Below are 277454 nucleotides of genomic sequence, written 5' to 3'. Positions count from 1 at the left end.
TAACAAGCAAAATGCCGCTGTTCATAATAGAACTTTATGATCCGTGAATGAGTCGATGAAAAACATGATTACTGTGGACAGCTCCTCTGGGGAAAATAATGAAATCCAATCAATGTTTACAATAGGTTTTAGGAATAATTTGTGTATAATGGTTTGAATATGTAACTAATACTCTAATAGCGTGCCACTTCTAAAAAAGATGATATTGTAATGGAATGGTAGGAATGAACATTACTAATATAATGTACATCTTTTGTTTATATGATTTTAGGTGATGCCACTGTACAAGTTTAAAGTAAGTAGTACGTCAAACTATTATCAGCAGAAAATGCATTAATCAGACATTTAAAATTATTTCATCGGAAATGTTGATGGCTACATGTAAGTGAATAGGTTTGGTTCAGTGTACTGCACATCAGCGAATATGGGCCCTGACACTAACAATGTGTGATTATGTTTTCTGTGTTTATTTTGTATCTAATATATTATTGTTGCTTTTATTTAGCGTCACAATAACCACTTAACAAGACAGAACTTACTGAAACCTGCACGCTTGCACATTGAATATATTTTGTTATGCTAGACCTTTGTTAAGTGGCTACGCAAAATAAATAGTATAATTAAGCCCATCCAAAGCATACATGACCAAAAATATTCTCAATTCAGTTTTCTACACCTGGTTAAATAATAGTAATTCATATTTATGTACCTTGTTAAATAATTCACACATCAAACTCCCTATCTGTGCCATGAGGGTTCTTTTAATTGGGCTCTGTGAGAGGGTCCCCATTAATTGTAACAAGCCAAGGGTGATGTTGCATGATTTATTGGACACCTTAAATTAGATAAGAACATCAATGGACAGACAGATTACATTTGTCTTTATTCCCCACCGAGTAAAGAATTTACGGTACGTAAATGAGAATGTGAATATTAACAAAGAGTTAAGAGCACCACATCGAATCAAACTGAGAAACTGAGTCCCTATTCCTTTGCAAAGAATGCAGATATTGCAGAAATATATTGCTTACATGAAAGGTCAATGGGTTTGTTCATTCTGATCATGGAGTGGTTTTGCTGTGAAAAACATTGAAATACAATGATTGTTAAAAGATTAGAAAGAAAAATAATCGGGTTTTTTTCCCCGTAAACGTCCAACCAGGAAGACTGAAAATGGAGGAGGTTGGTGTTTAGTTTGTGGTTAGTTCTAGGCTAACCTCTTGCAGCAGTCACAGTCAACAAGCAAACTATTAAAAGAGACTGGAATAGAAGAAATTGAACAACTTGCTTTATTGTTTTAACTTCCGTGGTTCCATTCCTTTGGGGGGATGGGGGTTCATTCCATTCTAGCCCTAAGCCTACAGTAACTCTGATCTTTTCACTCCAAAGCTTAACCTACATTAGCCCAAAAAAATGGTATTGCATACCTACTAGATGCATTTGATTCAACAGTTTTGTGGCAATGAGTTGAGAGCCGTTTGTCTGCCAATATTTGGCATAACTGGAGCCCTGAACTATAATAAAATGGTGCTGTTAAAATATGAGGTCAGGAAGTTGAGTCAAGGTGTAAAAAAATAAATAAAAAAAATAAGGAACTACTGTAAGTTACATCAGTGCACTGTACTAATAACCCCTATAACTACTCTACTTCAATGAAATATTGACATTGGAATGCATTTGGTCCAATTTCTCCGACTGTCTGCCAACTGTGCCACAGAGGGGCTGACTGGAAGACGCCGAGGAAGCCCATAAATAAGGGAGAGAGCACTGTGAAGGCCGTGCCATGCTTGATGTTGTAATCCAATTATTTTGACTGTCTACTTTCCCTTCTGCCAGAACTCTGAAGCAATTACAATCAGACCAAAATGTTTTGGGTTGCTGCATCAAGTGAAGTAAGTTATTCATGTTAACTGCTTGACTCCAAGAAATCGAGTCCAAGAACATGTAGGTCCAGTTTGGTAGGTTACAGTTTGTTCTGTCTGACTGGTGTATTGACCTCACAGCACTATACCTAATCCGTATACTATGCATTTAATAAATAAACGTTAATATTAATTAATTAATGTAATAATTCAGAGTCAGATGGCTGAGCGGTGAGGGAGTCGGGCCAGTTCGATTCCCAGCCGTGCCAAATGACGTTGTGTCCTTGGGCAAGGCACTTCACCCTACTTGCTTCGCGGGGAATGTCCCTGTACTTACTGTAAGTCGCTCTGGATAAGAGCGTCTGCTAAATGACTGAATGTAAATGTAAATAATTAGATAATATTATTTGATTCAAGGCCATTATGAGATCAAGGTTATAGACATGACAATGACTACCTCCCCAGTGGTGTTCTCTGATTGGTAACACTATTTATGGTTGCTGGTGTGACTTTGGATCAGTTCTGTTTTATTTTGGGCTGCATGACTGATGTTTGTCCCACAGATGATGAAATCTATGCCATTGTTATGTCTGATACCCAAGTCTAGTGATGTCATTTTAAGGACAATGTAGCAGGATGGCTATTTTCATGTGATGGCATGGGGACAATCATTCCTGAGGAAGACTCTCCCCTCACACCCTACCACTACCTCTCGGTACTTCTCTATCGGCTAAGCATCAATAATGCACTATATATTGACACTTTCTTTTATCTATATATTCTTTCACTTTCTTTCTACTGCCGGGAGGGGTCATTAATCTGTTGGTTTTGATCCGAGCAGACCCTGATGAGAATGCTGTGACCCGGCAGAGCTGGAATGGGACAGGGTCATCTCAGGAGGCTGAGTCGGTGAGGGGCATCTTCAGACTCTCCCCTGGCGGGTTGGAGCCCTTGACTGGACGGAGTAAAGCAGAAAGGGAACACACACTCACTCACACACATTTATGAGCAGCTTCTCTCAGCTCTGTCTTGGTACACCTGCACATTCATTCAAGGAAAAGCATTAAGAAAATTTCATCTCAAGCTGACAGTCATTGGGCCAAAGCATTCAACCAGCCTTGCATGAAGTGTTAGATCATGTCATATGTAATTACTGCTCGTTCGGTACAGTCATTCATACATCCTAAAACTATATTTGGGGGATTGATGAAATTCTTTCAGGGTTTACTCCCCTCGGATTTGTTGGGATTTCTGTTAAGGTCTTTCTGTAAAAGATTTATAGCTAGCACTGTGCGGTAAACAATATTGAATTGGATTTTTACAGCTGGCTAAAAAAAACAGCATTAACATTTCATACCTAATACTATGGTCTGGAAATGCAAATGAACAGAGGGATGTTTCATTTATGATGAGCTATTAGTGTGAATGAACATTTAAATACATTCTCCCCTCTCTCCATTAGCAATTTTTTTTTCTCATCCCATCTATTGTAAATATCCTCATGTTAACTGCCTGTGGACTTTTAATGTATTAGGGATGTTATATCTTGAGCGGTGCATTCATATCAGGGTGAAGGGTTCAGAGGCAGAGAATGCTTTTAATTTGACTTTTATAAGAGCTCTCACTCTCAAAATTGTATTTTTCCATGGTTGAATACTGCCATCTAAGGATTGTTGACAAATCATTGAAACTGCAAGTATAGTTTCACAATGTTCTTGGTAGTGTTTGTTTTCCATCATAAAAGAATTACTCGAAAGAATACAAATTAGCTAACCCATGTACCTTTAACACAAGGTAGAACAAAGTCTTGTTGACTTGGTGGCATCAGTGAGGCTGTAGATGTCAGTGTTCTTGCTGAAAGAAAGGAAGCTCAATACCAGCTTGTCCTCATGGAAACCATTAAGCTCCGCCTCTTTGCTTCTAGCCCTCCTCCCACAGGAGTGACTGGCAGGGTTTACTCCAAAACGTACCTCTCCTGCTTAGCCAGCAGGACTCAGCATTTCCAACAGTGACAAACAGAGCTCTGGCCCTTTTCATTCTAGGCAGTCATCCATAAACACCCCCCCCCCCAAAAAAACGATGTCTGTTCTTGAGGGGGACGGCATCACGCGGGGCCTTCTCTCCTCAGTGCCGACAAGGCGTCGGTCTACAAGAACAGGCACAGCACAGTTGGCGATTTTTGCTCTGCTAAATTGCTGCACTAGTCCACACTTGACCGGTGGGGATCTCATTCTAAATATGTCTGTAACTGTTAGCTGCTCCTGGCATTTTCTAATCCCTGCTCTCTTTTCTCTGTCCCCCCTCCACACATCCCCTGTGGTGTGGGGGGTTTGAGCTGTCAGCACCTGCCTGGTTGTCGGTTTGCCAACGCTGGACCTGGTCGCCAACCGTAAACCAGTCTCCATGACGGGCAACAGTGAGTTTCCTGGTCCATTCCTACATCTACCAAGTTGAACAATGGATTTTGGTGTTTCAAAACCCATTGACACTTCCCTGCTGTATGACGATGTTAAGCCTGTGTTCTGCTCCTCTCTTTCACCAACCGTCTCTGGAGGAGGGGATCCCTCACTGAATTGCTCCTCCCAAGGTTTCTTCCATTTTTTTCTCCTGAAGTGAGTTTTTCTGGGAGTTTTTCCTTGTCTTCCTTGAGGGTTTAGGTTGGTTGAGAGGCAGTTCTATGGGCGTATGTGAAGCCCTCTGTGACATGCTTGCGTGCAGCGCTTGACATAAAAAATGTTGCTCACCAGCCACTGTGGCTAGTGCTTTTCCAAAGTTACTAGCCACTCAGTAATTTCATTAGCCACAATTTTGTTGTTGGGAAATTAAGTTTTATTTGATAAAAGTTGAATAGGTTTGCTACAATTTACTTGAATAACTAGTTTTACAATCCTTTCACATGTAAATGACCATTGTCAACACCCAAATCAAGATTACATAAAATGTAGTAGGCCTACAAAATATATGAACTAAACTGAAAAAAAAACACAAGCAAAATGTTGTCAACTTAAATATTTATAAACAACATCATTAATCGATTCCGATTCCCAAATGTCAAACAAACAAATGTTTATCTTATATTGTATGTTTGTGTATGTGTGAAAGTGAGAATGAATGTTGAAATGCGTGTGTCTCACGGCCAATGCGTGAGGCTTGAAAACCCTGCAATGAGTTTATTATTTTAGATGTTTTGAGAAGACTAGCCTACAACAGGGTTGCAAACTTAAAAAAAAGCCTTGGAGTGAGATTTGGTGGGGCTGTCACAGTTTTACAGTGAACCCGGTTCCACCCGTGCAGGGTTTAGATCTCGGCACAAGGCAACACAGAAGACTAGTAGAGGTCGACGTCCAAAAATATATTTTATTATTTAGTAAAAACAAGTATCTCCAGCCCCCCTCAGCCTGATTAGCAACCGGTGCGTCGAAACCCTCCCACAGGATCAACAAAAATGTTGCTGCGCAACCCAACCCAGCCCCGAAACAAGATTTCACGGGTGTTCTGTGTTCGCGCGTCGTGAGCTTGAGTGTTGCTTTGCGCCTCATTCATTACTCGTTACAACGTTAGCAGAACTACTTGGTCGTTTCCTTCTCAGCGTGAGAAATCCAATGTGTGGCGTGAGAGTGTGTGAATTGGTTGAAATGCGTGAGAGTTGGCAGCCCTGCTACATCAAAAAAAAAAAAATGTAGATATATAGAAGTCCACCCGCCAAAGTGGCTAGTAAGACTGACTGCTTTACCCGCCACAGCCGAATTTGCGCATACCCGCATTTGGCGGGTGGGCGGGTGCTAATGTCATGTCCTGCTTGCGTGTAAAAAGGGCTATACAAATACATTTGGATTTTGAAAAGAATCTCACTTTGCCAAACTTCGGCGCTCACCTCCCACGATCACATTCCCTCATCTTACGCTCCCCTTTCTCGGCTACAACCTGGCCCTCTTATTGGTGTCCTGATTACCCGATGAGCTGGGTGTGCTCCCAACTGACAGGCACGAGCGAACGCCACTTACTTTCCGTCTACAATGCGTCCACGCTTGGGTGGCTGATTTAGCCCTAGGTTACCACCGTCTGTCTCTATAGTGTCTCTCTAGTGTTTTGCAATGCTGACACTTGGATTGGCATAAAACGTCCAAGACAGAAAGGCATAAGGTCATAATTTAGCTCTCCTAGGACAAAACCACACAGGAAGCAAATGCATAATGATATTTATGTAAAGTACATCCAGGCATAGCTACTATACAGTGCATATAGTCTTATACGCTTGTGCATACAAATAGTAAGGAGAGAGAAGCTACTTGTCCATAGATTTTGTGTATGTAGGTGTGTGCGGAGTCAGGTGGCTGAGCGGTTAGAGAATCGGGCTAGTAATCAGAAGGTCGCTGGTTCGATTCCCGGCCGGGTCAAATGACGTTGTGTCCTTTGGGCAAGGACACAAGGGGTGACGGGTGAAGGGCAAGGCACTTCACCCTACTTGCCTCGGGGGGAATGTCCCTGTACTTACTGTAAGTCACTCTGGATAAGAGCATCTGCTAAATGAATAAAATGTAAAATGTTTGTGCCACCTGAATAGGTTAAACACTTGAAAACCTCATTGTTGGACTCAACATCACTACAATGCTGCATTTGTGCCCTTGGACTTTAAGTGCCACATTACTTTTGAATAGAAAAATTACTTCTTTAGTGAATGAAAGGCTATGATGCCTGTAGCCCGATCTGTTCTCACGTTGGCAGAGACATCTGGTTGTACAGCAAGGTGCCGATTATATCCAAACGACAAGGGGTGCCTCTCTGCTAGTACCACTGATGCTATAATCTGCACAGTAAACACTTATCATGCAACCCGCATTGATTAGGATGTGCTTCTCATCAATCATTAGGCGCTCGTCTGGATTTGTTAATAATGGTGCCACCTGCACTCAGTTGGTAGCGTTGATTAGAGCGAGAGAGGAAAGTCATGGTCCTGCATATTCGTTTCATTGCGGTGCAGAGCAAGGTGAAGAAGACATTTGGGACTGTGATTATTTGCTGGGGCACTGGCAAGAATATTTACATAAAGTTCCTCCTCGTAATCTTCTTTTTTTTTTACTTGACTTGAATTTATACATTTTGATCCATAAAAGATTGTTTTGATGTTGGCGAGTCATCCAAGGATGTCTTTAACGGTTTGCTCTTTGGTTCTGAAACATTGAGTAACTTCAGCAACTTCATCCTGAATTCATTTCACTGTGTGTGGTCACAATTGTTTTTCCTTAATTTATTCCAACACTGAGAAGGCACTGCTTCACTAAGTAGGCCTAATATCAAACCACATGCCCAGCTTTTAAACAGAATAGGTCTGTAATGATGTTTAAGTGAGTCGATGTTTCCATTTTGCTTCTGGGTCCATTGAACCCCATAGTTAGCCCATGCCCACACAGAGATGACTTCTATATTCTCTGTAATTCATTCATTTGAAAGCTAGCTCAAGGTAATTCACTTAAACTCTTTTGAATTACATTATTTCAGTAATAGCTAACCTGATTAAGTTATTAAAAGAAAGGCTACCTTCCTGACCTTGATTTGGTGACATTGAAATGGCATCTTCAATTGACTGTAGGTGACCATGTCGCTTTCAATGTTGCTTTTTTCAACGCAAAATACTTATTAATGTCCAGCTCTAATTTAAATTGTTTAATATTATTGTTTTGTCCTGAAACAACATACACTTTTTTGCAAGGCTTTAATGGCATCCAAGGCTTTTGGTTTGATTAAAGAGCCTTAATAATGTCCTTCCTTTTAAACTCTCTGTGAGTGCACTTATCTGGCAAATATTAAAAATAGATTATGTGGCTGTTAGGACGTAAGTGGTGCCATATGCAGGATTGATTGTATGGAGGACTATCACAGAGACTTCCTACATCACCTTGAGGATCCCATCCTCCTAATGATGTCATGTCCTGTGTGCTTCCCTGCTTGAAGAATGGCACCCAATCTGCGATGGGCAGTGACACTCCACTTAAACGGCTATTCCAAGCAGTTAACGACAACGTCCATGTCCGTTGGCAGACAGCGAGAAGATGGACAACAGAAGGTGATGAGAGTGAAGAATGAAAATGCTTGGCTGTCACACACACTCAAACGTGACAAGGGCAATGAAAATAGCTTTATTATCCTGTCATAGGAAACTTTCAGCAGACACATTTCACTGGCACCAAGACCTTCAGAAACCTGAAACCTAAAATGTGACTTGTAAAGTTGGTGCTCTGGGTAAATGTTTGATAAAATAGTAGGGTAGGGTTAGGGTAGGTAAATCAAATGACCTAACTCCTCATAAAAAGTGTTTTGTCATCTTTGGTTCTACAGCATAATTGAATTTATAGATCACAACATATAACGATAACAAATATATCACCGATTACAGAAGCTATTTTAGGTGGTATCACAAGTTTAAAGATTACTTTTATAATATGGCCTACTGTATATGTACAGTATATGTCTTGATCTTGAAGTTTTTCAGAGTCTTTAACAAACAATCTGCAAGCTGGCAAGGAACAAAAGGAGCTTTTACGAAATTAAACTTCAGGGAAAGTTTCATAAATCTTTTTGCAGGAAGAAAGGGGGAGAAAGAGAGAAGGAAAGCCTTTGATTGGTCTCTCCAGTGTGATTTGCATACGAGCGGAGCAGTCCTGTAAACCCGCTCAGGGGAAAGGTGTGGACGTGTGCCAGTTCTGTAGAATTTGGAGATGCCATGTGCAATTAGGTTCCTCCACCGTAGAAAGACTGCCGTGCTGGTGTTGCCAGAGCCTGCCCCCAGACCTGAGCTGCTTCCCTATGCCAGCCTATCAGCAGACGGGTTGAAAGGTGCCATCTGACCATGGAAACGGGGGTCCCTTCTCTGCCAGCAAGCTTCTGAGCGGATTTGGAGGTGTGTGTCCGCGGACGGGAAAATCTTCCCCATCCGAAAAGTCGATTAAAGCTAGCAGCTGCGTTTCAGAGTCTGCCAGGCATCCAGCTCTACGACAGACCAACAACCCCACACACAAATACATACTTTCTCCCTCCTTGACATGAAGGAGCTGGGGGATTAGTCCTGCACACTAAGAGGAGAGCCTTGACTTGAAGGCAACTTTACTTAATCGCCCTTCAAAATCAACCGGCTCTCGTGGCCTGTCCCATCAATTAGTGTAGACTTCTCGGCAGTTTGCAAATGTTTAGCGCTTTAGCAAACTTAATGGCTCATTAAAGAGGAACACCTGGATTCCTAAAGTAATTTATTGGCAGTAAAGCTAGAAAAAAAACTGAATGCACTTCATTCATTCTATTGTAATTATAACAATAATGACAGAAACACACTCTCTGTTGTTTTCGTCATTTTCAGACTGTAACATTGAATAGTTTAAAAGTATTTACAACGTGCTTTCTGTTCTGTCAACACAATGTCATTTAAAGTCCAGCACCGTTTTCTACAAAGTTCTCCTTTGCAATGTAGTTACGCTGTTTGTATGGAGAAACTGAGCACTCCAATGGCCCCTCATTCCTCAGCAGCCACCAAATAAATTTCCATCGAGAGGAAATAAAATCAATACGTGCATTCTATCTTCCGCCTCTTTTAGGGCCCTTGCAGACTCTCCTCTGTGATTTTAAAAGTATGTTAATGTAATTTATTGAACCTCTTTCCCTAATCACACACATAGCCTATAATTACATGCCTTGTCGGCCGCTGGAGTTCTAATTGCTAATGCTTTTCCTGGAATTTGTCCTCTAATCCTTGTATGTAATCACTCTTAAAAGAAAGAAAAGTGCTTTGCTGCTACTTTTAGCAGGCCTTCGCATCCAAGGGCAACAGAGTGCAGCATTTTTTGAATGTCCTCCTACAGTATAGCTATGTTCGTTACTGTTCAGATCGGACAATCTCAATCAGATATATCACAATTTTAATGTGTTGTATGTGCATTCACAGGCCCATTGTTAAGGACACCCATTGAACACCCCCCTTTTGCCTCCAGATCTGCCTGAATTTGATGGGGCAAAAGATATTCGAATATGTCGGAAAATGTGCTCAGGGACTTTAGTCCATACTGACATGATAGCATTACGTAGTTGCTGCAGATTGGATGTTGGTACATTCATTGTGCACACAGCCCATTTCACCTCATCCCAAAGCTGCTTTACTGGATTGTGGTCTGGGGAATAAGCCTGCCACTCAAGTACACTGAATTCGGTGTCATGTTCCTGGAGCCGATCCGAGACAATACTGTACATGCTTAGAGACATGGAACATTATCCTGCTGGAAGTGTGCATGTGATGAAGGGTTAAACCATGCAGATGTATCTGGTCAGTGGTAATGTTATACTGTGGCGTGTGAAGTAAATAAAGTGTGTCTCATCAACAAGTGTGGGTCTCATCAACAAGGCTAAGGACTCCCACTGTCAAACACTTTTATTTATAACTCTTATTTAAGTCCATCAACAGTCATGTTGCACTTATTGGGTGTGCTCAAGCCTTCGGCGAGAGCACAACCTTTGTTCTCTCACATATATATTTATTATTATTATTAATATTTGCCCCCCTAAATCTTTGTCAATATTTGGCCTACATAGACAACCTAGGTGTCAAAAGTTTCGTCTAGGTAGCGATTGAGTTGCTTGTATTTTTATTTACGTTCCGTTGCATGGTTTAGGCTGAAGTTAAGTTTTTGTGGCGAAAAGTGAAGCTAACGGTGGCTAATTTGCTAGCCACAGTCACTGACGTTACTAACGTCACTACGTCACTAACGTCACGAAAACACGCATGACTACCTGTAGCAGAACATTCGTTTCGCATCTGTTAACTTGGGGGATAGCTAGGCTAACTATAGCTTTACTGCAAGGCAGCTGCAGAAACGCCACAAGCAAAGAGGCCAGGGTGATAACTATTTACTCATTTTACTTTGTGATGTGAAACACAATTGTGAAATGTACAATATTAGGTGATATTATTAACCTTTTAAGGAGTGAGTTCTAAATATTACCGACGCTTCCACCAGTTATTTTTCCAAAACGGAAGCTAGCTAGTTTTAGTTAGCTTCCATTACCTAGCATAATACTCGTAGCAATGCTACTACCTGCTAGTGTTACTTGTTAGCCTCCTAATTGTAAATTTTGAAGCCATACTATAGCGTTTGTCATATAGTTTTTGTCTATCAGAAAATAGTCGGTTGGAATGTTCAGAATCACACATGTGTGACGGTACTCTGTGGGGCCTGCTTTCGAACGATCACATATGTGTGACGCTACTCCTTAACGGGTTAAGGAAGTAGGCCCACATCTACTTTCGGAAACGGTAGTCTACTATTTCACTGAAGCATTAGCATGACATTAGCCTCTGTTGCCCGGGCAACACACACTACAGTGGTCTATGATGCATCTGTTTTCAATCGTTAAAATAAACATTTCTCACAAATACATTTTCGTTGTAGTATTTATTATGACATTACATTACAAGTAAACGATTTGTTGGTGAAATTATCATTACCTGTGGTTTCAAACCAGTGTTGCTCACTGCAACGCTGTAGCCTACGCGAGACACACTACAAAAACATCTACACAGCTGTAGGAAGTCAAACGGTGACAGAACATGTTCGGCACTCCCCTTACTTAAATCAAAAGTCTTTCAATAGGTGAAACTATCTGACTACTAACTTGAACTTCATTGCCACAGCCTAAACTTTGTCAATCTGTTCATGAAAATAATTAATTTCAGCCTAAACCGTACAACGGAACGTTAAATCGAATTCAACCAACGCAATCGCTACCAAGACGAACACAGCAGTAGTCTAGTACTGTACTGTACAGTAGTAGTAGAATTTACCGGAGCAGCTTCTCCACACAGGGCTATATCGCATTTTTCGTTGTTACTGACAATGATCGCTACCAGTGAGCTTTTTATGAATGAGCGATTTTCCACTAAATAAATGTCAAGCTTATTTTGGGGGCATATTCAGTTAACAGATGGTACTGTTTGAATCGCGATTCCATCTTCTACTGCCGGGTAACGTCGTAGAATAATCTTTAAAGGGGGTTCTTTATTCATGAATGAATGCAATGAGTAGGCTACATGCCTGAAAATATCACGAGAAGGGAAAAACTTAAAATGAAGTTTAAGTCATAGAGATTAGGTCAATTTTTACACCGGTCTGCCAAATGTATTCGTTTTGATTCAACGATGAGGCTGCCTCTTGCAGGGGAAATGAGAAGACATCTATTTCATTCTACACTTCACTCATATTTTCAGTTGTAAATGAGCAGCAAAAAAAAAAAAAATCCTTTAAATCTATTTAATCTTTATAAATAATAAGTATGCATTTTCATATAAAATATACAGAAATCAGTTGTAAAAATGTCATTCAAAAACGGACCCCTGTGCAACCGACGCAAGCAAGCACACCCTACAATTTCCCCAGAAATTGTACCCTCTCTAGTTGTATTTTATTGTAGATCTTATTTTATATTTTACATTGTATAGTATCGTTAAGAATTATTTAGACTGTTGTACTTTTTCAACTTTTTATATTTAAGCTTTGTATGTGTTTATTGTATGCACCTTCCTGCCACAGTAAATGTCTTTGTTTGTGTGAACTTACATAGTGAATAAAGCCCATTCTGATTCTGTTTTCATGAAAACAATGTCTGGTGAATCTGATCCCACACAATTCTTGTCCTCATAGTTATCAGAAGACACAGTACACCTTAAGGCACCATTAAAGCACCATTATATCTGCCTGTTGGCCCGTCAGTTAGCCTAGTTAGATATTCTCTATGTGTCGCACAGTTTTCATTAAATCCTGGACTTAACTGTCGTGCCTGGAAAGCCCAGAAGGGGCGGCCATTTTGGAGATTGGATACCAGACCACCTGACAGCGACAATAATATCACCCACAAAGTTCTCCCCATTCTAATGTTTAATCAAGTAAGAACTGAATGTCTTGATGCCTTGTACTGTATAGATATTCACTTAAGATAGTGTTTTATGTCATTTAAGTCTTGAGTCTGCTAATCCTATGGTCCTTCAAATATGCATGTTTCTAATCATTGAACCTGGGTTTTTATATTTTTCCCCCAACATTTATGCCCTATGCTTTATTAAAGTAGTCTTGAGGAGATTAATACATTTAACTCATTTAAATTGTGCAACAAAGATTATAGCCGATAGGAAATAGATTATCTATACAAATCAACAAGCTCATGTATTCATCATAAAAATGAAAGCCTCAAACCATTTACCAGATTGCCACTTTATCGAAACAGTAGGGATGCAAGACATTAGCAACATAAAGTAACAGCCCATTAACAGGAAAATGGCTTGTTCCTTAGTGCAAACTATTCCCCATTACTTGCAATACAGCTGAGACCTGATGTTGCATGTGGCTTCCCAGTGATATTTTATATGACTCTCCGCTATTGATACAGAGATAGTTATGACTACTAGGGATTTTTAAACTTCTGCAGGGTTAAGAAATTCACATGGTATGAAGTAAGTTTGTCTTTATCTTGGCTGCTGAAATTGGCATAAAACGTTAACCATGCAAAAAAAAAAAGAAAGATTTAGGTTTGAATTTAGAAATATTCAGTGTATGGTAAATGCTTGCTTTCCATTGGTTGTGTTGCCTACTTACTTACATTATAATAACAATGCTGACTGAACATAGCTGTGCCATGTCAAAATTAATAACTGGAGGAGAATAATAAATCCCATCAGGGCAATAAATTACTATATGTTTTTAAAAGGGTCAAGTGTGTTCCTTACTTTCTATTCTGTGATTCCCTGTATTTCTTTATATTTGCTGTTTTTCTTGGGCTACGTTGTGCCATATTGTTAAGTGGGAACACAAACGAACAGCTCCAGCAGTTTTCATAGACTAAACATGCTAATTTCATGTAAAATGTTCCCAGAACTAAAGATAAAAAAAAAAAAATTAAAAAAGCAATACACGTCCTCTCTGTATCACCCGTTCCGTCCAATCCTCCCTGCTGGGAGATCAATTGACTTCTGTGGAATTCTCCTATGCTTTGAAAAGGTGGAATGGGAAAGGCCTCCCTTTAAAGTAATGAACAAAATTAGTCTGACCTTCCATAATCCACATGATAAATAATTTAATGTTTATGCAGGTAGCCCTTATAACTGGCTCCCTGTTGCATCCATGTGCCTCTCCTTTAGGATTATCAATTTAGGTAACCCAGTCAAGTAAATTTGCGGACGATGCATTTCAATGGGCTATCTGATCAATAATCAAGTGAGCTTCGAACCATCTAGAGATTTGTATCCATTTTGTATCCAGCTGTCAGTGATCCAAAATAGTAGCCAAGAAATGCTTGAATGCTTATAGAGGCTACAGTGTGTTGTAGTAAACGAGTCAATACCTCTAGTAGCCTTAATCATCAAATCATGACAAAATGTAAATGTAAGAGCAGTGTTGACACCACACGCTCCTTGGTCAGTTGCCACTGCTCTAGTACCAAGCTTGCAGACATGACACAGATCGATGGTCTTCCCTCGTCAGTTTCTCAGACTGCCAGATGGCCAGTAGGCTTTAGTCTCCAGACATTCATCAGTGTCTCCCAGTCTGATGGCCCCCCACCAGTGGTTTCACCCTGGCTTGAAGCTGGACCTGCCCAGCCTCCCTCCGGGCCTCCCCCAACCCCTTTCACAGGGGCCAAAGGGACAGGTCTCTAATGATGCCACTGAGCGAAAATCACCAGGGACTAAATGGAAATGCAGCCAATATGGCACTAGTTCCTCACACAGCTGTGTCCTGTTTCCATGCTCGGTGTGGCAAATGCTAGTGAACTGTTTGTGGGGGTAACAGCACAAAGAAAGAAAAAAAACATGCCAAGATGGGTGATTTTTTCTGAATTCGCTTTAATTGTGCAACATAGGGAATAACCATACTACCACAAGAAATTGTTTGTACAATACAGGAACTAGTCGAATTCCAACGAGTCGGGATTGACTATGCATAATAGTACCTTGATAAATTATAATATGTAGCAATAATAGTTGCGTGTACTTTAAGAACTATGACGGAATATAGCTCAGCTCAAATGTAAGATGCTTTCTGTTTAAGACATTTTATTTAAAAACTGAAATGAGAAAAATCTGAATTTTCCTTAAAGATGCTGTAAAGCAAATTCCATGATTTGCTTCTCTGTACATTATATAAGTGTGAAATTAGTTCCTGAAAGCATGTGCAAAGCGCAAAAACGTAGTTGCACTGAAATGTGGAATTAGACCGCTGAACAGTTTCTCTCCCGTTTTCAGGTCATGTTTTGTATAGGCGGGGCAAAAATCCAACCTATCTACCTCACAGCGACCTATCTACGTCAGATCACAGACGTTGCATTCTGTTACTCAGCTGGTACGATGCAAAGACAAAGTAATTAACACATAAAACACTCAGAGACTGCAGGTAGGTCTGTTCTGATATCTGTAATTGATTTAGCTAGTGTTGCTGTTGTTGCTAAATTCAATAGATTTGAGGGGGCGGAGCTTCAGCTCCTTCAGGCGACACGCCCCCCCAGTCTCAAGCAGAAAGACTGCTGATTTTCTCACGATTTCAAAGCCTAATTTAACATACTTGTCTGTGTTTTTTTTCATTCGAATTTGGATGGGTAATTAACAACACATTCTTCTGTGGTGTGATGAACTTAAAACTCATTTTCAATTCCACTTCACAGCAAGACCGCCCGGTCCCAACACAAGCTCTTCTCCTGTCTGGCCCCCCAGTGGTGGAACCAACTCCCCACCTCCATCAGAGACACTGACTGTCTCTCCACCTTCAAGAAAAGGCTCAAGACGCACTTGTTCCGGGAGTACAACGGTACTTAGGAATGGTTCGCTTGACCCGATGTTAGCTTCCTCAAGGATCACAATGACTCTTGCTTAGAGACTTGTTGCTCTTGTGGTTAGTGGTAATTTTTGTACTCGCTGTGATATATTGTTTTTTATTATTGTTGCTTGCTTTTCCACAGGTACACTTGCACTTATAGCAGTTCTTGTTGTTTAATTGTAAACTGTTTAACTACATGCTCTTATGGTTCTTCCCTTTGGCACTTATTTTGGTTGTTCACAATGTGTGCTTCATGTTTTGGCTACTCGCGATGTTTTGTGGCTATCTCGTTGTTATGATCAGTGACCTATGCACTTTGTAAAGCTCTCTCTTGGAAGTCGCTTTGGATAAAAGCGTCTGCTAAATGAATAAATGTAATGTAATGTACAGCATCTTTAAGCAATAAATAAAGTTGTATCTAATCGAATGATGGGACTAATAAAATTAAATAAAAAAATATTAGGCAAAATTGTTGTAATGGAAAGGAAAAGAAAAACATTACAAAATACTATTTTGAAAATGCTGTACAATTGCACCAAACACCTGAACATGCTACTGTAACATATGTCAAGTACTATATGTTCATATTCCTCCTCTTATGGCCCTTTACATTCACAGAAATGAAAAAGGCAGAGCCAAGCAATCGGCCCACTTACGGGTTCCTCCTGACTCCCCAGGGGGTGATAAGTGTACTTTTAAGCCATCCACGGAAGCTTGTCCCCTAACCGCCAGGCAATTCAACACACTGGCAGTGACAAGCCAGCTCTTTCCTCAAAGCAAAGTGAAAGTCTTTCTAATGGACCCAACATAGGCGTGATACTCTCAAACTAGCCCCCCGGCACGCTAAATAGGCCCTGCACAGCACTGAAGAGAGAAATAAATGTCGAAAAAATGTAATTCCGCCTCTCATGTAAAGGGCTCTCCTGACTCACACTTTCACTCCACAATACCTACAGCACCAGGGTGGTGTTTGTAGAGACACACTGTCATTGAGGTTCCCCATAAAAACAGTAGAACTCAAACATGTTGTTAGTTATTCATATCAACTGCAAGAGCTCAAATCAGTTCAGAATGATGGTAAAAAATTAAAAAGACAAATAAAAGCTTAAGGAAACATCACTTCTGCTTAAAACCTCATCTAAACCTGAAGTGATAAGATGTCCTAACTGTGGACCTTGGACATTTCCACCTTCCTCACAGTAGTCTTAATGTAATGTTTCCCTCCAGACACACTGACAGGGCAGCTCACCCAATTCCAAACAACTAGAGAACTGAGCAAATCTACAATTATCAAAAACACCGGAAGCTTTCAGCGTACACACTCCAAAGTGTGGAAACTATTATTTCTGTCTCAACATAAATAAATAAAAACATTTACAGACAGAAAGAGAAAGGAAATATGTATGTGGTTTAAATTGATTTCATTCTTTGTATGAATATCAAGGTTTTGTTCTTTCCCCTCACTTCCCATGGTGGAGCATATTCACAGGGATTGCTGTTCCAACCAGATAAACAGTTTTTGGTTTATTGCAATTATTGCCTGGGGATTGTTTCCAATGTGACTGGACTGTCAATGAGCAGGAAAGCTGAAGGGAGCGTGGCGGTGGGGAAAGGGGAGGTGGGGGGGGGGGAAAGGGGTGAGGAAAGGGAACTACAGCCAACCTCCATGCATGCTGCTGCTCTGGGGCCTAGAGAGACTGTACACACCGTATGGGAGTACAGTCTGGGGCTGCAGATGGAAAGGGTTAAGGGGGCCCCTATCATACTTAATTTCACACATGAAGGCTTGGCCATGTATAATATATACATATTTTGTCAAGTTAAATTCATTTTATAAATCAAGAGTATTGAACAAAAAACCACTTGAGCAAAAGACCCTTGCATACAAGGCCGTAAAATAGAATCTCATGCTTTGTGTACTGTATATGTGTTGCTTTGCCACTTGAACGGAAATAGGAAAATGCCGTTATGAGTTGAGCTAATTTACAATTGTTTAATCAACCATTGCAGATTCCCCAGATGTTCATTGTTTACAAAAAACAAAAGCATACTTGTTAGAACACTAATTAAAATGTAGGTTTGGATTCAAAATGTGTAGATAGAGGGCTATTGTCAAACAGGCCCTTAGACAATTGCAATAATGACATGAGGAATACTGCTTTTGTAATAACTTTGCTTTATAGTGTTACTTAACAGTCTTCTGTGACTGGTCAAACCTGCTGCCCCCACTCTCCCTCCCAGTCATTCATTACCTTTCTTTTTTGAGAGCAAATGAACTGAACCTTGTTCCTGAGCTTCCATTAAACTATGGCAGTAAATTGTTGTTCCGCTTTGCTTTCAAAGTCATTTTCTGTGCACTATATATATACTGTAGCACTTTTGCTGTGCAAGGGAGTAAGAGCGGGCATGGATGACCTCATCAAGGTCGTGGGTGAGAGGTTCCCTCCAGAGAAGCTTGAAGGGGGCTCTGGGTTGTATTTGCATACATTATATTGAATATGCTTTACCTAGCTCGAGCATAGGGGTGCATTCCGGTCAAAACATTACGTGATTCATCGTCCATGGCTATCCGAAATTAGGTTTTTGTGCCTTTTATGAACATTTGTGAGGTGTATGGGAAATATACAGTATAAGCGAGGAATGTGTGAAATAATCCACAATTGACCTGAATAAACATGGGTGCAAATTACTTATTCATGTTACTTATTATTAGCATTTATCACCCAAGACAGTTTAACCTGCTGCTCAGGGTGTCTCATTTGTTTTCTTCTCAGGAGTTATTCCACAGGTCACAGGAAATACTTTATCTATGGGTCTTTTTTATTATTATATTTTTTTATTATAAAGGCATGAAGTAAAACATGCTGAACTGAATCAAGTGGGCAGAAAGTGTTGTGCCACACAACTGCCTGTTGTGCCCAAAAATATCAAGTCAAGCTTTCTGTGATCTGATAAAAAAGGAAAGGTTAGTGTGTTTGGCTTAACAATTCTTTAGTGAAATGTGTAGCAGTATTTTTCTGCATGCTGATGATGAACAGATGTCCAGTAAGTATTTTGGATGTAATACACTGTAGCACAGTGTGGCACATAAGTAAACTATCTTGGGAACCATGCATGCTTGGTTCTGAACATCAAATTAATTGATGACACAATGCATCTAGACAGACAACTCCTTGGATAGCCAACTGATTTTGGTTGCAGAGAACCAGGTTCAGACAGTCTTAATGCTTCTGGTGGGATTTTGGATTGCATTTAGACAACACCCCTCATTATGGATGGTGCCCTAGGGGGCCACCTAACCCACCACCACTCCCATGGGCTGGCCTTCATTAGAACACATGCTCTTTTATTATGCTCAACAACAATCAACAATTGCTACTGGAAAAAAATAATCGTCCATTTTACTCCAATTTGAATAAACAAAATTTAACACATAAATGTTGTGACATTTAATCAAACAGGGACACCCGGTGTTTTGAATTGGATTGGCACAGCTGCATTGACTGAGACTGCATTGTGGTCCTTTACCCATGGAAACCTGGTTAACAGAAGCTAATTCTATGGCGAAAATAATTTCTATTACAGTATGTACAGGACTGGACATTACAGTATGTATAGGAAATAAATGTCAAGAAAAAAATATTTTTACTTTGATTTAGTGGACGCTGTGCAGAGTGGAAAGTAACTTCTACATCTCAATTCTTATTCTAATTTCTATCCATTTCTGAGTACGCATGATATTATTGTGAAGATATCAGTCAACAAACAACAAATACACACTGACATGACAGTTCTGTCTACTGTACATCGAAATCACCTAAAGCCCTTCCCCTCAATCCAAAACCTCGGAGGTGCTTGGCTTTCTGATAGCAAAGACTGGGAGCTGTGGCCGCGACAGCACTCGCCATGGCTGCTTTGCCACTGTAAGCCTTGGGTGGACTGCAGGCTTTTCCTCAGGGGATTTATACCTGGAAAATGACTTAGGTTGGATTCCAGCTGGCAGTGCCACCGACGAAGAGCGGTTTTCAGCAATGCGAATTGTTGCCAAACACAATTTATCGCCTCAATACAGTACATCTGTAGAAACTACAGTACCTTGTATGGAGCGCTCCACTAGTCCTAAAAAGTAGTTGCATCACCTGATGTTGAGCCTGTGTTTACTTGTAAGGTACATCCAAAATTGCATTGAACAGACTGAAGCTACCCCATGCACACACACTGTACTTAAACACACACAGACACACACACAAACACACCTCAAGCCACAGTTAGCCATCCTGATCCATAGAAACCTATTTATAAAACCAAAAACTAAAAACTGCATTTTGTGTATCGAGCGCGAACCCGCAGCTTGTACAGAGATGCTTGTAGGTGGTACAGACAGTATCATCAACATGTGGTGAGCATTGTCCTTGTTTTTGTTGCGTGTGTTTTTTCCCCCCTTCTTCTAAATCTAATGGTTGTAATGAAAACGGCAGCGTTACCATGAGAATGCTGACGGGTTGGTGTGCACTGAGGGGAGAGCATGTTGTATTTCACTGGGGGACGAGCTGGGATCGCAGCTGCCGTGCTGCCCAGATTGCATCAGCGGAGTGAGGACCAAATCCTATCAGACAAGTCAGTGAAGGGAGAGGAGTCCGCCGTCACAGACGCCAAGGAAGGGAAAATGAAAGTTAATGAACAGAATTCAGGGCACAACGGTACGGAGGCAATCTCAAACAGACGTGTGAGAGGAGAATCAGAGGGAGGGAGAGAGGGAGAATCAGAGGGAGGGAGAGAGGGAGAGAGAGGGAGAGAGAGAGAGAGAGAGAGAGAGAGAGAGAGAGACAGAGAGAGAGACAGAGAGAGAGAGAGAGAGAGAGAGAGAGAGAGAGAGAGAGAGAGAGAGAGAGAGAGAGAGAGAGAGAGAGACAGCAAAGATGAGAGAGAGGGCCTCGCATTTGATTGTGAATTCTTACAAAAGGTCCTGAGTGTGGGTGGCAGGGGCTGTGCACTTTGTTGGGTAAATTATACTAAACGACTACTTTAAATGCACATTCCTTACCGTAACTATACCAAAGAAATGTATACTGGGGTGAAAAAATATCGCGTAACACCAGAGGGACATTCTGCATAGCTTTGCCATTATTGTTGTACTGAACGATGGGGATTTGTGTGGGTCAAAACACTATAAGGATAAGAAAAGACTGAACAGGAACCAAGTGTTTTTATGTGGCAACCACGTTTTCTGTCAACCGCAAAAATGCAGTGATTATTCTATGCTCCACAGTTCAAACAATTGACTTTATTAAACTGTTATTGCCTGTATAAATTAAGTGCATTTCAATCAGGAAAGAGCAACCCTTATCTCAAATCAGTGGAAAATTGTTTAGATTTATAGTTAATATAGTTAATCAACATGGCAATTGCTCTATCAAAAAGCCAAGAGTAGTACAACCCACTATCTTTTCCTTCTCAGCTGATCCAAAATATATAGGCTAGCAGCTTTGAATGGTGGATTCAGATGGGAGGGTCCTTCTACCACAACCAATAAGAACTTTCCAATGTTTGCACAGACTTTTTCTTTAACAGATTTGCCCTGTAAAATTGTGCATGTATACCGTTTTGTAAATGGGTTCCCTATCTGTGTGTATACCCTCCTGCAGCACTGATGGCCACATCCTACCATGAACTCCCAAACGCTCATTCAAATTAGCAAAACATCCTACCATGAATACAGTCAAAAACACCACAATGAATGTTCCCAACTTTCCATAGAGTGATTGGAATTTCATTGTGGAACATTCAGGGATACATTGGCAGCTGCATAATCCTGTCAGAGTTCTAGAATCCCTTTCCCAGCCTTCTACTGCCATCTGTGGAGGAAAGAGAGATCAGGGGAGTAATGCTCTGAGGTTAATGCTTGGTTCCTGGTACCATGATGCATCCCTCATCCCAAAATGTATCGTCTGCACTTGTATTCAATCACTAGACCTTAGGGAAGACCCGTGCAGCTTTCTCACACAGTCTCTGCGTAGATGTCATGATATCAATATTTTCCCACCTTGAAAACAAAAACACCCTGGGGTGGGGGGGGGGGGGTTGCACAGCGCGCACATGTTTTATTGAACAATAAATGAGTGCATTTCAGTGTACTGGGTTGGAGTGTCAAGAAATGAGCTGTTACGGAATTGCTGCGGCATGAGAATTTCACAAGGCCTTGATAATCATATGTGTATTGATTAGATTTGCAAAGAGATGCTGTTTTCGTTTCATATAGTCAATAATTCAGAGATGTTTTTTTCGTCAATAAAACATTCTTATCGATGCACAACCTGGAATGCTGATTATTGGAAGTACTTCTTTGCTTTCTGTGTTCAATGCATTTTTTTCTGAGCCAGAACAGGAGTACCATTCTATTCTCTGAGTATAATGGTACACAATTTTGTGTGTCAGAAGTTTAAAGATTCTACATGATCCCATTCAGGAGAATTATTACACTATACTGAGAGGTACTCGGCTACACAAATATGTGACTAACCAGTGTTGAATTGTATATACACTGATCTTATCTTTCTCCGTAGCTGTTTTTTAATGAGCAGAAAGATAATTAGCAGGTGCTCTACAGACACCATCTACAGTGACCCCCATCTGTCTCATGTCAGTTTATTCATTTACCTCGCCCTCACCAAGATGCACGATCAATATGAAACAGGTGACACCATGTCCGATTGCTTCAACCCTGCCCTCATCTCAGTTTTTGCCAGCTGAGAGTGCTATGTTCAGAGTTCATTTTAACACCAACAGGCCCACCCGCCACCTCCCCGACTGCCAACCTGTGTGTCGTAAACGCATGCCCCCCCATGTTTAGTATTATTGTGACAATCCCCCTTTTATGCCCCCCCCCAACCCCTCTGTATCATTGAGTGACAGTGCACCTAATGACTAGTGCTTTTCTTCTGCACTCTTCTTACCGCATGGGGGCCCTGATGGAAAATCTCAGAGCTAGCGAAGAGAGCAAAATCAATAATCTATTCTATTTAATGGGCTGGAGTGTCACAGTAACTAGATAGGAGTGGAGGAGGCAAGATGTTCATTGCCAAACCTTAGCAGGAGGTTACATACATGCCCCTGTTACTTCTCTCAATTTTGACATGTTCTCTTTTTCTCTATATAAGTTTTATGAGATATGTGTGATGTTTTATACATCATTAATCCGTGTACAAAAGGACAAAAGGACGTCTACATGCTTGTGCTGGGAGATATTCCTTCAGTAAAAGCTGCATTTCAGCTTCCAGGGTTCGTTATCGTGCTTACTTTGTAATGCCATAAGAAATATTAGCTTTCGCGTGTTCCATCCGATGAGATTCCAAAATATTTGAAAAGGAATGACATCTCCTGTTTACCTCCTTTGTACGACTCAGTTTGAATAGGAAAAGACGAGCAGTTCTTCTCCGTGCTGACTCGTATCAGCAAGCTCATGCATGAGAAATTATTTTGACAACTACCGACTTTGATGCCTGTTTTTCCCACACGGCACTCTCATCTAAGCAAGGCCTCCCAAATATCTGCTTCTAAATTAATCTCTGTTATTAAGCAATACAGGGAGGTGACGCTTTCATTCCTTGTTCTACAAACAGAGGTTTGTAGATTCAGTTGTAGTGTTTCTGTCTCTCCAAGTTGGCAGGCAATATTGGCAGCACAATGATTTCATACATGGCTGATAGAAATTGAAAATCAGCCCCTGAAACGGCGATTTCATCTGCTGCCTTTTCTGAATGCAGTCGACTATTGAGCTTCGTGATGTGGCTTTCAAATAGCCCTCACCCGCCATGCAAAAAACCCACCCAGGTTAAATACAGCTGCATAGAGACACCTGCCCTTTCGTGGAAGTCAAAACTGCTGACATGAGTCTGTTTTTCAATTTGGATATAACGGTATGTCATGTGTTTCATGCAACATACAGTGTACAGTATGGTTCACCAGTTTAGAGACGACACCAGTGTCTGAATATATTTTGTTTTTTGTTTGGGAGTTTGTGAGGGAGTAGCCTAAATGAGTGAGTGAGTAAATTGTTCAGGCAAAAGACCAAGTATGACAGATGAGTCCTGGGGTCTTGGCCAGGCTTCCCGGTGCTCAGCAGATCCCCGTGAGAGGAAGTGGAGAGCAAAGGTTATGAGATGAAGTGGGGGTGGGATATAAGACACAATAAAAGTACAGGAAAATCATGTTTTAAAAGTATCTGTATGGTCGGCTATTGACTGGTGTGGTGTAAATATGGACATTACATTGCGTTGAGGGGTGTTCTCTCTTCTCCTCACATGTATTCATCTGACACTGTTATATACTAATGTTAATTAACTGTACTGCACAAACTAGGCCATGTTTGACAATTATTCACACACAAACCCTACAAAAAAAAATTCTAGTCCAGCTCCATGTTTTATAATGTACTTTCAGACCTCCTGTCCAGACACATCTGGGTAGAGTGCAACGCGGAGAGAGGAGCTGACTGACAGCTTCTATTTACTTGAACTTCTGCCTGCCATCCTGAGGTCTCGGGTCCACGCCCGAGGATGTGTTCAGGGCAGGAATATAGAGGGCCTCAGAGGGCAGCTTGGCTGAGTGCCGCAACACCGCTACCGCTCACACACACACACAACCATACACAGCCTACGCTTCAGCTAGAGCTTGGCCAGGCTTTGTTAATGACTGATGCTTGAGAGGAAAGTTGATGGTGGAAATGCTGGTTGCCTAAGGAGAAAGTTATTGATATCTAAAATTTATAATGATGACTTTAGTTCACCTTTGCTATGACTCTAGGCAGCGTAGCTGGTTGCAGTCGTGTGGATTTACTTCCTACCCTGACCCTCTTACAATGGAGTGTTAGTACCATGGTGGTTCTGCTTCAGAGAAGATTGCATGGGCCCTTTCCATTGGCCAAGATTTGAAAAAAGGGAATGTGAAATATATAATGCTGAAATTAGCCCAGAGAGTCTATAGCAAGAGTCTGGGGTCCAAGTCCATCACAGCGCCCTTGACTTTCATTTAATTCAGTATCAGCAAAAAAGAATTGTCAATGAGTAACAGCCCTACTCCTAACGGAAAGAAAAGCACACTGAGCTGAAATGTAAAGCATTATTATTTCCTTACTTCACTGACATCTTAATCTTAAGTGATGTACAACGTGGGTTTGTTACTTACTAAAGGCGCCGGATTGCAAGAAAGAGTAAGTGGCGTTCCTCCCATTACATTTACATTTTTACATTGTCATTTAGCAGACGCTCTTATCCAGAGCGACTTACAGTAAAGTACAGGGACATTCCCCCCGAGGCAAGTAGGGTGAAGTGCCTTGCCAAGGACACACCATAATTTTTCACCGCCGGGGAATCGAACCAGCAACCTTCTGATTACTAGCCCGATTCCCTAACCGCTCAGCCACTTGACTCCCCCTCCCATCATACCCCAATTCATTTTTGGAGGAAAACGTGAGCTTCATGGTTAGGCTCAAAGGCCAAACATCAGTATTTTATAGGGCAGAGGGCAGGCCGCCACCTGCAGCTGTATGAAATAATAAATAGGTCAAAGGCAGAGAACAAGAGGGCAATGCAAAGAAAAGAAAAGCATTACATTTCATCAACGCAGTGGCACTGAATGGCTAGCAATGAGGCCTTTTTGTTAGTGAGCAGTGATTTGGAGAGACTGATGGAAACAGTGATTGCACAGTTTATTTGCATGAAATTTTCCTTCCACTTAATTCCAACAAAGATTTGAGATGTTCTTGTTAGAGCAGAAGCAAAGACAACAATTTATACACTGTAGGATTTGTCCTTTTTTGCTAGTTGTCCAAAAATACATCACCCACCAAAACTCATTTCAAAGCGAACATTCTGTTAATTTTGACTCATCTTGTACTTTGAAAGATATAAATATCAGCCTTGAGTCTGAAGCATCAAAGTGTTAGGCTCCTTCAGTCACAAGAAAGGGATTGATTGAAACAGCCCTTTGTTGCTAGGTATAAAGAGTTTCTTCATGGGAGAACTGAAGCCAGGGAACTGGAAAAGTACAGCACAACCTCCTCCCCCCCTCCCTTCCAATTCTCTGTCATCTAAAGCCTTCTGTTCAACTTCATACAAATCTTAACTGAGTGGTAGCAAAAGCTATCCTTGTGCATGTGCCATGTGACATTCATTCATCACATCCACCAAACAGTCAACTGAGTTTTGAAAAATAGGAGCTATCAAATGATACTCTAACGATCGTGCTTAAACGTGACTGGAGTGCAACACAAACGTATCACTTTGGATAAAAGCGTATGCAAAAAACAAACAAAAAAACATGTATAGAACTCTGGTATTTGTTCTACTCTGTGTGACTATCCATGCTTAATATGTGGGGTCAGATGGCTGAGCGGTTAGGGAGTCGGGCTATTAATCAGAAGGTTGCAGGTTTGATTCCTGGCCTTGCCAAAAGACGTTGTGTCCTTGGGCAAGTCACTTCACCCTACTTGTCTTGGGGAGAATGTCCCTGTACTTACTGTAAGTCGCTCTGGATAAGAGCGTCTGCTAAAAATACGTAAAAAAAATAAAATAAACTCGAACATTCTGTTAATTTGGACTCATCTTGTACTTATATATAAATATCAGCCTCGAGTCTGATGCTAAATTACTAAATGTAATATGTAATTCAAGAGTTGCTACTCAAGAGTTCACATTATGTGGAACACAGTATGATGACATCAATGTTGCAACATTTTTTATTATCTATGCATGTATGTATGTATGTGGTAAGGTACTGAGGCTCTTGGACTTGGTGCAGAGTGCCGCTACTGTAATTCAAATATAGCAAACTAAAACAGTAAAGTAAATTTTATTTCTACAAGAGGGAAGCTATGCTGATGTTGATCTCAACTGCAGGGAACAGCCGCTTGCTGTTATTGCTCCTATTGTGGCGTTCCTTTCATTTTGCATCTTTTTTTGTAAGATGGATTCTGCTCCGTGTGCCTCAACAACAGAAGTTCAACATGATAACCCAAGTACTTGCAACTATCCAGCAGCAGCTGAGTGGTCTAGTTTCGAATGCCAGTGTAAATGATAACAGAACAAACTGACAGTTTACCACCTTCCTATATCCAGCAGACGCCAACTTGATGAGTTTCATTGTGGATATCCACTTTACAGTCTACTATTTTACCTGAAACTGAGTAAAACCTTGACGACAAGGAGCTTTTTCATCTTATCAATACACCTACTCAACACGTAATAGGTTTTAATAATGTTACAATGAGGCTGCTTAATTTTCTTCCTAAGACAGGAGACAACTTGTAAGACAACTTTGAAGGCACTCTCCTCCTCTTATGTTTATGTCCAATTTGTTCACAAGCATCTGTCACAGAGCATCTGGCTGGCTGAGAGTAGTTAGACATACGTCGATCAGCCGTCTGCCACAGAGAAACGGTGGAAATGCAGCCAAAAAGTAAATGCAATGTAGTTAATACCAGTTCTGATCAGTGTGGCCTATGGCAGATTGTGTTTCACAGGCTCAATCTTTTTCTCAGTCACTAAAAAGTGCTATTCTATAACTACATTAATTCTATGTAACATATATACAGTACATGACTTCTGTGTAGTAATTCTAAGGAAGTGTACTGGGTTGACAATAGTGGCCAAGTTAATAATTGTGTAAACCTTGATTTCTAGGTAGACTAGAAACGATGAAACGCGGAATATGGATGAGGAATTAATGGCCAAGCCCAGTGAGTCCCACAGTGAGCACCTCCTCTATTCTTATCAACCTCTTCCCCAGCATGACTGTTGCCACACACTGTGACTGCAGCACAGAGTTCCCCAGTGGCATTGGGTGCGAGGTCACATGCCCCTGTCGATCAGACACCACCCCTGCAGCACCATATTCCTCTGCTGTCATGCCAGGCAGCTCAACACGACCTTAATGAGCTCTCCAACCAATTACTAACCCCTGGAGAGCAACTGCCCCTTCTCTCAGACACACATCTGCATAGCTAGACTGCTCAGGGACAAACTAGAGCTTGACTACAAAGTACTAGGTAGCACATGGAGGATTCTCCAATACTTGCTTATTGTAATTCTCTCCGGTCTTCCCCCACTTCACATAAGAATAGCATACTCCACCTCTTCCACCATCCTCCTGAGGAAATCTCCACCGTAACCAAGTGCAATTATCTGCTACATAATGGCCAGTGTTAACCTTATCCCTGAGTGAGTCACAAGAGGGCATGAGAAATCCTCGTGAGAGCCACCGTAGCTATGGAGAATAGGGAAGAGGAGTAGGACATGGGGACTGAGAGAGCTGGGGACAATAGAGTAATCATGGAAGGTCACGCCGCAGCCTAACACCACCATGTTTGAGACAGTTCATTTGAGAGTCAAGAGTCTGCCGACGATGAGCCACGCCGCAACGTTAGGAACATGTCGCTGTTGTCTTAGCCTCGTATCAGTCTAATTACCGACCCGAGGGCTTTCTCGTGTCGAAACAGGCCACGGTCTTGGTGGACCAGTTACATAATTCAGGATCTTCAAGATCCATATATTATGATTTCTGTGTTCAAAAGAAAATACTCAGGAGCCCTTGGTATTGTTTGACGAGGCTGTTGAATTATCATAATCCTGCTTGCGCCTATTACCAACGTTGTGGTGTTGGTTTTCTGTGGTGGTTAGATAAACAGTATTGTGTCATTTTTGGACTATTTTGCCATGTGTTTTGGAATTTCCCCTTGGCCCTCACTGTAGTCAGAGGGGAACACCACCAGGCTTCAGTTATTTCCTGAGTAACGCAGAAAGCATATCATGGTGACAATATAGCTAACCGGCACATGTCCTCTAGGGATCTTTCCTGTCCTTTTCTTTCACCAGCATTTTTTTTTTTTTTTTACTATATTGCAAATGATATATTATTTCCGTCACTTTCCCTAAAGTGACATTTACAAATGAGGGTAAATGAGAAAGACAGAAAATTGGAAAAGGCATTGAACTGAGGATAATGCCACAGGTCCATATTATCAAACTAAATTATGTGAAAATGTCAAATTATTGCACAGCTGAATTTCACACCCCCTCATTCATTGAAACTGACTTGTTCATAACACTTTTATTTCAAAATGTATTATGACAATACATTCCTTCAATAACCATAACCTAATCAACAACAACAACATTTTAAAAATGTAATGTATGGGAAGTTTCCTGTTCCTGTGGCTGGACAGTTGTGCCAGTAATTATTCCAGTTCTCTCAGTTAATGATTCATCTTCAAGGCTTTCAAAAATATTTTGGCATCAATTCATGCAAGCTATATATAGATAGTTGGCTAAACTAGATGGTGAGTTCAATGAGACTATAGTATGTGCATATTGCTATTCATACTGAAATATCATTGTTTGAATCTTTGAAACAAATTTAATAAATTAAATCACAAGGTATACGTTCATTTTTGATAAGGTGTAACTTGCCATTTTATGTAGATAGTTAGCTAACTGAAGCCGTACCTTTCATTATAATATAGCTAGCTAATCAACCAACTCTTTCTGACACTTCTTTAAATCTCATTCACAGTCTCATGAAATAAAAAGTATTGTCATGGGTCTAGTGTTTTGTACATTTTCATTATTTATTGTATTTCTTACCATATTGTGTTTTTTTAAGAAGAAGGAAATGGCACCATGACAGAAGGGAAATAAATATGCACAGGATGGGCCTTGAAACACTGCATTGGTGATTATGTAACTTATGTAAAAAGAATAAAAGAACAACATTTAGTTGGAGAAGATTGGTGTCGCATTTTTTATGATGCCCTAACAATTTAGCATACCTACATGACCAAGCACTTCTCCATACCACAATTATTTCTGTGCATTCAATCTGCATATCTGTCCTATACAAGGAAACCCATAATAAACTCAATGTGCTTGCTTTAGTGCACACAGTTATATTACACACAAATAATAAAATCTATATATAAAATATAATTTCTTTAGTGTCAGTAACAGTGTGTTGTCTGTTCCTTTACTGTGTCCAACAGTTATGAACATCTTCCCTATGACTGGTCAAATTCTCAATTACCAAGAATCTTGTTCTCCTAGTTATTCCTTTATTTCTTCCACCTGAGTCACTCTGTTGCTGTCATTTATGGACTGGTTCCAGAGGCCCGGCTTGAAGTTAATTTAGGTTCATTTGCCGAACAGACTGTGGAGAATGAGGTAAGCGGGACATTGTTTAATACAGACAGTCCATTACATTGTCCTTAATGAGATCAAATTGATGAAAGCCATCAAGAATAATATACAGTCTTATCAGTCATTGATTAATAGAGCCTCTTTGATATAGTAAACCGTCTGACCCAAATGTGTTGATGTTTCCTCTCATTCTTCCTACAAAGTTAATATTTTAGATATTTTAGAGGTCATCCACTCTTGAATCCTAAGAATCGTGTTTTAATCATACTTCATACTTTTTGCATTGATAATTACGCAAAGCTTTCAAGTAATATTTTTGGGGGATTTTATTTAAATATTTGTATTTATATTATTTTGATGTTTTATGTAGGTCCACGATATCTCAATACGCAGCATATCAGTATAGCAAATAAGTTTGACCACCTCACAACCAACTGGTACAGTATGCCTTTCAACATTGAGCGCATAGAATGACCTGCAAATCCTGTCTCTGCGGTGTAATCTTCAGGCTTCTGATACATCCATGGCCCTTCTTCCATCACGTTAGATTCAAGACCCCGTTCACGCTCTAGCAACTCATTTTCCCATGGGATTATTGACACAGTCTCAGTTTGTTCTAATCCACCTCGTTGTCATTCAAGAAGCAGTGTGGATCATATAATTATCTTTTGCATCCATCAGATGTGCACTGAAAGATATCCACGCAAACTAGATACAGAGCCGCCGAGTACAGACAGAAAGCATTTCCGAAGAAGAAAAAAAACGACATTGTGTTATGCTAAAAATATATTTTTACATTGTTTGATGATAACATTTCATACCATTCTTATGGAGTTACTATTGCTATCTTTCACATAGAGGTATTTTCCTCTTGACATGGCCTCTGCATTTTTGTGATTCCTGTCTGTTTCCATGTCTGACACCAAGGAGAGGTGTTGGAGGCTTGTGTTTATGGCATGCCAGCAATGCTTAAGTGTGACCCCGAGGCAGATGAGCTGACGCTTCATTAGCCTCTCCGTGCATTTCCAGGATTATGACAACAGATGTGGATCTGGTAATAAGAGGGGGAGGACAATGGGGAAAGTGACGTGAACATGACAACCACTAGGATTGTCTCCCTGTCTCTTCCAATAAGAAAAGTCTGAATTATTCTGTTCGTTTGTGAATCTTGCCATAAGACGATTGTATAGTAAGTGAAGTGTCAAGTGCTTGTTTGTTGAGAATAGAAAGTGGGTCAAGATCGAACTCACGTTGAGTACAGTGTACTCAACAGTGAAACAGTTTTACTGTTTGAAAACAGGTAATGAAAATAACTATTTTATACATAGTCTAAGGTACGCAGCCCAGCTATATCTCTTTCTTGTTTCTCTCCCCATCTCTCTTTCTCACACTACATCTCTCTCTCCACATCTCTCTTTTTCACCATACATTCATCTAGCCTACATCTATCTCAGATTTTTTGGGAAATGTTAAAGCCAAAATTAAAACTCTACCCAAAGTCGACAACCTAGCCTTTTCCAGGTTGTCAGAAGGAGGAGTTTGCCTGTGCAATGAATTGGTCATGGAGTGGCCAAAGTTTGGGCGACATTGATGATGATGATGATGCATGTTCCCTCTGACGTAAGGACACAGAGAATCCAGGACACAGACAAGCTCCAGGTGTTTTATGTCTCTCTGAGGTTGAGAAAGTTCCCTTATAGGGTGGCATCATGTATTCATGCCACACAAATGGTACTGGCACCAAAACATCATTTGATTCAACTGCTGGATTGAATGATTGAAATGGAAAATGTCATTGCAGAGTGAATGTTATAGCATATTGTCAGGTTCAGGACAGAACAACACAGATTTTGGGCTGTAAAAGGGATAATGGTGCTGTCTATCACCACTCAGTTGGTTAGGAAAAAGTGACACCAGCAACTTAAGTAATTTCTTTGTCATTTGTTTTCACTGAGAAGGGGTGTGCGATGCCCTTCAGATGTCCTCATGTTCCATCACTTAGTTTCTCTCATCTATTTGCTTTCAATAGGGCCTAGCAATGTATACAAAGCTGCCTGCGACCTACAGACCCTGTAGCTGTTACCAAACTCTGGGCTTTCAACTCACTCCATTCATTATTTCCCTGGTAGTCCCCCCCAGCATTTGCTTTCTGAACCATAAGTCCAAAGAGATCCCACTCCCTGATGGATAAGAGAGGGGTAGAGCAGTAGAGCCAAAGGGCAACTAATGAAATCTTACTCACTTTTAGATCTGGACACAAAAAAAGTAAGACCTTAGAGAGCATGTTTTTTTTTTTGTTTTTTTTGAGGAGTCTGTGATGAATGGATTGCAGGGTAAACATTTTCACAGGGGAATGTTATTAATGATAGAGTGTGTGACATGGAGAGTTGCAGACAAATGCAGAGGGATGTTGTAGAGGGGAGATATAGTTTGTATTTTCCTCATTTTTTTGAAGGTGCAGTGTCAGCTTGCTTCCTGTGGTTTTTGCTTACAGAGCCAGAAGGAGCGGGTCATCTGCTAGGTCAAAAAAGCCATGGATTTCCCGGTTGCATAGCGACTGCTTTCAATGTCAAATCTGATGCGTTTAATATTACAACCTTGCAGATCACTGTAAACAAGACCGTGGAATTGAGGTTCAAGGAAATATAACCATTTTATCTTTGTTGTTTAGACCCTTTCAAGACATCAGAAAACTTGATTGAATTGTATCGTTATTAAAACTACATATCCCAAGCTTGAAGGATGAGGCAAGGAAAGCTGTACAGTACATACCCCATGTGTACTAGGGTTTGGTTGTACAATGATGTACCGTGCACATAGTGATGGATTCAGTGCAATAACTAGTAGGAAGGGCCACACTAACCTTAATTGATATTCTGTGACATGTTATTACCGTGTTATAACTGCACATGACATTACATATAGTGCCACACAATATTGCACTAAGATTTCCAATCCTCTAACCAAAACATGGCTGTGAGGGCATAATGGAGGACAATACAATATTTACATTACATTTAGTCATTTAGCAGACGCTCTTATCCAGAGCGACTTACAGTAAGTACAGGGACATTCTCCCCGAGGCAAGTAGGGTGAAGTGCCTTGCCCAAGGACACAACGTCATTTGGCACGGCCGGGTATCGAACAAACAACCTTCTGATTAATAGCCCGACTCCCTAACCGCTCAGCCATCTTGACAGCCCACTGGTTTGGTGAGAATACTCAGTGATTTCCCAAGCCCCTTTTTGGGGATGGAAAACGGCTGAAGAAGCACCAGGATGAAAATTGAGGGGCCTCTTTAGTCTAGTCAAGTATTGACTCCTGATTATTATTTAAGCTGCCTGCAGAACTAAACTCATGGCCTCAAAAACATGACAGAAATGGGAAATGGGAAGAAATGTATGCCTCCAGACAGGTCTATCTTTTCTACAGGGGTGGGGTGCAAATTCAATTATTTATTTGTGCATGTATCCAGCCCATGGGCTGGGGCCTCACAATCTAAATGGTAATAGCAAGCCTATTTTTTCTGTGTGCAATGGTTCTTTGGAGTTTAACTGGCTCTAACTGGCTCGCAAGCATGCTTTTCTCCTCTGGCACATCTTCATTACCACACAACCAGAGCAGTTAACTTAATGATTATGTTTAATCCTCAGAAGACCTGGCCACACACAGGTAAGTAGCATAAACATGATTAGCTGTAACTATTGGAAATATTTTTCCCTACAAAACTGCCTGGTTTATTTGTTCCATTTAAGTGACACTTCTACAAATTGTAGATTAATATCCATATGAGGCTTTAATTGATGAATAGAGAACAGACCAACATTTTGTATGTGATTTTCCCCATGCTGCCAGCCTGAAATATGTGGAGGTATAGTTTTAGTCTTAAACCCCACCACAACTGCACACAAAGCGCCACAGCATTCACAAATGGGGGGGTGGGACCCCACAATACTGCTACCCCGCAATCTTCCTTATGCTCAAGTAAATTGCTTTCATTTCGGGCAAAGCTCCCCTTTGTTATAATGTGACAGAGCTACTGATTAGACTGGAAGGAAATCGATAAACTGTCGAGCTCAACTCAAAACCGGAGCAGGGAAATCAACAGTGAGACTTTCACCGCCTTTCCTGTCAGTGGTAGGCTGTTGTTCACGCCATACACCTTCTAGTGACCTGGTCCCTCTGGATTGGTGTTAGGGGCTGATATGACCACTGATGCCGAGCCAGTTAGCCATGGATAACCATATGTGACACTCAGTCTGATGGCAAGATGATGGTGGCCTGATGCTGGAAACATCAGAAGGGACAGAAGGAGCTGATGTTCCCAAGTATGGACAACTGTTAGTCAAACTTATTCTACTACTAATTTGTTTTCACTTTCAATTTAAATATTCTTCGCACTTAATGTAGAAGAGAGCAGCGGTTAACACGCTACAAACCCATTAGTCATTTGTAAGCTTTTGAAAAAGCTATGTGCAGATATTTCAAAGGCTTCACTCCAGTCCAGTGTCATGAAAAAAATAATATTTTCAATAGTTCTCCATTAATGATAAGGTTGGGAGACACTAATGAATGGGGCCCATTCAGATACAGTCCCCTCTGGCCACAACATCCAATAGTTTCAAGTTTGTTCATATATTCATGATGAGGTAGACTCCCTTCATCAGAGCCTGATGGGTAGGCTTTTAGTGTGCCATATTTACTCTTAAAGCACGAACTTGGTTAGACACTCAGTGTTTACACGCCTGCTACTGTACCAAGCAGCTGTGGGCTGTGATGTGGCCGCAGGCAAGAGTTTGGTTGAGGGGGGACCCTCTTTTTTCTTGCTGTCATGTGTGAGCAGCACACGCACACCTTCTGTAGGGAGGCGTTGCTGCGTCAAACTGTGAGGTTGAATAGGAAACACTGACGACGATATAAAGTGCTGCCATGTGTCCGTTTGCTTTTGAATAAATGACATCACGTGCAGAATGCATGGACAATAAATAAGACGAATATGTATGCTCCCGTGTTGTTCAACATAACTTTCTGTGGGGAAAGTGTGAGACAGTTCGACTGACCTCGACTGGACGATATCACTCTAGCGTACTAGTAGGCCTATAGCGGGTTTTGGGCTAGTCCCCATGACCGGGATTATACCTAGAATATCTGGATGCTTTTAGCGCATAAACGTTGTTGGTTGTGCATATTAGTTGTAAGTAGGCCTGACGCTGAGTTGGTAAAATCAAAGATGGACCGGAAAGTCTGCACAATTACCGTTTTCCCGTAAACCGTGTATCCAAATAAACCTTTACAAAACAGTAGCAGCCAGAATAACATTTGTTGGCACGGCGGCCTATAGGTTAAGTTTTTTAAATAACTTACCCTTTGATGATCGCATTACTTGAAAGCGAGGTCCATCTTCCTGTCCTTTTGGATGAAGTGGTTGATGGCTCTGCTTTTCATTTAAAAAGCAATTCCTACATCGATGGAAATGAAGGTCTGACAGTCAGGCCTGTCCTGCTGTCTTGTTCCTTGCGTAGGTTTTTCAGCGCTTTACGCATAGAATGAACTCTCCACAGACGCAGGGAGCGGAAACAGATTGTAAGGATGAGGCATGTGAGAGTAGGCCGCGACACCATGCTTTCTTTCGGTTCTTTTTTTGTGGAGAAACGATGACGGCTGGCCTCTTAGCCTACCCGCTAAATCTGACATATGCCTCAAGCCTACATGACTGAGTTTGCTGGAGCCGGGGGGGTCACTCTTGGAGACAACTTTGCGGAAAATGGTCACTGTAATGCCGAAACGGTTGTCTTATAGATCCAGAAAGATTGTGAACTTTTTGAGGTCACTAAATCGTTCAACAATCTGGGTTAGAGGGCGGTGGGAAAAAATCTGTAGGCCTTTCTTGCCGATCAACTTCCCCCTTTTCATTAAAACTTACTTTGAAAAACGGTATGGATGTTAACTTCGTAGAGTAGCCTGACAACGTTCTCCACATACATTGTTCAAGCGGCATCCAGAAATGAATAAATTGGCTTGCTACTTGTTAGCTCGTCATCGTGTCTACGCCCCAATATCACCGTCCGGACACTTACAGAGCCTAAATGGTCTACAACGTGGCAAGCTAGGGTGAAAAAGATCCACAGTGTGAGAAACACCTTCATCGAGGCAACCCTGTGTCCCATACACCGCTCGACAACAAGTACAGTAAGATGTTCATTATGTTACAGTGTGATTAGAAGGCCTTAGATATACGTATATATTTAATCAAATCAAATCCCCAACTAGGTCATGGTGAAATTTCTAAATTGTCTCCAAAACATTCATTGTTATAAACCCTTACGCATATAACACAACAAAAATCTAAACATGAACATAACACACTACACAAACCCAATTCAAAGACATGAACATCAATCCCACACACTTTTATGCTAATCAGGACAGACTTTCAGCCAATAGCGTGACCGTTTTCTCCCGTTGCTACAATATCATTGGTCAATTTTACTTTCATTGGAAAATTTACTGAATTATCGTTGCATAATAGGATTTTCTTCCGACAATTGTCAGCTAAACTGCTAAATGATAACTGGCTCAACATTCACAGTCCAACACATACAGAAAAGGCATGTTTGAAGGGTTTATTTCCTCAGAAACATTTTGTTGAGATGTCGATTGTCATGTTATTAATTGACAAAATTAAAACAGTAGCCTACCAACATCTTTTAACCCGTTAAGGAGTAGCGTCACACATATGTGATTCTGAACATTCCAACCGACTATTTTCCGATAGACAAAAACTATATGACAAACGCTATAGTATGGCTTCAACATTTACAATTAGGAGGCTAACAAGTAACACTAGCAGGTAGTAGCATTGCTACGAGTATTATGCTAGGTTGCTAGGTAACGGAAGCTAACTAAAACTAGCTAGCTTCCGTTTTGGAAAAATAACTCACTCCTTAAAAGGTTGGTATTTTTTTGAATAACATATGAGGGACCCCTGACGGACGGTTCCCTACAATGGATTTGAAGTTCTCCTTTTAATGCTTAACAATGGTTCGGGTTTTGTAACACAAGCCGATTACATTAATTAAAAATAGCCAATATCAGTTTTATTTTCATACAGAGCAAGGGGAAAATCTCTGTGAACACGGACTGTGTGAGGGAGATAAGGTGTTGAGTCTCTTCTGGCGTCTTATCAGTACCCTGTGCAGCCTTTTAGCGCGGCCACAACACCAGTGGGAGCTGACAATAACAACCAACAACCGTTTTTTTCTCTTTCACTTTTTTTGGGAGGTGGTTTTGCTAGATCTAAGGTAGGATTTGAAAGCTTTTGCCTCGCTCTGGTATTACATGTTATCGTTCTCCGTTTTCTTGGAAAGAACTCATAATAACACATTCACAGAACTCAACATGACATGTTATTGAGATTGACAGGTTGTCTGAGGGAATTTCTTCTGTAGGCTATTTTTTTCGACTTTTCTCCCTGTATTTGGGTTTAAAGTATTCTTAGCCATCTAAAAGAAAGTCCGATCATGGGTCAAAGGCCCAATACTGTATTTCTTGTCATGAATTGTAGCTGTGAGTTGATGTACTGTATGCAGTTGGACAGATGGAAGTAGACTAACTGAAGTAGTTAGCCTACTTTACAATCCCAACTCACACCAAATATAAATGTATTGTGTGCATTCTTCTCACAACCTTCACCTGTATAATAATGCATTATAAGCTGGTAGAAACAGTAACAGCACCACAGCTCTCTCCTAACCATTGGATATCACACTGGCTAAAGTTCTCTGTCACCGAAGGAACTTAAGGTCTTATTTGAGAATTATCTTGACAATAATAGCATGCTGGAGGCAGGGTTGTCTGTGAGCAACAGAGCACACTGCTGGGGTAAGAAAAAGGGAATGTTAAGGGCTTGTTGAACACCAGACCTCAGCCCACTAAAACAGGCTTCTTTTGTCCATTCCGTTTATGAGGTCTCTTATTCAATCATTATTTTGAAAAATGAAGACAGGTTTTCTGTCATATCTGTGGCTAGTTTAATAAGGGTTGTAAAGAAAGGTCATGTAGCCTATTTTATGGTCACTCATATATACCCTAAAATCCTTATAGCTGACTGGAATATAAAGGAGTTCAGCCGAGAAGTCGTACAACATAATCTCTTACACTTGGTCTGAAATGTGTTTTGCAGCTACAGCTTTCTCTGTGTCCTCTGTACTACAGGGGTCTGAGAGGGTGAGTACTGTATCCATAAGAGTCACATCTAGCCTTCCTTATAGCAAGCAGTATGAGATCAAGTATGAAAAAGGGAACACAGATCAGGGGAAGAATATCACCCTCTGGAAAAGTTTGATTGTTTTGACCTTTGAAATTTTACTTTTAAGAGATTCTCTGCCATTTGCACCTTGTGTGCAAGTTAGATGCCATTTACACAGTGGGTGTCATGTTTATCTTTTTCAAAATCAAGACACTTGATGACACAAAAATGTTTACCATTCCATCAGTCATCTGTTGATAAACCTGTCGGTTGCATATTGCTGTTATACGGCACTAAGAGACCTGATCCTTCACTCGCTACAGGACATGTTTTCTAACTTACAGACCTGTCGCCACAATATTTTTCTTTTTCTCCCCCACACAATTGGCAGTGAGACGCAAAATAACAAAATGGGCGAAATAGCATGAGAGCGAAATGAGGCATTCAAATGTGCCCCCCATACACAGCAGAGGATCCAAACTAAATGCACCTTCTCTTTAGCGTTTTTCGAAAAAGCTGAACAGTGCCATCTAGGGCTTGTAGAAGCAACAGCTGGAGGAGTCGTGTCCGCACAGAGGTGAGTGCCGGCGTAACCACTCTTTCTGCAGGTATGCATTCCTGGTATTAGAGATGGCAGGAGGTTACGGAAGGATCTACACACACCTAGGTTTTCTGTCAGGTGGGAGGAATGTCATTCTGATTGCTGATTCAGCACTCTCTGTGTTCCTAATCCCCTGCTGATCCTCTTTTGGAAGATGTGATGCAATCAAAAAAGAAAAGGCCCAATGTGAAGACGTAAAAAAGGGTCACCTCCAGGGCGGGACCAGCATGTCAGCGAGGGAAAACGGCAACTCAGAAATATGAAGAAAGGGGAAATGAGTAGAGGTTGTGGCAGTGTCATAATGTCGAATTCCAAAGTGTTTCATAGTGGGTACTAACAGCATTTTTCTTTCTCACTATTTGCTTTCTTGAAGCTGTCAGATATAGTAACCTGAAGTCACTGCTTATTTATCTCACCCCAGCATATAACCACACTTTTTATACTCACATTCAGGTTTTCTAATGTACTGTACTTGCCTGGAGGTTATTCAAAAACAAATCATTATCCATTACAGGATTTCCATCAGAGTTTGTTCCATGCTGCTTTGATAAATAATCTCAACAAATATGCCATAATGCTGGGAAACACCCTTCACTCCATCAGATGTATTTAGTAGTACTTGGCAAAGGGGGTTAAGGGATTACATTTGTTCCAGATGTATTTGTAATTAAGGGTTTGACTTGTGAAATGCTAAAGGTTTCCTGCTGCTGTGACAGTGGCATTTGAGAGAGAGATTTGTTTCCTTTGCCATGAAATTAGTTTAGTTTCGCATGGGCAGCATTGACAAAGAAATGCCAGCTAATTATACCAGGAGTGAAATCTTTCCCTGACCAACATCCAGACCACTGCTATCCAAATATCAAAAATAATCATTAGTATGCCAAACATATTGTGTGAAGGTATGAAGGTCCACAACCTTTAAGATGAATTATATGTGTGTGTGTGTGTGTGTGTCCGTCCATGTGTCAGTACGAGTATAACTACAGTATGTGTGTGTCCGTGCATCTATGTGAATGTGTGTTTGCTGTTAAGAGAGCATAATATGCCAGTGTTTCATCTCAAATTCAATTGAAGTGCTTTCTCAGCATGCTCCACATAATTCCCCTAAGAGACCACACGCGTTCCATGTTTCCCTGGTTGCTCCCTGAACATGCAGGCTGAGGTATTGATTTCTTTCACAAATCCCTCATAGAAGACTTCCTTCCTCTCAAACAGAATGCAACCTCACAGGAGTGCTTTAAGGTTTAATATTCATCCAGCTTTGGATAAGAACACAGATCACCTCCGTTCAAATTTATTTATGATGCCACAGAGCGAAGGGGAAATGGTTTGAAGGGTAACTTAATGTTTACTCTTTCGTGGGGCATTCATTAGCTCCCCGTGTTCAATGAACTTTGGGCCTCAAGGTTTTTTTCTCATAATCCTTTCTGCTTGATTCGCAAAAGATGTTTTATGATGATATTCATCTATTTTTCAGCTTGAAGCTGCACTAAAAAAATTATGTGGAAATATAGTTATATAGTCATACAGTATAGATATCTGCTCCAATAATCCAGAAGATTTCACACTGTGAAATACTTACTGTTTGACATTGGTTTGCATGTTTACCTACACCACCTGTAAGCAAATATCATACATCCTGTGTTCAACAACACTGAACACTGAAACTCTCCAAAAATATGAGAATACGGTGAAGATGTCAGGGTATGGTAAAATACTGAAGCTCATGATGGATGAGGTCATGGGAGCTTGGTGGGAGAGTATTCATCTCACCACCTTCTGATGAACGTCGGGCATCATCCCACCGTTTGTTTTAGCTTTGGCACATACACAGTGGCGTGTCAGAATGAATAATGAATGTGCGGACAGATCTCTGAAGGTCATGTCACATTTATGGGTTCACAAGGAGTTGCACAGAGTGCTGGAGGCGACTATTTCATGAAGGAGAGTTGAGGTCTTTACCCAGAAGACCTCTCTTTGAAATCCTGGCAGGGGGTAGTGATGGGCTCTGTGGACCTGGCCTTGCCTCAGCGCAAGGTTGTCAAGTCCCCCCCTAAGGGGTGGGAGGCAGGGGTAGATTGACCCTAATACGCTGATTCTACTGTACCTCCCTCCCTCGCCACACATGGTTGCCATCCATGTTTTGAAAGCATCATATATTTTGCAGTTGCACGTCATCAGCCCTCTCAGCGTTCTCACACATCCAGCTCTGTGCTGCACCAAGTGATGATCAGTGATGCACCTCTATCTATTGTCAGACACAGTAAACCTGCATGAGAGGACTTGCAGTTGGTGGAAAACTCTGGTGCAGAGGCAAGCGTGAGCGAACAAACATTCGGCACACGTCATGATTATGTTTCACACTCTCCCATCAGATCCCTCATAAATATAGCATCAATGGAAACCCAGCCTGGCGTTTCGAGCGAGAAGAATAAAGCATCTCCACCTGAGTACTCAGCGCTCTTCGATCAATAGGGTGTCATTCACGGAAGGACCTGCAAGTTGGACGACGGGCAGTAGAGGCCATTCGCTTCAGCTCTGACTCCTGTTTTGCAGGTCCAATCTCCCTCATGCCCCTTTGTGCAGCTCAAACAAGGGCCCTGGGATGGAGGGTCTGTGGTGGGAGGCTCTTCATTAGAGCCTCAGTTTCCTATGCTGCTGCAGAGCAAAGCCTGGCTGTGCTGGTGTCAGTCCCCCACCTAAGAAAATAAACATGGCAATATTCCCCAGCACTGGATCAATATGAGGATTGCTGGCATTGTACTTACAGTGGAGTTGTGAAAGGCCTCGAGTTCAGCCTATAATTAGGATTGAGACACAGCAGGAATAGACTGCTGATACTAACTGGTTTCAAGCCCTGTAGGTAATTCCTTGATCCTTGTCAGAGACCTCACAGACAGCTTTCTGGAATGCTTTGACATTATCTAATGCCGGGAAGCTATGGTTAGTTTGTTTCACTATGAAGGAAAATGTTTAAACTGTGGACTAACTCAAATGGTTGTGAGGTCAGCAGAGATGGGTAATACAAGGCAACACAACGCTTTACTATAGGATATTTTTTACGCAACAGTCTGAAAAATAGACTTATAAAACACCCTGATATATGCCCCAGAAGCATATTTGAATGCTTTGATAATAAATTGCAAAATATATATTTTTTTAAATATAACAATGCCAAGCAACTGAACATGAACACAAAATAACATGAAAAAGTATGTAAGAACAACCAAAACAGCAGCAAAAGCCACCATATGGCATTTTGTTAAGAAAAAAAAAACTGATAAACCAGCATGGAAACCACGCCGGCTACTGTCATTCGAAAGACACAAAGCTGAGGATGTGAGACAGAGGCATTCCTCTGAGGATTCTTTTTGACTATGCACAGGTGGGCCCATCAATCTAGCTCCTGTTTACATGCCTGCCAGATGTTAGCCACTGTGACCAGGAGGAGCCTGCGATGAGCATGCAGATGCTGAACCTCTACTTAACAAATGCGAGTCCAACTCCCGTGGGCCAATTTACACTGGTTAGCAGTGACACCCCCTCAAGGCTAACGCTAATTTCACTAACGATTTTGACAGTGGTAGCTGTGACCTTGCGGGGAGGGAGATATGGATAATGGCAAGAGTGTAGCCTACACAAGGTAAGGCAAGGACAATTTGTACAGGGGAAAGGGTGGAATTTGGTTCTGGGACAAACGCTGCTATTTCAGTGGAATAGGTACCACTCTTACCTCGCCTCACTCTGGGGTTTGTGTGTTCATCTCCGTGGCAGTATAGCTGCCATGTCTTGCATACTGATATATCCCTCATCCACCTAGTGTGGGATGTCACACCTGGGTTTTCTAGCTATGAAACATCCTTCTTCAGTAAAACTAACTCATGAGCTTACACTGCAGAGTTTCTAAATAGGATTTTGTCTTTGTGTGTACATTCTACAAATGATTTATATTCTTTCTAACCAACTGTAATGTTCTAAGTCTTTTTATAGGGTTATTGTAGTTATTATTATTTTATAAAAATGTTTTAATCCAAAACATGCAATTAATTCACAAATGTATTTGAAGTGTTTAATGAATCCAAGTTCCTGAGACAGTGAAAATGCAAACCTTCGAACAAAATATCAGCTCTGGATCCAAATTTGGCATCTTCCCTTTAGACTGGACAACACAAACAAATGCAATTCTTTGATATTATCTTTGTAAATCCTTTTGTGTTTGCTGATTTTCAGGAGAATTCGGTGCCTGCTTGGTGTAATTTAATTACTGTAGACCTTGGCGTGCTAAAGCGGTGACCACGCGGTGCCCATGCCGAGCAGCGCGGCATGGCAGTCGGGCACATCCTGTCTGAGTCGACAGGAACATCAGACGCGACAGATGGCTCATAAATCATGGAGGTGCACGCATTGTGGCCACAGGAGGTCTTCCTCTGGAGAGCATGCAGGGAAAGAGAGCACCAACTCAGCAACACAGGCCCCTGACACATCACCTTCCTGGCTGCCTGGCTAGCTGGCAAGCAGGCTGGTTGGCTGAGGGACTGTGAGGTTGCCTGACTGCTTGGGAGACTGTGAGGTTAGTGCCATTGAGGCAGCATTTGGGAGGCAGGATGGCAATCATCCTATCCATTCGAAACCATATTTCATCACATTGATCAGAGCACAACACAATTCATGTGTGTATGTTTAAAAGAAAATCTTTGAGGTTAGTTTGATATGCTAATGCAGTGATTTCTGCTTTTATCACTTTGGCATGGTTCCCGTATTTTTCTATTTGTCGTAAATCTTTGGTGAAGCAGTCCAAATCACATCCCTTGAATAGCCTTGCAGCCTTGGACTGTAACTTACTGTAAGTGTGAGTATGTCTGTGTTGAAAGCAAGACAGCATATGGGAAGTGCTCTCACTTTCGACAAAATGATTCTGAATTTGTTGTGAAGTGAGAATGATGTAACAATGATTGAGTCTTCCTGTGAATATGACTAAAACGGGGCCGAGAGAACAGCTTGTACGTGATGAGTCGTAAAATGGAAGTTAAGTGTTTAGGCAAGGAGATCAATCATTTAGACTGACTGAAATCTCATCCAGTCCCCTTAAACTATTTATTCCAAGAAGATTAATAAACCTATTTGCTTAGATAAGATGCCGTTCATCATGTTGTATATTGATATAAACTCTGAAAACGCATGCAAAATTAAATTGAATGAATAACAGAGAAGCCATGCTTGACATTGATTGAAATGCACAAAGGACTGTGGGGACACAAAATGTAGTGAGAGGCACTCTGGGGACAAATTGAAGAGTTATGAATACATTTCTGAAACCCTTGTGACATATACCCAGTTCACATATACAATTGGATTGTTTAAACATTTGCTGCTCTGTTCAATGAAGTTGAACCCCATCAGAACCATCAGCCACCTGACTCCCTCAGGTGGCTGATGACCTATGACCTATGACCTCAGCGCAACAGGTTCCATAAAACTAAGCAAAAATGTCATCCTGTCAATCAGTTACCTTTTCTTTTCCAAGAGGTAGATTTTTTTCTGCAGAATAAGTTTAATATGGCTCAATCTTTTGTCTTAGAAAAATATTTAGGACTTTCTACACATTTACCTGGTTCAAATCAAATCAAATCAAATTTATTTGTATAGCCCTTTTTACACGCAAGCATGTCACAGAGGGCTTCACATATGCCCATAGAACTGCCCCTCAACCAACCTTTGGTTGAGGGGCATTTACCTGGTTGTACATTTTGTCCATTAAACGTACTGTCTATTTAAAAACAGACACTCAATTTTCCTTTTTAAGAAAAGATAAAGAGGCATTGACGAACGCACTGATGAATTATACACCAACACGAGCTCTAAGGAAGATTGATTCCTAACTCTAATCGATACTTCTTAGTTACCTTGATCTCGAAGGGCAGGTGCAGCGATTCAAAATCAAAGCACATCACTGCAGCTCTCCAGGGACTTCTGCTTCTCTGTGAGAAAAGAGGAGCTGAGATTCAACCTAAACTCTACTTGAAGCCAATGTCATTGCAGGTTTTTTTTTGTCTATCCAAGGGCTTGTTACATACTCACACTCCTGAATTTGCATGCTAATGCTTGTATATGCTAAACTTCCCCCATCATTCGTCTGATGAAATCTCTTGGTGAAACCAGGAGTTGTTGGATTTTGTGTTCGGAGTTGTTATTCACTAGTTAATCAAACGCACACAAAAGCACTTGGGTGAAGAGCAGCGTGTTGTTCTCAACCGGTAGCCCAGAATAGGCACTTCAAAAAATCTCCCTTGACAACAAATCTTTAAAAAAGATGGATTGAAATATTGTACACTGCAAACATAGCATGGCTAATTAATTTTGTGAAAAATACATTTCTATAGCCCGGTGGATGTGAAACCCCTTTTTAGTAATTACAAGAGCAAATATTGTAGATAGTAATGCAATATGGGAATCACATCACATCAAGAAGAACTGAGGTTGAAATTCAGCAGAAGGCTCTGAAAAAAGTTAATGCTGGCATGCTTTATCCTGTGGCTGTTGTCCTGGGATGTTGACAAAGTACAATCAAGGCATTTTATCCAACATGGATCCCACCCATACAAACCATACATTGTAATTTTGCTTAGTTGAAAAAAACAAAACAGAGTTCTATCCTAAGAAATTATAAGTCTTGGTGTCTGAAAAATAAATTGAAGCGCCCTCTCTTTTGGTTTGGGATCATTTAAGATGTTTCATAATAGATCGACTGCCTGAGTGGCAGCAATGATTGGGTCCCAAGGCTTTAGGCTGCTTACAAGGGGCACTTTCAGCAATCAAGATCTGCTCTCATTGTTGTTGCATAGTCTTCTTTCATTGAAAATAATGCTCCTTTTGTTTTCAGAAACACAGGCCCCAGAGGGCTGAGAGACAAGTGTGCAAAGTGTTGATTTCTGCTGCATTTACGAGGGTTTCTCTTTTCAGGAAAGGATAATTTACCACAACAAACGGATGATTAGAAAGACGAGAGAGTTTGTGGTCGGAGTAGATGCTGTGAAACATGTTGGTTCATTCAGATTTGAATTACTATCCCTTAATTATAGGATAGGTGTGGCGTGATGTTTAAGTGCACTGCTGTGGGTTTGACTGCATTACAAAAGTTTGTGTGGGTTGACTGAGTGCTGTTGTGATGCTGTACACACAAAAGGACCATAAATGAGCGTATGTATACCATATATGTACATGATTCTCTTTTTCTGTTCAGTGGATTAGGTTTTCCTTTCATCACACCTGTCCTTATGGAAATGAAAGTCTATTCAATTTGGCGCTCCAGTAAGCATGCCTGATATTGGCTCTAATTCTATCAGGTAGAATACATGGATTGATGGACATAACTCCATTCATCAATTGTTGAGCATACCTCAGCAACTAAATGGCACTTCTTTGTTGATGCAAGTATCATTTAACATGCAAAGTTAGTCTTTTGTCAGTTGCAACAAACAACTCATTCTGACATTCTCCCAAATGTTATGAATAAAATCTCTTTTCCCTGCTGTGTATAGACATTTTTTGTACATACTGTACCTCTCTCCAGAACATATCTTTAGAAAAGATCAAACATGCTAGAGAGCAGATGCAGCCATTTTGTTCATTTAAAATAAACAAATAAATAAATAAATAATCCTCCAAAGCATTCTCTAGGAAATCATCCCATCAGAGTAGTTTTTGTGCAAGTCCTTTACCAGGGTTGACATTACCTGTCAACACAAAGAGCATTGCCCCGAGATGCTGGAGTCTTTCTCCAGCAAATAGTTTTTGCAGCATGTGCACTACTGTCTTCCTTTAACATGAAGATGCTGGCCAATTAAAATTGTAATTCTGTGTTATTCAGCAAAACCAATTGACTGTTGACTGCTGCGTTGTATCCAACAGTGAACAGTCTTTTTATTCCCTCAAGAAACTTTTAGAGTTGGCTTCCAGATGGAGAATGGTTCTCGCCATAGAGGGCCAATTGCTTTGATCAAACTGCACAAGTGAATACTAAGAAAACTAAAAGAACGTTGCTGGATGGAGCTGCTGAAAGCATTTTGCAGCAACCAATCACCAACCGTTTAAGGCCTGATGAGGTTTTGTTCTAATCTCTGTCATTGTTTGTAGTTGCATGTTTGTTCTTTGTGATATAGAGTAGTTGCTACAGTTCAAGGATTTCTTTCTGAGGTTTTGTGTCATGCTGAGAGGTGGGGTAGGACCCAAATGCACAAGAGTCGGCAGGCTAAAAAAAACAGGAAACAAACAGGGTACTCGCAGGGACATGGGTAGTAAGGACAAGACAAAGACTGGACACAAAACAGGAACCTAAATACAGAACCAAACGACACACGGGTGGACACAATGACGCAAACGAGAACGAGACACAGGTGAAGACAATAGGTGCGTTCGACTTCATGCAGCGCCGGCGCCGTCAGCCGGCTGCAGCCGGATGCCTTGAAGCTGAGAATGCCATTGGCTGCTTCAAGTCAGCCGGGCTGCAGGCGGTTGCAGGCGACGCCGGCGCTGCATGAAGTCGAACGCACCTAATGACAGGGAAACACTAGGGCAGGGAAAAACCAAAAACAACAGGGGGGCACGGCTGTGGCTGTGACATTTTGTCCATGTAAAATGACAGTGAAGCATAGCCATCTGTGATGAACTGGAATTCTGTTATTGAAAGAGGATGCATTTGCCACATACAATAAAGGCCATTGCACACTGAGTTCGCACGTAAAAAAATAAATACGACCTCACGTTATGTCAATCGCGCTTACACACTGCCCCCGAAACTTTCGTCCGTCAAAAAAAAGTTCGGATCGGGTTCGATTTTATGCGGTTTTCGCATCCATAGCCAGCATTTTGATAGGTTTTTGGGCAATTCAGAGCCACCGAATGTTGAGGCTGACGATTGCGAAAAAACGCATAGGAAAATGTCTAACTCAGTGTGCAAAGGCCTTAAGGGTTAGACAGCAAAGTGGTGGACTGGGATTGGTGGAGGTTATGCATGTGCTGCTAGTGTCATCCATGCTCATTTTTGTTCACCTAACCTAACCAGAGATGCATTTCAGATCAAGTTGCACAATTCTTATATATGCAGTAACTACATGTGGATAAATGTTCAAAGTAGGAACACGAGTGCCCTGCACTTGAGGGGACTGAACCTACAGCAGATTTCTAGTTTAATTCACATCCGAGTAACATGCACAAAAACATCAGAAGTTAATCTTATACTGTGAGATTTTTCAGTTGTGCCCAGCAACACCCAAGCAGGTGGGGAGTGACAGAGAAGGCTGCAGAAACCAGAACAGAGGGAAGCAAGCAGGAGAAAGCTGCCAAATGTAAGAAGATACAACCAAGCACTACCAAATGACACAGCATATGGAGTACAGCTGAGACACACATACACACATACACTAAGAACCCCCCCCCACACACACACACACACACACATACACACACACACACTTCCTCCACAGTTACACTGATCCTGTCTCTGACACACACTGGAGCTACGATGGAAAACGTCATAGTCTCAACAGCAGCCATGCCCAAGGCTGTGTCAGTTCCATGTTGTCCCAGCAGTTGGTGGATTTGGTGACTGGTGGATTTGGTGACTGATATAAAAGACAAGAGGAAATGAGGGAAGACAGACTTTCCCTATTTCTCTGCATGAGTAGGGCACTTTTGAATAGGATATGTGGAATACTGTAATTCAACCTCAATCTGTCAAGCAGTTCTCCAATGGTGATTCTAGAACTGTAACCGTGGTATTCTGTAAATCTCTGACAGCGGTAATAAGATATTACTATTCACTTGTGTAATCAAAAGCAAATTGCAATGTGTAGTGCTATTATGTGCATGTATGTATGCTTGTATGAATGCATTCATGTGTGTAAAATTGCTATATTTGATTTATTTGGTGTTTGATTTATTTTTTGCTGTCTTTCAGGTTTACTGGCAAACAGTAGGAGATGCTTAAGCCATGGTCTAGCTTCCTGGTAGAGTGGGTGAGGTATGCAGACTGGCACATGGACACTTCTATATTGAGAAAAAAAAGCTTGACAAAAGCATTAACACTGGGAAATGTATAAAATACAAATTATTCACTGGGAAGTTTTGTGTAATTGTGTTGAATGTGAGTGATAAAAGGAAGTGTGTTCTTTTTAGTTTTGTGTTATGAGTAAATATTTAAGGAATACAAAAATACAATGTGACAAAATGTAAATGAAAACATTGGCCTTAATTCTGCAAATTAACACGTTTAACAGGGTCCACAGAACTTTATGGCATGTCGTAACGTTTGCAATCTTCATATGAAGGTGTTCATAAAATGATAAAAGATGTCCATGATACCCCTGAAACGCCCTCATGGACGGGGGAGGGGGGTAGTTTGGTATTAGGGGTCCCTCAGTGTGATTTTGTAGTGCACAATAAAGTTTTATTTGTGATGCATGTTTCTCTTGGTGCAATAAATAGTCTCCATGTGGCGCATACCACACCAGCTGTCCACCTCTCATTAACAGGGAAAATTAGCACCCTGACCACCTACCACCCTCATTACATGCACAACCCCTCGCCTGCAGGAAAAATGAAAACAGAGGGAGGGAGAGGGTGACCAGTTCATTTGAACACCTCCCTGTGGTTGTCCTGGGTAAAAGTTCAAGGCACAAACAAACTATACTTCAACCATTTTGATCTGCTTTTTTTCTTTTATAACAGGTATCTTTAGAAAATTGGATTAGAAGTCCATATCTCCGTCTCTGCACATTCACTCTCACTATCTGTCTCTCGGTCTCCTTCCCACCCTTTTTAAATATACCCTTTTTTCTCTCCACCTCCCTGAGCAAGCTTGTAGAGCTCCACACAGCCCAAGCCTCAGGAGAATCACTATGTGACAGCCATAGCTGCTAGGCTCCTCCAGATGTTCAGTGGATGAGACCACCAGGCCTTGAGTCCTCAAGCTGATCCTTTGCTTCAATTGGATCAGTCCCCATCTACCAACAGGCCTGCAGCTAACCAGATGGATCTGAACATGGATCAGCCTCACCTTGCCAACACATGCTCCCAGACACAATAGTTACATATCTCACAAATCTGTGCACAGACATATAACACCACGCTGATTGACTCGTATGACTCAATGACACCTCACAACTGAACTTGGATTCAGTCCCCTGCCCACTGACCAGACGGAAGCTCATCTGATCCACGTTCAATCTTTCTATTGGTGGACAGCTGCATGGCTGCCGCCACACATCCCCCACTGCCCCCCTCTCCACAGTGAAGCCTCTTCATCAGAAATGACTCCTGAGTGAGAGAAACCCCAGACACCATCTGTCCCTGCCCTGTGGGCACACACTCTCACACACTGGCTCTCTGAGTGAAGATAGAACTCACAAAACAAAAGTGGAGCAGACACTGAATACCGGTTTGAAAAAAGATCACGGTGGCAAAGCTAACGTCTCAATAGATTGAGACAATCAAGAGTTGCTTTATCATTTAGTCTGTTTTTTTTATGAAAATTCTGCAACCAAAAGACATTTGTAACCCCAAAAAACTTAACCTACCTCAACCCAGATTGGATGTGTCAAACACAATGAATTCTCTTGAGTTTAGAACAGATGTCACATTCTAACTTATCCTCTGTTACAGTGCATCATGGGAATAACTCAGGTACACAGCTCCTGGATGAAAGCAACACAGGACAGAGCTTTAAGGTACCTTTGTTGATTCATCATCATTCTTTTTCTTTGCCGTGTACAAAGACTACCCCGTTGGAGTTGCATGCCCTCTGTATGGACCAGACATAGCTAATTAGTTTGTGGAGCAGAATGGCGCAGGAGGAAGGAAGTGAGACACCACGCAGAAATGGAATCCACAGCATCTAAATGAGGCCTGACAATTGACTGTGTCCTCGTTGAAGCCAACCACAATGAGCCAACCACGAGGAGAATATCGTGAACAATATTTGACGACAGGTTTTTCTGCCTAATTGGGACAGAATATAAAGGACTCATCACGTTGTCACTGTTAATTATGGCCCTTTGCAGTGTTGTGTTTTTCTTTGCAGTTTTCTTAGCGTTTAGTTTAGCCAATTTTTTTGTTGGGAGAGTACAGAGAGAGGGATAAATTGTGCCCAACAGACATTGCTTAGTCAGTTTTGGAGATGAAAGAGGCAGCAAATAAGATTTCATAATTAATTGTTGTCCAAGTATCAGGCTCAGCAAGTCCCAATATCTTGCTTCTCACGTTAATGAATGTTGTTTGAAAAGAGAATGAATTGGAGGACTTGGTAATTTGGTAATGTGGATACTAATAGATTACCTTCTCCCTCTCTCTCGCCTCTACACTCTAATTTTCTCCGTCTTTCTCTCTCTCTAAACCGCAGTTTCTGACTCACACAGTTTTCTCTTTCACTACATTTTGTCTCTTCTACCATGTATCTATTCTCTCTCTTTCAGTCCCTCTTTCCCTACCTCTATCCTGCCTTGCTCCCTGTGCTGATTGTAATTCATGCTTTGGGGCAGCCTTAGCCCAAAAGCTCAAAGAACCTGGTGTCTGGTGACCACAACCACAGACAGCAAAGGTAGTGGGAGGATGAGGACAAGGTAAATGAGGAAGAGGAGGGAGTTGAGGATAAAGGAGGAGGAGGAAAGGAGGGACACACCAGGAATGAAAGTGAAGTTGTAGAATTACGAATAGAAGCAAGTTAAAGATTATGCCTATTTTCCCTTAGAAATCTAGATGGATAATTAATTTGGAATCTTGTGATAATGACAGGCTCCACCTTAACCAGTGGCTATGTGATGTTGCTAGAGCAATAAAATGAAAATAACCTAGATTTAGAAAAGAATCATCTAAAAGTTTTCTAGTAAAAAGGAATTGAATGAACTCACACACACACCACAGCAACCATTGCAAAAGACATGCTCCAGTGAGTGCTGTTTACTGATTTGCCGATTGGGCTAAAGAGGGCAATGTTCAGCAATTCAATCTACACAGTAAACACCATAATTGGATTGTGTGCTTATGTGCTTTGATGTGTTCAAACCTCAAAGGATGGCACATTATGAGACCTAATTGATTCTGATACATATTTACATGGATTTGGAAAATTAGCAGCAAACAAATCTCTGGTGAGGGATGTTAATTACGCCTTTAACGGCGAGGTTATGGTTTATTTGTGCCCTGGTACTACCATTACAGTAGTTTCATTTCAACCACAGACCAGTCCCCAATTTCATGGACATCACACAGCTGACTGTCAGGGTGAGATCTCCCCCTTTCTCCCAGCCTGCCTTGGCCTGAGAGGAAGTATTGACCTCCCCTAACCCTAGCCAGCTCAAGTAGGATATATCCCTACTTGGGATATGGATGTTGTAAGCACTTGTCCCCTGATGTCAGCCTAACCTAAAAAGGAGACGAGAAAACAATTTAAGCCTCCTTTTTATACAGCCGCTACAAAGACAGTTTAATTTATAGACTGTCTGGGATGCCCTCTTTATAAAGCAGAGCTGCACAGAGGAGAGTCATGTCTCAGTCATGACAAAGCACAGATGCTTTCTGAGTGTTGGAACAATGCTCCGGGTCGTCCTTGGTAACCTGGAAGCTGCTGTTATTATATTTGGCAACATTACTTTCCCTGGTGACACCTCAGCCTGAGAAAAGATGAGCTTCTTAACTCGGCAAGCATTCACATTCTTGGTTTCACATCACCTTCAATTGGAAGTCCATTACTTGCAATGCCACTTTTCAAATAATGGTAGGCCCTATTAATTACCAAAGTATGAGTCCAGGGTAAAGGTGAGCGTGCAATTATAGAATTAAATCTAGGCGCCGTTTAGCTTGTCTGTCCCCCTGACAGAAAAGATTTGGGCGAATTATTAAATGCGCTCTAGCCTTCCTCTGCTTCCTTGTGTAGCATCCTCACACTTAAAGCAATGGTCTCTTCAAGAAGTAATAAATAAAATCTATTGATGTTTTTGTGCTTTTTAGCTCAGATTAGCCCAACCCTATTGTTAAGGTTTTACCATGATGCTAACTTACACAGTTTTAGGTTGAGAACAAAACAATAGCTTTACCAAAAGTGTAGTAGTAGCACGTGTCATAAATGCTTTTAATTTTAAATTATATATTGATATTATATTATCAATTATATTAGATAATTATCAAGCCTATGTCAATTAGGAAATGCAATTAAACGTAACCCACACAGGTAGCAAGTGCTGCTAGCAAAAATCGATTTGGAGATTCAGTAGTTGCCATGGTAACAAAAATGAATGTTATCAGGACACCTACATTTGATCACTGTTTACATGTTCATGGTATTACTGCCTTCTACAGCGGATGGATGAGCATGCATTCATATCTTCCTTTTTCAAAATCAATACTTTTTTCAGTTTGAAACTGTGATTTTGACCCAAAATTATACTTTATATCAAACCCTCTGCAAAGACTAGTTTGTCCTTCATAAAGTCAAGTCATGCTTTAGATGCGTCTCTCAATCTAACCGAAGCAAAAAGGGCCACAATGTGCTGCCGCTCCTCTATCTAATCAGCTGGTGTAATGAAGCAATTTGCCTAATGGTTGAGCACATTCAATGTTTGGGTTTGGTCTCCATGACAACGCAGCTGTCTGTAATTTGTTAATCAAGTCAGTGAAGGTTAGAGACTCAAAGTGACACCATATTAGGAGTCAAGAGGTGGTGAGGTGCTTGAATCCTTAGGCTTTTTTGTCTGCTCTACCAGTAAAGATGCATATGCTTTTGGCAGGTTATTTAAGGTATTTAATTCAATTGGATGTTTTTAAGGAGGGGTGACATTTGGAAAATTCTTATCTTTATTCATTTTAAACTTTCTTTTGATTATGACCTTCTTTATTTTGACAGTGTCCTTTTGCTTCATGCTGCTTTAGCTGGAGGCGTGTATTGTGCCAAAATTGCACGAGGTAGGTCTGTACTACGTAATTGTTGGGGTAAAAACACAACTCAGAACTCCTCACTTCTAATAATTTGACTTTTATTGTGTGGTTCTGCCTAAGCCAGAGCTGCTGCCATGGGTCTAGGACACCCTGAGGCCGCTGACCTGCTTGGACGTCTTGGGAAGTTTCCCAGCAATCCCGAGCCTAGAGGACCAGTCTACTATGAAAGTAATGATGGCCCAAGAGAAGCTGAGACTAAGTTTCCCAAGGTCTTTCAAAGCCAGTTCCACCAAAGAGCAGGCTACCCAGGATACCCTTGGTTCAACAGTCAAGCCACTCCCAGAGGTTTTCTTCCCAAACATGTTGCATTGAACCACCCGGATCATGATCCCAGACATTTGGGAACACCTCCCAGAAGACAAGTTGTCAACCACTTTGAACCAGAAAATGAGTTTGCCCCTTTAACTTATGTACCGGAGTCTCCCTTCAAATTTGACCATCACAACAGGCATACTCGTATTCAGTACAAGCCTAGATCATTTGGATATTTTGCCCGTGGTTCCGTTAAGCCTGTCCCACGTGATGATGCGGTTTGGGGAGGGTTCCTACAGCCCCAGAGCAGGAGTTAGGAACAGTGAAGAAATCTTTGGTATGGTTCACTTGCCCCTTCTGGAGAAGGCCGTTTCCACTTTAGCAGGAACCCTGCTAGTATAAATGGCTAAACCAGCAGAATTATCTCCTGACCTGTGGCCAGGGACTTGACCTGTGAACATGAAACGATTGTTTGAACAAGGCACCCACCATGGGTGACCTGATTGTTAGTTTGTGTTTTCTGTGCTAATCTGAGGCTATTGTCTTCTCAGTTAAAGGAAGGGGCTTCTGTGTCATCAGCAGCATCTTATAATAAATGAAATTTTTCAATCAAAACAGTTTCTCCCAGAGCCCTTTGTGTTACTAGAGTGCCATCTATTGGTACACGCCTAAGCAAAAATATCTCAGAACATGATGCTGTGAGCACACATGCTGTAAAATAGACGGTTGATTCTATCTATGTCCTACTGTCTATCTACTCGCCCTCCCTGACTCTCGCTAACAAACAGTATGTGTTGCAATAGTTCATGTTGTGGAAACATCAGGGTATTGGACTTGACTTGGAAATACCGTTTCCCTAAATCAAAACAATTTGTGCTAAACTGACATGAAAACAATTGGATTTGGCATCAAATCAGAGAAGTCGTAAAGTACCTTTTGCGTTCAGTGAAAGGGCTTTTCTCAAGTGTCAATCCTGGCTTTCATCTCTTCCTGAATAGTGTTTGAGGGCTGCAAAATGGAAGCCAGATAAGGTTACACTGAACAGTCCATAAATCATCCCCAGCACCAGAGCGGGAGCCAACTATGAACGCTCATCCAGAACGCAAACAGGAAAGTAAGTGACAGAACAAAGTGAAGCAATTAACTTGGTTTCTTAGGAGCGGGTAGACTGGGAAGAGTGGTCATATATCATGTCAGATGGACAACTTGCACAGGGATGGAAGGTAAGGAGGCCTTGTCACCCTGGTTGACTGAAACCCACCTGGAAAGAGTTAATTGGTCCTGGTTAGTGAAGACAGGTCATGGGCTTCATTGTATGATGTTGTTATGATTAGGACCTTGGTAGATCTTCCCAATAACCAGAAAGAGGGAGAGATTGCAATTTCCAACAGTGCAATTTCCTGGTCAGATCTTTCTAGAGAAACTGCTTCTGATACTCCCATACTTCCTCTAATTCCATATTTTGTTACAGCTACACACATCACACTATCATGACAGAGAAAAAACGTTTTTTTTGGAAAAAGCATTGGGGGGAACTTTGCTACAGCAAGATAACATGACAAACACATTGTCACAAGTAGTAGAAGCATTTTGTAGCTATGACACCACAATTGTGTGCCGTTCCTCGATCAATGAATAAACAACCTGGCTCACTTGCACGGAGCGAAAGAGAGAGAGACAGAGTCAACTCTCCATGAACAAACATTGGGGCGAGAGCCAACCTTGGCCCTAACCTGAGCGATGCTAATTAAGCACACTTGTTTCACAAACACTGACAACTAATGTCGAGAGTCAGTTTCACAGCACGTGAATAGGCTTCAAGTTATGCTCTGCTGAATTCCTCCCCCCACTCCTCAAAGGGGTGACAGCGTCTGCGAAGCCCTAGAGTGAAGCACATCTCATGCACAGTGTAACGAGGGAAAGCATAACATTGCAACGCCTTATGTAAAGGCATGTTGGTTTGCTGCATTGGGCCCATGAGTGGACATGGCCAGGGATACACATTTCTATAAGCATGCTTAATTAATCCTGCCACCCCTAGACCTTTCTCGTTATTTTGAAGAGCCTGGTCTGTTTTGCGGGATGTAGGTAATGTCGGCACCTCGTAAAACAGGTTTGTCCCTTTCAAGTTTGGAAGGTCAAGAGATGATCATATGTAAATAGAGTTTTTTATAGTAGCTATTTTTTTTTTAAGCAGATCAAAAAGAGTTGCATTTATTTCACATGGTACTCAGGGATTGCAACCAACATTTAATGGCTTTGGGCACCTCCAAAGTATTACAATGGGAACTGACACACATTTCATGTGGCACAGCAAATCTATCCCACTGGTTGGTTTTTATCCCTGCATCTCGAAAAATACAGTAAATAAAATATTTCTCGCCCCCTATTGTTGCCCTAAAAGGTATTACATGGTAAGTGCATATCTGTCCTTTCCCATTTCAGACAGCAACATGCTCAGCTATTTAAACACACCCCTTTGTTGCGTTATTTTAACACGCCTCTTCAAAAGTAATTTTGTAACACACAAACCCAGGAGACACCTTGTGGCTAATGTATTTTTTCTTGGTCCTTTTCTCCTCGTGTCCTCCTCTCCCACACCAGCCTCTCAGCGCCCACAACAGCCTGCCAGCACCACTGACCTGTGGTAAGAAGGAAATCAATAGTCAATTCCATTTTGCGGCCAGTGTGTGACAGGTACTAGATAGGAGTGGATTGGGTGCGTGTAAGGAGCAGGAGCGTGAGTCGGAGCTTGTCTGACCCCCTCCCTCCCTCTCTCCCTCCCTCCCCCTGTCCTCCTCAGGGTTCTCAGTAACAGCTATGCACATCCACGAAGCCCCACAGTCCTATTTCCCAAAACCTCTGCCTGAGAAAATAAGTCAACTTGCGTGTGGGACACCAAGAGGAATGTTTGTTTTTGTTTTTTACAGAAAAAAAAGGGGGGGGGGGGGTTGACCCACTTGAAAACAAACACCAAATATCACAGCAATGTCTACTTTGGGAGGTTGTAAATGCAAATTTGTTTAAGAAATTAACAGGGAAGCGATGTTACATTAAATTAAGTGCATACACAGGAATCACAATCAGGGTAGGGATTCATCAACTCAAGTTTGCTTCCGGACCCAAGGTAATTTTACTGCTCACTGAAAGGCAGAATGTTAAACTCAGTGGATGGGGAGCACATCGTTCATTGCAGCTGATCAGGGAAAAGATCAAGCAAAATATGGCAACTGCACAATAATTACATTATGCCACTTTAATTAGTATCAACTTCTCTTTACTCTGTTAATTTCAATTTAGTGACTAAGTTATGCATCACTTTGATTCTTTCTCTGGTGGTCTCTGATTAACAGGTTTCATTATGTTTCTAAAAACACCGGAGCGAGGATTCAGGGATGTGGGGGTTAGATAAAAAATGTAGTGTGTGGGTGACCTGCTTAAAATGAAGCTTCAGAAAGATAATTGATGTTGTGATTTAATTGCCAAGTAAACATGATATGGCAGGTGGATGGGAGTGTCCTCTGGGGAAGTGCACTTAACAACAAATTTAAGAGCTCTCTTCCAGAGTTCTAGTTCTATAAGTCACAGAATGTAGATAGTCACAATTAACCCTCGTGCTGCCTTTGGGTCACATGACCCAAAGGTTCACAACGAACCATCGTTGTGTTTACCCAATTTCACCCAATACAAAAACAAATAAAAATAATTTTCTTTTAACCATTGCAATGTGGGAGGTCTGAGACAGCCCGACAGTTAAAAGAAAATGCTTCACTTTGTTTTTGTATGAGGTAAATTTGTCGCAATACGACAGTGGGTCACAATGACTGATGGGTCAGAATGACCCGAAGATAACACAAGGGTTAAAGGGGCCTGCATCCCTTACTATGGACTCTAGGTTTTCTAGACATATTTTCCCTCTGGAGAGAAACTTGAGGCTTTACCTTTTCTGTAACAAATTTAACCTTAATATTAGATTAACCTAATCATTATATTCAAGTCTTTTTTCCAACACTAGAATACCTAAATACAAAAAAGATATCTAAGAAGTAATAAACACTGTTATGCACCCTTCCAATTAGAATTAGCAACCTTCCAATTAAAATCCACCTTCCCCTAAAATACAGTATATACTTCTCATGGTAAAAGGCACATGCCTCAAAATCTGTCACTTTCTTTCTTAGAGTTCTGCCCTGTCATGTGATGGGCTACATACAATCTGGTGGCTGTGGCTGTTTCACAAGCCTATAGCTAATTCAAAACAAGGATGTGGCTGCTTGATTAAACACAAGTGCCCCTTGAATATGAGCTACATTCAGGGAGTTCATTCCATCTGACGCTTTCTTCATCAAAGTTGATGAAAGCCCTCTCTGGCCCTGCCGCTGTTTGTGAGTAGCGCTTCTCTCTGATTGCTTTTCTTTATCTTCAGATCAAGTCGCTTACTGTTCCTTTCATTCTGATTGTACTTGACACTTGAGCCAAACAGAAAAGAAAAAATAACAATATTTGATGTTGGAGAATGATACTAGGCCACAAGGCTGGAAAGGTAGAAACTGGATTACAAAGTTAAAACTTAAAGTCTAACTTCTTTGTTAATTTAACTGGTAAAAATGTGTCCTATAAACTTCAACCTGTTGAAATTTGGCAAAGAATATGTGGACACAGTTCCGCAATCATTTTAACAACATTATGTTTCAGACATTTATAATCTGTACATTTCATTTGGTGTATTAATTGAAAGAATAAGTTATATAAGAAACTTTTTTTTCAACACATGATTCAGTTTGAGTGGGGTAAATGTCTTTACACTTGAACTTACATCCATGTAAAAAGAGGATATAGAGGATTTTGCTTTCCTCTTTTTAGTTTTCTCAACAGAAGAAATTTCCGGTCTCTCTGGCCTCTGCTGAATACCTAATGTGTTTCTCTTGTGGGGAAACACTTTTGTTGATTTACAACAACAAAATACTGTATGAGTTCATAATTGCCATCAGTCCTAATAAAAACGTGTTAACGGAATATAAATTAAATAGTTAACAGAAAATAAAAAAAGAGAAATAGAGACAGGACTGACACTGCTTTACCCAAAGAGGATATTGCCCAATATCGAGAGAAGAGTATGTTGTAAGTAACATTCTACCGCAATAGGGTGGGAAAGCACATATATATATATATATATATATATATATATATATATATATATATATATATATATATGGGAAAGCATGTCTGTATGTCAAGTATACACATTGTTACAACATCACTACACATTGTTACACAACTCATCACACATTGTGACGTTGCAGTATTATCAACATTCCAGTTTTTCAGTGGTGGAGCGGATTTGCTTCAAACTGGGTGGTAACTGTGTATCTTTAAAGCCATCACATTTGTTCCATAACAATAATTACTTCACATTATGATACAGTATTTTAGTTTTTATGACAGTCTTTTAAAATGTCATGTTAAGTAGAGTTTTCCCATGTAAATGACAATATGGCTTTCAGACACAAAAAAGATTGCAGTATTTCAAATGCTTTATGTTTATTTTAAAAGACAATGCACCAGACTTGGCATTAACATGTTAGATTTAGTTAGATACAGACAAACATTTCCCTACTTGATTAATGGAGCACTGCCACTCTCACTGAGTTTTGATGCTTCCAAAATAATGTTGGGACAACATTGAAGGTAGTCACAAAAGAAATCAAGGCAAATATAACATTCTTTTTCTCATTTTGAGACAGGCAGTAGGGACGCTAATTTGTCAGCCAGAGGCAATTAGCTCACTGTAATAAGACAAAAAGAAAATAAATGGCACAGCAAAGTGGAGACTTGTATGCACGAAGCTGATAAGAAATAAGGGAAAGACTTTCACACAATGCAAACACTACTCACATGGCAAGAATGCCTGGCTTGTCTTGGAATGTTCACAGTGACTTAAGTGGCCACATTGTCCTACTAAAACATTTTCAGTGGACACCAGGAAAAACAAGAGAATAGCATTACCGTTTTGTTAATTCAAGCTAAAAGGAGTTGTTCCACTTGTAGAAGAATCCCAAATAATGTGTTTTTTTGTACATCATACAGTGCCATCTAAAGAATATTGATGGTGGTGGCGCAAGTCTCTCTTTTTTTCAAACCCAAGGAGTTAGGACAGGGGGTTTCACAACCTGGTGGTTTCAGTTGCCTCTGGGTCTGTGTCCCCAGGATGGTGATAGCAAAGCAAGCCTGTGCTAACCACAGAGCAACAACAGCCGTTCAGACTACTTCCAGGAAAGAATAGCAGTAACCAGCTTAAGGACAGACAATAACTGTTTTCTCTATCCTCTTAGACCGCACAGAGGCACAGACATGTCCTGACGGTAGCCATCTTTCCAGTGGAGTTCCGAACAAGGTCCCAGAGTGATCACCAAGTCTTATGTGAATGTGGAATGGTGAGTATTTAGTATTGTTTGTTGGTTGAGTGTGTACTGTAGTTACATGTTAACATAATTGAAGTTTAGTTCACAGAAGTATTCAGTCAGCTTGTAATGGTTAAATGCCGTGAAATCTTTCTGATTGGTTTTGATGAGGTATAACCCATCCCTTTCCCCACATTAAAATACATTAGTGGCACACATATTCGACTGTTGTTTGGATTCCATGGGTTGCCATTTGATTTATTCATTTCTCATTTAAAATCAGTCATTTATTTTATGTTCCTATCAGCTTTAAACGCCATGGTATCGGCCTGGGTTCTCGCTATACTCCTGGCATTTGTGAAAGGAATGAGAAATGGTGAGCTGTGCACCGTCTAAATTAAATGAGCAGTTCTAAATGGCACCACTTTGCCAATTGTTGCAAAGACAATTGATTAGAATCCACACCCACATTGTTATAAAAAAGTGGCATTTGTAAAAGCAAAACCATAGATATGATAACAAAGTATGCAGATGGAACACTCAATATACCCAATTATGTGGTATCTGTAAAGATACTTTTCCTCCCTGTTTCAGGGTGTGTTATAACAGATATACTTCCAAATGCCAACCATTCTTTTCTTCCTGCGCCTCTTCCCCTTTATAAAAAGTCAACACGTCACTGTGTAGTGAGGTGCAGACTTCCACCCCTGTGGTGGCTTCAGGGTCACACGTAACAGCCTGGTGTGTCATCAGCAATGACTGTCCTCTGGCTGAAGGACAAGATGTTCATGTGCAGTGGCACCTTGGCCAGCACCTCCTTCCCAGCAGTCCTGCAACAGCCAATGAGAGCGGGAGCATCTCCGGGGTCTTCATCTCCAACTTCACAGACACCAGAGCTTTTCTCACATGCTGTGTCCTGGTGGGCCAATCATGCCAAAAGGTTGGAGGAGTGGAGATAAAATCTGGATGTAAGAGTGGTTTTGTTTCTTTCTCTATTTTTTTGTGGCGCATCATGGATTTAGTATATGGCTTCAATGTATACATAGAGGATTTAGCATAGCCTACAGCTTTTGCATTTGGCTAAACCTGAAATCTTGTGTTTCCATAGTTTCACCTTCAGTGCCTCAGAACCTTAGCTGTGTTACTAATCTCACCACACCAAGCACTCTGACATGTAGCTGGGACCCTGGGAAGAACACCCAACTGCCAACACAGTACACCCTTCACACAGAGATCAGGTATCAAAGGATATGCCTTCTCTGAAGGTTCATCTTATGAAGTGTGATATATTCATAATGCAATTTCAGATTTTATACAATATTTTAGATGTCATGTTTTGAGAACATACATGATACATGGTACATGATAACTTATTTTTTAATTTCTTCAGCGACTTACCAAAGAGTGAGCGAAAGAAAACGTATGAAATTCCACTGGGGGTCCATCACTTCACAATTCAACGTGGGGATTTTGTCCTGTTCTCGGATATGGAGATATTCGTAAGAGCCGTGAATGCTTTGGGCCAAACTACTTCAAAGCATCTGCTTCTGGAGCCTGTGGCGTCAGGTAAGGATGCAAGAAGTGTGTAGAATCTGTTGTGATGTATGTATGTATTTATGTTCAAATCTGCTAATGAACTCAAAGAAAGAGTATTTTAATATTAAAGTACTGTCACTGGGAAACATTAAAATCTAACATGGGACTGTAAAAGATTGGCCCAGCACGATCCTAAAATACTGTACTATGAATACTGACAATGAATGTGACTCTCATATTGCAGCAAAGTTTGACCCTCCAAACATTGTGGCCATTCAATCAGAGCCCAATAGTAATGGCTGTCTGAAGTTCTGTTGGAGTCTGTCTGATCAGCTACTGTGGGTACCTGAGACCGGATTAAACCTGGAAGTGCTACTGAAACCTGCAGACAAAGAGCGGTGGAATGAGAAAATGGTGAAAGAACATGTCATACAGTGCCGCCTTGGAACACAAGTTGACTTAAAAACTGACAATTACTATTATCATCATGTGGTGTGTGTGTGTGTGTGTGTGTGTGTGTGTGTGTGTGTGTGTGTGTGTGTGTGTGTGTGTGTGTGTGTGCGCACGTGTGATCCCAGCTCCCAGCATCAACAAGTGTAATCCCAGTGACCCCTGTGATGCATGGTACACCTATAAAAGTATGTCGTCTACTCCATGGAAAGGAGTACCTAGCACGACTCCGAGTTCGATACAATCAGAGCCCCTGGAGTGAATGGAGTCACAGCCATGTTGGAGTCACACAAGAAAAGGGTATACTATGCATCAACTTTAACATGGCAGATTTTTGAGGAGTTATACATTTGACCCTTTTCTTCCTTTCACTAGGCTTACTTTTCTTTCTACTCAGTATGCTGTAGTAATGTTCTACATTTTCTATCCTGCCATAGCTTTGGGTGAATTGATGTATTGACTTGTGTTGGCGTTTTTTCAATCGTGTTCTTTCTCAAGTTAATGAGGAGTGGAGACCTTTCCACTTTTGACTGTCTTCCCTGTCTCTTCTCAGCTCCTACTGGAAGACTTGACTTTTGGACGAAGGTATCTTGGGAGCAGAGCAATAAGAATCTCACTGTGTGCTTGTTGTGGAAGGCAAGAGACATGCATACACACACTCAAACACACAAAATAATACAGACTGCAAAAATACTCAAATTGACACGACACAATGTTGTGTTTTCTTTCATGTTGGCAGTAGTTCAGAAACTATGTTCTTCTAATCCCTTTTAGCCGTCCAACCAGTTTCGTGCCAATAGTAAGAATGTGTCCTACATCGTCTCGTTCCTGAGAGCACGAGGGGAGAGAATCCAAGTGTGCTCGACATCAGCCAGCCGCTGTACTTTTCAGCTTCCCAGAGAAATCAGAAGAGTGTTTCTCAGTGCTGTGAATGCTGCAGGGAGGTCCATTCCAACGGAAGTGCCTGTGATTCTGAACAGAGGTAGCCTATGGATTCTTTACTTTGTGGGTCTTCCCACGTGTTTGAATATTCATGGGAAGGATTCAGATGTTTCCCACAGGACGAAGGGTTCATGGGAGTCAGGTGGCTAAGCAGTTAGGGAATCGGGCTAGTAATCTGAAGGTTGCCAGTTCGATTCCTGGTTGACATTGTGTCCTTGGGCAAGGCACTTCACCCTACTTGCCTCGGGGGAATGTCCCTGTCACTGTAAGTCGCTCTGGATAAGAGCGTCTGCTAAATGACTAAATGTAAATGCAAATCATAAGCAAAATCATTGGATTGTGTTATAAAAAGAGACGATGTATGTCCTATTTTGCGTGTGACATGAACAAGAACTTTGTCGCCTTTCCTCAGCTCTGCCTGCAGTGTCAGACGTCAGTGTGGTTTCTCATGGGGACGCATCTCTAATGGTAGAGTGGGCGAAGGTCTCGCCATCTGACATCACCGGATATGTGGTCGAGTGGAGACCCTTGTGTGAAAAGGACCCACCCCCCATATTCTTTGACTGGAATGATAGAAATCAATCCAGCTTTGTCATATCACGTATGCCCAACAGTTTCTTTTTTATCTTTTAGTTTTGATTCAAATCCTTCATTGTGGACAAGATGCACTTCACCGATTTTGTTCACACGGGCCATTTCTAGGGATGCATGAACATGGACCTTCCCTAATCCATTTATTCCTGTTTGCAGAGGGCATTGAGCCGTATAGGCCTTATGGGATCTCTGTGTACGCAACGTATAAGCATGAGATTGGCATTTCTCGAACCGTTGAAGCATACTCTAGACAAAAGGGTAAGTCGGTAAAGACTAGACTTTGCACCTTGGTCTTTGTGAGATCAAAGACTGAAATGAGGGGTCTTTGACCCCCTTTGGGCAAATACTAGGTGAGCCTATATTGCAAAGAAAATTACATTGATACAATGCTTCCCTCTGCTGGGAATATGCTGAAGTAAACCTACTTTGGTCCCCTGTACTGTTTATGATAGCCCTGTGTTGTGAAAGATCAAAGTGTTTATGACTATTCCTAATATCATTTTGTGAGATCTAAGTGTCCTTCCGTTTGTATGACAGCCCCATCTGAAGCTCCAATTCTGAGGATAAGGAAGAACTGGCATCCACAAATTGAGCTGACCTGGGACGAAGTTCCTTTAAGCAAAAGAAATGGAATCATCCACAGCTACAAGATATTTTACTGGAAGAAACAGGGAAATGTTAATGGTTGGGGAATAATATATATTTTGCATTTTGCTCTGATTGGCTTTCACTGAATAAGTCATGCAATGACACTTTTCCACACTTTTTTCAGTTGTGAATGGTGACCTAACACAAAGGACAGCGGTCTTAAATGAGATCAGCTCGACATCCTTCTTAGAAGCTTTTATCATGGTCAGCACATATGGAGGGAGTTTTAACGGGACACCAGTTCAGTTTGTCAAACCTGAGACCATAGGTTTGTATATTTTGTCAATAAATCTTTATACGTGTGGTGGTGATGTATATATGGGTGGTACAGATTCATCACAAGAACAGAATAAAAGGCTTATTTTCTGCTTCCTTTTTTTAGATGCCCTGGAAGTTGTCATGGCAGTGATTGTAGTTTGTGTTGGCGTGTCATTGTTTGTCATCTGTACAGCTTTAATCTGTCTCACAAAGCAGAAGCGGTGAGCCTTTTACTAGTTCATCATATCAGCATTGTTGTTATTATTATTGTTATTTATCACCACATAATCAATTGATCTCTTAAGGCTGAAGACCTGCTTTTGGCCCATGATCCCAGACCCAGCTAACAGCAGCATCAAGATGTGGACCACATCAGAAGAAATCCAGGTGTTTCATTTTGTACTATTTTTAGCGTTCCTCTTTGTGCATGATAATATTGTGACAAGCAAGCAAATAATTCAATCCTATTTCCGCAATGTAGGATACTTCTCCAATCCAGGAATTACCCTCAGTCTGCCTATCTAATCTCAGTTTTATTGACATCCCCAACAAAATCCTGGACGAAGGGGGTGTACAGTTTAAAGATGACCCTTGGTTGGACTATGGAAGTGGCAACGATACCAGTGACCTAGGCGAGTCCATTTGTGGCTCACCACTCAGCCCTGGTTACTCCGGGTCACAACAAGAATCAGTTACATATGGCACTGTCATCTTTGTTGGTCCATATGCGAGCCAGCCAGCTAGTCAGCCAGCTAGTCAGCCAGCTAGTCAGCCAGCAGCTCAGCGAGAGGCCCAGTCTCACAAATACTTGCGCTCAGAGTCCACTCAGCCACTTCTGTATGAAGAGGAGCCTGACAGCCCCAAGCCATTCCTGGACACACACATCTTTGACCATGGGCTACCTAGTGAAGAGATGGCCTTTAGAGAGTGTCAAGATGGCGCCCAGGGACAGGGAGGGGTGGGCTTTCTTTGGGAAGACTTTCCTTTGCTTCGAGCATTAACGATGAATGGTGCTGAAAATGACATTTAACCCCAGTTGTTGATTAGACATCAAAGAAATGATCTGAATTTGCATGCAGGTTACATTGTTCATTTGGATTCCAAGAACATTTAAGTGTGAAGTGCTACTAACCTCCACAGTACTGTACCTAACCTAATCAATTGAATTGCTTGTACTGTTTGCTCTGTACCTATGCTTGTTTTATGATTGCTGCTGAATAAAAAAATTACACATGATAATAAAAATGTTTCACATTAATTGGTGATAATATTATCTGCTAAGTTGTGGATAAGTGTATAGAAAAGTTAACATAATTGTATTTATGCTGCATAACAAGATAATCTTGCAGGGCATATTTACAATAGCCTAAATATTCGATGTAGTTTTTGTCAAGCGTTGATTAAAATCAAGCATCGATTAACTAACCTAGACCCTTCTTGATCATGTTCTACTAGTTTAGTCTAGCAAAATGGCGGCTCTCCTGTAGGGGACAAATGCTGTCAGGATTTTAAAAATTTTAGTTGAAAGAGTCAAGTTGTTTGTAGATCCACTATGTTCACAAGCTTGGCACTAAGGGGTGCTTTAAAATCGGCATCTATCGTTTTGCGAGAAAGTGGTATTATATCAAGACTAAATGGGACTACCCCAGGTCTCCCTTTGAAAAGTGGAGCATGTTTATCGCATTTGATTGCAAGGCCTGCAAACATTGGTGAGTATGGCAACAACAAAAAAACACCACCTACCTTTAGCTATAACTATGTTGTCCTACTGGATAGATATGTCTTCGGGGGATTTTAATAGCTAGTTACCTGGCTTAGAGCTTAAATCTTTTTCTAATCTTTGCTAATTGTTCTTTGTATCATCAATACGTTCTCATAAAAAATGTCATGCAACTCTTATTGTCTTGCCAACGGGCTACGTTTGACTATGATCTGTGCATGAATTAGTTTTATTTTTTCCCATGACGGAGATAAAAGGAAATTATTAAAAACGGTATGATTTCAAGCAGGTCAGTAGATGGCACTGTACTTTCCAGAGGCCATGATACATCAGAGACAGTCTTGTGGATGTATCATATTCCACCTAGGACATCGCCTGTCAGAATTAATGATCTTATGGCAGTTATTTATGTATGGTGGCAAGGAAATGCTACAACATTTGTAGAAAAAATTAAACTAATGCTAAAGTGGGCTGGTTATTTGTAACTAGAGACCAAACAAGACTGATCATTAATGAGTTCTGCTGATGAGTGGTTTTGATCGTGGATGTGGGGAAACCACAGATGTCTGTAGCGTTTATCACCACCACACTAAATAGGCTACTTATATTGACAGTAGGCTACCTTTCTTCCTTGCTTATTGCCCTCATAAACACAAAGCAAAATAAACTGTACCATAGCGATGATTTCTTCATCACAAGACAAAGTGCAGTATGTTCTACAGTTGTCTCAAGTTCAGCACATGCTCCAACCCACTTGTTAGACTAAATGTATTTAATGTGAAACATTTTGATTATCTTCCTCCAGGCACTGGAAGCTTTTCCATTCAGCCTGTTAGAAACTATGCCCGAGCTGCAAGGAAAAGGAAACCAGGTATGTTCTTTGAGAAAACAAATCTTCTTTGGAAGTATCTCACTGTTTTTTTAAACTATGTAACAAATACTGTGGGCACTTGATTTGATGCAGTGTTTCAAAGCCAGCTCAGTGATCTTCCTCCAACGATGTTGAAAATGGATTATGCGGCGGTTCCCCTTGCTCAAACGTATGTGCACTATTTTATTAATGTAAACACTGATAAGAAACTTCATCCATGTTCTTACTTAACAATAGGTTTGATTTATTAGATTCATATCCAGTGCAATTTGAGTCTTCATGGTATTATTTTCTGTGTTGACAGAACTGATGACCTGGTCAAGAGAATACTGACATTGGAACTAGCAAGCCATGTATGTCCCTGTGTTCTCCATTGGTCTGCTCTCACTGTATTTCTCATCTTTCCAAGTGTCCATAAATTATAATGACGCTGTGTATTATAATTACTTTGAAGTGTTCATAGGCTAATTTATGTTAATGGTATTGTATGCTGTTAGTAACTATCAGCTGCTAGTCAACAAGTCTCTCTAGAGGGGCGACATTTTGTGGCCTGATTTTGGTAATAATTGTATAATCCCTTGACACATCCTCAGAGTGAAAAGCTACGCTTGAAAAAGGAGCAGCTGATTGCAAAAGTCCAGAGGGATGAATCTGACCGCAGCTCCACCGAAGTCAAGAGTAAATTCTCATTTTCAAAGTCGAGAGCAAGACACTGCTTTTACTCGAGGAACGGTCAAGTCATAATATGCCTACTGTGTGATGTTTCTTTTTCTTTCTTCAGTTGCCCTTTTGACTGTGAGAATCAGGAACTATCAAGAGCACCTGCACAAACATGCAAAGGTGTGTGTATGTGTGTGGAACATAAGTCATGTTAAAGCCGCAATAGCAGTGACATGAACACATCTTTCCACACATTTCATTATTACTCCCCCGCCTCTTTGGTAACAGTTTTGACAGCAGGATATCCTGTGTACACCATGGCCTGAAATTAGATTGAGTTGTGGTAATGACTGCATGCTGGGAAATTATGACAGACCATACATATTCCACAAACAGCCATTTGCAAAATTCTGTACTATTCACTGTTGTCACATTTTTACCCATTATGATAATTCAGTCCTAGTTACGTACGTCCTAAAATGTCCCCAACTTCCACTTTCAGTAAGAGAGGTAAATGCTCTTTTTTTGGGAGTTTTTCCTTGTCTTCCTTGAGGGTTTAGGTTGGTTGAGGGGCAGTTTTATGGGCATATGTGAAGCCCTCTGTGACATGCTTGCGTGTAAAAAGGGCTATACAAATAAATTTGATTTGATTTGATCTTGAAGGAGATTATATCCAATATCAAGTTTTCCCCTATTAGTTATGTTGGTTGATTGTCATAACCCCTTAGTTTTATGTCCTCTGATTCAATACATTTACTTTAGGACAAAGCTAACAAAAGGAGGATGTTGATGGCCATCGACAGCAGGAAGAAGCTGCTGAAGCACCTTAGGATGACTCGCTATGACACTTTTGAACGTGTCTGCCAGGAGTTGGATATCACCTACACATTCCCCCCCGAGTATTACAGGCGGATCACCCGACGCTGGCTGACCAAGAAAGCTCTCTGCATCAAGGTAGAGAGCTCAAGGCCTCGCGCAATCGATACTTTCATAATTGAAATCTGCTAGCAAAAAGTTTACTAACGATGAATGCATGACACTGCAAATCTAGTTCAGGCAGGTAATAGTTTAACATAAATATTTATTGACTGAGCACAGACACAACTTTGGCGGTCTGGTTTTGCTTCAGAAATCTGCTTCAGAAATTCAACTGGAGACTATATCTCTAGACATCAATGGCAGATATGGTATTTTCGGCTGATACAATGTGTTTATATCTGCCACCTGAACTAGCTTCATGTCATTGAATAATGTTACTTATTATAACTTGTTTATCATCATTAGCATGGTTTTGGCTGACCATGTGTTTTTTCTCTCTCAGGTCTTTAAAGAGGTACAGAAACAGAAAGCAGAACTAAGGAAGAAAATTATCAAATCTTCTCACACACAGGCTGACCAGCCAAAGATAACAGCTGCAGTACCCCAATAATATTGTTAGTATTGAAGTATGTTGCCGCTTTTACGATTTTAAGGGAATATTAGGATTATTGTTTATGAGAATTGTTGTTGATGCACTCGTTTCTCATTTCCCTCTGCAAAAACAATTGAAATAAAAAGTACTGTGTCTGAAAAAATATTTCTGATGCAGTAATGCAGATTACTGTTTAGCGGTGGGGGTTGTATTTACTTGATGGATATCAATAAATCAACTGTGGTTCATCATTTGCAAGAGTTTTTATTGAATTGCTTTGGGTGTGACTGCAATGTAGACATATATATGATTGGAATATAACTAAAGAGGATGTGAAATAAAGGAGTTGTACTTTCTGTTGAGATTCAACCTAATGTGTAAAATATATCATAGTACACAGTGACTTCCCTGAATTGACTTTGAAGATGAAGAATTCCTACAAAAACTTTAAAGAACAAAAGACTTATCTGATTTTAGACAGTATCACAATATTTTAACTGTTTCTCAGTTGAGCAATTTCATTTTGTATGTATATATTAGTTTTGAGTCATTTTTCCATTGAGTGATTGTGTGAACTTGATCCTGTGTTCACTGGATAAGAAGAAGAACATGTTGATCATCATAGGAAGTAGAGCAGTGAGTAACTAACCAGCACTTTGCAGAGCAAGTGTGTCACAATTTCCTGTTTAGAATCATCAACTCAGATCTGTAAAGGGTTAGAGCAAGCGACAGCAGTGGTGAGTGACATGCTTCATCCTCTATCACATTTGAATATACAATTACGTTGTGTCAAAAATAACAAATTCGTAATTAATGTCATTTGCATACAAAACTGCAAAGAGTGAATTGTATGAATTACAAAATGTTCTCAGCACCATGTTTTTCCTTTCAAGGTTGGAAAATTACCAGACATTAGTCATTCCTGTCTTAAAGCATTCTACATTGACCGTGTGATTTGTCTTTAAAAGGCTAAAACTCCTCTACGCTGACTGCCATGTCAAACCCAGTGATAACCCACCAACCTGGAGCAGGGTCATATGGTACCAATGTTCAGACAGGGGACTGGAGTACCGGACTATGTTCCTGCTGCAATGACTTCCTAGTGTGTGAGTACGGAGTTACATTGCATTATTCAGCTCTCCATCCTGGAAACACATTACAGAAGTTTGGCTTGGTTTAATGGTTTTGGAGACCTGTATTTTACAACAGTGTTCAAATGTGTTACACAGGTGGCATAGGCTGCATCTGTCCAATAGCATTAGGTTGCTACACAGCTAACAAGTATGGAGAGAATCCGTGTTTGGGATGTTTACCAGGAGGTATGACAGCCATGAGGACTCACATGAGGTTGACTTATGGTATTCAGGTACATGCCCTCACAGACAGTATGCATTAGACACTCTGGAGTACAGACATGTAGTTACACCATATTTTATCTGTAAAATCTATAGCTGTGCTGTTACAATACTTTTGTTTCAGGGGGTGTTTTTTTAAAATTGTTATTTGGGGTAATGTTTATTATGCTCACCAGTAACACAACATTTTATTCTTTTCTAACAGGGGACAGTATGCAATGATGCCTTGATGACCTTTTTTTGTGGATTGTGTGAGATATGCAGAATGGCACGAGAAATTCGCATCAGAAATGGGGACGTTTGAGTTGACCCTGTAAACAGAACAGTGCCTCATACATAAACACACACTATGAACAATTATCTCAGTTGAATTCACTTTACAAATAGTAATATAACAATAACCTTAGTTGTTCCCAAGTGTCTTGAAATTGGAATAGCTTTTGTTATTTCGTGTGAACATTACATTAAAAAAAATAAAGTTTTTTTTGTATCTGAAACGCTGTTATCTGTGCTGTCTCGGGGCTTCAATTGTCACTTGTGTAAAGTGGAATAACGTACTTCTCCCACCTTGACGTAGACACGCATCAGACATTACTGATTGGCTCGTTTCCTTCGTGACCTGGCAACGAAAGGAAGCTTAGCGACGCTTTCTACCATCATCGAATGGCTTTCCAGCTAGCTAGCTAGCTTGATAACTAAATTGTCAAATTCGACTGAGGAAACGGGTTATCGACCAGGTTATTTTTGTGACCAATCTATTCAGACAACAAACAAACATGTCTTCGAGGACGCTTCCCCTGCTTTTCATTAATCTTGGTGGAGAAATGTTGTACATTCTGGATCAACGTCTACGAGCTCAGAACATCCCTGCTGACAAAGCCAAGAAAGGTAGTGAGCCATTCAGCTTCTAAGCTAGCTAGCTAACATGCTAGCCCCCTGTACAGTGAGACGTTAGTTGACTAGCTAGCTAACAAACAATATTAACCTGATATCAGTTGGGAGTGGAATTTGTTAATTAATTGAAAAGCAAAAGTCTCTCTCTCTCTCTCTCTCTCTCTCTCTCTCTCTCTCTCTCTCTCTCTCTCTCTCTCTCTCTCTCTCTCTCTCTCTAGAGACCACTCTCATCTACTGACCTCTAGTCTATCTATATTTATTTATTTATTTATTTATTGTAGTGTGATTAGGAACGACAAAAAGTTTTTACGTAAAGTGCATTGTATTAGATAGCTAATTTCACCTATATTGACCTAACCACATCATGAACTATCTGGACAGGTAATACTTTTTATGATTGATTGGTTATCTCAGTTAAAACGAAATGTTGTTGCACTATTTTGCAACATCCTAACCTGGCACAAAGAAAACAAGCATTATTCATTTGCTTAATTAACTTTTAAACTCTCCGTCGTTGTAGCTGATTGGATAGAGGATGACAGAAGGAGAGGTATTTTGATGTTTCTCACGCAATGCATTCACTAGCTACATGCTCTGCTTACTCACAGCCTGTAGAGAAAAGAAAACAACATGCTTATTCAGAAGCTAATGCAATGGTAGATTTCTGCGACTAAAAGAAAAAAAATTGACCTTTTTACCCATTGGTCTTCTCAAGCACAGTAATTTATTATTTACTCACCCTCCCCATGCAAAACTGCATGTTTATTGGATGTCTACCTGTATGTAGACATACTGTAGATTATTTTAATGCTGTTGCTTTGTTTGGGGATAGGTGAATTATACAATGGCAATAGAATTATGCACTGCTTGCTGCAGGAACAATATTGTAGTAAGCTCTAGTCTGTAACCACATTTTATGTTTCCTGTACTTTTTTTTACCTTGCCTTTGAACAGTGATGAATGACATCATCACCACCATGTTTAATAAGAAGTTTCTGGAGGAGCTGTTCAAGCCTCAAGAGTTGTACTCCAAAAAGGCTCTGAGGACAGTGTTTGACCGACTAGCCCATGCTTCAATAATGAGACTCAACCAGGCTAGCATGGACAAGGTAGGAGCAGAAGAAAGATTATCTCTAGCTGCTTTCAAGCAGCTACAGTTGTGCTGATTTTTATAGACTGGGTTGTGAGAAGTGTATGATGTCAAAACAATCTTATCAAATATTTGCACTGGATCCTCTTCTTAACAATAAATATACTTATCTAATTTGCCAGTAGATGTTAGAAAATCATATGGTGATATGATGTCATTACGTTTGGGATTTTGCAGTTTGCAATGGTGAAGTATTGAGCATATGCCCTAAATCATTATGTTGCCCCTTGCACCAATGTTTCTTTAACTTCATCTTTCTTTTAAGGGTGATGTGGTAGAACTAATTTGGCCAATACATTCTTTATTAATTATTAATTCATTAATATAATTATTTTTGGCTCCCTCTGGTGTACATGGTACAAATAAAAAAAATCTTAATACTGATGATGATGCCATCTTAGTTGATTGTTTTATCATTTTATCTTGATGCTAACAGCTTTATGACTTGATGACCATGGCCTTCAAGTACCAGGTGCTCCTCTGCCCAAGACCCAAAGATATACTCCTTGTGTCCTTCAACCACATGGATGCCATCAAAGACTTTGTAAAGGACACACCAAGTATTCTCAGCCAGGTGGATGAGACATACAGACAGCTCATTGAGGTACCAGAGCCTTGCTTCCATAGAGTAAATAGTGCTGTTGAATGTAGACTAGCTACAAACAGAAAGCGGTTTGATTCAGCAACATGGTGGATGTGGATTCCAAGTACATTTGAAAATGCCATGTGGTAATTTACATTTACATTTAGTCATTTAGCAGACGCTCTTATCCAGAGCGACTTACAGTAAGTACAGGGACATTCTCTCGAGGCAAGTAGGGTGAAGTGCCTTGCCCAAGGACACAACATCAGTTTGCATGACCGGGAATCGAACTGGCAACCTTCGGATTACTAGCCCGATTAATTGATTAATTGATACCAAGTTTAGCTTTTGCCTTAACCAAACATTGTTATTTTTCACAGATATATTCACCATTGTCTAGTGGTGAGTTTCAGCTAATTAGACAGACTCTACTCATCTTCTTTCAAGACATGCACATACGAGTGAGTGTTAGCTGTTTTACACTGCAATAAGGATTATTGAGGTGGTTAATTTATTTGTTTTTCGAGAAGATGTGAAATTAGCTCAATTCATTGTCTGATTTGTATGTCCAGGTGTCAATCTTCCTCAAAGACAAGGTGCAGAATTCCAACGGACGTTTTGTCCTCCCTACTACTGGTCCTGTTCCCCATGGAACACAAATTCCTGGACTCATCAGGTAACATGGAAATAATGCTCTAATTACACCCAAACAAAGTACAGTCCTAATAAACGACACTACTAGTCTATCTAATCACAACCCGTTGGATGCTGTAGAAGTTTGCTCTCTGTTATATATGTCAATTAACTTGGTGTCTATTTGATGCCACATACTGCATTTCTCCCAGATACTGCCCACTGCCACAGACTGTCGTCTTTGGACAGGCGTAACTGCAGCTAATTGCATTACCGAGGCGGTGTTCAACAAGCAGCCGTTTTCTAAATTTAGATTTGTCTGCTTTTAGTGTATCAGTGAGCAGCCGTGCTTAAAGTGTATATATCATGTCTTGGGAAGATTCATTATGTGTTTGGAACAAAAGGGCAAATTAAAAATCGAACTAATTTAGAAGTGGATTTCAGGATGTTTAACTGCTCCTGGTGTAAGAAGGCATCTTTGCTCTGAAACAACGTGTGTCCTCAACATTATAATCACTGCATAGCTTTAATAAAAATATTGGAAGATAAACTGTATAATATATTCTGTTATTTTAACCTTCAGTGATAGTTCAAGTTCAAGTCTTTTATTGTCAGATGCACATAACAACACACAGTCAGACTGGGCACTGATACTAAAGCATGTCACAAATGCTAGGTTGTATTGGCACATTCCAGTCATGTTAAATATACATTTCTTAAATATTCTGTCTTTCATCTATTTAGAATGTTCAGCTGCAATGGTGAGGAGATAAAGAGGCTACAGTTCCGTAATGGTGGGAACTATGCCGGTGCTCTCCGTGAAGGATCCTTTGACATGTTTGGAGACAGGGTCATCAAGCTGGGCACCAATATGTAAGAATGCAAACCGTCTGCAGGCTGAACAGTAGTTATCAGTCTACACACTGAAGGCTAACCAAGGTTATTGGCCACTTTGCCTCATTTTTTTGTGTGTTTAACTCAAATGCTTGCTTGTTTACCACAGGTATAGTGTAAGCCGCCCAGTGGAAACTCACATGTCAGGAACATCCAAAAACTCTGCACAACACACTAAGGTAAGATGGTAGATACAGCTACTCTCTATAGTATGAACAAGCTTGCGTCATACAAAACCAAACTGAAGTTATCAGTGTCCACTGTATTTTGCTTATTAAACGATCAAATGATAGTTGTTCTGCCCAAAAGGTCATATGCTCCATTGTTGCTCACTGTTGCCACATCACCTAAATCCAATTATTACACAAGAACATCACCAAAGGTGATACTTTGTACAAATTTGTAATATGCTCATTTTCCCGGCATAGGTTAACACAGCTCCTAACCCCCTAGCCAAGGAGGAACTGAACCTACTCGCTAGGTTAATGGGAGGTTTGGAGGTGGAAAAAACAGTTAATGCTGACAGCGGCTTTAGAGTCAATCTCTTTGCCACAGACCAAGAAGAAGAGTAAGTCCTCTTTTACATGTATAGGTTAACTTAAGATGGCTGAGCGCTTAGGGAATCGGGCTATTACTCAGAAGGTTGCTGGTTCGATACCTGGCCCGCAAAATTACGTTGTGTCCTTGGGCAAGGCACTTCACCCTACTTGCCTCGGGGGGGAATGTCCCTGTACTTACTGTAAGTCGCTCTGGATAAGAGCGTCTGCTAAATGACTGAATGTAAATGTGATCTGTCTCTGCTATCGTTGTAAAGGCCAAACCTGCCTGTGTGTTCAAGCCACAGCATGATGAAAGGACTATTTTTTAATAATGTATTTATTTTTGTCATTTTTGGTTGTAGAGAGGCTTTGATATCGAGGCCAGATGAACTATCATATGAAGTCATAAACATCCAAGCAACAAAGGTAAAATCAATCTAATGGCAACATTATTTTATGCGCCAGTATCAACAGTAACAAGCATAGGTCTTGCAAAGATTTTTTACAGTGTCACTTCAAAGACAAACTAATTCAAAGTCAGAAACCCGCTCCAATGGAAAAGCTAGTCTAATAGGCTAGGCTAAAGATTACATGTTACCAGAATTACATGAATGGATCTGTCTAACGGGATATTGAGAAGGAAGGCATAAGCCCACCTGTGGATAATTTTCTACTAAGCCATTGGTGGATTGACTTCTCTTGACTTTTCAGGATCAGCAGGCCAACGCGGAGCTGGCCAGGATCATGGGGGAGTTCACAGAGGCAGGAGAGCCATGTCAAAATACCAGCAGCAAAGGTGATGACCTTTTGGCCATGATGGATGGACTGTGATATGGTCTCCTTGACAACAATGTCTTGGGAAAAGACCGAGTGGGTTAGGAACTGTGTTCTACTGCAGAACAACCCACAAAAATATGTCCGCTGACCCACGCACACACACAACATCTTGGTGAGCATGGGGATTTGAAATGCCCTTGTGAGCAGGTCATTTAATTTGGTTGAACCAGTGACTTCCTTGCTGTGCTTGAATCTTCCTTTCAAAAGTTCTGATAGCCTAAAAAATACAGTAGGTAATCAATAAATGTTGTCTTACTGAAGCGTTAATTTGTGTCTTTGACACTTATGTGCACCAGTTAATTTGGTGATTATCACCATGAAATGATTTCCAAATGACAATGTCTTGGACTTTTTACTAAACAGGTTGGTTTGGCATTTTCATTTAACCCTTGTTATCTTCGGGTCATTGTGACCCACCGTCGTATTGCGACAACTTTACCGCATACAAAAACAAAGTGAAGCATTTTCTTTTAACCGTCGGGCTGTCTCAGACCCCCCACATCGCGAGGGTTAAAAGAAAATTCATTTTATTTGTTTTTGAATTGGGTAAAGTTGTCGCAACACAATGATGGTTCGTTGTGAACCTTTGGGTCATGTGACCCGAAGGCAGCACAAGGGTTGAGTTAACTCTATATTCCTTATGTTATCTCCCCATGAGATACAAGGTCCTGGTTTACTTGTTCACAGTTTCTCAGAATGTAAAGCCTGTAGAGGCCTTCGTTTTGGTATAATGAACAATAACCTAAATTGACTGTGTGGGCCCTGAATGGAAACCCAAGTGCACTTGTTTTTGTGATTTGTAAGCACAGATCCTAAAAACATTCCCAAATAAGGCGCTACAGTACCTAATGTTAGCTGTATTCTATTTAGCTGTACAGGATTTAGCTTGTTTTTCCATCACAAAAGTATCAGCTACATGTGTGTCTGTCTATAAAGAAATTATGTACCTAACTGCAATATGTCATCATCAATTGGGATGTTATTGTTCAAGGGTTTTAGTGTGAGAAAACATTGAGTAACCAATATATCATATTAAAGAGATGCAATATGACCTATGGTCCGACATACAAATATATTTATGGAAATGTTATATTTATTTTAATTTGTTGGGTTTTCATTATGCTTTGTTTTGGGGGGTTGAGTAGATATTCAGAATAATGTCAATTTTGTAATAAATAGATTCAATAGAATGGGTATGAGCATCTTTGAGTTGCTTTTGTGTCACAGTTTTTGTCTGACTCTCTACTGTATGTTGATGATACAATTGTGTGAAAATTGATATTGCTAGCTATTGATTTTTACCCTGCTGTTGCCTGCTTTTCTATGGTAACACTAGAGGGAGCTGTGCATTTAAACTCTGGTCTATGCAAAACAGTCCACAGTTGGCAAACAAATTTGCTGCTGCACAAATTTTCTTAATAACAATAATGAGTAATTCAGAGAAATACATACTATAGCATACTATTAATATAGCTCCAATAATAAGGATATATCAAGAGTCCCAATGTGCCATAAAGATTGAACCAAAACCAAACTTCATGGTGTTTAGGAGTCAGGTGGCTGACCGGTGAGGGAGTTGGGCTAGTAATCTGAAGGTTGCCAGTTTGATTCCCGGCCGTGTCAAATGACGTTGTGTCCCTGGGCAAGGCACTTCACCCTACTTGCCTCGAGGGGAATGTCCCTGTACTTACTGTAAGTCGCTCTGGATAAGAGCGTCTGCTAAATGTAAATGCATTTACCTGAATAGGTTAACCTTATCGAACAAAGTAATATCCCATTGTGTATAGTATATATGGCATATTCATCTGATATTATGCATGCAGAAATACTCTGCCATGCATTACTACTAACCCTAATGGCCTACAACAAGGATTGCTATGGTAATGTCATGCGGAGACATCTCTGAATGAAAATGGGGAAGGGGGAACTTAGTGACACTTAGAAAACATGTCATTGCACAGAAACGTGCAACGAAATTAAGGCACAATTAGACAGAATATACATATCTAATAATAAATTCAGTGGGGCAAAGGATTGTATCGGTTTTACTGCACTACACAGTAGTGTTTCTGTAATGCATTGAAATGTTTCAGTCCCATAAGAGGCATTCATCCCTTGAGACCCCTCTCAAGGTATGATTCACAGTTTCCTTCAAATAACAGTGGGTTGGACTGTTAAACCCAAAGGCTGACATGTGTTTCATGTGGCCCAAGGCACATTCTATGCTGAGTCAAAACAGGAAACTTGTGTAACCTAGATCAGTCACTGCCCTTTAGATTGCCCTTGCTTGCTTTACAAGCATACCCCGCACCTGCCCACTGGTTTGAAACTGGTAGTTGTGGACCGGGATGATTGCTCAATACGAGGGGTTCTAAATTTGGATTGGGTTCTTCAGTTTTACTTGATCGTATGGGAGGGTTATGAGAGTTATCATTTTATCACCAAGAATATTTTGATCTGCAAATATCTAGTGCAATATCTAGTTTATTGTAGTGCTGAATAAAGTGTATTAATCCAGCTACTTTAAAGGCCTACAGTCCTGTTCATGCTACAAGACTCATTTATTGAGACATACTTGAATTTTCTACTACACTGAGTCAACATGACTTGATGTGAATGGATAGTTTAATGTTAGATTCTCGTTAAATACATTATAAACGTATTTAACAATGCCAATGCATTGGTAAAGGAAAGAATTATATATCACAAATACAACAGTCTGTACTACAGTAACATCTCATCATCAAACGCTCAATCATCTTCTGGGGCTGGACATCGCAGAAATAAAAACTTGACTGTTTTATTGGCTGGAAAGTCTGTCACTCATGCAATTTGCGTCATATCCGTTGTCAGGTGGTACTGTCGCTGTGGAAAGATGCGATCGGAGAGTTGACTATAGGCTTTTCCTGAGAACTCATTTCGGTAATAGTGGCTGTATCAAACAAAACCTGTTTGGCTGTAAGTTAACATTAAGCGTTCTGTTTTGTTGGAACATCAAATTCATATGCATAGATATCAGGATTTTAGAGGAATGTCCATGTTGTAACAAAGCGAAGCAGACTTTCCTCTGCGGTTTGGCTCGAGGTAAGTTGCTGTTAAAGACCCCTACTAGAAAGGTGGCGAACGAGCTCGCGCTAGCAGTAGCTAGCTAGCCACTACACTTTGTTTAGCTACTGTAGCTAGTGCACTTTGGTTAACTAGTGACCTAGTGTGTCCTCCTGTTTTAACCACGTAGGTTATATGGTTTAGTCACGAATTGCGCATATAATCATGTCTATTTTTGTTGCTTTTGTCTATTTAGGAAAATTATCGATGTGTGAAAAGGTAACGGTAATTACATTGTTGTAGCTGGCTAGCTCGGGCTATCTTTGCTGACGCCAACTCTGTCCCTAGTACATTGCGCTAACATGCCCGTGGCCACATCACATTCTCTGTGCTTCATGTCTTTGTTTGCAACGAGCTTGTGCGTTAGCGTAAGCTTTTGTCTGTCAAAAAATGGTGCTGTTAAGAACATTTGCTAAAGCCCTTGTGTTGTTGGGTAACCCGGACGGTGCAATAGCTGATAGATTCATGCCGGGCATGACATGAGATCAGAATGTGGAAAGCGTCATCAAGCACTGTCGGTAGTGGCAGGCAAAGTGGTCGTGCACATGTTTGGATTTGATTTATTGTTGTTTATTTAATCTGTAATTAGTACCCACACTCAAACACACCCAAGGCTTCATTGTCACATTATATAGTACATTCGTATACGGGTGTTTTTTTATGTTGTTGTATATTTGATATTGATAACCTTGTATGACCAAGGGCATTCCTATGCATAATACAATCTCCATCGCCTTCAAATATGCTCTAACTAACCATTTCGATAGAGTGCAATGATAGGCTAAGATATTTGCTTTCTTTGTTTTAATACGTTTGCATCAGCGTGATATTTAATTTAAATAACTGAATGTGTATAGGGTCAAAATCAGACAATATTTCAGGCTATAATGTCTGTTTGATTAGGTAAAGTTGTATATTTGAATGTCACAAATTGTCAGAATACTAGTAAGAATGATCTGAGATGGTGTGAAAGGAGTGATTTATTGGATAGCGAATGACCCATAGATAAACATTCACCTTTGCAAGTAATGCAGTCACGGAGTGTTATCATATAAGCATGATGGATAATGTTTTAGGTTCAAGGTTCATTGATCTCCGGTAGGGTGAATTGGCCAAGATTTGTCACTGTTCTTAAGCACCAGGTGTGTGGTCCCAAGGGCATGAATGTTCTGGAGATAATGGAGCACATGTTAACCATAACCTAAGCAATGGCACGTTCTTGGCTGGCTGAGGTGACTTAATTACTCAATATCAATGAGATAATGCCATAATTGCTGTAAAATTAAAAACAGATTTTATAGGCCTCCATGGGTGTTGACAAGGGAGATGGTGACAGACAGATAGACGAGAGACATGACTATGTCAGCATCTGCTGTTTGAGCTGAAAAAGAATCTTCATGGGAGTGAGAATTACATTTAGTCATTTAGCAGACGCTCTTATCCAGAGTGACTTACAGTAAGTACAGGGACATTCCCCCGAGGCAAGTAGGGTGAAGTGCCTTGCCCAAGGACACAACGTCAGTTGGCATGACCGGGAAGCGAACTGGCAACCTTCGGATTACTAGCCCGATTCCCTCACCGCTCAGCCACCTGACTCACAACTGCCCTGCCTACATTATCCACATAGGTCAGGTACACCAAACTGTGAGGTGGTGGTGGTGCTGCTAGGAAAAAGAAAGGTGTCTTTCTTTTCTTGTTTTTAATTCTCTTGGTACAACCGAGATCGAAACATTTAGACGATGTTGGATGTAGCCCAAAGATGTGCTAGTTTTCTCTTGCGTACGTTCACGATGAGCATGTTGAAGCAGCAAGGTGTCTCAAATGCAATGTTTATAGTTCAGCAGATGCTTCTAGTGTGTATCACTCTGCATCACCTCACTGGAATGTTTCTAGCTGGTCCTGTTTTGTGCCTGTCCATTTATCTGCCTGCAGCCAGCAGATAAATGTTTTTTTCATGCACATTTTGATATACATTATATATAAACCATTTCCTACTGGTAGCTAATATGATAAAGATCATTTTTAGTCATTTAGTAGACGCCCTTATCCAGAGCGACTTACAGTAAGTACAGGTACATTCCCCCCGAGGCAAGTAGGGTAAAGTGCCTTGCCCAACCTTCTGATTGCTAGCCCGATTCCCTAACCGCTTAGCCACCTGACTCCCTATAGCCATATCTGACCCTAGGGGATTCATTTCATGTTTGACCTCCAGCCCCCCACCCCCCCCCCCCCCCCCCCCAGCACACCCTTTTGGAATTTTAGCCCATGAAACCCCAGGGCAACTGTGGATGACTCATCGTGTGTCACATCGAGGCACCACTTCCCTGTTACGGGAACTAGCAATGGTTTCATCACATAGGAACTCATTATCAGCAAAGAAAGCACACACCTCTTGCCAAACAGAGGTCCACAGGTCTGTCATTGTGTCATCACATGTCATAGGTTGAGGTTCACTTGTTAGTGTTGTTTGTTCTCATCAAGGTATAAAGACTTGGCATTAATTTTTGCGCCATGACAGAATATGCATGTTTGCGTTGTTATGCATCAGTGTGTGTGTGTGTATATCTATGTCTTTTTAAGAGGGAGTCGTACCTCAGGAACACACAAGATGGATGGATAAAGCTGCAATGGCTACAAAATAAAACTAGTTACTGTGCAGATTGGAAGGATGTTTCAAGTGCACCGCAAGTGCAATATACAGAACCACGCATAAAAAAAATTCATTCCCTTTATTGATGTTATTGTGCCACAGCCTGACTACTGAACGTGTAGTCTTCTATATCCTCTTTTGGAGGATCTGCTTTTTCTTTTGCAAGGTTTGTATTTGCACAAAGGCATTAGTCACTTTGTGTTAGCACATGCCCAATTTTATACTGTGTTCTGAGATTGAATCTGAAGTGTCCAACCTCACACCAGTGACCGTCATCTGAATGGACCTGTAAGGCCTTCTGTTCACGCAGAGATGTTGTTAAAGGGAGTCAGGTTGCTGAGCGGTTAAGGAATCGGGCTAGTAAACCGAAGGTTGCCTGTTCGATGCCCCGTTGTGAAAAAAATGCTGTTGTGTCCTTGGGCAAGGCACTTCACCCTACTTGCCTCGGGGGAATGTCCCTGTACTTACTGTACGTCGCTCTGGATTAGAGAGTCTGCTAAATGTAAATTGGTGGGAGGGTTTTTTGAGAAGGCCTGGGAGGGGCAGCCTAATCTGTTGTCCACCCTCTCTGTAGTCTGTTGTACAACAAGATGGTGTGCTTAGATATACCAAGCCTTAACAATCTCAATCATGCTGTGGCCACAAATGTTAAGTCTTGAATCCTCACGTCTTTTCAAGAAGGACTAAAGACTATCTTATGAGTGTCGATGCTAGTCTGCATTGATGTTATTTTGGATCATGCGTAGTTCAGCCTGCGACTTAACTCCGTTGTAGCAACCCGTCCGCGAGGTAGCCTAACCTCATGGTCACGTGTCGATCCTCCTCACCGTCGCCTATATTTATCTGAACATAATCTTATTTGCTTTGCTGTGTTTCCCTACAGAGCTCCAGCATGTCTAAGCGGCGCTCTGCGGAGAGGGGGCCTGGAGAGACCTCAGGAAGGGCCAGCAAGCTCCTGTGTCCTGGGATATCTGGCAGCAACGCTAAGAGAGCCGGGCCGTTTGTCCTCGGTAGGAGAAGAGAGCGGCCTGGCTTTTAGTCCTTAGTGCATGAGAGGGGGACTGTAATAGTATGTGTCTGTCAATTGTGTCTATATGAAGTATATGGAGAGGTGACGGTTAGTGTGTGCGCACAGAAATCCAGGGGGAGGTGGGAGGGGCGGACTTGTGCGTGAGGCAGGAATGTTAAGAATTTTATTTCAGAGCCACTTGAAATGGGGTAGAAAGCTCCATATCTAGCCTTCGTGGTAGTTTGTCCTCTCTGTCTTAAAAAAAAGAAGGAAATCTCTTCAAATTCTCAAATCCACCAACACCTCTACACAGCATAGTGTGCTTAAGCAAGTGTTTATCTTAAAGGTGCTAATGGGTAATGAGTGCTTGCACACATTGCATCGTCTGTTAGCCTTGCTGCAGGAGCACATTCCCCTACCCCATACCTTTTGTTCATGCAGCTGTTCTCTCCTCTTGCTGCAGGGCCTCGTCTGGGAAACTCACCCGTGCCCAGCATAGTGCAATGTCTGGCCAGGAAAGACAGTACAGATGACTTCTACCAGCTAAAGGTGAGGACATAACACACTCCGCTACCGCTGTCCTCGACTGTTTAATTTGTTGTGAAAATATCCGCAATTGGACCCCAGTTCAACAGTTGACACACCAAACAACAATAGCTTGTGTCCCAACAGCCATTCGAACCTTTGACCTGACACATGAACAGACATCTTTGTCTGTGTTTGTTTTATGACCCTGTTTGAGCAGAGGGGCTGATGGTAAACTGCAGAGACTATTTGTTTATAGGGGCAATCCAAGAATCAATTTGACATGAGGGTGCCTAGGAGGAGAAAGGGCAACAGGCGTTCTCCCACCTGGTTACTCATCAGCCCCCTTGGTGGGGTAGTATTCCCCCTCACCCTCAGGGCGCAGCTCCTCAATGTCCAACAGGCACGTTTACTAATACATGTTGGTTTATGTGGCAAAGCTGCAAGCCTTTTGTAAGTCCCCGTTGTTTAAAAATACATCCTTATGAGATCCACTAACGCATGAGACGGTTTGGTCGTCCATGCAAGCCGTGGGCGACTGCTGAATCCGTACTTCACGGTTTTCACCGTCCTCTCCCAGAGACTTGATTTGGTTCTGTTGGGGTGGTGACCTCTGTCCTCCGAACTCCTCTTAACGGGATCCCTGACTCGTGTTGTTTACATTTAGTCATTTAGCAAACGCTCTTATCCAAAGCAACTTACAGTAAGTACAGGGACATTCCCCCCGAGGCAAGTAGGGTGAAGTTCCTTGCCCAAGGACACAACGTCATTCGTCACTGCCGGGAATCGGACCGGCAACCTTCTGATTTGGTAGCCCGATTCCCTAACCGCTCAGCTATCTGACCCTGTTCTCGACCTGTAGATCCTAACGCTGGAGGAGAGGGCTGGGGACGCAGCAGGGGAGACCCAGGAGGAGAGGCAGGGAAAGATGCTGCTGCACACAGAGTACTCTCTTCTCTCCCTGCTCCACAACCAGGATGGGGTGGTGCACCATCACGGCCTGTTCCAGGTAAATACACACTCTCTCTCTCTCTCTCTCTCTCTCTCTCTCTCTCTCTATCCGTATTGACATTGTTTCGCGTGACTAACTATTTGCATCAAATCAGCCTACCGGACTTCGAACAGGCTTTTTTGTATTCATTTAACAAAGTACCCTTCGTATACTTCTAGGGCTGTATTGTGTAAATGATGGAAGGGCCCAGATCTGTTCTTCTCACAGCCTCCATTCATTGTGACTCACCTCCCACCACCCCCTCTTTTCCTATAATTTCTTGTAACGTTGTTATTGTTCCATCTGCCTCTCTCTTTCACATCCTCCCCTGTTCTCTTGGATTCGTGTTCCTAGAATAGCAGCATTGAGCCGTGATTCATTCAAGCTTGCAGTATTGATTTGGTTATTATAGTGCATCTCCACTCGTAGAGGAGGACCAGTTAATAATGAATCTCTTCGGAGGCCCAGCCGTCTCTAAACGCTCTCACAGACCAATCCAGTAATCAATGTAGAGCTGAGGGCGGGAGTGGGGCTGAGGATCAATTTTGTTTGTTTTTTGTTTGTGGGGTTGTGGATATGTATCCTGTATGGGTTAGACTCTAGCTCCCACATTACCACAGTAAATTTGACAATTTTACCAGATTGAAGTGTTTGGAATGTGCATATTATATTTAAATTTACATTTAGTCATTTAGCCGATGCTTTTATCTAGAGCGACTTACAGTAAGTACAGGGACATTCCCCAGAGGCAAGTAGGGTGAAGTGCCTTGCCCAAGGACACAACGTCATTTTTAACTGCCGGGAATCGAACCGGCAACCTTCTGATTACTAGCCCGATTCCCTAACCGCTCAGCCATCTGACTCCCCTGTGTGCCTAATGTGTCCTTACATATTCATCACGTTCCAGGACCGGGCGTACGAGATCGTGGAGGATCTGGAGTCTAACAAGGTGCGAAAGATGAAGAAGCGGATCTGCCTGGTGCTGGACTGCCTGTGCGCCCACGACTTCAGCGACAAAACAGCCGACCTCATCAACCTGCAGCATTACGTCATCAAGGAGAAAAGACTGAGCGAGCGCGAGGCCATCGTCATCTTCTATGACGTGGTCCGAGTCGTGGAAGCCCTGCACAAGGTGAGGCACGCTGCACACAGATCGTTGGCCACCGCTCAGCTCAACCTTTTTCTTATTCACATCCTTCCAAACCCCCAAATGTTACCCTCTGTGCATTGGAACCGTAGCTGATTTCCAAATCTTTTCCATTTGTTTAGTTTTGTTTTTTACAAATGTGTTTGACAAATTATTCAAGCAATTATTTGTCTAGCACCGAACAGGAATAGAGCTGCTCTTTGTTTGCTGGCCTTGCCATAACAAAAACACGACAGGAGTTAGTTGTGCGGAAGTGGAAGTTAATTTCTAGACTGAACATTTGATTTGTCACAGGCCTAAGTGCAATGTCACTTAGTGATCCAATAACACACAGTGATATTGCTTCTGAAGATCGTTTTGTATTTTAGTCAAGATCATTAGAGTGATTTGGCAGGTTCAGACAAGTGATGAAAGTCCTTATGCAAGTCGCACACCCTTAAAACGCCTACATATTTACTGGTGAACAAACTAACTTTATAGTTCCGTTGTGTCATGTACTCACAGCTAGACGGAAATAATAATATTATTTTGACTGGTATAGTTATGTGGATGAGTCATAGGGGTGCCACTCCCAAGTTGTTTTTCTTGCAGTATTATTTTTCTTACAGTTCATGCAACCTGATTGCAATCTTTTCTCTGCCCCTTTCCCTCCTCCACCTTCAGAAAAACATTGTGCACAGAGATCTGAAGCTGGGCAACATGGTGCTGAATAAACGGTAAGCGCCTGCTGTCTCGTTCACTGTACCCAGCCGTGCGAAATGAGAAAGAAAGTTACAGGAGGTGAGGGGGTCGGACCTTGTGACATGTATCTGGTGAGCAACTGCCCCTAAACCCACACCAGGGGTTAAGTAATCTGCATCGCAGACAAGCCATCTCTGCCTACAGCTAGTTCCGCCCCCAAGTCTCTTGCTATGTCTCCCTCTCTTTTTCTCTGTCTCTCTTGTCGAGTAAGTGTTGGTGAGTCATCCCTTGTGGTCAGATTGTTGTGGCAGGGAGACAGAAACCAAATGCAAGGTAAAGAGAGGAACCGGTCCTTGCTTTCTTCTCTGTGGGAGGGAGCGTCAGGTGGCTATGGGGTGGGGGGCACACAAAATCCCCAAAACTAAGTGCACCTCGGGTCACCAGAGTGCTGTGAATCAGATAGGCTGGGGAGAGTGCTGAGCTCCTTGTTCGTAAAGCCCTCTCCAAACGCCGTGCATGCGTGCTGCGAGGGGGATGGGAGACATGAGTTCAAAGCTTTTGGAAACCCAGAAAGAATGTATTTCAACCAACATGCTTTCACCTGAGTGTGGCCTAGATATTCACCCTGGCAATGGGATACAAATATTTACTGTGACCCTTTTACTGCAGATGGTACAAATATATACTTTTTACTGTGGTAACTTCTGCTGCTCCTTGGATTTATATGTTTGCACTCTGTGCATGTTGGTAAACAGTGGAAAAACACCCCTCTGGACCCCACAACAAACACGCCTATTCATATACTGTATGAAAAGCATTGAATGAGTAATCTCCAGTCTCCTCCTACGCAGGCAAACGCAATCTCTGCCAAGCAGCCATACACATACCAGACACGAGTGTGTAAAAATCAGGCTCTTATCCTACAGCCCAACTCATTCACTCACATCGCATATCATCTGTGTGTGAGATCATACATCTAAATGTCAGCCCTCTCCCCTGGCTGCTCCTGCACCGTTACGCACAGACACACAGGCACTTGCTAAGTTCTAAGCATCGGTGGTTTCTGCAGCAGGAGTGGTGATGAAACAGGAGTGTGTTTGGGGGAGGGGGGGGGGGCAGACGAGCGGAACACTCCGTCCCAGCTGGATACAAAGGAGAGGGCTGCCAAAGGCCCCATAGCTCAAGGCTGACTCACACGGCCACGCACGTCACATTCGTAGCCCTCTATTTACCCTCTCCTTCCCTCCCTCCTTCTCTCCCTCACTCCCTCCCTCTGCTGTCTCCTTCCTTTTTTTTTTTTTTCTTTTCAGATGCTACGGTTCTCTTTGTCTGACTTGTCTTTGTTTCCCTTTCTCTTGCCTTCGTCCTCCTCCGTGTTTTTTTTACTACTCCCTGAATGTGTCTGCATCGACAGCAAGCGGCAGGCTAGATGCAGCCAAAGAGAGGATGGTCGCATCGTGCTTTTCAAGTAGCCCATTATGCTAGTAAAGGTCTTCCTTCAGGCCGGTACAGTAACGTTGTTAAAGCTTTGGCTCTTGCTATCAGATTCTGGTACTGTTAATGCAAAAAGTGAATGTTGTAGACAGACTGCAGGGCTCTTTGCTGTTTTTCCATTGGGAGAGTGGATTGTAAGCTTGACTTGGCATGCCTTGTGAGTTCACACACACACACACACACACACCTGGGTGTTAATGGTGCGCACTAGTCATGAAATCTCTGTGTCAGTTTACATTCATCAGCAGGCTCCAATGAGGCATCTGATTTTCCACTGGGTTGAAGATTAGCTGGCATGTTTTAAACTCTCACCTCCCAACCCCACTGCCTGCATTGTTTGGATTGTCAAAATACTTTCTGGGCATTCAAGGGTTTAGATTGAGCCTGAAATGGGGTTTCTTTATTGAACATGAATATATAAGAAATGGCCTGCTAATACCTATGTTAGTGTTCATAGCATTTTGACCTTGTGTGATTTAATTCATATCGACAGGCAGTGGTTATGCATGAGCTAATCCATTAAACTTTAATCGATGAGGCCTTCCAGCCTAACATAATATGATCACATTGCTCTTTTCCTCTCCAAATCAAATTAATCTCAACCCAGGGGCACCCAGGAGTATTTCCTTCGGCTTACTCCATGCAAAGGATGCCCTGTCTTCAACCCCATGTCTCATCAGCAGGTTTATTTTGAGCAGGAAATGGTGAGGAGGGGGGTCATTGGGGGATGTTGAGGTTTCTGGTTTCCTGTCTCCCAGGGTCATGTGACCAGGAAGTGGCCATGGTGTGGTCTGGTTAGTCCTTAGGGAACCAACTCTCACGAGGCAAACTCGCAGTCTGCAACACCGCCAACAGCGCCGTGGCACTGGAGCAGGCATAGCAGCTCCGGTCGTGATGCTTGTGCACAAAAGAAAGAGCCCTTCATAAAGGAGCTTTTATCTAGAGAGCCTTTTGAAGCGTTCGCTGTGTTTTCCTGTCTTGTCATTGTGTGAATCAGAGGGGCCACTGTGTGATGGGAAACTCACGCTCACGAATAATTTTCAACGGCCCAAGCACATTATCAGACTCGAGAAAAAAATATATATTTAGAAAAAGTGTTGTCCAAATTTATAATGATATTGGAAGCAAGGCGATATTTAGGCATGGATGTGTATCGTCGAGCTTTGTGGAGTGAGAGGGAAGTGGTCTGCAGTATGTGAAAGTGAAACGTATGGGGAAGATCTTGACCTCCTGCCTTAAAGATAAAGGGGATGTAGTTGAAAACGGGATGCAGTCCAGCTTCTCAGTCCACTCAGCAAGTGTGTCTGGAACTGGGTACCCGTGTACAAGCACATGAACTTGCGTGAAAGTCAGCATGTGGGCGCATTTTAAAGTGGTAGGGTTTTTCCTTTTTCTTTAGTGAACGAGCCATTGCTTAGCAGAATGACTCATACAGACCAATGATCCCAAGCCACAGGTTGACTCATATGTTTGTCATAATTGCGGCCTTTTTATTTTCCTTCTTTCCCTCTCTCGCTCTCTCTCTCACTCTCGCTCTGTGTCTTCTCTAATGAATAAAAGCCTGTATTATAGCATCCCTACCATGCCAACAAAGCTTGTTTACCTTTGATGGCTCAAGCAAAGAGAAAACAAAAATTTGATCTGTCTAGTTAACATTTTTCCAAAGAAACCAATGTGTGATACCCCCAGCAACAGAGGTTTATCTTCAGACTTTCAGCGCCACCATGTCTGGCCTGAGTTCAGAGTCCAAATCTGCCTGCGGTGTTTTGAATGTGACTTTTGATGATGAGGATGGTGACCAAACAGTCCCCATTAAAGGGCTATGATAGGCACTGGTTGTTCCTCATCTGGTTTCTGGTTGCTGCTCTGGTATGTCCGTGTCCAGTATGGCAGACATTTCAGAACAAGTCGGCTTCCTGTGGGACTCCCCGCTGTCACAGGTTTTTTGCGATGTAAACACAGATCTCCTTCCCTCATTGTGTGTGTCTTCATTGTAGGACTCACCGCATTACCATCACCAACTTCTGCCTGGGAAAGCACCTGGTGAGTGAGGATGACCTTCTGAAGGACCAGAGAGGAAGTCCTGCCTACATCAGCCCAGACGTACTGAGCGGTAAGAAGAGATGTGCTCAAACAGTGTATTTAAAAAAAATATATATATATAAATTATATAAGTTTAAACCATCAAAATGTTCTTTGTTGTCTCCAAACTCAGCTCTATAGGCAAAAAAAAAGTCAGTAGATTGAAAAGAATCGCCTTGTCATTGACATGTACCCTGTTCTTACCCCATTTACTACTAACAGACCTATATCTGTTTATCCTTTTCTCACAATCAAGACATTTAGCAAACGGGTGATTTAAATCATCAAAATCACGTGTTGATCTTTTTAACAAGTGTGCAAGTGCTAACTGTGGTCTGGTCGTAATCTCTTGTGTTGTCTCGGGAATTCTGAGGTAAAAGAGGCAGCTTCTGTTGGAGGTGACCCCGGTTCATCTGAGACCAGCTGGGAAACTGGGCCTCATTCCGGAAGCTTGCGTAATGTTTGGCAGCCACACAATGTTTGATTTCTTGGTCAATAAGCACAGCGAATATTTCACAATCCTGGAGTGATTTCCGTGGCAAAACATTTCCTTATTGATTTGATCATCATTCCTTTTGATTTCTGTTATCGTAAGAAGGAGGACTCACTGAGGAGTTCCAGGTGTCTTTGTGTTTTTTTTGCAAACATTTCAAATTTCCTTTCATTTAGCCAATGTTTTTGTTCAAAGCGATGTGCAAAATTCAAGTATCAGAAGTGCATAGTTATACAGTATTTTGGTGGTCCTAGTCAAGGATTGGTCTGTATTTACTTTCTTAGCTAGCTCATTAATGGGTGGTGAACTCAAAGTAATGCTACTGTGCAATAATCTTACAAATCCTACAGTCTTACAATAACGTCTCAGTTATAGTAGTGCATAAGTGTTTCTCAACTCTGGTCCTTTTGGACCCCCCAGTCCTGCCCAGCACACCTGATTCAAATGAATGGGCTGCCGTCAAGCGCTGCAGAAGCATGATAACCCATTCATTTGAATAAGGTGTGTTGGAAGAGGTAAACATTGAAAACGTGCATGGTATGGGGTCCCCCCAGGACCAGGGTTGAGAAGCACTGGCATGGCACAATGTAGCAAAACAACAAGTCATGAGCGCAACCTCAAACCCATGCAGAGAAGGGACACATTTGCATCACAAGAACTAACTAACTGCTAATTGCAAATGTTTTCCCTTTTATATGTTTCCATTTATTTCAAATAATCTAATGTATTGCGTTGCAAACCGCATTTCGTACATAACCTCCCAATTCCATTAATATGAATTTTCACCCTCACGGTATTCAAAGCCGATTGGCAGTTGAAAATAAAAGTCTGTCTCTATGGTGTTAGTTCACCTTATCTTACCACACCTCATCACAAAAGACGGATAGGAGTAAAGAGCCATCCATAAATCAGAATGACATGACAAGCCTATAATGAAACGGTGCATCGATGACTCATCGATGACTCACTGATGACTCACTAGGGGGAAGGTACTCTTGTCAACCCCCCCGCCTCATTCTCCCATGTGCACATTTCATTTCATGCATTTTCCATTATTGCCTCATGGGTGGAGGAAAAGACAATCAAGGAAGGGGCTCTGCTGTTACAGCACTATCCCTTGTCAAATAGAGCCGTGTCTCCGCCAACTGAATTTTCAGCTCACATGACCAGAGATTTCAGGGGTTTAAGGTGATGAAGAAAGTGTTTTGTCCGCCTCTTCATAAACGGAGTGACTAAGTTCAGTTGAGTTCTGGATTTTACTAAGTATTTATCAATCTGCAGATTGGGAGAGAAAACCAGTCTTCTGACCATAAATGACAACACAACCCCAAGCTTAGGTCTCAACCAGGTCTCTCTCTGCTCCGAAAGCCTGAGGACCATCTTTTATAGGGCACAAGAATGTAAACATAGATTGTGACAGTCAGGCAGTAATGACATTTCAACAGTCTCAGAGAAAGAGATTCACTGCTCCCAACACATGACAACTCTCAGACTAGAGAGTTTATAGTTGGAGCTCTCCTTGTAGTCATGACAAGGAACGTTTAGCCAGTACTTTCTCCTGACCCCGAACATCTATTAACCCTGACACATAGACACAACATACTCTTATTAATAGCAAGCTTACATGAGAACGTACTAACTAGTATCCAATGACTAGTTCTATAAATTAGTGAATAATGTAAGCACACAGGAAATCCCAATTTCTTCCACAAAGGGAAGGAATTGCTTCATAGTCGTCGATAGAGTTGTGTTCTCGCCTTGTTAATAATTGATTCCATGCATGAGATTAATCTGCTTCACCCTTCATTTCAGTTTGAAAAAATGTTTTTAATAGAATTAATGAAACACAGTGATGGTACCACCACCCACAAGGGTTGGCTGTTGTTGAAGCAGTGACACATTTACATTTAGTCATTTAGCAGACGCTCTTATCCAGAGCGACTTACAGTTAGTACAGGGACATTCCCCCCGAGGCAAGTAGGGTGAAGTGCCTTGCCCAAGGACACAACGTCAGTTGGCATGACCGGGAATCGAACTGGCAACCTTCGGATTACTAGCCCGATTCCCTCACCGCTCAGCCATCTGACTGTGATGTCATCAACGTGTCATCAACGTGTCTCCCTGCCATCTGTCTGCAGGTCGGCCATACCGCGGTAAACCCAGCGACATGTGGGCACTGGGAGTCGTGCTGTTCACCATGCTGTACGGCCAGTTCCCCTTCTATGACAGCATACCTCAGGAGCTCTTCCGCAAAATCAAGGCTGCGGAGTACTCAGTCCCAGAGTGAGTAGATCAGCCCCTCTCATCTTCACCCTTATCAATCTGCCCCTCTCATCATCACCCTGATCAATCTGCCCCTCTCATCATCACCCTGATCAATCAGACCCTCTCATCATCACCCTGATCAATCAGACCCTCTCATCATCACCCTCATCAATCAGCCTTGTACTCTTTGATTACATCACAGGCTCAACTTAAACTAAATGTGTTTGAATGTGAAGTCAAAGGTTGTTGCCGCTGTGTTGCATCAACACTAGAACTGTTGAATGTACACGCTAAATAGGTCAAGTATTTGGTTGATTTGGTATGTGACTGTTCCTTTTTGCACAATAATACTTGACACCGTATCAAACGAACCCGCTCCCTGTGTCTTCCCAGGGACGGCCGTGTGTCTGAGAGCACAGTGTGTTTGATTCGTAAGCTGTTGGTGCTGGATCCCCAGCAGAGGCTCACCGCAGGGGAGGTGCTAGAGTCCCTCAGCAGCATCATTGCTTCCTGGTCAGTACAGTCAAAGAGTTTAGAAGGACAATCAATATAAGTTCTTTGGTACAGTGGCCCCTTGGTGGAAGTACAGTATTACTGGAGCATTTCTGCTTCCAAGTCACTAGTTACCAGAGCAGCAATTCAGGGTCCTCCTACCTGTAGTTGATTGTAATGTAATTTATTCATTTAGTAGATACTTTTATCCAAAGCGACTTACAGAGGGGGAATTTGAACCTGGGATCTCTTGAACTGCAGTCAAAATGCTCAAATCACTGAGCTATAGCCATCCTTGTTGTGTACTAGTTGTATTACAAGTGAGAAAGGTGCACAAAGTTAGGACAGAAAGTAAGGACAGATCCTTACTTTCTGTCCTAACTTTGTGCACCTTTAGGTGATAGAAAAAAATTAATAAAAATCTTTTGTTAGCATTTTCTTTTGTCCTGGTTTTCAATAGCTGGGTTATCGATTAATTAGTTTGACTAAAAGTTGTTATAAAATAGTTTTAAAAAAAGTGGCATGTCAACTGCCAACCCCTCTGACCTCCCCAAATGAGCACCTTCTACTGTTTGTATTACAGGCAGTCTGTGTCATCTTTGAGCGGTCCTCTCCAAGTGGTACCAGATATTGATGATCAGGTCAACCACCCAGAGCATCTACAGGAGGTAAGGTTCAGTGACCCTAAAAAATACAAATAAAAAGCCTCACTTTCTCAACTTGTTGAAATCCTCCGCCTAGGTTATCTACTCCCTCATAGTCCTAAGACTCTTAAGTAGATAACCTAGGCGGAAGTTCATGGAACTTCAGATGGCTGAGTGGTTAGGGGATCAGGCTACTAATCAGACGGTTGCCGGTTCAATTCCTGTCTGTGCAAAAAATGAAGCTGTGTCCTTGGGAAAGGCACTTCGCCCTACTTGCCTTGGGGGAATGTCCCTTTACTTACTGTAAGTCGCTCTGGTTAAGAGCATCTGCTAAATGTAAATGTAAACTTGGTTAGTTACCGATAGTTACGTGTAGCCTGATGCTTAGCATCCAGTTCTGTTTGTGTCTCCTCCCAGGTGAAAGTCACAGAGGAGTCCTCCCAGTACGAGTTTGAGAACTACATGCGTCAGCAGCTGATGCTGGCGGAGGAGAAAAACACTATTCACGAAGCCAAGAGCTTCCTAAGCAAGCGGCAGTTTGGCGGCGGCATCCCCCCCGTACGCCGCCTGGGTCACGACGCCCAGCCCGTCAGCCCCCTGGATGCTGCCCTCCTGGCACAGCGTTTTCTCCGAAAGTAGACACCCCAGCCCACCCTTTGGTCGTCGTCCCCCCCCCCCCCGCTTGGAGTGGAGGATTCCATGGGAGCCCGGAGGAGGACATCCACAAAGCTAACCACACTTGTGGGGCCTGGCCTAGACCCACCTTGGGTAGAACAAGCCCTAGGTTGAGATTGCAACAAAAGACATGGGGGTGGCATAACTTGCAGTTCTTGTTGCTCTCATCTAGGGTTCCAGGACGCACAGTCTTACATGGGTCTCCACAAAACACCCTTCAAAGAGCATGGATGAATAGTGAACCATTAACCGTAATCCTGTTCTACTGAGACTTCGGTATACACCCCCACCTGACTTCACTCCAATCCCCAACCATTCTGGTCCACCCAAGCAATACTGGGCCAGACCTCATGTAGCAGCCTTCCTCCCACCACGGTCCACCTGGTAACATTGACTCTACTCAGAGATCCCCTGATCGTGGACACTCCTCCACAGGTCTGCCCTGTTCACCCCTCTTCAGTCTCCTTGTAACCAAAACGACCACGACTGATCCCGTCTGTAACTACATCTTCTTCAAGTCTACCTCTCTCCATCTCTTTCTTTTTTTTTTTTCTTTACCAAGGTCCATGTTTTTAGAGGACAACAAGATGAGTTACCGGGGTAGTGTGATGCCATTGTAGACAAAAAGCACTACTATGCATCAGTGGGTTGGCCTCATCGCATGAATAAGCTTTTTTCTTTCTATTAATGAATAATAAGTAGCATTTTATGCTTTTTTTATCCATGTTGAATATGCTAGCAAAAGTTTGTCTATCAGCTACCTTTGATATTTGTACCTTGCATTTCTCCTTGCTTTGCTTTCCCTAAGGAAATACTCTCTAGCATTTAGGCAGCTAGCGTGAGACCATCACAAAAGTCATAATATACATTATGTTACTTCAAACAGTCCTTAGCCATTTGGCCAAAAAACAAACAAAGAAACAAGCATTACAAAATTCTTCCCTTCAGGCAGATCAAAGGACTTCTAGGTATTACACCTCCTCATTACTCCTCAGATCAGTGTGGGACAAGTGTATTTGATAGGCTTCTATTCTGTAGATGCATGCCAAGCCTTGCCAGGTCAGACACTTAAGCTATCCTACAGCCTTGTTATCTAGCTTGCCTCGCTGGTAGACACTGTGAAAACAAGGGCAGGCATCTATAAGAGAAAGAGATGGACTGAACCAAATGTCATTGCTATGTGAGATGGTCATCCCTCATGTTCACTGGTCATTGGAGTCCTTGTGAGCATCAGTCTCCAATTACATTTAGCTTTACTTATAATTCTATCAAATGTATTATTTTACCATTATAGAAGAGTTGTATGATGATGATTGGTGGTAACTGAAAAAAAGTATGTAATATTTATTCAGGAAAGCATAATGCAGTCTGAATGGGTAGTTGGTTAGGTCTTGGGTATAAGTGCATTTACATCTATACCAAAATAATTCCTCACCTAAATACACTAAAGCCTGCCCTTGCTTATGGCAATCTGCAATACTCATGCTTATATCTCCATCTAGTAATATCAAATCAGATTACATCACTAGAGGATTTGAACCATTTCTGTTCCTTGTTGTAAATTGTATTTTCCTTCTCAATTTCATATCTTGATTATTTATTCACTTGTTTAGAAATTTACTTTTCAGACATCTGTATCTGTGCTATCATAGCTTTAACAAGAAGTGTTGAGTTCCAATAGTTTTGTTTTTTTTAAACTTTGCAACTTCAGCCATCACTGTTTCTTCCCTTTCAGAAGTCTTGATGTCTGTATTGTTTCCTGTTTTGCCATTTCCACAAACTTGTGGTTGATTAAGCTACACTAATAAGGAGACTGACTCTGCATAGTTCTATTTTTTACAAAAGACAAGCGTAGCATATTATGATTTAAAGTCTGCATTATAACACTGACCCATAACAGCCTCCTCTCTGGTCAGTATGTAAATAAGCACCATCATGACTGCTGTGGGCATACAGTTGTGCCCGAACCAGTGATCTGCCCCCTGGTGGTCACCCCAATACCTAGTGGTCAACACAGAGTAAAGACAGACATGCGTAAGAAAGTTGATAGCGTTTGGAAGAAAATCTTAGAGAAATTGTTAGCTTTTTCCCACTGCAATGTGAATTTGGGGTAAAAAAGCGGTATTGTAGTTGGTAGTGTAAGCTGTTCATCTGAAAAGGTTTTTGTGAAAACTATGGTCTTCACTGATGTCATAGTAAGTTGTGATCCGTGGCAAATGTCTGACGCTTTGAGGCCGAGTACTGTATAATTACACCATTGAATAAAGGCTTGTAGGTTGATATTAGATATCCCTTGACGTATTAATGTATTATCCCTCCCATCATAAGTGTTCATGTTAGCTGTTGGATTTGTCTGTTTGATGTTTAGGAAGAGTTAACTCCTGCATAGGTGGACTGCAGTGCATGATGTCAAGCTCCTTGTAAGTCATTTTGCATGACTCCTAACTTGCAAGGAGTGTCACAATTCTCCCGAGACATTAGACTGAAGAATAGTTTTGTGTCTAAATGGAAATCCTACAGCAAGAAAGCTCTCCTTTCTTTTTTTTTTTTTTTTACAGGATGAGACGTTTAATACAAACTTTCTCCTTCTAAAACTGTTATTTTTCACCATCATTCTAAAATAGGGAAATGGTATCTTCACTGTAATCATGTATTGGATTCGCTCAATATTTCAACTGGAAAATAGCTAACGGTGTATGACAAGATGTATAGGTGTAATTTTTGAAAGCCAGCGAGATAAATGTGTTGCTGCTTGGTTGGATATGGGCATCTAAATACAAAACTAGGTAATTGTACAGAAATTAAAACACGTTTGTATAAAAGACATATTTTTGTACTTCATCAGATCTCTACATGCATGTCAGCAATAAACTTTGATATGGAAACAATTGTTTGTGTTTTGTTAGCTACTGTATTCAACATGGGGCAACTAGCTCTCAACTTTAGCAAGATGAAAGTTAACGTCATTACCTTTTTATACTTGACCAGTAGGTGGAGTACTTTTTGAAATATTATGAAATGTAATGTATGCTTAACTTTGCTTTGTGTAAGACCATTTCGTTTGGTCGCTTTTTACATTTTACTCTACTACTAATAGCACTAGAAAGGAACCACAAAAAAAGGTCCATGTGTGCGCAGTGATTCAGAGATTATTTGTGACGTTTGGTTTCCATGGAGACAGTGATGGAGATGAAACGTCATTGTTGTCGTTCTCGATGCACATGGACAGAATTCGACTGATTTATGACAGTGTAAACAATGCAAAATTGAGTAATTAATAGAAAAATATAGAGGAACCGATGGTGACATAGACTCAAATATTCTATCTTGGAGAGGGTAAGTCTCTAGAATGCTTCGTTAGCTCGTGCCGTTTAAAGGCTCGCGCAGTATTAAACGCGCTAGCGCGTTAGCTATTTATCTAGCTAGCAAACTAAGTAATTATTCTGAGATTTATCCTTAAAGTTTTATCTTAAACGTATTCTAGTTTAGGTCTGCATTGTGCGTGTAGCTGGCTTGCACTACTAGATTACTATATTCACTATTTAGTGATCAATTTAACCTTACTGCCGATATGTTTAGTGGCTAGGATAGGATAGTGGCTAGCTAGCTAGGTATTATGGGTTAGGTAGCTAGTCGGTAATAGCTAGTGCTAGTTAATTGAAGTAGCCTAGCTAAATGGAAACATTTTAACCTGCCTTGCAACCAACGTCATCTCACAAAAGCATATAGGTTACTGTTTGTAGAATGCATGGAAATGTATACTTATACGAATTTGCGAGTACCGTGTTTGTTTATCACATGAATTCTGGACACCCAACCTAACATATGATAGTTATCATGACAATAAAATAGTTTCCTATCACTAGCTATCCGACTTTCAGCAAGTAACGTTAATGCTTGTGGGGAATCGTTCTTAATCATCGACGTTATTACATCTATTATAAATAACGAATTCGTCTACGCCACTGGTAATGCTCCAATTGTCACAATGCAAATTGTGGTTCTAGCAACGTATTCGATTGTTTAATTACGAAGATAAAGGTGTAAAAGTAGAGGCACGGGGAGAGAAGGAATCAAAGTGTCAATAAAGTAGTAGCTGGCTAGTCTGTTTCTGTTGGGATTGCGGTACGGTTAGGGGTCAGGTTGTCATGCCTTCCGTATAGATTAATAAATATTGTCTGAAATATTGCGTCCATTGAATGCGGTGGGCCTCATAGACTAGAACTTGGTTGAGATGTTTTGTAATTAATGTGGTCTTGGGTATTGGGTGTCCCATGCCCCTTTTCCTGTTTATGTTCATCTGGTTTGACCTTCTAAGTTGTGCAATCCTGGAAGCTCATGGCAGTAGTCAGACTCTCACACAACCATGGTCTGTTCTTGAAACTCTTAAGAGTCCGAATAGACCCTTGGGAAGCAAGGGGATGTCCTTGTGGTGAAAATACCATGCTGTTGGGAATACAGTTGTAGACAGGGCTACCTTATATCCAGGTCAGTGTATATCAACCACAAAACAACATGCTATTAAACAGTCATAATAAAATAAAACCAATTTTACACATTCGACAGCACTTAAAAGCAGTTAAGATTTCCTGATTGGTTGAACTATGGCAATGCAATTCTAACAAGTGCCTATGTGCCACTGGCTGCCCATTCATGGAAACTCATGATGCTGCTCATGTATGTCTCATCATGTGCTGCCTGTGTGACTGTAACTTTGAGGACTGGCACGTGCTCAGGTTTCATAACAAGTGCCTAGCTCTCGGAGGAATGTGGAATCCCTGGCTCTCCTAGTCTGAGGCCAAGCTATATTTATGGGCTAGCAGCTGCTGCTGGTCTATTTCGAGAGCAGGTGGCAGAGAGAAGAGCACTGAACTGAAGAATCAAACAATGCTACTTGTCCAGTACACCTCTCCTCTCCTGGGTCTGTCAGCAGCAGACCTCACCTGGGAAAGCACCTGTAGACTGGTGCCAAACATGCAACACACACACATGCACTCTCAATACCAGGGGGAACCTCACATGGGTTACCAGTCCCAAGACCTAAAACACACTGGTCTTGTAAACACACACTCAAAGCCTAAGTCTGGCCCTCAAGTATAGGAGACATGCTGTTGAGATAGAGTAGGGATCTCTACTGGCCACCTCCCAGGTGAGTGAGGACCTCATTTAGTTATCTGCTATAAAGACGACAACAACCATGACCTGCTTGTGATTAGAGGTAAAGACATTGGCTCTGTGGAACCTTTCACTGCAGCCTTGTGTAAAAGGATTAGACCGAGAAGTGTTAAGTCCTGGCCAGAAAAGTGGAGTAGAGAGGGATGAGGACTTGTTTTTTTGATGACTGGTCGTGAGATTAGGTTAGCCAGCAAAGGCAAGCAAACTTTAGCCAGCACTGAGCCATTGTGAATATGAGAGCAATTATATCTCAGCTAGCAGTCAGTCTGCTTGCTAGTCATTGGCAGGCAGAGAAGGGCTGGGTCTTAGATTTTAGAGAATATGTATGTAAAGGTTTTAAAAGGTTGTTTACCAACCTTTTTATGGTTTTCAATCTCATTACAAAAGTATTTCAGTATCTTGACATTTCTTGACCATTCTTAGTAATCTAAATTTAACTCTAATCTTTCTGAATCTCTTCTATTTCAGTATGATGGTCACAACAAACATGTCATCACATTCTTTATCGGGCACTAATAAGCAAGGACCACTGCATACATTACCACACAGGCTTGGTTTGCAGCTTTTCTGAGAAGGTTATTTTAGCAATCACTATTTACTCTCGTGCCAAGAGTTATCGGCTTGCTGGCTCAAAGAGTTTTCTACTCTTTTCTAAAATAACTTATCACATATCCAAGCCATGTTAACTAGGCTAGCATGGTCTCCGTGTCTGGAAAGCAGTTGGGTGTTAACTTATGTACACAGGCCAGTTACCATATCTGAGAAGGTGACATGCATAGAAATGCCAGCTCTCAGGCTCTACAGGAAGGGGTTACAGATATGTAGGGTTAGCCAAACATGTACTATAACTATAGGTCCGCAATACAGAGTGAGGGGATTTATGCAGGCTTGCTGCTATATGAGGCAGCTTAGTGAACCTTCTAGGTTGACTTGCTGGACGTTCTATTTTTATGGTGGGCCTGGCAAGGGGAGGGGCCGGCAGGGGGAAAAGGCTGAGGGGCAGGGCCTTGCTCTCGCCCTCCTAAGAGCATTAAGTGTGCATTTGTTTGTGACATTAGCAGTTGAGTGCTGTCAGTGTCATATGGCAAGCCAGGGCAGACTCAACTGGCTCAGAGCAGATTCAGTCACTGGAGTCAGCGGTGGGAACTGCCCATGGGACGTGCTTATCACCACAGACACACGCTTTGTCCCTAGAGGAAAACAGACTTACACTAAGGTAAGGGAGAGGAGGGTAACTTAAGGGTAGGAGAGTAAATAGTAGAATAAACTGTGGAAAGAGGAGAGGGTGGTAGTGAATCGGGATATTAGGAAGGTAGGAGTGGAAAAGGTCTACTGGATTACGCTAACAGCAAAGTAGGTGGGGAGGCCTAAGTAGAACAGCCTGACAGGGGAGGAGGGAGAGACAGTGAAGATTAGCCAGATTACTTGGGGCTTTCTTGTGATTCTGTAGTGTGTGTGTGCGTCTGAGAGAGAAGGAGAGTAAATGCAAATGCTTGTTTGTCCAAATCTTCAAGTGTTCTGGAATCCTGTTTCATTTCTTTTGTCCCAGCCATGTTATTATGCCATGTTATTATGCAAGACATGGGCAAGACATGCATATGCATAAGATATGCAAGACATATTATGCAAGACATGGTCTTTGGCTTCCAGCAAGTCTGAAGATAGGCTACCTGGTTATAGAGACATCATGTTTAGAGATGTAGACATTGGTGTGTGAACTATGAAGGTTATGCATTTTGAGTTGATAAGACTGTTGCTACTTTTTAGAAACTATTTTCTAAAAGTCCAACTGTGAACATGACTATAAGTAGCAGAATGCTACAGTAGTACAATGTTCCTTTATTATTGTTACAGAATTCATAAGCTTCTAGTGTGACAAATCAAACCTCTAGTGTGAGTGTAAACCAAGTATTGTTTATTCTTGCATTCTCTGAAATTGTGACCATAGACTTTGTAAATTAGTAGACACATGATCTATGTCAGTTTGTAAGAGTATGTGAAAAAGATGTGGAACAGGATACTCCGGCAGCTAACACCTTTTTCCTCTGTCCTCCTGTATGTAGAGCAGCCCTGTGATTGGTTGGTGGTTGATGGAGTTCTTGCAGGGGAGCGGAGACTACTGCCACGCCCAACATCCCAGCGTCTGAGCCCCTGTGCCCATGGGGAGGATGCCTAGCATCTCCCATCCCTGAATCCCCAAAGGACCCCCCACCCTGCAATCAGGACTCCCCTGCACCTACACCCAGAACACCCCTTGCCACGATTGTACCTGACTTCCAGACCAGCTCACCAGATGGGGTAGCGAGTCAGGGGTCAAAGGGCAGAGTAAGCTACCGCCAGACCGACAAGTGTCTTCTATTGCTCCCCTGCCCTGGAGGACCAGAACCATAAAATCCTACTGGACCCTACAGTGTCTCTGAGGGACCAGTGGGACACTAGGGGCCCTGACACTTGGCTAGCCCCTGCAGCTTTGAGCCGAGGCTAAGACTGGTCACAGCCCACTGGCTAACAGCTACCCAGACACTGAACTGGTGGACTGTGGCCTCTGCTGCCTTTGAGAGAAGGAGAACAAGGGGTTTTTCTGTCTTAGCAGCGGCCACTACAGTATGGCTAACATGAATCGCCCAGCGCCAGTGGAACTCAGCCACAAGAACATGCGCTTCCTCATCACACACAACCCTACCAACTCCACCCTAGGCACCTTCATCGAGGTGAGATCACAGACATCCAGTCCCATATCTTCATGACAATAGACGTATACTGTTCTTCTGTAGTCCAGTTGTTCCATATTGGCACTGGTTGTGTTACACAGTTGTGCCGCCATTTGTCTATCCAGGACCTAAAGAAGTATGGTGCGACTACGGTCGTCAGAGTGTGTGAGGTCACTTACGACAAAACTCCCCTGGAGAATGATGGCATCACAGTCATGGTGAGTCATTAGCACCAACTTCTGGTCTTCCCTGGTATAGTGTCTTGAGCAGTACCCTCCCAGGGACATAAATATGTACACACACACACACACACATCTGTTCGAGAGTCTTTTGACTTCCCAGTTTCTGGAAGTCCAGGTGGTGTGCACAAAACAGGACAGATAGACAGTAGTCTGTGAATTTATGTGTTTCAAAAACATTCCAAATATGTGTGTTTCATGACATTCGATCTTGGTCCAGGACTGGCCCTTTGATGATGGTGCACCCCCCCCCACCAAGATTGTGGATGATTGGTTGAGCCTACTGAAGAACAAGTTCTTTGAAGACCCAGGATGCTGCGTGGCTGTCCACTGTGTGGCTGGACTGGGACGGTGAGACCATACATCCACACTAACCCAGGCTGAACGCAAAACATGCCAGGCCACATACACTCTCAGAACTCCGAACACAGCCAATGACATTTCCTGTTGTTATTTGCCAATGCTGGATATGAGAGCTATCATTGGTTGATCAGTTTCATAAACTTTGGCTTACCTCTGTGTCCTTCAGGGCTCCTGTACTTGTGGCACTGGCACTGATTGAGAGTGGCATGAAGTATGAGGATGCCATTCAGTTCATCAGACAGTGAGTCAACGAATCAAAACAACTTCAAACAGCAATGATGTGCTTTACAAGGGAGTGGAAATATATAATTTTCTAATCCCAAATCCATTATGACACCTTCTACAGAGACATGGCAGGAGCGCTTAATCCTAGTGCTGGTCTAATAGTCATGAAAAGTCTTTATTTGTGTATTTATTAATTTATTTTTATAAATCAATTTAAAATACTCGTTTTAGTTCATGACTAGAACCACACCAAAGAAATGTAAGAGAGAGAGTCTCAACTACTGTTCCTGTCTATGTTCCAGGAAGCGCAGAGGAGCCATCAACAGCAAGCAGCTGACCTACCTGGAGAAATACCGACCCAAACAACGGTTACGCTTCAAAGAACCTCACAACCACAAGAACAAGTGCTGCACCATGTGACTCACAAAACTGTGTCTGGGGAACCGTTTTGGACCGGACACAGTCCTCTCTCTCTTTCTTTTTAAGTCACCCCCCTGTTTCCTCCTACCACCTTCATCCAGGATTCTGTCAACCTCCTTTTTCAGTTGGATCTCCTGTCCCTCCTCCCTTCTCTTACACACACACACACACACGTGCGCCTACATTCACTCTCTCAGGGCTGCCAGAGACTCACTCATCTACAGCCTGGCTAATCTGGCTAAGAGGAAAATCATGACCTGGGACTGGGCACACACACAAACAGACACGCTCAGACGCACTACACCAATTATCTACCAGCAACAGAGTGATCTGTGTGCCAGTCCAGCTCTTGTGCCTCTTTGTCGGGCATCGCCCCCTACAGGACACTCAGGACACCACACCCCTGACAGCCACTATTATGAATGAAATCATGAAACACACTTTGATGTTGCTGTCAGTCTTTTTATCCGTTTCTGAAAACATGTACAGTTTGATGTCTTTGTTAACTCGCCATTACAGAGGAAAGCCACCTTGCTCTTTTTTATGTGTTTTTGTATGTTTCATAATGCATTATGTCAAATCTGCCTCTCCTCCTTGTTTGGAGATTGTAGAGGTTAAATGTGGGGCAAGGTTTTGTGGTGGGTGAGTTGGCTTACTTTTTATAGTAATTATTTTGTATGAAATACTCTGGGATTAGAACTGCACCACTAGCTGCTTACTGTGTTTTGTTTCTTTGTGTGTGTGCGTGTCAGTCAGTGTGTGCGTCTTGAGTGTGTGCATGTGTGTTTAGGTAACACTATTTTTAGAAGACAATATGGCACAGATTAGTTTGGTTGTGAGGTCGTTCAGAAGGAGGTCTGAGGTCTGGTTGCAGTTTGAAGGACTGCCATACTTCTGAATGGCTTCAGGTGAAACCTGGAACGGAGCATGTCATGGCAATGCTGTTCCATTCCTCTGCCTTGAAAGTACCCACTTCTGATTGTTCACGGTGAATGAAGTACATGTAATAAAGAGTAAGGAATATGTATCACTGTTTTGTGGAAGTCATTCAGTGAAATGCCTATTGAGTTATACATGCGGAACAAGATCATGAAAAGATGTACCGTGTTATTGATCGATCAACGTGAAGAAAGTCACCTCTGAGATAAGTCCAATGGTGGCAACTTCTGTATTAATCTGAGAGTAGTAACATCTATCTTGATAGCCCTCAAAAGCAAAAGTGTCCTATAGCTTTCTGGCTGTGCCAGAAAACAGCTGCAAATTAACTACCTGAGCATGTTTAAAATTAAGCGAGTGGGAAATGTTGAGCTAAAAAGTACATTTAGACACACTTGTTGCGAGAAAACCATAAAACAAAATGTATCATTTGACTAGATGTCATGGACTCAAGGAAAATGTTTGTAGACAGTTGGTTCAATAAAACAGGTTTTGAGGAAATATAATGAAGTTAATCAGCCCTAGGTTGTAATCACATCCAGGTACACAAAATGTTGGTACAGGAAGAAGCACCCAGCGGTTAGTGTTTCCCTGGAACCTGAACTTGTGGAATGTTCAGTCAAGAATTAAACAAAGGCCATAGGGTTTCCTCCTGGTGTATGGAAGCAAATTGTTACCAAAATTCAAATGAAAATGCATTTCCAGAAATGCATTTGCATTTTAAGAATGTGGCTGCATTATTTGACTCATAAATGAAATTAGTAATCAATCATCCTATTTGCATTTTAATTTTCTTCTTCAAGAGTGCTCAATCTTTCACTTAATTAAAATGAAAAAGAAATAGACATTTGAGATTTAATTTTCAAAACATGCCCCAGCAAATAGATACCAAAATTCAATTTGAAATGTAAAATTTGAAAATTAAAATGCATTTTCATTTTAAGAACGTGACTGCAAAATCGTGACCACAATTCAAATTCAAATGCATTTCCAGAAATGCATTTTCATTTTCAAGAACGTGGCTGCAAAATCGTGACCACAATTCAAATTCAAATGCATTTCCAGAAATGCATTTTCATTTTAAGAACGTGGCTGCAAAATCGTGACCACAATTCAAATTCAAATGCATTTCCAGAAATGCATTTTCATTTTAAGAACGTGGCTGTAAAATCGTGACCACAATTCAAATTCAAATGCATTTGCAGAAATGCAAAATGAACGAAAAAGCATTCTGATCCGGCGCAGCAGAGTGACGTCAGTAGCCGCTCTTCTTCAGCTCCCTGCTGACCGAGCTATCCATCTTGTTCGGTAGGGGGCGGTGTGCACATCTGCATTGCATTACATTGCAAATGTGCCGGGAAATTGATTGAATTGCCGGGTCTTTAGAGGACGCATCACAGACTGAGCAACTTGATGTCAAACAATGAATAAAACAGTGGCAGAGCTACTATTAATGTGTAAATCTGTGACGGCAGAGTATGCAGCCAAGCTCTCTATGACTTGTTCTACTCGGTCACGGGCATCAGACTCAGATATATTATTAGATTCTACTGCTATATTCGTCTGCTAAATGACTAAATGTAAATGTAAACGTTAGCCCCCACACATTACACGTATTATAAATAATACTTTATATATATATTTTGAAGGGAGAAGAAAGTTTACTTTTGACAGTCAAATAATAAGTACATTTTGTCTCACATCCTTTATTTTGAAAAGTTTAGATCAGAGCCATAGAAATTTTCTATGGCTCTGGTTTAGATAAAAATTAACCGGAAATAAGGTAGAAGGTGGCCAGAGAATGTCTGGGGTGGCTTTGGCTTGGCTTCACCTAAGCTAACTGGAGAAAGAAAGACCTCATTGTATATTTTCGTTAATATTCTCTCTATCCTCGGATCGATTGAACATCATAAATGACCTATTTATGTGTGCACCGCAGTTAGATTTCTTGCTATAACGTTAAATTGTTGCAGGAGCAGCAAAGAAACAGTTACAGACGCAAATCAAGGCACGGTATGGCGCATCTATTTGCAGTGCATGATTGTGACTAGCTAGCAATTCATTGTGTAGCATCATCATTCGCATTCACTAATTTGTGAGCGGCGATTTGAAAAAAGCTTATTGATTTGACATCAGTAGGCTAAACAGTACATTGTTGCCCGTGACATCTCATTTTCCATATTGCTATTATTTTTCATCTTTGTGTTTGTTGAATTGATTTCATTTTATTAGCTAACTAGCTTGCGAAATCATCCACACGGTCCCAGATTTCTCCATTGTCCGAATTGTGTTGAGTAATAAAGTATTTTCCCTCGATTTTGTTTTGTCATTTTCTGTGTTTATTTTAATTTTCAGTTTTGTTGCACATCCACAGCCCCACCCATTTAATTATTTGTTTGCCAACGAATGATGAATATAAACGCATTTGTATGTTTATACATTTGCCTAGCGTCCATTGTTTTTGTAATGACATGATAGGCCTTCAGTTTTGAAAAATTGTGTTTACACTTAAGTTTCTCTAAAGACCCAGGGCTTGCAGGCAACCATGGAACCTCAAGCCACATTAGTTCTCGTAGACATAAAAGGCTCGTGTCTACTGTTCTCGCTAATCTTTCAATTAACAATTTTGTGCTAGAGAAGTAGAATTAGTATGATAGCTGTTGTTTTTTCCCCATAATGTATGTCAATTAATGGGTTACAATAGAGATGGCTCAAGTCAGGGTCAAACTCATTCATAGGAACATAAACAATAAGTCAAATGTAAAAGAGCAGGACGGTGGTTTTGTTTCCAACCAATAGGCAAAGATGTCAGACAAAAGCGACCTAAAGGCTGAGCTGGAGCGTAAGAAACAACGCTTAGCTCAAATAAGAGAAGAAAAGAAGAGAAAGGAAGAGGAAAAGAAAAAGAAAGACGTAAGACCCACTTTCGATTTGCCTTGGTGTTATCCCTAGTGACATTTTGCTTACTGTTTGCTTTGCTCCCATCTCTTTCCTCTTACTGTCTACCCCTTTCCCCCTGTGCTCAGTCTGATACACAACAGCAGCAAGAGGCTGTCTCTGAGGATTCTGACTTGGATCGCAAACGCAGAGAGACAGAGGCACTTCTGCAGAGTATTGGCATTTCTCCTGAACCTCCCCTAGGTACAGACCTTATATAAGTACATGGTTAACATTTTAGTGAGCGCAATCTCTCGTGCAAGGTTATTTTTTCTTCCGAGTTTGGTGGGGAGCCACGGATGTTGGACGTTCTTGATCACAGCACAGTACAATGAAATGACATTAAATCCAAGCATCTAGATGTATGTGTCCCATGTAGGAACATTCCATAACACACACCTAAGAAGTGGATGTAAAATTACGAAATATAAGCAAGTGGTTACATTCAAATTCACATAGAAATCGATATACATTCTTTGAAGTGGGCAACCATAGGTAAGACACATGACAAATCTCTCCCTTTTTCTCTTGAATTTATTTTGTCTTTGCTTTTAACCATCCTGTTGATTTGATTCCTGTGGGATTGGCTGTGACTGGGTATGGTTATGATAATGCTGGCCACCAGTGCAGCCCCTGCAGCCACTCACCTGGGATACCTGTTATTTTCATTATTTAGTCCCAACCCCTCTGTCTCCCTCTTCGCTATCAGTCAGCACCTGTAGTGAAGCGGGCAGCCTGGAGTCTGTGGATGGAGGGACAGGGGGCCGGTAAGGAACTTAAACTCTCACCCATCCTCATTTCTCCTCACGTCCTCTCCTCATGCCCACCTTCTCCTTTCCCTAATCCTCTTCTATATCCTCAACTCTGTCTCACCTCTTTCAACCTCATCCTTCCACACTGGTAGCAACACATGTCTTATGGTTATCCTCTTTTGTTTTTTACATCTGTAAATGGAACGCCAGATATCGGTAAGGACCAGTCTGTGTAGTACTGCTGTGGAGAATGCATCATATCATCAAGACCAATAGTTCTGTGATGCTTACTTTAGTGGCCTGGAGTCACATCAGTGTAATCCATGTTGGGTCTCGTTACGTGACATGCATAGTTGTATCAGGCTTAAGCCAGTGATGTGGAGTGAGTTTTTTTTGTGTGTGTTTGTGTACCCAATGTCTAGCATGACATCGTGCATCTTCAGTATCCTGAGTGTGGTTTAATGAGATGTGCTTTTGGTGCTCCCTGCTACCATGTCTAGGGCTCTGCAGTGGGACTCTGATCCCTCTACACTGCAGCTTTTAGCAGACTCAGACCTGGGGTAAGTCTCTCTCCTTTCAATGTCCCTGTGTCAGCAGGGACTTACACAAAGATGAAAAGTAACAAAGTACAAATACTTCATTACTGTACTTAAGTAGATTTTTCTGGTTACTTCACTATTTATTTTTCTGACAACTTTTTACTTTCACTCCTGAACTTTTCTTTACACAAATATCTGTACTTTATACTTCTAAACATTTTCAAACCAGGCTCGTTACTCTGGTTTTTATCTGTATTTGGTGGCATGAGCATGAAACTAAAACAGTAGTAATGGCTAGTGAAATGGCTACTACTAAATGGTAGTAGTGGCTTGAGTGAAAAAGTATAGTCAGTACTTCAACTTTTAAACACGAGTATGTACTTTTGCCATCTCTGGATTTACAGGGCCGAGTCCAAAGCTTTCTATGATTCTGTTTTTTCTCTTCTTCTCATAAGGCGCAGGATGTGTAGACTTGGGCCATCAAAGATTATCCAGGTTGACTTCCTCCCCAAAGAGGTGGTGAGCTACACTAAAGAGACCCAAACACCCATAGCCCCCAATCCCAAAGACGGTAAAAATAATCATATGCTCAATACAGATGGATACAGAATCTAGACACTGATGATCCTCAGGATTTGTCTGTTGTTTCTGCCCTTAGAGGAAGAAGAAGAAGAGGAGGAGGTTCCAGAACCTCAAATGAGCCAACCAGAGGAGAAGGAGGAGTCAGTGGAGAAGAAGGAAGGTGAGAAGGACCAATATCCCCAACCCTTCTCCAGTCTGTCAAACAACACCCTAAACCTAAAATAGTAAAGCCTTGGCTAAGTTAAAAGTCTAGACTTCTTTTCAGAAAGAGTTCTAGGAAAAACATGCGTTTGTTCGTGTTTCAGATGCACCAAGAGAGCTGACAGAAGAGGAGAGCCAACAAATGCTTCACTCTGAGGACTTCCGGGTATTCTTTGATTGGTCCGTACGTGTGGTGGAAAGGGCACTGGCTGAGGAGGCAGACATCTTGTTTGATTATAGCGGCAGAGACCTACAAGACAAGGATGGGTGAGAATATCCTTCCAAATGAACAACATAATTACGACTTGACTGAAGAACATGGCTGATTTTTTCCCCCTCCAATTTTAGGGATATGCAGGGTGGGTTGAATCTCTCTTTTAATCGACAATTCTACGATGAACACTGGTCAAAACATAGAGTCGTCACCTGCCTCGACTGGTCTCCACAGGTACCATACAATCTGTGTCATTGTAACCATTCTCTCATAGTTATTAACTTCCTCAAGTCCATTGCTCAGTTACCTGTGTGTGTGTGTGTGTGTGTGTGTGTGTGTGTTTGTGTGTGTGTACAGCACCCTGAACTGCTGGTGGCCTCCTACAACAGCAATGAGGATGCTCCCCAGGAGCCTGATGGTGTGGCTCTGGTTTGGAACATGAAGTTCAAAAAGATGACTCCAGAATTCATATTCCACTGTCAGGTAGGAAATGATGTCCATCTCTCCGTCCAATTCTCCCCCCGTACTTTCTATGTGCCTTCTTCTTGTTGTGTTGGTTAACAAACTACTTGTTTTTATTCACATACATTTACATTTAGTCATTTATCAGCCACTCTTATCCAGAGAGACTTACAGTAAATACAGGGACATTCCCCCGAGGCAAGTAGGGTGAAGTGCCTTGCCCAAGGACACAACGTCATTTTTCTGGCCGGGAATCGAACAGGCAACCTTCTGATTAATAGCCAGATTCCCTAACCGCTCAGCCATCTGACTCCTCAACATATTGTTTCATGAACAATGACACCTCGTCCTCCCTCCTCCAGTCTTCAGTGATGTCGGTGGGTTTTGCCCAGTTCCATCCCAACCTGATTGTGGGAGGGACATACTCAGGTCAGATTGTCTTGTGGGACAACCGCAGCCATAGACGCACCCCTGTTCAGAGGAGCCCATTGTCCTCCGCAGCTCACACAGTAAGCACTTAATTCTCTCTTCCATGAAATTATGGGTATAGTAAATTGATTGATCTATGACCAATACGAATAGGATACTATGCTGGCAGAAACATACAATCCTGAACGACATAAACAAAAGTCAAGAACAATGGCATAGCTCTGATGCCATATGCTTTCCATAGCACCCTGTGTACTGTGTCAATGTGGTGGGAACTCAGAACGCCAACAACCTGATCACCGTGTCAACGGACGGAAAGATGTGTTCCTGGAGTCTGGACATGCTCTCTCAGCCTCAGGTCAGTCTTGTGTCGGTCTCTGTCCTATTACACATTTAATTGGACTGTTGATGCTAACTCTGTGTGTGTCCTCTATTGAACAGGAGAGTATAGAGCTGATGTACAACAAGTCTAGGTCTGTAGCCGTCACAGGGATGGCCTTTCCAACTGGAGACGTGAACAATTTTGTGGTGGGAAGTGAGGAGGGGCTGGTCTATTCTGCCTCCCGTCACGGCAGGTCAGTCACACCAGGTGGACACGCCGGTCTAGTCCAATACACTCAGAGTAGTAATATAAGTCACATCTTCAGTGGGAAGACTGAAAGGGCTGAGATTGTTTGTGTGTGCGTTTCTCCTTCAGTAAGGCAGGCATAGCAGAGATGTTCGAGGGGCATCAGGGTCCAGTTACAGGCATCAGCTGCCACAATGCTGTGGGAGGAGTTGACTTCTCACACCTCTTTATTACCTCCTCGTTTGATTGGACGGTAAAACTGTGGAGCACAAAGGTAACGCCTAACCAACTGATGCTACGGTGTTATGCTCCTACTTCGTCGACTTGCTGCCCTCGGAAGTCTTTCGCCTGAATTATCAACTGTAACAATATCGACCACCTCTTTTCTTGTGTTCTTCTGCCTAATGCCTGCCTGCTTATTTCTGTCGGTTTTTCCTGTCTAGCACAACAAGCCACTGTACTCGTTTGAGGACAACGCAGATTACGTGTATGATGTCATGTGGTCTCCGGTCCATCCAGCAGTGTTTGCGTCCGTAGATGGGAGGGGTCGCCTGGACCTGTGGAACCTCAACAACGATACAGAGGTGAGTCACAGCTCGTTCTGTGGCTCACATCATTTACATTTAGTCATTTAGCAGACGCTCTTATCCAGAGCGACTTACAGTAAGTACAGGGACATTCCCCCGAGGCAAGTAGGGTGAAGTGCCTTGCCCAAGGACACAATGTCATTTGGCACGGCCAGGAATCAAACCGGCGACCTTCTGATTACTAGCCCGATTCTCTAACTCGCTCAGCCAGCTGACTCCCATCGCTAACACTACATCATAACAGTTAAACCTGACCTGTCACAGAAAACCCCATGCCTTTGTTTTGGGGGGGGGGATGCTGATGTTTATGTGTGTAACTACCGTACGGTATGTAGGCTAGCGATGACTCATGATGAGATGTGTTTTTAGGTTCCGTGCGCCAGCGTGACGATGGAGGGGCCGTGCGCTTTAAACCAGGTCAGGTGGTCGTCGGGAGGCAAAGAGGTTGCCGTGGGTGACTCTGAGGGCGGCGTTGGGATTTACGATGTTGGAGAGGTGAGATGTTGAACATCAGTAATGGAGCTGGTGGGCGTCCACCTGAGAACCAAAAAAGGAGATCCTGTTACTGACCTCCTGACATACTGCTAACATGTTTGTATGTCTCACAGCTGGCGGTGCCCCATGCTGATGATTGGAGCCGCTTCGCCCGGACACTGGAGGAGCTACGCTCCCATGGTGATGGCGAGGGGGAGGGGGGCACGGAGCTGGCCGGCTGATACCTCTTTACCCCTTTACCAGTCGGGGCATCAGGCACCATCAAGACAGACACTCACATTGCCCAATCATATCATGGAACGGCACTGATTTTGTCAGCCAAGAAGGATGTGTTCAGTATTCTAACAATGCCTGGTCTGAAGTGAATTCTCACTTTGGTGGGTTAATGAATCACTGTGATCCAGTTTCATGCTCAGGCTTAAAAGAAAACAGTTGACCAGCAAGAACGCTAATATATTTTATTTGTGCTTAACTTTTGAAAAATTATCATTTTAATTATTAATCTCAACATGATAGATTGCAATGAGCTATAATCTGTATGACATATTCTGTATAAGAAAGTGTTTAATTCAAATGTCAAATCGAAAATGGAGGTCTATTGACTAATTCCTTTAATAAAAAAAATAAAAAAAACATAATATTTTGAAGAATATTATCAATCCTTGTCATGTAAAATATCATATTTAATTGAAAATATTTTGTGAACTATTGCGTCTTTGCAATTGCTTTATGTCTACTTTTCTTCTTTATGGTTTATTTTGCGTTTGGAATGAAACATTTCCACTAACCTATGTATTTTTGTGTCTCGCTGTGTGTGTTGTGCATGTGCTGTGTTGATTGGAAAATAAGTATCTTTATATTAAGAGTTTTAATCATACGTATTTAAAAAATCTGATCAAATAAATAATCCTGTATAGGCCTATGCCAGTTCTTGTTTCTCAAAATGAAGATAAACAGACCCACTGGTCTTACGCACCACCGGTGTTACCACATTTTGCTAGTGAATACAGTGTTGGTAACGATGGGACTGAGAATTAGACCCATGTCATGATGGCTAGTTGTAGGACAGTGCGGCATAATGTGGTTTTAGAACACGCGGAGTCCTGTTACCATGACAATTACGTCAATATTAGTGTCGGTAACTAAAGGTCATTCTAAAGACAAGCGCCAGTCAGACGGAAGGAAACAGAATGGCGGAAGAAAACTTCTCAGTGTGCAATTCAAGCCGGATGATGATATAGTTTTAGTCACTTTAACGCATTTTTTATTTGTTTTGTGTAATTCCGTTTCCCTGGTTGTTGTGCGATGCACGGTCGAGAAAAGGACACAAGCTCTGCCGTATTGTTTGCATTCCAGAGCAAAGCTTGTGGATTACCGTTGACTTCTCTTGCTAATAGCTTTCAATGCTGTAGCACTACATGCTATGCTATTCGGTAGACTTTTTGTCGGACTAATCTTCAAATTAACAACGTCGGAACAAGTCAAGGAACGACCTAGCTTGCGACAGTTTAGTTACGCTCACATTGTCTGAGTAGTTACTTTTTCTCTACTTGGCTAGTAGCTTACTAGTTAACTTGTTAACGTTAGCTAGCTAGCTAGCTAATATTTGCATTTAGTTAGCTAGCAAACGTTAGCTTTCCTGTCTGCAAGTACAAGTTAATTTTGACATGACTTAGGTCTCCCAGCCGGTTACTAGTGGAAACAAGCTTGCGTACTTACTGAATTGATGGGTTCTCCAATTCATTATAATGAAACTAAATTAGCCAGCCATTAAAGAACATTTTATGATTATTTTAGCCTCGGTGAAATCTAGTTCAGGTACAAATGATGGGCGATTTATCTTTGCCTATCCGATAGCTATATTTAAACAATGTATATATGGTATTGATGTATCGGGTAAAAAAAAGAAAAGAAAAAGCTGTTCAGACAGATCTTTCAAACGATGGACATTTTTTGTTAAAATAATACAAAAAATACTTGACTAGGTGTGAAATAACTGAAGCTGTCTAAGATAAGGGACTAGCGGGCTAAGATCACTAACTAATATGACGTTTATTATCGTGATATTCCACAGTACATGATTCCTGTCAACCAGCAGAGGGCAGCCAAGGTCAAAGTCGACCTTGTAAAATTCCATGTCCTTTATTGGACTGGCGAGTGTGAATAAACATGGAGCAGCTCTCTCTGTTTAGCACTCAGTGAAGGTTGGTTGTCAGTTGTTGTAAACATCCCCGACTGGAAGCTGTGTTTATGTACCAACTTCCAGTAGGATGTTTTCTCCTCCTGGCCTCCCCAGACTCCCACTGGTGTGTCAGTAGTATAACTTGTTTATACTCCACCTGTTTAAGAGGCATAGGATTCAGGTTGGTTGCTTTTTAGTACATTTCAAACATTCTGTTGCGACTTTCTGTCTCATCGCTGTACACATTCTGTCTGGCCTCTTACGACGTCCTCTCTGGCCTCTCTGTAAATATTCCATCTGGACCCTGAAAACATCCTGCCCAGCCTTTGTAAACATCCTACACTCAGCTCTGGCCTGTGTGCGGCTGGGAAGAGGCGGTTTACCCTGGCTGGATTGGTGACCGTCTGCCACACTCCTGGGGACAAGGAATTGTTAAGGGTACACTGTGACTCGGGCCCTTTAACTACCCACTCACCCTCCTCTATCGTAGACTGCCTCTGTTGAAGTCGGTTCCATTTATTTTGTTATTAGATACACTTTGACTTTGTCTTCTTAATGATTTTATAAATAAACTGAAATATGAGTTAATTGTTTCTGTGTCTGTTTGGCTTGTTGGGAGTTATGTACAAACATTGGATAAAGAGTGTGCTTACATACTTGACAAAAATGACATACAGACATCAAACAGCGTTTTGGAGATGCACACGTGTCTCTAAAACAGCCATAATCATCAAAGTTGACAAATTGCTGAATTTGTTGTCTTTTGTCCTCCTAACCACAAGTGGCGCTCATGCGGATACCCGTTGCCCAAAAAGCTGCCCTGCCGATCACCTCGAGACTTCATCCGCCATACTAGGCATCGCAGATTCGCCAGAACCTTACCTTTATTTAACTAAAATTGAGAATTACAACTGCTTATTATAAAAACGTATCAGTAATGCATTTTTGCCAATTAATGAAAAAATATCTAGTCTAGATTGTGGGAAATATGAGCACGTCTAAAGCAGGTAAAAACCATGTTTTTGAACTGTTTGTTTTATCTGACTGGCCGAATTTCAGTATGACAGAAGCGCGTACAAGGTAAAACTAGCAAGCATTCCAAGATTTTAGAACTCTTGTGTATTGCATTTAAACATTTGTATTTAAAATTCGCATATCGGTTATATGTATTTTTCTGCGTCCACTCTGGTAACTTTGATCAGTTTGCGTTTGCGTTCGTCACAATACCAAAGTGTCACGAAACTACTGTTGTCTTATTTCATTACTAACAACACACAGTCGAACTATGATTATTGATGATAGCGAACAGTAAAATGCAGCTTTCCTCGGGGCGATGCTATAACAATGGTTCAACCGAAGTAGTGAAAAACTATTCACAACATAGCATTTACCGATGCAATGACTTACCATAGGGTGAAAGGAAGGGAGTTGTTTTATGTAATATTATCCTTGGCATATGTTTTACATTTCCTGAGCCAGTAAATTCCTCCAGAATAGGATTATGACTGTCATATGAAGTCCCCCCGCTTTACCTAATCTTGTCAACAGGTGATGTTGCAATCTACATGTGTAAACTATGCAACCAGTTCTCGAAACAGCGAGACCAGCTTCTGCTCCACTGCACCCAGCAGCACCAGGCTGCAGAGCTGCCTCAGGACGAGATAATAGTATCTCTTCTACCTCTATCAGGCCCTCCCCAGGAAGCCACAGGTTAGACATTGCAGACTGCCTGACATGCAACCAAACACATCTACATGACTACAACCACCACATATACACAACCCAAAAATATTGGTGTGAAAAAATAAGATATAAGATAAATTGACAAACCGTACAGCACAGGCTTCACTACAGGCACCTCATTAAATGATAGCATCATATAAAACCAATACTATAAATCTTCCGAATGGGGACATACTTATCCCATGTCCCTCTTCTGTCACCACAGACAGCCATGTGAAACGAAAACGAGGGAGGCCTAAAGGCTCTACCAAGAAGAGCTGTTCTGATAAGCTTGTGGTAGACCTCAACTCTGCCCCTCCTGCCCAGGAGCAGAACGAAGCTGTAGAGGAAAAAGACAAGTCCCTGGACTGCAAAAGATGCAACCGCAAGTTTAGCAACAGACGGCAGATCCTGAAGCACATCTGCCTGATGGCTCTGAAAGATGAGGAAGAGGAGGAGGAGGAGGAGGAGGAGCATTGTGGTGAGTAAAAAAGGGGGGGTCAGATGGCCGAGCGGTTAGGGAGCGGGCTATTAATCAGAAGGTTCAATACCCGGCCGTGCCAAATGACGTTGTGTCCTTGGGCAAGGCACTTCACCCTACTTCCCTCGGGGAGAATTTCCCTGTACTCACTGTAAGTCGCTCTGGATAAGAGCGTCTGCTAAATGACTAAATGTAAATGTGTGTAACATTAGAGAAGCATCGCGGATGACTGCTCCATGATGCTGACGCTGTGGTGTTGTACCATCTCTGTTGTCAGAGCGAGATAGTGAAGGTGGGCCGAGTGCTGAGGAGAAGGATGAGGCAAGAGCGAGAAGCTCCAAGAGGGCCCGGACTCTGTGCTCTGAGAAGTGTTCTTCCATGAAGCAGCCGGAACGTGTGGGAACCCCATGCAAAAACCCCATAATCAATGTGGTTCTCACCGCCCACGAGGCACTTCCGGGTGAGACAGATTAGATGCTCATTTGTTCAGAGTTCATGGCTCACATAACTCCCTATTATACATCTGTGAGAGTGCTGATAGACCGTTAATGTTTGCTTTAATGAAGACAATGTCGTGGTTTTTTGAAGGTGCTACAAAGATAGTTCCAATTGAAGCCACGCCAGCAGAAGCTGGTCCTTTAGCGGATGCTGCCTCTCAGACCATGGCTGCTGGACCCCAGGCTACTGGCTCTCAGGCCTCTGCCCTCCAGGCATCCACCCCCATGGAGGCTGCCCTCCAAGCAGAGGGGCCCAGGAGGGGTTTTCAGGAGTACGCCATTCAACAAGACACCTATCAGGAGCCACTGAAGCCTTGCAGGTTCAGGTTTGAGATTGAGATTGAGATTCAGGTTTCAAGTTAACTCTTGTGAGATGAAAGAGGCCATGGATCATGAACCCTCCGGTTTCTCTTTAACTGGTCAAGTGAAACATGGACATTACACACCGTGTCTCTAACCACTCCCGTTTTGTTCCTCTAGGTCAGTGCAGACCCAGCTAAAGATCTTCACATGTGAGTACTGCAACAAGGTCTTCAAGTTTCGCCACTCTCTACAGGCCCACCTGCGTATTCACACCAAGGAAAAGCCGTTTCAGTGCCCCCACTGTGACTACGCCAGTGCCATCAAAGCCAACTTGTGCGTCCACATGCGTAAACACACAGGGGAGAAGTTCAGCTGCGGCCACTGTTCCTTCAGCTGCCTGAGCAGGGGCCAACTCAGAGTGCACGTAGAGCGCGTCCACCAGAGGATCAAGCAGCACTGTCCTTTCTGCAAGAAAAAGTACTCGGACATCAAGAACCTGCTGAAGCATGTCCGCCAAAAACACAACATGGAAGACGCCAAGGTGAAGGAGGCCTACGACCAGCTGAGGCTGCAGACCCGCGAGGGCAAGAGGCAGCTGCTCTACCACTGCAGCACGTGCCAGCGCAAGTTCAAGAACCAGCTGGAACGCGACCGCCACATGCTAGTCCACGGCACCCAGCGTCCGTTTAGCTGCGAGCTGTGCGACCACGGCTGCACCAAGCTGCCCGTCTTGCAGGCCCACGTGCGGAAACACCCGTTTATCTACGTGTGCTCTTCTTGCCAGAAAAAGTTCATCAGCTCCATGCGCCTGAAAGCCCATCTGCAGGAGGCTCACCCTGACTGGGACGAGGCGGAGGCCTTTCCTGAGTGCATCAGCAGCAGCTTCTGCTTGCTGGAGCCTGGAGACGACCTCAGGAGAGAGATGCTGAAGCAGGACGAGCTGAGGATCGCGCAGGAGTTGGCCCAACTAAACGTGCCCGGGGAGGAGGGAGCACAGGGAGGGGAGGGTGGAGAGAGGGAGCGGGATGGGGATGGGCTGGAGAGGGAGAAGGGGGGAGAGGTGGGTGAGGACAAGGAGGGGGGAGAAGAGGTGACTGAGGAGAAGGGGTTCGAAAGATGTAGGAAGGAGGAGGGGAGAGAGCAGCTGACCAAAGACAAGGGAGCAGGGAGTTGCAGGAAGGAAGAGGAAGAGGGGCTAGAGGAGCTGACTGAGGAGAAGGGGGAAGTGAGGTGTAGTGAGAAAGAGGTGGGGGTGGGGCGTGCAAAGCCGGAGTGTGTCAGGCCGTCTGCAGAGACTTCCATGTCAGACCAGGCTACCGACAGCCCCGATCACCTTGAACCTGCAGAGACGACACAGGAAGTCATCCGTGTAGAGACAGTTGATAGATCACCGAGCATGCAAAGAAAATGTCCTGCTGAGAAGGTAGAGATGCCAGCACACGCACCTGCCGAGGGACTGAGCGCTTTCCAGCAGATAGTGGACAAGATGCAGAAACGTCGTCTGTGCATGGCTCTGTTTGAGAGGATACGAAGGGTGTATGGCGATCTAGAGTGTGAATACTGTGGTAAGAATTAAGAATGTTTTATCACTATAGCAACATGATGAAACCCTCCAGAGGTTCCTAAACTATTTCACTCCCTAGTTTCTTGCCCCTCTTATGTTATTTTTTCCCCCCATGTGTCCCAGGAAAGCTGTTCTGGTACCAGGTGCATTTCAACATGCACGTGCGCACGCACACCAAGGAGCACCTGCACTACTGCAGCCAATGTAACTACTCATCCATCACCAAGAACTCCCTGCAGCGGCACATGGTCCAAAGGCACAGTAATGTGCTGCTGCGCTGCCCTGCCGTGGCCTGCACCTACAACACACCTGACAAGTACAAGCTACAAGCGCACATTAAAACTCACTCCGACCAGGTTAGAACCCATTCCAAAAAACGTTGACTATATACAGCTCATGCAAATGTTCAAAATAAACCTCAGCAGTGTAATAAACAGAAGGTCATGTTTATGTATATGTTTATGTAACCTATTTTTATTTATTTTTAGGAGAAGAAAACCTTCCCATGCCCTGCGTGCGAGCAAAGGTTTACAGAGGACCGACTTCGTTATCACATCAAAACAAGCCATCCAGGTGAGACAGTGCTCAACTAGCCCAGCTTAGTTTAGCTTCTCTTTATACAGCTGTTCATCTTCTTGAGGTTCATTTCCCTTATAACTATGTAAGCAGTCAAAGGCTGCTAGTGGGTTGACACGTGGTGTCATTGCAGAGACTCCAATGAGCGCGCTGACAGCGGTTCTAGGTGTGCGCGTGCAGGTGAAGGGCAAGATCGGCACGCGGCCTTCCAAGTGCCCCTACTGCGACTCCTACTTCATTAGAAACGGCACCGACCTGCAACAGCACATCTGGGCTCACGAAGGTCAGTGTTGAACCAATCACAAAGCTCCTCATGATAAATATATAACTCAGTAGACAGTCTTCCTGTTTCAATATGTAAAACTACACTATAAAATAAAATACTATAATGCATACAGGCATACTACTATTTGTGTTAACTACTGTTTCTAACTGGTTGTCTGGGTTAGGAGTGAAGCCTTTCAAGTGTTCCCTGTGCGACTACGCCAGTCGCAGCAAGAGCAACCTGAAGGCCCACATGAACAGACACAGCACAGAGAAGAGTCACCTGTGTGACACCTGCGGCAAGAAGTTCAAGTCCAAAGTGACACTGCGCAGCCACAGACTGATGCACTCGGACGAAGGCGAGTAAAATATCGCTGTGAAATATTTTACTGTTGACTGCTTTTCTACAGGTACAACTCGTGCACTTTTTGAGGTTCATGTTGTTTAATTGTAACTTGGTTTAACTGCATGCTCTTATGTTTTTTCCCTTTGGCACTTATTAGTTTTTTCACAATATATGCTTCATGTTTTGGCTGCTCGCAATGTCTGGGGCATCTCGTTGTTATAATTAGTGACCTATGCACTTTTGTAAAGCTCTCTCTTGGAAGTCGCTTTGGATAAAAGCGTCTGCTAAATGAATACATGTAAATGAGTCTAGAGCCACCTGTCCACCGCCAGTCACTAAAATACTTGCAGTGCTATTGCTTCTACCACTGCAAATACTGACAGTATTATTAACAGTGCTACTATTGCTGTTACGTCATGCCGAAACGGAGGACTCTGACAAAGGCTAATGTTCTCTGCCTTGTAACTGACTTAAGTTATCCGGACGTTTTTGTCTCACAGGAAAGCAGTACAAGTGTACCGAGTGTGACTATACGGCTGCGTACAAACCAGGGCTGCTGAGGCACATGGAGCAACACGCCTCGTTTAAGGTGGATGTCTGAAAACAGTTTGTCAGTTTGTCATCTTCACAGGGAAACTCAAGGCCCTACCTGGTTGGAACAAATGATGAATCTTATGCCTATGATTTGATAAATGTGTTCCCAGCCTTTCCGATGTGCTCACTGCCACTACTCCTGTAATATCGCGGGACCCCTGAAGAGACACTACAGCAGGAAGCACCCCGAGGAGGAGTACCACAATGCCGGACCTGGAGGAACAGCCATCCCAGAAGCTGTGGAACAGCAAGGTCTGGGTGTCTGTCTGTATGGACTTTTTGATTCATGTTATACCAGTGTCGTATTCCTAAAAATGCTTGCTCCTGTGTCTATGCTCCACACACACACCCCTTTCCAGGTGGTGTAAACTGCCCAGTGTGCGAGTTTGCCTATGGAACCAGGTGGGAGATGAATCGGCATCTAAAGAACAAGCATGGCCTACGCCTGGTGGAGAATGATGGAGCTGGTGTCACCCACTGGGAGGTGAAGTACCCACCCCCTCCTCTGTGCTATATAACAAAACAAAATCACAGCCCACTGCAAATGAATAAACTCAATCATAGCCCACTTGTGCATCCTAAAGCTCCAATGTCGCCTAACCCTTTCGGTCTCTGCCATGTCAGGTGGTGGAAAGTGTGGAGGAGCCCACCGCTCAGTACCTTCAAGTCACTGAGGCTGATGAGGTGCAGGAAGATCAGGGGGTGGAGACCACCCAGGAGGTGCAGACCACCGAGAGGACAGAGACGGCAGCAGCGGCCCTCCAGGGCCTGCGCTTCACAGAGAATGGTCCGTTTTAGATTAAAAAATGCTCTGTGATCTGACTTCAGACATCAATGGATTTTGACCCGGCCTTTTGTGTGTGTCTGTGTATGTATGCTTGTGTGTGTGTTTGCGTAGGAGTTGTAACATCAGCCGAGGGACTCGAGCCCTCAACGATGAACATCCTCCAGCAGATCATTGAGCTCGGCTCAGAGAGTCACGAGGCTTCAATGGTTGCCATGGCACCTGGCACAGTGACTGTGGTGGAGCAGGTAAACAACTGTCATGTCCTACTAGTATCTCACCACTCCCTCTCTGACCCCACACTCGCCATGTTACCCCTTGTCTACAAAATAAATGGTCTCTGTCACAAATCAGTGTCTTACCCACTGTGCACTTGATGGGTGATCAACTCAGATGCTCAAAAAAACGGGTCTAGTTATGATGTTCGTGTAGAGACCTGACTGCCGCATTACTGACTCACCTAACTGCTTTGCTCCAGGTCGCGGAAGAGTCGTCCGTGGGTAACCATAGCGACCAGGCCGTATTGATCCAGGAGGCATTCCAGCGAGCGGTGGGCCTGGGGGAACAGCACCACCTAGTGGTGGCTTCAGACAACCTGGAGGGCATTGAGACAGTGACGGTCTACACACAGGGAGACAACGCCAACCAGTTCATAGTCTATGTCCAGGAGGCCCTGCAGACACAAGAACAGACTGTGGAGACAGACTAGTTACGTCAAAAATCATGGAGGATCAGAATCACCGCGTGTTGTCTTACTGACAGCTGATCCGCCTACTGCCCTTTTATGACTTGAAATGTATCATTTCATTATTTTTGAGTGTATAATTTTATACAAATGTCATATTTGCATTTTATACGAAGTCAAGTGTTTAACTCCTGAGAATACTGAAACAGATTTACATTTTCCATTCTCTCTCCAATGGATTGTGAATCTGGGACACACACACCTGTGATACCGAGCCAGCACCAGGGGTGACGAGTAGCTATTGCAGTTTCTTTTGCACAGAATCTAATTCATTTGCATCCTTCTGAACCGTCTATTTAAACAAGATGGAGCAACAATCTGAAACAATAAAAAGTTATATCATGACATACTTTTTGACGTAAGGTTTATTGGCATTTATATAATACAAAACTAAACACAATATCCCAGTGATCAATGTCTTCAATGCAGAAGATCAAATTCTTTACAATATTCCTTCCATCCCCTCACTGAAGTATGTATTTAAGTCACACTGCCCCAGATATCCAGTACACTGAATATCACTACACAGAAAGTATTTTATTAGGACTTCTTGTCCTCATCTGCCATCAGTTCTTTGAGCTGAACTTCTTCCTGGCTGAAGGCTCTGTCTTCCTCAGGCTCTGCTCGCTGACCTTGTCCCATTTGTGCTAGCAGAAACTCCCTCGGCGTGATGTCATCATCCATGGGCCGTTTGGACTTCTTCTTCTTGGCGATAATTTTCTGCTTCCTGTATTCCTCCAGAGCCGCCAGCTGTGCCTCTGTAAAAGCTGGTGACGATACCTCAGATTCCAACCCTGCTTCCTTGATACGGAGCTTATAGTCCTGGATCTGACGGCCAAGGGCCTCGTGGTCGACACCGAACAGAACCGGCTTCACAGCCACAGCAGGGGAGTGGGTCTCTGCCATATGCAATCGTTGTCTGGAGGACAGGGCAAAAAAACTGTCAACAATGGGACTATTACACATCAGCCTTTCTCTGTAGTATAGGTATAACTTCCATGACAGCAGCCTGGGTCAGAAATAAAACATTCTTACCCTTCATCAGTGTAACCATCAAGGTCCTTTGGTCCAAAGTCAGCTTCCTTTAGGAGCATCTCTACCTACAGGCGACACCCTCCATCATCACCCAACCTCTCAACTGCCCTCACATGCTCATGACTGTGTGTGAACTTAGTGAACGCCACATACCTTGGCCATTGCTGCATACTGTTTATCTTTGATGAATACCAGGGGAGGCACACCACCCATGGTTTGGTGGGACATGATCAAGTACCTTGAAACACACACAGACATCACATTTAGCCACTACAACTGCGAATCCTGGTGGGTTAGAATTTACCACAGCATATTTGCACACAACTCAGTTTTGATACTTGATGTTTACAGATGTATGTATGCAAGAATGTACAGCTGACGGGGTTGGAGTCGGGAGGTGCAGCTGACCTAATTCTAGGACTGCTCCTTTCCAGAGCCATCTGAATAACATCATCTTGTTCTGATACTCCACTGATCTTCCAGTACACTCGGCAACTGGAAAAATCTGGAGACATTGACACCTTACACACAAACAAAATAATCAGATTAGAATATGTAACACTGACTGTACAAGCACACAAAAGGTTTTAAATAAATAAACAGTGATATTAGTAACGTGCATGGTTGTAGTTTGGAATGTGACAAGAGTGAGTAACAGCGTGTAGAAGGTAAATGGGAAGTATACAGCGATCCTACTTTGGAGATCTCCACGCCGTAATTGATGACCTTCGAGTTGAGTTCTGGGGAGGTCAGCAGTTCGGAGATGGCTTTATACAGAACCGAGTTCAATATCCGGGTCCGCTGTGTATCCTCCTGGCTCTGCTTTTTAGGTATCTTCACAAAGTCTGTCTGACTAGGTGCAGACTTACAACACAAAGAAAGCCTAGTCTCAGACGGACACAGAACACATTCATTCAAAATGCAACGTTCCTACCTTCCTTTGCCTCGAGAAATCAGTTATTTTACATTACAAGTGACAGTTGTGTCTAGAAGAGTAATGTACTTTAGGTGAAAGATTAGCTGAAAAAACAAGGCTCTTGGATGTTGCTACACCCATATGTAAAGCACTCACCCGGGGTGGCGTTTCGTACCAGCCTTTCTTTCTGTTGAGGATAACCGGGAATGTAACTGTATTAGAATGCTAGCAGATCACACTACACATTAGCCAGCTAGCTAGCCATCTATACTGACTGGCCGGGCTATACAGAACAAATAAGTCGGCTAAATAACTAAACCAGTTTAGTGACTCACTCACTTGGATTTGTTTGCAAACTTTTTCATTAAGCTTTTAGCTTCATTGACAGCCGAAGTATGTACATCTTTCCTCTCAGTCCCAGCTGCAGCGTAGAGCTGCTTGCTGGTGTTTTTTTCCAAGCATGGGTGATATCGACGACAGTCAACTTCTTTGTCGACTGACATTTTCGTTGCCCCTCCACTGCTCACGTAATACTGACGGAGAACACATGGCCGTAGTCTGGAATATGTAATAATAGTAAACATAACGGTAGTTCAGCTAACGCTGTCGACTACGTTGACGAGTTAGCTACACTGCTGAATAGTTCATTCGTCACTCAACTAGTGATGCCTTGTGACGTACGGCACTAAGGGAGAGGTAATCAATAGGATCATGGATCTACCCATTGGTTCAACTGGTCGTTCAAGTTGATCAGCCTACAAACAAGCGGATGTGGTTTATTCATTCCAATCATAAAAAACAATCAGCATTTTACAAATATGGGGATGTATTTGGACGATATAAAACAATGCCACTTAAATGAAGAAAAAAAAGACATCTTGCTGGACGTAGCGCACAATGGAAAACTGTTGTATGAGGAATTAACTTCAACAGAAGAACTGAGGCACTTGTCCTATGTGCGTTTCATCATGGACCATGTCTTAACAGTGTGTGTGTGTGTGTGTGTGTGTGTGTGAGAGAGAGAGCGCGCGCGCGCGCACACGCAATACTAGGTATAACATCTTATATACTAAAGCGTATACATCTCTGAAGCTGTGCTGTAAACAGGCAGGGAGAGGCTGTACCATTAACAGCAGGTAAATAAATATAATGGGTTAAAATATACACGCTGTTGACAAGCATGTATAAACCTTACACATAAAAATTCTACCAAACTGTCTTGGATACAAAATGAGTCAACATAGTAATCATCTAAATGTGCACTTGTGTCAGTAAACTCAAGGATATAATGACAATTAAATGGTTACTTTCTAAACACTCATTCTCAAGTGACTTTACATCATTTCAGGTCTCTTCTCAGTGCCTTCAAAGCTGTCTAAATGACAGCTTACTTTACAATTGTCACTCAAGATAAGAAAATAATAACCAGCACCATCAAAGTTTAATACATCCAAAATATATCCTCTAGATCACACATATAATCCTCTAGAATAGATCCACACAAAATGGTTAATATATTGTATATATCCGGTCTTTTCAGTTACCCCATGGTGTATAAATACATCTCTCATCACTCAAGTACATTTAGGTATCCTCTGTCTTCCCTCACCATCAGTTAGAAATGTGTATTTTCTGTTCCCAGCATGTAGAGTTGTGTACCATGTCTTTACAATCCCTCAGTTGGCATTTTGTCTGCAGGCAGTTCTCCAGACTGGGGTTGTCTAACCGGCTCTACAGCAGGGAAAATAAGGTTGTGTTTCACCTTTGAGACCTCTGTCATGTTGAAGCCCAAGAATATAGCCGCCTTGTGCCTCTGGATGGCTTTCATACACTTGCTCCGCTTTCCCCCGAATAAAGATGCCACGTCAGTCCGGTTGAACCAGAGACGACCTGCCAGCGCCTCCTGTTCCTGCCTCGATAGGTAGGGCTTCTTGTTGAAGTAGCGTCCAAGGAACAACTTTCTGTCCTCGAACGAGCGCATCTCCATTCCCGTGGGGTCCAGCACCATGGGCACAGATGGGTCAAAAGTAACAGTTTGGGACTCCTTACCTTGGACTTGACCCCGAGTCTTAACCTTCCCCTGGCCCAGGTCCTTCCTCTGGTCCAAGGCAGCAGTGAGGGGAACCAATCCATTGACTGTCTGACTGTTGGGGTCAGGGTTGATCAGCCTCTCTGCATCTTTAGCAGCCTTTGGGGCACAGCGACAGCGCTGCACATGAATGGAGATCGTCTTAGCGGTAGACTTGTCTGCATAGACTCCCAGGCAGTACACACACTTGAAGGCCGGGGACTTTAGGATGGCGTGAATTGTGGGAACGATGTGGTGCTTAATTCTGAGATGCTGCTCGTACTCTGTGCTGCTCTGAGGCTTCTCCGGACAGAAAGGACAGCCGTCTTTAGGCAGAGTGGGGCAAGGCAACTTGCCAGCCTCCTCAGACATCTGGAGATAGATCTTCTCTCTCGAGGCGGTGACCAGGACCAGGTTTAAGTGTTTGAAGCCCAGCAGGTCCTGAGGCACGCTGGTGCTCATGTCGAACGAAGGGATGACCAAGTGACCCTGCTCATCTGTTGTCAGTTTAAACTCTTTTTTGAGCCGGTCTCTGTTGGCGCTGTGAGCCAGGCTGTGCTCCTGGGTGCAGTGCTCCATTATCTGGCGGATGGAGTAGAAGATGAGCGGGCAGAACAGGCAGCGCAGACCATGGAGAAGATGCTGGAAGATTCCCTTATCAGAGAGTAAAATCTGACATCTGGTGCACTTCACCGTGTTCCGCATCCTCCTCAGGAACTGGGTGCGGACCACCAGCTCTTTGGGTCTATCTGAAGAGCTGCTCACAGCAGCGGGCAGGGTTGAGCCAGGACTCTGATTGCGAACCAAACCATTACCCAGCACAGGGACTGATAGGGATTGGCTGGGCTGCGGTTGAGTCGTCACCAGGATAGGTGCTTTATTGACCACCTGACCCACACCTGCAGTCTGGACAGGCACTGCCATCTGCACAGTCTCTAGGGTGTAGGTCGGAATGCCATTAACCTTGTTGCCCGTGGGGACAAGCCTGACAGATTGAGTGGAGAGCATCTGACTACGGGGCGCTGGCTGAGGAATAGGCATCCTTTGGGTCAGCATCAAGGACTGATTGCCTCCCACACCTACTCCCATTCCAACCCCCAACTTGTTCTGGACACTGATCTGAACCCCTGGAGGAAGGAGGACCTGACGAGTCTGCTGCTGCGAAACCCCAACAGTGATTGGCTGTTGCTGAGCCACCTTCACAGTAATAGGTCGCTGCTGCTGGGCCATTCCCACAGTGATTGGCTGCTGCTGCTGAGATACCCCCACAGTGATAGGCTGTTGCTTAGGGTTGTTGAGCAGCATGCTGATTGAGGTGTTTTTCATGGGGGACATTGTGGTATTAGTCTGGTTGTTCTGCAGCGCTGCCACTGCTGAGCTTGTCAGTATGAGGCCCTTAGCGGACGTCTGGGGGGGTAGCAGAACCTGGCGGGCCCCTGGAGAGCACACCAGAGCTGTGGGTGTGGAGGGGGGAGCCAGCAGCACCGTGCCCGAGGACGGCCCCTTAGCTGTGACTGGCTGGCTGGCCCTGGACACCAAGGACACTACTCTCTGCACACTACGGGGAGCGAGGTTGGGCAGGCTCTGCTGGCTACCGTTTTTGCCGGTCCTGCTGTTGACATGCTCCATGATAAGTGGCCGGATCTGAGCGTGCACCTCACGGTGTTTGTCTGAGCTCAGGATGTGGTAGAGCAGGTGCTCGGAAGTCTCTGCCGGCATGCTGCACTCGCGGCAGTGGAACTGGGACAACTTGGTGCCGCCTAGCCCAGCCGTTTGCTCGGCTGCGCTGCGCTGCCCGAAGTAGCGTGTCAGTAATTGTCTGTAGTGATTCACGAGTACGTGCTTCCTCATCACGTAGATGAGCGAGTCGTGGAATCCACAGTTGCGGCACGAGTATTTGTCGCCCACGTTGGCGGTAGAGAAGACCACAAGAGTCTGGGAGGCAGAGGCTGGGGCAGACGTCTGCGAGGTCTTAGCGACGTTGCCATGGAACAACTTGACATGGTGGCTGATAAGGTCAGGGTGGCTGACGAAAGGGCAGCTAGGACAGGTGGTGAGGGTGGTAAGGTCCACTTCCTCCTCATGGCAACGCTGAACATGGCCTCTGAACGTGTACCAGGACCGCGTGGAGAACCAGCAAAGTGCGCAGCACAGTGTCTCTGTACGGTAGCCCCACTGTATGGAGGTAGAGATAATATGTTTTAAAGACAACATAGCACGTCCTCTAACATAATAGCCCAACAGGAGTGGAGAGCAAACATTCCAGATAAACTATCGACATACCTTTTTTCTCCGTTTGCCATTATAACCATCTGTGAAGTCATCCCACTCTGTGTTCTCAAAACAGTCATCACCGGCATCAAAGCACTTCAGCTCCTTTAAAAACACATAATTACAGACAACAATGATTTTGAGGAAAACATTTGTGGGGGAAAACGTAATTCATATTCTAGTTCCGGTTAACTAGAAATAATATTGTTGGATACATGCCAGCACATCCAGCTGAACGTACCTCCAATAAATCTTTACAACTGTCAAGCCCAATGTCACTAAGTATACTTTTCACTCTTTTACGCGACTTCCGTATTTTGTCCAGTTTCTCCACGGGTAGTTGGTACATGTTTGCCCTGGGAAGAAAGTAGTCACAGCAGCAGGTAAGCTAGCTGAATGAGAAAGTAAACAACAGTGGAGAATGATGATGCTCTCGTGCATCACTGGGACGGAATAATTAGTTGACAATCGCTAATACAAAGAACAGCAGCAGAATACACAGTATAACATTTTAAGCTTTAACTGGATAGCTAACATCGCTAGCTCTAGGTCTACCGCTCTGGTGGGACTGGGAGGTTCCAAAATGACTAGCTAATGTACACAGATAGCTAGAGCAACCACTGGCCGTGGGAGCTAACGACGTTTTTAGTTTTTTTCTTCAATATTGAAGGTTTTAGCTTAACGGACTTGCACCCAGGGGTTGAAGCAATGACATTGTTTGTTGATGTTGAGCTATCTGAACTAGCGGGATGCTAGATTAGGTGTCTAGCTAGCGTGCATAGATTTACATGTTCATAGACAAGTCACTGACTACCAGAAGGTAACTTAGTCACCGCTCACGCGTTTGGCGGCAGAGTTTAAATCCAAACGACTTGATAAGAAAGACGAACTAGAGAAAACAAAGTGAACCTAAAGTGTGGCAAACCATTATGTCAGTAGCGGATATACTTTAGAAAGGCAAGCTACCTTTGACGACCGGGCTGGCCGTGGAGAGAGAAAGCTCTGGACCGATAGCGATAGCCTGCCCGTGCGTCTGGTTTCACCAATCCGGTGGAGAAGGGCTACTTCGGCGTCACGTCATAGGCGCAGAGCGCAGCTATTACAGATGTTCCTCGATGTATTCAGTTTGCATGCGTTTATAATCTAGTCAATATACCATGTAAGTGTGAGTTTCATCTATATTTGATCCACCATTTGTTTAGACTGTTCTGAGCATCTTCTAACTCAGAAAGACCAACATGGCTGACAGGAAGTGAGGAAGTGACGTAGGCTGATTAACATATTGCATGGTTAAGACTTTTCAATGAGGTGAAAGTGCCCCTCACTCTTCCCTTGGTTAACTGATCACAATGAACTAAGGTTAACCTCGACATCAGCCTTGACCTTACCTGTAACCTTTAGGTGTGCCAGCCATTGACTTAGCACCTGTTACCAAGCCTCCAAACCTATTACAGCTTTATTCCCAACCTATTTGAAGAGCTTGGATGCTAAACTAACCCTGGCATTCAAAATGCTCTTTTAGTTTCAAATACAGCCCTTTACTTTCACAACATAATGTAGAGTTTCAGGTAAGAGGGTAAGAATGGAGGTGAGACAATGCAAACTCAGTAATATCCAATCTTTTGATCTGTGTAAACATCTACCTCAGTACTGGTCAATCAGTCTGTCCAGGTGTGCATCATTGCATGACTTAATAGTGGTGTAATACAGCTGGTAAAGTTGTGACATCCAACTCTGCTAATCCCTTCACTGTACAGCCTGTCACAGCAGACAAAATTAAATAAATGATGATAGTTTGTGTGGACGTGTAGATAGTTTTGGGTAGGTTTTTCATGGCCAGCTCCCTTTTCACTATCATGTATCTACAAAGTATGTTGCAGTATGCAATAATGTAGGCTACCTTACATCTCCTCCTTTGGCCAACACCAGTATTATCCTCACCCCGTGAGTAGACCATCCAATGTTGCCACACCCCTAAGTACTTGTTGTCTGCCAGAAACAGCTCTTACTGGTTGTCAACACTATCTGACAGGCCACTCCATGTGGAGTAAGGGTCCTTGTGTAAATTAAATGAATGAAACACACAAGGTTTAAACTTGAAAGTTAGGCTGCTGATTAATGGCATATTAACAACAAAACTACGGGTTACTGTTTCCAATTTATTTATTTTCGGGTTCTAGTAGGTCCTAGCAGTATAGGAAAACATAAAGATAGGTTTATTTTTTTAACTTATTTTTCATTCCAAATCAAGAAGGTATCTTATTTTAAAGTCTTTTTTTTTTTTTACACATCCTGACCACTAACTCTGCAATCGAATCATTCTTTGCATCTTTGAAACATTCATGGAAAGTACTTCTTAGATTGATAAAGTTAGTTGCCTTACCTATACATGCCTCCCTGACAACTTTGGAATCAATGATTTGTTTAGCTTGGTGAAACATTTTCCATTCCAAGCAGTTAAATAACTACCCCTCCAACAAAAACTTTGGTCAAGTCTCAAGCCTTTACCCATATGTAATATTCAATGGAGATTGTACAGCAATATCAAAAACAAAAACATAAATCTTGTCACCTAGCCTACCTTAAGTTAAAAGACAAGATGGGAAGCACACAGCAAAATTGGTAGCATTGAACAAAATTATCTAATGTCTAAAGACATATACTTGTAATATGGTATAACATTACAAAAGCAGTACTATTTAGATCAATTTCTTCTTGTTGGTGACTTCACAGCTTAACATCTTCCATGCGCTTGCACTTATTCAACCATTTATTCAGGCAAAAAATGCCTGAATTCATCTTTATTTATATGAGAACAATCAGCGCTATATTACACTTTGCTTTGTATAAATTCTAATAAATTAATGACAGAAAACAGTGACATAATCCTGCTGCAAGTTTTCTGAAATGGGTGAAAACACCATAATAGGCGTTAACCTCCCCTACGCAACTCCTCTCTAAAGAGCAATGAAAACATTTACTGATGTATATAGGAATAATCTATAACACTAATGATCAATTATAGTGATAGTTACTGTGTTTTTCATTAAAAAGGTGTCAGGGCATAAGCTCTTTGATGTGAATGGTATAAGGGTTTTGCAGTGTTCGCTGTGGTAAGAAGGGCAAGGCTACACAGGTTTTCAGCCCCCTCATTAGACTCCTTTACAGCCTAAGCTTTGACCTCATCAGGGGGTGTGGTCCCCGACAGTCCCGCTAGGGCGTTGGTCACCATTCTCTGGACCATGATGCCACTGGTTTCCAGTGTGTGGGTGCCCAGGTGGGGCAGGATGATCACATTGGGGAGGGCTGCCAGGGGATGGCCTCTGGAGGGGAGAGAACACAGACTCAGACCAGCATCCACTCACAACCAGGACAGTCCCAGGTAAGGCCGTGTTCACACCAAACACGAAGCGAATTATTCGCGCGTCGAGATTACATGTAAAGTCAATGCAAACACGCGAATTTGCCTCATACGCGCAAATAATTCGCTTCGCGTTTGGTGTGTACACAGCATAAGGTAGGTCAATCTTACGTGGGTAGGGGTTCAGGGTACGTGACGTCCAGTGCTGCTGCTCTGATCCCCTTTCTTTGTAGGGCCTCCACCAAGGCCTCTTGGTCCACAACGTGCCCTGCCAAACACACACAATTATTGATAGAAATAATTATTTTATTGTGTGTGTGTGTATGTATGTGTTGGTACCTCTGCTGATGTTGATCAATGTGCTGGTAGGCTTCATCATGGCCAGCTCCTTGGCTCCTATTAGACCGCGTGTCTGAGGAGACAGGTTCACCACCACCATGACAAAGTCTGACCTACGTAGCAGATCCTCCAGGATGGGGCAGTAGGTGGCCCCAACCACTCTCTCTTCCTCCTCTGGCCTTCAAACATGCACACAAAAACACACACTTCATATCAACAGTCGCTTCATCATCCAGTCAAGGCACATACAGTATATTACAGACAGGCTGTCAGTGTCATGACTCTAATGGATGAACCCCTACTCATACCCACCTCCACTCTGGCATGGACAAATAAATGATTAAACAAGGTAACAACTTCTGAACTTTATAATAGGAATACAAACACAGTTAGCACAGTTAAGAACAGTGAATGCTTGCACCATCCTGTTACTTTTCTTAACTTTTAGAAACTTAACTTAAAGAAGAAAAAGAGATTGAACCTATAACACGAGCTGGAGAGCCCTGGGTTTAGCAGCTGTGTACCTGCGGTTCCTGTTGTGGTAGAGGATCTTCATGTCAAAGCCGTAAGCCCTCTTGGCCACTTTGTAACCGATTCGACCCATTCCTACAATACCAAGTGTGGCTCCGCTCACATCGGCCCCCAATGAGCTCTCTGGGAGAAGTTCTGTCTCATGGCTCATTGTGAACTGGTGACCTTCCAGGATTTTCCTAGCAGATGCAAGCATTAGGCCCATGCCCAGGTCTGCAGTGGCATTGTCAACCACATGGGGTGTGTTGCACACTTTCACCCCATAGCTGTTGATCATAGGAATGTCTAAATGATCCACCCCCACCCCTCCATTTACAACCACCTTCAGGTTTGGTAGAGACTGCAGCAAGTTTTTGTCCACTTCCAAGGCTGCCCCCCAGACAAACACTGCCTTCAATTTATCTGCAAACATTTTCTGGTCTTTAAGGAACTCATCGTGAGAGATGATTGTGAAGTGCTCCTGGATGATGGGAGCAAAGCAGCGGTATATCCCTCCTGGTGCTCCTAGGGAGGTGGCCAAGATACATGGTTTCTCCATTCTCACCTGGCCCATAGAAATACAAGCTTCAACAGTGGAACACAGCCTAATATTTCATTGTTTCAAAAATAGGCGACATGGTTGAAAGGCTGTCCAGCTCAACTCATATAGACGATATTAATTTGCATATATTGCACTTGTCTTGTATAGTCTTTGACTAGTAATTATATAGACAGAATATATACTTGTCTGTAACAAATCGTGCAGTAAGAACACACAAGGGTAGCCCACGATCAACTGTTAACTCCTTGCAAGGCTACTTCGGAGAAGGGATTTTCTTAACCCGTACCCGCATTCAGGACCGTTTAATGTGTGACAGTATCTGAACTGCATTCCGCTATCTAAAGTGCAGTATAAGTATGTCATAAATTACTCGTTTATAAATATATGATGGTATTTACCAGTTGCGATACAAAGCGTTTCCGTGTCTGTAGCTGAATCCGTACTCTGCATGTGAAATGAAACATTTTGCATCTAGACACAGTTAATCGACTACCATTCCAGCAAGAAGGTCTTAAAACCCGCGCCCATCTATAATAATCAACAGATCGCACATGCGGTGAGCAAGGCAAACTTTCGTCTTGACATAACTTTGGATCAACTTGTCGAGTTTGATTCTCATAATTTGTTATCATAATATTATGGATTCATTATCATATTGTGTATGATTTTCCTGCAATTATAGCATAATAGTGTTCCATCTACATAATAAACATCTAAGTACAAAAAATCATAAAATCTGTTCACGAGATATGTCCCTCCTCTCCTAAGCCACACTGACACACATAAACACAATATTGTTTTTCATTCTCTGCTCTCTGTCACCCCCGCGCGCCCGACAATGTAATCACTGTCGTATCAACTCCTTGCTCACGTCTGTTATCGACACTTGTACTTACACCCGGTCCCTTACACATACAATATACCTCGATCGACCGCTGGGGTATTAGCCCCGGTTTTCTCTCAACGGAGAGAACCACGCCGTTATTAGCATACTAACGTGGCGAAGAGTTCTGATATGTTACAGTTGAAATATTGACATTTCTTTTTTTCTTTGGTGGAAATAATTTGTACATTCCGCTCCGCGAGTATAATTTAACACAAGCTGCAGGGCCCTTACGTGTTGGATCCCAAATGTCTTGGTTGGATCGCTGCATCAACGATTGAGTAGCCACAACACTCTTAGAACATTACTATATAGACGGGTTCATTAATGTATTTATGCTTCAGCGTCGTGGTCGTTATCGGTGGCAGAATCTGTGTTTCTTGCCGTCGATTTCTTCTGCAGGGGAGGGAGAGTCCAGAAGCGGGTTGTCTGGACCACAGGATTTACATGGTCCTAGAAAACAGAACGTAAATGTGTCGGTAGCACCTTCAAATAGGTTTACACAATGAGCACAGATAGACCCAAAAGGAACATCATAAAAAAGAAATACGTAAGTAGTCCTTTGGTACCTTATTATAATAAACATGGTATTTGTCAAGTCAAGTCAAAAATGATTTACAGTAGGCCACTATGGATTAATTACTCGTCATAATACTGTACATCTTTCACAGCTTCCAAATCTCAGCATCTAATGTGTTTGACATGAGAAATCCACAGACACGTATAATGTAATACATTGGCAATAACCCTGGCTGTGAAATGTGCATGTGTGTGTGTGCACATGTGTTTGTGTCAGTGGTTAATCCTCACTGTCCTCTGCAGGATGACAGTGAGGGGATGCCATGGTGTGAGGAGCGGGTGGTACGGAAGGTTCTCTTCCTGTCTTTGAGGGAGTTCCGAAGCGGTCAGCGGAGCCTCCACAGTGTGGCCGGCTCAGGGGGTGAGTGATCTTCCATGTAGGCTATGTGGTGGTAAGTGGTCACTTAATGCTTGAGGGGGTTTATGATTTATTGTCATGATTGATTGTATTCTATTGTTGGTTATTAATATGAAAATACTGTCAATACAATACTGACAATACTGCTAAATAAATGACTAAAAATACTGTACAACAGTAAATTACTTGGGGAGACAACCCAAAGCCTCAGAATGAATGTTTAGTTTTAATGCAGAAAGTTAAATAAAATAGTTTTGAAGTTGTAACAGATGCTATTCTTAACCAACCTATTTCATGACCTGCAGGCTCCTCCGCTAAAGGCCATGGTCTCCGGTCAACACCAAAGGGGGGTCAGACCACGAATAGGCGAACTAACCGTTCACGACGCTTGTCACAAAACCAGCATGGCAGCAAGGAGGCCAAGGAGGACAACCCATACAGAAAGAGGTTTGTCTGCGTGTGTGTGTTGAAGAGAGAAACAGAGGGAGGGAAGGAGGACAGGTGGTGTTGGGTGGGTGAGAGGACACACTCTGTCTTCCTGCTGCCCACCGGCTGCCCTCTCTGGCAGTACTTTTGCATTCAGAGCCAACCATCACATGCACACACAAATATTCAGCAGATATCTGTTGCTCAGTCTGCCAACTGTCTATTCGATAAGAATTGTACATAGTCTGACAGCTGTTAAAATGAGCAAGTGTAGCGTTTGCTGAGAGCTTTGTGTATCTATTGGTGGAGGAGTGGCGTGTCTGATTTTGGTTTGTGCATGACCTCATCTCCACAGCTGACCCAGTTCATAACTGTCTTCTTCCTTTATTCTCTCTCTGTCCATTTGTTCATTCTGAATGTTGCGCCGGGACAGGCCCAGGCTGCAGGTGCAGAGGAAGTTTGCCCAGTCTCAACCCAGTTATCCCAGCTCCACCCCCCTGAAGACAACCCCCCCAGACATTGTTACTGTCGCCTTGTCCTCTGAGATGCTAAATCACAGGCCTCCAAAGACTGAGGACTTCCTCTCTTTCCTCTGCTTACGAGGTTTGACTCACCTCCCAAAGGACACCAGTGCGCGCACACAGACTCACACTCAGACACACACACACACTTGGTTTGAACATGTGTCTTACCTCTTGCAGGCACAGTAGCATTGCCTGGAAACATGGCAAACTTAGGCAGTGTCCAGGATGATGCTGGTCTTCAAAAGGAAGACCCCAAGGACAGAACAGCTGTCAGTCAGAACTCTGCTTCCTGTCTGGTGACAAATAAGAGTAGCAGACGTCAAGGGAAAAAAATGTCCAACAGTGCAGGTAATGCACATGCACACTATCCAATTTACTTCGTAAACTAACCCAATTTCAGATACAAAGATTGCTGTGGATTTTGAGGATGTATGTAATGTAATGACTTTGTGTTGTCCTGCAGTGTTGCACAGCCATGGCAGGTGTTTGAGAGGTAGAGAGCCAAGAGTATCACCCAGGCCAGGAGAGAATGTGCAGGGGGCAGACAGGATGGAGATCACTTCCACAACCATGGGCCTTCCCGTACTCCCAGCCAGGGCCTCAGCCCCCAACCACATCCGCTACCCCAGGGTCTCCCAGCAGCCACCTCAGGTTTGGCGATAACATTATTATAAATTATATAATAACTTACTCTAAGCTGATATATCATATGCCGTTTTTGTGCAAGAATAAACGTTAATACACAGTGAAACTGTCTTGTAGGCATTGTTGTAAGAGCAGGAGTTTGCAAGGTCCAAAAATACTTATAGGCTACACTAAAGTACAACTGTTAATTGTTTGACTGAGACAGGTTTCCATGGTGATAGTTGTGTGTTTGTTTTATACAGGTTTCCATGGTGACTGGGCTCTCAGGGATCACGTCATCAACTCGCACTTCTTTAAGAAATCAGACTTCCCCTCTCCGCTTGCTTCCACCTAGAGCTGCCAGGTCTTCAGGGCAACCCATCAAGACAGCAGCCCCTCCCCACAGGTCATCAGTCCCACCCTCCTCGAGGTTACCATCCCCACCCGTAAAGAGCCCCGCCCCGCCTTCCAGAAGTTGTCTAAACCTAAACAAACCCAGACAGGTCCAAAAGACCAAGCTCTCCCCTCGCAGAAGGCATTCAAACTCCAGGCTCTCCAAACACTCCACCTCTCGCCTCCGCCATCGAAACCCCTGTTGCCCCAAGTCCAACCCTCGCCACACTGCTTGCCGTCGTCATTCTCCCCACACCAACTCAGGAAAGAACCCCAGTTGCATTGCAAAGACATCCAAACAGGTAGTTGTACCCATACAGGTAGCCAGAGGGCAGCAAATCGGACACCTACATGTGCAGGAGGTTGTCCAGCAGAGCAACGAGAGCTTAAGACAGTCCAGGAGGAGACGTGGCCTCCCAGCAGAGACAGACTCCGTCCCTGAGGTCATGGAGGTCAGACTTCAGGTAAGCGGCCCACAGACCCGCAGCAGGACACTGAACCATGTTGGAAAAGTTGGTCGGGACAGTGTTGTAACCAGCCGCCATGTTGGAGCAGTCCAGTCCAAACCTGCTCCCGGACAAAGACAAACTGGTGAGTCTACGCTGACTCGGCAAGCACAGTCCAGCCAGGGATGAAGAAGCTCCTTAGAACCTGTTTGCACTAACATTAAAATAGATGTTTTCTACTGTTTTGACTACTGTTAATTGTAAAGATACTGAATTACAATATCTTCCAATATTATCTACTATGTATGAGAGTCAACAAGCCTATTATCGTGGTGCTCAACAACTTGGTGCTCAACTTTTTGGAGTTGTCTGTCTCTTCACTTGGATTGTCTCATATTGGAAAGGCTTTCGATTTAGAGGACATGAAGGTGACGAGAGGCACTTCTTTTGTGGTCTGGTGTATGGAGGTCTGTTAAACATGTCTGTTTCACTTCTGGTGCTAATATTTTGTTTTATAACAAAAATCTGTAACTCTTGTTGGTCTGTGTTGTCAGTATGCACTGTAGAATTGTATTATCATACCTGAGTATAGACAGCTAAATACTGGTTTGAAGCAATTCCGCTGAAGTCCTCTGACTGTAGGAAATCCAGGTAAGACTAGAATAGATGACTTCAGAGCTAGCTTGTGCTAGATAATGCAAATTAAAATAACATTTTTGCTCTTGCTCCTTAACACTGGTGATGAAACAGTTAGCAATGGTCAAGATGGTTCTGTTGTCTCTGATAGGATAGTCTTTTATAGCTGCCTGATTCATTGGCTTTGACTCTCCGTTCCCTGACGGCCAATGACTGTTCTTAAAATAAAATAAACGTTTACAAACTTGTCTGTTGTACAAAGCAGATTTTCCCTATCCCAGAATACATACACAAATGCAGTCTTATTGCAAAAAATGTGCTTCAGTAATACAACAAGAAAAAGAGTCCAAAATGGAAATCAGCACAGATTAACCTTGAACTACTTTATTAACATCTCTTATAAATCTCCTAGAGGAATTTGACAACTCTTCATGTAATACTGTAGATTGTACAAAACAACTGATTTGTTGTGAAGGAAGAGAAAGCGTAAGCGCTCATACACAGTGATTATTGTTGCCCTAACCTCCCTCTCTTCTAAAGACACCATAGTAGTACACCAAAAGTGTTTTAGGTAGTTGTGGAGGCCAGCTGTTAACTTAGGGAGATCCAGGGTTTAGTTAGCAGTTACCCCCAGGGGCAGATCTTGGAGGGTAACTGTTGTTGTTAACCGGGTTGCAGTTCAGTAACAGGCTCAGAGGTTTGGGAGTCACTGTCAGAGCTTTCACAAGTCTTCAGTGGCTCGGGCAGGACTACCAGTGCAGAGTCCAACTGGACCTCTTCCTCATCTGACTGAACCATTGGCTCTTCTCCACTCTCCTCACTGGCCTCCTTCTCAAGACCCTGCCCCTCTGATTCCTGGATGGATGGCTCGGTGCAGAGAGAGGAGCCAAGTCTCTCTCTTGGATCAGCCTCCCTCATGAATAAGTCAGATGACCAGGACTCAGGATCTGGACCTGTGGGGGAAACAGAACTCAGTATCCAGACCCAGGGCAAATGTGGGTAAAAGGGAGAATATGGAAGTGAGGTAACAGAACTATAAACAGTTTTGGAAGCAATAGGTGTGTTCGACTTAATGCAGCACCGGCGGCGGCGACAGCCGGCTGCCATTGGCTGTATCAAGTCAGACGGCTGCAAGCGCCGCCGGCACTGCATGAAGTCGAACACACCTATTGTGACATCAAGGTGCTAAATGGTGGGAGCGGGTGTGGTGGTAGTGGGCGTGGTCTAACCCGAGGTCAGAGAAGAGGTGGTGCTGACGATGTCATCTGCAGAGTTGAGGAAGACGTCCAGTGCCTCCTGGTCCGACAGGACTGCTAGCTCCACCTGCTCTAGAGCCTCAACACTCACCTTTGTGGGTGAGGGGCTTCCTGCTGGTTCTTGTGCACAAAATCAAACACAAAAAAAGAGGGATTAGATGGGAGTAGAAACTAAATACTATGGCTACTCTGTAGGGGGCAGAGCTAATGTTCTCACCTCCCTCCTTGAGTTGCAGGTAGCCTGAGGAAATATATTTCTCCATGTCCTGTTGAAAAGCCTCTTCAAAGAATTTCTGCCTCTCCTTTAGCTTCTGCTGCTGGGCGTGCTCCATCTCCAACACCTTCTGAGCATGCTCAGAGTTAAGGTCAGCTGAAGGGAAAGGAAGGAAAATACAAGTCTGACACAGAATGATTTACTTTGTGTCTTTATTTTGGTGTCCAGAAACGCAAGGCACATGTTGTTCATTACGAAATATAACGTGTTTGTCCCCAAACAAAATAACAATTTAATGTCTGAACAAATGGAGTCAGGTGGCTGAGCGGTGAGGGAATCGGGCCAGTAATCATGAGTTCGATTCCCGGCTGTGCAAAATGACGTTGTGTCCTTGGGCAAGGCACTTCACCCTACTTGCCTCGGGGGAATGTCCCTGTACTTACTGTAAGTCGCTCTGGATAAGAGCGTCTGCTAAATGACTAAGTGTAAATAGTCTTCACACTGATCAGAGGCACAGCCAGCATACCTAAAGAGATGTGCCTGAATCAAGAGATGGCACATGGTTTGAATGTTTAGGCTTACCTTTCAATGCCACCAGCTCTTTCCTAGAAGAGACCACAGACAGAATTAGTGTCACATTTGTCGTTGTGTCATTCGTCGGTACACAATTCCGTCCTCTTTTGCGAACACTAAAGTTTGAACTACTCCTTACTCACGCAACAACCACCTCTCATAAACACCGCTTTTCGATGGCGAGGGTGCACAGTATTTAAACTGAGAATTGAGTTTAACCAATTTAACTTGGTTACATTAGGTTATGGTAATACAAACTTTTATTTGTCAATTTTCTGTTAAAAATACTTGACCACATAACCATTAAAGATAAGATTTTTATTTACGTGCAAATACTGTTCTATTTGTAAATATGAAGTCATCACATACAGGCCGTTGATGTGGAACCCTCTATGACATAAATTTGATGCCTCCAGTCTGAGTTTATATAGACCATGGTGTATGGTCATGTAATGGAATCCTCGATCATATCTGACAGGAGCAAAGGAAATCAGACAAACACACACATCTTTGTTTGAGTTGTTGACCTAGAGGCCCATACCTCTTCTTCTTTTTGTAGTTCTCCAGCTGCAGGCAGTGGTGCTGTTTGAAGCGCTGCTGCTCACACTGGGCACAGAGGTTCTCCAGGTAGAGCAGACGGCTTTCCATTTCCTCAAAGTCCCCTTCCATGTGGGCTGAGGACAGACAAACACAGTGAAGCTGTTTCCCTGAAGGATACTTATAACTGGCAATGATGTTATGAAGTCACACTCTGTAAGACTTGTCGACGGATACTCTAAAAATCCGTAACCCTTCCTTCCTCTGTACTAGTTCATCCCAGCCGTGCACTGTATAGGTGACAGTGGAGAGACTGACCGATACGCGACGTGATACTCTCCAGGTCAGAGAGGAAAGCCGGGATCTGCTGCAGCTGCTCCTCTAGGTCCACCAGTGCTGCTCTCCTCCTCTCCCAGTGAGCCGAGAGCATCACCACCTCCCCATCCACACTCTGGAGGTGGAGAAAAGAAGAATGGAAATTAGACTGAAACATTCATGTTTAGATTAATGCAACTGGATATATGGCGTGATACATACCTCTCCAGCATTGGCACAGTCCTTAGATCTCCTGTGGAGAGCCACCCATGTGTCTTCATACCTGGAAAATATTTGACAAAAATCTAATTTCTTGCTTCACTGCACTATTGTCTACCAACGTGTGAGAGGACCACCTACCTACTGAGAAGCTCCACTCCAGCAGAGAACTGGGGAAGGTGTTCTTCATATCTGTAAAGGCAGGAATGACAGATTTCGTAAAATTGGAAAACACATATTCTACATCCCACAGTTTTAATAGCAGCTGACTATATAAGACTAATTTCGTAGCTTTTTGTACACAGTTTGAAAGACTAACCTTGGTTTCCTCTTTACTTTGGAATCTTTGGATTTCTCCCCCAGCGTCTTTATGCTAAAGAGTGGGAACAAACATCGTTTCAGAGGTAAGGACCGGTGGTATGCTAACAGATAACTGACAGCCAGTCTGCAAAATTGATTTTATTGGATTGAGGATTTTAGAATTTGGGATTGAGGTGTTGTCTAAACTGAACAGTGGTCTTTTGGTTCAGCACTATCGTGGCAATTAAAGCATCCGCGCAATTTCGTTTCCCTGCGCTTAACGTTTAGGTGAGGAATGTGTTTCTTGCAGTCGCGATCACATGACTGTCAGATGCTTGTTATTAGCTAAGAATGCAGGGCTAATGTTAGCTTAGCTACAATAGCAGCAGGGGTTAGGGTTAGCTGAATATAGATGCATTCTGTGAAAATAGCACCACATTCAGTATATATTTATCATGTGTTCGCACACTAACATAGTCACCGCTTGTCTTTGACAAACAATCAGTTTGTCGCATTTAAATAACTATTCTAACATTAAATAGCCGAGTTCTTAACAAGCCAACGTGGCTAGCTAACTATATTGTCAATGGGTGAATTTGATTTGATTCCCTTACCACGCTGTACTAGATAAGCAAGTGTTTCACAACCCTTGAGTCATGGAACACAAATCACACTCATCTGGTGCGCTAGAAGTCTAGAAACTTGACGTTTTGACAGCTAAGGAAAAGCATAGATAGCTCACAAGCTAGTTGAAAAGACAGAAATATACAGCACATTAGCAGACTTAAAATACAAACCCTGTAGTGAAATCCTGCTGCACCGTCTGCAACCTCTCTTTAAAATTCTCAAACATCTTTCTTCCTGGTTCAGTTCAATCAGAACTGGACAAAAATAGCGTGTAGTCGCATTAGCAACTTATCTGCGTTTTAATCAATGTAGAAGCCATACAAAGTCGTCAGTAGTCCCTTTCGTTGTTGTTTGTTCTTGGTAGCTAAGTTTAAGTTTGATTTTTTGCTAAATAATTAGCTATATGGCTAGATAACTGTACTGCAGTTCTGCACACTGTCACTGCTCATCTGTCATAACATGCAGTAAATAATCACGCCACTTCTTAGTGTCGTACACCAGGGGGTGCTCTCCACCCAGATCTAGGTTAGCAAGAGTGGAAGAGATTTTTTTTGGAAGAGATTTTTGTGCACAAGTGGGCGGTGACTGCAAGACAGTGTACCCGGTCTTTTCGGTGCTGTCCGTGGTTGGAGCTGCTGAGGGGGTACACGGTCACGCCAGTCTCTCTGCTGCAGAACTGCAAGTACTGGAACTTAAAATGCTTTGCTACGTAACGCGACCTGACTTGGTGGTGATGGAGTTGGAAGTTGATGCGAAGGCAAACGGAGACGACTGCCTACAGAAGGTAAAAAATACATTAAACTCTCAGACAATGTTACTCAATATTCCAACCTAAACCGGGGTTGCTTCATTTAAATTATTTTATATTTAGAATGTTGATCAAAGACGTAATCATGTCAAAACTATGTGGTTCAGCATATTGTAACAAGCCTATAAATAAGTATAAATCACATGTTTCATTTATATGTGCAGGTCTGTAGGCAGCTGGACATCATCGAGGTCGACTACTTTGGCCTGCAGTTCTGCGGCAGTAGAGGAGAGCGGTTATGGCTGAACCTGAGAAACCCCGTCTGCCAGCAGCTGGACAGCTTGTCCCAATGCCGACTGGAGCTTCGGGTTAAGTTTCTGGTGGATCCACATCTGATCCTCCAGAATCAGACTAGGTTGGTACACAGCGCCTTCTGTCCGTACAGTTACGTAATCGGTGGTGTGCCTGAACCAACACGTAAAGCACTACTTATATAATAACTTTGGTGAATTGGGCTTCTTTTTTCTCCTCAACTCCTCCTCAACACGGTTATGAGCTGTTTATGAGGCCTGGACGGGCTAGCACACAGGTCTATTGTAACTATTGTTGAGGGCACACAAAGACATTCTATAGGCTATTGTGGTTGGGCTCCATAACTGAAAACTACAGTATCCTGCTCAACTGTGTGTAATAAGCCCTACGCAGACCATACAAGATTTACACACAAATATTCCATTAAGTTCCTATCTTTGTACTTACTTTAATTCTTAATTTATTTTATTTGTTAAATGTTTGTAATGAATGGAGTATAAGATTTGAATGCTTTGTCCATTGTCTATTCCTTCGTGGACTGAGGAACGGTTAACAGTTTGAGTTTGCACTGTTCTATGTCTGCGTTCAGAGCATGTTGACACACTGACATCACAGTTTGTGACCATGTCATAAACATAGTAAAGCCTGCACTGACACATTCACAGATCTACTGTAGAGACTGCTACGATTGAGCAACCGTTTGGAGTAAACAATTATACTGCAACTGTATGTAACATATCTTGACCAAGGTCTAGTCACTAGTGTACTTATTGGGGCAGTAGAGCTGAGGTTTATACAGTTGTTCACTTCACTATAAAGAGAACACAGGTGTCTGAAGTTGCCTCTCTCTCCTCCTCCTCGTCCTCCTCCTCACATCCTTCCCCCCTGCCTCTTTCTTCCAGACACCTGTTCTTCCTCCAGGTGAAGGAGCAGCTGTGTTCAGGGAGTCTGCAGGTAGAGAACGAGCAGGCTGTGGAGCTGTGTGTCTTGATGGCTCAGGCTGAATATGGAGACTTTAGCCCCCCGTCAGACCAGTACAGCCAACTTTATCAACAACTCCTCAGACACCAGCCTGACAACATTACCATCAACAGGTAATAAAATACATCCGACAGCTGACCAGAAAATGGGTTTTATAAACAGGCTTTTTAGACTGTCCATCCCCTAAACCATTGTTTCCCAACCCTGGTCCTCAGGGAACACCTGTCCTGCATGTTTTAGATGTTTCCTTGCTCCAACACACCTGATTCAAATGAATTAGTCGTTTTCTAGCTCTGCAGAAGCCTGCTTATGACCATTCATTTGAATCAGGTGTGTTGGAGCAGGGAAACATCTAAAACATGCAGGACAAGTGTTCCCTTAGGACCAGGGTTGGGGAAACACTGCCCTAAACGATTTCGTCCAGACTAGCCAAACAATGAGACTAATAAATGAACGAGTGTAACTTAACAGCTCCTCCTCCGTGCGTCCTACAGCATCATGGAGAAGCACAGGCAGCTGGAGGGGAGGAACCCAGCCTCAGCAGAGTATTCTGTCTTGCAGCTTGTGGCGTCTGCAGAGCACTATGGGGTGGAGTGGCACCGCGCCCGCGACTCAGAGGGACAGGCGCTGTCTGTGGGTGTGGGGCCCGAGGGCATCGTCACCTGCCAAGAGGACCTCAGTGTCACTAATAGGTAACCACCAACAACAATAAAAAAAAAAATCATGTGATGCCGCCTGGACATGAGTTCAACACTGACTCCTGCCTTGTTCCTCCTGTCCTCCTCTCCCCCCTTAGGATTGACTATTCCCTCGTCCAGATAGCCACCCAGACAGGAAGGAATGTTTATTTGACTGTTGCCAAGGACAACGGAGAAAGTGACATCTTCTTGTTCAAGATGGTCAGCAGCAGAGCAGCTGGAGGGCTCTACCGCTCCCTGACTGAGACACACACCTTCTACAGGTCAGCACCCCCCCCCCCCCACCCCCACCCCCACCCCCAACACAACTAACTCACACCTTCCATCCTGCTGCACAACACTTGCATACTGGATTTCCTTGTGTCTGATGTGTGATTGGTTCCCAGGTGTGACACGGTGGGGGAGGACGTAAGGCTGCAGTACAGTCGTGACTTCACCGGGCACTTTGCGGCCCTCTTCAACCACAACATCCCGCTGGGCCGGAAGTACTTGTTTGATGTCAGTCGCACCGCCAAAGAAGCCTACGACCACGCGCGCCGGGTGCTCTACCACGCCAACAGGGGAATTCAGACCACCTCCCCCCCGGCCAGCCCAGAAGTCGGAGGGGACTCGGAGTGTGAGGGGTGCAAGCAGAGCCGGGCCCTGGAGGAGGTGGTGCTCCGCCTGCGGGAGGCACTGCTGTGTGTGGTGTGCTGTCAGGAGGAGATCGATGCTGCCTTCTGCCCTTGTGGCCACCTGGTCTGCTGCCAGAGCTGCGCTGCCCAGCTGGAGGTGAGGACCTGACACAGGGGTTATCTGGTGTTTACTCTACGTGAAGTTTAAGCTGGTTAAGATAAGGCTTTAGTTTTACGTGAGGGGTGTAGACTGTTCAGGGTGAGCTGACGCTTCGGGGGGCGGTTAGACAGGCCGTCTGTGCACTGGCAGTTTAACCCTTGTGTTATCTTCGGGTCGTTCTGACCCATCAGTCATTGTGACCCACCGTCGTATTGCGACAACTTTACCGCATACAAAAACAAAGTGAAGCATTTTCTTTTAACCGTTGGGCTGTCTCAGACCCCCCACATTGCGAAGGTTAAAAGAAAATTATTTTTATTTGTTTTTGTATTGGGTAAAATTGGGTAAACACAACGATGGTTCGTTATGAACCTTTGGGTCATGTGACCCGAAGGCAGCACGAGGGTTAAAGCTGCAGTCACCTGGTGAACTATGGTATGTAGTGAGCACACAGTGCCATGCAGGGGTAGTCTTTGCAGAACATGAAGTTACTCTCCACGACTAATGTTTGAAAGGAAGGCTTCAGTCAACTTATTTCTTTTAACCCTTGTGTTATCTTTGGGTCATTCTGACCCATCAGTCATTGTGACCCACCGTTGTATTGCGACAACTTTACCGCATACAAAAACAAAGTGAAGCATTTTCTTTTAACCGTTGGGCTGTCTCAGACCCCCCACATTGCAAAGGTTAAAAGAAAATGTTTATTTGTTTTTGTATTGGGTAAACACAACGATGGTTTGTTATGAACCTTTGGGTCATGTGACCCGAAGGCAGCACAAGGGTTAAAGGACTTTTGTAGCACATAACTGCCGGATATAAAGTGCCAATCAGAGCAAGCTGCTTCAAATCACAACTGATCCACGTTTGAAATGAGTAGCTTATCATAACATGGTAAAAGATTCTTGTAATACAGCAGTTCTCTGTTCTAACAGTCTGTGTCTTCTGCCCAGGTGTGCCCAGTGTGTCGCTCAGAGGTGGACAAGGTTCAGCACGTATATCTACCCACCTGTGCCAACTTATTGAACCTGGCTTTGCCCAACCCTGCCACTATCAGCACTCACACAGAACGGACCAATCACATCAACACTTCATCTGCAGCAGCAAATTTCATTTACGGCTCCACGGGAATGGCCAATCATATCTATGCCTCGACAGAGAAGGTCTGCACAGCCTAAGGACAATTCCTCAGGACAAAAAATGACGCCCAAAACCTACCAGACACAACCAGACCACCCAGTGCCTGTCCTAGGCCTGTATGTGCTGAAACTCCATAAACCGTATCAGTGGTTAAGAACAATCAACTTTTATTTAACTTTTCACAAACATTTCAAACCATGAGACTGAAAGACAAACATCTACTGTATCCTCTCTCATCCTTAAATATTCATTTCAAGTTTAAGTTTGCCAACCATTACTAACCATTTAACTCCAGAGGATTCTGTACCAGACTCAAAGCACTGATAAGAATCATTGCAACGATCCGGACTTTGTTATTCTGCCGGTCACACTCCATAATACTCAACTGTCCTGTTTGTATGTACAGTATCATTTGTACACAATGTCATCTAGTACTAGTCAGCCACTGTATTCTTTGTCTATGCTACTTTTCTTGAACTGTGTGAGATTGGATGTTACCTCAGGTTCAAACTGGGCTTTAGTTACAAGGTGGTACGAGCATGGCTGAACCAAGCTAAACACGGTCCGTTTACTTTCATATCGTCAAAGTAGTATCAATAAAGTTACTTCAGAAACCAACAGTATGACATTTAACATGTGTTTTATTTGGGAAGTGAAACCGCTTCCTCCTTACCACCTACAATACGCAACTTCTGACACTTTTCTGACCTCTTACCTCACTCAATAACCTTTGGTAACCTCATTCAGTGACATGTGGAGTCAGGGGGCTGCTGGTCACATCTGTATTGAATACTTTTTTTATTTAATTTTTTTATGTGCTATTGTGGGAGGGTAAGTGTCAGGAATATTAATCTATTAAGCATTGCACAGTCAGTCGGTGAACAAGTTTAAGAAAGCTTTATTGCTTGCGGCCGGCCCACAAGGAGACAAAAACATCACACGCCATTGTGCTACAAAGTTTGTCTGGTTCACAAGTCTTCAGGTAAGACCATTTATTGGTGAGAAGTCTCCTCCCCTGCATATCAGCTGTCAATATGATCGATCCCAGACAGAGTGCGCGTGCACGTGGAAACTTACAGAGTTCTCCGACCCTAGGCTTGACCATATGATTCACTCAACACAGATAAGGTTTATTGCACCTCTAGTATGATAATGGTCAACCTAGGTCAGTTTGTTTACGTAAGCCTAGTGTCATCTATAGGTCATGTAGGGAGAGGGCTCTCTACTGACAAAGGAATGCTAGCACCAGTATTTTCAGAATATAACCTTACATTCTGACAGAAAGAGGCTGACCTATGACCTGTGCCAGGGTTCAGGGAACCTTACCAGTGATTACTAACTGCGTATCTCATAGAATTGACGCAGCTTGTCATGACAGGTGTGGGTGAAAGATCTGGAGGAGAACTTAAACGGTTGTGAGGTCAACCTTACATAATCAATCATTGACAAATGTACAGTAGTGTACAGTACACTAACATTGCTCAGCTGGGGAAGGGAAACCTTCTTTCGTAGCTTGTAGTTGTAATAAACCAATGGTTATTAATTAGGCTGTCCTGCTTGCAATTTATCATCACAAAACATCCTGTTACAGTGTTTTTTCCATTTATATTACTATAAATAATCTACTGTGGCCATATGTAAAGGGGTTACATCATTATTAGACTTCAGTACAAAGAGTTAACCAGCTACTTGGACTCAGATGACGGGTGGGTGGTGGGTGGTAGCCAAGTCTGGAACACACTGTACTAGAACAGCTTCTCCTAGACAGACTAATGCCTCATTTACTCCACCCCGCGGTTGAGAGCTAGTTGGGGGGAAACGATAAAAGGGACATGGTAAATATCCAGAATATCATTTTATTGAAGTTGTACATGTAGTAAATCACATAGGAACAGTCTTAAATAAACTCTGAATGTACAGCTGTATATGTCAATGAAAATCAACTTCAAGTTTTTAACCCTATTGGTTCTAAAACATTTTTTACATGTTAATAGAAATGCTAAATAAACAGGCATCTTCAAGTATATTTTGTCCTCTTATGCCTTTTTAGATTTCCTCATCTTTACAGTTATGAAAAACTGTACAAACATTTCCAAAAAATTGTGACACATGAAGCATGTGCTTTAGCTTACTTGGGAACAACCCAACTTCATAGCAGTAAGCTGACCCAGTCAGCCATACAGAGGCCCCGCTGAGATCACAATGACCCACAGCCAGAGGGTAAGGGGGGAGGGAGTAGCTGTCAGGAGACAGAGGCGAAAGAGTAGAGAAGAAGATCAAGAAGGGGGCTTAGTGGTCGGGCTAGAGAGTGAAAGAGGAGTATACAGGTGAACACAGGTGCATGTCCCTCTAGTTTACCCCTAGGAGAGGTTGGGTGGGGGTACAACACTGTAAACCTGGCTTTTGCTTGGCACAACAGAGTCACCACCTGGTGATGACTGGAGTCTCAGTCAGGTCATCAATCTTCAACCAGCAAGTCTGGGTTATAAACCATGCTTGCTAAAGCATATGTCCGTCTGTCCTGTCAGTCTACCGTCACTGTACAGCTGGAAAAAGCAATTCTCTGATTCTGCTGGGTAGAACAGACCATTCACTACAGTGACCAGGTCTGTGGACAAGTGCTGGCTAGCATGGTGGGTAAAGTGACGGGTATGTCCTGAGCTCTACAGGATAACACTGTCTTTAAGTGGTACCTTTCATCCTTTCAAAGAGTCTTTCCTCTCTCCCTTTAAAACACTTTTTTTTTTTCAGTCTGGGTGCAGCAGGCCAGCCGGCTGTCATGGGTGAGCGGGGGGAGGGTGGGTGTCCAGAGGCCATCTCTATCAGTCCAGGCCAAACCCGCCAAGTTGCGGATGAGTAGGGTGGAGGTGGTGCGGTGGCCGTAAGGTTGGGGGGGACCTGTGGCCAGAGGAAGGTGATGCTACGGGTGCCCATCCCCTGTGCCCGTGTGGCCCCCTGTGCCCACAGACAGTCAGACAGAACAGAGGGCGCTCATCTGCTGAACCTTGCTGAGGTCAGAGAGCAGCTGCTTGATGCGTAGTTTGAGCTGTGGCAGCCGTGCCAGGGGGTCCGGGGGTTCCAACTCCCCTGACAGGTCGAGCCAACTCTCCAACACTGTGGGGGGGGAAGAGAGAGAGAGAGAGAGAGAGAGAGAGAGAGAGAGAAGATTGATACATTAGATTCCTAAATATAAATAGCTAATGGTCCATCAGTGGCTTCTCATTGGCTAATTCATTCTTTATTTGTAATTGTGGATGTCATTCTGAGTGTTTTTGTCCAAGGCTGGAGCTCCAAAAGGGTGTTTGTTTGTGTGCAGTGTATCCAGACAAAGGGTTCACTTTTTTTTTTACCATCCAGCTCCTTCTCTATTAGGTCCATCCTGCTGGCCAGCTGGTTCTGGACATCTTCTATATGGGTCAGCAGGTTCATTTGCCACTGCAGGCAGTTTCGGGCATGTTCTACTGAATCTGCACCGGGCAACATCACAGCCGCCCGCTCCTACAAACCAAATGAACCCATACTGTGGTTAGTGCCCACTACTACAAACCAAACGTACTCAGAGTGGACATATGTATCCAAAGCTCATCCTTACTCCTTGTTCCACAGAGTGTGTGACAGTTTTGAGCTCCAGGCTCATCCCCACCTCGCCCTCCTCCCTGCTGCAGCCCAAAAGGTCTGCAGCCATCCTGGGGGGGTCAGTGGCTGCACCGGGGGTCCCAGGGGGCTTCTGGTAGCTGTGCTCGCTGGTGATGTAGGTGTCGGGGAGACAATTCTGGTCCTCAGAGTCTGCCAGGACTTCCTGAAAGTGCAGGCAGTCAGGTAGCCCTCCCATTGGCTGGTCCTCATCTGAGTTTACCCAAGACCGTGCCCAGAAGTGCAAGCTGGGGCTGTGTCTGTTCCTGGGGGGACAAACATCAGCAAAGTTTGAGAAGAATAATAAGAAAAAAAACAGCAAGACGAAACTAGAGGCAGAGGCAATAACAGAAAAGATATGTTGGAGTCTTACTGCAGAATGTCCATCTTGAGTGTGAGTCCGTGGAGAAGGGTCTTGAGGCTGTAGGCGTCGGCCAGAAGCTGATGGGTGGAGACTATTTTCTGACAGTTCTGATGGGAGTAGTTATCTGATAGGAAGGACAGTCCCAACATGTGACCCTTCGTCAGCCAGTCCCTGTCATGCAGGTACTTGGCACTCCACCTCTGGCCTGGGAGGAGTCAGAGAGACATCAGGCACACAGTTCTAGCTCAGGATAATCAGGTCTTGGAGATATATTGACCACAAGTGTGTGTCTTACCTGGGGGGTCTCTGCAGATGTAACATATGTACTGTTCTGGGATACTGTCCTCAAGGAGGCCCATACAGACACTGTGCTGCCAGCACATACACTCCTCACACTGCACACAAACATGGGGGTCAAAACTGCATTAACATGAGCTAGAATCACTTAAAACTACCACAGAAATACCTAAAAGACAAGTCAGCACAGGAGTTGTCTTTGCTATGAGCTGAACCAGAAGGTTCCTAAACCACGAGTCAGTTAAAAACTACTTATTTTTGGTGAGTTATGTAGGCTACCCACATGTCCTCCTTGGTATAAACTAGTGAGGTGTCCACATTGTAAACAGGAAGGGTGTGCGCTGGTCGTGCGTTACCTGGATCATGAAGCCATTCTCCTCATCCATCTGGCAGACACAGCGGACTATCTCCTGGCTGTCCTGCGGCTCCTCGGGTGGGAAGGCTTCCATGGCCAGGTCCTCCTGGCTGAGGTCGTCCCCACTCAGCAGCAGGCTCTCTGTGGTCGAGTCCTCTAGGTAGTCCACGTCCGACAGGTCTGGACACACACGGGCACACACATACAAACACAAATTAGAGAGAGGTGGAAGGGTGAGAAGTAGGGGTGGGAATCTTTTGGTACCTCACGATTCGATTCTTGGGGTCACGATTCGATTAAAAATCGTTTCTCGATTTTTTATCAAAAAAATAAATATAACAAATACATTTTTTACATTTATGAATCGATGTGAATCGCAATTCAAATGTGAATCGATTTTTCAGTGAGAAGCATATGGAAGGGGGAGTTAGGGGCCTGTCGTTGATCACTCACTCTCTCCGGTCAGGTCGACAGACAGGATGGCTCGTGGGTACTGGTGGTGTTTAGAGGAGGAAGGGGACGAGGAGGTGAGAAAGGTGAACGCGCTGCCAGAAGAACGATGCAGGGGAGATGAAGACCTGTCTAGGAAGGAGAGCGACATCCCGTCGAAGTCCGTGTAGCCTAGGAAACACACACACGTCAATGTAACAGAACCCATGTGGTCCAAACGACTCGGAAGGGACAGTGTTGTGTTGTCTTACTGTGTTGCTTGGATTTCTTCTTTTTCTTCTTCTTCTTCTTCTGTTTGAGTTTGAACAGGTCTTTGTCCTTCCTGTCCCTACGCTCCCTGTCCTTCTCCTTCTTCTTTCCTGAAAACACAACGGTTCTCATCAGCTCAACTCACGACTCAGGGAGTCAGGTGGCTGAGCGGTTAGGGAATCGGGCAAGTAATCAAAAGGTTGCCGGTTCGATTCCCGGCCGTGCAGAATGACTCTGTCCATGGGCAAGGCACTTCACCCTACTTGCCTCAGGGGAATGTCCCTGTACTTACTGTAAGTCGCTCTGGATAAGAGCGTCTGCTAAATAACTAAATGTAACTCTGAGAGACAGTGAGATACACAGCTAGAGGCACAGACAGACAGACCAAAATGACAAACTCACCCAGCTGCTGCGGTTTCTCCTCCAGTTTGACCTTCTTCTCAGTTTTGATGAACCCTGGAAGAGAAAACAATAGCAGAGTAGTTAGTCACTGGTATACGTCATCCCTAGGATGGTTCAGACCAACCCCGCTGACAAAAATACTGGTCAGGAAGAGAGGGGGTTCAAATGTCTATATGGTAGGAGACAGAGAAGGTTAAAGACCTAGCTAGACTGACCTGTTTCTGGGTACTTGTCCTTGTCGATGACCTTCTTTAGGATCTTCTCGTGGAGGTTGTCCAGGCTCCTATCACGGGGCAGGGGAGGAAGGGACACCTCAGTGCTGTCAGAGCTCATGGAGGCTGACGAGCGCTTCTTCCTTCCCGACCGGCCGGCTCTGACACAGTCCAGCTGGAGGGCTTGGGCCTGGGGAGACAGTGCTGGGGACAAAGACAAACAGTTTTACAGAAGTGAGAGCCTTGATTTACAACGTGTGTAATTTACGGTGCCAGTATAATGCCGCTATGGGCCTTACATGAGGAGGAGGAGACAGTGCGGCGTCTTTTACTGTCAGGGACTTCCAGCTGGGAGTTGGAGGAGGGGGGCAGGGAGGTGGACGTGGCCCGGGTGCGGCCCACCCTGTCCGGGGAGCCCGTCTCAAAGTCATGGGTCTCTCTTTCTGCGTTGTGGTAGTATTTGAGGTGGTATTCCAGGAGCTTGGCTTTGCGGAAGGCTTTGGAGCAGCCGGCCACCTGACACTGGAATTGGCTGTCCAGGTCACCTGGGGATGAGGGATCCTCAGACCGCAGGGTGCTCATGACTGGGGGGGGGGGGGGGGGGGACACAGAAGGTCAGACAGGTTAGACTGGAGAGGGAGACGGGCGAAAAGTGTGACGGACTACACATATTGCTGAATTCAAGCTACCGCCATTTACTGTAATAACAATAACCGTATCTAACGCTTTGATCTTACTTGGCTCTCTGGTGTGTTTGTTCATTTTGGGAGTCCTGATTGTTGCCGTCTTCAAACCGGGAGCTGGAAGACAAGGGACTGTGCAAAACACACACACACATGTTGGACTGTGTTCTCAACAGATGCAGGTGCATGATCATGTAAAGAAATGGCCCATCTTCCTAGCCTAACAATACCTGCTGCTAGTGGCGAAGATTTCTCCCCAGCATGATTAGCGGGGGGCCCACCGGGCAGCTGGTTCTGGCCTGTGGCTGGTGCTGGAGGAGTGGGTGCAGGGGGCATTCCTGCACAGTAGTTATGGAGGCTGGAATCTGACTTCTCCACACAGTTCAGAACTGCACCTGCGACAGAACCAGACATTCAAATTTCAAGAACAATACTGAAAAGTCGAGGATAACAAATTTGAACTGTGGGAGCGACTGTACACTCTTTGTGTAAGAAATTAGGCAGATCGTTGTATGGAATTCTCCTTGGACGGGTAGGCTGCAGAAACTTACCCTCTGTAGAAGATGCACCGATCTCTGTTGGGCGTGTCTCTTTGGCGGGGGATGAGGGGCTGTTGTCGGCATGTGCTGGGTTGGGAGTGGGGTCGCCGGGGGCGTCGACTGGGGTGGTTGCAAGTCGCTGGGAGCGTCGTCTCTGCTGTGCAGACTCTGACGTTCTTAAGGAGGGGGAGGGGCTGGAGGGGGCTACGTGGGGGTCAGGGAGGGGCATAGAGGTCACTACTGACACATAAACATGAATCATACTGTACATACGCCGACAAACACTTCCCGGAGAAATGTTGTCTGCTGTGACAGAGAGCACCCACCAGGAAGTGAGGGTGCAGTGGAGGAGCTGAGAGAGGGGGGGAGGGGGGGCTCGGTGCCCGGCTGGGTCTCCTCCCCTGCTGACGAGGGGGCAGAGACGGGTTGGGAGGGGGTGGAGCTGGTGGACTCTACAGACTGATGATTGGAGCGCCTGGCCCCACCCTTGGCAGGGGCCGGGCTGGAGACGGGGGGGTGTCTGCTGTCCTCCTCATCCCTCTGCTCCTCCTGGTCTCCTGCAGAATCAACACAAGCACCTCGAAGGGATGAGCGAGACAAAACAGAGAGGATTAAAAAGGCTAATGAACGAAGCAAACAAAATATGATGTAATGACACACAGAAGAGACACACAACTTGATAAGTATAACAGACAAGAGACATGGAAAAGACAGTGAGAAGGGGCCTAGTTCGAGTTGAAGCAACAGGGAAAGGCATCCAGCATCACAGCGGTTCTAACGCTGTAGGGAGGAGGCGAGGAAGGGTTGAAGTACCAGGTTTGTCAGAGTTGCTCTCCTCCTCCTCCTGCTCGTCGTCATCGAAGTCGTCCTCTGCATCTTCATCCTCGGAGGGCTCTCCGCGGCCCTCATCGCGGTCTTTGTTACTGTTGGCGCTGGTACGAGGTTTACTGTTGCCCCTGTTCCTGGCGGCGGCCGAGGCGGCCTTTACCAACGCCACCCAGTCCTGACAGAGAGACATGTGTTGCTGGTGGGTATGGGGCAGGAGGTCAACAACAGACTGGACCTCAACACACAAGTATTGGAACTACTGACAAAAATGGATTCAAGCGATCATCTCAACCCTTTACAATCAGCATTTGACAGTGTATCCGGTTCCCACTCATAGCTGGCAGCTTAGACAATCAGTGTTCTATTCCTTCCAGTCTGAGGCTACAGAGATACATTAGCTGGTAGATAAGATTAAGGTGTGGTCTATGGGTTGGGACCCTGCAGATGCCAGATCCTGCTCTATCCTGCCAGGCCTTGCTGTCTTTTTTACCTTCTGCAAAGAGAGGGAAAAGGAGGCACATACTTTATGACACAGTCGAATTATGTCTGCATCTTAAAACCGCAGCCATTTTAAGACTTATTTTGCTTGTGTGTGAAGCTCATGTTGAATTGAACGAGACCCATGACGTCAGGGTATTCGTGTCACTATCTGAACTGGGATGCCACAACTAAACTGGGTTTGAGAAACTTGACAGTGTTTGAGGCCTGGTGTCTGTTTCTCACCTGGCCTTTTGCATCCTCTGGCATGGACTTGATATGTATCCTCTTCACACAACGGACAACCCCATCGTAGAACTGCACCGTGTAGGTACCAGCTGAGGAAAAGAGGACGAACATGAGGTGGGGTGTTTCTATCCAATAAATGTTCAGTAGGGGTGGGGGGAAAAATAGATTCACATATGAATCGCGATTCAGTCTTCTAGCTATCCAAAAATTGATTAAAATTCGGGCTTAAATAATTAATAAATATTATTATTATTAAGAATCGTGACCCCAAGAATCGAATTGTGAGGTACTAAAAGATTCCCACTCTTAATGTCCAGTAACGCCTCGATGTTTAGAAACACCAAGTAAGACTATGGTTAGCCTGATGGGAAACTGCAGAGAAGAGCCGGACCAAGAATTCCAATGTATCGGTTTTAAAAGGCAAATAAAAAAACTGTACTTCCAGCAAAGTCATACTCACTGTCCTTGTTGAATGATTCTATCTTAGCAGGGTAATATCGACAGTCTGTCCATCGAGCAAGCACCTCTTCTCCATCTCTCAACTCCTGCAACACAGAACAACCGAGCGCAAACCTCTGTCACCCATACAATAAGATCCATGCACCTACACTAACACACGTGTTATTAGACATTAATACAAAAATGTCTAAAATAAGATTGTTATAGGTGGGGATCAGTCTTAAAAACCAAACCCCTGGAGAACATGATGATTTTAAACATTGTTTCTTTCATATAAGTCAAAATAAAAAAAGTTTTTCATGTCAAGCAGTTGAAGACATATGTTTTTATGGTAAAAGAAAAATCAAGACACTGATCACCGCTTTCTCTAATGTAATGAACCAAGTCGTTCTTTGAGAAAAATTATAAACAAAATTGCTGTTTCAGAAAAAATGCTATAATTAGACAACAAACAAAAGTGATAAGATTCAGAAAACTAAGAAACAAGCTTAAAGGACACAGAATGAGAGACATTGTGAGTCTAGATCACTGTGCTTCAGTTTGGCAATGCCTGATGTTTGGTGTATAGGCCTGATTCAGCTCTGCCTAATCGTCCATGATCTGATGCACCAAAGCTGGAACATGAGGAACCAAAACACTGGATGAAACAAGCCAATAACTGCAGATGGAACACTGGGGGTGTATATACTTGTCTCTTTGGCGGTAAGTCTGATTGGTCCCCAGCGCTCTCTGTACTTCCAGGAAGCTCACCGAGGCGAGATGCTGTCATCTCGCTGAGTCTTTCCTGGTAGAACATATTCATAACAAGCATCAACAATTAATCCATTACTGCTATTATTACTTATCCCATCTCAATGACAGGCAGCACTAGGGTTCTGGATCTACAACATCACATCCTGTCTGCTTTCCTGCCCTATGTCTGGTACACACACCTCTGTAGTTCCGGCATGCCATGTTAGTTACAGGTGCAACAGACATAGACATGTGTGTCTAGAGACAGACATATCTGTGTGTGGGAAGGTGTGTGTTTAAATGTGCGTGTATGGACTACCTACAGTCATCTCCTCATCTTCTTTAAGGCCCTCCTTTCGGAGTGCTGATCTTTCCAGCGGACGCAGCCGAGTACTGTCCCACAGAATCCACTCGTCATAGCGATGGCTCCACCTGTCAAAGTGGACCAGCATCTTCCCCTCCTCAAAGTCCACTTCCTCTATGCGAGACGGGTACCTAGACGAGAAAAAGATGCAGATTATAATTTTCTTTATACTACATAAATCAGATGTTTTTATGGTATCAATAAGATGGCACACTGACAAATACATACCATTTCTTAAGGTAGTCTTGAGCTTCAACTCTGGCCCCAACTTCAAAGGAGATCCCTGGACGATTGGGTGGTTTCTTGCTCATTTTCAAACTGTCTATTCCAAGACTAATGTTTTGTGTCTGTGTTGGAGAACACGTGGAACAGGGAAAGTAAGCTGATTATATGGTAGCGATATCCCTGGCGTTCAAAATCTAGCCTACAGAGATCTAGTCTGTCAATGTACTAACACTTGCTGACTGCACAGCTACAGTAGAGCTAGCTAGCTAGCAAGCTAAACAACGATAAAGTACTCATATTTCGTTTGGCTTGTGCTGCCAACTGTTTGCAACCACATTCCATTGCCCATTCACCCTCTAGCCGACTCGGCTTAGGCTAGGCTATTGGATAGCTTGCTAACAAGAAAGCTAGAGTAGCTAGATAGTGCTAGATAGTTGGCGAGGTTCCCAACGGTTACAGAAGATACCGTTAAGTAGCTAGCTAACTAACTATTCGTTAATAGCTAAAACAGTGTGTTGGTTCAGGGCATACAATTAAATACCGTTCAATTGTCAGCAAGATAGCTAGCTAGTCTAGCTAGCCTACAGTTACGAGATGGCAACATGATCATGAATGGAACAGTGAGCTTGCTAGAACTAGCTTACTAACTTAACTCATTACGAAAGGTCTCGCTAGCTGAGCTAATGTTATATGGGAAACATTTTAAATGTTACCTTATAAAGTAGCTAGCGACTTAAAGTAGCGTTAACGTCCAAGCAAGAGTTACCTAGCAAGAGCTAACCATTGTAGCTAGCTAGTTGACAGGCAATCGAACGTTAGTTTAACTAGCCATGAAGATGTTGCTAGCTGTCTAGCCTGCATGTAATATTACAACACAATATTTTCAAGTAAGCCCTGACAGCGAAAGGAATGTATTGCCATATATTCCCCTGTCTAACAAGTCAACTTGTGTGCACTGTCCGTAGTGGTGAAGCAAGCTAGCTCTATTAGCTAGCTAGGCTATATAACTAGCTGTCACATTAGCTTGCTATCCCAATTCTGCACTGCAGGTCAGCCCAAAACAGACAACTAACTTCGTAACCATACATGATGTATCGTGTGTTAAATGCATGTATTATTATTTTGGGAATGTATTTATAATTTGCTTTACCTTTGCGAGCACATTTGACAAAAGAAAAATACAGATTGCTAATGTGTTAAAGACAGCCTTTCCATTCTTCTGCTCTCTCAGATACTTTATCCTTCCTAACCCCAAATAAGGGGCGTTCCAATGTACCAACCACCATCCCATGGCCACGTAGTGATCACGTGATTGACGCTGAAAGACAACATGTCTGTCATGTAAGCAGATTGTCACAGGGGCTCCAGATAGTTTCATAAATACGGTGATATGGAAATATATATTTGCGATGCCCACTGATGCATTCAGGTCGAGTGTCATGGGGACATCAATCTGACATTAATTCCGCGTAAAAGTAAGAGGTATATGCCAGTTTATATGACAAAGAACTTGAGCTTGAGAAATTAGCTAAGCAAATCTCAAACATCAACTTAAAATAGTTGTACGAGTTACGAAAGCGAGAGACAGTAAATCTCTGCAAGTAGTTTCCCAATGTATACATGTTCAAGGGTCTCGGTTTTTGTTCAACGCAAAGACTAAGACAGCTTTTGCATGTTTTTCAGAATTAGAACCAAGATGATGGTGACGAAGCCTATGTGTTTATTGCGACCTGCCGTGCTGTTTGGCGCCCGCAGATGGCACTTGCAGACGCCCAAACGCCAACTGAGTCGCACTCCCACCTGTCTTTACAAAGCTGTCATATTTGACATGTATGGAGTTCTCCTGCCCTCACCGGTCAAGATATTCTCAGGTGACAGAGACACTCAAGAAACACATGCCAGTTTATACTTTGTCCTAAAATATACTGTTGTGTGTGTGTGTGTTCTGTGTGACACTGGTATGACAGTTTGGTTTTATGAAGTTTGGTGTGTATAACACAGTGTATTGAATGTTGGCGTTCTGTTTTCTCTGCAGTATTTGAGCAACAGAATGCGGTTCCCCAAGGCATTTTGGGCAGGGTCATCAGGGAAGGAGGCGAGTTGAATGTATGGGATAGCTACATGAGAGGAGAGCTGGATGCACAAGAGTTTGTGGAGGCCTTCAGCAAGCAATGCAGTGACATCGTGAGTTACTCAATATCATGCAACACTATCTGTCAGAAGCCAACTGACAAACAGTTCATTTCATCCTGCCATGAGTTTCTACTATTCCTACGTCCTACTTGCAATTTTCACTTGTACTCCAAGAGAAGTCATGATTAATCATTCAATTAATTAAATATTTCTTACACAACAGGCAGGATGTCCGGTTCCAATTGATTCATTAATGTCTGCTTTGACCAGTGGGCCAATGCAACAACCCATGCCAGTCATGATGGAGGCCATCGAGTGTATGCGGTCCAGAGGCCTGAAGACAGCTGTTCTTAGCAACAACTTCCTGACTCTCGATAAAAAATCCTATATGCCACTCAACCCTGCCCTCTTTGATGTGGTCAGAAGCCTCTTGTTACATGCTCATTTCATTCATTATAATTTCTCATAACAGCGTAGTCACCAAAACCACTGTTTTACTGTAGTGTCCTTTAAATGTAAATATACCTTCAATGGACAAGCACAGTTCAACTTCAACTGTCTCTCTCTCTCTCTCTTCCCTCTCCAGATAGTAGAATCCTGCAGGGAGGGGCTAAGCAAGCCTGATGCCAGGATCTTCCAGTTATGTCTGCACAGACTGGGTGTGTCTGCCCAGGAAGCTGTGTTCCTGGACGATCTTCAGTTCAATGTCCAGGCTGCTGCTGACCTGGGAATGACTTCTATCAAGGTAAGGTAACCATTCTGATGCAACCACACCATAGGTTCCAGGTGTGTACAAGGTGTGTGAGAAATGTGTTTTTCCCAGGTAGAAGAACCAGAAGCAGCGGTGAGGAACCTAGAAGAGGTGCTGGGCTTCCCCTTATCACTCTCTGGGACATCCCGTAGAACCTCCAAGCCCTTCACAGACCAACACACACAGTACCTGAGGACACATCTACAACTGGATGACACCAGTACTGCCCTGACATCCTGACACTTGAGCTTAGAGAAACACAGAAATAGATACACACAATTTGTTTACAAACTCCTTGAAAATCCATTGTCTTCTTTTGTTTCTAGATATTGATGTCCAGTCTCTGAATCCCAGTCAGTCTTTACACTTCATAACCTCCAGAGGGCGTAATCTACTACTCCGAACTCAGCTGCTTGGCTCCAAGGCCCTTGGGACAGAGCACAGGTCAATACACACACACACACTCTCTCTCTGATTGGTTTAGAGGAATAACATACTATTAGGATGGTTGTTACCTGTATTTTATGAATATCCCTGCTCCATATCTAATGGCTTTACATAGGCTCCTGAAAGCTCTCAGTGGATCCGGCCTGCCTATTCCAAAGATCATTGACTACTGTGAGGATCCAAGGTGTGAAGACACATATACAGACACAGAAAGACACACACATTTACAAAAATAGAACCCTTGATTTATTTTTGTGTGTGTCTTTTTACCTAGCCTGGGTGGTCCCTTCCTGCTGATGGAGATATGTCCAGGGCGGAGGTTCACTGACCCATCCCTACCAGACCTAGCCCCCACAGATAGGACTGCCCTGTACCAAGCAATGACCTCGGCTCTCTGCCAGCTCCACCGCCTCGACACCACCTTGCTGGACCTGGAGGGCAAAGATATACCAGGCAGGCCAACCCAGATGAAGAAGAATCGCAGTCGGTTAAAACACGTGTACATGATTTAAAATGCTCAGCAGTGATATTTAAACATACCTGTTTATCTGTCTGTAATTTCAAGTTGAGTCACTGGGGGTGCAGGTGGAGAGGTGGATACATCAGTATAAGACTTTTCAGACCCAATCCATCCCAGCTGTTAACCGACTCATGGATTGGCTCCTTCTACACCTCCCCAAAGACCACTCAACTACGCTGGTACATGGAGACTTCAGGTACACACTCGCGTACACGCTCTCACTGTCTGTCATGTACACACCACACTTTACCACACTACATATTCAGCGTAATCTTTGTATTTTCTGTCACCTTGTTGTGTATTTGACCTCTCCTGTCTCTAGGCTTTCGAACTTGGTGTTTCACCCAGAGCGTGCAGAGGTGGTGGGGGTGTTGGACTGGGGTTCAGCTGTCTTGGGAGACCCTCTCTTGGACATCACTTCCTTATCCCTCACCCACCACCTACCCCAGAACCACCCCTTATTCCCAGGTGCAGTATCAGACTGTCAACAACACGTGTTAGTGTGGCTGCATGTCTTGTGCCAATATTTATTGGTTTGCTCGTAGTGTGTGATGACTGTCATATTGGTATTTTCTAGTTTCCTCTTCTCATTACAGGTTTGGGAGGCCTACGGGTGGACCAGCTGGGCATCCCTAGATTGGAGGATCTGATTCATCAGTACTGCAGCACCGTGGGCATGGACCCCCCTCCCCATCTTCAGTTCTACATGGCGCTACAGCTGTTTCGCCTGGCCTGTCGTCAGCAGGGAACAGAGCAGCTGGCAGAGCTGGGGTGGGACTTTGCTACCAAGGAAGGCTTCCGTATCTTCAATGCCATGCCAAGGGAACAGACTGTCATTTAAGGACGTCCTCTTAAGGATTTGTGTTCAGGGACACCTGTAGTGGAGGTGACCTGAAGATTGTTTTGTTATGATTTTGTTTTCCTGCCTTTTCCCCTTGCCATAATCGTATATGTTCTACTGATACATTACCACATAATGGTTTCATGAAATGAAATCCTTACATGTTCATGGTTTATTGTAGATTAGTTTTCAAGTTTAACTTGCAGTGCATATAAGTGCGGAGGTGAACAGGTCTGACCTAGTGCACCATCTCATGATGCTATTAACAGTATGTTGTCCCATTTTTGCATTTACTTTCTTTGAGTCAATCAGTCTGTTAGAAAAGAGAGAAATATTTTTAAATGATGGTCGTGAAAGACATTGTGCTGATTGTGAACATATGAACACCTTTATCTTACCAAATTTGTGCATTATTGGCTTTGCAGTGTCTTGTCTGATTCACAGCAAACATTTACTTATGTGACGGTCTGAAGTTCAACACTGCAGTAACACCTATGAGATAGGAACTCCCTCAACACACATTTCATATCATTGGCTAGGCAGTAAAGTCAATATTCACTCAGTTCTTAGTTTGCAGTATGCCTATTTAGTTGTTAAATTGAATTTTTGCTCGGCAAAAGTGCGCTTTGAGCACGTCATTTCTGCACTGTAGCTATTGACTGATGTGTTGAGTCAATTATTATTGTATGAAATATAGTTAATGTCCTTTCACAACTTCGTTTACTGTAAAATCTAAACGGTGGACTCTACTGCGCATGGTCTTGGGGGCGGGTGACACTACGCACTTTGCTGTGCATAAAGTATCCAGTTTATATCGTCCTGTTTCAGCGTGGTGGTGGACTACTTGACTTAAAAAACACGATGCTCCGAGCCGCGTTGTCCCGAACTTTGCCTCAGATCTCCGGGATCTCATCATGTCGGTATTCTGCTGCTGCCATCCCTGCTCCAAACGCTCAGCCGGAAGTGCAGTATAACAAGGTAAACCGTTGCAAGTGCAACCCAACAGGTTTTGAATACAGCAAAGTGTTTATTGAAACGATCATACTACAGAGCTCATTCGAACAATTCATTAGAAATGGTTTGTTGAGTAGCCTACTGCTGACCCACTTGTTCACTTGACGATGTTAACCGCAACTTGCCTCACATGTCAGAAACGTGTCTAATTCAGTTAGCCTAATACAATCCATGGGTTCTGCTTTACTCGTCAGGAACTTAAGGCAACCAGCCAGGTCAGACAGCAACTGGCAGGCAGCCCAGGTCCCTAGCCTAGTTGTGTGCTTTAAAAACTAAAGTGAAACTAAGTTTTCTCTGTTACAGAGACTACTGGAATCTCCATAGATGAGATATCATGCAGAGATAAACATAAGCATTTCTCAACCCTGATCCTCGGGGACCCACCAGCCCTGGAATGTTTTATGTTTCCCTGCTCAATACAGTACCCCTGATTGGTTATCAAACTCACCATAACCCCGACAACGACCCATTCATTTGAATAAGGTGTGCAGGAAGAGGGAAACATCTCAAACATGCAGGGCGGCCGGTCCCTTAGGACCAGGGTTGAGAAAAGCTGAATTAGATCAAACGTTTCTATACTGAGATTGGAAAGTCTGAACATACTTTTGGTGTCTTTGACTTGTCAATAGCCTTGATAAAGTCTGTGACAGTGACAAAACGTATATGAATATAGACGTTTTTTTGTTGTTGCCTGCAGCTATTTATCAACAATGAATGGCAGGATGCAGCGAGTGGACGGGCCTTCCCCACCATCAACCCTTCTACAGGAGAGGTCATCTGCCAGGTAGCAGAGGCTGACAAGGTGAGGCTGGAGGTTGGGGGTTGGTTTACTGGTTGGTTTACTGGTGTAGTTGCTGGAAACTCTCTGGTCCTAGTACTGTAGTGTCAGAGGGACTCTAAGCCACCAGGGTTTTAGGATCTGAGAAGTTAAGTTGCTCTGGAGCTGTCGATTTCATGGTGAGATATTCTGAGCTCGTCTTTCACTCTGCTGTCTCTTGTCACCATCCACCCTCACCAGGTGGATGTAGACAAGGCTGTAAAAGCTGCTAAGGATGCCTTCAGGCTGGGGTCTCCATGGAGAAGGATGGATGCATCACACCGTGGTCTGCTTCTTAACCGCCTAGCTGATGCCATTGAGAGACACACTGCCTACCTGGCGGTAAGTTGGATTCCATTGTTATGCGACACTAACAATGGACAAAGAACTTGTACAGGGATATCTACTGCGACTGCCAAAAGATACTGTGTAATGCTAAGTACTACGTTGACATAAATTGGGAACAATTACTTTATTATTTAGCTAAGGGTAGGCCAGTGTTAATGAGTAAATACTTTTCCTTTGGTTTTCAGGAAGCTTGTCTTATCAGTAGCAACAGCTTCAGATTTGTGTGCCATGGGTTTTGCTGAGTCAGAGGCTCTGTACTGACCAAGCTGCTCCTGCTGAGGTCACATGGTTTTATAGGCCCTGGTCACATGGTCTGGCCTAAGCTGTGTGTGTGTGTGTGTGTGTGTGTGTGTGTGTGTGTGTGTGTGTGTGTGTGTGTGTGTGTGTGTGTGTGTGTGTGTGTGTGTGTGTGTGTGTGTGTGTGTGTGTGTGTGTGTGTGTGTGTGTGTGTGTGTGTGTGTGTGTGTCTAGATGTTTGTCTGTCAATGCTCTGTTTGTTTAAAGTGATCCTCAGAGTCTTGGTGAGACGAGCAGCACAGTTTCTTGGCTTTGGGACTATTGACAAGGGATAAGAAAGATAATTTACTGTAGTCACCTACTTGTGGTAAATCACCCTGTCCAACTTGAACATTGCTTCAGTTCTGGTTTTCAGCCTCTATTTTGTAATGCGCCCTCCAACCTGTTATGAATTTCACAATCCTCCTAGTGCTCTGAAACCAGTTTGGGTTGATGTTGTTGCCATAGGAATTGGAGACGCTGGACAACGGGAAGCCATATGCCATCTCCTACTGTGTCGATGTCCCCATGGTCGTCAAGTGTCTGAGGTCAGTCATCATCACATCATACAGCTATGGGGGGACAGGTATGGGGTTGAGACAGAAATGGAATGAATGAGCGAGATAATGAAATGGGGACAGAGGACCAGAGTTAGACTCAGGAAAACAGGGGAAAATAAGAATAAGGTATGGAAATGGCATATCAAAAAATATCTGAAAAGAGTGCTAACATGTCTTGCAAGGTTGTTTCCTTTCTCCCAACCCCCTACACGCACTGCTCCATCATGTCTTTATGTGGAACCAGCTTTCTGGAATGTTGCAGCTTTCCTGGTTTGGGCTGCCATTAAACTATAAACTGCTCGAGAACTCATTTACATTTTAGTCATTTAGCAGACGCTCTTATCCAGAGCGACTTACAGTAAGTACAGGGACATTCTCCCCGAGGCAAGTAGGGTGAAGAGCCTTGCCCAAGGACACAACGTAATTTGACACAGCCGGGAATCAAACCAACAACCTTCTGATTTAATAGCCCGACTCCCTAACCGCTCAGCCATCTGACCCCCCAGTTTGACCTTTTGTCCAGGTACTATGCTGGCTGGGCGGATAAGTGTGAGGGAAAGACCATCCCCATCGATGGAGACTACTTCAGCTACACCCGTCATGAACCAGTGGGAGTGTGTGGCCAGATTATCCCAGTGAGTTGGTGGGGGGGATAGTTGGACAGTATGGAAAATTGCCTGAATTCCATAAAGTCAATGGTTTGAGGTAGCAAACCAGTATCAAAACTTAACTGTAGGTATCCATGTCTATCCCAATGTGCAACGGCAGTAGTGTAATGCATCCTTGCATACATTAGTGGAAGGTAGCTGTAAGGTTGCAATATTAATTTAATTTAATAATATTGAATGGCACAGTCTATGACATTTTTTTAATCTTTATACATGCATGCCAGTGATCAAGTGAAAACATCTTGCAAAATTTGTATTGTTTGAAGGATCTGTTACACAACTAGGACTGGTAAGGAACTTCTGCAATGTCCCTCTCCAGTCCAGCAGGAGGGGTTTGGCTTCTGGCCCATCTCTGGGGGGGAGAAGGGGGGAGAAGGGGTGTCATATAATGCTACACTACTCTATACTAGACTGCTTAGAAAACCTTGTCGTCAACAAGCAAGGCTGTGTTGTATAAATAGAGGGAGAGTCTGAAGGCGTGTGCGCGTACCTATTTCTGTGTGTTATTCTCATCTAGTAGAACTTTCGGCTCATTTTGTGATTAGTGCCCAACAACGTAGTTTACTTTCTTTTATTGGGAACGCATGCAGACAATTACAGGGAGCTAGTTGTTAACGGGAGGGTGGCCATACTTGTTTTGGACTGACCTCATCTCATACCTTTCCCCCTCCATGCCCCTGCACCGCCCCCCAGTGGAACTTCCCTTTGCTAATGCAGGCCTGGAAGCTCGGCCCCGCCCTAGCAACAGGCAACACCGTGGTGATGAAAGTTGCAGAACAGACGCCCCTCACTGCCTTGTATGTAGCCAGTCTCATCAAAGAGGTAAGTGGTTCAACACGCACTGCACCCCCACACTGTCCACACTGGGAGTCAGGTGGCTGAGCGGTGAGGGAATCGGGCTAGTAATCCAAAGGTTGCCAGTTCGATTCCTGGTCATGCCAACTGACGTTGTGTCCTTGGGCAAGGCACTTCACCCTACTTGCCTCGGGGGGAATGTCCCTGTACTTACTGTAAGTCGTTCTGGATAAGAGCGTCTGCTAAATGACTAAATGTAAATGTAATGTCCACAATACATGTACACCCCATCCCTCCATATTGAGTCTTATCAACTTGTGTGTGTGTGTGTTTTAGGTGGGCTTCCCACCAGGTGTGGTCAACATCCTGCCAGGAATGGGTCCCTCAGCAGGTGCCGCCATTGCTGGTCACATGGAGGTTGACAAAGTAGCCTTTACCGGCTCCACCGAGGTGACTTGAACTGACGCAAAGCATAGGATCCGTCTGAAGGAGAAGCGCTCTGGCACCGTTTTGACTGTCTCTTGGTCTCCCCGTTCTTCTTGTCTTTTTACGACTCTCCTGTTTCTATATCTCCGTCTTTGTCTCTGCTTGTGTGCCAGGTGGGCCACTTAATCCAGAAGGCGTCAGCCAGCAGCAACCTAAAAAAGGTCACCCTTGAGCTCGGAGGGAAAAGTCCCAATATCATCTTGTCTGATGCCAACAGTCAGTATACCTCCTCTTATCCTTCTTTCCTTTGTTTTCCCTGAGAGATTCAGTGCTTGATGTGTGTGTGTGTTTGCAGTGGAGGAGGCTGTAGCGCAGTCCCACTTCGCCCTGTTCTTCAACCAGGGCCAGTGCTGCTGTGCCGGCTCTAGAACCTACGTGCAGGAATCCATTTACGACGAGTTTGTGGAGCGCAGCGTGGAGCTTGCCAAGAAGAGAGTGGTGGGAGACCCCTTCAATCTTACGACTGACCAGGGACCCCAGGTCTGCGATGCGTTCACAATGAGTATTTGATGATGTAGACTCACCTGGACATTGCATAACTAGTTCTGACTTGTCCCCTGTTTATTTTACATGAACACAATCTGTACACACATCTGTGCTAAATGTAAATGTACACACATATTCCAGGTAGATGAGGACCAGTTCCAGAAGATTCTGGGCTACATCAGTAGTGGGAAGAAGGAGGGAGCCAAGCTCATGTGTGGAGGGGGTGCAGCAGCCGACCGCGGTTACTTCATCCAGCCAACCATATTTGGAGATGTCCAGGACAACATGACTATCGCCCGTGAGGAGGTGCGATCCTCAAATTCCCTCCAAAGAATGAATGAAAACATTTTATTGCCCCGAGGGGAATTCGTTATGTACCAAGAGCTTAAAAACAGAGATACATTCAACTCTGCAGACATAACACAATTATTAAAAAACACAGGGAGACAAACACTAGGTTCTGAGTGGCAGTGTCTGGATATTGGCCATGCTGACTCTTGGAGCTACCTCATAGTCCATTCTCACTTTGTGTGCCTTTTGTGGTGCAGAGGGAATAGGCTGAATTCCCTTCTCCCACAAAATAAATAATTTGTGAGATGAACATTGTTTCACTCCTAAATGGGATCATGGCCAGTCTAGCTACAGTCTAAAAGATGCGTTTAACCCTTGTGCTGCCTTCGGGTCACATGACCCAAAGGTTCATAACGAACCATCGTTGTGTTTACCCAATTTTACCCAATACAAAAACAAATAAAAATAATTTTCTTTTAACCATTCCAATGTGGGGGGTCTGAGACAGCCCGACAGTTAAAAGAAAATGCTTCACTTTGTTTTTGTATGAGGTAAATTTGTCGCAATACGACGGTGGGTCACAATGACTGATGGGTCAGAATGACCCGAAGATAACACAAGGGTTAAAAGAAAGTTTGAGAACATTGAAACATCTGGGTCAAGGCGATTTTTATTTTTCTCATCTGTGTGTTATGGTTCCTGTAGATCTTTGGTCCAGTTATGCAGATACTGAAGTTTAAGAATCTGGAGGAAGTGGTAGAGCGTGCCAATGACACCATGTATGGCCTGGCTTCTGCCGTCTTCACCAAGGACATCGACAAAGCCCATTACATTTCCAGTGGCCTCCGCACGGGCACAGTATGGTAGGGCTATGCTGGCACAGTCTGAGCTCTACCCTGGTCATGTCTCGTAGCATCTTGGTTGTCAAACTATGTTTTCTCTCACCTAGGATCAACTGCTATAACGTTTTCGGAGCTCAGGCACCATTTGGAGGTTACAAGATGTCAGGGAACGGGCGTGAGCTTGGCGAGTATGGCCTGCAGAACTACACTGAAGTCAAAACGGTAACCGTCTCTACATGACCCCACTGTTGAGCATGCGAGGATGTGCGTTTCTGCACTAAAGCTTGTTACTGTTTTTCTCTTCCAGGTTACCATTAAAGTCCCTCAGAAGAACTCCTAAACTGTCCTATGAGCCCCCTAATGAAAACTGACCACAGGAAGTCAATAGAAGGAGAAAGTGCATATATATATCACATTTCTCAATTTAACTCCATTCTAATGAACTGTAATATTGCTGCATGGCTTTGGGATTTGTGCTTAGAGCAATGTTTTGGAATACCACCTTCAGACAGTCTTCAGAATATGATTCTTTATCATTTCTATACCACCACATGATGTTCCACTTAAAGATTCCTGTTATTTTTATATGCAGATTTGTTAATGAGAGCTTGGATAATAAATACAAATAACATTGTTACACAATGCCTCTCGGGCTGGTTTAGTATGCAATTGTGTCATTCATAGCATAAATTACTCATACTGTACATATTTAACGCACCATGCAGGTGAAAAGTCGTAAGGATAAAGCTTAAAACTATATTGGAGAATTTAAAAAGGTTAATCTTGAACGTGGGGTGCTGTTCTATGGTCTTCCCTGAAGGGTATAGTTCTGTATAGAAGTTTGGAAATGGGCAACAGTGTTGCATTCCGGTTTAAGGATTATGATGTAACACTTGGGCAGAAAGTAACCAATCAAAATGGCGTAGATGCTGATTAGGATGGCGCATGTGGTGATGGCATGGTAGTATTCTTGCAAACGCATCATGTACACTGTCAACAGTGCAATCCACGTCAGAATGCACAGCAACAGGCTGAAGGTTATGGAGCGTCCTTCATTGTAGTTCTTGGGCAGACCAATGCCCATATAGGCACATAGGAAACACACTATTGTCAGTAGGACTAACACCAGACACACCAGGACGAATACTGGTATGATCCCGAAGCTGCAGTTCAGCACATATTCACTTTGTTTGGGGGTCTTGATGGGCTCTGGGCCGCCGACAGACAACCAGATGATACACAGGAAGAGGAGGGAACAGGTGCAGGTTGTCACGACAACCCACTGCCCCCCATAGCTCACGCATGCGTTGTGCAAACGGGGCAGCCTGGCAGCCATCTTGAAGATCAAGATGATCTGGAAGGAGCGCACAGTCAGGCAGGAGAGCACAGAGCCAAAGCAGACTATGAAGATGGGGTAGCGGAGAGAGCAGACCACCAGAGACGGGCGCACCATGTTCAGCAGAGCGCTGACGGAAGAGAGAGTCAGACACACCAACATAAACACACACAGCCAGCCCCCCGCTGACTTCACTACCGGCGTGTTGCCATGGTACAGGAACAGCGCAGTGATCGCGATGGATTTGAGCAGGACCGAGCAGAACAGTAGCATTATTATGATGGCGAACGGCGAAGAGAAATCCTGAAACTTCTCGGAACGTTGAATACAGGAAGTGCTGCTGTTTGCTGACCACTCGTTTTCCTGACAGGCCACACATTTGTATGGGTCCCCTGAGTGGACAAATGGAAACACGAACATACAGTTATGGTTAACATGGCTGTAGCTGGGGTCTGCTCAGTATTGAGGGCACACCAGTGATAATCTAGTTGATAAATCGTCGAGATTAAATCAGAATGGTTAGTATTTATCAGGCCTACTAGTGCTGTTGATGTAGGTTCCACTGGGACAGCTCTGGCACTTGTAGCAGCAGGCTTGTAAGCCAACCAATACCCTTTTGCTGCCCGGTGGACAAGAACTGGAACACTGCAATATAGGAGCCTGAGCAGAGAGGAAGACAAAGGGTCACAGGAACAATGCACACCTCTTCAGCTATAAAAATGCTGCTTTGGTTGTCAGATGTTTTGTTTGTAGTTACAGTTTTATAAGTTTACACATGAAAATAAATTATGCACAATGCTGCTAGAAATTGTGAAAGATAGTACATTTTAAGATTCAGTGTAGCAGTAAGTTGGTTTCACTGGTTATTTTATGGATTGATAGATTATATTGATATTGAATTGTATTGTATAAAAAGAAACGGCAGTTAAAACAGAATTTGTTACCTCATTTGATCCATCAAACCAGGTGATGAGAGTGGCATTAATCTGGAAACTTGGGTTTTGTTTGGCATTGTATGAGCCAATAATGTCAGGTTGGCTAGTAGCCCAGTTCCAATAGACAATGCTATACAAGGCAGGAGGATCGCCGTTCTGGTCAAATTGAATAGTCTGATTGTGTAATTGGAACTTCACCTTCTTCAGAGCCGCAGTGATCTGTGGTAGGTAGACAGAAAGAAATAGGTAGACATAGATCAGGACAACCTGCAGGTAAAGCGGCTTTTCAGAATACGCTAACATAAATGAGTAAAAGAAAAATCAGAGGGGGTCAACCACTGTGTTACCATGTAGGGCTCTACAGTGATGTTGCTGGAGCAGTGGCCGTGACTGCAGTCGAGCGTGTCATGCAGGGCATGAGCCACAGCATAGATGGCAGCATAAATGCCATAGTCATATATTTGCTCCTGATTAACCACCACCTCTCTCCTGATGGCTTCGCAGTCAGGACATAACTGGTTGCAGCCCAGCTCCTCCTGAGTACAGTCAGACACAGCTCGGCCAGAGAGAATAAAGTCCTTTAGCCCCTTCATTTCCTTGAGGCTCTGCAGTGTGACCCCCAACACTGTCCCCACTTTGACCGTTGCCAGGTTTCTCAGTCTACTCGTGTCCATAGACCAGGCTTCACTGGCAATCCACACCGTGTCGTTTCCAAGTTCCTTTGCTGCTTTCTCAAGAAAACGATCGATTTTACTAGTCATGGCAACCACCACCACAACTTTAATTCTCTGCAAGGACAATTCTTTTATAATTTTGGCAGGTTTGTCAGTGATTGTGCTTTGATAGGCCAGGCATATTTCGGTTTCTCTGATCTCTTCCAGAAAGACCTCGAAAGCATCGTAGCTGTAGTCATCGTCTTCGCCTAGAAATGCCACCCAGTTCCAGTGAAAAGTCTTCAGCAGGTGCACAATGGCCTTCACCTGAGGAACAACACCACACATGAACTGACTGGATCTCACAACGGCAACAGAAAAAGTCATTTTAATGCTGTTTTACCACCTACAGACCAAGATGTGGTCAGGTTGGGCCTGCATCTCTCTTTTGTGTGCAAACTCTTTTGTATTAACCCTTGTGTTATCTTCGGGTCATTCTGACCCATCAGTCATTGTGACCCACCGTCGTATTGCAACAACTTTACCGCATACAAAAACAAAATGAAGCATTTTATTTTAACCGTCGGGCTGTCTCAGACCCCCCACATTGCAAAGGTTAAAAGAAAATTATTTTTATTTGTTTTTGTATTGGGTAAAATTGGGTAAACACAACGATGGTTCGTTATGAACCTTTGGGTCATGTGACCCGAAGGCAGCACAAGGGTTAAGTATTATTGCCCAAGTTCCACTGGTTCTGCACTCAGTGTTGGTATGAGAAAGGCTGGACCTGGTTTTTGTCGCTGGGGATGGTCCGAAAGAAGGAGGGGAAGCGAGACTTCGCGCTCAGCTGGACACTACTAGACGAAGGGTTCACCTGCAGAAGAGAAAGTCTGCTTTAGACCCGATGGCAAGTATTATTCCAATAGCACAACTGTGTGGTCAAACTATATCACTACAGGCTAAGTACCATGGGAATGAGCTGGGCCATAAAGTAAGGAGCCACACTGATGGTATGAGTGCTGTATAATGGCCCAATCACAGAGATGACCTCCGGGCTATAGACTGACTCATTCCACACAGGAATTGCCCTTCTTACACCATTTCCTCCTTCTCCCTTCTGAGCCAACAGGTCCAGTGTGGCAGAGAAGCTCACTGTGATGTGACAGAAGTCTAAAATTCTGTAGCCCAACTTAATCCCCGGCAGAAGATCTGAAGAGTTGTTAATAAGCTCCACGGTGAAGCGCATCACCTCGATGTCATGGTAGGTCTTGTTAGAGAAAGTCCAGCTAAAGTTTTGGGAAATAAAATGTAAATATATTGTAAAATTTATAAAGTCACTGATTAATTGAATTTTATGTATTTGGTCTTGGATGCCTACATTTTGGTTTGAAATATAAAATTACTATACGTTTGGAGTGCAAACTGCCATCCGTCCAAATAAATTTCAGCAATGTCGTAAATGCCACGAGTACCATTCACCACGACTTAACAAGTTACATCTTTGGTAATAAATGTCAATATAGTTGGTTGATCAGCATGTACAGTAAAAAGGGTCTTTACCTGTTGCACACGGGTGTCTCAAGCATACTTCTCTCCAGAATGTCAGAAGCATTATTGCTTTCATAGAGCTCAAAAAGTCCCCCTAGCAGGTAGTCCCCATCTAGAGACAGCTCAGACAGTGGACAGAGTTCCTTCAAGACTGTAGTCTTGGGCTGCAGCATCATCAACAATAACAACCTAATCATCCTTAGCACTGTGATCACCTCCAACGATTGAGCTTATCTACTGCCTGTTTTGTGCCCAGTACTGTACTTATTGTTATCCAGGCAGTCTCTGTTTTACATATCTGCCCACTTCCTGGGCCTTCTGGTTAAACAGGTACCATGGAAACCCCTCCCCCCTTCAAGTATTAATAAGAAAAACACAGGTGCTGGTTTTATGAAAACGATGTTGAGGACACTGGCATTATGCTTACATTTTCATTGAAAAATGTAGTTGCAAAACTATCAAAAGTACTTTCAGACTCTAATCATTCATAGAAGGTGCTTTTAATCAAAAGCCAGCATGTTTCTTCCCTATGTTTGAAATGATCAGTGATACACCACTAGTATGAAGCAAGGCAACAAACATGTTATCATACCTATTTGTGGTGCACATTTGCACAGAGCTCATTTGCAACTGAAATAAACTAATTTAAGCCACAAACATGCATACACATTCTCAGGCATTCAGTATTTACATGAGTGTTCCACATGGGAAATATTCAAAAATCCCAGACAAAAATTCAACAAGGTTTATATATTATTTTATTTTCATTTCTTGCTCCTTTAAGAATATCCTGTAAAAGAGAATAAATTATTGTTTGGACTATATGAATAGAAATATAACGTATATACGTATGTAACCGCTCAGCCATCTGACATCTGACTCCCCACCATTTACCTCAGCTCCTTTACTAATCTTCCTTCGCCTTGCCATTTTAAGCCTCTGCTTAAAACCTACTTATTTAATCAGGTTTTTAATAGTTAATTTAATTGTGACTATTCTTATTGTTATTGTGTTTTGTGATTGTAAGTTCTTTTATCTGCACTGTAGTGCTTTGAGTGCAATTAAAGACTCTTCTCTCAGCCTCTCCCTCCTCAGGTAGTGTCCTCCTCTTCCACACTCGGCACCAGCTCTAGGCTGTCTCCTTCCCCTGCTCCCATAGGCGATTTTTTACCACTGTTGGGATGAAAAAATGTACATTTTCAAATTATTGTAAAAAAAAAAAGATGAATTGTTTTGAGAGCATTTTTAAGTGATGTCAGAGTAGTTTTTTCTATCATGGTTTGTTGTACTCTAATGATTACTTTTTTATGTTAAGATCTAGTATAAATTTTGAGCATGTTTTTGCAAGCAAAAAAACATATTCACCACCCTTTGCACCCCCAGTTTTAAAACCAAGAATCGCCTCTGCGTGCTCCTGCAGTCTGGCTACACCCGCAGCCTCTCCCATTTTCTCTAGGGTTAGAGTTAGGGATTTATTGAAACCGGAAATAGAGCTGGTAGAGTCCAACTCTGACTTCATATTCTCCAGTGCGAGCAGTAGACACTGAAGCTACCAAATGCGCGCATTCAGGATTGCTGTTTGAGTTTATGTAACTAGACAAGACACACCTGGTAACCTAGGCCAACGTTGGTCACCTAATCCAATGGCCAACTATCTTTGTGCAATGTTTCTATTAGTCCACCAGGGGTCACGTACGAGTAATTCTCCCCATCACCAGTCTATTTCAGTTAATACTGGTGTACAGGTTCACACCCAATTTTAGCATTAGGATTTATTCTGCAACATACAACTGTCGAACTTATGCACGAGCTCCTTACCTGCCTGGCTGAGCCATGTGTCGATTTGTGGACGGCTTTGTAATAATTACAGCTACACACAGTGGCGGTTCTACATTGAATTACACCCAGGGCGAGACGCCCTTCGCCCCCCCCCCCTCAAATTGACACCAAACATAATAGGAGGGTTACATAAACATGCCCTTACACGCTAAATGTCTGTTATTACATGCTATATTAATATAACTTTTAGCTAGGAACACTTTTAGTTATGACGTTAAACTATACTTTGTCACGAAATATAGTTGTAGCAAATGTTCGTCTTTGAAATTTGAAAATTCCGTTGGCTAATTACAGGGCCTAACCTAAATAATGAAAATAAATAATAACTGAACTTGTAACAGTTTTGTTGCAAAGCACACTATTATGGTGAAATGTTATCACGTGTTTGTTGAGTTAAAACCGAAATATTGTTGTTGCATAGCAAGCATCATAGCAAAAAGGCTAACAAACGTAAGAGTTAGCCTATACCCACCAATTAACATTAGCCCTTCATTCATGACATGGATACCGTAATAATCATACAGAGACATATTTGCATACCTTTATCTTCTTCTCGTTTCTCCTCTTCTTCTTTTCTTTTTTTCGAAATTGGGCACCTAATGGCTTACTTGACCTTTTCCTGTCCATCTTCTTTGGCACTCAACAGTCAACAGATTTCCCATCCCCCCAACACTATCACTCACGACCAGAAGTCAAGACTAAACCAATTCACCTTGGTGACCACAATCGTTTTGTGTTACATATTTTTATTAGCCATTTCACACAATTAAAAAAAACTAAAATGTGCAGGAACTTTAGGCCTATATTTATAATATTATGAATGAAATGTGCGTTATTTGGAAGAAAGTCGAGGTGCAACTGACTTTATCCCACTAATTTAGAGTATTGCACTATACAGTGGACCCCCCCCCCCTTGTCCGTTCCATTTGGGACACCCAGTCAGGTGAGCTGTCTGTCCCCCTCCCCTTTTTTCACACAGCTTCTGTGCACGGCACCTTCTCAGCAAGCAGGGGTGCCTGCAGCTGCCTGAAGGGGGCGCCAATTTGCCAATTCCCCACACAGTGAAATGATAGAAAAGAGAAAACCGCTTCGCAGCGCAGAGATTTTTATTTATTTATTTTATGCTCGTGCGCCCCCCACGTGACATGAAAAAATGCCGCCCCGGGCAGCTGCCCGGTCCGCCCGTGCCTAAAACCGCCCCTGGCTACACATCGTTAGGGAACAAATTAACGTATACATTTTAAATATATTTGGTGTAGGCTACACATGATTTCAGTTGCCTATGAAAAAGTGTTTCATCATGTAACTACCGTTTTAACCGCACCCATGATGCTCTGGATCACCTCTCCTTTTCCGGTGATCATCCAACCCAAACCGCTCGAACACATAACAATTGGGAGAGAGTCAGGTGGCTGAGCGGTTAGAAGATCGGGCTATTAATCAGATGGTTGCCGGTTCGATTCCCGGCCGTGAAAAATGACGTTGTATCCTTAGGCAAGACACTTCGCCCTGGTGTGGTCTCCGATGCCAGGCTATATTGGGTGAGATAACGATGAGAGACTATAATGTGACACGAGGCCAGCTACGCCATAGTGTGACAGACACACTAAATCCAGTGATTACGGTTCTAAGAATGATAAAGGAAGGAAGCTGTTTTTCTTCCCTACAATATGTCCACGCAATACAGGCATGTCCTTTTAGAGGTTAGATCAAGGAAAAAAAGGACGGCCTGATGTGTGGTAAGATATAAGAGGGGAGTCAGATGGCTGAGCGGTTAGGCAATTCAGAAGGTTGCCGGTTCTATTCCCGGCCGTGACAAATGACGTTGTGTCCCTGGGTAAGGCACTTCACCCTACTTACCTCAGGGGAATGTACTTACTGTAAGTCGCTCTGGATAAGAGCGTCTGCTTAATGTAATTGTATGTATATAAGGTGCTGTGACATGGTCCAGGTGTGTACAGATCATACAGGTGTAACTCATTTTTAATGACAGGACACCACTACAGTTACATAAACATAAACTCTAATCAGGCACAAAGAAGGAGATTCTGTAACTGGAGGTCAAACGCAAATCTCAGATTCAGGGTTCCCTCTGTGCCTAGTCTGACATCTGAGTCCTATAGTCTGCCTGACTTGGTGATCCTGTGTGTGTGTGTTTGTGTTGCTCTGTGGGATGAAAGATGGAAAAAAGCAAAAAGCTGTGATTTGCATTTGACCTTGGTGTGCAAAAGTATACTCTTTATTCTTATATATCCAACTTTATTCTGAACCCAACTCCCATCAACCCCCCGTCCCACCCCCAGTAGCAGTCTGACCAGGGGTCAAAGTTCACCGCCACCAATCCTGTTTCTGTTACATCATCAGACAGCGCCCAGCTCCCCTATAGGAAGAAGGCAACCAAACAAAAAACAGCAGAAAACAGGTTCATTTTTTCTAGTTTTTTCTTGTTAAATAGTAATAAATACATGAGATGCAGTGGTTTATTTTTCCTTTTTTCTGAAGCAGTAGGGTTAAAAAGTTTATTCATTTTTATTTATTTATTTATTCATCTGTCTGTTTTCTTTAGCAGCAATCCGAACATGGTTGAGAGTGGAGATAGCAGCCGAGAGAGTAGTAGTTCACTTGTTGACTTGATGGCAAACAGCACTCACAGAGTGTCGTGAAGGAGGGAAGGGGAGAAAAAAGACAGGAGAGAAAGAGACGGAGGAGAAGTCAGTCAGTCAAGGTGGCATTGGGGATGAGGGAGGGCACGGGAGCATCCCTTCAGAATAGTGTTCTACTCCCTTCTGTCCTCTCCCCTCCTCCCTCCTTCCCTCCAACAGAACACTGGGGGGAGCAGAGAGCAACAGAGCCAGACGGATAGAGTAAAAGAGAGAAAGGGGGGAGGGGAGGGTGACATTTGGCTTAGCATATCCAGACTTCATCCAACCCAAAAGTCCTGTTACGTTTCCGTGGGTTACTGTTCAAAAACGAAAAGAGAGTAAGAAAAGAGAAAGAGCGAAAAAGAGGAAGAGGAGAGTGAAAGAGTCTGGTGAGATGGTGAAGTAGAAGGCAGACTATTTAAACAAACAACAGGGAAGCATTTTGGTTTTCCTTCTGGCAAACATGTTGAGTTGTTCTCCTTTCGTGGGTGTTGAGTGTGTGTGTCCCTCTGCTCCACAGCCTCGGCCCTCAGGGTCTCTGTGTTCCCCGGCTCCGGGCCTCAGCTGAGCTGAGCTCTAGGATCCATCTCAGAGTTTCAGATATAGAAGCCAGTGTGTCAAGCCAGAGAAGGTTGGAAACATAAAAAATAAAAATAAACAATGTAACAAAAGTATGTCTGTGTGTTGGTGTGTGTGTGCGCGTGCGTTGGGGAGTGAGATCTACGGAAACTAAAAATCAAACGAAGAAACTTCAGTTTGTTTACTTGTTGTTGCGTGTCTTCTCTGTCTCTCAGCAAATAAAAAAACAAACCAGAATAAATAAAATGAAAAGAAAAAAAAATGAATAAATAATTCCAGAACAAAAATAACCCACTCCTCAATTTAGCTTTCTTCTCATCTCCCACTTACCTCCTCATGTAGTGATTTTTAATAAATTAAAATTTTACAATTAAACCTAGACTTTAGGAAATCAAAACAAACAAAATTCAAAAAGAAAAAATATTTTAGAAAATAGCGTAAGGTTTTTTTTCTTTGCATTCATCGTTCCTTTTCCCAGCCCCACATCTACCTTCAACATCTCCAAACATCAATCCACAACAACACTAATCTCGCTGCAAACCTCTGCTCAAATCACATGAAATCAAATAATAGAATAATAACAATAATAATAATAACAAACTTGTCTGAAACTTTCGATTCCAACTACACTCACCCTGTTCCTTTCCTTCAAAAAAAAAAAAAAAAAAAAAAAAAAAAAAAACGAGTTGGAAAGTGGAAAAAAAAGGGTTAAAAATGGTGTCAGATCAGATCCATCCCACACCTTCCTCCCTCGACCTTCTCCCATGCAAAACAGAACTAACCCTCGGATATCTCACAAGTTTGTCTCTGTAACTCTGTGGGTGTGTGTGTGTGGCTGTGTGTTTTAAACTCGAATATGTGTGACGTGTATGCGACGTGTATGCGTGTTTGTAATCGTTATGTTGTTGTCGTTAAAATCGTATGGCTTTTGGAATTTGTTCAACATTTATCAAGAGTTGGCAGGGTTCTGCCCGCTGCCCCCCCCACTGCCACACACGCCCATCATGGCCGACTCGTCAGAGTCTGGCCGGCCCCCTCCCCCTCCCCGCGCCGTTGGGGGGTTGTTATTGTTGTTGCCGGGGTAACAGGGGGGGATGTAGCCCAGGCTGGAGGCAGCCATGCTGTCCTGAGAGGCGGTGGGGGGGGCTGTGGCCGGGCCGGCCTGGGGGGCCAGGACCGTCCTAGTCCGAAAGGCAGACAGGCCCAGGTACTGGCTGGAGTCCAGCAGGGAAGACGGGCCCAGGTGGTGGTGATGCACACTAAGCTCTACGCTGTCCTGCGTCTGGGGGGAGGAGCCCGGTGCCTGCGATGCCCCGCCGACCTGCGCCACACCCTGCTGCTGCCGTAGGCCCCGCCCGTTGCCGTGGTGACCGCCGCCGTAGATGGGGTGCGGGTGGTGCGGTTCATTCATGCCCCCGCCCCCTCCTCCCCCGCCCAGGAAGTGGCGCTGGTGCTGCGTGGCGGCGGGCTTGTGGAGCAGCAGCTGGGGGTAGGGGGGGTCGCCTCCTCCCAGACCTCCACCCTCCCCTACTCCACCTGGCCACAGACGCAGCTGCTGCTGAGACGGAGCCTGGAGGATAGGAGGAGGGGGGAGGATAGGAGGAGGGGGGAGGATAGGAGGAGGGGTAGGAAAGGGGCGGGGGATAGGAGGAGGAGGGGGGGGTGGAAGGGGGAGGGAGGAAGGGGGAGGATAGGAGGGGGGGAGGGGGGGGGGAGATAGGAGGAAGGGGGAGGAAGAACCATGGTTAGGAACACTTAGATGCTCTGCAGGATGGTTTTGTCAGTTCCTTTAAGGGGACTTTGGAGTGTAATTAATACCGGTGAGGACGCCCCGAGTCTCACCTGTGGACTCTGCATCTCGTAATCGGAGTGAGTAACGGCACTGTTGTAGTACCGGTTACTGTACCGGTAGTTCCGGTTGTCATTGGAAGAACCGCTGGATCCACCTGGAAACCAAAAATTACAAACAAAATTATAAATAAATGAAAGAAACCTGGTTGGTACATCTCTTTACTACTGAGTGTTGTTTGGGTTCTGTTTTGTAAGGAAAATGAGTCCATAAACCTTACAAACAGTGCAGCTGCAAGTACTAATGCAAATGAGACAAAGAACAAATGTCTTGGTAACCACCTCCAGGGTATGTAAAGTGTGCGTATATATTGGTGTGTAATTTCTGTATTTTCCTTTGCAAAGGAGTGTCAGTGAAGGATTTAAGATCAGAGGAAAGATGAGCAGCTAAAGACCCTGTTGCTGAACACTGCCGCTATAGTGACTGTCAGCTGTTGCCATGGTGACCAAGAGTTGTAGCAAAGACGGTGATGCTGATGCTGCTGAGCCGTTGCCGTGGTGACGTCAAGGCTGTAGGAGCCTGTTTCTATGGTCTGCATTGGTGTGTGATTGAGTGTGTGTATGTATGTCTGCATGCAAATACACTTATACATCTCCCTTCCACATTATATAAATATATATATATGTATGTATGTGTGTGTGTGTGTATGTGTGTGTACCAGAGCTGGAGACAGAAGAGGTGGTGGAGGTGGAGTGGGAGTGGTCCATGGCAGGGCTGGTGGAGGTGGAGCTGCTGGTGTTGGTGCCTTCGTCCGTGGTCTTCTTGAAGAAGTTGTGCTGCAGGGCGTAGAAGGGCGTGATGCGCGTCTTGGGGTCGTAGTCCAACATGCGCAGGATCAGGTCCTTGAACTTCAGGTAGTCACAGGGGGCGTGGCCTGGCTCACCCGCCCTCCGCCCCCCTGGACCGCCTGTCTCCACCCCCAGGATCTCATGGAGACGCCGTGTGGCCGGAGGCTTGTACTCCTGCAAGGGTGGAGGGGATGCGAGGAAAGAGGAACAGAAGAAAAAACAAATTTGGTTGAGTTTTCTCCTCGTTTTGGTCCAATCCACATGCAAATTGTATAATGACGAAATGGTTGATGGTAGGTTCAGCTGTATGTATAGTCTTGAGGATGGATGGATTGTATCATTACTAATTACATCAGATCATTCAGATTTGGTGAAGACAATAGGGAGGAAAGGAGGGATTGGGCTGAGGAGAGAGGGAGTGAGTTTTAAACCATGGTGGCAAAGCCATACTTGGACGAAGTGACTTGATCCTACCTTCCCTCTAATCCTGGGAAGTTATCTTCCCTCATTGCATTTTCACCCATCCCCCATCCCTCCATTTTAATTAACACTATTTTAGTCACCTTTATCTCACTCCGCCCCCTCGTCTCTCCATGTCGTGGGGGGCGGGGCTAGGCCGGATGACAGATGAGTGTAGGAAGTGACAATGAGGAGGGGATGAGGAGTGGGGGAGTCAGGTGTGGTAAAAGAAGTGTACTCACGTAGGGCAAGGGTAAGGGGCGATGGGTACGAGGTAAGTGCAAAAGCCTGTGTTGCGGTGAGATCGAGCACGAGTATGGGGCGGGTGAGTATGGGTGAGTATGGCGGGTGAGTATGGGTGAGTATGGCGGGTGAGTATGGCGGGTGAGTATGGCGGGTGAGTCGGGTGTAGTAAGAGAAGTGTACTCACTGCAGGCGAGGGATAAAGTACCTTCTTAATGTCCTTGTTCTTCTTGACAGTCCACAGGCCATCTGAGAGCTTGTCAAAGTACTTCCTGGCCTTGGGGGCCTGGTCCAGCATGTGGCTCGGAGGGACCCCCAGAACCTCCACGATCTTGTTCATCTGGTCCACCTGAGGAGGGGGGGGGGGAGCGGGTTAGCCATGCTTGTCTCAGGGTGTGTCCGAGTTTGTATTTGATGGACCCCATTATGTAGATGGAGGGCACAATGGCATTTTGCACGGCCGGGAATTGAACCGGCAACCTTCTGATTACTAGCCCGACTCCCTAACTGCTCAGCCACCTGACTCCCTATATGTGTGTGTATGTCTGTGTGTATGACTATGTCTGTGTGTACCTCATTGGAGCCACTGAAGAGAGGTTCCCCAGTATGCATCTCCACCAGGATGCAGCCCAGGGACCACATGTCGATGGCCAGGTCGTAGGGCATCCCAAGCAGCACCTCCGGGGAACGGTAGAACCTGCTCTGGATGTACTGGTAGATCTGAGGGGAGAAGTGGGTTGAGCAGGGAGGAGTGGGTGAAATATGAAGGGCAGATTAGTGACAGGACGATCAAAGAGTGGAGAGGGGAAAATAGAAAATAGGGAGAAGGAGATTGGTTTCTTGTTAGCTGGCTACAGCAAGGCAAAGTCATCTGAACCACTGGTGCAGTTCCACCTCACTGCCTCACAGGGGCAGTGGAGCTCAGCTGTGCGACTGAGTCAGGGTGCAGCAGAGCTCTGTGGCTGCATGCAACCCAGGGTGTGTACCGCAAGATACAGTGTTCAGCATCTAGCTGGTACAGTAGACAATCCATAATCTAACTGGCCGCCCTGGGAGACAAACCCGGCACGTCTTGTTCCCTCGTCTCTACCCGGAGCATACACTTGTGCACAGGCATCCGATACACGGACGTGGATTACTCTGTTCGCTCCTTCCTTCCCTTTGACATCCATGAGGAGAACAAGAGCTTTCAGGGTATATTCACCATATATATTCCAAACATTTCTTAAGCAACGTTTAGTTAACATTTAAACCTGTATGTGCATGCTTGTACTCGTCCTGTCAAAACACACCCAGTGCTTGTGCATTTCTGTGTGTGTTTGTGCGCGTGTCACCCCTCACCCTCTGTCCCAGCTGACAAGAGCTGCCAAAGTCGACGATCTTGATGGCGCTGCGTTTGGGGTTGCAGAGCAGGATGTTCTCGGGCTTCAGGTCACAGTGGATGATGCTGAGCTCGGGCGTGGCCAGGAACAGTAGCGCCGTGCACAGCTGCTGGGCGAACTTCCTGGTCAGGTTGAGAGACACGCCCCGGAAGTTGGTGTTCCTCAGGAGGTCGTAAAGGTTGTAGGACAGGAGCTCAAACACCAGGCACAGGTGGTTACGGAACATGAAGTGCCTCTTCAGGTGAACTGGAAATGGAAGAAAGGTTGGGGGGGGGGGGGAGGAAAAGGAGGGGTGAAAGATGGGGACAAAGACAGGCGGAGAAAAGGCGCAGGCGCAGGATAAGTCATTTGGTTTGGTTGATTCTGCACAGGGTTAGGAAAATAACCGTTTGTTTGTTTCCTTCGCAGCAGGTGCAGTTCAATGAAAGCAGTGCTGTCAAGTGAATCTGTGTCTGAGTGTGTGTGTGGAGGGCTGATGCTATATGAGGGCGGTGATAGGAGAGCTATATGAGAACTGGGGCGCTGGCCTATATTAGCAGAGTTAAATATGGAGCGGAGCCACGTCAAACTCACCCAATAGGATCTAGCTCACATCAGACACACCAACCAACACTGGTGCTGTTGCTACACTCTGCCACGGGGCTGTGTCAAACCTTAGGCTTCTCACACAGGACTGTGTAAATGGGTGTATTTATGGAGGTGCATGTGCAACCTGTGTGTGTCTGTATGTATGTGTACACGCATGTGGGGACAATGTGGCCTGTTTTTGTCATCAGCACGTTACCAGACATGGACACACGTTGAGCCTTGACTATACTTTGTTCTCCGTATGCTATATAATTGAAAAGATACATGTATTGTGCAAACACTGTCCTTATATATGACCATGCCTTTAATAAAACAGAAATACAAAAATCTCTTGTAATCGATATAAGTAATTGACATCTTCAAATCAATCTATTTCTATCCCAGTTAGCAGTGTGAATGTACGTGTGGTACCCATCTATATAGTACTTCATGTCTGTGTACCAACCTATATAGTACTTCATCTCTGTGTCGTGCTTGTTCATGAGCTCCAGTAGTCGTAGTTCGATCTGCGCCTGGTTGAGGAAGGCCTTCTTGTTCTTGATGATCTTGATGGCCACCCACTCCTGTTCATGGTGGTCGTACGCCTTGACCACCTACACGCACGCCAGAGGGAGGGGCAAAGGTCACGACAACTCCTTTGTTTTCCTCCCTTGAATCTCGCCTTCCTCCCCCCTTTCCTCCCCTTGAAGTACCCTCCTCCCTTTGCCCTCGCCTTCCAACTCTTCTCCCTCCATCTATCGTTTCCCCTCCCACCTCCTCCCTGTGTTCCTCCTCTCCTCCTCCCCCCCCCACATCCTCCGTTTACCCTCCTCTGCCCCAACTCTTCCTCTTCTCTCCTCCTCCCCCACTCCCTCACCTGTCCGAAGGAGCCCTTGCCGATGAGCGAGTCGATCTCGTAGCGGTCCAGCCACTTCTCCCCGTTCTTGACGATGTAGTCGTAGTTGTCGTCATCGTAGCCGTCGTTGTACACCTTCCTCTCCTTCTTGGTGCTCGAGTCCTCCGGGGGAACCTGCTGGGCGCGACGCTTCTTCTTTGTGTAGTACACCTGGAGACGGAAGGACAAAGGAGGGGGAGGAGTCAGCGGCGGGGCATTCGATGGTCGAAACGGATTTGTTGTGACACGCCTTGGCCTGTCTGGAGACACGGTGGTGATATCGCCAGTTGTGACGTTTATGCACGTTTCAGTGTATGTGGGCGCGGGCAAACTGTGTGTGTGTTTGTAGCAGACGGTGCCACTCACCTCATTGATGTGCTTGTAAGTCTTGATGAGGTCGACAGAGAGCTTCCTCAGTGGAGCGCTGGCCGGGTCTCGAAAACTAGGGGGAATCCTCCTCTGCAGTATGGTCATATCAGACAGCACCTGAACACACACACACGTGGAGAGAGGGATACAGGAAGATAGAAGAACCAACAGACACAAGAGAAGGAACAGAAAAACAGGTATAGAAAAGATTAAAGAGTGTGGCTGTCCGACGAATAAAAAAAAACTGTACTAAGGGCCTTGATCTATTTAATAATTTACATAATCAAGTTCCTGGTTGTGTGCGTGTGTGTGAGTGTACGTGTGAGTGTGTGTGAGTGCGTGTGAGTGCGTGTGTGAGTGCGTGTGTGCGTGTGTGTGTGCGTGTGTGTGAGTGCGTGTGAGTGTGTGTGTGTGAGTACGTGTGTGAGTGCGTGTGTGTGAGTGCATGAGTGTGAGAGTGTGAGAGTGTGTGAGTGTGTGTCTGAGAATGTGTGTGTGTTACCTGCTGCTGCTCGGCCATGGAGTGGATGTTGCTGAAGGAGGGGTGTGAGTGCTGGCTCGACATGGTTGGCTCAGCGGGGGAGAAGCCCAGGGCAGCAGGCTGGCAGAGGGAGGAGGAGGGGGGCTTGCATCCTGAGCTGCTTCCACCTGCAGGACAAAGAAAGGAGGGGGGGGGGGGGGGGGGTTAGGAGAAAAGACCATGTCACCATAGCGTCACACATACCAACACACTGGCACAGACGTGAGCACCAGGCCTTAACTGTTGGGGAATCGGACAAGCCCACCACACACCCACACACATCCAGGAACAGACGCACGCAAAGGAGGAGAGTGTGTGTGTGAGACGCTATAGCTTTAGGTGGGGAAAGTGTCAACTGAAGCGCTTCCTGTGGCACCGTCAACACCAAGGTCAACATGACCAACGGGGTCTTTCTGTTTGTGTGAGTGAGTGAGAGAAAGAGTGCAAGAGACAGACAGCAAGTTTGGGTGGGGGGGGGGGTGCTGTGTTCAGAGGTACGTTTTCCTGTGTGTCCCAGCAGCACTACAGCAGAGGCAGGAGTGAGACTCTGTGCCCTCCTAGGTTAAATTACAGTATGCCACTCTCCAGGTCGCAACCAACAAGAGAACGAGCTTTACAAAAACCAATGAATCATAAAGTATGTTTTATCCGATAGGTTTTAAGCGGACATCTGAGAGACTGGGCTGGCGTCTGCCTCGCTGTGGTTGGTCCCCAGTCTCAGCCGTCACGAGCACAGCCCAGAGAGGGACAGAGCTGCAGGGCTGAGAAACAGGGAGCAGGTCTCTGCATGGTGCCTATTTGTTATCATGCTACAATGGACTACACATGACTCTAGAAGCTTAGGGTTAACTCCTCTCCCACCCTACCTGCCCTGCCACTCAGCTTCAAGTTCCAACAAACATACTAATAATGTTAAGACTTTGGGTCAATCATACTGTCTTCCCTCCTGGGTTCGGGTTCCCCTTGACATGACTGAAAAGTGTCTGTTTTCATACAGCTCATTGTATAGCTCTGTACATTTAGTCATTTAGCAGACGCTCTTATCCAGAGCGACTTACAGTAAGTACAGGGACATTCCCCCGAGGCAAGTAGGGTGAAGTGCCTTGCCCAAGGACACAGCGTCAGTTGGCATGACTGGGAATCGAACTGGCAACCTTCGGATTACTAGCCCGATTCCCTCACCGCTCAGCCACCTGACTCCCTGTATCCAAGCAAATCTTCCAACCAAGCCTCAAGCTGGGGAAAAAAAAGTGTGTTGGTGATATGTTTTACATACATTTCCCAAAATATATGGAGCATTTCTCTCATATCTGTGCAAACCAAAACAACCCATTTCTGTGAAGTATCCATGGTGACGTGGTGGTTGCAATGAAATTGGTTTCGTTTTGAAGTTATTCAGAAGTTGTGGAGACGTTATTAGGAACATTCTACAGACATCTAGCATAACTGAGTCTGTTGTTGTGAGGCAGCCTGTTCTGCCCTGGCCTCTCTAGCAGAGAGATGACGCAGTCAGCCAGCCTATCCGCCTCTCCGCTCGCCTGGCAGAAATGTCACACTGTGCCTTTAAATGCTGAGCAGAACACATCCAGCACTTCCTGAGTGTGACACCCCCCTTCCTGCTCTCCCATTGGCCCCCTCCCTCCCTGGCTTCTGATTGGCCGCTGGTATCCAAGGGCTGGGCGGTGAGGTCTCTATAAATAAACCTGGGAGCGAGTGCTGTATCAGCAAGCCTTCCCACAATGCTGCTCTCTCTCTCCCCTCCCTCCCTCCCTCCCTCCCCTGTTACCTCTCCCCTTTCGCTCTTTCAATCTCTATTTCTCCCCTTCTCCCCCTTTCATCCTATCACTCCCTTCACCCTCTTTTTCTTTTTTTTTTTCTTTTTTTCTTTTTAGATTTCCCACCACTTTCCTCCTTTCTTACTCTTTTTCAATCCCCCCCATCTCCGACATTTACCAGTCTCTCCCATCACTTTATCTCCTATGTTCCCCGTCACTATCTTCCCCTAAATTCTATCCCTCTCTTCCCATCTCTCACTCTTCTCCCCCCATGTGTTCACCCTCTGCTGCTCTCTGCCCCCCCCCCCCCAACCCCCCCTCCCTTCCCCTCCCCTCTCCTAGTACAGGCTGTAGCAGGGCAGGTTGAGTTTATTAATAAACCCAGGAGGTGAGGTGAGGAAGGACAGTCAGGTGCATGGACACTTTTCAGTGCGAACTACCCATCTCTCTTGCTTTGATCGAATCCAACACGATTTACAGTGCATTTCTAGTCAATAACCAGACAAACGGTCAGACCAGAGGGCTTCCACATATCCTCGTCAACATCTGCACCAGCAGACAACTGGGAACCACCAGGGGACCACCGGGTACCCGCTATGCAGACCACCACCCCTTGCTACAGCTGACCAAATACAGCTGCCAGCTGCCAATCAGGGTATCGCCATGGCAACAGACCAGCCCCACTCCCTGTCTCTAAGAAACAAGAATGGAGGGAGGGAATGATGGAGAGAAGGGAGGGGGGAGGGTGTAATGCCAACAGCTGAACCCCCCCCCCTTCCCCCTCCACTGGTGTGGACCCCTCTCTCATTCCCTGTTAGGGTAATGGGAGCAGCCCTGCCACCGAGACAAAGTTGGACACACGGATTGGACGGAGGGAGAGAGAGAGGGAGGCCTTGAGAGAGAATGTGAAAGAGAGGGAGCGAGATGAAGAGAAGAAGACACTGAGTTATAGAAACAGGAGGTATGTTGAGAGGAATAAAGACTGGGTAGAAGGGAGGGGATGAGAGAGAGAAATTGATGGGGGTGTTCCCACTAAAACACAGCAACCTGGCACGCCTTCAACTGTTTGATGTGTCGAGCCCGCCAATGTTGGAGGTGGATAGTAATAGTCAAGACCTACTTTGTGGCTGATTCAACCTCTACAATTGGCCTGAGCTGCCAGTCATATTCTGAAGAACATTTTCCAACTAGGTTAAAGGTCTTAAAGCATTCAACTCGTTCCCTACGGTTCTAATCATCGATTGCAATTAGTCCTCTTTAAGTACAAGCTAGCAGTCCTGGTTCCCTTCGCTAGGAAGCAATTCTGGGTTAAAGGAATTGGCTGTAATAATATGTTTGCTAGTCATTCACATAAATGTGTAAATTAACTACCGTTTGGACATGTTTGTATTATAATGAGTATGGAGTGGGCAGGTGAAGCTGGGCCACTAGATTGAGTATTTTGGGGTGTCTGGGTTGTGACCTGTGACATGACATTCCACAACACCTAAAACCCTTTCATCCAGACTGGTACACAGTATGTATGTGTACCAGTCGGTTTCACCCAGCCCCGTGTTCCCCCACACAACCTTAGAAGCAGGAAGGGCAAGCAGCCTTCCTATTGAGTCAGACAGACAGATCCACCAGCCAGTCTGTATGGTAGTTTGACCACATGACTCTCAGGCTCCACAATAGATTCCAAACCAGCAAAGTAGTCCACAGCATAGCCTACAGTACAGCCAACAGTGATTCAACGTAGCCATGCCTCTGCCGCTTAAGAATACATGTGTTGCCTATCACATTGAAAGGTCTGTGCCAAACAAGCTTCAGATAGGTCAAGGGTCACCGTCTAACCTACCACATGGTGGGGATCCACATGGGCAGTGTTCGGCCAGGAGGTTGGTGGATCAAATCAGTCAGGGTATGCGTGTGTGCCCCAACTACCCTCCAATGCCCCTGGTGACCCTCCTACCCCCCATGGCTGAGTCAGACCAGCTCTATTAATAGAGCCCTGAGTGGATCGGGTCCAATCGGACAGATGCACTGAAAACAGAAACCGTCTCGAAACCATCATAAACACTCACCACCCACATAGAAGGCACCAAAGTCAACTGTCATACTGTCTGCAGCCTACCTGCCTACCTGCCATAGCCTTAAGTCTCTACTAGAGACCTACGACCTTCCTTCAATGTTGTCCTCTCCCCTGGAGTGACAGGTAGCCAGTCAGATGTGACCTGACAGAAAGCAACAGGTGGGAGTGAGCTGTTCTCCACTCACCTCTAATTACACCGTGCCTAACTTTCCTCACCAGCTCGAGAGACAACAGAGGGCAATGAGAAAGAGTAAGTAAGGGAGTGAATGACTGACTGAATGGACGGAACGACTGCTAAATGTTTAATGGGCTTTCCGTGACGGAAGTGGCTGTGTCAGCGTGGGTACCGTGAGCCCTGCTCAGTAGGGGGTATTTGTCTGCCAGGGTGTGTGTGTGTGTGTGTGTGTGTGTGAGGGAGGGAGGCTGTGTGTACTGCCGAGTGTGACTGCAAGGGTCAGTGCGTGAGAGATTGTGTGTTTTGCATGTGCGTGCGTGTGTGTTGGCCAGAGCTGGACTGCTGCTTGGTCACGCAGGTATAGAGAGCCTGGCCTCTTCTGCTGAAGCACAATAACATGTTTACCTCTGGACCTGGTCTGCGTCATCACAGAAGAGGAGGGTGGCAGGGGGGGGTTGGAGCACACACCCCTCTAGTCCAACCTCAACCCTACTCTCCATAATCTCCTACTCCCTAATCTTGCCCTGACCATCCATCACACAACCACTGATTCACCCATCCTTAACCCTTCGACTCCTGCCCCTAAAACCTGATTCGTAATGACTGAGGGGGCTGAAGGACAGACGCAGTGACACAGACGCTTTCAGCGTCTGAGCCTCCCTCCCTGATCCCTTCAGAACAGGGGAGGTGACATCCACACTGTGCCAGCGGACTTGGAGATGGTTCATCTGTTGATGTCACAAAACCTCCACACACAGATCTTGGAAAGTGTTTTTTTCTCCCCCCAGATCACTCTAGAACAGAAAACAATCAGATTTGACTAACCGAGGTACCTGATGCACTCCACACTAAAGAAATTGTATGGTTTAGTCAACTTAAAGACTATGCACTGGACACTGCAAATGAGGTGGGAGTGTAGGGAGGAGGAGAGAAGAGTAGAGGGGGAGCAAAGGTCAACAAGTGCTTATGTGACTGATATGACTTGTCTTAGTCCAAACTCCACAGAAAGATCTGATTGCTAAAGCTCCTGAACATGCTCTTCTGCTCTGCTTTGTACATAAACAGTGATACAGGACAGGAATAGGCAGCAGAGAAAGAGCTGGTTAGATACTCAGATATAAATAACTGATAATAAGTTAATGGACAAATAGCCCCTACTCTTCAGCTCCCTGGCTGAGGGAAAGAGCCAGCCTGGCCTTGGCCAACTATTGGCTGTCTTTCTAGCCGTTACAAGGAGGTGACATTTTGGTATGCCCTATTAAAATATAATTATACGTTGACACCGGTGTACATTGTGTGTGTGTGTGGTAGAGGCAACAGTAACTGTCAAAGGGAATGTCTTTATTCCCACGATTGTTCAAAACAAGAGGTAGGACAATACTGGGAAGGGGCAGTATCGCAGGAGGGAGGGGTTTGTAGGTTGAGAGTGTAGAGGGGTGTGAAAGACCTCGCGCTGTGTTCAGCGTCTATAACTAATACCACTAAACGGTGCTTGAAAATGTCTACCGTTTACATCAGCGCCCACCGAACTGTAACCACGGCAGCGGGAGTTTCACTGGATACAGTGAAAACCACGTCACTTGGCTCTTTGTAAAACTACCTAACTGACTCAAAATTCCACAAAAGTGTTTTAAACTGTCAGTTTTTCAAGCCGAACCTTGGTCCAGGACGTGTCTCCAGGAGACTAGAAGTGGTAGATGGTCCATCACCGCCATGTTCTTCACTCGCATCTCTAATCCTGCAGCTCTGTGGAAGCATGGTCTTCCCCGCTCCGCAGCCACGCCTCCTCCAACGTCATCACTATAATACTCGCATCTACGAGTATGATGACACGTGCTTCTCCAGTTGAAGCCTCTAACGCTGGGAAGTGTTGGGGCGGGCTTAAGAGTCAACGCCACCGCCGCCGACACAGAACGGTGATCGCTGCAGTCTGGTTAGACTGACCACAAACGGTTCAGACCCATAACAATTTTAAACCTCTAATGTAAACCGACACCAGAAAACACCTCCTAACGCTGTCCCTCACACACTGGACTGAGGAAGACCTTGAGAGAGAGTCCTGAGACACCATCTTCAGACTCTGCCAAAAGACACACAACCCCCCAATTCTTCTATACAGCACCAAACAACCGCCACCATAACAGTACTCTTTCATTCAACATCCGTTCCTGTTCTTTGGGGATTCTGAACTGCCGTATGGATGAAAGACTGAGGTTATTTGCTAAGGTTAAGTACTTGTAGATATGACAAAGAAGTTCAGAAGTACTCTCTGACAGTTTGTTCACACAACGTAGACAGACCCTCGTCACACAAGATTGTGTTAACTGTGTCTGGACTCATCTACACAGCGTTAATGTGCAAAAGTTGACGATGAGTCAAGCACGTGGGCGCACTACATCGGTGGTACTAACTTTTGTTGGGCTTTCGTAGCAGGTGCGGTTGTGTCAGGTAGCGGTTGGGCTCCGGGTTGTTGATCCAGGTTTCAGTCGGCAGGTTAGCCACCATCCTGTTTGATGGCTGTGGCTTCTCCTCCACAGCCGACGTGATCACCATCGGAAATGTCGGGGGGTTTGGACTATGTATCCCAGAAAACAAAGTTAAAGTTCAGGTGTTGGAGTTTCCAAACCTCTTGTGTGGTGGGGGAGTGCACTGAGCCACATCAACCTTCACTGAGTCTGCGGTCCAGCAGAATACATCCAACAACAGAACTTCATGTGTGAACCGGAAAGGCAGTTTTTCAACAGGGTTTCCCACGAAAAAAAATAGAGTTCTTCTCTCTGTCAACAATTCAATCCTGAAGTGGTGGAGTACGAACCAAGGAAATCAAAAGGCACCGTTTCAAACTCCACGTGTTTCCTTTGCTCTCCTTTATTACTATGGTTATCTAAGGCTTAATTGGGTTTCAGGCATCAACGCTTACTCTCAGAAGTGAAAATATATGTACTTAAACTATGTATTTAATATACTTTATAGATATATTTCTATTCAAGATATATGTTTCTCTGTGTGTACATGGGGAAGGAAAATATTTGGTTACTCAAGTTTGCTTCCTAAGTGCGGCAGTTTCATGCATTGTTCCTTGGTGCTTTAGTTTCATTCCATTTCTGTTCCAGTCAAAAAGTAGCTCCAGGGTTGACCACGGTGGGTTGACTCGCAGACCAAGCAGATGTAGCTGGTAAGTGGATGAAGGCGCGGAGAGCAGCTTGGTTAACCCGGCTAGGTAGCTTTTAGTTGTAACTGGGCAGACACCGGATCTCCACTATGTTTTCAGTTCAGAGCAGGAGATCCAGAGATAGACCTGGATGTGGTGGGTGTGGGGGTGAGGGACTCAGTTTCAAACTACCACATTTTACCCCATCACTCTCCCTAAAAATAGCATTGGCTCCTTAGATCCCGTTGAAGTATCCTACAGCCAACTAATCAGTGATCAAATGAGCAGGTTAGGAACAGCCTTCTCATCCGGTCCGTTTTTACAGATTCTATCCTTTTATTATAATCCAGAGACTCCAAAAGATAAAGTTCAGAGAGACACCATCCACAATAGAAGAGTTCTGTCTTTGTCTTACCGACAGATTCACCGCTATACCCTTCCCCTTGAACGGAACTGGCCGAGTCCCCAGATGTCAACTGATGACCTTCTGCTCTGGCAGGTCGGGGGGGTGGGCGGAGAGGGGAAGTGAGCTAAAAACAACAGTGACAACAACCTAAAGCTGGTGGTTAAAAAAAAATCGTGAGCGGGAGGAGGAAATTGACACGTGCATCCAAAACAAATCCGACAAAGCAAAGTGCTGATGTGCAAGAGTATTAACAGGCACAAAAAGTTAAAACGTGTTCAGTTTCTTCTTGAAAGATATTCGAAAGTCTCCCGGAGAGCTGAACGTCAGGGCATGCCAATATGACGCTCTGACAAGTGAATCTTCTATTTTGATTCTGTCTACCCAGAGACGCGTCCTCAAACGCAGCAACAATTTTGCCTTCTCGTTCCTTCACTTTCTTTCACGGGGGCTATTCCAAATGTGACCAAATTGATCAACAAAACGTTATGTATGATTATATCCAAAAGGTGTGAGCAAAACTTTCATCCGTAGACAAAATCTTAGACTTTAATTTCACGTCGTCTGTCGGGCAACTTCTTGAGAGCAGTTGTAATGTCCTTGTTTTGAACTGTCACTTGATTCCGAAATTGGCTTCCGTTTAGAGAGTGGTCGTCCAAATACGTGATAATAACAACGAGCCTTTAAAACAACAAAATAATATGTTGTTCAAAATTAACAAAACTAACGAAGTTTTTTACTGACACCTCCCTCTCTCCCAGTTGTGTATGCAGTCCTTTTCCTGCTTCCGTGTGGCTCAACGCTTTTATTCACTCGATCCTGTCGCTTGTACCTCCAAATGAATCCATAAACGATTTCTTTCTTGAAACCTCCGCCTTTTCGCTCGAATAATTGGTTTGTCTTGACCGCAGAGATGGTATCCTTTCTGGGCAATTTAAACTCCTCCAGTTCGCCCCTCTCCCTCAGTACTCCCTGTTGGCTTGCCTCTCTGGCCGGCTCCGGATCCACACCCTGCGATGCGGATTGTTCCAACGGCTCAGCAGGCGCGGGGGGAGGGGGGGGGGGGGTGTTGGCGAACACTCCTACAGCGGCGCGCTTGACGCAGCTCCACGAAATCCACGCACATTAATGTTTAAACGCTCAAAGTAGCGGGATACCTGGGGAGCCACGGAACATCACGGGGAAATGACGCAGAGTTTTATATCCCCTTGTTTATTTGAATTACATTGTGTGAACGTGGAACACTGGGATATCAACAAAAGAATGTATGTCAGCCCGGAGACCTTTCTCATCCCCCCTCTGGATTAGTTGCGCCACCAAGCCGCTCCTCTCCATGTATAGTAACTCGGCAAATATATACTGTAACATATATATATATATATATAGACAGCTGCTACATTGATGTGACAACGCTGGGTAGAAAATACAAAAAAAATAAGATTTTCACCCATATAAACCCTCGTGAATGCCCCCATGTCTTAGAAAAGTGATGCACTGTTGCTTATGTACGCGGGATAAACGTCATCTCATATAATTCAGTATCAAATAACTTCCCGGTGAGACAATTGGCTGGGTGATCCGCTCAAATGCTGAATGATTACCGAAAAAAAATATCGTGTACATTTAAATAAGTTGGCAATGAAACAATAGCCAATTATGCCATTTTAAGCTTGAAATGTCATTACTATTAAAACAGTAATGAAGGCAACCAAGTTGTCTGTCCTTCACAAGTGATGATGTTTGTGCAAGGTTCATTTTGTTCCACCAGTCCTTGAGAATTATTTCAACTTTTCTGTGCTAAAGCGCGCTCACTAGCAAACCCTTCCCTCCTCCACTCCTCTCCCCCTCTCTCCCTGACGCGCCTTCCTTCATCGTGTGCTCCACACTCTCTCTACCCCCATTGTGCGCGTTCGCAAGCTCTGTTGCTATCCAACGCCAGGCAGCTCGAGCGCGATTGGTCAGACCCAAGTCCCTTTCGCTGCTTGAATTGGTCAACCAGGATCAGTGGGCGGAGCCAGAAGAGGAGGTTGCCCTGTCCCACTGGCTCCTCGTCGTCTTCAAACGCATCGCGGAGGCAGAATGACGTGCCCGCGGAAATAGTTTAAAGACCTCAGGTAGGGCAGATAGGGGGAGGGGGTGGCAGCTGGGAAAGTGACCAGAGGAAAGAGCACGCGAAGTCATGCAGAAACAGGGACCGGGTAAAGGCTTTTATAATTGGCAGATGCCTTAAGAATATTGGTTTTGTCTCGTGAAAAATGCGATGTGACTACAAAGTTAAAACCTGACTTCATCTGACACAAATCTGAAACATAAGACAACACAGAAACACGAACAATAACGCTGATCATCCACACAGTTTAGACAAACAATTAACTCAAGGATTACCTCTATTTGTCCCACAAACATCACAACTTTGTGGGTAAAACTCACTGTCAAAAATTCAGTTTAAAAAGTTAACCAATGCCAAAACATGCCAACAGAGAAGAAAAAAAACATGCAGTAAATACAACGAATGTAATTAACTGGTTTATGTTCCCTAACTGTCACACCAATTAATTTAGGTATGATTGTTTGGAAACAGAAACACTGACACATACCTATTGTTGTGAGTAAAGACATGATGGACTTATAGACATACTAGCACCTTCCATGAGTGACACACATGAACACACACAGACGTAGACTTTCAGACAATCCTTAAGTACATCAACAGTTGTCTTTTTTTTTTTTTAAGTATTGGGGGACAAAGAACATCTTGAACTTTTTGAGGCTTCCATAGTTTAACCAGAAATAGTCTGAGGTCAGAGAGAGAGAGAGAGGTGGTGCAAAGTAGTGTTGTATTAACTTAGTCTTCAGAAAGGCCTGAGAATAACTCTCTGTGACATGCATGGAGGCGCATACCATTGGTTGTTGAAGAAGATTGTGTGTTTTGAGTTCCAGGCTGCGTGTTCATGTTGACTGTTCGTTTTCTATTCTCCCTAAAAAGAATAGCAACCGGGATGTGGGAGGGGATGATGTACGAATCGAGGTTAAGCATGCCGTCATTCATCTAGCTCAGTAGCCACTGTACCCTTTATGCGTACGCCCCTATCAAGACAACAAAAAAAAAAACAACCTTTAACTTCACTGCATAGTTCTGTCATCTTGTACTGCATGGGTAGATTTCATTTCCAACTTTATCAAACAGAAAGACAGCATTCGAGACAGATCTTTCCTGACTAGCATCTCCGCTTGTGCTCTGAAACCTGTCCCCTTCACAAGTTACAAGTGTAACCTGATGTTTTATTAGGTGTGCGTGCGGGGTGGGTGGGGGTGCATACAAACTTTACACCATATTCACAGAAAGGTTAAGGACCGTATGATGACTATTGGCCCAGGAATGATTTGTGTGTATTCATGTATTGGAAACGGAGCTGAAAACATATTAAAAGCCAATTCTTCTAATTATCTAAGTGCCAGTATTATCAAGCGCTATGATGTAAAATAGTTTGACAAGATGATCTGCATCAATGATGCAAGTTATGAATGGTTTAACTAAACCAAACTATCAAAAACAAACTGCAGAAACGATGACTACTATACAAATATACTATTAAATCAACAGTTTAAATAATTTCAGACAAATACAAGTTATGTATTAAGATTTGTGTAAGCACTGTTTATTAAATAAAAAAAGAAATATAGTCACTGTCTGTTTTTACTTATAATTTAGGTTACTTGATAATGCTGTTTCTCCATCTATGTTGCTTGATGTGACGCAGCATATTAGACTAGTGAAGGTAGCAACATCATAACATTACACTAAACTTGGTTTAGCAATCAATTAGCCAGCAAGTTCTCAGTCCCCACTATTTCATAACTCTGGCAGAGGATACCACAGCGCAAACAGAAAGGCTGCAGCATCTGTGTCATAACAGTATTTTGATTGTGTACGCACAAATGTGTACGCACAAATGTATAGATAAATGTGTAAGTGTATATGTAAGCTGGCTCTCAGGAGAGAATGTGACTCGGTTCCAATAAATCACGTTTGCAAAGCTTCCAGACACCCGAGATTAAAACGCAAGGCGAAGACTTCGGGACTCACGTGCCTTGCAGCAAAATTCCACCCGGCAACTACACACTGTACCATGGTAACAGCCCTGCCATTGGTCCCGGGTGCGTTTTCAAATGACCAATGGGAGAGCCGGCAGCGGGTGATGCGTGTTGCTAGGTAAACATGATGCAGTGGGAAGATACGGTAGTCGAACTCCACTGAAGAATCTAGCGAGAGCCAGAGGAACGGAGGGGTAACACAGTAGCGAATTACAATTACACTGCGGGGAAGTTGTCGGGGTTGCGTTTCAGCTCTGCTAAACCTAGGGACGATTTTTAAAGATGTATACTGAAGCAAATTCTCCTTTCATATTGCGGTTGCGCGGAACCAAAAGAAAAGCATAGATTTTCCCCAACGATGCGGCGGGGAGGGATGGTATGCTTACCAACAACGAATCACATGCGCCTCTGCTGTATTTTCAACCTCCCTATCTACAGGCAGAATATCCAAATATACATCACAGCTCTCATAGCCGACACTTTCCACTGGCAACACGCCGGTGCACCAGCCAAACCCAGGCAACTAAATAAGGCAGCGAGGCGCCGTGTGACCCGCAGGCCCCCACATTTTTAGAATTGGTTCAGAACTTTTACTTCCCTGTGCGTGACACCCACATTCCATCATCAGTACCACAACGAAACAGAATCAGTCAGAACTTCTGGAGCAGAAACTCCAGAAAGTCACGCTGTTGCGTTATTGTATTAGTTCAAAGGTTATTGTATTATTAGTTAAACACCTTAGAGATTTCAGATCTGGAAAAAGTTACAAATAAATGTGTTAAAAGTTCTTCATTCATCTTTTTAAATATCTCGTTAATATTTCTAACTTTTCGGAGCACACGCTATTCAGTCAGAATTTCGCTAGTTAACATGAAACAAAGTAGTTTTCTCACGCTTTGCCCTGTAGTGTATCTTTTGAGCAGTCCGTCTACATCACAAAGACCTGTGGAAGGCTGGGACAGGTCAGGTTAAAAATCCATCCACCATCTACAGCTGGTTACAACACACACAAGCACATGATAGCTTGTCATAGGAGACCCAGCAACAACCCAAGCCTGACATAGCCTGCCTGACATGGCCTACCCTGCCCCCCCCTCATAAAGACCTCCATTGCTGATATTGTTTCCTGGTGTACTATATATTGTGCAGCAGAGTTTGAAGTTACATGTGCCAGAAATGGCTCAATGTTGCTAGTGCCATGCAAGTTCTTCCAAGCCAGCCAGGCGCAGGGGGAGCTTGTGTTCACCCCTGCCTGGTGGAGGGGGGGGGGGGGGGGGGGGCTGATATTGAGATATTAATAGAGAAGGATGGTCCCAGGAAGAACAGGTGATGTAGAGGGGCACAAATACACACACCGTCACTTGTAATAATGCTGGACACGTAACACACACACCATGTTGCAACAGACCCCGAAGACTGCAGAGACGTCTGAGAATGATTATGTCACACACCTGTTACTGTATAAACTACTGTTCTTACATAGCACTGAGCAAATCGTGTCAACTGTCACAATGTAAACTACCGTGTATCTTATATGAACATATCATGCCTCAGCGTACAGTTTGGGGGTTAAGAGTGTTCCATACCCACTGTTTTCATAAACCCCTCCGTTTCTTCATTTTGCTAATACATTTTTAAATCCTACGTATATTTATATTGTCTACACTTAAGCCTATATTTCTATTATCTACTCTGTTTGTGTCCTGAGATAACTGGAACGCCTAAAGCTTATTTCCCTTTTCATACCCAACCCTTTTGTGAACTAAACCTTTCAGATGGATGACCCCCCTCCCTACAACAGACACACCCATGTGAACACATACAGTATCTGTGTCTGTCAGGGTGTCACAGAAAATGTGCATGTTTGTTTGCGTGTGTGTTAGAGATGGGGGTGGTGGTGGCGGTGGGGGTGGTGGTGGGGGGTAGGTGGTGGGGTGACGGAGAGAGACATAGTTTGAGCGCATCAATCTGCACGTGTCTGTGTGCTTAAGGCTGACCCTCTTCTGTGTTGAGACAGAAGAGAATCCCCACTGCTAATCCCTGATGAGGCTCCCCCCCCTCCCCCTCCCCCTCCCCCTCCCTGCCTCCCTCTCTCCCTCGTCCTGGCCCCTCCTTCCCCTTGCGACCTTTCCCCTGAAAAGCAAAGCGCTCATCCATTCCTGCAGACAAGACAGACATGCCAGATAGAGAGAGGTGTCGCTGTTGCCTACACACCACACAGCCTGCCTTTCTCCCAGCCCCAGCAACACTAGCAGGGTGATGATGATGCTGTGTGTAAATCTGTATCTATGGGATGCTTGTGAGAGAGTTGGACTGTTACAAAGCTATTTTGTGTCACAATGCAAGGGCAGATTAAAGGTTGCTGAGCACCTGGGTCATGCAGAGTGTACATGCTGATCAGGTTAACGGCTGGGATGTTCCCATCAGAGCTAATGGCACGATTCCAGGTGTGACAAACGCACACAGTAAATATAACTGCACAGTCATACATCTGCTGCCATACACACTCTTTTCTTTCAACAAAAAACACGCATACACACACACACACACACACTTATACATATCTGGCACATGCACACAAACATCTCAGATACCCCAAATAGGTAAACCAGGCAAAAGATGGGGCCAATGATGAGTCTGGTTAGGGATTCCTTCTCTGTCCCTAGTGGTCCATAGCAGTTATTACAACAATCCACGGCATGACACAGTGAAGAACACACACACTCTCACACGCACATCACCCTTGTTAAAATGCCGTGCATCTTTCTCCGGTTCAGGTAATAAATGCAGCATAGTTTGTTTCCTCCCTCATCTCCTCTATCAGACGCCCCTCAAGACACACGCAAGCACTAAGGGCAGCGCAGAGAACCAGTTCCCCTGTGGGCGACCACCTGTAGCTGTGAGTGAGGGCAGCTGTATGGCACACTGTACAGCCAGAACAGACACACACACACACACGACACTGCAGCTCATTAACATAAACACACGTGCACAGTACTGCTCGGATCAATAAGAGACCATGCTAAACTGTGGTTAAGAGTTGTGGTGGTCAGATGGAAACTAATGTGCTGCTGCTTCTCACTATTCCAATCAACATTAAACAAAAGGCAGAGTTGCAATTAAACCGAGTTGTGAATGGACCCGAACTCTTTGAGCGGGTGAATCATCAAATCTCAGCCTTGCGGTAGCTAACTCTTTCAAGCATCTCCTTTTCAAAGCCTTCGGCGCCTCCATGTTATGCGTAGCACACACCTGTGGCAAAGCAGTCATCATATCTCTCAAGCCACGTTCTGATGTTGATGAGTACAACAACCCCTATTGAATAGCCCATGTTACAACAATTGTAGTTTTATATGTACCTGACCTAACCCTTTCATCACGGAGAATCGTGTGAGGGTTTGTGAAAATCAGTTGCTACAAACACAGCCAATCGAAAACTGATATGTATAATAATAATAATGTCATAATTTCTACGTATTGGACTTCACTCATGCTTGGAAGGCTTTGGAGAACAGGCTGTTAAGACCTCTATGGCCTGAGACAGAAAATGGGACAGATACTAACAATGGTACCAAGCTTTTCACCCGTAGTGCAAACTAACTAAATTTGTACGTTCATTCCGTAGACGCTAAACTTCCTCCCAGAACTGTGTTGTCTCCCCCATAAAACTGAGAATGTGCTGGTCCATATGGTCCCAAGCCTGTCCTTGGTTTATCATTGCCTCCTCATCAGCCTTCATGAACCCCACAGCAACTTCACTCTTGTGTTTGTGTGTGTGTCTCAGAAGGGCCAGGTCAGAGCAGCAGCATTTCATCAGATTGTTCATCTCATGTCCAGTGTCACACCACCAGCCCATCAGAGTATCGACTAACATTCCATTAGCCAGCGGCCCAGGGGTTAATTGATGTGCGTGTGTGTATGTGTTCATGTGCGTGTGTATGTGGCGGGGTTAATGGACATGGATCTGTCACAGATGTGACTCTTCCTGCAGGGGGAGGGGCCGAGGTGGATGTCTGTCCAATCAATACCAACTACTTATCATCCCATTGGTGGGTAATTGGCTCACTTAGGAGGGTCCAGCCAACCACGCGCTGTGTCAGTTTTTTGGATCCTGACTGTAAGAGAAACTGGTACAGTTTACTCAACTAGTCCCCGAACAGTCAGATCTTCGGTCTAGTGCAACAGGCAGTTATGAGAGGATCAGCTTGTTTCATATCTCTGGGCACTCCTATTGCTCAGGTTGTCTATAACCTCATGGTAAATAACAAGACCTTCCCTCTCCTTTCTACTTACGCAGTTCAGATCCACACAGGTGGCAGAAATGGAAACAGGCCTAAAAGAACATTACTTAGTTCCTGTAGTCTTCACTGTCAAAAACCCAAATCCCTCTCTCTCTATCTCCCTCTCCTAACCCTCTCTCTCTTTCTCTCTCTCTCCTAACCCTCTCTCTGTATCTCTCTCTTCCTCCCTCTCCTAACTCTCTCTCTCTATATATCTCTCTTCTTCCCTCTCCTAACCCTCTCTATCTTTCTCTTCCTCCCTCCCTCTCCTAACCCTCTCTCTTTCTCTCTACTCTCTCTATCCGTCTCTTCTATTCACCCTATACTGCACATACGATGTGATTAATCTTCTGTTAAGCCAGCCATAATCTCTAGAAGCTCTGGCTATTTAATTCTTGCTGTGCCAGCTTAGAGCTGGCATGGAGGCTGGCAAAGGGTATGTTAAGGCATGCAGACACACACGCTCCCTCTCGGGCTGTCACTGTCTCACACTCCCACAGAGAAGACAAGTCGTGCCCGCAGACAACCACACACACACACACACAACCACAAACACATGCACATTTACATTTAGTCATTTAGCAGACCCTCTTATCCAGAGCGACTTAGAGTAAGTACAGGGACATCCCCCCCCGAAGCAAGTAGGGTGAAGTGCCTTGCCCAAGGACACAACGTCATTTGGCACGGCCGGGAATCGAACTGGCAACCTTCAGATTACTGGCCCGACTCCCTCACCGCTCAGCCGTCTGACTCCCGACATACAGCGTTTATGTTCCCGGTGAGGACAGTGACCCATGGTGCACATTCTGAGACACACAGATACTTCGTTGGACCCGGTAGAGGTGCGGAGGCCCAGGTATCCACCCACAGGACATCTTCCTTTTCCTTCCCCCAGATGGACAGCCATCGCCCAGAGTCATGTGGTCAGACAGACAGCCAAGCTAGCTAATGAATCTATTTGGCTGACACTTTTAATCCAAAGCCATTTACAATCTGTGGAACTCGTTTATGCGGAAGGCCAGGTTGGGCCAATGAGGGTGAAGAGCATAACCCTAGGATACCCCTCATTCGCGTGAAAACACACATCCTGATTCTTGGAATTCCTTCCCTGATCCCACCTCTCTGCCTCCTCCTTCCCGCCTCCCCTTCCCTGCATCTTGTCCTGCTGTTCCCCCACTGGTCCCCTCTCCTTCCACACCTGTCTACACCTGTCTGTGTGTCCTTAGCTGCACACCTGACATTAGCCCATTAACCACTAGTTTCTTGCCCCCTGTCCCCAGAAGCCCATTCCCTCTTGACCAGAGGATATACATAGCAGGTCCACAGCTCTAACATGCCCAGGCCTAGTGTTTTGTACCCATCGTGGAGTAAGGCTGGGATGCTAGACCAAGGGTCAGTAGTGAGCAGCCGGATTGGTGTTTCTTTCCTTCCTTCCACCTTTCCTTTCCACTTCTCATCCTCCCCTGTGCTCTTACCAGCACACCCTCTTCTCTCCCTCCAGTCCTCCTCTTCTCCTCTTCCTCGCCTCTCTTCTTCCAGTGCTGACCCAGTTTCTGTTCCCAGTGAGTAGAGTGACCCAGCAGCATCCCTGATACACACTCTAAGCCACACAACACAGACACACACACCCTAGATCATCATACTCTACAGCTAACAGGCCTCACAGGCAGTCAACAGTGCTTGAACACACACTTGCTTACACACACACACACGCACATGCACACACAGTACGCATAGACTGCTCTAGAAGACAACATGCACGATAGTGAGGCACTAAGAGCCTGAGAAAGACAGACACAAAATACCACACAGAATCACTTTAAACCAGAACGTTTGCAGAGTTTCCTGCACTTGCCGTTCTCTCAGTCGGATCCCACTGCTGCCCAGTGTTCACCTCTGGAAGATACAGTCACAGGCAAGACAGCAAACAATCAGGCGTGCAGACTGTGAGACAGACAGGCAGGCGTGCAGACTGTGAGACAGACAGGCAGGCGTGCAGACTGTGAGACAGACAGGCAGGCGTGCAGACTGTGAAACAGACAGGCAGGCGTGCAGACTGTAAGACAGACAGGCAGGCGTGCAGACTGTGAGACAGACAGGCAGGCGTGCAGACTGTGAGACAGGCAGGCAGGCGTGCAGACTGTGAAACAGACAGGCAGGCGTGCAGACTGTGAGACAGGCAGGTGGGAAGACTGACAGACAAGACATGGGGACATGTTGGTAGACAAGAAACAAAGCAATCAAACAGACAAGCAGAAAGACAAACAAGCAACTAAACTAGCAGACAGACAGAAGAACGCATAATCAGTAAACATATTTCCATCCATAGAAACATACATTAGACCAGTGTTGACCAAGGCTGGCAACCATCATGGAGTAAAGGCTATTTTAAGAACTACTGCCTCCATGCCATTCCCCCACCTCTGTCCTTCAAGCACACAGGCACGTAAATACACAGCTAACTGTCTTAATCTTGACAGCCCACATAACATCATTCCACTTCTCTCTCTCTCTCCACATAAAATCACCAGCTTACTACCTCTAGTGTACACTTTTCTCTCTGGTTATTATTGCCTTTCTTTTCATTATTTATCTCACTCCTGCCATCCTCTCTCTATCCCCTTGTCCATCTGTTCTCTCTCTCTGTCTCGCTCTCTCTCATTCGCAATATAAAGCAGGTCAGGCTGAAGCTACTCTTGGTGCACACTTACATAGATAGAAATGGTATCTCTCTCTTTTACACACACACACACACACACACACACACACACACACACACACACACACACACACACACACACACACACACAGTTAAGGTCCAGGTGGGGTGCAGAACAGCAGCATCAGATAGAAGACGGCAGGGTGGGGAGTTGGGGGTTTCTTGCAGTTTGCCTGGTTGCTCCTAGCAACAGCAGAGAGTGGAATTGTCTTGCGCTTCAGAGAGGCTACCTAACCCAGGTCACATTGCCTGTGATATCAGCAGTTAACCATTGTTGTACCATTTCGCTGGGCCTCTGTGACTGACAGCGCCTCAGACCGCGTTATAGCATCATAAGAGCCAAGCCCACCCTAACCTCCAGCCTCGCTGCTGCCTCAACCGTCGCTCCCGGCACTTGTTGAGCAGCCATTGCCTCTATTCCTTGGTCCCAACCTAATTAAGTCCAAGCCCTCCCTACCCTACCCGCTGTCCTCGAGACACAGACACTAAGCCCAAACTCAGGCACTCCTTCCCTAAGACCTGCATCCTTAGTAGCAACGGCCTCAGGCCCACTACGAATTTAGGGGACAGCTTTAACCTGCAGTATCTGCTTGTGAAGAAGACGGGATTCAGTGCTTTTAGTCTGGACTGTAGCTGTGTGGGAACGGATACAAACTCCTTGTGCCCTGACCTGCTGTTGTACCTGTTCTAGTCTGGTCTGCCAGTCCAACCAGAAGAATTGCTCCCAAATGCCACAACAATTACAACGCCACTGAGGATCAGCACTGTTAATGACATCTACAAAAGTAGGAATATATGTGTGTGTGTTTGCCTGTGGCTCAATCATCTTAAGATTTAGGTGTATCGTATCAGGTGTATGCCGTGTCCAGTGTGAAGTTGTTCGGATGAGCAGCTTGTGTGAAATAAATCTAAACACAATCACCTCCATATTGATGTGCACTAAGCGATAGAACCATAGATCACTCCAACATGGTATCCTTCCGCGAGGCAAGGATATGCTCCAAGACCCACCCTGTTTGCCAGATCACTAAAGCATTTCATTCAAATGGGAACTGCACTAGTAGTAATAATAGCTATTTTGCTGTTAGGGGTGGGATGTAGTGCACTCTTAACAGTCACAGCTAAGCACACAGCAGATTCTAGTAGACCCAGTAGGTCTAGTGGGGCCCATGACTCCCAGAGAGGCAGGGGACTAAGGCAGAGGTCAGAGCCCAAACCCTCAGCTTGACAAATGTCTTGTTCCCGTACCACCACATGAGCAGTATAAACAGCAGGTAGTCAGTGTGACAGCATGGTCCATCTGGGGGGATAGAGGGAGAGGCTAGATCTGTCTGGTCATCTGTGGACTCCAGAGCCGGCCCTTCTGGGCCTCCTAGAGGGAGGAGGTGGCCCCCGAATAGGGGCACGGTAGGGGGTCATTAGGTCAGAGGTGAAGGGAAGGGTCCTTGTAAAGGCGGCCTAGTAGACAGCACGGACAGGGGGAAAGCAGAGAAGAGGACTGCAGATTTTCTCAATGCAGCTACTACAGGCCTCTATTCAAACTGAACTAAGTCCTTCCCCCTTCTGTACCAGACAACGTTAATCAGCTCTCCTGTGGTGTAGGGTGCCCGACATGGAGTAAACTTCTGAGTGGGTGGGTGTCCCCGCACCCCTTAGCCATCACACAGAGAAGTAAATCAATAGCAGGTCTACCGTAAGACAGACTAGTAAGCCATTGGCTGGACAAGGGAAAACAGAGACATAAACCAACAATGAGAGTGGAAGTCACATTTTCATCATCATCACCAACTAAGGGTTTCTACTAACTTGATTACTTTAGAAAGCTCCTCTCTGCCTGGTAACTTGGGTGTTGGCATGAGACACAAACACACCCATTGGCATGTAAAAGAAAGTTCATTACTTGGCCACCAATTGAATAATTTTGCAATCTCTAACTCTCTTATGCTTTAACTCTACACCAGGGGACCCAGAACGGGAAAAATCCTTCATAAACAATAGGCTCCTGAATAAGCCCCAATAGTTTATATTTATTAAACTAACCAGTGCCCGATACCTGCTACATAAGGCAAATACCGTCACATGTAGGCCTAAATGTAATAGAAAATGTCTCTATTCCTGAGAAGCAGTTGGAGATCCAATAATCTGGGAATGACTCTTCAAGACAATGTCAACCTGCAACCAACCCTTCAACTAAAAACCAACATGGACTGGTTGCCAGTTGGCCAGGACCTACAAACATGTTCTAAACAAAGGACAAAAAAGTGGACCGATTCATCTGATCAATATGCAAATTCTGATGGCGTATAGATCATATCCGAGCAGTAATTAACGGTTAAGAATGGTGACTGCAGTACAACGGTGGCAACATCATGGTTGGGGCTGAGGCAGTGAATCCATTTTGAACCGGCGTTTCTACTTCAACACCACAGCGACAGACTCGCGCAGAACGTTAGATGGAAATGAAGGGTGTAGCTGATACCAACATTCATCCCTGGGATGACTTTGCGACAAAAGGTTATTCACAATTGCAGAGAAAAAATATTCTCAAACACGTTCACAATCACAGTCTCTTGGTTTCATCAGAACATGCAGCACGCCCCTGCCGATTCACAGGCGTGTGAGCACGTATGCCGGTGACAGAAGGGAGGGACACTTCTAATGTCACCCTTCATAGCGAACACACCGAAGAACATCGCTCTGCCATGACATTACCCAATCCAGATGTTTTCCCCGCTGGACTGCATACAATCCTATGTGCACTCTTGCCATAAAGCACAGAAATGCAGTGGCCGGTGATGCAGAGGCTCTTGCACCATCAATCCTCTTCACAGATTTGCATTAACGAGATTGCAGATAAAATAATGGCTGAGTGTGATGAGAAATGACCTGAATCTTTCTTCTGAGTTAGACAGGTATAAAGTAGGTACAAGAGGCATAGCGATGGATTCGGGAGGATCTCGTAGTCATAAGCCTATACTAATAAGGCATGATGATCATGGATGTAGCTAGCTTGCTGTATGGCAATGATGCCTAGCTGCATACCATAGGGTAGCAGCTTACCTACTGGCAAGATGATTTCCAAACATACTACTTCATTTTATGGGTCCACTGCAGATGTTGTACTGGATGAATCCCGAGTTTAAGCAAGAGACAGGAACAGCAGCCCAATTTTGTGCAAAATCGCTCACTAATCTGATTCGCAGTCCTCCATCACTGTACAGACATTAACTTAGAGCAAATTATTATGATTAACTATACTGACATGCACAATTTGGTGGGGTTGCGATCGCAAATACTTGGTATATCAGGACAACAATGGATTTAACTATAGATAAACCCATAAATTGTCCTTCTACCAGTGAGTGGCCTGCACAGTAGCTAGCTAGCACCACAACGATGGAGAGCGGCGCCCTGCCTAGGTGCTAGGGGACAAGGATGGGAGGATGCGAGTATAGCATCAGTCTTCCATCGATCTCATCAAAATCATAACGACACACACACACATACAATCATGACTACGTTAAACAAAAATTGCATATAAAGTTCAATGAATAACACCGCGTTAGAAACGAATTAATCGTTCTCCCACTTACCTCAGGCGGCGGTTCAAATCCAGCTTCCCGGAGCAGCCATTAGGAATCCCTCTCTCCCTCCGTCCTAACCTCCACCGCAGCTACCGGGCAGACTTCGCCGGTAAACCAATCCCCCCTCCCCCCGAACGGCCACCTATCTGCTGGGTGAGATATCCTGTCAAGGAGGGTCGTGTCGTTTTAGCAATAAATTCCCGTCAACACTCGGTGTTCAGTGAAGTCTCCAAAGCGCAGTCCAACCCAACGCGCAAGACCAACCCGCGGTTTTGCCGAGGTCCGCCCGGCACCTTGGCTTGCCAACTGGTTAATTTCAGTAGCTCGAGAATAAAAAAATGGTACAGTAATACCGCGCGGGGTAGGATGAAAAGATCTGTCACCGGAAAAACTCTTGTCTGGGATCTTCTTATATCCCCTTCCTGGTGATTCTTGATTTTCTTATGGTGGTCTTGGTCCGTCGCTGGTTGAGAAATCTTCCGAACCAGCCACTGACTATCCAGCTAGTTAAGACGATTTAAGGGGATACAGGGAATGAGAGGTGTGTAAAAAAGAAACAATCAAAACAAAATTGGGGTTTTTCCGTCGCACCGCTATAACTAGCGATGAGCATTCGCAAGGGACCCCCCCTCTCTGCCCGTTAATCACGGGCTCCGTCACAAATCAACCTCTACGCCCTACCCGCTACGCTGTTGTGCAGATCTCTGAGGATGTGACTGGTGTAAGACATGTGGCTCTTACGACAACCCGCTCGCCTATTGGCTAACTACGTTCAACTCCATATTGCTTTCACCCATCCAGATCTCAGACAGGCTTGAAGGATGTAGGCCTAAGGATCTGATATTGGTCACACCAACACTAGCTAGCTCTAGTCTGCGAGAAGGGTCTGCACTCTGCACGAAAGCGCGCACTCGACACTGAAGCACGTTCTCGGAACTTCCAAAGATATTTCCCCACAAAATGGCCGCCCAAACAAACGCACTGCAATCACCCATCGAGTAACAATTAAGTCTTGTTCTGCGATTTGCGGTTGTAAGAATAACTTGTATGCAACTTGTAAATTAACCATGTCATACCATTCAAAATAAGTTATTATTTAGTTCTGCCATATCTTGTTGAATTTGCGCAGTATGTAGACAAATGGGTTAGAATTCAAATGACTGGGCTACCCAAAGCTCAGAGTACCAGTTTAGCACGAGCAACACAATGACAATTTGTAAAAATTAATAAAATCACCAAAGCCATCTTCTGGTAGACTGGAATACACGTCAATACAAATGTTTTATTAAAAAACAGGGTTCAATATTACAGTCAGAGAAAAAGTAAATATTTGTTTTGACGTCAACCAACAAAGAAATATTGGTATCGACTTTTATTTTTTATAATTGATAAATTGAAACTGCAAACCTATACAAGTGGACAAGATTGCATGAAGAAATAAAACAACTAAAATGTCACAAAGATAAATCACTATATCAAGCTCTGTACAGTTACTCAGTACACAGTTACAGGATCCCCTGGAAAGCCCCCATCTTAAATGTGCTCTTCTCCCAGGTGGGTGTCATACTTCACCTGAAAGCAGGTACATGGTTAGTTTGTACTAAGTAGCAAGCAAGAGGAATTCCAGAGTCTGTATGCTGCGAGCTGGCGCCCTCCAGTGGCGAAGGGGTGACATGGCTTTTTACAGTCACTGCCACAGATGTCAAGGGATGGCTCATTTCTTCTGCTTGGGGGGTGGTCTACAAAAGAGGGAGAAAGTCAGAACATGACCCAAAACCACATTCAAGAGAACCTTTAATCAAGACTCGGTCAGTAATCTGAAGGTCAGTGATCAGTAGTCAACATGCAAGTGAAGTCGTGCGTTATTTCAACACTCCCTTCACCAAAAGGTATTTACATTAATACTAGTTATACAAGCCTCGGGCCAAAACAGGAAAGACAAAGCCAGGAGGTGCTGTATACCTGTAGATGCCCACAACAACGGCATGATCTCTCTCGTATGGTTCCAAAGTGAGCTGCTCTTGGGGCTTCATGTTTTCTGAGCTCATTTTTTTCACCTCAGCAGCAAACACGGCCTCTGGGGCGGCAGTTGAGTCAATACAGTTGGCCTGAAACAAGAAACTCAATGTTACATGCATCCTTATTAGCAAAAGTTTTTTTTACAAATACTGTGTGCACAACTTCGGATGCAATCGATTAAGTGTTGTACCTTGATGGAGATGACAAAATGTCCACCGTTTTTCAGGAAGTTGTGAGCATTGAGGGCGACTATTCTGGTCTGATCAGGCTGGGCAACATCGGCAAAGATGACATCCACCATGCCTACCAACACCAGGTACAAAGGAAGGAAGTGTTCATAAGTCAGAAAAGAAAGTGTAAATAGTGGCTCTTGAAGTTTGGCCATGGCAAAAACATTGCACTAAATTCAGTTGGTGAACGTACCAACAAGCATGCGGTACTTGTGTGGGTGACGGGCGTCTTCAATTATAGGAATAATGTTGGTTCTCTTCTTGGCAACATTGAGCAGGTCACGACCCGACCGGTGGGAAAACTCCACCGCGTACACCAGTCCTTCCTGTCCAAACAGGAAGCAGCAGCACAGGGTCAGACAGTTATTGAGGAAGGACTTAAATGAATGAGTGAACGTATGCATGCATTTACACAAAGGGATCAATAGCAAAGCATGGTTAGTAGATTCTAAAGAGAACTGGTGCGTTAGAGCGACAACCGAAGGATCAACTCACAGGTCCAACGATATCTGACACATGGGACACAGTGGTTCCTGAGGCAGCACCCAGGTACATGACCTTGGCCCCAGGCTTGATGTGGATCTGGTCCACCCCCCCCAATATAGCAGCTGCTAGCTTAGACCGGAAAGGGTTCCATGCTCTGTACTCAATCTTCGTCTCTCCTTCCTGTTGATAAAAAAAAAAAAAAAAAAGAATATTACAGATGGTCCATTCTACTGTATTTACAGCGACTGCAGGGCATCCATGTTGGCAATGTATGATGTGAAATGGCTCACCTCAACATTGATCCTCTTCTCTCCATAAACCGAGTCGCCAATCACCATATTCCTGGTCACCAGAGCGTCCTCCTTACCACGGCAGATAAACACACCTTTGAAAGAAATATGACCACAACGGTTAACCTCCACCTATATATTAATATGGTAGGCAAATCAAGTCAATGGACAAAGCAAACATTCCTGGTAGATGGTAATAATGTAAATCCCACTTTTTGTAAGTGACAGCACATGTGTTACTCATCTCACCTTCATGTCTGTGAGGCTCCACTGTGACTTTGGCACCCCCTCTGAAACCACCACGGCCTCCTCTTCCTCTTGGTGCACCTCTGCCTCCTCCACGGCCTCTGAAGCCACCCTCGGGGGACCTGAAGCCACCACCACCTTAAAGAATAACAAATGTTATGGACAGCTCATTCATTTATGGTACATTGTAGTTTCTGGTTTAGAAAACCCTGGGCTGTTCAATATTGTGACCGCACAGAGAATCTTGTTTAAAGAAACTCGTGTTGACGTTACTCACCACCTCTGCCGCGGAATCCGCCTCTTCCACCCCGGTCTCCGAATCCTCCACCACCCCTGTCTCCGAATCCGCCACGGCTGCCTCCACGGTCTCCGAACCCTCCTCTACCCCTAAAGCCGCCTCGACCGCCACGGTCACCCCGCGGACTGAACCCTGAAGAATAAAGTCAGAAATATTTGTGTCGGATTCGCGTTAAAAAAAAAAGTATACATACAAGCTCAAATGGACGCTACAAGAAGTGCAAATGCCAATAATGATTAACCTTGTGGGGCCCGTTTTGGCCAAATTGTTGAAAATAAATTACAATGAACTTGCTAGCCATACTGGTTTGTACTTAGGTTAACAAAGTGCTTTCTTAGACAAGTCTTTAGAAAAAGTCGAGAAAGACATGGAGTCGCTCGTGGACACCACGTGTAGATTTCCCAGACTATCTAAAATACCAATTCTGATGCCATGTGGGCAAGCTAGCAAACTTGCCAGATAGGTACATTTATTGTTTTGAGTGCTACACATCGACAGTTACAACATTCACAAACTAGCCAAGAACACACATCACATTTTATAAAGAAATGTGAACTTAATCTTGTGAACGGTTTCCGTGCTTTCAATAATAGCAACCCTTACGAAGCAGGCCTAAATGCTCACATAATTAAGACACGTTATTGAATCTTCCTAAATCGTTCACCAAGCACAAATTATAATTGATATGGGTAGTATTTATATATAATCAAAAGTACCTGGTCTCATATCTTGTCGTTGTCTGGATCAGTTTTTGCCTGCGCCTTTTCTTGCTTGCACCGAAGTTGCTTCTCCGTGTACTCTGCAGACGCTACACTTCCCTAGCAGCCCATGTGGTCGCTTACATCGCACACTCCCACAATGCACCGCGGTCTACAACAACACGGTCCTTTGCCTCTTTGTCCATTAGAGGGCTCTGTTTGCAAGGTTAACTTTTGCCTGTGGTAGTGAAGTGAGGCCCCTCGCCGCAATCGATGTGTGAGTGAGTCACATAATACACTGGCCCTAGCATATAAACAGAGATATCAGAAATGCACGAAATAAGATGTGATTTTTATTCTTATGGATATATACAAATATGAAATATGACATAGAGATGGCATTTTCTTGTTTTGGAAGTATTGTCATTGAAAGACATACTTTGCAATATCATGATGAGTTTTCAGTATTCACTGGGTTCACAGAAAACCTCTCCAATAAGCTTTAAAAAAAATTAAAGTTCATGTGTTTGTAAACAATACAAATGATGGGATGACAAAAACAAGACATAACTTTAAACCGGCAGATTCAGACAGATTATATGGGTGAAATCCACATAGTTTATTTGTTCACAATTTTTTAACAGCATCAATTACCTATACATTTTTATTTAAATACAAATCTCATAGACACTCAAGCATCCAATCGATTTCATTTCTAAATGTTGGCACAATACTATGTTGTTTAAAAGATAAGTCTTTGTGACCTTTGGCAATGATCGTCATAGTTCCTTATGTATAAGTGCTAGGGAAGTAGCCAGTGGCCTGCTGCGTCTATGTGCACCTCACCGCCTTTCACAGTGTCACTACCACAGGTGTGATATCACAGATGAGATACCACTAAACTAACCGTTTTTGGCACCATTATATGAAATGTTATAAATGATGCCCGCAGTCCATCATGCTCACTTACATTAACATTTACATTTATTCATTTAGCAGACGCTTTTATCCAAAGCGACTTCCAAGAGAGAGCTTTACAAAGTGCATAGGTCACTGATCATAACAACAAGATAGCCACAAAACATCGCGAGTAGCCAAAACATGAAGCACACATTGTGAACAACCAAAAAAGTGCCAAAGGGAAGAACCATAAGAGCATGTAGTTAAACAAGTTACAATTAAACAACATGAACCGCTATAAGTGCAAGTGTACCTGTGGAAAAAGCAAGCAACAATAATAAAAACAATATATCACAGCGAGTACAAAAATTTAAATCAGTTACCACTAACCACAAGAGCAACAAGTCTCTAAGCAAGAGTCATTGTGATCCTTGAGGAAACTAACATCGGGTCAAGCGAACCATTCCTAAGTACCGTTGTACTCCCGGAACAAGTGCGTCTTGAGCCTTTTCTTGAAGGTGGAGAGACAGTCAGTGTCTCTGATGGAGGTGGGGAGTTGATTCCACCACTGGGGGGCCAGACAGGAGAAGAGCTTGTGTTGGGACCGGGCGGTCTTGAGCGGTGGGACCACCAGGCGGTTGTCTGAAGAAGACCGTAGGTGACGGGTGGGGGTGTAAGGCTGCAGGAGAGACTTGATGTAGACGGGTGCAGTCCCGTTCACTGCTCGGAAGGTCAATACCAGGGTCTTGAATCTGATACGGGCCATGATAGGTAGCCAGTGGAGAGAGATGAGGAGCGGGGTAACATGGGAGCGTCTGGGTAGATTGTAGACCAGGCGGGCCGCTGCGTTCTGAATCCTCTGAAGAGGGCGGGTTGCACATGCTGGGAGACCAGCGAGCAGCGAGTTGCAATAGTCCAACTTGGAGAGGACAAGTGCTTGGACTAGCAGCTGGGTGGAGTGCTCAGACAGGTATCTCCTGATCTTCCGGATGTTGTAGAGGGTGAATCTACACGACCGGGAGACCGCAGCAATGTGGGCCGTGAGGGAGAGCTCGTCGTCCATGGTAACCCCAAGGTTCCTGGCAGAGGATGAAGGGGTCACCGTCGCAGATCCCAGGGTGATTGAGAGATCGTGGGAGATGGAGGGTTTAGCCGGGATGATGAGAAGTTCTGTTTTGGCGAGGTTCAGCTGGAGGTGGTGCTCGGTCATCCAGGCACTTCTCCATTACTGATATTTTCTCCATCCAGTTCCCCTTCATTCCTCGCTTCCCCCTCTCTTCCTCTTACGACGCCCTCTCCCCTACTGTCTCCCTCCACCCTGCCTTTCCCCTATCTTCCTCTTATGACGCCCTCTCCCCTACTGTCTCCCTCCACCCTGCCTTCCCCCTCATCCCCTTTATCTGTCTTCTCCTCCATGCATGGCCGCTTAGGGGGCAGAGTCTGGGGCGGCGGTGGAGAGTGGGGAGCAGGTGGGGAGAGAGGAGGCGAAGGGGAGAGCGGGGGCGGAGGGAAGGCTTCGTCCTTTTGGGCCAGTTCAGCCAGCTTTCGGGCCGAGCAGGCGGGAGTTGGGGTGGGGTAAGTGTGATGGAAGGTGTCGTAGTCAACCTCGTAGAAGCCCTCTTCCAGGGATAGCACAGGTGTGAAGCGTTCGCCCCACAGCACCTCCGAACTCAGGTAGGAGCTCCGGGCCTGGCATGTCATCCCTAAAGGAGGGGGGGGGGGGGTGGAAAGACAAGAGAGAAAAGGGGGCGAGGGGAGGACAGGGAAGTATGGAGGAGAAATTAAAGCAAGAAGTGTGCTATTAGTAGCTCTTATTACGGTTCATTAGGCTTTGTCTCCACGCCTTCCAGTGATCTCTCACTCTTTAATTTGGATTCTATACGGTCTAAGATCTGGGGAAATGTAGGTTGACAAGAGAGTCAGGGATAAGCATTTAATCTGTAATGTGCACAGTGCTCACATCAGTCTCCCCATTCACACATAAACATACGTACAGACACACACACACACATCCACCCTTATACACATACCCACACATTCACCTACCCAGCACCTCCCGACCCACCACAGGGACACACAAACACTCTCTATAAATAAAACACTCTCTGCTCTAGTGAACCTTGAACAACCACATCCATTACCATCCATATTACCAATAACACTAAGGAAACAAACAAGCAACTACACAAAAAAGACACACAATCATACTCACATATGCACATAATTATATTTAAAGTGTATTGGAGTGGGAGACACCTTTTTCGACAGTCGTGTCAGCAGCAATAAGCAGCAGGCGCTTCAGAAATTAATTAGCATTATCCCGTGGGACATGAGGTCAGTAATGATAACGTCTATAGAGCTGCATATAACCATTAAAAACACTTAAAGCCACCAAAAAAAATCACATACATAACACACATGCCACATGCACACTCCACAAAACATACTGCTGGAGAGGGAAAGCGGATTTAGGACTATAGGTTTATGACTCAGGGAATACATCTATGATGTAGCCCCATGCCTTTAACCGTCTTCTCCACCTAAATATCTATATTCAGGACCAGCAGGAGGAAACATATCGCCATTCCAAGCAGACTTGTTAATTTACCATGGGCCCTTCTATTGATGGACCCCTTCCCCTTTGCTCACCACAACAGCTCCCTAGCATACAGGACAACAGTAGCTAATTAGTGGAGTATAATGACAGAGCACGACGGGAACATCTCAGACTACCGTTAATTAGTGACAGGCAGGCCCCCTGGGGTATCTGTTGGTACCCCTGTCTATTGTTCCCCCTGCCTCAGAAAGCAAATCCCCAGAGACTGACACTCACTTCCATCCTCAGTCATTTTGTCAGGAGTTCGTGTCAAACTTGTCATCTGCTCACAGATGCTAACATCGCTTTCCATACTTAACCATTTTGTCAAGACTCCACTGGCAGAAACTCCACGGCTAACTGCCTTCCCAATTTCAAACTTAACCTCTCTTCCTTTTCGACCCTCGCTTTATTTCCCTGTACCTGTAGCCTCCACCATGCCTTCCAGGATGACGACAATCTCGAATTCCTCTGTGGCCAGCTGCTCCTGGGAGAGGTCCCAGAAGGGGCTGTTCTCGTTGACCTCATGGCAGATGATAAGCGGAGACACCAAGAATAGACGGTCATCTCCGGTGTCAAAGCCCACGTTGATGTCTGTCTGGTTCAAGGGGATAAACTCACCCTCCTTGGTCTGCCTGGAGCGGATCAGCTTAGCTCTGATAGAGGCCTCCACAATGTGAGAGTTTCTCAGATCACCAACCCGAAACATGACGCACAGTCGGCCATCGCGTAGAGACACCACCGCCTTGTGAGAGAACATGAGGGTCTCTGCCCTCCTTTTGGGCTGGGAGATCTTGACGAACATACAGCCTACCATGAAAGCATTGACAATGGAGCCTAGGATAGCCTGGACCAACAACAACATTATGCCCTCTGGGCAAGTGTCTGTGATGACACGGTAGCCATAGCCAATGGTGGTCTCCGTCTCGATGGAAAAGAGGAAGGCAGAGACAAAACCGTTGAGGTTGTTGACGCACGGTGTCCAGGTGCTGTCCTGGGTATGGTCAAGGTCTCCACGGGAGTAGGCAATGAGCCACCACAGGAGACCGAAAAAAAGCCAGGTGGATGTGTAGACCAGGGTGAAGACCAGTAGGTTGAGGCGCCACTTCAGGTCTACCAGCGTGGTGAAGATGTCTGTTAGATAACGGTATGTCTCTCGCACGTTGCCGTGGTGAACATTGCACTTGCCGTCCTTCTCCACATATCGCTGGCGACGCTTCCTCAGTGGACCTGCTGATTGGCTGTATGGGTCCTTGTCCCTGCCCCCTACCACCATGGTCTGGTCTGTGGGGACCTGTGGGTGAGGAGAGGTGGGGTAAAAAGAATGATGGGGTGAGGTTGGGTAATTTATTAAAGATAATGTAATTCACAATAACATCGTATATCCTAAACTTAAATATCCTACACACCATTGTTTAGTGTTTTGCACCTCCCTGCCACAGTAAATTCTGTGTTTGTATAACATACATGGCGAATAAACCAAATTCTGATTCTGATTCTGATTACCTTGTTTTTAGGGATGCTGTCCCAACGAGGTTTAGACAGCTTGGCACCTTGTTTCTCGATATCCTGCCCCAGCCGACTCTTGAAGCACTTCATGGCCAAAAAGCTCACCTCCACCGTTTTCGATCCCAAACACAATCCCAACCTCACACTCACACACACACTCAGACTGGCTAGAAGAGAGGACACAGAAAAACAATCCTACATTTAGTCCTCCTTGTTATGTCTGATTAATCCACAGAACAAGCTCCATTCAATCAGTTTAACCCCCCGTGCAGAATCCACGGGGGGGTTGCACGATTTGCCAGATGAAAGAGATAACACTTGTGATAGTTAGTTTCATATGGAGATGGCCAATCAGATAAACAGTGTGAAACCAACTGCATTTTATCAGCCGCAGTAGCTGCAACATAAACCACTGTCTGACACAGTTATCTGGATCTATTATGTGTTTCTTTCTTTTTTTATTTCTAATTAATGTTTGTGTATGTGTGTTGTAGGATGTTTAAATACAGGATTACGATTCAGGAGTCGTGTTCTAGGTTCATTTCAGACCTCCCAGAGTCACAGTGAACCACGGTTTCATGGCACTGCGAAGAAACCCTCAAACCGCAGTGGTTAGGAAAGCAGATCAAGGCACAGACACACATACACACCCACGCATGTCAGTGTGTTACTAGGGTCAGATGGCTGAGCGGTTAGGGAGTCGGGCTATTAATCAGAAGGTTTCCGGTTTGATTCCTGGCCGTGCAAAATGACGTGTCTTTAGGCAAGGCACTTCACCCTACTTGCCTCAGGGAGAATGTCCCTGTACTTACTGTAAGTCGCTCTGGATAAGAGCGTCTGCTAAATGACTAAATGTAAATGTTACTCTGTGGGATGTCTACAGGTAAAGCCTAACTAACGCTGATGTGTGCACACCATGACAGTGTGGCGTTTCTGGACTTTCGTAATGAGCTCAAAGTCAAGTGATTCACTCTCAGTGTGACCTTTAGCAGACGTTCTACGGCGGAACTGTTCGATACACCCCAGTGACCATCATTAAATGCCCAGCACTGTCCCAGGCCACTTGCACACATACAATACATGCACTTACGAGCACACAGACATGCACACGGTTGGAATACACACACCCACACCTCCAGTTCTTTATATATATATATATATATATATATATATATATAAGAGCAAGGTGGGTATTAGTGAACTGTTGGGGGATACAGTGAAGATTGAAGGTTTGTCATCTTTCTTCTCAGCCTCACAACTCTGCTTCCAAATCTGATAACTGCTAATTATAATGGGCCAATCATTCAACATTACCAGCATCATCCACACTCTGAAACAGTTCACTAATGACTTGGCCTGATGAGCTTCATTAAGCTACTATATTATCCATCTTTCTCTTACACTCACACAAACACACACAGTGGGTGGAGGTTATGTTGGTGACAGGGACTGTCAGCGGTTTAAAGACAGAAGCAGACTCTAAAGAAGCAGGTCGCAGACAGACCAGCAGGCCAACCAGCTGCCAGACTGAGGAAAAGAAGCTCGAGCAGACAAACTTTCTCTCTTCCTTTGTTAGTGCATGAATCATTTCCTCTTTTTAATGCTCTCACTGTATGTCATTCATTCTGTCCTTTGTCATCGGGAATCGTGTACTTGTTTTGGCTCTGGGTGATGATGGCATCTTAATTCTTTATTTATTCTATCTAAATTTCAAGTACCAGATCATTTACAGGAGGTGAGGACAGGAGGAGGGTAGAAGGGATACAGGATAGACCAGAAGTGAGGAAAGGACACCTCCCATTTATCTCTTTTTCTAAAATATCCAGGAGACCTGCAGAATAATCTTGATTTAGTTGAATGAAATATGTTTTGAAAATGTTAAAGACAAGGCTTCTGTGTACTATACCACCCTGGACTTTATTTAGCCTCTCTGTTTGTTGTCTGTCAGCTTACTGTCTGCAGAGATACACACTCAGACACAAACACAAACACGTAAAGAAAAGACACAGTTTCCCCCAAAATAACCCTGGCTTTTTCAGCCCTCTGGTTGTCTGGTGTTACTGCATTAGATCTGTGTGGATAGAGCTGGGCTTCTGGACTGGACTGCACTTTTCATTATTCTCTGTATTGTGATCTACCTGATGTCAGTGATGTAGTATGTGTGACTGCAGTTGAAGAATAAAGCTCCCCTGAGACTACTCTTCACTCTTTACTACAACGATAAACGACAAAAGACATGCGCCAGAGGTACAAAACTAATTGAAAACCATCCATCTCGACTGCAGTGCCGAAGTGACTTAGCCACACTGTATCTCCTCACACCCCCTGCCACTGCACCACAGTCACTGCAACCCTAACTTCCTGGCTGATCTCCCCAGTGAGCTACACAATTTAACCAATTGGTAGTATATGATCTGTCCTACTCAATTGCTTTTTAAACCTCTCCCCCACTCCCCAGTCCCTCTTCAGATATACTTCCTTTGTACTCCCCCATCTCCCTCTCTTTTTCTTCTTCCATAAGGCCTATATAACACAGGTCTGAGGGGATGGAAAGTCCTGCACAGACAGGGACAGATAGACAGACAAACTGACAGACAGATTTGCAGACGGACCCAGCAAAGTAAAGGCTGCTAATACACTGTATGTTTTTTTGTTTTCACACTTTCAGGGAACTCCGTAAGCAATGTTCCATGTCAATGTATACCTTGGAGTCTTCAAATATAGACGCAGTGACTCATAACATCATTAATGGATTTTGAGTTTATTAAATTTTAATCTTCACGTTCCAGTTAACACACAGATGGAGATCGTGGGCTGGGCCTAGTTATTCTTCTAGGGTTCCATGAGAAATATTATGCTTTGTTGTGCCCATGTACTTTACAACTTTATACATGCCTAATCATAAGAGCACTCAATCACCCTGGCTCTGACATGAATGTGTGAAACCTAAATCGGAGGACATCATTTAGATTTTCATGACTTTCATGATTTCATGACCATCTTCAACCATCTCATGATGTCCACTTTCCAATTCTTTGCAGTTTACACTGTGCTTTTGCTTCATTGCCAGATGCTCTTTTCCTTTCAAAATGTCATGGTCATGTCCTTTTGAAGTTGAACGAAATAAACAGTCGCTGAGTCAAGAGATACGGATGAAATCTCATTTTAAGGATCATTGACATGGATAAGACGTCTTGAACACACACGCCCGCGGCAGTGTCGGTAAAAAAAGAGATGTATTTTGCACTGGCGTTTGCAGATGACAAAGAGTGCTTCTGCGACCTCTCTGCTCTAGTTGATGTAATTATGAAAGATTTAAGAGGATGTAATCACCAGATTGGAATGAATAGTGAAGTAGCCTAGTGATCATGTGTGCACGTGCGGGGAGCGCCGTCATGTTCTTGCATCAAATCTTCTGGCATGAACTGGAAATAATAATCAAGAAATGTATTAATATTTTAACGCGACTACTTTTTTGTGGTTGCATGAAGTACACCGCAACGTGCTTCATTAATGGATGCAAATGAAAAGCTTCTAACCAGAGGAGCTGAGTGTGTTTATTTGTGTCCGAGAGTGAGTCTTGTATTGTGAGAATAAGTGGAAATGGGGTGAAAGGGGTGGAAAAAAAGACTACAAAAATACACCAACGATTTCTCATGATGAATAATGTATCCAGTACACCGTAGCCTATAGCCATGTTAAACAAAATACTTTTGATGATGAAGTACGAGGCAGCAGTGGATCTATAAAAGCATTAGCCTATCGTCTGTCGGCTACTACATAGCATAAACATCAGTAGGCCTATACTAAAATATTATTATCATACAGAAAGATTGTTTAAAAACAGAAATGAACCAGCAAGATTAACATAAAAAGGTCAACATAATCCCCTTCAGCCTCTGTCAAAGTTAAATCTATTGACATCTAAATTCAGGTGATTGATTGATTCAATTTTTACATCTTAATGTTACATGATAGGTGTTCATGTAGTATTCTCTTAATAATATAAATTAATACGTTTCTCACCGCCTGTATAGGTGCTTAAATTGGCACGTGAGGAATGACAAGCACCTGTCCAATACCTCCCTGCGCGCCAGTGTCCGCTTGTCCCTGGATAAAACGTGGAAAAGGAAACGCATAAATTAGTTCACACAGTAATGATCAATCAGTCATATAAAATATATTTGAAAAGTAGGCTACGACTTGTTTAATTGACACCACGATTTGTTGTCGGTAGATGACTTGGTCCGTCTATTGTTTCATAGCAATATTTTTGGTTACCTACCTGTTTATGAACTGGTCTGGAGAGTCCCACAAACGTTCACCATCTCAGCCGAGGCGGCCGGATCGACCACCATGCCAAGCCTACTTTGTCACAGAGTCCAGCAGCTGAGATCTCACATGCCAGTGCGCGATAGAGAGATGAGAGGAGCGTCTGGTTCATAGTCTGGGCGGGTACCGGTATTCATGTGCTGCCAGCGCGTATATCCCCTCCCCCTCCCCACCCCATGTAGGCTACTACTTCTACCAAATTCTCTTCTTTCTCATAGGCTAGGCCTAATCGTGTTTTTCATTTCAGGTTCCTAAATAATGCAGATATTTTCCCTGATGTGCTCCATGCAGGACAATGATGCTGCCCATGGACAAACATCTTTCTAATTCACAGAAAAGTCACTCGTGCCAATATCTCAAGTTATTGTACCCAGCAGCATCTCAGCCCCACCCTCTGACACCCTTCCGATTTACTTCTCCAGATCTTCTCTGAGAGTAATTATCCTGGTTCAAACTGCGCGTGATAATTGTTTTGCCCGGGTCTTTCAGTCAATTTATATCCGTTGGATGATTGATGACCCCTATTCTTTAAGCGTATTATTTTCTTTAGATGGAGGAATAAATCTTTGGAAATCTAAATAATCACTCCAATTTGTGAAGAATAACAAAAGACAATCAGAGATGTGAAGATGTTGGGTGAAACTATGCAGCAAAATGCTCGCATTTGCTGTTAAAGATACTGAACTCCAGTAAGCCTTGAGGGATGAGATTACATTGAAGGACTCCACTGATTAAGGCTGGGTCTATACACCACCTCAGGTAGGTAGTGGTGGTGGGGTGGTAGGGTGGTGGGGGGGAGAGGGGGGAAGGGGGGGGAGGGGGGTTGTCTCGAAGGTAAGAGACCATAATCCTCCTAGGGAATGTCTATGTGGTCATTATCTCTATTCTCATCTCACTATTCCCCAGGGCGACTAGCTGTGTGTGTGTATGAGTGTGTGTGTGTGTGTATGTACTGTATGTGTACTGGGGGTTCCTCTGTAGCTTCTAAACCTAACTGAAGGAATGGATACAAAAGAGGGGCGTGCATAGTGAGGGATGGAGGTATTCATATAGAGGACAGCATGGTATAAACAGAAAGGAGGGATGAGGTAGAGAAAGAAGGTGGGATGGTATTAATACAGATAATGAAAAGGGGTTGGGGGGTAAGGGGAGGAGGGTGCCAAACAGACAAACAGAGACATGGGATGATTTGACTGGGAGTTAATGAGCATCAAGGGAATCAGGTGACAAAAAAGAGGATGATGTCTGTACCCTGAGGAACATTCCCTAACGGGCAGAAGAAAACAGTCTCACAGTAATAAGTGTATGAAAACCCGATATTAAAGGACACTTCAAGATATTCTTTAGACAAACCATCGAAACGGAGTCCCTCTTTTCCACTGACTGACCAAGGTCGTTTTCTTTTTTTTATTCCCCTCCCTAGCTCTCTCTGCTCCAGTGACTCTCAGACAGGTACACAAACAAACTCTCTCCTCCTTCTCAACCATCAGCGTTTTTACCCCCTAAAGGGGAGCATCTGAGTAAATAGTAAATAGCGATTTTACAACAAATAGTGTCCCTTAACAGAGACTCCCACAGCAGGACTTTCACTGGGCTGCGACTTCTTCACATTTACACAGTACAGGCCTTCCTCTAAGAGCTCTGACAATGTCTATTTTTCCCAGCAACAGAACATTAAGGTTCTGTTACATTATTGCTCCTTTCCCAACATCTGTGTTCAGGTTTCAGTCTTTCACTTTTCAGTGTTTCAATACTCATCATTAAAGAGACGAGTTAGAAATACTAAAACACACACGCACAACAGTCCTTTGAGAGGCTTTTCATTTGACGTCAACAATACGTAAATACATAAGAACCATTACTCCAACTACCTTTCTCCACTGAGCCAGAGAGGCAGATATTACTGAGGTATTGTTCTATGTCACTGTGCTTCAGATAATAACCACCGCTCGGCATGTGAGTGGAGAATGTGTAAATGTGGTCAATTAGTCTATAACACACTGAGCCCTCAGGAAAAATTGGTGACTGATAAGCTAAAAAGACGAGTAGAAGATATACGAGGAGGAAAGCGGGTACAAGAGAAGACTAATAGAGGGTAACATTGTGAGGAAAGTGAAGTAAGATGAGAAGCTGGTAAGGAGGTGACAGAGAAAGTGAGGGATTAATTTAATTTTAGCGTCTTAATGAAGAACACATTTTATTGGATGATGACCTGAGATTCACACACACACACACACACACACACACACACACACACACACACACACACACACACACACACACACACAGTCTTTGACATCATATAGCTATGAGTCTCTGCAAAAAGACAATTTTCCTCTAGTCTTCCACTGTCCCCGTGGACAGAATTCTTCATGTCTCCACACACCCCTCCTACCCCTCCTCCTTCTTGTCATTTTTCTTTTTACCCATCCTTCATGACCTTTTTCCACCTATCCCTCCTCCCCTGTACTTCCAATCTAAGTGGTTGATATATTTAAAGGTTGTGTGAAAGGTATTCATGAGATCATTAGAAACCTTTTCTTCAGTCCGGGTTAATGAACAGGAATACAGTTTGTCAGCGTATGTATGTGTGTGTGTGTGTGTGTGTGTGTGTGTGTGTGTGTGTGTGTGTGTGGGAAGGGGGGGGTAGAGGGATGAGGGGGTGGTTGTGTACGCACATATTAAAGTACAGAGGAATTGCAGCATTGAAAGGATATCCAGACAGACCAACCGTAGGGAAAGGAGAGGAGGACAGAGGAATAAATAGAGAATTGAAGAGAGAGATGAAAAGAGGAGAGGAAGGGCAGGATGGGGCAATGCACAGGAGAGATTAGAGGAGGAGGAGAGGGAGGAGAGAGAGTGAGCGAGAGAAAAGGAAATGTAAACCGAGATAAATGAAGTATGACAGAAAGCCATGAAATAAATACAACTGACAGACGACCAACCTACCAGAGACAATCTGCTGAGATGCAAACCACAGAAACTGCTGCTTCCATGACAACCCATACAACCTTAACATTTTCTCTCTCATCCCCTTTACCTTCCCGCTTCTAATTCGACATGATAGGAATACAACAAGCACCTCAAGCCTGGTACCCTCCATTTCTCTCTCTCTCCCAAGGCCAGGTATGCCTCCCTATTCAGTCTGTTTGTTGTGTTTCAGCATCAGTGGTTTCAGAATGACGGTGGAACAGTAGAGGGCTGTTATATTCCACTCAGTTACTGCACTCTTCCTCTTGCAGTTTGTCACCTCCCCCACCTTGTGTCCTCTCGCTCTCTGTCCTTCATTCAAACCTAAACATAACTCGGCATCTGTTTGCTCTCCATTCCCAAAATGTCATGCTCATCTTCTGAAAACAAAGAAACAGAGAGAATAACCACAGGGATCTCAGTAGATGTAAAGTCGGAGAGGTCATGGGGCTTTAATGAGTTGGCAGCACTCAACAAGTGGATAAATTAAGGTACCTTCGTCATGTCAGCATAAATAAACTAGTGAGTAATAAAACTGCCTGGCCATGAGTACAGTGACAATAACATGTTATCTGAAAACAAGTACAAGAAACAGTCAACTGATTTCGCAGATTGTTTTTTATACACTGTAAATCTTTGCATCGTAAATCCTCCCCATTGAAAGTGACTCCTCATCCTCCATTTCTCACCGTAATTCCGTTCTATACCTCTCCAATCCCTAACCTTCTCCTGATTGCCCCCAATGCAATCGCTGACCCACTCCTTTCGGAGCTCAGATGGAAAAAAAAGACAGGTATATTGAGCCAGAATAACTGAAGTGATGGAGATGAGGTCATTATATAAAAACAAGAAACTGCCATTTATATTCATAACTTCATGGCTTTTCAACCCGCAATCACTGAGTGACAACAAAGGAGGGAGTTATGCTAAGAAGAATACTGTCACACGCAGAGAGCTGATTACAGCCCAACACACATGTATGTTTACTGCACAACACTGCCACACACTATTCATGATTTGTCAATAGGGGCAAAGAAATCAGTCCCCTCTTCTCCCCATCTCACTCCTTTCCTCCAGTGACACCCGCAAGCGCTTAGAAACACTGACAACACACACGCATTCTGAATGAACCTCCACACAGTATGCCCTAGAGCCCATGACATGCATGTTTGACTCACGTAAATGCACATACCTGAACACATATTCACACACTTGCTTTGAAATTGCTATAATTCACAAATCATATATTTCATATTTGTTTGTAATCCCTATTTCATTTCAGAGATTTGGGTATACCAGAGTCTACACATACTGTATATTTGGACATCTACATGTTACGCACACAAACATAGCCAAGCTCAACTCCTCTGAGCCCTTTCAGAAATATCCACAATGACTTCAATCAGCTGCTCCCTGCCTGATATGGGAACTGTCAGCAGTGGATAAGGGATGTTAGGGACAGAGTTCAACAGCAATACTTCAACTGTGTAAAAACAATCTTATCTGATCAAAATTAGAAGAGGCTGTATGATGTTCCTATGTTCCCTGCTGGTTGGTAAAGTGTCATGCGGGGAATGCTACAGTATCCAGAGAGAGAATCCTGTGTGAAATGAAATTTGAGGGGAAAAAATCCCCTCCACCTGACTGTGTGTGTACGTGTGTACTAGGGTATAAACAGTCTGCTTTTGGTCGGCAGTGGCAGTGGCACAGAAAAATCAGCAACACAAACATCCGCCTTATCTCCCATCAGCGAGTGTTAGGGGGAATGAGGGAGGGTGGCTTGGAGAGAGAGGGGGTCCACGCCCAGGAGTCACAATTACCTGTCTCACTCCAATTACCTAGACCAAACAGATTGCAATACATCAGCTCATATTTTAGTAGACTGCAGAGATGGATAGGAAATGGCTTCGTACCACCAGCTAGCTCATCTGCTGTGGGTAGTGTGTGTGTGTGTGTGTGTGTGTGTGTGAGAAGCAAGAAGAGAGGTGATGTGATAGAGATAGAGAGACGTGTAGGGTGAATGGGTGATGTGCAGGACCTAATTGAAAAGGTCCATCATGTCCTGTTCTTATGAACATCCATGGAAACATCAAGTAGTCCTTATCTTCTGTTAATCTGTTTGTCAGTCGCTCGCGGCCTCTGAACGATAGATATGAAATAAAGAGTGGAGGAAGAGAGAGAAAATATATGATTAGGGGCCATTAGCAACGAGTGGGAATCGTTTAAGGGGCTGGGTGTTGGGTAGGGGATGTGGGGGGTGAGGGTGTTGGGAAAATGAGAATGACAAGACATTAAAGAAAGAATCTGTCTTTAGGGACGAGGAGGTTCTGTGTTAACGATTTATCTATTTTTGAGGAGGTTGGAAGCAGGATGGAGATGGGAAAGAAAGAAGATGTGTGTAATAAAAAAAACATCTGGCGAGTCATGTTACAGAAAACCTGCCTAGGCTACAAAATGTAAATACTTCTGGACTAGTTCTGTCAGATTGCTGTGCATCTCTGTACATTGACAGAGCTGAGAATCTGTTTTTGTTCAATGTGTTTTTTCTTTTTCATCTTTCAAGATAATAGGCCTGCTACTTTTAAGTTTATTAGACCTCCTGAAAAGGAATCTGAATTAAATGCTGGAAAACAGTTCAATGTTCAGTTGATTGTTTTTTAATTTCCACACATTTAAAAATGATTTCATGAGCCTTCCCTCCAGATGGCAAAAGAAAATGCAATATCGTTTGAAGAAAACCTCTGAGAATGTTCCCTGAGAATGTTCCCATCACCAGCCAATGAGTCCACACCACCACACAGGTCCTCAAGCCATACTTTTATTGCTTATCAACAGGGTAGAAAAATACAACACAGTCCTTGTTCAATAAATTATTTAAATTTATAAATAACTTTGCATTATACTTTGTTCAGTCACCATGGTGATGACATCAAAATACATAAAATCAGCTTCTGATCAGTCTGTGGACTTACTAACAGAGCTACACCTCCTTGATTAGACATTTCGGTATACATCCAGATAGGGTGGAGATACATGTTAGAAGGCACAATGACTGTTAGATCACATGATTCACAATGATGAAACATAGGTCAATATTCATAACTGTGGAGCTCAATCAATCAATCCTTGATGAGTTTGCAGTGGAAGGTACATTAGGCAACTATTCGAAACAGCCTGGGATTAGACAGGTGTATGTTAGGATGTCATTGTCATCCAGCATTCTCTTTCCAACATGATGTCCTGCTTCCAAATTGTGGGAGATTAAACTTTACCCACAAGCCCCTCTGCTGCCGTCCGTCCACTAAAGATGACATCATTGACAGAGACGCCATCGTAGGATGAGCCAGTCAGCGTAAGAGGGAGGTTCTGCTCTGTAAGGTACCTCCTCATGTTCTCTGTAAACATATAGACCAATAAGAAACACCCAAAAGCCGTATCAGACTCACTTGGTTATATTAGAGCACAAAAAACATTTCTAATTGATAGCAGTCAAACCACAACTACACTTCTAGAGATCTGGCCATCATACCTATTAGTTTCCAGTGGCCCAGATGATACTGAGGAATACAGTCCTGGAGGAGACAGATGACAGTTTACAACCACATTGTCATTGGTCCAGTCCATGTAGTTCTATAAAGGCATATGCATATACCAACTATAAACTGCCAACTATAACATGAGCAGTGATACATGGGTGGAGGACAGCAAGGGGATGATTTGTTGATGGCAAAGGTTTGTTGAGCCTCCTGTATGTTTTTGACCCTAACATATAGATACTCTCACCTTCTGTAGAGCCACCTTGCTGTAGATGGGTGCTGCAGTTATACCCAAGTGTGAGCGGACTGCCTGAGTGGCTTTATCTAGGAGATGATACTCTGTCACATCCTCTGGACTGCCAAACACTTCCTGGAACCAGGCCCCACCCATCATCACCTAAGTGAATTGAAAAAGAACAGAAGTGTATGTAGTGATCCAATTCTTTAAAACAGGCTGTTTAGCTTCAAGATTTAACCTTGACTTCCTGCTAGGGAAACATGGGTCTTAGTGTGTTGCTGAGTTTGGCAATTTGTCTTTTAGCTGGTGCAGTCTAGTAATGTTTAATGCAAACAGCCTCGGGCATCTGGTCAGTAAATAAAACATGCTTGAGGAAAATGTTAATTATTTAAAGATTTTAGTTAGATATAAGTCACATGTTACTGTATCCTTCAGGCCTATGTGAATATGGATATGTTGTATCCAGTTTGGACAGATTTTCTCATCTTAAGAGTTGAAAGCACAAATTACTCATGGCCTAGAATATTTACCTTGGGGTATGCTTCTCTAGTTCTCTGAGTAGCAGGATAGACTAACACACAGTACAGAATAACAAGTGAACTATACATAGGCCTACTCTAACCATACTTTCCAGTGAATATATCTCACTGACATTTGACTATGTGCACATAGTGTGTTTGTGTATGTATCTATCTGTCTCACCGTCAGCCTTGTTGATTCTCCTCCAGACCGGTTGTGTTGAGGGAAAGGAACTGAATCGTACACCACTCCCAGCAGCCCCCTGTCTTCTGATGATGGAACCAGATGGCCAAAACCCTATAGGCACGAGACCAACAAGTATATTACACAAACAGACCTCCCCACACACACACACAGTTCCCTTTCACACTCACCATCACAGGCAGGACGCAACCCTCGTACTCCAGGTTCACCACGGCAACCGTCACTGAGGTAATCTCCCGTAGCTGCTCTGCCAGTGTGTGTGCAGCAGGGGGCAGCACTGAGGCAAGGGCTGCTCACAGAGACAAATTACATTATGCATATGGTGATATAAGTAAACATCTGCTGTTTGAAAGGTGAGTCTCAAACCTTTTGCTGGAAGAGCAGCGATGATGTGATCAGCCTTGATGGTCCCATCCTCCAACTTAATCTACACGAAACATAATGTCAACTACTTTTCAAAACCTCTCTGAATTACTAGCTTTCATTCCAATCGTCCCTTACCACTCCCCCACTCTCACCTCCCAGCCCGTGGCATCACGTTGCAGCCCCTTTACTGGGCTGTGTCTGTGCAGTGTGAACCGCCCCCCCTGGATGAGCCTGTCCTGCAGGGCCTCAGGTAGCATCTGGAGCCCCGTTCTCAGGGACCACTGGGCCCAATTCTCTTTGGAGGCCCGCTGGGCGAGTGCGGAGGGGAGTACTTCTGGGCCAACGCCTGTAGGGGGGCCTCACTGGTTATACCATCGCACTTCTACAGTTATACACGTAACACCACAACACACAAGCCTGTTCAAGCCTATAAAAGAAACGTTGAATGCGTGTCATGTGTCGAAAATCTTTGACTATGATTGGTTAGTTTGCAGTACTAGTTTCTTACCTGAGCCCAGCACCATTCCCAGCACAATGGAACCTCTGGCTTTCTCTGCGTTGTACAGGGGAGGAAGACAGGAACGCACGCTCAGCTTACGGCAGTCACCCGCGAACACTCCCCGACACAGACTGTCAATGGCAATGTCCGCAAGCTGCAGACAAAAACATTGACGCAGCGCTGAATGGTTTGATAAGATATTCATACCCATCTTATCCGATTTCAAACAAGCTATTATTAAGCCCCTTCTTAAAAAACCAAACCTGGATCCAGGTTGTCTTAGCAACTACAGGCCAATTTCAAATTTGCCATTTATCTCCAAAATTTTAGAGAAGGCTGTGGCACAACAGCTCACTGAGCACCTCTCCTCAAATCAGCTTTATGAACCTCTCCAGTCTGGATTTCGTCTCCACCACAGCACTGAAACTGCATTACATTACATTTACATTTAGTCATTTAGCAGACGCTCTTATCCAGAGCGACTTACAGTAAGTACAGGGACATTCCCCCGAGGCAAGTAGGGTGAAGTGCCTTGCCCAAGGACACAACGTCAGTTGGCATGACCGGGAATCGAACTGGCAACCTTCGGATTACTAGCCCGATTCCCTCACCGCTCAGCCACCTGACTCTCGCATTAGCCAAGGTAGTCAATGATCTACTGTTAGCCTCTGACGCGGGTTCTTTCTCTGTCCTGGTTCTTCTAGACCTAAGTGCAGCTTTTGACACGGTGGATCATGAGATCCTCTTGGAACGTATGGAGAACTATGTTGGGATTTCTGGTACGTCACTTCAGTGGTTTAGATCGTATCTATCCGATAGATCACAATATGTCCACTATGATGGCTGCTCATCCAGGAGCTCCACTGTAAAATACCGTAGAGTACCACAGGGTTCAGTTCTAGACCCTCTGTTATTTTCTCTCTATATGCTGCCTTTAGGAAACATAATTAGAAGCTCTGGGGTAAATTTTCACTGTTATGCAGATGATACTCAGCTATATATGTCTATAAAGTCTGGAGAATTTCCACATGCTATGGAAAAATGTGTTTCTAGGTTGAGAGCTTGGATGACTGCAAATTTCCTTCTTCTAAATTCGGATAAAACCGAGGTTCAAATTTTCGGTCCTTAAAAATATAGAAATAATTTTTCCAATCTGACCTTAGACCTAGACGGCGTCAAAGTCTCTCAAAGCCAACTAGTAAAAAATTTAGGAGTCACAATGGACCCAGACCTTTCGTTTGAGTACCATATTAAGCAAATTACCAGAACTGCATTTTTCCATCTACGTAATATTGCCAAAATACGAAAATTTCTCTCAAAGGATGATGCCGAAAAACTAATACATGCATTTGTTACGTCCCGATTGGACTATTGCAATGTGTTGTTCTCTGGCCTCCCAATTACCCACCTAAAAAATTTACAGCGGGTGCAAAATGCTGCTGCTAGACTATTGACCAGAACAAGAAGGTTTGATCACATAACATCTACTCTTGTCTCTCTACACTGGCTCCCTATCCAAGCCAGAGCTGACTTCAAAGTTCTACTACTAACCTACAAATCTCTGCATGGATTGGCACCACTGTACCTCTCCGGTCTCCTTGCACCCTATTGCCCCGCAAGGACACTTAGATCTCAAGATGCCGGCTATCTGGTGGTTCCCAAAATTAAGAAAAAAACAGCTGGAGGTAGGGCGTTCTCATATAGAGCACCTCTTCTCTGGAACAAATTACCCGTCTCAATTAAGGAGTCTGATACTGTTTCGACATTTAAAATTAGGTTAAAAACGTTATTGTTTAGTCAATTCTACGACTGTTAAAGGTAAGTATGTTACTAGGTGGAGGCAACGGGGGACGGGTTGTTTCCATCCTTATTCTTTAAGTATAACTTATTTTAGAGTTCTCTTCCCCTGGAACAGATTTCATGTTCCAAATGAGGGGGGCTGTCACTGTCTTGGTGTGTGGGGTTGCATCAAATTCCCCTTTTTTGCTCTGTTAAATTGCTGCACCAGTCCACACTTGACCGGTGGGGATCTCATTCTATTATGACTGTAACTGTTAGCTGCTCCTGGCATTCTCTAATCCCTGCTCTCCTCTCTCTGTCCCCCCCACACACATCCCTTGTGGTGTGGGGGGTTTGAGTTGTCAGCACCTGCCTGGTCGTCGGTCAGCCAACGCTGGACCTGATCGCGAGTCTCCCGGTCCTGTCCTACATCTATAAAGTTGAATAATGGATTTTTGTGTTTTAAAAACCCATCAACACTGTATGACTATGTTTAGCCTGTGTTCTGCTCCTCTCTCTCACCAACCGTCTCTGGAGGAGGGGATCCCTCTCTGAATTGCTCCTCCCAAGGTTTCTTCCATTTTTTCTCCTGTTGAGAGTTTTTTTGGGGAGTTTTTCCTTGTCTTCCTTGAGGGTTTAGGTTGGTTGAGGGGCAGTTCTATGGGCATATGTGAAGCCCTCTGTGACATGCTTGCGTGTAAAAAGGGCTATACAAATAAATTTGATTTGATCTGGTGAAAAACTTTCTTTAATTCAACACTGTTCAAACACTTGTCTCAACTCCAAGCCTGTCTACCCATCTCACTATAAACCTAGACAGGTCTAGCCGATTATAGCCAATTATAGCCGTGCTGCTGAATTCTAGTCGCAGTGACCTCATAGTCTTGTCTACCTGTCTCTCTCCTGTCACAGCACTTACACCTGCCTCACCTCAGATCCCAGGCGTCGGGAGACAAAAGAGTGAACAGACTCATCGTCCTCTTGTCCTCTGCTGACAAGGATCTCCTTCAGAATACTCTGGACCAAGGGACGAGAAAATGGCGGGACCGTACGCATCACTCCGCTTCAAAGAGGGAGGGGGGTGGGGGAAGAGAGAGAAAAGTAGTAAAGGCTAGATAAACTCGAGAGTTATGTCAGTGGACTACACAATACTTTGCCGATGATGACATCAATACTGCATGCTACTAAATATTACAAAAGATCACATTAAGATAACACAATAAGCAGCTTGAAGCTCCTGGTGGCTGATGTTTCTGTCTCTACTACTCCTCCTCACCCCAGGCCGGAGGGCATCTTGTGTAGCCGTCCTCGAACATACAGGTAGCGGTTCTTAGAGGCTATGTGGTCATATGTGATAGGAAGTACCTCACTTTCTAGGCCCAATTCTTCCACCTTGAACACAAATAAATCCATACAGACAGAAATACACATAGTTACAATACAATAAAAAGAAACGCTTGCCAGCACGCCTACTAGGGGTGGGAATCTTTTGGTCCCTCACGATTCGAATCGATTCTTAGGGTCACAATTCGATTAAAAATCGATTCAATATTTTTCCAAGATTTTATGAAAAATACAACAATTTTTTTTTTTTGAATAATTGTGAATCAATTTGAATCGCTAGAAGACTGAATCGCAATTCGAATGTGAAACTATTTCCGCCCATAACCCACCATGTTGAGGGTGTTCCGGCCCACGGCTCCAGCCGGTCTTATGCCTCTGGGTCCATGCTCAAACACTGCTCCATCCTCTCTCCGGGTAGAATTCAGCCATCCCCCCACCCTGCCATCTCCTTCCACCAGAACTATCTGCACAAACAAACACATACACAAACAAAAATGCATCCATAAACAAAAACCAGGGGAGGTTGTTCTGTAATAGTCACAGAAACAGCCAAGTTACACAGCAGATAGAGGAGCAGTTGACCTTGGAGACCAGCGGGTTCTTGCAGAGACTGTAACAGGCAGACAGGCCCCCGATGCCCCCTCCCAGGACAGCCACTGTCTTCTGCATTCAGCCCTCACACACCCCACTCTGGGGCACAACACAGGTAAGCTCTGGGCTGGAACTGGCCACTGTAAAAATAAATCGTTGGAGAAATAGAAACCCTTTATGTTTCAGACAATCACAGAAAGGGAATATAAGAGAGAAAAGTGTGGCTTCCTATACCCTTGGGTGTGGACGCTGGGTGTAGACTCATGATAGGCAGTTTCTTTATCAACACCCAAGCGTTCCACCCTGTCTTGAGTTGAAACATCTTACAGATCCTACTTCGAAATATCTATAGTCCGTTTATCTCCCCGAGGCCAACTCAGGGCCGGGTTTAACAGGGAAGTATGTATAGTTGAGTCTAAAAACACAGAAAAACCTTCTCTCGATAGCGCCACTACCTGGTAGTTTTCGTCGTAGGTATGCAGCTCAACAACGTTTCAAAGAACACAGGCCGGATGTGTCTAAGCTTCATATCAAACTCTAGTGGCTGGCTGACTGTCAGTGGTCTGGTGCCATTTTCAAAAAGCGAGCACGCACGCATGCTTTTAGAAAACACACTGACATGTTTAACCAGACATCTACCGATTCAAAGTAACCGCGAATGTTAGCTAATGCAATGTCTAGATGGTTTATAAGGCACTGGCAGTATCATGACAGAGAAACTGAACTACACAATCTGGTTCTACGCTCCGTTGCCTCGAAGCAGCTAGTTGCATGAGTATGTTAGCATCTTGTTACCTTTTTAGTGGTTTAAATACCCGACAAAGTCATGATGAGTCATGGAAGTGAATGATCTTCGTAATGTAACATTAAAAGCAGTTTTCCTTCTCTGTTCGAAAGCCAATCACAATCGAGAATCTCGTTTCCGGTTCATTTCTTCCAAACCTTTCAAAATAAAAGATCACGTGAAGAAAATTACTTTCTTCAACTTTGAAGTGAACTGACAGAAATCAGAATCAGGAAATAGGAAAATATAAGTTTATTGTAAAGGTACAAAGGTAAGTATGTTACTAGTTGGAGGCAACGGGGGACGGGTTGTTTCCATCCTTATTCTATAAGTATAACTTATTTTAGAGTTCTCTTCCCCTGGAACAGATTTCATGTTCCAAATGAGGGGGGCTGTCGCTGTCTTGGTGTGTGGGGTTGCATCAAATTCCCCTTTTTTGCTCTGTTAAATTGCTGCACCAGTCGACACTTGACCGGTGGGGATCTCATTCTATTATGACTGTAACTGTTAGCTGCTCCTGGCATTCTCTAATCCCTGCTCTCCTCTCTCTGTCCCCCCCCACACACATCCCTTGTGGTGTGGGGGGTTTGAGTTGTCAGCACCTGCCTGGTCGTCGGTCAGCCAACGCTGGACCTGGTCGCGAGTCTCCCGGTCCTGTCCTACATCTATAAAGTTGAACAATGGATTTTGGTGTTTTAAAAACCCATCGACACTGTATGACTATGTTTAGCCTGTGTTCTGCTCCTCTCTCTCACCAACCGTCTCTGGAGGAGGGGATCCTTCTCTGAATTTCTCCTCCCAAGGTTTCTTCCATTTTTTTCTCCTGTTGAGAGTTTTTTGGGAGTTTTTCCTTGTCTTCCTTGAGGGTTTAGGTTGGTTGAGGGGCAGTTCTATGGGCATATGTGAAGCCCTCTGTGACATGCTTGCGTGTAAAAAGGGCTATACAAATACATTTGATTTGATTGTTTAGTAACCTTATTGTCAACGTGAACTATTCTCTAAAATTGATTCAGAAAGGTAAGCTATTGGAATATGTTATAATTACTGACTGAACACATTTTCTCATCACCATGACATTCACAATGCCATTGCTTTATAATAAAATATTTTTGTAAGCAAATACAACTTTTTAACTATAATCTTTTTTTTCACATTGGAACCCTGTTGCTTGTTTAAATTGTGTGAATTCAGAATCTTGTGTTACCATAGAAATAGAATGTACCATTATGTGAAAGAAGCAGTGTCGGAACTACAGTTTGGGGTGGCCAAGGGGTGTCCAAGGCTACTTCAGGGGGTCCATAGACCATGACAGAACGTTAGTATGCAAACCTAATCTGGCATATACTGTAAGTAGAATGAATAAATCCTATGATTGCTGATTAGAGGTGATAACCCATAGTTCTTCAATTTAGCAGATGGTGTGGTCCAAAAAGGTAACTTCACTAGAATCCTTTAACATACTAACAATAGTCAGTGTCTCTACCTCGGAACAGCAGCTCATTTACATTTAGTCATTTAGCAGACGCTTTTATCCAAAGCGACTTACAAGAAAGAGCAAAATGTGCATAGGTCAATGATAATGTAGGAGACTAGCTGGACCAGAACACCTCTGCTGGTGTCTGGGTCTTTTCCAGCTCCTGTTGATGTGTGGTGTGGTATAAACAGATGACTATGGTCTTAGAAACACCTGCTCTGATCACACCAGTATGGAGGACACACAGCCAGGATACTACCTGACGAGGTTTGAACCTATGACCTTACGGTTACTGAGCAAGCGCCCTTAACCTCTGAGCCACACTCAGCCACACACACGCAGTTGTGTACAGCTAACCTTGTGGTTTGGGTCACTGTTTTCATGAATATATATAATCTGGGTCTATAAGTGTTGGAACATCCAAAATATTTTTTGGAAGCTCAAGCACCAGGGACTTATAATAGCATTTCTGTGTTACAGAAAGTGCATAGTTTATTTACAAAACAAAGTAAATTTACACACCCAAAAAAACACTGCAATTTGACATGACAGTTATCAAGCAGAAATGGACTTGACAAAAAACAAAAAACTTTGGTGCCCAACAACATTACAAATTTACAGTATAATATTTATGTTCATATATATTATGTTAAGTAATAGCAAAGAAAAGTTTTGGAATTGGCCTAAACAAGACCAAATTAAATCTGTGTGATAAGAAACCCTTAGGATTTATAATTTGAGAATGTCAGTGTACTAGCTAGTACACAGTGCAGTTATTATTTATTATATCATTTATCATTTTAGAATGTTAGTGTACTAGCTAGTACACAGTCGAGGTATTAGCCATGACCAGAGGGACGGCCTAACGCACACATTTTCCCTAGTAGATTTAAAATGGCATTATTCTGCGGTTCTGGTGAGAACTGGCAAAATGTTTCACAAACGCATCCATGTTGATGGAGCGTGCCCTCCTTGACTGAACACTGATAATTCCAAGGTGACAACCTGTCATCAGCCATTGTTGTCCTAAGGTGGGTTTTATTCAGTTTTAAAGCTGAGTCGCTTCTCTCGCAAGAAGCACTGCTGACTTCACCCTTGCCTCGTGTTTCTTCGCCCATAACCGGGTTAAAAAACAAGATCGAGATGAAGACGAAACTTCTAGAGTACGGGGACCTCCAGCAGGAGAGCAAGACTTCACTTTTGAAGGAGATGGAGGAGCAGCAGAAATACAATATACAAATAGTTGAATTACAATGTGAGTGCTCTTAATAAGGAGCTTGAAAAACAAATAAGGAAGGATCAGAAAGTCATAACAACATTTAACTTGTGTACTTGTACTGTAATATTAACAGCGAAAATATCTAATTAAATCCGATCATAGAGTGGATTGTGCCACCACCAAACGTAGCTATACGTTACGTACCGCACGTACAGCACACTCTTATTCTGGAGGGGGGCCACTGTACCATCTTCTACGGAACTCCTACCTGAATCAACTTACTTAGACGATCAATGCTTCTATCTGCTGTCGAATTGAGGAACTACAACGCTGCAGTGACAGACTCACACAGGAGGAATTTAACCCTTGTGTTATCTTCGGGTCATTCTGACCCATCAGTCATTGTGACCCACCGTCGTATTGCAACAACTTTACCAAAGTTGGAAATGCTTTGTGAAGCATTTCTTTTAACCTTCTTTTAACCTTTGGGCTGTCTCAGACCCCCCACATTGCAAAGGTTAAAAGAAAATTATTTTTATTTGTTTTTGGGTAAACACAACGATGGTTCGTTATGAACCTTTGGGTCATGTGACCCGAAGGCAGCACAAGGGTTAAGCAAAGGTATGAATACACGACTTCTAGTGGCTGTTCGGGGTGTAGCAAACTAACTGTACAGTATTAAGGTTCATTAGTAAACCACCTATATCAAGGCAAAAAACTATTAGGGTCCGTTTCGGAAATAATTCAGACTGTCCTTACAAACACATATGAAACACATGGGTACGCATTCACATATGGAACGTTCACACATAGTACTGAAAACTCACATGCACATAAATGCTCCTATAAGCACATATGAAACGCATTATTTTAAAACAGAAACGTTCGTGTGGTGTCGTGTGTGAAAACAAGTTTCGAAAGGTTTAAAACATATTTTGAAAAAAGGTTTTCCTCATTGATTGAAGGACTGACACTTGTTGCATTAGTTGGCTACATCACAAATATGGCAGGGCACTGTGGCATCAAGCAATTTTAAGCCTACGTGTTTTACACGAGTCATACTGATCTGAAGACCAACGAACTGTACTTTCTACTTCAGAAAAAACTTTTTGTAACGCTACAGAATATTACTATTCAGACATGCCCATCAATGACGTCAATAATTTTCAAGCCTACTACACCCTACCCCGGCCAAACCTGATGCGAGGAACCAACTGAAGCCTCAACCGAAGGGTTGACATCCAAAATCAAAGCAAACTACCGGACTGACCTCAGGTAGGCAATATGTTTAATTGTGAGTGAAGTGACAAATAGTTTTCAAACGAGAAACAGAGAAAAGCTGACGGAAGTTGAACCGTTAGGACACTATCAGGAATGTGCTATAATAATAATTGTTGTAAGAAAATAACAATCCATAATATAATTATGTTATTTAGATTGAGAAATGAGTGGTGGACAATGAAAATGTGGAAAACGCTGTACAAAATATCTTATTTAAGTCAGTACCATTGTTTTTGTTATAAATGAAGTCTTATTTTAGTTAGTCAGTAATTTACCCTGGGCTGAAACAATTTAAAGAACAGGTCAGACTAGCTGAGGTGCTGTATGAGTGAAAAGAAGCTGCCAACCACTCCCTTGACTGTTACATTCCCCCTCTCCGCACTGCATGTAAATATTCACCTGTCTCTATTAAGTGGAACAGTTATTCTTTATCTTCTCTCAGAAATTGTATATGTCTCTGCTCTTCTCTGACAGACACCATGGCCGACAAACATGGATCCACCTGTCTCATGGTTGTAGTCATCCTGGGGAACTTGTTTGCAGCTGTATGTAGAACCTGATACCGAACCCATTGTTTGTCCACCATCACCAATTTTAAATACAGTAACCAACAAAGACACTCTAATAACATAAATTAAGTATCACGTATCAAGTAGCTTTATTGTCAATTCCTTCACGTCAAGACATAAAAAGGAATCGATAGAACGTTTCCCACTCTCCCACAGTGAAACATATAAAGTGCACAGGCACAACAGATAAGACAAGACATTTCCTAAACATACATTATTATTATCACCCTTTATTCTGTTTCACAGGCTGCAGGTCTTGCGTTGTGTGCACTGGCTATCTGGGTGGCTGTGGATAGCTACGGGCTCTACCCGCTTGCCAAATGGTCAGGGAAAGATGACATTTTTGCCGGTGCCTGGATTGCCATTTTCACAGGCTTCGCCTTCTTCTGCACTTGCATATTTGGAGCCCTGGCTGCCCAGAGAAGGAGCAAGGGACTCATGTTGACGGTGAGACACACAGACAGAGGAACAGCGAAAATGAGAGAGAGAGACAGGGACACAGAAAGAGGGTGCCAAACAAACCCAGATGCAGACAAACAGATGAACAGTCAGACAGAGCCATGATCCTGATCCTAATAATCCTAAAGTGATGTTCTGTGTTTGTCGGTTTTCAGTACCTCATCTTCATGCTGATCATCTTCATATTTGAGTGTGCTTCCTGCATCACTGCAGTCACCCACAGGGACTATGTGAGTATCTTGCATTAGTAGCTTGGGGAATGGTACCAGCTCTAGAACCTCATAGATTGCTTAGTAGGCAGTCAGAACTTTGAGTTGTTTTGAAGCTTATTTACAGGACTGTTATCATTGTACATAATTAAAACATAGACTTCATTAGGTGGCCAATTTAAAATCCTCAGTGGGCAATGACTAACCGTGAACCTCTTAAAGTGGCCAATAGGAGGAAGAAAATCAGAGAAATCCCGTCAGATTTCCTCTGTAATCTAACCGTACCCCTTTCTGTTTTCTATTCCCATAGCTGGTTGGGAACAGCAACCTACTGAAGAAACAGATGTTGACGTATTATGCTGCTGATGGCAACGCCGGCAGTGAAATCACCCTAACTTGGAACCGACTCATGAAAGACGTGTGTATTTGTGTGTGTGTGTGTTTGGGTGCGTACTAAAGATCAATTTATAATCTGGCATGCTGAGTAGGACAAGAGAGGAAGGGATGGGGACAGAAAGAGAGAGACAGTAAATCGCAGGAGTGTTCCCAATGAATAGTATTGTACTTAATCTTAGCCGTAGTATAACACATTCCTAATACACTACTAACAGAGGCTAGGCACAGTATGAGGTTTTTGTGGATCGTCACACATACATGCACACCCTTGGGAGAAGCAGTAGGCTGTGTTCAGGCCTGACCTGAACAATAGTGTGTTTTTGCGTGTATGTGCTGGATAAACCAGTTGGGTCACTCTTTCTCATGGGAAAGAAAATTATCCTTTTTCAGACAGGATAGTATGGGAGCTGCTGTGTTGTTGGTAACAGGTGTCTACGTTTGTCTCGCCAAAACATTCTCCTCAGGCCAAAGCGTTGAAGTAAAGATCCCGTCCTATTCCTCTGTAGGTTCTAAAGATGGGGAGGTCTTTCACATGAATTTTGCTCATAACATTTAAATATACCGACCTATAATATTAGATTGACAGATTCAAACATCTACTTGAAGATTACTCGAGTTTTCTGCACTCTCTCCTTATCAGGCCCAGTGTTGTGGTGCAGACAGCCCGGTGGACTGGATAGAGTACAACTCTACCTTCAGGGAGACATTTGGGACGGCGTACCCATGGCCGCTTCACTGCTGCCGGAGGAAGAATAACTACGAGATTGTAGATTTGGAGTCCTGCAAAGTGGGCCAGGCCAGCGTCATGTTTACCCAGGTGTGTTAGCCAGCTCGACATAATCAGGCAGCCAGACAGAAATAAATTGACATTCACATTGTACAGGACATTCCCAACACAGGGATAAGCAACCAGACTATCCTGCTTTGCTTAACCCTTGTGTTATCTTCGGGTCATTCTGACCCATCAGTCATTGTTACCCACCGTCGTATTGCGACAACTTTACCGCATACAAAAACAAAGTGAGGAATTTTCTTTTAACTGTCGGGCTGTCTCAGACCCCCCACATTGCGAAGGTTAAAAGAAAATGCTATTTATTTGTTTTTGTATTGGGTAAAATTGGGTAAACACAACGATGGTTCGTTGTGAACCTTTGGGTCATGTGACCCGAAGGCAGCACAAGGGTTAAAAAATAGAAACTTTATGTCACTTTGGACCCAACTGTCTCTCCCTCTCTTCTAGGGTTGTTTCAATTATATCGAATCAGTGTTCAATCGCTACACCTGGGCTGTCAGCTGGTACGGCTTTGCTGTTCTTATGTTCATAGTGAGTCACGCCTGCCCCAGTCACAAACGCCCTCTCTCACACACACAACGCATTAAATACATGATAGAATAACAAAGTCACGTTTACGCAAACATAATGGTCACATTGTTATTCTTAATCATCTTCTGGTGTGTTTCAGTTCTGGCTAATGCTCCTGGCAATGATCTACTACGTCATGCTGTAAGACCAGGAGACGTCTGATGATCTACTACGTCATGCTGTAAGACCAGGAGACGTCTGATGATCTACTACGTCATGCTGTAAGACCAGGAGACATCTGATGATCTACTACGTCATGCTGTAAGACCAGGAGACGTCTGATGATCTACTACGTCATGCTGTAAGACCAAGAGATCTCTGATGCACCACCCACGGTACACAACACAACGTATCTCAAAGACATAAGAAAGTTGGGTGAATATATTATGTTCATATATCAGTATATTTTTATGGTATTTTTATGGGTTAGTTTATTCTTTTTATATTCTGTTGCTTTCATAATGCACTGTAACAGCTTCACAAACTGAACTTAGTATGTTAGTAAAATGTGGTGCTTTTGTAACTGACCGACTGTGCTTTTCTCATTAAAGATTGCATTTGAGTCCAAAACAATTCTTAAAGGGGATGTATGTGGCTGTACATTTCACGTGTCCCAATTTCAAATATTTTCACTTGCCAAAAGAATATTTACAAGATCGTATTTATTTATATAACATTTCTTTTTTCAAACTCTAATTGAATATGCATTTGTAAAAATGAAAATAAACCACAGCAAATTTTTACAAACAAAACAGATGACTGATGTCACCCCTGAACAACTCAAATTTTTTTGCTAAAGAAACACAAGACGTCTATTTCATCTTTGAGACCTTTAGGTTTTTTTATTCACACGTTTGAAAATATTACAAAAGAAGATGAATTGCCTTTTGCCAAGTGCTATAAGGCTGGGAGAATCATCTGGGACTGAATGTTCCGGTCACACACACATACATACAGACACACATACACATACAGACACACACACATACAGACACACACATATAGGTAGTATAGTAGTCTGAAGAGTTCCCCACATTCCGTGACTGTACTTGATCACTGCATAGATATGAAGAGAAGGAAGTCATACTGACTTTCACACCGTCACCACAGGTGAAAAAATAAACAGGTGGACCCACAAACACACAAAATTGTGCATGTTCTGTTTATGCAGTAACATGCACACATTCACCTAAACGCATCCCAAACTCACACCCACATAGAGGAGGAATATTTATCCTTCAAAAGAAGCATCAGTCCAGAGTCATTTAGAAGTGGAATGAAAGGCTTAAAGTCAGGGACAGCAACATGGCAGCGATACCTTAAGACGTTCACAGTTCTAGAACACGTTCACAGTTCTAGAACACGTTCACAGTTCTAGAACAGAGAGAACAGTAGAGAAACGGCAATGCCGGGAACAGAACGGTTGTCCTTATACTTTACTGAGCCTAATGATTGTTCATCAAAAAAGGCACCTGGAACACAAACCCAGACCATATTGGAGAGAAGACCCCTAAGCATTTTTACATCAGGTCCCAGATATAGAAACCCTAAGTGGTCTCCAGTCTAAAGCAGACTTGTACACACATTGCGAAGTACACACACACTTGAACACAAACACACACACACACACACACAAATACTGCCTGCTGCCTCAGTGCACACGGCCCTTTCCTACACACAGCGTTATTAGAAGCCAAAAATTATCCCAGGCTTCCAATACCGTCTTTCTACAATGCCAACTTCACTTAACCATATCATACACGGGCTGTATAAGAAATAGAAACAATGTTATGTAAATCTAAGGGTTGTACATAGTGTACAAGTCTACAGGAGAAAGATATGTGCAGTAATAGTACCAGTTCCAGGGGCGTTCTACCTGTAGAAGTAGAGACACCTGTCTCAAGTACAGTGATATACAGTAAACCAGACAGTATTAAGACAAAGTGGTATGATCATGGAATGTTACGCTTGGGACGATGGGAATGTAACCACACTACAGCCGACACTAGGGGTGGGATCGGGGGGGGGGGGGCAGTCTTGTGGCTGGATCCAGGGGACGTTGCATAGGGGTTGTGTGTACAACTGTGTGTCCAACTCGAGATGAACGACTTGAGGGGGAGAGGGATCTCTCCGAGCGACAAACAGGACTGACACAGGGACCAGAGGGAGTTGAAAAGTGTCATCACAGCAGCTTTGGGTGAAAGCATCCGTCTTTCGACATACAAAAACTTCAAACGAGTGTTAATATTGACCTACTGAACAGTACTGGCCATACTGACATGTCCTGTAACTACAGACATGCAGTTCTCAAGCTCATCAGAAAAACAGAGTTAGCATTCAGAGATACGGAGATAACAACTCCAACTATTATTTTCCCTTAAAATAGAAGGCAGTGTTTAGTTCCACTCAGTTTTCTTTTTTTTTTTGCAATGTTTTTTTTATAATGTGCTTTTGAAATCACCATTGGACACACACACTTACGCATACACTTGCACATCAAATCATGGAGGTGCCCTCAGACTCACACAAACACATACAAACTGTCCAGGGATGAAAATAAAGCAAAACATTGAAATAATACAGTACTTATTCTTTCAAAAAACAATTCAATTCATTACATGCATTCTTCAAAATCCATAGGGCAACAACTAAATAAATAAAAAAGGTAAAACCAATAATAAAAATAAAAAACTCACATTATCATCAACCAATCAGTCAAGTTTATGAACCCTCATAACCAATCATCAGTTTTAGATGGACTTGTGAGGGAAAAAAACTAGTTTCGTCCTTGTGTCCACCTATCTCAGGGGTCAAATCTAAAATCTCGAAACCAATCACAACTCCACCCATACAGACACACACCACCCACTCTACAGAGAACCTGACTCTCTCTCTCCCCCTCTCCCTCTCCCTCTCTCTCTCTCTCTCCCCCTCCCAGGCCACTCTGGAATGTTCTCTATCTAAGCCACTTGTCGGTTTGTCTCTTTGATTCGATTCACCTTCATCCAAATGTCCCTCCCTCCCATTGGTCCAGTAGTTTAAAGTGTGCTGTTATGACGGTCTGAGGAAGTGTTGGGGCTGAAACCAGAACCTGATCTGCCTCAGCCTAACGCAGGACCCATTTAAACAACCCTAAAGGAAGACAATTCCCAACCTTAGGCTCTCTAGTGTGGATCATCCTCTACACTGCTTTGGACCAGTGTGTGCTCTGTGTCAGTATAATAGCGGCTGGGCTGTTGCTGCATGTGCAGCATGTAATACTAAAACCCAAACGCTGTACCTTCATGTCTGGGCCCGTACCTGCATGTCTGGGCCCGTACCTGCATGTCTGGGCCCTACCTGCATGTCTGTGCCTGTACCTGCATGTCTGGGCCCGTACCTCCATGTCTGGGCCCTACCTGCATGTCTGTGCCTGTACCTGCATGTCTGGGCCCGTACCTGCATGTCTGGGCCCGTACCTACATGACTGGGCCCGTACCTGCATGTCTGGGCCCGTACCTGCATGTCTGGGCCCGTACCTACATGACTGGGCCCGTACCTGCATGTCTGGGCCAGTACCTGCACGTGAGGGCCCAGGGCTGGTCTCAGCAGTAGCTGCGTGTCTGGCCCTCAGTGTGAATGGTCCAGTTAGGTCCGGGCAAGCTTCCCTGCCGGGCTAGGCCCCTCTGATTGCGGAGGCCCGGAGGCCTTTGGGAGGAGTCGGGGGTAAGATCCCGATGGGGGGCGTTAGGGTACTGGCCCAGCACAGGACCAGGCTGGAAAGGATACTGGGGAGGGAAGGCCCGCGGTCCTCCCAGAGACAGACCTGCCAGGGCAGCGGAGGGAGAAGTGATTGGTTGGGGGGCAAAGGGGTAGGAGCTGCGAGAGGGGTAAGGGGGCTCAGGGTACTGCTGCCGAGGGGGGTAAGGGTTAGGGCTGGGGGCGGGTACGTCTCCTTGTGTAAAGTCTGTGGATCTGTAGAACTTGAGTACCTGGTCCCCAGAGGGCATGACGTCATAGGCCTGGCGGTACTGCCCCCCCGAGGAGGAACGTCGCAGAGGGTCCTGCCTGTGGAAGCCCCCCCCCGTCCCCCCCACTGAGGCCCGTGAACGCGAGGGGCCGGGGGTGTAGACGTTGTAGGCCGGAGGGGGCTGGGAGGGGTGGTGGGAATAGGGGTTGGCGGGGTGGTCCAGCTGGGGGGAGGAAGAGGAGGAGGAAGAAGTCATGTTAGAGGAAGGGTCCACCCTATCGGCCCTCTCTTCCTCCACCAGCTTCTCTATCAACAAAGAGGCAATGTCCTTTCCTGAGAGGCACTGGGGGCCCTCCACTGGAACATCTACCCTGCCCTCCATCCTGGGCTCATGGTTGCTGGAACTCTGGGGGTCAGAGCGGCTGCGGTAATGGGCCCCAGGAGAGGCTGTGGAAGTGGGGAGGAACTGGCTGGACTGACCCTCGAGTCCCAGGGGTGGGGAAAAACCATGGGTCTGGTCCATCTGGGTAGCGGGGCTGTCTGGGGTGATGGGGCTGAGGCTAGTGGACCCTCCCTTCTCCGAGGAGGGTTGGGCGGGCTCCTCCTGCCCCTCTGAGAGGGGGTCATAGGTCGTGGCCTGGGTGGTGTTGTCCAGGTTGGTGGTGGCCCAGCCCCTGGTGCCGGGGTCGGAGGGAGGGGGGAGAGGGTCAGGGTGGGGGGTGAGAGTGTGAGGAGCGGGGGAGGTGTAGGGGTAGTTGACATAAACAGGTTCCGTCAGCTCCTTACCAGCCTGCCTGTCAGTCTGGGGGTGCTGGGCGGTGAGGGGGGGCTCCTCTGACTGGGGGCGGTAGCACACCCTCCCGTTTTCAAAGTAGGGGTGTAGCTGCGAGGCGGTGACGTCGGGCTGGCGGAGCTGCGGGCTCCGCTGGTGAACAGACAGCGGCACGATGGAGGAGGAGGGGAGGGGGTGCACCTCACTACGAGCCAGGCGCACAGAGGAGGAGGAGGACTGGCGCTGGGGGCGCGGCCGGGGGCCGTCGTGGGAGCGCTGATGGGTGTGGCCATGGGAGAAGGACTGGGAGTGGCTGTGAGAGTGGGCGGCGGCCCAGGCCCGTGTTGCCTCCGAGGACCAGAGCTGGGGGAGTCTCTGAGCTCCAGGGTAAGGGGGCTGGGGTTTCTGGTGCCCCTGGGAGAGAGGCCTGGAGCTGGGGTCTGGGTAAGCGTGCTGGGACGCGGGGCGGAAGTTGCCCTCCAAGTCAAGCCTCATGTTCTGGTAGGAGTGGCGTGCGTAGCTGGGTGGGCCCTGCGGCGGTTCGGGCCCTGCGATCTCGTAGTAAAAGTTCTCGCCCTTTCCTGGGTCGTCTGAGGAGGAAGGAGGTACAGGCCGGATGTGGGCCTGCTGCGGGGGGGTGGGGGGCTGGGGTCCAGGGGCTGGCTGACCGGCTGTCCTGGCAGCGTAGTACCGGGCCAGCATGTCTGGAGGTCCAGAGTGGCGTTCAGAGAAGGCTCGAGCCAGGGGAGGGTTGCCCTGCGGCTGACTAAACATCCGTCTGACCCTGCCCGAGTCCAGAGAGCGCCGCAGGTCTGACTTGGCCAGCAGGGGGCGCTGGGGAGGCTGGTCTCGCTGCACAGCCAGGTCCAGGGGCTTGGGGGGCACTTTGGGCCTGGTGGGCTGGAAGGACTTCACCTGGGAGAGGGGCGAGCTCTCCGACTTGGAGTGGATGAGCTGGAGTTGGGGCGGGGGCTGGGCTGACGGTGGCTGGGACGAGGTGGATGTAGAGGTGGACTTTTGCTGGAGGTGGGGGGCAGAGAACTGTCGCGAGTAGGCAGGGGGTTTCCTGTGGGCCTGGGCGGGGCTGGGTCTGGACGCCTGGCTTTGATTGGTGTAGACAGGGCTGGGGGTGTGGTCTTCTCCTGAGGAGCTCCCAGCAGACAGCTCAGAGGCCACAGAGTCAGACACCGAGGTCTCAGATGAGAGCGTCCCAGTGTCCTGAGACACACAAACGACACACGTTAATAGACGGTAAACACAAACACAAAGACAACAAACAAAACACAGTGTCTTAAAACACAGACTCTTGGCTGCATTCGTACTGTACACAAACACACAGTGCAACACAACGTACAAGCAAGCACAGACATGAACTGGCGTCTTGACCTCAAACTAAGCCCCCTTATGTAGACCTCCTCTACATAGAGACCTGGCTACTCCAGCCCCGTACACTGTCTGTTACTAACGCTTGAGTGAATAGCCCTGAAACTAGAACAGAGACGCAGCCAAGGAGTCTGATTTCTAGAGCACAGCCAGGCTGTCCACCTCATTACACTCCATGCCCTATAGACAGAGAGGATGTTACAGTGAGGGGGATGAGGGTTGGCATGGTAACCCTAAAGCTTGCGCATTCCATGACAGTCCAGAGGGAGCCACGACTGGATCATGCACAAGGAAACACACATACAACATCACAAATGCACACACACACACACCTGTCCAGGGGTCCTGTCTTCCTGTGCGTGTCCAGTCTCGGTGGTCTCGGCGGAGCCCTGGTTTATCCACACAGACAGGGGACGCACTGTAGAGTACAGCTGGTTAGGGTCTGAGGCCAGCAGCTCGCCGGCGTCCGCGGAGAGGGAGCGCTGGTAGCGGGGGTCAGGGGGCTCCTGGGGGCGGGGTTGGGGGGGCCGGTAAGGGGGCGTGGCCCCCTGGCGCAGGGCCTTGTTGGCGCTCTCTGCCAGAGCCAGCGCCATGAGGCGGGCGGGGTTCTTGGGAGGGGGAGGGGGCGGCTGCTGAGAGGGCAGAGGAGCGCCTGTGGGACCAGGGATAACTGTTGAGAGAGAGAGGAAGACAGAGACAGAGAGACAGAGACAGAGACAGAGAGAGAGAGAGAGAGAGACAGAGAGAGGGGGGGGGAGAAGGAGGGGGGGAGAGCGAGAGAGAGAGCGAGAAAGAGAGAGATGAGGGCCGTGGAGTTCTGTTTATATACACATCAATGTTCTTTATCAGTGAAGATCCAACTGTAATTACATTAATATCGCACACCCAGTGGAATTACTGACTAAATATTCTACTATAATCAGATATGCATTAACTATCTCCACCCCCCAGAGTCCTCACCTCTGACCCTGGCATCAGGGGGGGGGGCGAGCTTGCTGCGGATCTCCTGCTGGCAGCTCTCGCTCAGCTGGAAGTCACATGACCTCAGCAGCATGGAGATCATTTGAGGGGGCTGGGGGGGGCCGCTGGGGGGAGCGCTGGTGGGCAGTTCACCGGCTCGCCCGCCAATCATCTCCAACACCTGACAGAGACGCATGATTGGTTTAGAAGACAGTAAAATGTAGGACCCATTTCCTGTACTGAAAAAGGTAGCAAACAGCCTCCCATACACTACAAAGAGTGGTATAAAGTAGTACCTTGGCTGGTACGCTAATTGCAATAGGGTCAGAGATGTCAAGGGGCGGAGACTTGGGAGCCTTGGTTGAAAGGGCGTTGACCACTTTCCTGGTGAAGGAACGCCTCTCTGGGGGCGGCTGAGCAGCGGGGGCGGAGTTCGGCTGCGCCTGACCTTGAGACGGGCTCTGGTTGGTTGTCTCTACTGACTGGGTTGCAGCTGGGCTGCTATTGGATGGCCGGTGCTGACAGAACACTTGCAGGGGCGGGGCTGTCGCTGCGAGGATCAGACTCCTTCTGGCAGTCGCCTCCGATTGGGTAAGGACAGAGTCAGGATCCTCCGTGACTGAGCGCTGGCCGCTGGAAGAGGCGTGGCCATGGTGGCTAAGGCAACGATAGGGTGGGGGGCTGGCTGTGGGCGGAGAATCCCTGTTGCTGGCCACACCGATTGGTCCGTCCTCCAGGAAGGTGGGGCTAAAGTCGATGACGTCCTCGTCGTGCCAGGAAGGGGCGGGGTCTGTCCGAGAGAGGTCCGGCAGCATGTACACGCCCTCTTCATCCTCATCATCCTCTTCGTCCTCGTCGTCGCCCTCCTGTCCGGGGTGAGGCCGGTCGCCGGGCAGGAGGCTGTCGTACGAGCGGCTGGACGGCAGGCGGGACAGAGGCCTCTGGGGGAGGAGCTGGGGGTCCATGGCGGCGGCCAATGAGAGGCCGTCGCTGCTAGAGCGAGGCCTGCGCAGGCGCTGCGCCTTCGACTGACCTGAGGGAGCGGAAGGAGAGCGAGAGAGAGACATTAGTGCTGTGGGAGGAGTCTGTTAAACCTGATCTGACTGGTTGGTAGACACAGGACTCCAGCCTCAAGTGAGAGTGCTACCTGCTCCGCTGTGCTGGGACGACAGAGACTCCTCGCTCTTGGCTGACCTCAGAGTAACACTGTCTACACGGCAACCTGCAGGAACAAGAGAGAGACAGAGAGATAGAGGGAGGGTGGATCAGAGAGAGAGAGCTACAATGACTCGGAAACAGTAAAGGGTGTACTGTATTTAAAACTTGTTTACCAGGTAGGTTGAGGCCTGGATGTTATTATGCGTGCAGATTCAAGTGTACTATGAGGGTTAGATGAGAAGAAATGGGAGGGACAACATGGCCCTGGTCAAGCCTGACAGCGAGTAGTCTGCCCTGATGGACCCCTCTATCGCCCTGCCACTAGTAGAACTACATATCCCAAAGTTCTTGACCATTTCCCTTGTCTATGTCTTACCAGCGTGCGAGGTGGTTGGCTGGAACAGAGAGCTGATCCTCATGGGTTTACGACGCCCCGCCCCCATGGGCTTCCCGATGGCGAAGAAAGTCTTCCAGCTTCCCCCGGCTGCCTTCCTCGCCTTGATCCCCCTCTTCCTTCTGCACGCGGAGGAGAGACGTCGAGGAGGAGGGAGAGGAGAGAGATAGGAACAGGATAGGTGAAATATGTATAATGGTGCTCTTATCAACACCTACTAGGTAGTGAGGAGCTCATGAGCGGGACAGAGGGAGGGATTCATGTCTCACCTGTCAACGGGGAGGTCCAGGACGGTGTGGTACTGTCCTTGCAGGGAGAGGGGTGTCCCCTGTAGCAGCAGGGGAGCCTGGGTCCTGGCCTGGGCTTCCTCCAGGGACAAGAGCCGTGTCGACACAAATGACTTGGGTCTGCTTAGAGACTGGCGGCCTGTTGGGAGGTGGGGGGGGGGACGGGGACGACAAGGGACACAGGAGCTCCAGTTAGTTAGAGAGAGGGGACAGAGAGTGGAGGGCTGACAGAGTGACAGTGAGAAAGAAGCAGGCAGATAGAGAGAAGCAGACAGAGAGAGGCAGACAGAGAGAGGCAGACAGAGAGAAGCAGACAGACGGGCTGTTGCATTGCAAAGGCAGGGAAGGCTGGTCCTTCTCAGTTGAAACTGGAGGAACTCTGGAGTAACCAACCCTGTCTTGGGACCACACACGCACACGCACAGAAGCACCAGAGGCAATCTGGTTAAAGAGCTCAGCTAAAGGCCTTGGGCTGACCCAAAGAGCCTCACCATCCTCAACACTGACACTCTGATGACCTTCATCATCACAGTCAGATGACAGGCCAGACTCACATCTGGTTGGAGCTGAACCAAGCAAGTGCCTAAGACGCGGCATCAACAGCTAAACAAGCCTGGGCTGAGTCAGTATCATGATCCTGGGGCTGGCAGAGACAAGCAGCATGGCTGACACACAGTTCAAGCCTTCACAACAGGGCTGAGTAGCTGACACACACACACACACACACACATTCATAAGCATATGCACACACACACACACTTGGTGTACGGGCTGCATATTTGGATGCTACTGATTTATTAGCATCTGTATGATAGTGATTGGCTGCGTTAGCTGAAAGACAAGCTGCTGGTCATGTTAACGTCGGTCAAGGGTGCAGCATTACCTGTTTCCTCTGGCTTAGTTGGATCCTCTTTAAAGAAACAGCCAGACCGTTAGAAGGACATACTTACTGTCCAGAACACACTTACATCACCACTCTACAACAGTCTCGGTAGACTTGGCTACTATACAGCTCAAGCAAGCTTCATAACTCCTATACAAAATGGAGTGATGGCATGAGGACAACATGAGAGGGAAGATAATTGAGAGACACATTTCAGAGGACCGGAGAATGGGGTCGAATTCAGCCATGGTGAATGTTTATTAAACCTGTTAAATGAAGACGAAGGCTTAACCTCGGCACTTACAGACATACCCTTACAGCATGGGCCACAACAAGACAACACATGTCTCACAGTCATCATCAACACACCTTCACATCCACTAGGATGGCAGACATTGCAGGCCAACAGAAATGGGGGAGGGACTAGATCAGGCTAGATCAGTTTCTTGAGAGGGGTGTGGCCTGGAAAATGGGAGGGGTCAGAACACGTCAGAGAAGCGTCGCCAGTCAGGGACAAGGTCTGGCTCCTCCTCTGTCTCCTCCCCCCTGGCCTCTTGCAGACTGACCAGGCGTCGCAGTCGAGATGGCCGCTGACGAACCTTAGGCGCCAACCTGCCCGTTGCTATGGAGACATACAGCTTACTCACTATCGGCCGTGTCTAGTAACAGGATCAGTCAGGGTTACATCTTATTGCTGCAGCTAGCCAGAAGATATAAATGTAGTGAAATATGGAGCTATTTGGACGGAGCAAGTAGCAGTTACGTTTGTGTGAGTGGACGCAGAGAGAAGTGGAGCACATTGGAGTAGAGGAGAGCAGAAGTGGGCTTAGCGGGAGTGTGAAGATGAGCGGTAGGAGCTCGCCTAGGGCTCTGCCTGTCCTGGCCAGCAACGCTGACCACAGGAAAGGGAACCTTTTCTGGAGCAAAGCTCATCAATCAGATTGTGAACTGAACTGCACACACTGGGGCACACACACGCACATACACACACACACACTCCAGTTGACAGACAAAGAGAGCGACCGAGTGAGCTGCGTGAAAGAGGACCGGCCTGTCAAGATGTCAGATGCAGACGGAAAGCGAGCGGGCTGAGCCAGACAGGCGGCTACGAGAGAAAAAGTTAGCTGAGAAGCTAAAGAGACACGAGATAAGGTTACTGTTTGAGATCGGGCTGCGACCACGGTACGTCTGCATCAAATCAAAACGTATTTGTAGAGCCCTTTTTACAAGCAAACGTCACAGAGGGCTGCACACACGCCCACAGAACAGCCCCTCAGCCGACTTCAAGGAAGGCAAGGGGAAGGAAAACTCATTCAGGAGAAGAAAGACAGAAACCTGGGGAGGGGCCATTCGGTGAGGGATCCCCTCCTCCAGAGACGGTTGGTGACAGAGCGGTTGGTGACGGTTGGTGACAGAGCGGTTGGTGACGGTTGGTGACAGAGCGGTTGGTGGCGGTTGGTGACAGAGCGGTTGGTGACCAAAACACAGGCGAAACACAGTCGCGCATCAAGAGTAGAGAATTAAACGGGTGCAAACGGTCTGCACTCACACATACCTACGCTGAAGCGCCCCACGGAGGTGAAGGAGTCGCTGAAGAGCACGTTGACGTTGCTCAGGAGGAACTCCACCACCACCGACTGGATCCTCACCTCCTTGAACGGGTCGGCCCCACTCAGGCCCACCGCCTCGATCTCCATGGACCTGGTTCAGGAGGACAGCACGGCAGAGCACAGAGTTAGACGGGAGACTGTGAAAACACACACACACACACTTCCCAACACGATCCAGAGAAGGACCGCAAACTGCGACACGTCAACTTGACAGATAGACAGGGAGGTACACAGGCTGGTAGTACACGCACAGACACACACACACACAGACCTTAGCAGGTTGGGAGCCCAGACGATGGCCAGGTTCTTGATGTGCATGTTGGTCTCTCCGCTACAGGTGGCCAGGTGAGCCAGGTGTTTGAACAGATATTCCAGGGTCCTGCAGACAGAAAAAAAGACGTTACAATTTCACGCTTTCACTTTTCATATTAGGTTGCTATCATTTCAAATTAGATTGAGTGTACACGCGTGTGTCTGTTAGTGTGTGTGTGTGTGTGTATCTACCTGTAGTGGGGTGGAGGCAGTTGCTGGATGACATCATGGACCTTCACCATGCGCTCGTCGTCCGTCATCTCACCCATGCAGTCCTACGGAGAGCCAGGAGGGCCAAACAGAGACTGTCACACAACTGTGTGCTGCAACAACACAGGATGTGGATCCATTCAGCCAAGTTCCACTGGTCAAGTCTGGGATGCAGCGGTGGTAGCAACAACAGTTTCCATGGTAAAAGAATGTTGTCAAGCACATTCTACACAGGTGTCGTCTTGTGTGTGCATGTTACCGTGGTATCAGCGTACGTTGCCATGGAGTCATATGCATAGGAGTGTTTAGCGTGTAGTGCAAATGGTAATAGTGGAGGCAATTTGGATTCGATGTGCGTTACTCACGGCAAACTTGTCGTAGAGTTGGTATGTGAGCAAGGGGTTGGGCAGCTCTCTGAAGTACAGCTTGCACAGTGAGCCCACACAGTGGATGTCCTGCATGTACATGTCCTTGGTCAGGTCTGGCACGTTCTCACTGTCAAACTCATGCCTGGAGGACAGCAGCAGAGGAGAAGGAATCAGCCAAGGAGAAAGAGAGGGAGCTGGTTTATGGCTGTCAGGATTGTGGGTGCATTCTCGCATGATGCTGTGAGAGTGAGAGAGAAAGAGAGAGAGTGACAGAGAGAGAGTGACAGAGAGAGAGTGACAGAGAGAGAGAGACAATGAGGGAAAGAGAGAGAGAGAGAGACAGAGACAATGAGGGAAAGAGAGAGAGAGAGTGACAGAGAGAGAGAGTGACAGAGAGAGAGAGAGAGACAATGAGGGAAAGAGAAAGAGAGAGAGAGTAGTAAGCTGTGGCCAGTCAAACCTGAGTTTTTGGATGTTGGAGGAGACTCCAGAGTGTCTGTAGATGCCATCTACGACCCCATGCTGCTCAATGAACTCTGAGCAGCTCTTCAGCACCTGGGGGACTGGAGCAGAACAGAGAATGTGAATACAGAACCGCAAATAACAACACTGGCCAAATAACTATCTTAATGGGTGATAAGAGCGCCAGTATCTTGACCTTATTGTGACAACAACTGAGGACTGAGTGAGAGTGCATTTGATATGTGGAAATGTCTTTTGATTTGAACATGACCGAGTGTGTGTGTGTGTGTGTGTGTGTGTGTGTGTGTGTGTGAGACAGAAACAGAGAGCGTGTGTGTTTGGGTCCAGTACCATCCAGTCCAGAGTTGAGGAGGTGTTCCCCCAGGTCACAGCCAAAAACCCTCTCCTTCAGGATCCCTCTCTGCTTCAGCTTCTGCTTGGAGGGACGCGACTTCATGAAGGTCCTCAGGAAGCCGATCAGCTTGCCGTGCTTCTTAGACACTGCCACGGGGGGGCGACAGAGAGCCGGTCAGTGAAAGGAGACCGGGAGGAGAGGAGCTTGCTAAGGAGGGGCATGGCTGTGTACCGAGTGTATTAGACAGAAAACAAAGCCACATAGAGAGAGGGGATGTGCTGTGGTCTACACGGTAGAGCAGCATTAGAAAGCACTGTCATCCTCATCATCATCGTCGTCAAGGTGGTAGTGGGGAGGGAGAGAGGAGCGTTAGAAGGGAGTCTGAAGATTAGGGGGCTAGAGAGGCGGTCTGTCAGTCGCTTTTCGAGAGCAGCAACAGCAGCAGCAGATTAGAATAAGATTACAAAGCAAATTAAGATTAGGGCATGAAAGATTCAGGGGGGAAGCATCTCGATGTAACCGTCTGTTGTCTTCTACTAACAAGCTAATCTGTCTTCAGGATCACCAGACAACACAACACCTGTACTTGGCTGTTAGTAAACCTGGACCCATTAATAAGCTTCACTCTACCAATAGATACATCTACATGCTATAACCTCTACTGCAGCCTTAAGCTCAGTTAGACTACTGAGCAGTTCAAATGCTGCTAGCCTGGGCTGGATTTGGTCCAATGCACAAATTATGTGTATGTTACATACACTTCTAAGATTATGGTTAAAACAAGACAAGACAGATTCTTATAAGAGTCCCACATCGCTCTGGAAAAGGGGGTCTGAGCCGTAATGTGTTAGACTTTGTTGTGTGTTATTTGGAAGGAACCCTCTGAAATTGTCTGTCTTGGCTTTCAGTTTATGGAATTTTGTGCCATAATTTAAGACATGACAAGCTCTGCAATGGTTAATTTGTACACAGTTAGGGGGAGATTATGGAAAGTAACTCTAGATCCAGATTGTTACCAGCCAGTCTCTGGTACCAAGGCTGAGAGACTAAGAGAAAGATAAAGAGAGAAAAGGAGAAACAGCGTGAGAAAAAGTAGTAGGAAGAGAAGGCTGCCAGGTGCTTAAAACGGCACAAGGAGTGTTGATACTTGTTTAGACAGACAGAAACACTCATTAAAGGAAAGATTTTCCCGAAGCGCTCATGAGCCCGTGAGAAACAGCAGGATTAAGACTTCCGTGTGACATGTTACATCGGCCTCATACGGCCTGGACGATGAATAGAAATAACTGGAGAACCACCTCATATTGTTTTGTTGCCACAGACCATATGCTCTGTGGCGATCATACTCTGTCTATTGATTGATTGATTGGTCGCAGGTGTGTTTTTACCTGATGTGGGAGACGGGGGTCCAGGAGAGCTGCTCGCTGCAGGTTTGGAGCTGACTGGATCAGCGTCTAAACACAAACAAAGTAAACTCTTTAAAGACGTTTAATGTTATGGTTACTTGGTACAAGCAGCTACATCATCGCTCATGTTTGTGGTGTGTGTGTGTGTGTTACCTGTCTTGGCGGCTGAAGCGTTGACGGATTGAGGCAGCTTTTCATTAATAAGCTCGACACATTCACTTGGAAAGAAGCCCACCTGGAGAGAAAGACAGTAAAGTAAGTAGAGTGTGTCTTTGTCTGTGTGTGTGTGTGTGTGTGTGGGGGGGTGATTTCATGGTAAATTACTAACCTGGAAACCATGCTTGCCTCTCCACCAGCTGGTGTCCTCTTTAGGTGGCATGTCAATCACTGATAGGATATCTCCCACCTGGACACAGCCACATGCGCGCACACACATGTTAAACAAACACAGAAACAGGACCACCCACACGTTCAACAAAAAATATTCAACATAAGCAAAGAGCTGATATAAAAGTATTGTTACTACATAAATTCTACAGTAGTATAACACCCCACAGTTCTGTAATTCAGCTATAACCTCTTTATGACACTATGATAAATACATGCCATGATAACTCTGAAGAGGAGAGAGGGAGAGGTAGAGAGAGAAAGACAGAGAGAGACAGGGAGAGAGAGAGAGCCAAAGGAAGACTAAAAGTAAGAGCAAAGACTGTGAGAAGTTGAAGAGAGGACCTAAAATGCATGCGAGAGCATGTGTGTTTGGGTCACTCTGTTCTAGGGCGCTCTGGCCCAGAAACCCTCTCTGTATGTAGAGCAGGAGCTACAGGAATAGACCTGGGGTGGGAGAGGAGGAGAGGAACAGGAGTGGGACGCGGAAGTTGCCAGCCAAACAGGGCATGGAGAGAAAGAGAGAGATGGAGAGAGACTATATAAAAGACAGAGAAAGGTCAGGACAGGGACGAGGTCGATGTCAAGACGAAAACATGACGTTACACTCCACGGTGTGGCCTCACTATAACGTTTCTCCACAGAGCCTGTCGTTTGAAAACAGGCTGGACAATGTTCTTGTCATCCAAGTGGCACGTAGGGCCACCTGGGTTCTGTGTTCCCCTGCTGGGAGGGCCACCTGGGTTCTGTGTTCCCCTGCTGGGAGGGCCACCTGGGTTCTGTGTTCCCCTGCTGGGAGGGCCACCTGGGTTCTGTGTTCCCCTGCTGGGAGGGCCACCTGGGTTCTGTGTTCCCCTGCTGGGAGGGCCACCTGGGTTCTGTGGTGGCGTACCTCGATGGAGATCTCGTCGCTGGCCTGCGCGGTGTAGCGCTTGGTGACGTGAGCAGCGGCGATGGCCGGGACGTTGAGCGAGGCTTCCTCCTTCAGCAGGAAGCGGTTGCCACGGTTGTCGATCTGTCAAACAAATCAAGCCGCTAAGAGTCAGACTCAAACTGAGGTTATCCATCTTACCGATAGATAAGTCTAACCTTTAACCCTATTTAACCTTTTGCTTACATTACATTTTAGCTCGGTGGGAACAGCTCAAATATATAATTTAAGAAACGGTGAATTCACACTGAAACATTACTTGCTATATTCATATCCCATTACACGCCCCGGCTGGGCACCAGGTGCTGAAGGACAAAGAGCTGATTCTCTCTGTCCATCTCTCCCACACTGCTGACTTCTCACTAAGCCTGCTCTTTACTCGAGCCCACATCTTCCCACACCCTGCTCACTTTCTCTTCACCCTCCAGAGTTCATCTTTTCCAACCCACTTCACATCCTTGTTCTTTATATTTGCCTCCCTTCGCCCCACCCCCACCCCTCCCCCCACCTACCTCCATCCAGGTGAGGACAGGTCCACAGTTAAGCTTGTTGTCCACAATCATGGAGAGGCGACTCAGGTACTCCGACAGCAGGGGCGTGAAGATCTAAAGGGCACCACGACAACAAAAACATCAGCGTAGAAAAGAAATGGGAAGCATCCGCCTTCCAAAACTAAACGAGGCTCGTAATGAGTGTGTGTGTGTGTCTTTTTCAGTGTTTGTTCTGTTTGTGAACAATGCAAATGCAGGTGTGCATGCGAGTGTGTTAGCGCTGCCTCACCTCCAGCCTGTCTCCGATCTCGTGGATGGCGGGGAGGGGCAGCAGCTGGGAGTAGCGGCGGTCGTAGATACACTGGTGCAGGTGAGCGTCCAGAGTGCGAAACTCCTCATAGGAGCGACGCACCATCCATGTCTTCCCCTGCAGGGAGGAGGGGAGGGAGGGAAGAGAAGAAAGGAGGGCAGAGAAAGGGATGACGGCAGCAAAAAGAGAATGGAAAGAAATGGAAGACAAAGAAAGAAAGAGGTGTAAGAAATGTTGGAAATGTTTTGGGTTTATTGTGTGTGTGTGTGCCCACTCACCTGGCAGGACACCTGTACCAGGAAGACCATGTCTTTGGCAGAGCCCGAGCTCCAATTAGCATCACTCTGCTCACTCGCAAACTGCAGCTAAGTAACACAAACAGGTCCAGAAAATAATTACATATCAGACAAACGCGCACACACGTCCCTTTTGAGTTCTCTCTCACACACATACAGTTAAGCATAGGTTGGACAACTGTGTTTGTACTATATAATGAACAAATTATACTTTGTGTTGTTCACAATTACCAGGAACTCTGTCATACACACACACACACACACACATGCAAGCACGTGCACACACAAAACTCCAATACAAACGTGTCCCCTGATATGCCTGTTCCCCACTAACTAAGTGATCCACTTAAGAAGGTAGATCAGAAGACTGCTTCACACATGGCTGATTGACCACCGTTATCTGTCTGATAAAATCATTAAATATTCTGTATGTGAAGTCTGCTTGTGTGAGATGAGGGTAAGATCAAGAGAAGAGGAAATGTAGACTCAGAGAGACATGGGGGTAGGGGGGCGGGGCTCGGGGGGGCGGGGCTCAGGGGGGCGGGGCTCAGGGGGGGGCATTTGTCAGCCTGACAAAGCAGTGACAGCAGGAGGAGTGTGTCTTTCATCACTTGCTTCTCCAGGGGGTTTATTCTCTAATGACAGTTAGTTCCCAGAACTGCACACACACTCCAGGTAACACACACACACACACTCCAGGTAACACACACACACACACTCCAGGTAACACACACGTGCACACACACACACACTCCAGGTAACACACACACACACACACACTCCAGGTAACACACACACACTCCAGGTAACACACACACACACACGTGCACACACACACACTCCAGGTAACACACACACACACGTGCACACACACACACACACTCCAGGTAACACACACACACACGTGCACACACACATTGAAGCACATGCAAGCAGACAGCTATGCTCACACACACACACACACACAAACGAGAGGACAGGAGGAGGCAACCAGTTATATTCCCTGGAGCTATGCTGCTAGTATGTTCTCAGAATAACAGTGTATTTTATCATGAATATGATGAATATTTGATTGTGGCTTGGGTGTGCGTTTCCCATAGACGTGAATGAACAGTCTATGACTATGTCTGATGCACATTCTATGAATAAAGCGAGCAAACTAAAGTCAACTAGAGGGGGAGGGGTGGGGTGAGAGAGAGAGACAATGAGGGAGAGAGAGAGAGGGAGAGACAATGAGGGAAAGAGAGAGAAAGAGTGTGGACAAATCTGCTCTTCCCCTCCAATGCACAGGGTCTGGAAATCTGAGTGAGGTTGTTTGTAATTGTATGAGTACAGTTGTGTTTGTGTGTATGTGTGTGTCTGTATGAAGGTCAGGCTCGGTCTGGGAGATGTGTCTTCCTCTGCTGTCACAACCCCCTACCACATCTAGCCGCTGGCCTTGACGCAATTTGACAGAAGCACACACAAACACACACACACACAAACGGTAACTACTATGTGGTAATCAGGACTGCTGTCAGTCTCATTGCCGTATACAGTTGTACGATCATCCTCACAGGTCATTGTGTACTGTCATCATTACAGGCTGATCCTGCCCTCATACAGATTCACACAGTTAGTTCCCCTGTTACTTTTCTTACCTCGATGGAGCCAAATTCAACATTCTCATAGTGGAAATGGGCACAATCTACCAGCTTGGGGAAGTGGCCTTTCACGATAGACAGCCTGAAAACACACACAAACATAAATACATATTACAATAGGGGTTTCACCTTAGAAGGATCCCTAAAAACAGGTTCAGATATGAAATACAGCTTGTAAATGTCATAACAAATCATGTTTCAACTTGATCAAGTGCCTCGTGATGTCACCGAGTTTCTGGCGAAACACAGAAGCTATGAAACGTAGACTTCCTGTTTCGCAATGGCTGTAGGTCACTTGCTCGTGATGTTCCGAGTGTGCATGCTTGTGTGTGAGCAAGATATGAAACTAGATATGCAGTCGTGCTGTTAAACTTCCCTCCACCACTGCTGAGTCACTAGGAGGAGTGGTGATTGGCTAGACAGGCGAAGTATTGCCCCTACAAGGACAGGACAGCTACACTGTAGTGACTGCTGTCTCTGTGGCCCAACCCTGTGGTTCTGCAGCCCTGGTAGGACAGAACAGGATCGTTCTAGTCCAACGGGATCCCTACTGGTCTACACCTGCCAAGCGCACGAGGAACTATTTTGCGGTTGGCCACCGAACAATTCCAGGCACAGTCAACCCAACTGATAAGAGATAAGGCTGGTTAAGTCAGGCTACGGTGAAACATGAGAAACGGGGCCGCTCCAGACCAGCTGAGTTAGCTGAGTCTGGGCCAGGTTGCGTGACGGGTGTAACGTTATACACCTCCTGTCCCATCGGGGCTCACCTCTTGTTCATCTTCCCCTTCAGGTTGGCAGTGGTGCCCACTGAGCGGGTCGCTGGCTCCCCGGAACTCTCCAGATTATCGGTGCTCCGAGCCTAGCGGAAGGACCATAGGGGGAGGAGAGGGGGAAGAAAAGGACGAGAGGAAAGTGTAGAAAAAAAGAGGCAGGTGAGGAGAAAGAGAAGGGAGGAAAAAAAATAATGATTACCATTAAGTTACAATGTAAGATTATTAACATTCGCAACTACTGTGATGGACCACTCACTTCATGCAACACTATGGAGTCCTACTATAACCACAACGTTTTTCGTCACCAGTCTAACCCTCCCGTCAGAGCACTGTCCCCTCCATGTCCTGATGCAGAGAGCACAACTGGCCAGAGCAAGAGTGTAGACTAGCAACCAGTCAGCCCACCACACATGAACTCTAGTTTCACTCCAGCCCTTTAACAACGGAACACAGATCCCATATCTCAAACGACAGGCTAACCACTGAGTCGCTATGGGGAAGTGCGGAGCAGTCCACTTCCTCTTTCGACCGTACTAACGAGAACACGAGCACACCGCTCCTACAGTGGTGTAGTATAATGGTTTGGTTATCATCAGAGGACCCCACGTGGCCTCCATGTTCTGGTTTGAGTGGTTCCACGCAGTTTTTCCCTGTCAACAACGTCTGTCAGCAGCCAAATGACACGCACCTACGTACGCACAGACGGCGAGAGCCTGCATCACGAAACAACACAAATATTGGTCTTTCTTTCCCCTTCTGTGTCTTTCATGCCTTTCTCATATCGATCATCCCACTGACACATTTCAGTGCAGCCCGATGACAGCAAACAAACACGCCCCCCCTAAGCCCCTTGTCGATGACCAGGAGGAAATAAACTGACCCGTCATAGGACAAACACGCAGACAGACATGCACACAGTCCCCTCCCTTCTCCAACCGCTCCCATCCCATCCGGGCTGGAGTAGGGTTGCCGTGGCAGCCGGCGAGGAACAAAAGGCATGTAAGGTGATCCGGCTAGCAGATCTGGCTAGTGGTGGCTAACAGCTAGAGACACACATCTAGGAGTTGCCATTAGATCGGAACAGGGTAGAGCAGAGGGTTCGAGCAAAGAGCGGGCGGCCCTGAGACCTCTTCAAACACAGTGAACACAGGCTTCCACATTCCCACCTCCCTTCTCCTCCACCCCCCCACCCCCGCCCGCCACCAGCCCTTTGACGGAGCTGAACCCAGGCCCTAGCTGATCTAAAAGACCCCTTCGCCAGGTCACTGTCTTCTTTTCCCCTCCTCAAGCCTGTTCCATACCTTCTGCATCCTCCTCTTCTTAAACATCCTGCCGGCCCCGTTCAAAGGGAGTGCTCAGACGACGGGACGTTACATGCTCACACAGAGACACCCCACTGACCGTCGCTCGACACATTTGTCCATCCCGTCTGGCTGTTTCTGCCTTGTATGTTTCTCTCTTCCCCCTGTCTGTCTCTCCCCCTGTCTGTCTCCCATGTTCAGCTGGAGCTAGCCACCGTCCCGGTACCACTGCTTTCCCTGGTCCACGCACTGAGACGGAGAGAGAGGTAACCGGACCCAGAATACACACCTGCTAACTGCTGGTCACACACACACACACGTGCGTACACATACACGCGTGCACAAACACAGGTGTTGAATATTTGATGGTGTGAACAGTGCTGGTAAGCCAGGGTCACTGCAGGAGTTCAGGCTGTCAGCTGCTCTCTAAGAGACAAGAGAGTAGCAGTAATGATAGCGTAGTACCGTCACAGCATTTATAAACGAGAGGGAAAGGTTCTTTTTGGTGGACACCAAGGCAACAACAGGAAGCCTGTCTAAAGTACCAGAAGTGACAACCGTCATATACCCTTTTGCAGCGGTTCTCAAGCTGTTTCAGGCAGCGAAAAAAAAATTGGGGCCCACCCCCTCCCGCTATAAGAATTCTCTCAGAAATCCCTAGGCAGACCCTCACGGAAAGAGAAGCAGAGAAGAGAGACTGAAATATTATTACAAAAACAGGACAGATTGAGAGAGGCCAGCATGCAGACTGACAGGGACACGGACAGTCGACTATAAAAGACAAGACAGACAGGCAGGCAGAATCACAGAAGGACAAACAGACAGGCTGAAACAGACAGACATACAGTACATGGACAGACAAAGAGAGACACAGCAAGAGACAGTAATGCAGGCAGGGTGACTGGAGGGAGACTTACCAGACAGGCCTGTCCGGCTCACAGCCCCTAAACACATGGTGCATCTCCTAAACCAGCACACTCAACACAGAAATAGAGAGACAGACAGCTGATTTAACCACAGTCACCAATACACACAAATGAAACAACTTCTCACTCTGTCGCATTGTACTCAGTTTACTGGGGGTGTGTGTGTGTGTCTGCGCGCACAGTAAATGCTGCACGGTTTATACTAAACACCACGGGCTAGGAGATCTTCAGTTGCGTTATGTGGGCTGGGCAGCATCACTATGGTAACAGCCTTTTTGCATGTCAAGCTCTGAGAGGGGAGAGAGAGAGACAGAGACAGTGTGTGTGCATGCGTGAGAGCCAATGTTTGTAGAGGAACCGAAAGAACATAGCGTAGATGAGGAGGATCTAAAAGTGACAGAGAGAGAGACAGAATTGAGAGAGAGAAAGGGAGTGTGTGAGACAGAAAGAAATGTGCTTTGTTTCCCCTTTAGGTGTTTGATTCAGTAGCAAAATGGCCGGATGTGGGTGATGCATGTGGGCGACTGTGTGCAAGAGTTTGTGTAAGGATGGAGGCAGAGGGCACCCTAATGTTAGCACAGAGAGAGAAAGAGAGAGCGGCCTGATATTTTCTTCATGTCCGTAGGTGCGTTAAGTAAAGTGGGTCACTCTCATACACACAAACAAACAAACACACACACATCAGAGAGCTGATAGTAATGATGACGCCAGCTATCCCAGGGGGATTCACACATTGGTTGTAGCCAGTAACATTCTAGCAGTGTAATGCTTTATACACACACACACACTTCACTCCCAGATATTTTTGGAGCGAAAGCAACCCCCCCCAAAAACATTGTACATGTTAATCAGCTGAGACAAATCTGGGCAGATCTGGTCCAACCAGAGGTGATCCCTGGCTGCCTGCATGTCTATTATGCAGATTGTTTCTCTGGTTCGGAGCCTCAGCAGGTGTCCTGGCTCTGACCCCAATACAGGACAATGGAAGACAATAGAGGACAGAACAACACAAGGACGTCGTGGGGTCAGTCAAGTAGAAGAGCAGTTTCTTATTGCCTTCACCCCCACCCCAGCACACACACACACACACACGACACTCCCTGAGCTTCCCTGTCAACTAGTATCTCATTTGGCCTTCAGGTCAGTCACTGTAGCTGGGGGAAGCATTGAGGTGTTGGAGGCTGGGGGTGAGGATGGTGGGGCTGGGTTAGGGGTTACGGATGATCATTTGTAAACTGGTAATTTGTCAACCTTAGACAAGCTTTACTGTCGACTGCAATCCCACTGGGTGGGTACTACTCGGACAGTCTACATCAACTGTGTCAATAAAGTATGACCCCCCCAGCAAAATAATAATAATACTTTGCCAGGAAGATGGTACCTATTATGAAACCACCTTTTCCATTTGACATTCTGACTTCAACAGAGCCCACAGGGCCAAAAGTTTTTAAAATAAACCTACAACCTACATACTTTTAAAATAAACCATACAAAAGAGTAAGTTGATTAAAATAACACTGGCTCTGACGTCATCTGACTTAACCAACCCTCCCCCCTCCCCTTCTCTCTACCCCTGCTCCTCTTTTTCTCTTCCTCTCCATCCTTCTCCTTTTCAGTCTCTCACTTTATGTATGAAAGAAAGCAATGAGCAGCCCCCTCCACACACACACACACACACACACACTCCCTCCCTTCCCTTTCCCTCTTTCTCAGGAGGAAGAATAGGTTCAAAGAGTGTCCTTTCATGCTCTATCCCTCCGTCCTTCCTCCACCCACCCCTCCCTCTCCCTTGCTTTCCCTCTCTCCTTCTCTCTCCATGTGACTGCAGTGTCAGCTTCTCTTCTCTGGAGGGTGAACAAGAGACTAATGATGGGAGACGGGCCTCTGGACCAGGAGGGCGAGTGTGAGAGAAAGATGTGAGCAGAAACGCGCGTGTGTGGGAGAGACAGAACTGCGAGTGTATACAATGGAGGAAAGGAGAAAAAGAGAAAAAGAGAGGGAAAGTGTGTCATCACTAAAGCGTCAAGATCCTTCCAATCTGACAGCCCAGAGCAGAGCCAGGCAGCTATAGCTTGCGTGGGCCAGTGTGGGCAGGGCAGACAGCAGGGATGCAACAAATGGCAAGCTGGTAGTGGTAGCGCCACGCTGCTGATGTTCATGTACGTCTGGGGGTGTGTGTGTTCCTTAAACACTCCCTCGCTTGCTGTCACTATGGCGACAGGTGCATGGCCTGGGGACAGGGGAGGAGGTATCACGGAGGTGTCAGGCATGAGCCAACCAAACTCATCAACCATATAAAGACAACACACTCCGCTCTAACGTGGTGCCCCTGTCGTGGGTCCCTTTGGCCCTAGACTGGGACAAACGAGCAGCAGCCCCAGTATAGTTCCAGCGTCAGATAGTGCTCTGTTTCTCCAATTTTATGATTCTGGCTATGATTCTGGCTAAGAAAGTACTTAAATTCCCGGCTCCTCCCCCACCAGGAACTCTTTGACTATAGCTTCAGAGCTAGGGGGGGAGGAGCCTTGGGTAGCCTCTTTAACACCCTCCCTCCCTTCCTCCACCCCTCCCCTGATCTCCAATGCCTCCCACAATACAACAGGCCTTGGCCTTCCCATTCAGACATATGTACCCTAAAACCAAGGAGGTTATAAACACAGATCGCCCCCCTCCTCTCCTATCCCACAAGCACAACTCCATTTACATATCCATCTCTCTGACTCTCACACCCAACCTCCGGTTGTTCTCTGTGTCACTACAGGCTACTACAGTGCAGTGCAACAGCGTGCGCGTGTGTGTGTGTGGGTGGACCGGCGAGGTCCGGAGGGGTGAGAGATGAGGAAGAGCAGGACTTTCTATCAGACATTCCAGGAGACTCCCTGGGAAACAGTTCTTCTATCCAGTCCTCCTGCCCCCTCTCTCCCCCCTTTCCTCAGCACTGTTACCCAAACCCCCTCTCTTGGCACCCCATCTCCTTTCTTCCGCGCGACAGGAAAGACATAGAGCCACCGGCAGCATACTAAATACCACACGCATGTGGGCTCAAGCACAAACACACACACACACACACTCGCACACACCCATACCAGCTGCGGCCCAGGGAGTGAGCAAGGGAGAAAGAAATAGCGAGTTTGAGGGAAAACGAGCGAGAGGGGAAAGACATGTGAAGAGGCTGGGAGCGAAAGCAGATAAGAACAACAAAACAGTAGAAGGACTTGGCTAATAGTGGACAAGCGTAGTGTACGAGCATGTCTATGCATTTACATTACATTTAGTCATTTAGCAGACGCTCTTATCCAGAGCGACTTACAGTAAGTACAGGGACATTCTCCCCCGAGGCAAGTAGGGTTAAGTGCCTTGCCCAAGGACACAACGTCATTTGGCACGGCCGGGAATCGAACTGGCAACCTTTAGATTACTAGCCAGATTCCCTAACCGCTCAGCCACCTGACTCCCTGTGCACGCATGGTGTGTGTTGAGGAAGAGATCCTCACTATGTGTTGTGTGTGTGCTTGCTCAGTTGAAATAATGAGGGTGTGAGTAAGTGAAGGAGGGAGGCAGTGAGTGACTGAGCTAGTGACTATCAGACCTGGTTGCGATTATCTTGCTGCTCCTCTATAACCCCGTCTGAGGAGATGAGGGGTGACAGGGCGTGAGGACTGGCCATCGCCCAGCCATGCCCCTCCCTGGTTTGGGGCGTGGGGAGTGGGGGCTCAGTGACGCCCCCGAGCCCAAACTGTCACTCAGGGGCTCTCTTAACCCGGCTCATCCCAATACAGGCCCTGGGAACCAGGTCACAGTCAAGGGTGGAGCTGGGCCTGGGTTTGAGCCTGGGGCAGAAGGCCTAAGGCTTGGGGAGGAGGTAGAGAGAGCAGGCAGGAAAGAATGCCTCTACTCTTTAGCCCGCTCTGCCCAGTACCCAGCCTCCCTGACTGACAGACACCTCAGTCCTCTTCAGTAACACAGATACTTCTTGAGTTCCAGGAAGCAGAGGGAAATGGGTGTACTAAAACAGGCTAGGCTAATTGAATTCTCAAGCTCATTCTCTGTGGATATCATTCTCCCCCCAAAAAATAAGCCACATGGGAACAGCCTAGTGAAAAAGATTAATGTCACCCTTCATTCAGTGAGTATGGTCACAGTGTGTGTGACTGTTGGTGTGCATGTGTTAGCAGGTCCTGATAGGATGCCATCTATCTATGTAAAGTTTATTTCATGATAATGCTCAGGTCAGGTGACCTCTGAAAGTATAAATTACCCATTTCGTCCTTTCCTATCCCATCCCGAGGTATCCATGTCCCTTTAACTGGTGGGTCAAGTCATGTCCGTCTGCTCTGCTCATCCCCTGAGGGACAGACTGGACCAGTGTCACCTCCAGCCAGCCAGGTTCCCTGAGAAGCAGGGAACGTGTTTCATTATAGGATCAGCATCTTAGTCTTGCCTGGCACCTGGTCAGAAAGAGTGTTTGTATGATTCTCAATATTGTGTGGATCTACAGTGGGTTTGCATCTCCTGTTAGACTCCCAGGCTGCAGACTTGATTTATTTCCTATTTATCGGCTGCTTTGATAGACAGCGTTGGGTAGATGTTACTGCGTAGATCGATCCTGAGTGGTTGTAATGTTGTGTTAAGAGCCCGCTGAGCCCGGCCACTACACTCAAGTAATAACCCTAAAGCATGGGGCAGTTTGCAAGGATGCCAGCTGGCAGTTGTACAGAATGCTTAATGGAAATATTATGTAGCACTGTCAGAATGTGGAGTCACTGTTAGTGAGAGGAGATTTCAGTGAGGCTCCATGCCAGCCCTACTATACCAGTCCTGTCTTAGCACTGTGGTTAGGCTGGGGTGATGTTGGTGGTTATGGGGTTTGGGTGATGGCGGTGGGTTGGGGTAGAAGGGTTAGTGCATGCCAGTTTATCAGTATCCATTTGATTAGGCAAATCTAGCTCAGAAGTCAGCAGGAGAGGAATGGAGAGCTGTTGGTGTCACAATCAGCTCTGTTACGTAATCGCACATTCTGCTCCCTGTTCCCGCTCCCACACTCCTACAGACCCAACTTCTCATCTCTGTAACGATACTAGTCTCCCTTGCTGTTTTTACACTTTCCCACATAAACACCCATGCTGCAGAAATTGCATAATGTTTGTGTGCACAACACAGTCAGGTGAGGCTATACTGGTATGGGAAAGGGGGATGGAAGTGTAAGCAGAACGAGTGAGGGAGGAGAGAGAGATGGCACAACAATGGAATGTACTCTAATCATTTCTATCTGTCTTGGTTTCCTGTTTATGGAGTTGCTCTCCTCTCTCTCTCTTTCCCTCCCCCACTGTGTTTTTAATGTAAAGTCTATGGATGTACAGGCACTCACTGACCATCATTTCTCATTCCGTTTCCCTGTGTGTTGGAGCTGAAAGGAGGATGTGGTAAGCGAAAGAGGGACTAGTTTGAGCGGCACAGTGTCTAATGTCATTGGTGAGATTCTCTTCTCTGTTCCACTTCCCTCCTCTGTAAACTGAGGTCAGGTGGTCAAACAGCCAAACAGATAGATAGATTCCAGAATCCAGACTCAAATCTTTCCATCTTTCAGCCTCACCCCTAGCTCAAGTTATAGGCAACCGTTGCACTGAAGCCCAGTGCCCCAGAAACCACCTTTAACCCCAGCCCCAGACATTGTCCATCCACTGGTTCTTAGTCAGTATCTGGCTGGTTTCTAAAGGAATGATAATGAATGTAATGATCACAGTGTAAGCCTTAAGCTGTTTTGTATGGACCCAAATGGGTCCATACAAAAGGCCTAGCTGGAACAACCCATTTAGGAGTGTAACATATAGCCTACCCACTATAGCAGGGATTGATTTGTGATGGAAAATTATTATCAGAACTGACAATATAGGCTACATACTTACCCTATCTCAGGACGCAACTGGTAAGTTTATTCACTCAGAAATCTGAATGACCTTAATTGTAGTTAAACATGTAGGCTTGGCAGTCTGTACTGGTGTAACGTTATGCTTTAAAGTAGAAGTTTGATCAACCAGACTGACCAGTGGCTGCAAGACTACACCGAGCCTGTCTGCAGAAGGACATTTACTTTTGTCATACAGTAAATAGATGGTCTGTCACTCAAGTCAGGGAGTGTCATGTCCACAGGTTGTTCTGAAAGTAGGTACATTAGCTTTGCATAGCCACAGCCAGTCAGCCAGTCACCTGGCTGCAGTCTCCTGTTGAACCAAGTTGTTAGACTGGTATGCTTGGAAAACACTGCCGGTCTCTGTATACACACCACTACAGGAAAAGGACGCGGCATAGATAAATAAGTTGAGTGTAGCTATTATTCTGAGTATGACGACAACGTGGGTTAACGGAATGGTTACCATGTTAGGTTACCCGTGAATGGGTTAATTCAGAAGCTTATGAAATAAATATCAGACTTTTGATCAAAGCAAAAGCTGTCTGAGGTGCAGCACTCTCTCCACACCATAGCTACACACAATGTCGTTCAGTGAACTTGAAGGTATTACATAGTTATATTCAAAACACAAATCACTTCTCTCTTTTAGGTTAAATGCGAAGACCACGACCTCCGTGCAACGTTGTACCTCACCGTATTATGTTTGTTACAGAGGTAGCCAGATAGAAAAATAATTAGCCCCGTGATTAAGGCGCTTGCCTTTGTTTTGGAATAGCGCGAGTTTGATAACCTGCACGTTGTTCCCTTCTCCAGCACGAGCAACTAACAAAAGATGGTCAGTAAACTGGTCATCATCACGTGACAATTAAACAACTATCAAAATAATAAACAATCATGGCATTGTATGAGCCATCACATTTCGTTATGTTTTGGGTTAATGGTATTGAAAACATAACCAAATTAACTAGCGAGCTACCCCCTCTGACCGTTCCATCGCCATTCATTCCCGCAATTCAAGGGAGGGGCACAGACATTATGGCTAAAACAACCGAACTTCAAACGATAAAGCAACATGGCCAGATAAATATAACGAACTGAATTCCCAAACAATAGGTTTGTTGGTGTATCTGGTAAGATAATTAGCTCCAATAGCACAATAGCTATCCGTCACTGGCTTCAGTAGCGCAGTGACTAGCTAAGTCCGCCACTCGTGTCCATTCAGTGCCCCTGTTACTAATAGCAACAACAGCGGCGGCAGCATCTTTGCAGGGAGAGAGACATGGCTAGCTAGTAATGTAGTGTAGCTGTTAGGCTAGCAAAGATTAGCAAAGAAGCTCTGTATTTCTTTAGCTGGATATGGTTGTGTACATATAAAACTACTCTATAAAACTCCAAACACACAATTCGCTACACAAATGATGTATATCTAGCTATGCAGTAGTAAGAATAAACCGTTTGCTTAAAATAGTACATAATTTATGAGTATTTAATAAAGAGACAAAATACCACAAAAAGGGAACTTACCACCATTCCAATATCCAGGTTCGGGGGATACACTTGATGTCGGAAGGACTCCGTTTTAAAATCCAATCTCACCCGATTGCGAAAATAAATGTAATGTTAAGTTGATGTTCATTTGCCCATTTGGCTGGCGAGCTATCTGGAAAGTCGTCACTCTCTTTTTCTTACATTACGACGACGGTACTGAGATAATTGCTTATCTCACATCTTGAAAATATCGAAACGTCTTTGTTGGTATGTTGTTGGCTAGCTTGCTAGCTAGCAACTACTGTACAGTTACAGCAAATCTGCCAGACGACCGACAGCTCGAGACTCAAAGTCACTAGTCCCTTATCCCTATCCAAGAAAGAGAGGCAGGAGCGGAGGGGGCGGAGGGATAGCGAGGGGCAGACAAAATCTCTGGTCTCATTTTAAAATCAATGGGGATGGCCGGGGTTCCTGCCTTCTGTTAACGGGGTGTATCGCGATTTTCTGAAATCACTGGCAAGGGATTTATCCTAAATAGCTAGCCAACTTTACTCGTGGTAGCGTTATGCCTGGGGATTTACAGCCTTCTAACCATTAATAGTAGACGCATGCATGGTGAGATCGTGAGTTGAGTTTCAATTCCTTGCCAGCTGAGCTTCAAAATGTGTTAATGACAATGACATGTGTTGGATGATACACTGTCAATACTTATTAACAGTAGATCAATATATTTCACCTTGTGTTCACGTCGACAAAGGATTGTAGCTGGCAATCGGATGACAACGAAATTGGCATCCCTTTTTTAGTTGGTAGGAAGACATAGGCTGGCTGCAGATAATACAGCTATGATCTTGGAGCGCCCCCGTGTGAGCAGATTTGAGCTGATCTACTTGACACCATTTAAAAAAACAATAGCATGTGTGAACATCCAATGACAACAGTTAAGAAAGGTTGTATTTTATTGAAAATAGTTTACATCGTTTTCCTTCAACCTATTCATCCACAGTATTGTACAAACATTGAGAGTTTCAATCTAAAATGTTGGATGTGTGAACAACATAGAACATTGATCAACACTGTAAGTGAAATTGAACAATGCTGTAATTGGGTGAGACACTGGTTACTGTATTGTTATAAACAAAAATGCCAGAGGTGTTTTAGGCATACAATCTAAGTAGTATTGAGGGGAAGAGAACAAACTGCCACACAAAAACAGCAGTACTATAGACACCATACATTTTGACAGTCCTGGCACTGAGGGTTGTGTGGAGAATGAGTTGAGTGGAATGCCTTATTTTCAAATCAGGGCCAAGGATAAAGCCAAAACCTGTTAGTCAAAGCCTAATTTCCCAGGTTTAGAATAGTGTTTGAAACCGTCATCCAATTGAAGAGGGTAAAAAGTAACTCACCTCTCTGTTTTAGTCATTCTAACATAAATGTGGCCCAAGCTAGTTGACAGCTGGTGTAAGCAGTCCTCTAACTGGGAGACTGGTGACTGCTCTACACTCAGTCAATCACACAGGTCTCACACAGTTGACAACTTTCACTCACACACAAATAACTTCCTATCTAAGCCCCAGTTTCTTCTTTTCCTTCTGTTTTTTGCGTACCACCTCCATGTTCCGGTCTTTCCACATGCTCTTCCTCAGTTTGATCGGTCGACTGCCTACATACTTGCCTGTGGGCACACAAAATAGCAAATAATAAGTTTTTAAGACAAGCATTAAAGGTCTCTAAGACAAAAAAAAAAAGTATGATTTAATTGTCTTTTATAAATCAATTAGATAATCTGATGACTTGAGTATAAGTTATCAACTTGCACACAATAAGGCCCCTCCTTTCCTGCAGCTCACCATTCATTTCTCTCATGGCTCGTACGTAGTCGTTAGGGTCCTTAAAGCTGACAAAACCGTAGCCCTTTGTCTTCCCTGTGCGCTTGTCCCTCACCACCTTGGCCTTCAGGAAGGATGGGTAGCGGCTGAATGCACGCGCCAAGATGTCATCATTCACCTCGTTGCCAAGGTCACCGCAGAAGATCCGGAAATCATCTGGAAGCGAAAGTAAGCGACGGATATGTGAGGAAGGAGAGCATGGAAAAAAGTGCCGGTGTTGGGGAAAGAGGAAACAGACTTGCATACCTGAGTCCCAATCCAGCAGACTCTGGTCCTCCCAGCTAGTACCAGCTGCAGTGCGAATACACTTCTTCATTTTCTCTTGTTTCCCCCTCTTTTTTTCTTCCACGCTGCCATCTGCTGGCTATCCCAAAAACATTCAATCACAGGCACGACTACCTTAGTGGAACACACAAACCATGCTGCAATTGTGCTTTAAGCAGTGTTTCGAGCTATGAGATTGAGATGAGCTATAGACACACCGTTCTAATATCCCTTCATCTTAAAATTCCAGAAGTGTATTGGGAAAAGATGAAGGGGTGAGGTGTGCTGGTATTTTTGTAAATTTTTTTGAATGAACCATAGAGATCGAAGCCTACCTCAGGGTGCACAGGCTCTGGCTCAGGCATGCTGGGTCCGATGATGTTGTCGTCCGAGGCAGAGTCCTTCTTGGCTTCCAAAAGCCCGGCAGCCATTACTGCTGCCTGCTGCTCTGCCACCGACGCAGCCAGCTCCTCCTGACAGAGGCAGCACATAGGATCAATCAGTATCTTCGTCCATTACATTATAAAAAAAAACACCAATTAACAGTAAGCGCTCAAACATGATCTAGAAATAGTTTGTTAAAGTAATGTTTGTGTGGGGGATGTTTTGAGGGGGGAAGGAAGGCTATGTGTTTACCATGCGCGCCTGTCTCTGAGCACGGATGTCAGGCCTCTTGGGCGCTGGAGGGGCTGTGTAGACGGTGGGGGCTGCCTGTATGACTGATGGGGTGATCTTGGGAGGCTGCTGCGCCACAGGCCTCGGGGGTGGAGACACCATGGGACCCATTGGCCCTACCTGAGAAAATGAGAGCAGAGAAGACAGACCAGGTATGGTCTGTTAGAGAAGATGGGAGGGGTGGGGGTGGTGTACTGTCTCATAATAGTGATTAGGTGTTTTAATGAAGCAATTAAACATGATCCATTGTTGGACAATGCTATCCATATATACTGAATTATTTAGCCACTGACAGAGGGTGTGGAGCCCAAGTGTCCCATGGGGGCCATGCTGTGCTGATGCTGTGGCTGATGCTGGGGCTGATGCTGGGGCTGATGCTGGGGCTGATGCTGGGGCTGATGCTGGGGCTGATGCTGGGGCTGATGCTGGGGCTGATGCTGTGGCTGATGTTGATGCTGAGGCTGATGCTGTGGCTGATGCTGAGGCTGGTTCTGGGGGGGGTGTTGGTGCTGGGGGGGTCCTTGTATTGGGGGGGTCATGGAATGTTGAGGGGGACCCTGCATGGGAGGGGCCATCATCATTGGTGGTGGTGGAGGGGGACGTGGCAGAGGAGGGGCCATCATGCCCTGAGGGGGGGGTCCACGCATCCCTGGCATTCTCTGACCAGCTGAAAACACGGGTAGAGGAACATTAAATATCTCATATGATTATAAACGGATGCAAAGTGTGGTGAATTATGTATGTACACTTCTAAATGGCATAGCCCTGGTTCAACGTAAATACGTTAGATTAAGAGGATTGTTTGTGAGTGTGTGAGTGTAACAGAGTATGGGACATGGGTGTGTGAGTATTTTTCTATTTTGACAGATAACCTATAAGCAGTGAAAACAAGTGGGGATGATTGGAGATGTAAGCTGACCTGGTCTCTGCAAGATGTGAGGGACAAATGCTGGTCTCAACATGGGTGGAGGTCGGACTGGTGGTACTGGAGACAAGGAGACGGACATCATCACATAAACTGATGATCTGAGTGGGGTAGGCCTTGGTGATAAAACGATTGTGATGTCTACCATGACAGACACTTCATCAATAGCAATCAGAAAACTGTTCAATAGTTTCACTAAATGCATCAAATGCAAACCACCAAAAAAGCACATAACGAAGTTCGGTTGCATTTACAAACGGCAATCACGCAATTTTTCAGTTTAATCGCTGAGCGCGAAAGTGGATACAGATTAATAATAATCTAGAGTAAAGAGTATAAAAAACCCTACTAATTCAATAAAGAATTCAAACAAAACACTCTTATACCCCTCAGCGCTAAGCATGTAAGGTTTTTTCAGTACACTACAATTTACAGACTGTATAATCTTATAATTTCTCTGTGACTAACATGGTCATTTAAAAGCTATACATTTTACATTTGATACATTTAGTCATTTAGCAGACCCTCTTATCCAGAGCGACTTACAGCAAGTACATAGACATTCCCCCAAGGCAAGTAGGGTGAAGTGGCTTGCCCAAGGACACAACGTAATTTTTCACGGCCGGGTGTCGAACCGGCAACCTTCTTATTAATAGCCCGATTCCCTAACCGCTCAGCCATCTGACCCCCTAGCTAGCTATGTTACCTGGGCCAACAAAGGCAGGGGGTGGTGGACCAACAAATGTGCCAGCTCGGGCCTCCAAGGTCTGTTGTACCTGAGGAAAGGGGAGATGGATTCAGATATTCAGATGTGGGGCTGGTTTTCCCTGATGGATAGAAAAGGCATGACTTATATTCATCAGTTCAGTCAGTAGTCTAGTCGATCTGAACTAGGTTTCTGAAGGAAAGGATCAATAATGTCAGAACTGCTGGTAGGCGTAGACTCATGCACACCATGCCATAATCACAATTTAAACAGGAGTTTATAAGTATGGTAAGCACATCCACATGTGTTCATTTGTGAAAGTGTGTAGGTGCCTCATACATTTGGTAACATTACCTGTCTGTATGTGTTTGTTCCAATGATTGGACGGTGTATGGGAACCGCTAGGGCCACAGGAACCCCCTCCAAGACTGTGGGACCACCGCCGGACAGAGACATCGGACCCCCCAGGACCTCCTGCTCAAACCTGCATGGTTGGGAATAGTGATGGCTTACACTAGTGCGCATTCAACTGACTTTACACCCACCAACCACTTATTATAAACAGGGCAATGTAACTACTCACAGCGCCATTTCGGCTTCCATCTCTTTCAATCGCTCTTCTCCCGATTTTAACGCCATCATGTAACTGCAGGTACAATAATATGGAATTTGTAGAACGTGCGTGAACACGAATGACACGTAAGAGGCTCTTTACTTTACCTACTACTAGTAACTCCACTATGTCGACTTAGCAAACTAGCCTAGCGAACACACAGTAGCTGATTTATGAAGGTTGTGATACCAAAATCAGCTAACATTAGCCAAGCTAACTAGCGATACAAGTAGCTAGCTTTTGACACACACACAAATGAACACGAAACAGAAATCATACTTTGTAGGCTTACTTTAAACGCTGATACTCCTTTAGTTCAAAAAGTATTCTATCGGATTGTCGTAATAAGTGTTTATATTTACTTGAACTACATCTGCGCTACTGTATCTAAATACAGACCTAATAGCTCGCAAGTCTTCTTCTGTTAGCATGCAACTTCCTCTATGGTAAATGCTAGACCGCCACCTATTGACTGAAAAAAGCAATCTCGCTTGGGGCACATGGGGGGGCTTTTCGGCTTGTATCGACCAGACAATAGGTGTATTTGACTTCATGCAGCACCGGCGGCCCTTGAAGTTGAGAATGCCATTGGCTGCTTCAAGTCAGCCGGGCTGCAGGCGACGCCGACGCTGCATGAAGTCGAACGCACCTATTCTCTGGATCGACCCGCCCAGACCTTTTTGGTGCGTCTCTGGAGAAATAAAATCCATAAAATAGTGTGAGATATAGTTCAACACATATGAAGCTAAAAGCTGTTTAACATGTATTTTTCTCCATCCTTTCAGAGATGCCATGTGGTTCCCTGTTCCTTAGTAAGTAGCTTAACCTGGCATTACTTTTTATTGTGAAAATTAAGTAATAAATATATAAATGATTATCTATGAAATATTAAATAGACTATATTAATGTAATTTAAATGAATACTTTTTAATACTTGAGTCCCACTAACCAAATTTTCTTTCTCCCCTCTTTTCCAGTTTTTTAATGTTGATGCCAGTCACCACGTCGATACCTGTGGTAGCAGCGCCAGGGAGTGGCATTACCATTATGGAGGACCAAACCTTCCAAAATTAAAAATAAATAACCCTAACCTTAACCCTAAACCCTAACCCTAACCCTGCCCCGATCCCGCCCTGATCCCGCCCCAATCCCGCCCCCTAATTAGCTTAAGGATGAAGAAATACAGAAATAAATGTACACAGAAATAAATAAATACAGAAATAAATACAGACAGAAATAAATCTATCAATAAATATATTGCATACATAGAAATAATTTTACAATTAATTTACTATAGTCTTTTATTTTCTACGTAATTTATTTCTGTATTTATTTATTTCTGTGTACATTTATTTCTGTATTTCTTCATCCTTAAGCTAATTAGGGGGCGGGATTGGGGCGGGATCAGGGCGGGATCGGGGCAGGACGTTCAGACAAGCATTATGCTATAGCAATCCACACTCGTGTCGACGAGTGTGTCAGACGGGTCAAACTAAGAAACTTGTGTAAATGAATTTAGACGTAGCTCTAATCATTTTGATTTTAATCCAGTGTTGTAACATTACATAAGTAGCCGGGTAACTTCCCTAGCAGGTCACAAATACATTATGTAGATTGCATATCATTGAAATGGTCCGGAAATTAGAATATCATGGAAAAAGGTGAAATTCATATATTATACAGAGGCATTACACACAGAGTGAAACATTTGAAGTGTTTATTTCTTTTCATTTGGATGATTATGGCTTACAGCTAATGAAAACCCAAATTTCAGTATCCTAGAACATTTGACTGAAAAAGTTAAATATTGTAGACTCATGATGTCCTACTCTAATCAGCTGATTATCTCCTGTAAAGGTTTCCTAAGCCTTTAAATGGTCTCTAAGTCTGGTTCAGTAGGCTACACAGTCATGGGGAAGACTGCTGTCCTGAAGACAATCATTGACACCCTCCACAAGGAGGGTAAGCCACTAAAAGTCATTGCTAAAGACGCTGGCTGTTCCCAAAGTGCTGTATCCAAGCATATTAATAGAAAGTTGAGTGGAAGGGAAAATTGTGGTAGAAAAAGGTGCACAAGCAACAGGGATAACTGCAGCCTTGAGAGGATTGTGAAGCAACGGTCATTCAAGAATTTGGGGGAAATTCACAAGGAGTGGACTGAGGCTGGAGTCAGTGCATCAAAAGCCACCACGCACAGATGTATCCAGGACATGGGCTACAACTGTCGCATTCCTCGTGTC

General features: G+C 44.5%; 24 protein-coding genes and 1 non-coding gene across 51 annotated transcripts; 12 read left to right on the top strand and 13 right to left on the bottom strand.

Moving 5' to 3' along the window:
* Positions 1-58218: 58218 nt before the first annotated feature.
* On the top strand, positions 58219-66056 carry csf3r (colony stimulating factor 3 receptor). Of its 2 annotated transcripts, XM_062465586.1 has the most exons (17): positions 58219-58357; positions 60305-60406; positions 60681-60749; positions 61042-61341; positions 61482-61611; positions 61764-61939; positions 62154-62323; positions 62488-62659; positions 62913-62995; positions 63134-63341; positions 63714-63902; positions 64052-64153; positions 64433-64579; positions 64668-64811; positions 64926-65022; positions 65107-65188; positions 65283-66056. In XM_062465586.1, exons 2-17 carry the CDS (start codon positions 60397-60399, stop codon positions 65829-65831), a joined length of 2628 nt encoding a protein of 875 aa, XP_062321570.1. In that variant the 5' UTR covers positions 58219-58357; positions 60305-60396; the 3' UTR covers positions 65832-66056. The 2 variants fall into 2 exon arrangements, with proteins under 2 accessions (XP_062321570.1, XP_062321569.1); XM_062465585.1 differs by lacking the exon at positions 58219-58357 and having other exon boundaries at positions 60186-60406.
* Positions 66057-66253: 197 nt separating this feature from the next.
* On the top strand, positions 66254-69711 carry mrps15 (mitochondrial ribosomal protein S15). The gene is made up of 8 exons (XM_062465584.1): positions 66254-66510; positions 67327-67392; positions 67486-67561; positions 67697-67745; positions 67986-68070; positions 68174-68232; positions 68815-69006; positions 69374-69711. The coding sequence occupies exons 1-8, from the start codon at positions 66354-66356 to the stop codon at positions 69479-69481; spliced, it is 792 nt and encodes a 263-aa protein (XP_062321568.1). The 5' UTR covers positions 66254-66353; the 3' UTR covers positions 69482-69711.
* A 1873-nt stretch (positions 69712-71584) lies between these two features.
* On the top strand, positions 71585-77536 carry oscp1b (organic solute carrier partner 1b). Of its 2 annotated transcripts, XM_062465582.1 has the most exons (11): positions 71585-71706; positions 72233-72262; positions 72667-72821; positions 73299-73466; positions 73826-73906; positions 74018-74121; positions 74823-74951; positions 75082-75151; positions 75401-75540; positions 75874-75937; positions 76223-77536. In XM_062465582.1, exons 1-11 carry the CDS (start codon positions 71595-71597, stop codon positions 76340-76342), a joined length of 1173 nt encoding a protein of 390 aa, XP_062321566.1. In that variant the 5' UTR covers positions 71585-71594; the 3' UTR covers positions 76343-77536. The 2 variants fall into 2 exon arrangements, with proteins under 2 accessions (XP_062321566.1, XP_062321567.1); XM_062465583.1 differs by lacking the exon at positions 72233-72262.
* Positions 77537-79200: 1664 nt separating this feature from the next.
* stk40 (serine/threonine kinase 40) lies at positions 79201-96796 on the top strand. Of its 2 annotated transcripts, none has more exons than XM_062465580.1 (11): positions 79201-79306; positions 82987-83113; positions 83576-83661; positions 84500-84646; positions 85536-85760; positions 86439-86491; positions 89948-90063; positions 92664-92808; positions 93184-93303; positions 93866-93950; positions 94344-96796. In XM_062465580.1, exons 2-11 carry the CDS (start codon positions 82996-82998, stop codon positions 94563-94565), a joined length of 1317 nt encoding a protein of 438 aa, XP_062321564.1. In that variant the 5' UTR covers positions 79201-79306; positions 82987-82995; the 3' UTR covers positions 94566-96796. The 2 variants fall into 2 exon arrangements, with proteins under 2 accessions (XP_062321564.1, XP_062321563.1); XM_062465579.1 differs by having other exon boundaries at positions 79224-79432; positions 82989-83113.
* Positions 96797-97783: 987 nt separating this feature from the next.
* LOC134023446 (protein tyrosine phosphatase type IVA 3) lies at positions 97784-104764 on the top strand. 2 transcript variants are annotated; one of them, XM_062465578.1, is made up of 6 exons: positions 97784-97937; positions 101840-102487; positions 102613-102705; positions 102947-103077; positions 103256-103330; positions 103617-104764. In XM_062465578.1, exons 2-6 carry the CDS (start codon positions 102383-102385, stop codon positions 103732-103734), a joined length of 522 nt encoding a protein of 173 aa, XP_062321562.1. In that variant the 5' UTR covers positions 97784-97937; positions 101840-102382; the 3' UTR covers positions 103735-104764. The 2 variants fall into 2 exon arrangements, with proteins under 2 accessions (XP_062321562.1, XP_062321561.1); XM_062465577.1 differs by lacking the exon at positions 97784-97937 and adding an exon at positions 100837-100992.
* Positions 104765-106472: 1708 nt separating this feature from the next.
* On the top strand, positions 106473-112908 carry dync1i1 (dynein, cytoplasmic 1, intermediate chain 1). 3 transcript variants are annotated; one of them, XM_062465572.1, is made up of 17 exons: positions 106473-106683; positions 107470-107583; positions 107697-107811; positions 108284-108374; positions 108860-108919; positions 109354-109469; positions 109557-109640; positions 109786-109948; positions 110030-110129; positions 110253-110378; positions 110720-110866; positions 111031-111144; positions 111228-111361; positions 111484-111628; positions 111798-111938; positions 112311-112436; positions 112550-112908. In XM_062465572.1, the coding sequence occupies exons 2-17, from the start codon at positions 107476-107478 to the stop codon at positions 112655-112657; spliced, it is 1878 nt and encodes a 625-aa protein (XP_062321556.1). In that variant the 5' UTR covers positions 106473-106683; positions 107470-107475; the 3' UTR covers positions 112658-112908. The 3 variants fall into 3 exon arrangements, with proteins under 3 accessions (XP_062321556.1, XP_062321557.1, XP_062321558.1); XM_062465573.1 differs by having other exon boundaries at positions 106474-106683; positions 108317-108374; XM_062465574.1 differs by lacking the exons at positions 106473-106683; positions 107470-107583; positions 107697-107811; positions 108284-108374 and adding an exon at positions 108390-108575.
* A 2524-nt stretch (positions 112909-115432) lies between these two features.
* Positions 115433-122851, top strand: LOC134023853 (zinc finger protein ZFAT-like). Its single transcript, XM_062466211.1, has 17 exons — positions 115433-115625; positions 116167-116328; positions 116567-116821; positions 117099-117281; positions 117410-117638; positions 117799-118615; positions 118697-119186; positions 119309-119541; positions 119674-119758; positions 119895-120044; positions 120211-120384; positions 120872-120960; positions 121076-121217; positions 121325-121449; positions 121590-121752; positions 121864-121997; positions 122228-122851. Exons 1-17 carry the CDS (start codon positions 115607-115609, stop codon positions 122456-122458), a joined length of 3681 nt encoding a protein of 1226 aa, XP_062322195.1. The 5' UTR covers positions 115433-115606; the 3' UTR covers positions 122459-122851.
* rbfa (ribosome binding factor A) lies at positions 122842-125121 on the bottom strand. 2 transcript variants are annotated; one of them, XM_062465575.1, is made up of 7 exons: positions 124785-125121; positions 124602-124632; positions 124226-124393; positions 123938-124050; positions 123683-123767; positions 123530-123594; positions 122842-123413 (listed from the first exon to the last, which is right to left on the bottom strand). In XM_062465575.1, the coding sequence occupies exons 1-7, from the start codon at positions 125027-125029 to the stop codon at positions 123035-123037; spliced, it is 1086 nt and encodes a 361-aa protein (XP_062321559.1). In that variant the 5' UTR covers positions 125030-125121; the 3' UTR covers positions 122842-123034. The 2 variants fall into 2 exon arrangements, with proteins under 2 accessions (XP_062321559.1, XP_062321560.1); XM_062465576.1 differs by having other exon boundaries at positions 122842-123411; positions 123540-123594; positions 124785-125120.
* A 79-nt stretch (positions 125122-125200) lies between these two features.
* Positions 125201-130044, bottom strand: adnp2a (ADNP homeobox 2a). Its single transcript, XM_062465571.1, has 4 exons — positions 129751-130044; positions 129026-129140; positions 128797-128889; positions 125201-128688 (listed from the first exon to the last, which is right to left on the bottom strand). The coding sequence occupies exons 2-4, from the start codon at positions 129131-129133 to the stop codon at positions 126112-126114; spliced, it is 2778 nt and encodes a 925-aa protein (XP_062321555.1). The 5' UTR covers positions 129134-129140; positions 129751-130044; the 3' UTR covers positions 125201-126111.
* Positions 130045-130958: 914 nt separating this feature from the next.
* Positions 130959-134860, bottom strand: zgc:136493 (uncharacterized protein LOC692276 homolog). Of its 3 annotated transcripts, none has more exons than XM_062465566.1 (5): positions 133955-134356; positions 133009-133559; positions 132485-132663; positions 132317-132413; positions 130959-132107 (listed from the first exon to the last, which is right to left on the bottom strand). In XM_062465566.1, the coding sequence occupies exons 1-5, from the start codon at positions 134186-134188 to the stop codon at positions 131954-131956; spliced, it is 1215 nt and encodes a 404-aa protein (XP_062321550.1). In that variant the 5' UTR covers positions 134189-134356; the 3' UTR covers positions 130959-131953. The 3 variants fall into 3 exon arrangements, with proteins under 3 accessions (XP_062321550.1, XP_062321551.1, XP_062321553.1); XM_062465567.1 differs by lacking the exon at positions 133955-134356 and adding an exon at positions 133843-133863; XM_062465569.1 differs by lacking the exon at positions 133955-134356 and adding an exon at positions 134674-134860 and having other exon boundaries at positions 130960-132107.
* On the top strand, positions 134279-138638 carry LOC134023439 (protein Jumonji-like). Its single transcript, XM_062465565.1, has 7 exons — positions 134279-134989; positions 135262-135379; positions 135682-135823; positions 136236-136405; positions 136504-136674; positions 136790-136977; positions 137214-138638. Exons 1-7 carry the CDS (start codon positions 134945-134947, stop codon positions 137976-137978), a joined length of 1599 nt encoding a protein of 532 aa, XP_062321549.1. The 5' UTR covers positions 134279-134944; the 3' UTR covers positions 137979-138638.
* Positions 138639-138759: 121 nt separating this feature from the next.
* On the bottom strand, positions 138760-143003 carry dtnbp1a (dystrobrevin binding protein 1a). Its single transcript, XM_062465570.1, has 10 exons — positions 142637-143003; positions 141859-141912; positions 141681-141731; positions 141543-141603; positions 141324-141456; positions 141010-141142; positions 140478-140500; positions 139899-140051; positions 139655-139801; positions 138760-139378 (listed from the first exon to the last, which is right to left on the bottom strand). Exons 1-10 carry the CDS (start codon positions 142690-142692, stop codon positions 139089-139091), a joined length of 1101 nt encoding a protein of 366 aa, XP_062321554.1. The 5' UTR covers positions 142693-143003; the 3' UTR covers positions 138760-139088.
* A 67-nt stretch (positions 143004-143070) lies between these two features.
* mylipb (myosin regulatory light chain interacting protein b) lies at positions 143071-147734 on the top strand. The gene is made up of 7 exons (XM_062465564.1): positions 143071-143250; positions 143439-143629; positions 144429-144620; positions 145002-145199; positions 145304-145468; positions 145592-145976; positions 146930-147734. The coding sequence occupies exons 1-7, from the start codon at positions 143164-143166 to the stop codon at positions 147152-147154; spliced, it is 1443 nt and encodes a 480-aa protein (XP_062321548.1). The 5' UTR covers positions 143071-143163; the 3' UTR covers positions 147155-147734.
* Positions 147735-148958: 1224 nt separating this feature from the next.
* On the bottom strand, positions 148959-158932 carry phf20l1 (PHD finger protein 20 like 1). Of its 4 annotated transcripts, none has more exons than XM_062465556.1 (22): positions 158785-158932; positions 157638-157756; positions 157369-157540; positions 157002-157097; positions 156315-156399; positions 155852-155943; positions 155114-155303; positions 154627-154878; positions 154313-154504; positions 153992-154156; positions 153816-153893; positions 153378-153662; positions 153082-153282; positions 152867-152920; positions 152467-152574; positions 152219-152386; positions 151767-151945; positions 151409-151508; positions 151123-151318; positions 150709-151015; positions 150467-150614; positions 148959-150230 (listed from the first exon to the last, which is right to left on the bottom strand). In XM_062465556.1, exons 1-22 carry the CDS (start codon positions 158923-158925, stop codon positions 150088-150090), a joined length of 3471 nt encoding a protein of 1156 aa, XP_062321540.1. In that variant the 5' UTR covers positions 158926-158932; the 3' UTR covers positions 148959-150087. The 4 variants fall into 4 exon arrangements, with proteins under 4 accessions (XP_062321540.1, XP_062321541.1, XP_062321542.1 ...); XM_062465557.1 differs by having other exon boundaries at positions 153816-153878; XM_062465558.1 differs by having other exon boundaries at positions 154627-154857.
* A 24-nt stretch (positions 158933-158956) lies between these two features.
* Positions 158957-162833, top strand: LOC134023436 (acyl-CoA dehydrogenase family member 10-like). 2 transcript variants are annotated; one of them, XM_062465561.1, is made up of 12 exons: positions 158957-159109; positions 159318-159505; positions 159670-159818; positions 159991-160185; positions 160354-160512; positions 160591-160738; positions 160845-160962; positions 161081-161149; positions 161240-161418; positions 161531-161681; positions 161808-161953; positions 162082-162833. In XM_062465561.1, exons 2-12 carry the CDS (start codon positions 159331-159333, stop codon positions 162324-162326), a joined length of 1734 nt encoding a protein of 577 aa, XP_062321545.1. In that variant the 5' UTR covers positions 158957-159109; positions 159318-159330; the 3' UTR covers positions 162327-162833. The 2 variants fall into 2 exon arrangements, with proteins under 2 accessions (XP_062321545.1, XP_062321546.1); XM_062465562.1 differs by having other exon boundaries at positions 158957-159116.
* Positions 162834-163056: 223 nt separating this feature from the next.
* On the top strand, positions 163057-169553 carry LOC134023437 (aldehyde dehydrogenase, mitochondrial-like). The gene is made up of 13 exons (XM_062465563.1): positions 163057-163304; positions 164038-164142; positions 164359-164499; positions 165250-165329; positions 165865-165976; positions 166703-166831; positions 167141-167254; positions 167404-167506; positions 167586-167770; positions 167918-168082; positions 168773-168930; positions 169017-169131; positions 169217-169553. Exons 1-13 carry the CDS (start codon positions 163188-163190, stop codon positions 169247-169249), a joined length of 1557 nt encoding a protein of 518 aa, XP_062321547.1. The 5' UTR covers positions 163057-163187; the 3' UTR covers positions 169250-169553.
* LOC134023852 (taste receptor type 1 member 1-like) lies at positions 169523-173079 on the bottom strand. The gene is made up of 6 exons (XM_062466210.1): positions 172801-173079; positions 172621-172707; positions 171528-172160; positions 171190-171399; positions 170785-170905; positions 169523-170637 (listed from the first exon to the last, which is right to left on the bottom strand). The coding sequence occupies exons 1-6, from the start codon at positions 173077-173079 to the stop codon at positions 169712-169714; spliced, it is 2256 nt and encodes a 751-aa protein (XP_062322194.1). The 3' UTR covers positions 169523-169711.
* A 4106-nt stretch (positions 173080-177185) lies between these two features.
* Positions 177186-208433, bottom strand: dyrk1b (dual-specificity tyrosine-(Y)-phosphorylation regulated kinase 1B). 5 transcript variants are annotated; one of them, XM_062465554.1, is made up of 11 exons: positions 207776-208433; positions 185496-185641; positions 184991-185110; positions 184607-184795; positions 184196-184343; positions 183122-183408; positions 182354-182500; positions 181968-182129; positions 180949-181252; positions 180284-180387; positions 177186-180011 (listed from the first exon to the last, which is right to left on the bottom strand). In XM_062465554.1, exons 2-11 carry the CDS (start codon positions 185556-185558, stop codon positions 179391-179393), a joined length of 2145 nt encoding a protein of 714 aa, XP_062321538.1. In that variant the 5' UTR covers positions 185559-185641; positions 207776-208433; the 3' UTR covers positions 177186-179390. The 5 variants fall into 5 exon arrangements, with proteins under 5 accessions (XP_062321538.1, XP_062321535.1, XP_062321537.1 ...); XM_062465551.1 differs by lacking the exon at positions 207776-208433 and adding an exon at positions 195990-196070; XM_062465553.1 differs by lacking the exon at positions 207776-208433 and adding an exon at positions 195990-196069 and having other exon boundaries at positions 181989-182129.
* A 579-nt stretch (positions 208434-209012) lies between these two features.
* On the bottom strand, positions 209013-212210 carry fbl (fibrillarin). The gene is made up of 9 exons (XM_062465549.1): positions 212052-212210; positions 211315-211467; positions 211041-211175; positions 210792-210886; positions 210511-210681; positions 210209-210341; positions 209976-210088; positions 209729-209874; positions 209013-209505 (listed from the first exon to the last, which is right to left on the bottom strand). The coding sequence occupies exons 1-9, from the start codon at positions 212059-212061 to the stop codon at positions 209481-209483; spliced, it is 981 nt and encodes a 326-aa protein (XP_062321533.1). The 5' UTR covers positions 212062-212210; the 3' UTR covers positions 209013-209480.
* Positions 212211-214262: 2052 nt separating this feature from the next.
* On the bottom strand, positions 214263-217183 carry kcnj21 (potassium inwardly rectifying channel subfamily J member 21). Its single transcript, XM_062466209.1, has 3 exons — positions 217036-217183; positions 215953-216823; positions 214263-214636 (listed from the first exon to the last, which is right to left on the bottom strand). Exons 1-3 carry the CDS (start codon positions 217126-217128, stop codon positions 214263-214265), a joined length of 1338 nt encoding a protein of 445 aa, XP_062322193.1. The 5' UTR covers positions 217129-217183.
* Positions 217184-226404: 9221 nt separating this feature from the next.
* Positions 226405-234348, bottom strand: ppox (protoporphyrinogen oxidase). 2 transcript variants are annotated; one of them, XM_062465547.1, is made up of 14 exons: positions 234220-234348; positions 233408-233571; positions 233155-233289; positions 232758-232873; positions 232412-232544; positions 229712-229856; positions 229356-229549; positions 229204-229264; positions 229008-229126; positions 228817-228930; positions 228124-228273; positions 227870-227912; positions 227613-227735; positions 226405-226479 (listed from the first exon to the last, which is right to left on the bottom strand). In XM_062465547.1, the coding sequence occupies exons 2-14, from the start codon at positions 233492-233494 to the stop codon at positions 226463-226465; spliced, it is 1437 nt and encodes a 478-aa protein (XP_062321531.1). In that variant the 5' UTR covers positions 233495-233571; positions 234220-234348; the 3' UTR covers positions 226405-226462. The 2 variants fall into 2 exon arrangements, with proteins under 2 accessions (XP_062321531.1, XP_062321532.1); XM_062465548.1 differs by having other exon boundaries at positions 233408-233549; positions 234212-234272.
* A 1429-nt stretch (positions 234349-235777) lies between these two features.
* LOC134024266 (small nucleolar RNA SNORA11) lies at positions 235778-235905 on the bottom strand. The gene has a single exon (XR_009930872.1). It is a non-coding gene; the product is annotated as a small nucleolar RNA SNORA11 (small nucleolar RNA).
* Positions 235906-238010: 2105 nt separating this feature from the next.
* Positions 238011-241897, top strand: upk1a (uroplakin 1a). The gene is made up of 8 exons (XM_062465546.1): positions 238011-238168; positions 238649-238719; positions 238990-239190; positions 239358-239432; positions 239722-239829; positions 240448-240624; positions 241048-241131; positions 241271-241897. Exons 2-8 carry the CDS (start codon positions 238654-238656, stop codon positions 241313-241315), a joined length of 756 nt encoding a protein of 251 aa, XP_062321530.1. The 5' UTR covers positions 238011-238168; positions 238649-238653; the 3' UTR covers positions 241316-241897.
* Positions 241898-244097: 2200 nt separating this feature from the next.
* Positions 244098-270616, bottom strand: arhgap33 (Rho GTPase activating protein 33). Of its 7 annotated transcripts, none has more exons than XR_009930773.1 (24): positions 270176-270616; positions 260508-260599; positions 259735-259819; positions 258077-258163; positions 257778-257915; positions 257510-257602; positions 256959-257081; positions 256008-256085; positions 255833-255914; positions 255662-255727; positions 254270-254419; positions 253917-254019; positions 253454-253598; positions 253071-253153; positions 252838-252945; positions 252512-252657; positions 250056-250212; positions 249769-249908; positions 249382-249456; positions 248531-249267; positions 248235-248415; positions 247607-247944; positions 244589-247109; positions 244098-244490 (listed from the first exon to the last, which is right to left on the bottom strand). XR_009930773.1 is itself a non-coding variant. In XM_062465543.1 (23 exons), the coding sequence occupies exons 1-23, from the start codon at positions 270179-270181 to the stop codon at positions 244755-244757; spliced, it is 5568 nt and encodes a 1855-aa protein (XP_062321527.1). In that variant the 5' UTR covers positions 270182-270616; the 3' UTR covers positions 244559-244754. The 7 variants fall into 7 exon arrangements, 3 of the variants coding, with proteins under 3 accessions (XP_062321527.1, XP_062321529.1, XP_062321528.1); XR_009930772.1 differs by having other exon boundaries at positions 244098-244450; XR_009930774.1 differs by having other exon boundaries at positions 244609-247109.
* Positions 270617-271086: 470 nt separating this feature from the next.
* On the bottom strand, positions 271087-275703 carry rbm42 (RNA binding motif protein 42). Of its 3 annotated transcripts, none has more exons than XM_062465540.1 (11): positions 275614-275703; positions 275185-275247; positions 274956-275085; positions 274602-274671; positions 273890-273955; positions 273264-273637; positions 272932-273090; positions 272631-272768; positions 272278-272395; positions 271993-272187; positions 271087-271817 (listed from the first exon to the last, which is right to left on the bottom strand). In XM_062465540.1, exons 1-11 carry the CDS (start codon positions 275643-275645, stop codon positions 271705-271707), a joined length of 1458 nt encoding a protein of 485 aa, XP_062321524.1. In that variant the 5' UTR covers positions 275646-275703; the 3' UTR covers positions 271087-271704. The 3 variants fall into 3 exon arrangements, with proteins under 3 accessions (XP_062321524.1, XP_062321526.1, XP_062321525.1); XM_062465542.1 differs by having other exon boundaries at positions 275494-275661; XM_062465541.1 differs by having other exon boundaries at positions 275507-275660.
* Between the last annotated feature and the right edge of the window lie 1751 nt (positions 275704-277454).

The sequence above is a fragment of the Osmerus eperlanus genome, chromosome 7, assembly GCF_963692335.1.
Source record: "Osmerus eperlanus chromosome 7, fOsmEpe2.1, whole genome shotgun sequence".
Classification (NCBI taxonomy): domain Eukaryota; kingdom Metazoa; phylum Chordata; class Actinopteri; order Osmeriformes; family Osmeridae; genus Osmerus; species Osmerus eperlanus.
The sequence above is the reverse complement of the archived record's forward strand: the minus strand, read 5'-3'. Positions and strand labels throughout refer to the sequence as shown.

What these genes read in the sequence shown, in the direction of transcription:
- csf3r (XM_062465586.1), top strand. An exon ending in TCTGGAGCCTGTGGCGTCAG is followed by an intron (nt 61,940 to 62,153) that starts GTAAGGATGCAA and finishes CTCATATTGCAG; the next exon opens with CAAAGTTTGACCCTCCAAAC. An exon ending in GCCTGTGATTCTGAACAGAG is followed by an intron (nt 63,342 to 63,713) that starts GTAGCCTATGGA and finishes GCCTTTCCTCAG; the next exon opens with CTCTGCCTGCAGTGTCAGAC.
- mrps15 (XM_062465584.1), top strand. Translation starts at nt 66,354, where the DNA reads ATGTTCACAAGCTTGGCACTAAGGGGTGCTTTAAAATCGGCATCTATC. An exon ending in CATTGGAACTAGCAAGCCAT is followed by an intron (nt 67,746 to 67,985) that starts GTATGTCCCTGT and finishes ACACATCCTCAG; the next exon opens with AGTGAAAAGCTACGCTTGAA. An exon ending in CAGCTCCACCGAAGTCAAGA is followed by an intron (nt 68,071 to 68,173) that starts GTAAATTCTCAT and finishes TTCTTTCTTCAG; the next exon opens with TTGCCCTTTTGACTGTGAGA.
- oscp1b (XM_062465582.1), top strand. Translation starts at nt 71,595, where the DNA reads ATGTCTTCGAGGACGCTTCCCCTGCTTTTCATTAATCTTGGTGGAGAA. An exon ending in ACCAGGCTAGCATGGACAAG is followed by an intron (nt 72,822 to 73,298) that starts GTAGGAGCAGAA and finishes TGATGCTAACAG; the next exon opens with CTTTATGACTTGATGACCAT. An exon ending in TTCAAGACATGCACATACGA is followed by an intron (nt 73,907 to 74,017) that starts GTGAGTGTTAGC and finishes TTGTATGTCCAG; the next exon opens with GTGTCAATCTTCCTCAAAGA.
- stk40 (XM_062465580.1), top strand. Translation starts at nt 82,996, where the DNA reads ATGTCTAAGCGGCGCTCTGCGGAGAGGGGGCCTGGAGAGACCTCAGGA. An exon ending in AGCCGGGCCGTTTGTCCTCG is followed by an intron (nt 83,114 to 83,575) that starts GTAGGAGAAGAG and finishes CTCTTGCTGCAG; the next exon opens with GGCCTCGTCTGGGAAACTCA. An exon ending in AGCAGCATCATTGCTTCCTG is followed by an intron (nt 93,304 to 93,865) that starts GTCAGTACAGTC and finishes TTTGTATTACAG; the next exon opens with GCAGTCTGTGTCATCTTTGA.
- LOC134023446 (XM_062465578.1), top strand. Translation starts at nt 102,383, where the DNA reads ATGGCTAACATGAATCGCCCAGCGCCAGTGGAACTCAGCCACAAGAAC. An exon ending in TGTGTGGCTGGACTGGGACG is followed by an intron (nt 103,078 to 103,255) that starts GTGAGACCATAC and finishes TGTGTCCTTCAG; the next exon opens with GGCTCCTGTACTTGTGGCAC. An exon ending in GCCATTCAGTTCATCAGACA is followed by an intron (nt 103,331 to 103,616) that starts GTGAGTCAACGA and finishes TCTATGTTCCAG; the next exon opens with GAAGCGCAGAGGAGCCATCA.
- dync1i1 (XM_062465572.1), top strand. Translation starts at nt 107,476, where the DNA reads ATGTCAGACAAAAGCGACCTAAAGGCTGAGCTGGAGCGTAAGAAACAA. An exon ending in GTCAGTGGAGAAGAAGGAAG is followed by an intron (nt 109,641 to 109,785) that starts GTGAGAAGGACC and finishes TTCGTGTTTCAG; the next exon opens with ATGCACCAAGAGAGCTGACA. An exon ending in GCCTCGACTGGTCTCCACAG is followed by an intron (nt 110,130 to 110,252) that starts GTACCATACAAT and finishes GTGTGTGTACAG; the next exon opens with CACCCTGAACTGCTGGTGGC.
- LOC134023853 (XM_062466211.1), top strand. An exon ending in GCACATCTGGGCTCACGAAG is followed by an intron (nt 120,045 to 120,210) that starts GTCAGTGTTGAA and finishes TGTCTGGGTTAG; the next exon opens with GAGTGAAGCCTTTCAAGTGT. An exon ending in CAGTGACTGTGGTGGAGCAG is followed by an intron (nt 121,998 to 122,227) that starts GTAAACAACTGT and finishes GCTTTGCTCCAG; the next exon opens with GTCGCGGAAGAGTCGTCCGT.
- rbfa (XM_062465575.1), bottom strand. Translation starts at nt 125,029, where the DNA reads ATGTTTACTATTATTACATATTCCAGACTACGGCCATGTGTTCTCCGT. An exon ending in AGGAGCAGTCCTAGAATTAG is followed by an intron (nt 123,768 to 123,937) that starts GTCAGCTGCACC and finishes GTGTGTTTCAAG; the next exon opens with GTACTTGATCATGTCCCACC. An exon ending in GATGGTTACACTGATGAAGG is followed by an intron (nt 123,414 to 123,529) that starts GTAAGAATGTTT and finishes CCTGTCCTCCAG; the next exon opens with ACAACGATTGCATATGGCAG.
- adnp2a (XM_062465571.1), bottom strand. Translation starts at nt 129,133, where the DNA reads ATGTACCAACTACCCGTGGAGAAACTGGACAAAATACGGAAGTCGCGT. An exon ending in GTTGTAAAGATTTATTGGAG is followed by an intron (nt 128,890 to 129,025) that starts GTACGTTCAGCT and finishes GTGTTTTTAAAG; the next exon opens with GAGCTGAAGTGCTTTGATGC. An exon ending in ATGGCAAACGGAGAAAAAAG is followed by an intron (nt 128,689 to 128,796) that starts GTATGTCGATAG and finishes ACCTCCATACAG; the next exon opens with TGGGGCTACCGTACAGAGAC.
- zgc:136493 (XM_062465566.1), bottom strand. Translation starts at nt 134,188, where the DNA reads ATGATAACAAATTATGAGAATCAAACTCGACAAGTTGATCCAAAGTTA. An exon ending in TACCACAACAGGAACCGCAG is followed by an intron (nt 132,664 to 133,008) that starts GTACACAGCTGC and finishes GCATGTTTGAAG; the next exon opens with GCCAGAGGAGGAAGAGAGAG. An exon ending in ATTGATCAACATCAGCAGAG is followed by an intron (nt 132,414 to 132,484) that starts GTACCAACACAT and finishes TGTGTTTGGCAG; the next exon opens with GGCACGTTGTGGACCAAGAG.
- LOC134023439 (XM_062465565.1), top strand. Translation starts at nt 134,945, where the DNA reads ATGAGCACAGATAGACCCAAAAGGAACATCATAAAAAAGAAATAC. An exon ending in ACATCATAAAAAAGAAATAC is followed by an intron (nt 134,990 to 135,261) that starts GTAAGTAGTCCT and finishes TGTCCTCTGCAG; the next exon opens with GATGACAGTGAGGGGATGCC. An exon ending in CAGTGTGGCCGGCTCAGGGG is followed by an intron (nt 135,380 to 135,681) that starts GTGAGTGATCTT and finishes CATGACCTGCAG; the next exon opens with GCTCCTCCGCTAAAGGCCAT.
- dtnbp1a (XM_062465570.1), bottom strand. Translation starts at nt 142,692, where the DNA reads ATGTTTGAGAATTTTAAAGAGAGGTTGCAGACGGTGCAGCAGGATTTC. An exon ending in GGAGTGGAGCTTCTCAGTAG is followed by an intron (nt 141,604 to 141,680) that starts GTAGGTGGTCCT and finishes AATATTTTCCAG; the next exon opens with GTATGAAGACACATGGGTGG. An exon ending in AACTACAAAAAGAAGAAGAG is followed by an intron (nt 140,501 to 141,009) that starts GTATGGGCCTCT and finishes GGTCTCTTCTAG; the next exon opens with GAAAGAGCTGGTGGCATTGA.
- mylipb (XM_062465564.1), top strand. Translation starts at nt 143,164, where the DNA reads ATGCTTTGCTACGTAACGCGACCTGACTTGGTGGTGATGGAGTTGGAA. An exon ending in GAGACGACTGCCTACAGAAG is followed by an intron (nt 143,251 to 143,438) that starts GTAAAAAATACA and finishes TTATATGTGCAG; the next exon opens with GTCTGTAGGCAGCTGGACAT. An exon ending in ATCCTCCAGAATCAGACTAG is followed by an intron (nt 143,630 to 144,428) that starts GTTGGTACACAG and finishes TCTTTCTTCCAG; the next exon opens with ACACCTGTTCTTCCTCCAGG.
- phf20l1 (XM_062465556.1), bottom strand. Translation starts at nt 158,925, where the DNA reads ATGGGATGGTGGTTGGTACATTGGAACGCCCCTTATTTGGGGTTAGGA. An exon ending in GAGCAACTCTGACAAACCTG is followed by an intron (nt 154,879 to 155,113) that starts GTACTTCAACCC and finishes CATCCCTTCGAG; the next exon opens with GTGCTTGTGTTGATTCTGCA. An exon ending in GGAGAAACCGCAGCAGCTGG is followed by an intron (nt 152,575 to 152,866) that starts GTGAGTTTGTCA and finishes TTGTGTTTTCAG; the next exon opens with GAAAGAAGAAGGAGAAGGAC.
- LOC134023436 (XM_062465561.1), top strand. Translation starts at nt 159,331, where the DNA reads ATGATGGTGACGAAGCCTATGTGTTTATTGCGACCTGCCGTGCTGTTT. An exon ending in ACCGGTCAAGATATTCTCAG is followed by an intron (nt 159,506 to 159,669) that starts GTGACAGAGACA and finishes TTTTCTCTGCAG; the next exon opens with TATTTGAGCAACAGAATGCG. An exon ending in GCAAGCAATGCAGTGACATC is followed by an intron (nt 159,819 to 159,990) that starts GTGAGTTACTCA and finishes CTTACACAACAG; the next exon opens with GCAGGATGTCCGGTTCCAAT.
- LOC134023437 (XM_062465563.1), top strand. Translation starts at nt 163,188, where the DNA reads ATGCTCCGAGCCGCGTTGTCCCGAACTTTGCCTCAGATCTCCGGGATC. An exon ending in AGGTAGCAGAGGCTGACAAG is followed by an intron (nt 164,143 to 164,358) that starts GTGAGGCTGGAG and finishes CACCCTCACCAG; the next exon opens with GTGGATGTAGACAAGGCTGT. An exon ending in CCTTTACCGGCTCCACCGAG is followed by an intron (nt 167,255 to 167,403) that starts GTGACTTGAACT and finishes CTTGTGTGCCAG; the next exon opens with GTGGGCCACTTAATCCAGAA.
- LOC134023852 (XM_062466210.1), bottom strand. Translation starts at nt 173,079, where the DNA reads ATGCGCTTCACCGTGGAGCTTATTAACAACTCTTCAGATCTTCTGCCG. An exon ending in TCCCCAGCGACAAAAACCAG is followed by an intron (nt 172,161 to 172,620) that starts GTCCAGCCTTTC and finishes GTTGTTCCTCAG; the next exon opens with GTGAAGGCCATTGTGCACCT. An exon ending in AACCTACATCAACAGCACTA is followed by an intron (nt 170,638 to 170,784) that starts GTAGGCCTGATA and finishes TTGTCCACTCAG; the next exon opens with GGGACCCATACAAATGTGTG.
- dyrk1b (XM_062465552.1), bottom strand. Translation starts at nt 192,087, where the DNA reads ATGGTGATCACGTCGGCTGTGGAGGAGAAGCCACAGCCATCAAACAGG. An exon ending in TACTTTATCCCTCGCCTGCA is followed by an intron (nt 181,253 to 181,967) that starts GTGAGTACACTT and finishes CCACCCTTGCAG; the next exon opens with GAGTACAAGCCTCCGGCCAC. An exon ending in CTCTTCTGTCTCCAGCTCTG is followed by an intron (nt 180,388 to 180,948) that starts GTACACACACAT and finishes TTTGGTTTCCAG; the next exon opens with GTGGATCCAGCGGTTCTTCC.
- fbl (XM_062465549.1), bottom strand. An exon ending in GGAGCCTCACAGACATGAAG is followed by an intron (nt 210,887 to 211,040) that starts GTGAGATGAGTA and finishes TTTCTTTCAAAG; the next exon opens with GTGTGTTTATCTGCCGTGGT. An exon ending in AGAAGAGGATCAATGTTGAG is followed by an intron (nt 210,682 to 210,791) that starts GTGAGCCATTTC and finishes TTTTATCAACAG; the next exon opens with GAAGGAGAGACGAAGATTGA.
- kcnj21 (XM_062466209.1), bottom strand. Translation starts at nt 217,128, where the DNA reads ATGAAGTGCTTCAAGAGTCGGCTGGGGCAGGATATCGAGAAACAAGGT. An exon ending in ACAGCATCCCTAAAAACAAG is followed by an intron (nt 216,824 to 217,035) that starts GTAATCAGAATC and finishes CCTCACCCACAG; the next exon opens with GTCCCCACAGACCAGACCAT. An exon ending in AGGCATGGTGGAGGCTACAG is followed by an intron (nt 214,637 to 215,952) that starts GTACAGGGAAAT and finishes CCCCTCCTTTAG; the next exon opens with GGATGACATGCCAGGCCCGG.
- ppox (XM_062465547.1), bottom strand. Translation starts at nt 233,494, where the DNA reads ATGCAGAAGACAGTGGCTGTCCTGGGAGGGGGCATCGGGGGCCTGTCT. An exon ending in GTTGCGTCCTGCCTGTGATG is followed by an intron (nt 228,931 to 229,007) that starts GTGAGTGTGAAA and finishes TCGTGCCTATAG; the next exon opens with GGTTTTGGCCATCTGGTTCC. An exon ending in GAGAATCAACAAGGCTGACG is followed by an intron (nt 228,274 to 228,816) that starts GTGAGACAGATA and finishes CAATTCACTTAG; the next exon opens with GTGATGATGGGTGGGGCCTG.
- upk1a (XM_062465546.1), top strand. Translation starts at nt 238,654, where the DNA reads ATGGCCGACAAACATGGATCCACCTGTCTCATGGTTGTAGTCATCCTG. An exon ending in CCAGCGTCATGTTTACCCAG is followed by an intron (nt 240,625 to 241,047) that starts GTGTGTTAGCCA and finishes CCTCTCTTCTAG; the next exon opens with GGTTGTTTCAATTATATCGA. An exon ending in TTGCTGTTCTTATGTTCATA is followed by an intron (nt 241,132 to 241,270) that starts GTGAGTCACGCC and finishes GGTGTGTTTCAG; the next exon opens with TTCTGGCTAATGCTCCTGGC.
- arhgap33 (XM_062465543.1), bottom strand. An exon ending in TGGGCTCCCAACCTGCTAAG is followed by an intron (nt 252,658 to 252,837) that starts GTCTGTGTGTGT and finishes CTCCTGAACCAG; the next exon opens with GTCCATGGAGATCGAGGCGG. An exon ending in GTCCCAGCACAGCGGAGCAG is followed by an intron (nt 249,268 to 249,381) that starts GTAGCACTCTCA and finishes CCGCTCCCTCAG; the next exon opens with GTCAGTCGAAGGCGCAGCGC.
- rbm42 (XM_062465540.1), bottom strand. Translation starts at nt 275,645, where the DNA reads ATGCTAACAGAAGAAGACTTGCGAGCTATTAG. An exon ending in GAAGACTTGCGAGCTATTAG is followed by an intron (nt 275,248 to 275,613) that starts GTCTGTATTTAG and finishes TTGTACCTGCAG; the next exon opens with TTACATGATGGCGTTAAAAT. An exon ending in TCACATCTTGCAGAGACCAG is followed by an intron (nt 273,638 to 273,889) that starts GTCAGCTTACAT and finishes CCGTGTTTTCAG; the next exon opens with CTGGTCAGAGAATGCCAGGG.